We start from the raw sequence: 288,358 nt of genomic DNA, 5'->3' as shown, positions 1-288,358 counted from the left end.
ACACTGGTGCTGGGGCCTGGTTAGCAGGCCTCAGCACACTTTCAATTGTAAACATAGCATCAGCAAAGGAAAAAAGTCAGGGGGCAACCATGCCAAGGAGGCATTTCCTTACACAACCCCCCCCCAAACGAAAGAGGATGAGACTAACCTTTCCCAAGAGAGTCTTCATTTTCTAAGTGGAAGAACCTGGAAAGGCCATCTGCATTGGCATGGGCAGTCCCAGGTCTGTGTTCCACTATAAAGTCCATTCCCTGTAGGGAGATGGACCACCTCAACAGTTTAGGATTTTCACCTTTCATTTGCATCAGCCATTTGAGAGGTCTGTGGTCGGTTTGAACTAGGAAGTGAGTCCCAAAGAGGTATGGTCTCAGCTTCTTCAGGGACCAAACCACAGCAAAGGCCTCCCTCTCAATGGCACTCCAACGCTGCTCCCTGGGGAGTAACCTCCTGCTAATGAAAGCAACAGGCTGGTCAAGGCCATCATCATTTGTTTGGGACAAAACTGCCCCTATCCCATGTTCAGAGGCATCAGTCTGCACAATGAACTGCTTAGAATAATCTGGAGCTTTGAGAACTGGTGCTGAGCACATTGCTTGTTTCAGGGTGTCAAAGGCCTGTTGGCATTCCACAGTCCAGTTCACTTTCTTGGGCATTTTCTTGGAGGTTAGTTCAGTGAGGGCTGTCACAATGGATCCATATCCCTTCACAAACCTCCTGTAATACCCAGTCAAGCCAAGGAATGCCCTGACTTGAGTCTGGGTTTTTGGAGCTACCCAGTCCAGAATAGTCTGGATCTTGGGTTGGAGTGGCTGAACTTGGCCTCCACCTACAAGGTGGCCCAAGTAAACCACAGTTCCCTGCCCTATCTGGCATTTGGATGCCTTGATAGAGAGGCCTGCAGATTGCAGAGCCTTCAAAACCTTCCTCAGGTGGACCAGGTGATCCTGCCAGGTGGAGCTAAAGACAGCAATATCATCAAGATAAGCTGTGCTAAAGGACTCCAAGCCAGCAAGGACTTGATTCACCAACCTTTGGAAGGTGGCAGGGGCATTCTTTAAACCAAAGGGCATAACAGTAAACTGATAATGCCCATCAGGTGTGGAGAATGCTGTTTTCTCTTTTGCTCCAGGTGCCATTTTTATTTGCCAGTACCCTGCTGTCAAGTCAAAGGTACTTAAGAATTTGGCAGCACCTAATTTATCTATGAGCTCATCAGCTCTTGGAATTGGATGAGCATCTGTCTTGGTGACAGAATTGAGCCCTCTGTAGTCCACACAAAACCTCATCTCTTTCTTTCAATCTTTGGTGTGAGGTTTGGGGACTAAGACCCCTGGGCTAGCCCAGGGGCTGTCAGAGCGCTCAATTACTCCCAATTCCACCCGCGGTCAGAATTGCCCTTGATGCACCGCCAGCCTGTTGGCGGTGCATCCTCCAACCCCGGGTTGGAATCACCCCCTAAGTCTTTGATGAAAAGTAGAGTGTGAGGCAATCATTTCAGTGTGTTGAAAAAAGGGGAGTTAAGATACTGCCAAATATTTGAAGGGAGAACAGGGGGTGCCATGATCTGTCATTATCAGTGGCCTGTTGGAAAAAAAATTAGAATTTTGGGTGTGGTGGTTGGTCGCTAAATAGTACAGCCAAGGTGTATGTAATTGTAAATATTTTGTGATATAAGTAAGTTGCAATGCCATTAGCTGATATGGCTGGGTCGCTGGTGACTGATTTTGGACAAAGTAAGTTGCCGATTGTGTGCACAATTCTTTGATGGTGAGGTAGAAATAAGATGGTAAGGATTTATAAATATGTTGTCTTGCCTGGTCAGGGGTATCAGGTAGGGTGTCTAAACTCTGTTTACATTTCTCTAGGCTAAGGATGATCTTTGTCATGCATCATTTACACGACAGGGGCAACATTTTGTGCAAACTCAAGTTTACTGTCTGTAGTAAATCTGGATTTGCATCAAATAACCGACAAAATGCAAGGTTCTGCATTGTGTAACCTTTTTTTACAAAGCCACACAAAGCAATCCAAATCGCCACTTGAGCCGCATTGTAAATCTCAATTAACATTTTGTCTTGTGGCCAGAAGTGGCACAACCATGATACTAAATATTAGTACTTTCGGAGCCTTAATATGCATTTCTCCTTGTTACTTTTCGCCCTCTCCTTTTCATGTCTGCTGCATTCTGCATCTCACATAAAGTATTATGCCTTTGAGAATTGCAGAAAGAATCTTGCTTTTAACACAGGCACCTTTGCACCAAGAGTGCCTTACGTCGACACTAGGTTCCATGGAGTGTGCCAGCGCAATGAGAGAGCTAAAGGGCACAATATATTAAACGTTTGTGCTCTCTCCCTTACAGGCAAGGTAGTGCAGCAAGTTGCCTTGCTGCGTAGCATAAAAGGTAACTCTGGGCCTAAATTGGAGTTCAGTGTCGTAATTGTGGATCAGCTGCAGGAACGCTGGGAGGCAGTTTGGTTGGTGTTTGCACTTAGAGATGGGGATTTTAGTTCTAGTGGGGTTCTGGAAGAATGTTTACTTTTAAGTGTATCCACTTTAATGGTCTGATGGGGTGGGTTTAAATGGGATGGATAGGAATAATGAGTTAGAGCCGTGGTTCCCAACCTTTTGATTTCTGTGGACCCCCACTTTAACATTAATGGAACCTAGGGACCCCCACTGAATCATCACTGGAATCCGGGGACCCCCACCTGAGTCATTACTGGAAGCTGGGGACCTAATTTGTCAAAATTTGTTAATATTTTTTAATTTTCTAGGCTCTCGCGGACCCCCTGAGAAGGCTTCGCGGATCCCCAGGGGTCCCTGGACCACAGGTTGGGAACCACTGAGTTAGAGCATAATGCAAGTATGAGATCTAAGAGTTTCCCTTGGTACTTTGTTGGCAAGAGATAAATATGTTGGCTACGTAATTTAAATGCTCTGAGCGGTCACTTGCTATGATGTGCAGCTCGAAGGTTAGAATCCAGCAAGGACAATTCATGCTTATGTGGAATCGATTTTGCAGGATTACATTGAGTAACAGCATCACATATTCTTTACGTTGCTTAGAAACAACTGAACTGCGCTTTTAAACTTTCATTCAGGTACAATGCAATTGTTGAAAGCAGACATTTGTCAATGTAAAATATATGCAAGTAGCCCAGCAATATAGAGAAGAACTATCAATTAAACAAAAAAGGGTAAACAAGTAACAAACTGGTGATTCTTCTATGTGACTTTTAGGGTAAATCAGTTCGATTTCGTGACACATCTTAACATTGTTTTCTTTCAAATGAGGCGCATAAGAGTGTCGAGTTAGGCCCATATTCTATGTAAGCTATTTCACTTCCCCGCCATAAAACTGCTGTTAACATTAGACACTGTGTTCGATTTGCAACGTGTCATGTGTGGGCCACTTAATTTAAAAGACTGCCAGAAAAGTAACACAATATCAAGTGCACACAGGCAGGCATTGCTTTATTCTACTGAGTTTACCCTCAACCCAAAAAAGGAAACGTTATTTCGCGTCTGTCTAATCTCCTTTGCATAAACCTAACATCGCAAATCTATTTCTGTGCCCGATCTTCATAGCCTTGTAAGGTACCATGTGTCAAAAGTAATCCTGGAGGTAGCACACGGATATAAGTCTTTTACACATTCAGACGAAAGGAATCTTAAAGCAACATCGCTTTGATAATAAAAAACGTGTTTTGAGTTTATTTATTGTACGAAGCGATAGGCATGAATCTCTTGAACTTTTCTTGTGGATCATGTTCTGTATGCTCCTCATACATAAATCTGTATTTGACAGTAATGAATCAAAAATAATTCTACATCATCCCCATTAGTAGGATACGTGGCTTTAACGATTTACAGATAGAAATTGATGAATCCGGTGTTGTACAAGGATATTCAAGCTCTTTCAAAGCTGCAGCTGTAAAATCTTGGAAACAAGATAGTTGGTTGGCAAATTCTGGTTCTTTACTATGGGTGCTATGCACAGTCAAACGATTACATACTTGCATGAAAATATCTTGGGATTTCTATGCTGGGTGAAGGTCACCAATGGTTTTCTTGTCTACCCAGTTCATTGCTCATGATTTACTATCTTTCTTCTCTTTTCTTGTTTTTGTTCTGTCTAAGGAGCATTTTAGTCTCCTTGTGGATTGGTTGGATGAATTGCATCTTTCCACTGCTGACTTCAGGACCATGCATTACAGCTCATGAGAGGCAATTTTCTCTCCCTCTGCCTGTCTCTTTCTTTTCACTCTTGCTTTCTTCATTAACGATTGACCCCTCAGCACCCCCTTGCTCCCCAGCCTCTTGATGGGCTCAACACCACCCGCTGTTATATCCCCTGGCATTAAACTTTCAGTAGATTTAAACCCATTCCAAGATGGCCAAGTATGACTGTACATGCATGTGCAGCAGCCTTCTTGGATTATTGTTTTAATTTTAAGGAAGATTATTCAAGATGGAGAGACCACATATGCATGATCTGAACTAGCATAAATTGATTTTGCATACTTCACTGAAATTTGGGAGACTTTACAAATATTTAAAAAAAATGCAATACTGGAATTTTCCACCATATTTTACTGTGAAATGGGTCCTCATGTCTATTTTGGACAAAAAAAATACCTCCAAAAACACATGTACTGCAAATGACAGCTGCTCGCATTCTGTATGCTCACATTGTTCCCGAGCTAGGGATATGGTAGCATAATGATATGATTGCAGGGGTTTCGTGTAACATGCAAAGTACAAAATTCCAAAAATATTACGAATTATGCAGGCATGATTGAAATTTCATCCACAACTGATGTATACAGTAGTTAGTAGGCATATTTTTATTATTTTTCTTAAAACAAAACAATAAACATTCCAAAATGGTCACAGTGCTGTTAATAATTACTACAAATCACTATCGCTGAACATGACTTTTATGTTCAACTCAAATATTTTTGGAGCTCTTCATCAACTTTTCAGCTAAATGTTTAGATTATTCTTTGAGCTCACGGTTTTATTTCGGTTATTTTCTGCATGTCTATATTCCAACAAACATTGGGGGCCCGCAAGGAATACCGCTGCGCGGTCAAAAGACCGCCGCGGGTATTCTGGGTTTCCCGCTGGGCTGGCGGGCAACCGCCAGAAGGCCGCCCGCCAGCCCAGCGGGAAACACCCTTCCATGAGGATGCCGGCTCCGAATGGAGCCAGCGGAGTGGAAGGGGTGCGACGGGTGCAGTTGCACCCGTCGCGATTTTCAGTGTCTGCATGGCAGACACTGAAAATCTTTGTGGGGCCCTGTTACGGGGGCCCCTGCAGTGCCCATGCCATTGGCATGGGCACTGCAGGGGCCCCCAGGAGCCCCACGACACCCCATACCGCCATTCTCTTCCTGGCGGCCAAAACCGCCAGGAACAGGATGGCGGTATGGGGCTCGGAATCCCCATGGCGGCGCAGCAAGCTGCGCCGCCATGGAGGATTCCCCAGGGCAGCGGGAAACCGGCGGTACACCGCCGGTTTTCCGTTTCTGACCGCGGCTGTACCGCCGTGGTCAGAAGGCCCATGGGAGCACCGCCAGCCTGTTGGCGGTGCTCCCGTGGTCGTTGGCCCGGACGGATTTTACCGCCAGGGTCAGAATGACCCCCATTGCATTTACTTCAACACACGTTTCTAAAAATAGTCCCTTCGATTTGGTGACTAGAAAGTTTATTATGTCACACAGTTTCACTAAATTAAGTGTCCTTTGGGTACCTGCACATAAAAAAACAGCTATGACAATAGAGGCGTAATCTCAGCTGTTCCAGCCATGATGGTCAAATCTATTCGGTGACTAGAGTTTTTATCATGCAACACAGTTTCGCACATACTTCAACAGTGTCCTTTGGCAACCTGCACATATGAAACAGCTGTGATAGCAGCAGCGCAAACTCAGCTGTGACAGCCATGATGAGCCCGCCATTTTTAAGAAATCCTTTCTGCTGGGTGGTTGGAGTTTTTTTTTTCACCAAAAGATTTTCTGCAGACATAAATTCACTTGGGACATAACCAGATCTTTTTGCCTTTAGAAATATGTTGAAAGCTTGCCTCCTTTATCATTATCCTAATGAATTCCATCCTTTGTTCTCTGCAAAAGGTGACAACTTGTAGACAAGGCGTATTCACCGCAGGTGCGCTGTTGAACACAGTTGACCTTTATTCACAAAAGTAGGTACAAGTTCGTCTTCCTCCTCTCACCAGCCCCACTACCTCTTCACTGACACATTCTAATCATGACACCATCAGCATTCTCCTAAAACCTTGATAACGCGTCCCTTTATGCCAATTTTATACACATCAGGACTCGTTATAGGCCAATTAATCTTTTGACCCAGTGGTGAGACACCGTAGGACAAGATAACTGATCAATATGTCGAGTAAAATGTCAATAATATCACCAATATTTATCACCACAATATACTTTACTTTGAATAAAGACATTGATCAAATCGTCAGCGCAACCATGACCTTTCAGTCATGAATAACCACACCCTTTGATAGATTTTTATGAGTTTTATTCCCTATTGGTTACAATCTACTAGTAGAAGCGTCAATCTCAAAGTCAAAACATAAGAACATAACCACACTTATGGCAATTATAATAAGATTTCATGAATGCAAGAATCACAATCATTAGAGCATAACATACCGTCAACATAGATTAGAACACAGAGAATATGATGCAATCTTAGTTCAGCATAGCGCAACGTCCGTTTAGTCTTAAGTGTCAATCAGGTGATTTCCTAGTCTAACCACTAATTAGCATCAGCATGTTGGACTTCATGCAAAATAATTTGGAACATCAATTTGGAAAAATGTCTAACTATTACCTCTATTAAAAAATACAGCAGTTGGTACATAGAAAGGAAAAGCAAACAGACAAATTGTAATTTACATTGTCATAATTACCCTCCAGTAATAGGTCAGCACACAGGATCAGTCTTCGTCTTCAGGACATCAGTCGAAACACCATCAGTCTAACCTCGTCTAACGGACAGGGGACACTTCCCTCATAAGGAGGAGAAGCATAAAAGGGCAGTCTATGGGTGAGGATAGTTTACTAAGTCTCAAATCACCAGAGTGACAGAGTTTCTGGATGAATTCGATAGCATTCCCTACCTAGTTCCTCCGACCCTTCTGTGACATGAGTTTTTATCCCTTTTCGTAACCCCTTCCCCCAAAATTCTATTGGATATTTGCTATACCCCCCTTTATCTTTGACCTATCAAATTATACATTAGGTAATCCCAATTGTCACCCCACGATAATTCACAACACTTTGATTGGTCTTCATAATTGACGTCTTCGGAGGTGGCACATCCGGAGTTTGTTTATCATCTTGGCACGTTCCTCGGGTCACAAGTTCTCCAGTCCGTGGTTAAATGTCCTTGAATATTTCTTTTAGTTTATTTTGTTGCAAATAGTATAATAATTCATAAAGAAGCAGCTGGCATACGGATGGGAACAAACCTTTATAGTTACATGGAACGAAGAAAAGAACAAATGCAGGGTCATGGCCCTTTGTGAGTCAGCACACTGGAAAACAGAGAAAATGCTTTAATATGAGAGCTAGGCAGCTAAATCCACAGTTCACGCTAACTTAAGGCCTATGGGTTTTAATGCAATATTGCAAACGCAAATATGAGCTTGATTAATCATAATGCAAACAATCATTTTTCCAGAACTATCATTAATTTGTACACACACAATGATATTTCTATGTTTCATTGACATAATTCGAATGCACATTAAGCAAATTACTATTCATTGTCATTTTCTATGCGGCATTTGTTAGGCATTTATATAAGCATTACCTCTAATATTTAACATATTCAAACTACGCTCTCTCAGTCTCTCCTCTGATGATGTTCGTCATCACACAAACTCTTTCAATTTCTTGCCTTGCGCATAATGCGCATTTCAACATCTTGCCCTTTATGTGAACTTTCCCAAATTTCATTGAATATTTTCTCCCTTTCACTTTCTTCATTTCTTCTTGTTCTTTTAGTCCAGTTTCTCTTTATTTTGTCATTAATTTTGCATGCCCCCCATAATCCTAATAGACAGATTAAAACAATTAATAACCCCATTAATATTTTTGCAAGTACCCCATTCCAAATATTGGTAAACCAGCTCCCAACTCTGGCAATTCCCTTTCCAAATTTCTCCCAAACACAAAGTTCTTTCAAATCCTTCAAATCTGTACTATCTCTAGTAAGGTTAGTAAGCATACTTCTAATCTTTTTACTGTTATCTGGGATGAATGAACAACAATGACGCTCATTGAGCATCTTGCAGACCCCCCCCACTGTTTGCTAAAAGAATGTCTAAAGCAAGCCGGTTTTGTAGAGTCATAGCTCTTTCTGCAGCAAGTTCAGTATCCATCAGGAGTATAGTCCCTGTAAAATTTGTCAACATGTTATCCACAATAGTAGACAACTTCTGTATCTTCATAGAGTTTAAGATAACCCCTACTGAAGGGATTATAGCTCCAAATATGTCACCAATGACAGCCGCCACTGATTCTCGTTTTTGTCTCGGATGTTGTAATTCAGACGTCTTAGGTATCTGTTTTAAGTCATCAATCTGGTAAATCTTTGGGAATACTATTCCCAAATAACATGTCCCATACCATCCCTTAGGGAGACGGTAATATGCGTTCAACCCACAGATGTAATAGATCCCAGGGATCGCTGGATCTTGTCCATTCAACATAAAGGTCCATTTATTCTGAAACAAAAACACATGCCTGTATTCACTCGTTCCCACAAACAGATTGTCTTGCTCGGATTTTGGCCTATATATACAAAGCCTACCTACGTGTAGTGCATCTATAGCTAATTTCCCTTGTGTTTTGATTGCGGTGTAAGCATAATCATTTGCGTATGTGCGTTTCTCTAACCCCTTTTCTAATCTTTCTTTCAATGCTTTGCGTCTATCATCAGTATGATCTAAAAAGCTCTTCGCAACAGGTGATAATAAGCAAGTCAAATTATTGCGATGTGCATAAGCTGTCCCAAATGTAAGCGTTGGCTCAAAGAATCCTCTAACTATTTTTGTATCTTGTTCTTTAGCTAATTTATTCAAAAATTCAATCACAGGCACAAAAGAAAACACAACATCTAAGTTTGAATAAAAGTATTGCACATGCTCTTGATTGTAGAACCTTGTTAATAGTAAGCTGCAACTAATTCCGTAAGTGAGAGGGAGACTATGATATGTAACTCCCTCCTGTACAGACGAAGGAATTTTAGTACACATATAACAATCTTTCGCATCCATAGTTTCCACATACTCATTTAGTAAGCGATAGAAGACATTAGTAGAAAGTTCCCCTTTTGCATTAGTTCCTTCATGCATGTTTCGTGCATCCTGCTCAAATCTTTCCCACGGTGTTAGTGTGGTAGTTTCAGGTTTTGAGGTAGCATTAATAGTCTTTTTCTCTAACCACGGCATTCCTACAATCACACCCACTATCATTATTGCACACACAATACCTACTATAAGGCTCAACTATCCACACACTTTACTTTTCTTGCTACTACTCCTATTATTAGCCATGTTAGCCATGTCTGTATACAATCAGAAAGCAGAATAACAATCAACCAGAGAGTGATTCAAACTTTTTTTTTTTCTTCTTCTTTTTTTTTTTTTTCTTGCGTATATTTACAGCGTCTTCACTCACTCCAGGACCCCTTTTCTTGTCAAATCAGGTTAGCAGCTTGTCTCAATCAGGTTTCTTAAAAGTCAATTTGGTTTTAGTGTCACTTCCGGTAATTTATAAAGTCTCTCTTTTCTCTTTCACTTTTCAGTTTCAAATTTTAACCAAAATTTATTCAGATTCGTTCAGGTACCGTAGTATTGGCCTGGTACTTCTCGATCAAAGCAGAATGCCAGGAATTCTTGTTGCCATTCAGATGTTGTAGCATATGCCCATTCAGGACCTGTATATCTCCTGTTTGCAATTCTTTTTCTTTTCAACTTTCGTTCACCTTGTTGTTCTCCTTCGCTTAAGTCTTCTACTCGAGATGTATCACTTTCCTCTATTAGTGTGTTTCTTGGCACACCTCTTATTTTAGAAAGTGGTTTGTTTGGTCTGTCCTCACCCTTATGCGTCTGATGTGTCTTTTCAGGACTTTGGACAGCACCCTCCTCTTGTACTATGGTGTTTTCGCTTGATGGACCTGCAATTGGCTCAGGAGATTTCGGCTCACTCTGACCTCTCTCTACTATTTCTCCTTCTTCTTCTTCTGGGTCTGTACCAGGTTCAAGTTCCAGCCCGTATCTGTCTATTTCTGGGAGAACTTCTTCTTGATTTTGTTCTCTCGTCATTTCTACTGAGATAGGCTCTCTGTCACCTCTCTCGAACTCATTGACTACTTGAGGGACGAGGCTGTTCTCAGTGAGTTCTCCAGCAGTCTCAGATCTTTCTTGACTGTTCTCTAAACCTGAGACTTCTCCTTCTGAAACAGGCGTGCTGGTAATTCCGAGCTCTTCTTCATCTGGACAAGTTACCTTTTTGGTGTGACTAGCATGTATCCAGTTGGGGATTCCAGCACACTTTACAGCAGTGGTAGTTGTCAAGATCACTTGATAGGGCCCTTTCCAGCGTGGCTCCAGACACGACTTTCTCACATGATTTTTGACAACCACCCAGTCACCAGCTTGCAGAGAGTGGCCTGGATCCCCAATCGGTGGCAAAGTGTTAGCTTCCACCTGGTGAGAGAAAGAGCGAATCACATCAGCCAAACCTTTGCAGTAATCCAACACCATATCATCTGTAATATTCGCTAGAGCATTGGCAGGTACTGCTGGTAACCTCATAGCTCTACCCATGAGGATTTCATGGGGGGACAATCCCATTTTCTTATCTGGGGTGTTTCTCATTGACATCAACACTAGAGGAAATGCATCTGGCCACTTCATATTGGTAGCTGCGCACATTTTTGCCATTCTCGATTTCAAGGTGCCGTTCATTTGTTCTACTTGTCCTGATGCTTCAGGGCGATAGCTACAATGCAGCTTCTGTTCGATGTTAAGTGCAGCACACAGAAGTTTGATCACCTCATTGTCGAAGTGTCTGCCCCTATCTGATTCTATAGTGACCAGAAACCTGAATCTTGGTATTAGTTCCCTGAGTAGTAGTTTTGCAACTGTAAGACTGTCATTTCTTCGTATAGGGTATGCCTCAATCCAGTGACTGAAAACACACACAATCACCAGCACATACTTTAATCCTCCGCAAACAGGCATCTCAATGAAATCCATTTGCATCTTGCTAAATGGGCCTCCAGCTCTCCCAATGTGGCTCAAAGTTACCACTGTCCCTTTTCCCGCATTCATCTGCTGACAGATGATGCACCTGTGACAAATGACTTCGGCAGCATGTCTGAATTTGGGATTGAACCAATCAATTTTAAATGACCTGATCATTGCGTCCCTCCCAAGATGAGCCTGTCCATGATACAGTCGGGCAAATTGTGACAAAAGGCAATTTGGTAAGACTAATTTTCCTTCCTCTGAAATCCATATATCATCAGCTCTCTGGGTACATTGCATTCTTTGCCAAGAACGTTTTTCTTCTTTACTTGCATTACTTTGTAATGTGTTTAACTCATCTAAAGTATCCACTACCCGCAATGCAAGATTCATACATGTGTCATTTTCAGTCTGCGGCAGTAGTTCCCATTGCTCCTTGAACGATATACAGTTCAGGGCACAACACCTTGCGACTTGATCTGCATAACCGTTTCCCATGGACACAAAGTTTTGTGATCTGGTGGGAGCACTGCATTTCACCACAGCAATTTCAAGAGGTAACTGAATTGCATGTAACAAATCTTTTATGTGTTCACCATTTTTCACAGGTGAACCAGATGAGGTCATGAAACCTCTCTGTGACCAAAGTTGGCCAAAATCATGCACAATTCCAAATCCGTATCTGCTGTCAGTATAGATAGTGACTTTCAAATTTACAGCTGCATGGCATGCCTTAGTAAGGGCGATCAGTTCTACCACTTGTGCGGAAAACACTCTTTCGAGCCAGGAGGCTTCGACGATGCAGGTTATAGTACATACCGCATAACCAGCTCTCAGTGTTCCAGCAGAATCTCTTAGACAGGACCCATCAACAAACATGATGCAGTCAGTTTCTTTCAATTGAGTGGCCTGAATATCTGGACGAGGTTTGGTGCACAATTCAGTCACCTCAAGACAATCATGTTCAAATTCTTCCTCATTTTTGATCTCAGTGTGTTCAACAGGAAGTAAAGTTGTCGGGTTCAATACACTGCACCTCTTGAGCGTGACATTTGGTGACCCCAGTATGATCGTCTCATACCTAGTGAGACGTGCATTTGTCATGTGCTGAGTTTTAGATCGAGTCAACAGTCTTTCAACTGAATGTGGAACCATTACTGTTATAGGATATCCCATGACAATGCCTTCACATTGTGTGAGGCTCTGACCAACTGCTGCAACTGCGCGCAAGCAACCCGGTAAGGCTGCTGCGACAGGGTCCAAGGTAGCTGAAACATATGCTACAGGGCGATTCGCATCTCCATGGACCTGTGTTAAGACAGACAAAGAACAAGCATCACGTTCATGACAGAACAACAAAAAAGGTTTCTCATAGTCTGGCATTCCTAATGCTGGTGCCCTGCACATACATTCTCTTAGCTCCATAAAGGACTCAAGTTCTTTCTTGGAGAAGGTTATAGTATATGGCTCATCCTTAATCTCTTTGCCTGTTAGCTTTATCAATGGTTTTGAAATGATCGAGAAGTTGGGTATCCACTGACGACAGTAACCCACCATTCCCAAAAACATCCTGACATCTCTTTTTGTTGTTGGAGGGTTCATTTGAAAAACAGCTGTTATTCGTTCCTTTGCTATTCTTCTAGAACCCTTTTCAATCAAATGCCCTAAGTATTTCACCTCCTTCTGACAGTATTGTAGCTTTCTGGGTGACACCTTATGTCCATTTTTCCCAGAAGAATTAGTAATGCAATGGTATCGTATTTACAACTGTCTCTGGTTTTGGATGCAATGAGCAAATCATCAATGTACTGCAGAAGAGTTGAATTAAAAGGCAGCACCAGTGGCTCCAAATCCTTCTTCAATATCTCATTGAAGATGGATGGTGACTCAGAGAACCCTTGAGGAATTCTACACCAACTGTACACCTTATCCAGGAATTTGAAACTGAACAAAAATTGTCTGTCCTCATGAAGAGGTATCGAAAAGAAGGCTTGTGATAGGTCCACTACGGTAAACCATTCAGCATCACAAGGGACCTGAAACATTATTACTGCTGGGTTGGGTACCACAGGGCAACATTTTATCACAATTTCATTTATTTTCCTCAAATCCTGTACAATTCGGACCTGTCCACAGGGCTTCTTCAAACCCATGATTGGAGAGTTACATGGACTGCTCAAAACTTCCTTCAAAACCCCTTGTCTAAGAAAATCTGCAATTATTTGTGACACCTCGATGTGACACCTCGATGAGAACGTCCTGTGTTATGTGGTACTGTGGTACTTGAGGGAATACTGCATCTGGCTTTATTTGGACTTTGACTGGTTCTACCCCCTTTATTAATCCTACTTCTTTTCCAGTCAGATCCCACACTTTCTCTGTTACTGTCCCCTGCAACTCAACAGGCAAGTCAATCAAGGTAAGCATTGGGAACAAGGTAATTAAAGGGTAAGCTTCATTAGCTGTTCCTGTATCATCTTCTGAGAATTGCCCTTCATCTCCCTCATCGTCACTATTTGTTTGTACTTCAATTCCATCATTGGAACAGGTAATTGAACATTTTGTCTTGCACAGTAAGTCTCTCCCCAGTAGGCATACCGGACTTGAGTCACAGACTACAAACCTGTGCAGTCCCTGAAAGTTACCAATCTCCACCTGCACTGGATCCGTAACCGGATTTGTCAGATACTGGTTTGCCACTCTGACCACTCTTATGGTACGTCCTGAAAGAGGCAATCTAGGGACCTCTGCACTTCTAACTGTGGAACGTGTAGCTCCTGTATCCACCAGAAAAAAGACCCTGTAGCCCATCATCTTCCCTTCTACTTATGGACCCCTTTGATCCACTTCTAGGGACGCTGCAAGTCTACACTCTTCACTGTCTGAACTATCATCTGACCATTCCCCATTCATGCTGTTTACACCTCATAATGGGAACTGTTGTATTATTTTGACTCATTACTTGACCTGTGACCTGCTGAGGAACCATCAGCTGTTGCTGTCCCATCGGAGCCATTGGTAATTGCATTTGCTGTCTAGGCACCATGGGAATCTGCTGCTGTACTGGTTGTAATTGTACTGACTGAAAACGTGGCATTTACATTTGTTGCATGGGCTGTACCCCTTGTACTAAATTGTTCTGAGAATTCGGGTTTTGGTGTCTCATTTTCGGACCTCGTGAATTTTGTAACGTACCAACGTTAACGCCCTGCTGAACAGTACCATCCTGCACCATGTTCGGGCACTCCCGTTTCCAATGCCCCACGCCCCCGCACGCGTGACATGGTGACATTTTTTTCATCCCTTGAACATCATTTTTAATCACAACAGTATTCATGTCTGAACCACGGTTCACAAACCCTCGACCTCGACCCCTCGGTTGGGTCTGAAACATGCCGTTCATTTGCGGTTGCTGCTGTATCATCTGTTGAACTCCATTTCCTTGTATTCCTGCTTCTGCAGCCCTTATCTGCATCACCATCACCTTTTCTTTCAACTTTTTCTGTTTCAACTCAATCTCATCACTACAGTACTTTGCATACTGCAACACTTCATCAATCGGTTTAGCTTGCCAACAAATCAAATGATTCTTAATCATCTGGCTAACCTCTGGTCGTAACCCTTCAACAAATCTAAACACGAGATGGTTCATATCCTTTAGTTCAATAGTCTCAGTACCACTGTAATGTTTAAATGCCTTTAACAATCTTTCGTAATAGGCATGTATTGATTCCTTAACCTCTTGTGAGGTCCGGTCGATTTTCTGCCAATCAGTCACTTTCGGCGACACCTTTTGTTTCAAAAACTCAATCACCTTATGATAATACTTCATCACCTCTTCAGAAGGTGCCCCGGTCACTTTATCCCTCGCTGGTTCCTTTGTCGGCCAATCGACTCCTCTCTTACACTCAAGCCACAAATCAGGCAGAACAATGATCTCAAACAAGGTATTCAAGTCTTCCCAGAGGCATTTCGCAAGTTTCACGAACCTATCTGTCTGCTGATACCACTCGATCGGTTTCTCTCTCAATCTGGGATAATCGTTAGTAAAGGATAGAATGTCTCCTCTGGTCCATGGCACATGTACTAAGACACCACCAGCTGTTTCTCTCATAGGTAATATTTTTACTGATTCCAAATCAGGTGAAGTCTTAGCTTGATTAGACCCTGGACTGTCTCCTTTTCCCTTATCTCTTTTCTTTGCCCATCTGCCTTCCCATTTCTCCAGAGCACCCCAAATTTGTGCGCTTTGTAATAATTCTCTCAAATGTGCCTACATTCCTGCAGACCTCATGTGTTCAAAATCTTTTGAGTCAAAATCTAATCTGTAACTTCTTTTCAAATGTTTAGTGTTTCCGATATCAATGTTATATTTATCTGCCAGATTCGCTAATCTCTGATGCACCTTGCCCACTTCTTTGGTAATCTTGGGGCATAGGTATCTCAATTCTGCCTCCGTGTATGACCCCAGTCTGTTTACTCCCATTTTACCTTCCACTAACTCAGCAGCTTCTGCCCCTAGTCTTACAAAGTTCAGGTATTCGTCTTGTTTTTCTTTTTCTGGTTCGATTGTAACCGCTGCAGTCTTTTGTGAAGTATAAGTCTTTTCTAACCATTCATTTAACTGCTGGACTGTGAAACCCTGCAATGAAATGTTCCCTGCATGCATCATTGGTGAATGCGAGGTGTTTATACTCATTCTCTGTGGAGTTAAAACTCCTAACCCTGCTTGACGCATTGCTTCAATGGGTGCTCCCACTGGACTAAGGTCCATTAAAGACCTCGGTTGCCCGACCGCTTGTTCTCCTGGGGCCATAATCTGTGGAGTTCCCATAGACCCTCCTCTTATCGCATCTTGAGTCATTACTCTCTGATCACATACGCCAGGTTTACCCTGTGCATACAATGGTACTGGTGGACCCGACAGTAATTGGTAATGATATGGCAGCAGGTGTCTGACCTGTACCCAAACTGCTTGGAACAGCGGCTCCATAAGTCTGCTCTAATGTACAAGGGACTGGTACTAATGGTGGACCAGTTACCGAATTGTACCCGGGCATTAGTTGTGGTTGCGGCTGGGACACTAATTTCGGTGTTGATTCAATCTGTATTAGCCTTGGCTTTGTATATATTAGGTCTGGCGGTACTATCAGATTTGTAGTAGTTTCAAGCACTGGGACGTCTGGGTAGATTCTCTGTATCTGCGGTGGAGGCTGCAACTGTATCAGTATGTCTGGAGCAGTGGGTACACTGACACCATTCTGTAACGAAGTCATATCACTAGTCTGTGCCGTATCAGCAGCTCCCTTTTCTTGCGTCTGGTTCCCAGGATCCATGCTAGTGCTTGGGACACTGTCGCTCACCGCATAAGGTGGCGGAAGATCATGTAATAATCTGTCCATAAATTCCTCATCATCTGAATCATCCTCCTCTTCCCAAGATCTTTTATTTTCTTTAGATTTGCCTGAGTCCTTGTCTGTTTTACCTGAGTCTCCCTTTCCCTGTGTTTCTTCCCCTTGTGCTATTGCTGGAAACAGTTTTATTCCATCAGCTATTCCCCTTCTCCACATTTTACTCTCATCGTCCCATCTAGCTTCCGCATAAGATTTCTCTGCCTTTCGCAATCTTTTCTGAAATTTCTCTTGCTTTTGTTTAAGAGCCATCAGATCCCAAACCGCTAACGCCTCATATTGTGCTGGCCTCGGAGGTGGTTTCTGTTCACTTAACATCCACCTCAATCACGCAAGGATCCTCGTATTGAATGTTCCATATTCTGGAAACGCTAAACATCCCTCTTTCTCTGTTAGTTTGCGCCACTATTTCATCCATAAACAAGGAGCGACACCCTTTTCTTCCATAACCATATAAGCTGGGGTACCTTCGGGTGGTGTAGGCTCCCCATCAGTTGCTATGATATAGGTATCTCCTTTCAAAGCGCTCTTGAATGCTTTAACAAAATTCATTTTGCGATTTTCTTTTATTCTATATTTAATCAGAATTTACTTAGTTCCCAGGACACTCTTCACCCGCCTTTCTCAACCTATTGTCTCTCACGGATGGCAGCCAATCCGTGTGCAACTCCTTTTCGACAACTGACCTATCTCAGCGCGGCACCACTGACGTCACACTCACACACACTGCAGCTGACAAAGTCTTGCGGCTCGCCCGCTCCTCACTGAACCCATACAAACCCATACAACTAATGCAATTATTGCGAGCACCTTAAATGACAACACAAATCTGCCGGTTTACTACAGGAAGGGTAACACATTTGTTTCAGAACTTTACAGAGATTTCACTTGAAGCCTCTGCCGCTACTCTCTCCTTATCAGTTCCTGCATACGCAAGCAGAATTCGACCCGCAAATTCTACTCTCGACTTGTCAATGACTCCTTCTAGTGCACTTTAGAATTTGTCAAATCTCCATCGAAGGTTTCACACATACATTATGATTCAAACTTGACTTGTCAACCACGCCCGATTGACCTATTAAACCGCACAGATTACAACATAACCCCAAGTGTCTCCCACACTTGTCTACATACTCCAGAGTCTTAGACCTCAGCAGGTCCGTACACAACAACCAACCACGTGGATAATTTTGAGCATTAAGCACCACACTCACATGAAGTACGGCAACTTCCCTACTCTCATACTGCAGAGTACGCCCACTCCAACTAAACAACACATAATTTGGCCTAATACACACAAATCTTCACAATCTTCTGCAAAAGGCATAAGCTAAGCAAGCGCAAAAACCCTAAACCACATACATTATGGTCCTGAGAACATTCCCAACTCACTTAGGCAGGCTCCGAGATCCAGGGAAAGTCATGGTGAACTTAGAAACCCATCATACCTCCAATTTGCATTATCACAGAAAAACAAGTTAAACAATGAATCTCCGTCCTAGGGCCCCCAAGGGCCAAACCGTCGCTCTGCTACCAGAACTGATAACGCGTCCCTTTATGCCAATTTTATACACATCAGGACTCATTTTAGGCCAATGAATCTTTTGACCCAGTGGTGAGACACCGTAGGACAAGATAACTCATCAATATGTCGAGTAAAATGTCAATAATATCACCAATATTTATCACCACAATATACTTTACTTTGAATAAAGACATTGATCAAATCGTCAGCGCAACCATGACCTTTCAGTCATGAATAACCACACCCTTTGATAGATTTTTATGAGTTTTATTCCCTATTGGTTACAATCTACTAGTAGAAGCGTCAATCTCAAAGTCAAAACATAAGAACATAACCACACTTATGGCAATTATAATAAGATTTCATGAATGCAAGAATCACGATCTTTAGAGCATAACATACCGTCAACATAGATTAGAAAACAGAGAATATGATGCAATCTTAGTTCAGCATAGCGCAACGTCCGTTTCGTCTTAAGTGTCAATCAGGTGATTTCCTAGTCTAACCACTAATTAGCATCAGCATGTTGGACTTCATGCAAAATAATTTGGAACATCAATTTGGAAAAACGTCTAACTATTGCCTCTATTCAAAAATACAGCAGTTGGTACCTAGAAAGGAAAAGCAAACAGACAAATTGTAATTTACATTGTCATAATTACCCTCCAGTAATAGGTCAGCACACAGGATCAGTCTTCGTCTTCAGGACATCAGTCGAAACACCATCAGTCTAACCTCGTCTAACGGACAGGGGACGCTTCCCTCATAAGGAGGAGAAGCATAAAAGGGCAGTCTATGGGTGAGGATAGTTTACTAAGTCTCAAATCACCAAACAGAGTGACAGAGTTCTGGATGAATTCAATAGCATTCCCTACCTAGTTCCTCCGACCCTTCTGTGACATGAGTTTTTATCCCTTTTCGTAACCCCTTCCCCCAAAATTCTATTGGATATTTGCTATACCCCTTTATCTTTGACCTATCAAATTATACATTAGGTAATCCCAATTGTCACCCAAAGATAATTCACAACACTTTGGTTGGTCTTCATAATTGACGTCTTCGGAGGTGGCACATCCGGAGTTTGTTCATCATCTTGGCACGTTCCTCGGGTCACAAGTTCTCCAGTCCGTGGTTAAATGTCCTTGAATATTTCTTTTAGTTTATTTTGTTGCAAATAGTATAATAATCCATACAGAAGCAGCTAGCATATGGATGGGAACAAACCTTTATAGTTACATGGAACAAAGAAAAGAACAAATGCAGGGTCATGGCCCTTTGTGAGTCAGCACACTGGAAAACAGAGAAAATGCTTTAATATGAGAGCTAGGCAGCTAAATCCACAGTTCACGCTAACTTAAGGCCTATGGGTTTTAATGCAATATTGTAAACGCCAATATGAGCTTGATTAATCATAATGCAAACAATCATTTTTCCATACCTAACATTAATTTGTACACACACAATGATATTTCTATGTTTCATTGATATAATTCGAATGCACATTATGCAAATTATTATTCATTGTCATTTTCTATGCAGCATTTGTTAGGCATTTATATAAGCATTACTTCTAATAATTAACATATTCAAACTACGCTCTCTCAACCTCATAATCCATAGACATGTAAGCATAGTTACTCTGCCATCATGCAATACAGTGCTATTCTACTTACCACATTGTCCTCTCTGCAGGTGCCTCCCTGCAGTAACTTCTCAGTAATTGTTTATTTCTCCACAGGTGTTTTTTGTAATATTTCGAATGTATGTCCCTTTATTATTTGTAAAGCACACTTTTGCCCTTGAAGGCGTGGAAGCACTAGAGAAAACTATAAATAAATAAATGAATATATGTCGATGCTTTAAGGAAATCGACACAGTCAGCCAGTGCACCTAGCCTTGGGAATATGGCAGACTAGTTGGTATTTGTATTGCAAAAAAACACCTAGAATTAGAGGTGCATTTTTGAAAAATAGAAAATCATTACCACAGATGCTCTCAGAGTTTTCTCGCAATCCATAGGGGATATGTTTTCTTTTTTTCTTTATGTGATGAGGGGAATGGTCGTCAAAGATGGGAAAAATAACTGACTGACATAGCATCAGAAAGTCCACTCTAAATAGAGCCGACTTTGTAGTGTCATATCAGCTGGTAGTCCAGTGCAGAAAAAGGTGTTCAAGTGGTAGGGCCTTTTGTTAGGGAATCCACCCATAAAAATAAAAAAATGCTGCCCTGCAATTTGAAGGGAGTTTCCGTTCTTTGAATTCCCTAATAGAATCTCCATTCCATCCCACCTCCCCACCCACCTAACTTTCCAGTTTGTGCAGAGAACTTTGTGACTGGTAACTGTGACTTAATTGGACATTCCTTAGGACCCCATGTTTTAGCAATGGATAGACCCTGCCATACACCTTTCCATGCTTGACACAACTCCCTTGAAAGTCATCCCAAATGTTTTATTATTAAAACAGTATTAATATCAGCTGACTATAGCACACACTTTACCTTTAGTGACAGTCATATAACAATCCCCACTAACAGGCCATAATTTATTAAGCGCTTTTTGGATCGGCATTTGCATATCATGAAAGTACACAATAAATCACATTTAGGCCCTCATTAAGGAAAGCGAGTTGACAGTTAAATCCAACTTGCATAGTTAATAATGAAATATTGATAAAATGAAACCCTTCTTTTACCTTTTCTACATGCACTGAGGGAGAGCCATGAAAGAATTGCATAGTGCATTTTATTCTTCAACATGGGACCTGGGAACTGAAAATGTTCTGGCACCTCAAAACTAAGGTGGAATAATATATGTTGCCTTATATACAATTCCGTAAAAGATGACCTTTCCCCTACTGACCTTAGAATAAGTGTACTATTTCCAGTACAAAACATTTCAATACCTATTACATTTTATGATGTATTGATTTATTTCATCGTCTCATTTAGTGAGTACTAGTTCCGCTCTAGAAAGGGCAGAATTTGCTATACAGAATAAAAGCTACATAAAACATAAGGAGATGGTATTCAAGGGGGAATGTCTGCAAAAGGAAGCAGCATTGAAACAAAAAAAATATATACAGAATTATACACCATCAGGTAGTGGGGAAAGTAGACATTTGTAAACCAGGTTTTATAGTGCTGAAGCAGATATGCTAATTAGAACATTTTTAATGATGTTTATGTGTTTTGAATAATGAAAAGTTTATAGAGAAATTAATCATAGAGAAAATAATGTGCATGTTAGAAAATGTGCCCTCGGGGCATGCCAGCCATTTATACGATATTGTACTAAAATAACTGAAACTGTGTAAAATAATGAAAATGTATAAGAATAATGTAGTAATATGTCATATTGAAATGTCTAACCCATGTTTTGCATTAACTTGTAGTGCTAAGTTAGTTGAAATTAAGGCCTGGTCTTCCTAGGCCTCGCACACGAAGATCTGAAATACTAAACACGCTGCAAGAAGTTTGATGCATGACCTGTCCTTGAGCCACCCAATGTTAAATTTGCTTAGCTAGAATTTTATGCAATGTTCCAGCAGACAGGAGATGATGAAGACAATTTGATACAATTATGTGTAGAGTAGGCTAAATGTACTTTCCCAGGACTTGAACAAAGGAGGCACTGACTGAAGGAGAACATGCAACTATTTTGATACCAGAAGAGCCGGATGATGAGGACATCGTATAGTGGACCAATTTGCGTCTTGTGAAAGGACTAAGATTTGGTAAACAAATACTACAGGTTAAAGTCACATCTACTGACTGACTGACCAATTGGAAATTAGGGGGATGGACTGGGAGATCTTAATAAAAAGTCATGACAAGGGGCTTCAGATGCCAGGGGAGAATTGATGACGTCAGGAGACGCTGTTCGAAATTCTGTCTGTGGGCTCCAACTCTTGAGAGCCTGTAGCATAGCTGATCGATTTATGACCTGAAGACAAAGACTGACTATGTTGCTGATCCATTCTGTGGATAGGTAGCTATGAAAATGTGACTGACTAACTTGTGCCTTTTCTTCTTGGTACCAACTGCTCTGTTTTATAGATTTTTCACTTAGAAAGATGTTTTCCAAATTCATGTTTTCCTAAATTGTTTTGCCTGAAGCCCCATATGCTAATGCTAATCTCAGTTAGGTAGGTTTTTCTAGGGGTGACGTTGATAGTGACAATTGACTGACAAACAAATTGCTGAACTCTGCTATTGATGTTGCATATTCATTTACTGGCTTATGTTAAAGCATTTGAGCATATGATTTCTTAAGTTTTGATTAGATCATGTTATTGATGTCAATTAATGAATTAATTCTGAAGCTGATTGAATAAAGTTTGGCCTAACTCGATGATTTAGTATTGTAACCAATAGGGGAATAAAATTGTTCAACACTTTAATGAGTGGTGTTCTTTCCTGAATAGATGGTTTTTAGATGTTGTCAATTAAATATTGATGGTTGGTTATGTTGATTACTGATTTTAGTAGTCACTACATGACTAGGATATTCCATGCAATCCAAAAGATTCATCGACTTATACGCATCCCCTTGTAAGTTTACCGGGTGCGCTAGCAGTTTTTGGTAGCAGCTTGATGGTTTGTTTCCTTGGAAAACTATTTATGTGGTGATTACTGGTTATGGTGGTAGTTTAATTTAGGGTTAGTTATTTGTATTTTTATGAGATTTGAATTTTGATTTTCTGAAATGGCAATTGTAGCAAAGATGATGTCCCCTTAACCCCTGAAATGACTTTCCCAGATCCTGGATCCTGCTAGTAAAGATGGGTATGTTCTTGGCGTTTTTGTGATAGTGTGAAAGTGGTAGGTTGCACTTGCAGAGGCTTAAGCAAACCGCAGGTGAGTTGTGATGTATGCAAGGTAAAAGTAGGGAGTTTCCATACTCCAGTTGAGGTTAGTAGGAGTATGTGTACTCCACAGTATGAAAATAGGGAAGTATGAAAGTAGGGAAGTCGTCAAACTTCATATGTGTGTGGCGCTTTTTGATGAAAAATTGTCCACGTGGTTGTTGCTGATGTACGGACCCTGCGTGGTCTAAGAGTCCGGATTATATTGACAAGTGTAGGAGACACTTGGTTATATGTCACAATCTGTCTGGTTTATTAGGTTGATCGTCCGTGGTCAAAAAGTCAGCGTGTGAGTTAAATGAGTAAGAGAAATTTTTCAACTGAGATTTAGCAAGTCCTATGTGCACCAGGACAGACCCATTGATCAGTTGAGAGTGAACTCCCCAGGCCAAATTTTGCTTGCGAATGTGGGAGACTGAGAAAGAGGAATAGCTATATGAGCGAAAGGGCCATTAGTGAAAATCCGTAAGGTCTCTGAAGCGATTGTGTACTTTCCTATAGCAAACCAGCAAGTTTGTTTAAGTTATTAGTTTTTTGGTTACGTGCTCGCAATATTTTGCATTAGTTTATGTGAGTTGAAGTCTAGGAGGATAAGCTGCAAGACTTTGTCAGCCGCAGTGTGTGAGTGTGACATCAGAGTGTGCAGCGCTAGGATAGGTTTATGAATAAAAAGAGTAGCGAGCGGATTGGCAGCCGTCCTCAAGAGGCAATTGGTTGAGTAAGCAGGTGAAAGGAATCTTGGGAGTAAAAGTCATTTTATTATTGAATCGAAGTAAATACAATAGAGACAAAATGTAGTTTTTCAAAGTGTTTAGAAGTGCTATGAAGGGTGATTCCTACATTAAGACATCAGTGGGGGAACCAACCCCACTGGGAAATTCTCCGGTCTATATTGTGATGGAGGAGCGAGGTGTCGCACCTTATCTTTGGTTGAAACAGTGGTGCAAGATGACAAAGAAGTTGGGAGCTTTAGCGTTTCCAGAGCATGGAACGTTTAATTTGAGAATTGTAGATGAATTGCAAATTACATTATGTGAGACAAAGCCATTACCGAGACCAGCACAATTTGAGGCTTTAGCAGTTTGGGAGCTAGTAGCCAGACAGCAACAAGAGTTGAAAGTCAAGAGGAGAATAAAGAAGGTGGAAAGGTCCGTGGCAGAAGCTAGGTGGGATTGGGAGCAGAAAAGGTGGAGAACAAAGACACTACAGGGAATTAAATTAGTTCCTGCAATCGCAGAAGAAGATGAGTCAGTGAAAGAAGATACTGCTAAGGGTAACGAGAGTACAGGGACAAAGAAAAAGCCCTATGTTGACGATGAAGATTCAGATGTTGAGGATCTTATTACACAGTTGTTGAGGGATCGAGCTCTGCCATATGCGACCCATGCAGGGGGTCCAAGTATTAGTTCTGCCCCATCTGCTCCAGCACAAGCATTGGGGATAGTGCGACCAGTGCAGACAGATAATGGGCAGGTACAAGGGATAGTAAAGAGTACTCCTAATGCAGGAACTACTTCTGTGGTCCAAGCCCAGATGCATCCACCATCGATAAAGAGAATTTATCCAGATGTACCAGTTCTTGAGACAATTTTGAACTTAGTGGTGCCATCGGAACAAGTGCTTCCGAGGCCAATGCAAGTTCAGACTGAGCCAACTCCAATGTTATTGCCTCCCGCACAGCCAAAGGTTTTGTCGAAGTTTACACCGATAACAGGAACACAGTCAGATGCCACACCAGTTATGAATCAGGCTATGGGGGTAACTTTTCCTCAAGGTACGAGTGGCAGGGCAGCCCCAGGTGCGATATCAATACTGATTACTCTTGGTCCAGCGGTACCTCTATTTGCACAAAAGAAAGCAAATGTGGGAGATCAGAGTGAAATGTCACAGAGCCTCGTGAGAAGGGGAGTGAGTGATCCTGTGCAGATAATGTCATCTGTGGGTCAGACCTTTAATTTTAATGGATTTAGACAGTTAATGGCTCTTCGTCCACTTGTAGCACTCCCAGATGCAGTAAATGGCGTGAGTGTGAGTCAAAGTTTGAAACTTTTGACGCCCAAACTCCAGGTGCACCAATGCAACAGGTACCACTGCCAAATGCAAGTAACATCTTGTTACAGGGATTGACAGCTCAGCAATTGAGTGAATGGTTGGACAGTTTAAATACACCTCCAAATACATCCGAGGGTGAAGAGCAGATAAATCGTGTAAGGTTAGCTACAGAAGTAAAAGAGCTAGTTGAGGGAACGATGGGAGTGAACAGATTAGAATCCTACACAGAAGAAGAGCTGAAGTACTTGTGTCAAAGAATTACAAGGGAAGTGAGTAAGATACATCAGAAATTGGCAGAGCTAGCAGAAAAACATGATGTCGAGATAGAGAAAACAAAACATTTGAAACAAAGTTACAGGTTAGATTTCGAGGCAAAGGATTTTGAGCACATGAGGTCAGCAGGAATGAAGGCTCACCTAAAACAATTACTACAGAGTGCTCAGATTTGGGGCACATTAGAGAAGTGGGAAGGTAGATGGGCAAAGAAGAAGGATAAAGGGAAACAACACTCACAAGAAGGGTCTGAAGGTGTTCAGAAAGAAAGGGAAAAATGATAACAATGAGAGAAATTCCAGGTGGGCAGTTTGTTCATGTCCCATGGCACAGAAGTGATATATTGTCATTCACAAATGATTACCCAACACTGAGAGAAAAACCGGCTGAGTGGTATCAGCAGACAGACAGGTTTGTAAAACTCTCTAAATGTCTGTGGGAAGACAAATATGTTGTTGGAGATAGTGGTTCTGGCTGATTTATGGGTCGAGTGTAAGTAGTGGATTGACTGACAAGTGAACCAGAAAGGGATAGAGTTACAGGTGCATCTTCACCTGAGGTGATGAAACATTATTATAAGGTGATTGAGATCCTGAAGAAGAGAATTTCGCCAGAAAATTTTTAATGGCAGAGAATTGACAGGACAATGCAAGAAACCAAGGAGTCGATACACACCTATTATGAGAGACTGCTGAAAGCATTTCAAGAGTACTGCGGTAAGGAAGCAATTGAGCCAAAAGACATGCTGCATTTTGTGTTCCGATTCATCGAAGGGTTGGGACCAGAAGTCGGACAGATGATTAAAAGTCATTTGATTTGTTGGCAAATGAAGCTGATTGATGAGGTGTTGCAATATGCAAAATACTGTAGTGATGAGAGTGAATTGAAGCAAAAAAAGCTGAAGGAAAAAGCAATGGTGATGCAAATAAAGGCAGCTCAGATAGGAGTGCAAGGAGCTTTAGTACAAACCAATGCCACAGCAGCAGAGAACTATTATGTTCCAGCCTCAGATGAGAGGTAGAGATCGTGGAATCGACATGATAGGTGGTCCGGATTTGGGTACTGTGGTAGTTCAGAATGACATGCAGGAAACGAAAAAGATGTTACCGTGTCATTTGTTCGGAAACGTGGGACACTGGAAGCAGGAGTGTCCGTTGATGGTGCAGGATGGTGTTGTTCAGCAAGGTGGTGACATCAGAACATTTCAAACTGTGAAAGTCCCAAAAATTTGAGGATTTATTCCAAATGTTCAGAACTGAGTGCAGAATTTTCAACCCATGCAGCAGGTGCAAGTGCTGCGTGCACAACTAACACAGTTGCAACCAACACAGCAGCAGGTTCCCATGGTACCTAGACAGCACCTGCAGGTATCTCAAGCCCGATGGAACAGCAACAGATGATGCTTACTCAGCAGGTCACAGGTCAGAGACAAGACAGAAGTAATGACACAGTACACCAATTCCCATTTCGTAGTGAGGATGAAATAAACAAAGAATGGATGAGTGACAGTTCGGATGAAGAACTGTGTATGCTTGCAGCGTCCCTAGAAGTAGATCAGAGAGGACCTTTTGTGAAAGGAAAGGTGATGGGTTACAAGGTCTAATTTTTAGCGGATACGGGAGCTACACGCTCTACAGTAAGAAGTGCAGAAGTTCCAAATTTACCTTTTTCAGGCAGGACAGTTCAGGTTGTGGGAGTAGAGAACAGACTGTTAACAAATCCAATCACAGATCCAGTGAAGGTTGAGATTGGTACATTTCAGGGACTGCACAGGTTTGTAGTCCGTGACTCAAGTCCAGTATCCCTACTGGGAAGGGACTTACTGTGCAAGAGAAAATGCTCCATTAGTTGTTCAAACACTGGGATAGAGGTATAGACTAACAGTGATGATGAAGAAGAACAGGTGTCTGAGACGATGATCCACAATGCTACTGAGGAATACGCATTGATTGAGTTTTTCCCAATGTTTACTGTGAAAGAATTGCATGTGGATTCACAGGGAACAGTACAAGAGAATGTGTGGGACCTGACAGGTAAAGAAGGAGGTTTGAGAAAGGGAGTAGAGCCGATTAGGATAACTTTGAAGCCAAATGCAGTAGTCCCGCAACTTCCACAGTATAACGTGGCACAGGATGTCCTAATGAAAGTGGCGCAAATAATTGGAGATTTTCTGAAACAAGGGGTTTCGAAGGAAGTGTTGAGCAGTCAATGTAATTCACCGATAATGGGCTTAAAGAAGCCGTGTGGAAAAGTGCGCATAGTGCAGGATTTGCGAAAAGTGAACAACGCGGTGGTCAAGTGTTGTCCCGTGGTGCCAAATCCAGCAGTAATACTGTTTCAGATTCCTTGCGATGCAGAGTGGTTCACAGTAGTTGACTTGTCACAAGCTTTCTTTTCTGTTACTCTTCATGAGGCTAGTCAGTTTCTTTTTAGTTTCAAATTCTTAGACAGTGTCTACAGCTGGTGCAGGCTTCCACAAGGGTATACAGAGTCACCGTCACTGTTTAATCAGATCCTGAAAAGGAATCTGGAGTCACTGGAACTACCGTACCAATCGACTCTAGTGCAATACATTGATGATTTGCTGATCGCATCCAGAACAAGGGACGAGTGTAATTATGACTCGATTGTCCTGTTGAATCATTTGGTAAAATTTGGACATAAGGTTTCACCTATAAAACTGCAGTATTATCAGAAATCAGTGAAATACCTGGGACACCAGATTGATAAAGGGTCAAGGAGAATCTCCAGGGAAAGAATTACCAAGATTTTGCAGAGAAGTCCCCCGACTTCACAAAGAGATGTCAGAATGTTTCTGGGAATGGTAGGGTATTGTCGACAGTGGATTACAAATTTTGCTAAGATTGCCAAACCACTACAGCAGTCGACTCAAAAGGAAGTTACGGATCCCATTACCCTAGATGAGACTCAGATGAAAACGTTCACTGAACTGAATGCAGAGCTCCAGCATTGGGAATGTCTGATTACACAAAACCATTCATACTGTTTTGCCATTAACGTGATGCTTGTTCTTTGTCTGTTTTGACACAGGTCCATGGAAGTTCTTATCGCCCAGTAGCCTATTTTTCAGCTACCTTGGACCAAGGTGCAGCAGCTTTACTAGGTTGTCTGTGCGCTGTAGCCGCAGCTGGTCAAAGTCTTTCTCAATGTGAGGAGGTAGTCATGGGATACTCTTTGATGGTAATGGAACCACACTCTGTTGAAATCTTACTGACACGGACGAAAATGCAGTATTTGACTGGTGTAAGACTGACAAGGTATGAGATGAGCATATTGGGTGCTCCAAATGTAACACTGAAAAGATGTACAGTGTTGAATCCAGCGACATTGCTTCCAAGTGATACTGTTGAAATTGAAAAGGAGGAAGACATCGAGCATGATAGTCTTGAGGTAACTGAACTGCATGCAAAACCAAGGCCTGATATTAGGGACACACAATTGGAGGAAAATTACCAAATTGTATTTGTTGATGGTTCATGTCTCAGAGATGGGACAGGGACATTGAAAGCAGGATATGCAGTATGTACAATCACAGGCACATTAGGAGCTTCCTGGCTTCGAGGTGTATATTCTGCACAAGTGGTGGAATTGGTAGCTCTTACTAGGGCATGCCATGTTTCTGCGAGAATGAGAGTCACAACCTATACAGACAGCCAATATGGATTTGGAACTGTTCATGATTTTGGTCAATTGTGGTCGCACAGAGGTTTCTTGACCTCTGCTGGTACACCAGTGAGAAATGGCTACAAGATAAAAGAGTTGTTGTACGCAATACAGTTACCTGAAGAGATTGCAGTGGTAAAATGCAGTACACATCAAAAGACACAGGATTACATTTCATTGGGAAATGGATATGCGGATATGCGGATTAAGTTGCAAGGTTTTGCGCATTGAACTGTATATCGATTAAAGACAAGTGGGAACTGATGCCTGAAGAAGATAGTACTTGCACAAGTTTTGCATTAAAAGTGATTGCTAAATTGGGAGAATTGAAAACATTGCAGGACAATGCAGACAAAGAGGAAAAATGACTTTGGGTTAAATTAAAATGTGTCCAAAGACCTGATGAAATTTGGGTTTCTGAAGAGGGTCAAATGGTCTTGCCTAATAATTTATTGTACCAGATGGCCCATTACTATCATGGGCAGGCACATAAGGGAAGGGATGCCATGGTTAGATTGTTCAAGATTGATTGGTTCAGTCCTAAATTCAGGCAAGCAGCAGAGGCAGTATGTCATTGATGCATAGTTTGTCAGCAGCTGAATTTGGGGAAAGGGACAGTGGTGAATTTGAGCCACATTGGAAGAGCAGGAGGTCCATTCAGCAGAATGAAATTGGATTTAATTGAGATGCCTGCGTGTGGAGGTCTGAAGTACGTGTTGGTGATTGTGTGTGTCTTTAGTCATTGGATTGAAGAATACCCCACAAGGAGAAATGACAGTCTCACAGTAGCGAAGCTGTTGCTTAGAGAATTTCCCATCTCTTTAGAATCAGATAGGGGAACTCACTTCATTAACAAAGTGATTAAACTCTTATGTGCATCACTAAACATCGAGCAGAAGTTGCATTGTAGCTATCGTTCTGAAGCATCAGGACTAGTAGAACAAATGAATGGTAGCTTGAAATCAAGAATTGCCAAGATGTGTGCCACTACCAATCTGAAATGGCCAGATCCATTACCTTTGGTGTTGATGTCAATGAGAAATCCTCATGGGCAGAGCAATGAGATTGCCAGCAGTTCCAGCAAATGCACTTGTCAATATTACAGATGATATGGTGTTGGACTACTGAAAGTGTCTGGCTGATGTGGATCGCTCTTTCTCTCAGCAGGTGCAGGCCACCACCCTGCCACCCCGCATGACCCAGGTCACAATTTGAGAGCCGGAGACTGGGTCGTCATCAAAAAGCATGTCCGCAAGACCTTTTTGGAACCGCTTTGGAAGGGTCCTTACCAGGTGGTGCTAACGACAACGACAGCTGTTAAGTGTGCAGGACTTCCGAACTGGGTACACGCAAGTCATACAAAGAGAGTGGTGTGTCCAAAAGAGCATGAAGAAGTATTGCTGAGAGCACCAACAACAGCGAAACAGGTAACTACACTTGAACCAGAACAAGAGCCAACAGAACCTGAAGTTGAACTTGAGCTTGTGGAAGATGGGTCTATCACCCCTGTAAGAGATGAGAGTGAAGAAATACAGGTGGATGTGTAAGATCCTATCTCAACGGATACAACAGGAGAGCGTAGCTCAGCGGAGGTTCTCCCAGAAGTAGACGGTGCTGAGAAACAGACAGAGCAAGTACCAGATCAAGAGGGTGAAAGAGTTGAGACGGATCAAGGTCAAAGTGATTTGACTCCTCCTGAGCCCATTTCAAGTCCATCAGGAGAGAATAGCATAGAGAAAGAAAAGGAAAAGAGTCTAATTTTGAGAAGAATACTGACAGAAGGAATGAGAAAAGGAGATAATTGGCCAGAATCACAGATTGGGAAGAAGAAGGAATTGGTCATAAATGAAACAATAGAAGAAGAAGTGGATACTACGAGAAAAGAAGAACTGATTGAAGGAGAATTAGGTGGTGAACGAAGGTTGAAAAGAAAGAGAATAGCAAGTCGAAGATACGCAGGTCCTGAGTGGGCATATGCAACTACCAATGAATGACAACACGAGTTTATGTCCTTTTGTTTTGATAGAGAAGTTCCGAGTCAGTACTTTGAAATAACCTGAAGGCGATCGAATGACTGAATTGTTGAGCTGATCTAAGACATCTAAGAAGGAGACTGTTGAAATAAAACTGGAAGAGACATTGATAACCTGATATGACAATTGAAAAAAACGGATGTGACAAGCTGCTAATCAATTTTTGACAAAGGAGAAGGGTTCCTGGTTGTGAAACTGAAATGTGGGAAAGTATTTTTTTCTTAATTCTGATTTTGTGCTGCTAATATCTAAGAGTTACCTCTGCTTTCTGATTCTTTACAGATCATGACTGAGCTAAATAACCAAGTTAGAAATATTAGGTATTGTAGATATTTGAGTGTCGGAGTGGCAGTTATGTGTGGAATAATGTTTGTAATAATGATTGTGGGAATGTCTATTCATGATATGAAAAAGGCTACTATTGCTTCTGTTCCTGAAGCTACTACACTAACAGCTATGGAGAGGTTTAAGTTAGATGAGAAATACTTGCATGATTATACTAATGCTCTGGGAGAGCTTTCTTCTAATGTTTTCTATCGCTTGTTGAGTGAGTATGTTGGGACGATGGATGCGAGGAATTGTCTTGTGTGTATGCAAATTCCTTCCTCAGTAGAAGAAGGAGTTACGTACCATAGTTTGCCTTTAACATATGGCATAAGCTGTAGTTTGCTACTAACAAGATTCTATAACCAAGAGTATATACAATACTTTTACTCCAACTACGACGTAGTGTTTTCATTTGTTCCTATTAATAGATATCTGAGTAAAGTAGCTAAAGAACATGATATAGTACTAGTTAGAGGCTTCTTTGAGTCGACATTAAAGTTTGGGACCACATACACGTACAAGAATAACCTAACATGTTTGCTTACACCTCTAGAAAAGAGCTTTATAGGGCATACTGACGACAAGAGAAAGGCATTGAAGGAAAAGTTAGAGAAGGGATTAGAGAAAAGAACTTATAAGAATGATTATGCTTACACTGCTATTAAAATGCAAGGGAAGTTAGCTCTAGATGTATTACATGTAGGGAAGCTTTGAATGTATAGGCCAAAATCACGCACTGACACTTTATTTGTGGGAACAAGTGAATGTAGGCATGTGTTTTTGTTTCAGAGAAAACAGACTTTTATGCTGAATGGTGAGGACCCTGCGATTCCTGGGATCTATTATATTTGTGGACTCAGGGGCATATTTATACTCTGGTTGCGCCGGAATTGCGTCATTTTATTTTACGTAAATGCGACGCAAAACTAACTCCATATTTATACTTTGGCGTTAGACCCGTCTAGCGCCAAAGATCTTGGAGTTTGCGTCATTTTTTAGCGTGGACACCTTCCTTGCGTTAATGAAATGCAAGGTAGGCGTTCCCGTCTAAAAAATGACTCTGAGGCATGTGCGCCGTATTTATACTCCCGGGCAAAAATGACGCCCGGGAGTGGGCGGGTCAAAAAAAACTACGTCCAGCCGCTTTAGCGTCATTTTTTAGCGCCTGGTCAGGGCAGGCGTTAAGGGACCTGTGGGCTCGGAAGGAGCCCAGAGGTGCCCTCCCATGCCCCCAGGGACACCCCCTGCCACCCTTGCCCACCCCAGGAGGACACCCAAGGATGGAGGGACCCATCCCAGGGAACTTAAGGTAAGTTCAGGTAAGTATTATTTTTTTTTTGTGTGGCATGGGGGGCCTGATTTGTGCCCCCCTACATGCCACTATGCCCAATGACCATGCCCAGGGGACATAAGTCCCCTGGGCATGGCCATTGGGCAAGGGGGCATGACTCCTGTCTTTGCTAAGACAGGAGTCATGTCAATGGAGGGTGGGAGTAAAAAAAAAATGGCGCAACTCGGGTTGAGGCAGATTTTTTGCCTCAGACCGACTTGCCCCATTATTTGACGCCCAAGCTCCATTTTCCCCTACGCCGGCGCTGCCTGGTGTAAGTCATTTTTTTTTACGCACACCAGGCAGCTCCGCCTGCTAACGTCATTCCATAAATAAGGCGCCCGCATGGCGCTTTGGAATGGCGTTAGCCGGCGTTAAATTTTTTGACGCACAACTGCGTTGGCGCAGTTGTGCGCCAAAAAGTATAAATACGGCCCTCAATGCTTATTACCGTCTACCTAGAGGATGGTATGGGACATGTTATTGGGGGATAGTTTTCCCTAAAATTTAACAGCTAGATGATCTAAAAAAGTTTCCGAAAGTGACTGAATTACATCATAAACGACAGAGGAGGGAAACCTCTTTTGCAATTGTGGGAGATATTTTTGGTGCAGTAATTCCTTCTGGAGAAGTTATTTTGAATGCAATCAAGATACGGAGTTTGTCTACTATTGTGGATAACATGCTGACAAATTTCACAGGGGCAATACTCCTGTTAGATACTGAATTAGCTGTGGATAGAGCTATGACGCTTCAAAATAGGCTTGCTTTAGACATACTTTTAGCGAAAGTGAGCAGAGTCTGTAGGATGATTAATGCATTCATACCTAACAATGATAAAGAGATAAGGGACTGTAACCTGGTCGCTACCAACACGGTTACTTGCACCAATACTAGACCGGCTGAAAGGTGCCCCCCGGGGGCACCGCTCTTCGCGTTGGTGAAGTCAAATTCTGTAGAAACCCGTATATCTGGGTTTCTACCAAAACAAAGGACGGACTGCATACGTGCGCAAGAGAGGAAGGCGAGATGGAAGCTCCCGCGAACGAGACAGCTAGTCACGAAGAGCATGAATAGGAGCCAGCAGAAGGACGCAAAGAAGATCCGGACCCGACGGCATGGGCCTCGGAGGCCCTCACAGGATCCATCTCCCGCCACATCCCTCGAGGGACGTGGCTAGCACAGGTACGTACCTTCCTGAAAACCGGATACCATACATTCCTCGGGAGGGAGGAGGGAGCAGGCTGTGCAAAGGGGGAGACAGGAAGAAATAAGCAAGACCTGACCGAGAGTGGTGGGCCAGAGGAAAGACTCTCGCCCTGAGCTTTCCTTTGGTTTTCTTTGTTTTGTCCGATTGTTGAGGTTTGTCCTTAATTTTTTGTGTGTTTTTTTTGTTTCTACTAAAAAACTAAAGAGGACTGTGAAGTCAACAGTCCTCCTATATGTGCCTGATTATTTCTCGTTGCTGAATGTAAAGGAGAACGTCACGACTGGGTGAAAGCTTGTCCTTTGGTAGTGGTTACCCCAACACCCCTCCCCGCCACACCGCACCTTCCTCTTCTAACATTAATCAAAGAACCCCAGCATACCCGACTTACCTTTCCTTTCTTTTTCCGTTCCCTCCCCTGTCCAACTCCAACACCATTGACCTCCGCTTCTTCTGGGACAACGGAGACCGCATCATCGGGGAGTGCCACCTGAAAAGAGGACAGAAGAACGTGTGAAGATTAGAGGGAGGAAGTCCTGGGAAACAGATCAGCAAGCTGGGAAAGAGACTGAGAATTGACCAAAGAGACTGAACAAGAAAAACACAGATAAGAGAAAATAAAGGCACCAATTTAGAAAAACCTACCATCTCAATTGATTTAAGCTCTGTTCTTACAGCGCTATGCCCGCACCTCCTACAGGGACTTACTCACTAACTTAACTAATTCAAGTAAGGATTTGAAGGAGTTGAAGGAACCAGGAGTTTGGGAGGAGGATGGAAAAGGATTTGCTTCAGTGGACAAATTGGTTTAGTCAGATTTGGAATGGGGTATTATTGAAAATTGTACACAGAATATTATTTGTGATTGCTTGTATATTAGAATTATGGGCATATGCAAATTATGGCAAAAGATAAAATTAAGGAGCTCTGTTCTCATAGCACTATACCCGCACCTCCTACAGTGGTGTTAGAAGTGGGATTGTAGCGACTGATAGAGAGACAGCATATTTCGTGCTAACATGGAGGTGAAGCCTTCGATTGAAGATATGATACAGCAGCTAGCAGAGGGACAGCGCCATCTCCAAGTGGTGTGGGAAGAACACCAAAGAGAAGCCAGGGCAGACAGAGAAACCCTTCAAAGCACCCTTAAGAGCCAGGCCACCTTTATCGCAAATAACCAGTAGGTACACAAGACTGCATTACAAAAGCTTATGGACACTACAGCTGCCACAAAAGTCCATCCTAACGTTACCAGCTCTGTTCTTCAAAAGTATCAAGGAGGTGAAGATCCTGATGCGTTCTTCACAAACTTTGAGAGAGTGGCCACCTCCGCCATGTGGCCCGAAGACAGATGGGGACAGTATATAGCACCGTTGTTGGTGGGCAATCTTCAGGCGGCGTACCAAGCAGTTAACCCTGGCGGAACAACCCCATACGTGGATATAAAGAAAAGCATTTTAGACTGCATTGGGTACAATACTGAATATTATAGGCTCAAATTCAGGAAGATTGAGTGGTACCCCCCCAGAGAATCCCCGGGCTCTGTATTACAGAGTAAAGGATCTGGGACTAAAATGGCTGGGGCCTATCGGCACTGAGAGAGAGGACATTGTTAAAACGATCCTCCTAGAACAATATCTAGAGGCCTAACACTCCGTCACCCGTAATTGGATCAAGCAGCACTCCATCATAGATACGAACATGGCAATAGATCTAGCTTGTGCGTATCATCGCTCCACGGAGTTTAGACTTGGTCCCTCAAAGGGTGCTAATACCACTAGCCAGCCGCTAGGAACACCCTATCGTCCTATCCCTCAGGAGAATGCAGAAGAGCTTAATAGTCCCTGATTTAGTGAGAAAACCCCAACCCAACAGCCTCATTGTTACAGCTGTGGCAAGTGGGGTCACATTTCCTGAGTGTGTCCCCACAAGGGGGAGAAACCAGAGCCCATGGAGATTGGCATTACCAGAGGAAGAGTCCTGTATACTGGGAAGGAAAATTCTAAATATACCAAAAGGGTAGTCATTAATGGACACTAGATCACAGCCCTGGTAGATTCTGGCTGTAGCCAGTCTGTCATTAGGGCCAGCCTAGTGGATCCGGAGACTCAAATATCCCAAAAGATTGTCTCTGTTGTATACATGGTGAACTGAAGGAGTATCCACTGATCTCTGTGCCCCTTGAATGGGAAGGATGGCGAGACGTGGTGGAAATGGGAGTCATTGACCACTTACTTGAAGAGTATATTGTGGGTCCGGACTATACGTGTTTTCCCGACTTGCTGAAAAGCATACAGGATAAGAACCAGATGGACTTATGGTGGAAAGAGGCACCTTTTTCGGAAACCCCCATAAAACAGGGAGAAGAGAGATGCAAACCTAGTAGGAAAGAGAAAAGAGAAGGAAAGAAGTTAAATCAGGCAAAAGACAAAAAGGATAAACCAGTGGATATGCGACTGATAGCAGTTACTTCCATACCCCCTTTCCGCCGTAGCCAAAGGAAGGACACCACAAACCAAAACGTCTGGAAGTCGGCCAAGCCCGAGATTACCGGTAAAGTGGGTCCCTATTTTGTAATACAAAAAGGCCTCCTATATAGGGTCACGAACTATAACAACCAAGAGAAAAGACATATATTTATTCCAGAACCCTATCGCATCCAAGCATTACACCCAGCGCACAGTCAAATGGGGGGAGGACATTTCGGCAGGAAACAAAATGAAATAATACCTTTTACGTCATTTTTATTGCCTGATGTATACGCCCACATTTGACGTTTCTGTCAATAATGCCCCAGATGCCAGTTGATAGATCCGGGGCCCAAAAAGAAAGCACCCCTGTATCCGCTACCTATCACTGATATACCGTTCTAGAGAGAGGGAATGTGGGACCTCTCATTCCTTCCTCAAAAGGGTGTACCTACATTCTGGTCCTAGTAGACTACGCAACCCGGTACCCAGAGGCCATACCCCTTTCCAGCATGACCACGAAAAATGTAGCTCATGCTATGGTTGTTTTTTTTTCATGAGTAGGGTTTCCAAAGGAGATTCTGACAGACCAGGGAACCTTATTCATGTCACACCTTATGACTCAAGTGTGTCAAATAATACGAGTAAAACAATTAAGGACCTCTGTATATCATCCTCAAACGGATGGCCTTGTAGAGAGGTACAACCGTACCCTAAAAACCCTTTTGAGAAAAACCATTTCCAAATCTGGGAGGGACTGGGACAAGAAGTTATCCTTAGTCTTGCACGTGATAAGGACTCATGTCCAATCCCCCACAGGCCACAGTCCATTCTAGCTGGTTTTCGGGCGACAAACACGGACCCTCCTAGATATGGCTGCAGAATTGTGGGAAGAGGAGGAAGGGGGTGAAAAAGCCATACTAGAATACACGCAACAATTGAAGTCCCAAATCCAGACAGTATGGGAAGATGTACGAACACATCTTGAGAATGCCCATGACAAGCACAAACAATACTATGACCAGGGCTCCCAACTACGACAGTTACAACCTGGGGATAAGTCCTTATACTACTCCGTAGTTCAGACAACAAATTGTTTGCCAAATAGCAAGGGCCCTGTAGAGTGTTGAATGCCGTAACAACTGTTACCTATATGATTGAGTTGTCAAAGAATCCTAGGAAAACGCAAATCTATCACATAAATCTGTTAAAAAAATGGGGGGATCCCGAACCATCGTTCCCTTCTGTTTTAACCGGGTTCCTCGTAACACCAACAAAAGAATTAGACATTGAACTGTGTCCCACAGATCACGACCCGGTTTCAGAGAGACCACAGATAAACCCATCCTTACTATCACATCAACAGGAACAACTCAGTTCCCTCCTTAACAAGCACAAAGGGTTTTTCTCCTCAAAACCCGGGAGAACTAGTTTAACCAAGCATCTTATTAAGACCCCATCTGGGAAGGTCGTTCGCCTCCAGCCGTACCGAATTCTAGAAGCCCGGAAACACTTTGTAGAACAAGAAGTACGGGAAATTTTGCAAATGGGAATAATAGAACCCTCAGTGCGTCCGTGGTGCTCTCCAGTTGTCCTTGTGCCAAGACCGGATGGCTTTGTCCGCTTTTGTATAGATTTTAGGCAATTAAATGCCATATGGCACTTTGACACATATTCAATTCCCCTCGTTGACGCACTGCTAGAAAGACTGGGGAAAGCCCGTTATATGTCCACCCTGGACTTGACTAAAGGTTATTGGCAGATTCCTTTGGCATCCAAGGATAGAGAAAAAAAAACGGCCTTCTCCACACCATCAGGTCTCTATCACTTTACTGTACTCCCATTTGGGCTACACGGGCCCCCGCGACCTTTCAGAGGCTTATGGATAACCTATTGCGTTCCCATAGCGATTATGCTGGCGCCTATTTAGATGACATATTGATCTATAGTGAATCCTGGAAAGAACACCTAATTCACCTAGACAAAATATTCCACCTACCACAAACTGCAGGGCTCACTACCAACCCCTCAAAATATCACCTATCCTGCGACAAAATCGCATATCTAGGGCATTACATAGGAAAGGGACAGATCAAGCCACAAAAGAACAAAATAGAAGCCATCCTACAAATACCTACGCCGTCCACAAAAAAAGAGGTACGCTCCTTCCTTGGACTAGTAGGCTACTATAAAAGGTTTATACCCCACTATTCTACCTTAGCTGCCCCTTTGACAGCTCTTTTGAAGAAGTGACAGCCAGCGAAGATGACGACCTTGAAGCCGACCCAGCTACATAGTTATTCCACCCTACAAAAAAGCCTTACCACGGAGCCCGTATTATGTTGTCCGGACTTTCGTAAACCATTCTATCTACAAACTGACATTTCGGATGTAGGTTTAGGAGCTGTACTTTTCCAGAAAGATGAGATTGGTAACAACCACCCCATTGTGTTCATTAGTCGCAGACTCCTACCCCGTGAGCAGCGCTATCCTATCATCGAGAGGGAGTGTTTAACGATAAAGTGGGCCATCGTAATTCTTCAATATTATGTCCTAGGACACCCATTTAACCTGTATACCGATCATGCTCCCCTTACTTGGTTGTCCCGGCACAAAAATACCAATTCGCGCATACTGTGTGGGTTTAAGGAACTGCAGCCCTTTTCCTTTCAGGTGCAACATATCCCAGGATCCCAACAATGCACTCCGGATTACTTATCAAGATACCCCATGGACACGGAACTCCAGGAGTCCCTCTCTAGGGGAGGGATGTGTAACCGGGTCCCTACCATCCCGGTTACTTGCACCAACACTAGACTGGCTGAAAGGTGCCCCGGGGGAACCGCTCATCACGTTCGTGAAGTCGACTTCTTTAGAAACCCGGATATCCGGGTTTCTACCAAAACAAAAGACAGACTGCGGACGCGCGTGAGAGAGGAAGGAGAGATGGAAGCTCCTGCGGATGAGACAGCGAGTCACGAACAGCGCGAAGAGGAACCAGCAGAAGGACACGAAGAAGATCCGGACCCAACGGCACAGGCCTCGGAGGCCCTCACAGGATCCATCATCCACCACGTCCCTAGAGGGACGTGGCTAGCGCAGGTACGTACATGCCTAAAACCCCGATACTGTACATTGCTCAGGAGGGAGGAGGGAGCGGGTGGTGCAAAGGGGGAGATGGGAAGAAATAAGCAGGACCCGACTGAGAGTGGTTGGCCAGAGGAAAGACTCTCGCCCTGAGCTTTCCTTTTGTTTTCTTTGTTTTGTCTGGTTGTTGAGATTTGTCCTCAGTTTTTGTTTGTTTTTTTTGTTTCTACTAAAAACCACCAGGAGGACTGTGAAGTCAACAGCCCTCCTATATGTGACTGATTATTTCTCGTTGCAGAATGCGATGGAGCACGTCATGACTGGGTGAAAGCTTGTCTTTTGGTAGTGGTTACCCCGCCAACCCTCCCCGCCACACCGCACCTCCCTCTTCTAACATTAATCAAATAACCACAGTATACCCGACTTACCTTTCTTTTCATTTTCCGTTCCCTCCCCTGTCCAACTCCAACACCATTGACATCCCCTTCTTTTGGGACGACGGAGACCGCATAATCGGGGAGTGCCACCTGAAAAGAGGACAGAAGAACGTGTGAACAATTAGAGGAAGGAAGTCTTGGGAAACAGATCAGCAAGCTGGGAAAGAGACTGGTAATTGACCAAAGAGACTGAACAAGAAAAACACAGATAAGAGAAAATAAAGGCACCAATTTCAAAAAAACAAATATCTCAACTGATTTAAGCTCTGTTCTCATAGCACTATGCCCGCACATCCTACAGGGACTTACTCACTAACTTAATTAATTCAAACAAGGATTTGAAGGAATTGAAGGAACCAGGAGTTTGGGAGAAGGTTGGAAAAGGATTTGCTTCAGTGGGCAATTGGTTTAGTAAGATTTGGAATGGGGTATTATTGAAAATTGTACAGGGAATATTATTTGTGATTGCTTGTATATTCGGATTATGGGGCATATGCAAATTATGGCAAAAGATAAAATTAAGGAGCTCTGTTCTCATAGCACTATACCCACATCTCCTACAGTGGTGTCAGAAGTGGGATTGTAGCGACGGACAGAGAGACAGCATATTTCATGCTAACAGGGAGGTGAAGCCTTCGATTGAAGATATGATACAGCGGCTAGCAGAGGGACAGTGCCATCTCCAAGTGGTGTGAGAAGAACACCAAAGAGAAGCCAGGGCAGACAGAGAAACCCTTCAAAGCACCCTTAAGAGCCAGGCCACCATTATCACAAATACCCAGTTGGTACACAAGACTGCATTACAAAAGCTTATGGACACTATAGCTGCCACAAAAGTCCATCCTAACGTCCCCAGCTCTGTTCTTCAAAAGTATCAAGAAGGTGAAGATCCTGATGCATTCTTCACAAACTTTGAGAGAGTGGCCACCTCCACCATGTGGCCCGAAGACAGATGGGGACAGTATTTAGCACTGTTGTTGCCGGACAATCTTCAGGCGGCGTACCAAACAGTTAACCCTGGTGGAACAACTCCATACGTCGATATAAAGAAAAGCATTTCAGACTGCATTGGGTACAATACTGAATATTATAGGCTCAAATTCAGGAAGGTTGAGTAGTACCCCTCAGAGAATCCCTGGGCTCTGTATTACAGAGTAAAGGATCTGGGACTAAAATGGCTGGGGCCTATCAGCACTGAGAGAGAGGACATTATTAAAACGATCCTCCTAGAATAATACCTAGAGGCCTTACCCTCCGTCACCTGTAATTGGATCAAGCAGCACTCCATCACAGATACGAATATGGCAATAGATATAGCTTGAGCATATCATCGCTCCACGGAGTTTAGACTTGGCCCCTCAGAGGGTGCTAATCCCACTATCTGGCCGCTAGGAACACCCTATCGTCCTACCCCTCAGGAGAATGCACAAGAGCTTAATAGTCCCCTATTTAGTGAGAAAACCCCAACCCAACAGCCTCAGTGTTACAGCTGTGGCGAGTTGGGTCACATTGCCTGATTGTGTCCCCACAAGGGGGGAAACTGAGCCCATGGAGATTGGCATTACCAGAGGAAGAGTCCTGTATACTGGGAAGGAAAATTCAAAATATACCAAAAGGGTAGTCATTAATGGACACTAGATCACAACCCTGGTAGATTCTGGCTGTAGCCAGTCTGTCATTAGGGCCAGCCTAATGGATCCGGAGACTCAAATATCCCAAAAGATTGTCTCTATTGTATACATGGTGAACTGAAGGAGTATCCACTGATCTCTGTGCCCCTGGAATGGGAAGGATGGCGAGACATGGTGGAAATGGGAGTCATTGACCACTTAGTTGAAGAGTATATTGTGTTTCCGGACTATATGTATTTTCCCGACTTGCTGAACAGCATACAGGATAAGAACCAGATGGACTTATGGTGGAAAGAGGCACCTTTTTCGGAAACCCCCATAAAACCGGGAGAAGAGTGATGCAAACCTAATAGGAAAGAGAAAAGAGAAGGAAAGAAGTTAAATCAGGCAAAAGACAAAAAGGATAAACCAGTGGATATGCGAATGATAGCAGTTACTTCTATACCCCCTTTCCGCGGTAGCCAAAGGAAGGACGTCACCATCCAAAACGCCTGGAAGTCGGCCAAGCCTGAGATTACCAGTGAAGTGGGTCCCTATTTTGTAATACAAAAAGGCCTCCTATATAGGGTCACGAACTATAACAACCAAGAGAAAAGACATCTATTAATTCCAGAACCCTATCGCATCCAAGCATTACACCTAGCGCACAGTCACATGAGGGGAGGACATTTTGGCAGGGAAAAAACGAAAGCATACCTTTTACGCCATTTTTATTGGCTGGTGTATATGCCCACATTCGATGTTTCTGTCAATAATGCCCCAGATGCCAGTTGATAGATCCGGGGCCCAAAAAGAAAGCACCTCTGTATCCGCTACCTATCACTGATATACCGTTCTCTAGAGTGGGAATGGATCTAGTGGGACCCCTCATTCCTTCCTCAAAAGGGTGTACCTACATTCTGGTCCTAGTAGACTACGCAACCCGGTACCCAGAGGCCATACCCCTCTCCAGCATGACCACCAAAAATGTGGCTCATGCTATGGTTGGTTTTTTTTCACGAGTAGGGTTTCCAAAGGAGATTCTGACAGACCAGGGAACCTCATTCATGTCACACCTCATGACTCAAGTGTGTCAAATAATATGAGTAAAACACTTAAGGGTCTCTGTATATCATCCACAAACGGATGGCCTTGTAGAGAGGTACAACCGTACCCTAAAATCCCTTTTGAAAAAAAACATTTCCAAATCTGGGAGGGACTGGGACAAGAAGTTACCCTTAGTCTTGTACGCGATAAGGACTCATGTCCAATCCTCCACGGGCCACAGTTCATTTGAGCTGGTCTTCGGGTGACAACCACGGACCCTCCTAGATATGGCTGCAGAATTGTGGGAAGAGGAGGAAGGGGGTGAAAAAGCCATACTAGAAAACACGCAACAATTGAAGTCCCAAATCCAGACAGTATGGGAAGATGTATGAACACATCTTGAGAATGCCCATGACAAGCACAAACATACTGTGACCACGGTGCCCAACCGTGACAGTTACATCCTGGGGATAAGTCCTTATACTACTCTCTAGTTCAGACAACAAATTGTTAGCCAAATGGGAAGAGCCCTGTAGAGTGTTAAATGACGTAACACCTGTTACCTATATGATTGAGTTGTCAAAGAATCCTAGGAAAACGCAAATCTATCACATAAATCTGTTAAAAAAATGGGAGGATCCCGAACCATCGTTCCCTTCTGTGTCAAACGGGTTCCTCGTAACACCAGCAAAAGAATTAAACATTGAACTGTGTCCCACAGATCAAGACCCGGTTTCAGAGAGACCACAGATAAACCCATCCTTACTATCACATCAACAGGAACAACTCAGTTCCCTCCTTAACAAGCACAAAGGGTTTTTCTCCTCAAAACCCAGGAGAACTAGTTTAACCAAGCATCATATTAAAACCCCATCTGGGAAGGTCCTTTGCCTCCGGCCGTACTGAATTCCAGAAGCCCAGAAACACTTTGTAGAACAAGAAGTACGGAAAATGTTGCAAATGGGAATAATAGAACTCTCAGTGAGCCCGTGGTGCTCTCCAGTTGTCCTTGTGCCAAAACCGGACGGCTTTGTCCGCTTTTGTATAGATTTTAGGCAATTAAAAGCCATATCGCACTTTGATACATATCCAATTCCCTGCGTTGACGAACTGCTAGAAAGACTGGGGAAAGCCCGTTATATGTCCACCCTGGACTTGACTAACGGTTATTGGCAGATTCCTTTGGCACCCAAGGATAGAGAAAAAATGGCCTTCTCCATACCATCAGGTCTCTATCACTTTACCGTACTCCCATTTGAGCTACACGGGGCCCGCGACCTTTCAGAGGCTTATGGATAACCTATTGCGGTCCCATAGCGATTATGCTGGTGCCGATTTAGATGACATATTGATCTATAGTGAATCCTGGAAAGAACACCTAATTCACCTAGACAAAATATTCCACCTACTACAAACTGCAGGGCTCACTACCAACCCCTCAAAATGTCATCTATCCTGCGACAAAATCTCATATCTAGGGCATTACATAGGAAAGGGACAGATCAAGCCACAAAAGAACAAAATAGAAGCCATGCTACAAATCCTTACGCCGTCCACAAAAAAAGAGGTACGCTCCTTCCTTGGACCAGTAGGCTACTATAAAAGGTTTATACCCCACTATTCTACCTTAGCTGCCCCTTTGACCGATCTTTTGAAAAAGGGACAGCCAGCAAAGATAACGACCTTGAAGCTGACCCAGTTACATAGTTATTCCACCCTACAAAAATGCCTTACCACGAAACCCGTGTTATGTTGTCCGGACTTTCGTAAACTATTCTATCTACAAACTGATGCTTCGGATGTAGGTTTAGGAGCCGTACTTTTCCAGAAAGATGAGATTGGTAACGCCCACCCCATCATGTTCATTAGTCGCAAACTCCTACTCCGTGAGCAGCGCTATCCTATAATCGAGAGGGAGTGTTTAGCGATAAAATAAGCCATCGAAAATCTTCAATATTATCTCCTAGGACACCCATTTATCCTGTATACCGATCATGCTCCCCTTACTTGGTTGTCCCGGCACAAAAATACCAATTTGCGCATACTGTGTTGGTTTAAGGAACTGCAGCCCTTTTCCTTTCAGGTGCAACATATCCCAGGAGCCCAACAATGCACTGCAGATTACTTATCAAGATACCCCATGGACACAGAACTCCAGCAGTCCCTCACTAGGGGAGGGATGTGTAACTGGGTCGCTACCATCCCGGTTACTTGTGCCAACACTAGACCGACCGAAAGGTGCCCCGGGAGAACCACTCATCACATTGGTGAAGTCGACTACTGTAGAAACCTGGATATCCGGGTTTCTACCAAAACAAAAGACGGACTGCAGACGCACGCAAGAGAGGAAGGAGAGACGGAAGCTTCCATGGACGAGACAGCGAGTCATGAAGAGCGCAAAGAGGAACCAGCAGAAGGACGCGAAGAAGATCCGGACCCAACGGCACGGGCCTCGGAGGCCCTCACAGGATCCATCTTCCTAGCTAGTGCAGGTACGTACCTGCCTAAAACCCCAATACCGTACATTCCTCGGGATGGAGGAGGGAGCAGGTGGTGCAAAGGGGGAAACGGGAAGAAATAAGCAAGACCCGACCGAGAGTGGTGGGCCAGAGCAAAAACTCTCGCCCTGAGCTTTCCTTTGGTTTTCTTTGTTTTGTCCGGTTGTTGAGATTTGTCCATAGTTTTTTTGCGTTTTTTTTTGTTTCTACTAAAAACCACCAGGAGGACTGTGAAGTCCTATATGTGACTGATTATTTCTCGTTGCTGAATGCGAAGGAACACGTCACGACTGGGTGAAAGCTTGTCTTTTGGTAGTGGTTACCCCGCCAACCCTCCCCGCCACACCGCACCTCCCTCTCCTAACATTAATCAAAGAACCCCAGTATACCTGACTTACCTTTCCTTTCATTTTCCGTTCCCTCCCCTGTCCAACTCCAACACCATTGACATCCCCTTCTTCTGGGACGACGGAGACCGAATCATCGGGGAGTGCCACCTGAAAAGAGGACAGAAGAACGTGTGAACGATTAGAGGAAGGAAGTCTTGGGAAACAGATCAGCAAGCTGGGAAAGAGACTGGTAATTGACCAAAGAGACTGAACAAGAAAAACACAGATAAGAGAAAATAAAGGCACCAATTAAAAAAAAACTAATATCTCAACTGATTTAAGCTCTGTCCTCATAGCGCCATACCCACACCTCCTACAGGGACTTACTCACTAACTTAACTAATTCAAGTAAGGATTTGAAGGAGCTGAAGGAACTAGGAGTTTGGGAAAAAGTTGGAAAAGGATTTGCTTCAGTGGGCAATTGGTTTAGTCAAATTTGGAATGAGGTATTATTGAAAATTAAACAGGGAATTTTATTTGTGATTGCTTGTATATTAAGATTATGGGGAATATGCAAATTATGGCAAAATATAAAATTAAGGAGATCTAAGAATAATCAGAGGAGGGAAGAACCACTGAGGGGAAGAATCTATAGGGGAAATTTGAGAAGGAGGCAAAATACAGCTGAGTCCTAACTGTAAAATGTTGGTAAATAAAGGTGTGATGACATATTTAGTCATCAGAGGAGGGACTGCTGAAGCAGATATGCTAATTAGAAAATTAATAACGATGTTTATGTGATTTGAATAATGAAACGTTTATAGAGAAATTAATTGTAGAGAAAATATTGTGCATGTTTGAAAATGTGCCCTCGGGCATGTCAGCCATTTATACGATATTGTACTAAAATAACTGAAACTGGGTGAAATTATGAAAATATATCAGAATAATGTAGTAATATTTGATATCAAAATGTATAACCTATGTTTTGCATTAACTTGTAGTGCTAACTTAGCTGAAATTAAGGCCTAGTCTTCCTAGGCCTCGCACACGAAGAGCTGAAATACAAAAGGTGCTGCAAGAAGCTGGATGCATGACCTGTCCTTGAGCCACCCAATGTTAAAGTTGCTTAGCTAGAATTTTCTGCAATGTACCGGCGGACAGGAGATGATGAAGACACATTGATACAATTATGTGTAGAGTAGGCTAAATGTACTTTCCCAGGACTTGTACAATGGAGGCACTAACAGAAGAGGAACATGCAACTATTTAGATACCTGAAGAGCCGGATGATAAGGACATCATATAGTGGACCAATCCGCGTCTTGTGAAAGGACTAATATTCAAATTTGTAGATTTGGTAAACAAATACTATAGGTTAAAGTCATATCTACTGACTGACTGACCAATTGGGAATTAGGGGGATGGACTGTGAGACCTTAATAAAAAGACCTGACAAGGGGCTTAAACTTCAGATGCAAGGGGAGAATTGATGAGGTCAGGAGACTCTGTTCGAGATTCTGTCGATGGGCTCAATCTCTTGAGATCTGATGCGTAGCTGATCCATTGATGACCTGAAGATGAAGATTGACTTTGCTGCTGATCCATTCTGTGGATACATAGCTATGAAAATGTGACTGACTAACTTGTGCCATTTCTTCTAAGTACAAACTTCGCTGTTTTATAGATTTTTCACTTAGAAAGATGTTTTCCAAATTCGGTTTTCCTAAATTGTTTTGCATGAAGCCCCACATGCTACTGCTAATCTCAGTTAGATAGGTTTTCCTAGGGATGACGTTGACAGTGACAATTGACTGACAAACTAATTGCTGAACTCTGCTATTGATATTGCATATTCATTTACTGGCTTATGTTAAACCATTCGAGCATATGACTTCTTAAGTTTTGATTAGATCATGTTATTGATGTCCATTAATGAATTAATTCTGAAGCTGATTGAATAAAGTTTGGTCTAACTCGATGATTTGATATTGTAACCAATAGGGAAATAAAATTGTTTAACACTTTATTGAGTGCTGGTTTTTCCTGAATAGATAATTTTTAGATGTTGTCAATTAAATATTGATGGTTGTTATGTTGATTACTGATTTTAGTAGTCACAACATGACTAGGATATTCCATGAGATCCAAAAGGTTCATCAACCTATACGCGTCCCCTTGTAACTTTACTTACTAAGGACTAGGCATGCTAGAAATAGGGTACAAGAATTACCCTCTTAGAAGGGATGTGCATTTACATATTCAGGCACAGATCTGCTAGCACTCTGTGCTGGATTTGTGTCTAAAAAGTGGAGCAAAGTGTTGTGGTGGGATTTACTTTCCTAAGCAAATCATGATTTGCTTTGGAACGTAACACAAAGTAGCTCTGTGCATTACTTTGCATCAAGGGGACATACCACAAGAGGTGTATGGCGTTTCTTCTGTAACCATCCATGGGTTTTGATGCAAATACCTCTCTACTAGCATTGGTAGAGATAATGTTTGGGGCCAATAAATTACAACTCCTTGAGAAAGGCATTTTAGTGAAGTGACTTTTAAAAGTCTATACATTTCCTAACTTTGCATATGTGTTGCACTATTCAGCACACATGCACAGTAGTAAAAAGTATTAAGGCATAGTTTTGTACTGGCGAATCCCCTTCCAGTGAAAACCTTGACAGAATGCATACACTTTTGCACTATGGTGCAAAAATGTGTGCTTTGGTGCATAGCAGCCTAAAGTGTGCCAACACTGGGGGAAATAATCACAGTGCCATATTTCAGTAGATATGATGCTGTTTTTCTCTCTCCCTTTCAAACAGCACATCACAGCAACTGTTGCTGCACTGCAGTATGCCAAAACGTGGTTAATTTCCACAAAGTCTCCTCACATCAAGTAATTCAAGAGAGGAATTCAAGAGAGGTAGGTTATGAGAGGAAAGGACAAATTATTGAGTATTACCTATAGGGGAGATGTACCAGAGGCATCATTGGATCTGCAATGATGAGAGATCAGGAAACATTACAGTCTTTTAGACAATCAACAGCCTAATTTATGTCTTTGCGGGTGGAAATAAGTCTATCAAGGTGAAAAAGTAAATTACGCCATCACCCTGACAGAGTCCCCAACAGCCAAATTTAGACATGACAGACAATTTCTGAATCACAGTGGTTCCCTTTGAGCTTTTTTAAGTTTGATGCATGGCTCTGTCAAAATGACGGAGACATCCATCAAATCTTTTTTTTATTTTAAAAAAAAAAAAATCCCCAAAATAGTGCTCCCCTCCCTCTCACATCATGGAACATATCTCCCATGGCGAGAGGAGCATTAGAGAATTTTCACTGCCCCTTACTTACAGGGTTTTCCTGGAAGTGACAGGCAGTGAAAATTGACCTGTATGTCGGTCCTTCTAAATTAAAGGGGCAGACAAAGAGGTCAGCCTCCTACGGTCCTTACTCCATTGGGCCATCAGAGGGGCATAACTATGGTGGGGACAAAATAGTCTCCACTGTGGGCACACAAAAAGTCCACCCACATGTAAATCAGGCAATTGGACCATTATGTTGACGGTAAGGATACTCCATCAGAGATAATGTTTGTTAGCATGATTGGGATGCTCATGTGAGGGGAAGGGAATTTGCTAATTTGGTTGATTGCCTGCTATAGAAACATACTGATTCTAATTGTGGATGAGTATCTAGTTGGAAGGAGGATAAAGGAACTAGTAATAATGAATTATGGAAGATCAGAAAGTGACATGGTAACATAATGCTGGGATAATGTACACAAATAAGAGGAAATAAAATATTCTTGTAATCCTGGAACATGAAAGGTGAAAACAACCCCCGGAAGACCAGGCAAGTATTAGCACATTTAGACAGACATTGTAAAAGTAGCCTTTGGAGGAAACCCATTTGACAATACCATGGATGGAATATGTAGCCAGGAGATTGGTAGGTCATAGGTATGCATCATCCTACCCATACTTGCGTGGGGTACTGACCTTTAAAAAAAGGTGTACAATTTCAGCACCTACATACAAGTGCAGATGTGTAAGGCAGATATGTAATATTGTAGGGTAAACTCCATGGCAAACACAACCTACTCTTGTCAAAAGCTATGGACCAAATAATGGTGGCCCACTATTATACACAAATGTTGTGAATAACATCCTAACTTTAGCACCCCATGTCATACCATTGTGGGATGAATGGCAGTGTAATACCTACCTAGATCCAGCGATGGATAGATCAGCAAGAACAGGATAGCATCTGCGAAAGTCATTGTGAAGGACATAAGAGAACATGCCCTTGCAGACCTATAGAAAATAAGGTACCCTCTCAGATGGAGGGTACTTATATCTCATCTGTACATGATTCATGGTTAAGTTTAGATTTTTGGATAGCTACCAAAGATGTAAACAAAAGGGTGTGCACCATCTCTGACCACACACCAGTCCTTTTGACTGTGACAGTTCCTGCACACTCCCACCTCACTTTTACATGGATACTCCATTTAGTGTCACCAAATGCCTGAATGTTTTGGGATGAAATCAAGGCATTCATAGAATATTTCAGGAATGATTCAAGATCAGCTACTAAAATGAGTACAACAAAGGTAGCTTTCAAACTGGTAATAAAGGGAATCTTCCCTGGGAAACAAACTGACCCATTACAAATTCTTTGCAGGCACACTCACAGACTAGAGCCAGAATTAAAAGAGCTGGAAGAGAAGTATTCATCCCAACCTGACCCTCAGCTGCTAGTCAAAATATGAGAAAAAATGTCTGTTAACAATGAAGTAGAGGACTGAGAAATACAACATATGACAAGGCAGGAAACAGCCAGAGCATACAGAGAAGGAGATAGACTAGGTAGAGGCCAGGCTTGCAAAGTTAGATCCTCTTGGGCTCAACATCATATTACGAAAATAACAACTGGGTTAAACACTGAACATGCTGACCTATACACCGGTAGGGTGGATATGCTTATAGCAGCGACTGAAAGCTATCTTATTGACACAGTATTAGCATGGATTAGTGATGGTCACTGTGATTTTGTATGCCAACAAAAATCAGTGGAGCAGGTCAAAACTGCAATACAAAATTTGCTCAGCAATACAGCTCCCTGGCCAGATGGCCATACAGTACAAATGAATTTTACAAAGTATTTGCTTGCACCACAATTGTTAGCAGTCTGCGCGGAAGCCAGAGAAACAAGTATCTTACACCCTTCCACTCCAGAAGCATGAATTTTAACTCTATCAAAACTCAATAAACAAGCAGACAGATGTGAGTCAGACCACCCCGTGTCCATAATAAACAGGGATGCCAAGGTCTTAGCAAAGGTAATTGCAAAGAGGCTTCTGCCAATGCTACCAGATCAGTCTGGATTTCTCTTAGCTTGTTCAACAGCACAAAACCTACCCCCAAAATTTGCTTTACTTCAGCAGTTGTGTCCATAGAAGATGTAACTAAGGCCTTCAACTTTCTACAATGGTACTATATGTTCACAGTGCTTAATAGGATGGTTTGCTGTCTTGCTTTCTGGACAGGATCCCATAGTTATACAGTCTTCCTACTGACAGAAGTAGAATAAATTGATTTGCTTTGGTCCTTATAGCAACAGAAAGAGGCACCAGACAAAAATGCCCCATCAATAGAGCACTTAGCATGTACTCTAAGACAGCCATACCCAGCATCAGTACTCAGTTTTCCCTCTTGTAAATTAATGATTTCTATGTATGTTGAAGATAGTGTTATATGTGAAAAAAAACCTGAAGAAATTTGATACCTATAATCATGGAAATAATAAAATATGAGGGCATTCTAGCTGATTAATTAATTAAAGAACATTTCAGATATTTACCCTTATTCCTGCAGCCAAACATAAACTGGTAGAATTCCCAATGGATTGGTCTGAGAGATCAGTGAAAGATCCCAAAATCTGGATAAATAGAGACCCTGAGGTCATGGTGAGGAAAATGTATGGGACCGCAGTTGTTAAGCTTGAAATCCAAATCAATAAACAGATTACACTTTGTTGGAAATGGAGCTATTAGTTGTGTGGCCAGCACAAGTAATAGTTTCTCAATTGTCCTCAGTAGGAACAAACACTTCCATCCCTTTATTCTGCCATCCTTTCACTTGTCCATCGACTTATCCATCCCTTTACTCTGCCATCCTTTCACCTGTTCATCCACCTAAACATTCACTCATCCATCCCTTTACTCTGTCATTCTTTTACCTGTCCCTTCACCTATACAGTCACTCACTCATCCATCTACCCATTTCATTACTTTGCCATTCTTCCACCAGCCCATCCACCTAACATTCAATCACCATTTCACTTACTCATTCACATTCTCACTCATCCACTCATTCATTCATCCATCCTCCTTTTCACCCTTCCTTCCAATATTCCTTCTTTCTTTGCCTGTTCTATTTACCCAGCTGACGTTATTCTTTGCTCCTGCTTGTTCTTCTTTCTGACAGTATGTTCCAGCATTAATGGTGAGCTTTTGCCTGCGAGTTGCAGACAGAAGAGTCCCAAAAAAGAGCACTACCCCTGCTGTGTCTGCTGAAGTGGGGAGTTCACTACGCCCCTGCCCTCTTCTCTCAGGGACATCAGAAGAAAAGTCTCTGGTGCTCTTGAACAAAGCACAGCTGAATAAATTAGGTAATCTCTTCCCAAATTACAAATTCATTGAATTGTCCGCAGTTAATAGCAAAGGAATGTATACACCAATGACAATATTCATTACAGTTTGCAGGAGAAAGTAGAATAGCTTTAACTTCCTACTCTAATCAGGCCCCTATAATAAACACACTTTCATTATTACAAGTTGCCTTAATCCAAAACTTCTGGTGGCTTATTTACACAATATATTACAAACAGAAGCTCCAACTGTCTCACCCTCAGCACAAGAGAAATGGAGTACAGTGCTGGACTCGCCATTGTTTGAACTGCAAGCTTCTGGGGAACAGGCTTTAGCAATATGCAAAGTGCGCCAGGGGCCCAGAGGCTATGATAGTCTCCATTTAGCAGGAAGATGCCCATAGATCCAAATTTATTGGTAAAGAATAATCGACACAGGCGATGCAGCTCGGGCGGCTCCAGGATGGTTGCCTAACACTTGCGTGCCCGCTTGTCAGTTCGTTGTTGTCCATTCATTGGGGACCAGTGTCATTTACTAACACTTACAAGCATAGAGGGATGCAGCTTGGAGGTCAGAGACCTCATTGGTGAGTCTTTGTTACAAAATTAGGCACCCATTGCCATGAGTCCTGCCTCTCTGATTTTTACTGCAGTAGTTGTAGTAGTGGATGTTTCCCACCCTTTTAACTGTTGACAGAAATGGGAGTGACACGCTCGCTCTGTGAGTTTGCTCCTTTCTCCTTTTTTCATCAATTTTGGCCTGTCTATTAAATGAATAAATATATCCCTCTCATGATTCATTTACGCCCTTAGTGGTGTTATCTCTTTTCTTTTTTCTCCATTCCAGAATTCAACACCATACCATTATCCTTCACATCAAGTGGGATGACCCTGGTGAAGAGGCACTTGTGACACTATTTTCTTGAACCATACTCCCTCCATTTGGCAACTTATTATAATTATTTGATGGACTTACTAGTGGTTCTTTACTTTATCCCAGCCCTGGTTGTGGTTTCTACATACTTCATAAATTATTTCAAACATGGCAGAGGGGGATTGTTTGCCCTTGATAAATGGCTCCCTCACTAATGCTACATCTGGTTTGCACAAAAGAAATTCTGGTGGGGAAAACAAAAGATTCAAGAAGGACCCAACTTTCCCTAGGAAATCTGCCCCTCCCAACCACTAATGAAGATTTAATAGATGAGCTTAAATTGTTGAAACCCTTTATGGTAGAAACAAATATTACCTTCCAACATTCTCTTTAGTCCAGGGTTTCAGACTTGGACGTTAGCATCGTAGCAACTCAGGATTGAACTTCAAAGGTATGTGTTATGGCCAGGGAGATTGACACCCTTAAAAGATACAGTAAGAACTTAGAAAATCTGAACCATCGTAACAATCTTCGTTTATATGGAGTGCCAGAAGGAGTCGAGAGGGGAGTCATGATCACCATCCTTCACACAAACTTACCCAACATTGTCGGTCTCACCAGAAGTACCCCTACTGAACATTCAGAGGGCTCATCATCTTGGTCCCAAGCTCTCTGGCTCAAAGTCAAACTCCAAGCCCAGAGAAATAATTATCCTCTTTCTTCAATATGCTCACTTAATGCAAGTTATCTCTGCCTCCAAGCAAAGAAAACAAATGATTTGGTCTGGGCATACTGTTTTCCTTTCAAAGGACATTTCCAGAGTCACAGCTGCGTGACGCAAGAAATTCTTGGACACGCGTTCCTCGTTGCACACTATGAACACAAGATTTGGGCTTATACACCCATATTTCTTCAAAGTTACATACAAGGACAAGTCGTTGTCCATTGAGTCTCCCACCCTACTCAGAGAGTTCATTCAACTTCACAAAAGAGAAGCTAGGAGTATAGGAGGCTTCTGAGTTATTTCATTCGTACATTTTGCTTTGTCTGCTTCTCATATATCAGTCACATTGGTTGATGTTATGTAATTAATACTTCTGATGTATCTCTAATGTCTTTCTTTACTTTTGCCATAGGTCCCTTGTCTGTTGTTGTCGGCTTTCTCAATTTTTGTACATTGTTCCAATGTTGTCTAGTCTCCAAAACTTGAATGTTGGCACTTTACCCCCCTCCTCCACTGGGTAAGATCTTCCTATGTAATCTTTGCCTGTCTTTTATTGTTGAATTCAGCTTTTGTTCTTTGTACTTTTTCCTTTTTTTCTCCTATATCTTATATCTCCTGTCTCTGGTTACTCCCTCTTTTTGTTTTCTTTCATCTATATTGGACTGGGTTTCTCTGTTGGTTCATCCCTCATGATTTTCCTCTATATTCCTTTTAAATTTTGCATCTTTTTTCTAATTTAATCTTCATGGTCCAGGTCCTTTTGATTCTTCACCATACTCCTTTCCTTTACCTTTTCTGGATCATTGTAGACTCATCCCATGTTTACACATTCCCTTTCTTTCATATTTTCTGCCTTCACCTATTATTAATCACTTTATGCCAAGTTCCGTTTAGACAGCTATATTGCTACACAGTTATTATTTCTGTTATGCTTAATATTTACAGTGGTTATTGTTATGTGTCCTATTCTCTAATATTTGCATGAATAATTTTAGAATTGTGTCTTGGAATGTTAAAGGCCTTCTGAGTCCTATCAAACCACATAGGGTTCTCACACACCTTTCCAAACTCCTACCTTTAAAAATATTCTTTCTTCTCACCAAGTCACCATTCCTCCTCTAGAATAGACTTTATTTTACTTGCTAACCATTTCACACAGAATCCGAGAAGTCCAAATTAGGTTGTATTCTTTTCTCACATTACACTCCAGTAATAATTAATTTGGATTTTACCCAATCCTCTTCCCACACCAATCAATGGCACTTCAATAATGTATTACGTCAGGATTCACAATTTGTCACAGGTTTTCAACAATTTGCTATCTACTTCTTTAACAATAACATCAGTCCAGAGATCGAGTTTCATCATATATGGAATTCCTTCAAAGTAACACCATGGTGACCATTGCTAAATATAGATGTTATGAAAAAAATTCTACCCGGCCTACTCAATGGTCACCTTTATGTCTTTCATGGTGGGGCAGATTACAGATAATTACAGATAATCTGAATTTCTTTTTGTTGATGCTTCTGCTCAGGTTGCCCCACACTTCAAACTCATTGATAACCTATTATTCAAGTTCTTTTGGAACAAGCGGCCAGCCAGTATCTCTCTATCCAAACTAAAAAAGTCAAAACAAAATGGTGGTGTCAACTTTCCTAACTTCCTTCAATATCACTCTGCATTCACACTCAAACAGATTAGTGGAACTGATTAAGATTTCGGAGGCATTGATGCAGAGATCACTGATACGGTGGGGCTGAGGCACCACTGTGGCTGACCACAACTCCAAACGCTGCCAAACCATTGGGATTCCAGATCCCAGTGGGACTGGCGGTCTCCCAGCGTTCTGACTACCAGGTTCATCATCTGGCAGTCAGACCGCCTGGAGTGAAGTGGCCAGGCTATCACCACAAGTTTGGCGGTCCATGGACCTCCAAACTTGTGATCAACCCCTTGGTCATCATTAGGCACTTCTATCTCTTCTGCCCCTCCACTATGGCATTCTATAGAGCTTGCTTTGATTTCTCGTTTTTCTTTAATTTCCTTTTATTATTCAAAGGCCTAGGTCCATGTCATCTCCACTACTCCTACCACTGCAGTGATCCTGCCAAGATGTCGATATTTCAAGCTTGCACACCTTCTCAGCTCTTGTTCTTATCCCACATCTGGTACAATCCTAAAATTACCATAGATAATAAAGTACTCAAATAGTCTCCTTGGTTGCACAACGGTATCACATCTATCTCTCAACTCATTTGGTAACATCAGTTCATCTCTTTTGAGAAGCTATGCTCTTGCTCCGACATGCCCTTTACATATCAACTCAAATATAAGCTCCTCCTAGATATTCTTCAACAAAATGTTATAGATCCTTCCTCATCTTCTTCACAGCCTCATATTGCTCCTGTAACAAATCAAGACTTTTCTGAAGATGTCAAAGCTTCTCTTTTGTACAAATGGTTTACTAAGTCAGATCCAGATAGAGATCTATTCTAAAATTGAAGAGTCTAGGGAACAGGACCTACAGTTCACATTTACCATCTCACTATGGAAAAAATAGGACTTAACATATATCATATTTCCTGTTCTGCTATCACTACTCAGACCATCATTTTCTTTCATTATAGTAATATCTAAATTACAGCTCCTTATTCAAATTGAAAATAATGGATAACAGTAACTGCTGAATCTGCAATGCCCCTAATAGGAATTTTCCTCATGTTTTTTTCCACTGTCCAAAGAACCCTTCATTCTGGAAACAGATTTGGCGGAAAACCTCCAAAACGTTTTCTATTTCGGCTCCTTTTAGCATTGCTCCTCTCTTCCCAGGTGGATGTTCCGGTGTCTGGTTCAGAAATAGGGCTAGGAGCATGGTGATGGGCCTTCTCCTGGAGGTGGGCTTTCAGGTTCTTACCTTTATTTAGAAAAACTCCAATAACATTTCTTTTCTCACACAGGGGAACTTGATCTATCACAACCACAGATTGGATACTCAACATTCATTCACAATACAAGTAGCCATTAAAAGAGAGAAGTTATGGCTGTCCTTAACCACTTACTTATCACATCCCCATTCAAATAACATTATAAGTGCTGAAGCTTCAAAGCCTCCATGAATACCTTACATGTCATATTATGTGCTTTCTTCAACCTCTATATATCATTAGTTGTATACCTTTAAGTCAACCCTTACCACAAGTTTTCTTTTATTGTTTCTCTCCTCCTTAGTTCCCGTTTAGAACTCACTAAGTATAAGTAGTCTCCCCCCCTAAAAAATATACAAAATGTAAAATGCTGTCAGAGCTATAATGCAATTGTTTGTTTCTTAATATTTTTAGAGATTTTTTTTTTTGCGTACGCCATGTATTAAAAGTTTTTTGTATCAGTGTTATTCGTTTTGATGCATGTTTCCTTTTTTCCTCATTGCAACATTTCTCATCTTTATGTATTTTTCAGTGTTTTGCTGTATTTCTTTAAGTTAAGTTTCAGTAAAACATTTTTAAACTCAAAAAAATTATAATTGACACATCTAACATGATCCCAGGTGCATAGGAGCAGCTCTTTAGTGCTGCAATGGATTTGCCTTTGTCTAAAATGGTGTGGTAAAAATTGGTTTTATTAAATCGCTGTATATAAAACTTTCTTGCAATGCCAGAGTAGATGGTGCAGAAATTGCACCAGTGATATGAAAGCACATCTGGCGTTATGGAGCCCTTTTGGGCCGCAGCTTCCCACCGTGCCCTAATATAGGATTTTAAGCGACTATGGCCCTCATTACAGCCCTGGCGGTCCAAGACCGCCAGGGCTGATCCGGAGGAAGCACCGGCAACAGGCTGGCGATGCTTCACTGGGCATTACGAATGCGGTGGAAGCGCCGCGGTCGCACCGCCGGGGCCGGCGGTTTCACGCTACAATGGCCCCAGCGTTTTTAATCCTCCAGGGCAGCGCTGCCCAGGGGATTATGAGTCCCCCACCGCCAGCCTTTTCCAGCCTTTTCCTGACGGTTTGAACCTCCAGGAAAATGCTGGCAGTATGGGGTGTCGTGGGGCCCCTGTGGGCCCCTGGCTGCCCATGACACTGGCATGGGCAGCGCAGGGGCCCCCTGACAGGGCCCCGAGCAGCTTTTCACTGTCTGCTATGCAGACAGTGAAAAGTGCAACGGGTGCAACTGCACCCGTCGCACAGCCGCAACACCGCCGGCTCCATGGGGAGCCAGCTCCTGTTTTGCGGCTGAGATCCCCTCTGGGCCGGCGGGGATCTCCTAATGGCCATGGTGGGAGTGCGGCCGTATTGGCGGCCGTCCGGTGGTCCGAGCCGCCCACCAAGGTCGTAATGAGGGCCTATGTGCCAGATGTAGCAATATGAGAAATAGTGATTACATAACTGTGATTTTTCTGTGAATTGGAATGAGGAAATCAAAATTCCTAATGTATGAAACTTTTATTTAGCAATTTCTAGTGCTTTGAAAATCGAGCTACCTCATGAATATTAATGAGGTGGTTCACAATTTGCTTTTTAAAGGCAGTGACGGACCATCAAAGCTGAATACAACATTGGGGCTGATGCTGATGGCATTGGTATTGGCACCAAATTCTCAGAGCATGACAAAACTGGATTATGGTGCTGCAAAGTTTTTACCTTTGAACATACGGCCACATTAATTGGCCCATTGATGAATGGAAAAAAGCATTTTGGTAGATACCAAGCCAAAACTAAGAATCAGAATCATGCTACTGAATCACAATTTTGGTTTGCGACAAAATACATATTTTTTATTTGGAAGGGCAGTCCTTTCCAAATACCAAATCAGAAATATATGCATTAATGTTTTGTAACTGAATTCTGGTCGAAAAACTTTAACCAAGGTGTAGTGGTACTGCATTTGCAGAACCTTGGGACCCCTTTCCTTTATGAATGTAAAAAAATAAGTTTATTAGTGAGAAGGCAGTGGTCCACGGGACCACTGTGTCTTCTTAAACCAACAAATGAAATAAAAATAAACATTTCTTTCTAATCACACCCTGTTTTGCTTTAAGGAAAATGTGTTGTATTTTAAAAAAAGGCTGCTTTATTTAAAGGCAATCACAGACATGGTGGTCTACTGACATCAGCAGGAAATCATCCCTGTGATGGCAGCGATTCCTAATGGGTCTCAAATTGCAACCTACCACATTAATATTCCGAAGGTAGCTTGATTTTGAGCCTAATGTATTATATCATGAAAGAGCAGTGCCACAGTGCACAAAGGTATAATAGCAGTAAAAATAGGGTACACAAGAAGATGAAAAATATGTGGTGAATATGCAGTGAAGGTAATTTTGCTGCAGACAGCACCCCATTCAACTTTGTGAGCAGCTTTAAATGTAGGGGCAGGGAAATCATCATGTCCCTTTACAGACAAACATTATGTATTAAACACCTGGTGGCTAACGTTGTAGACTTTGTATGTGGTGACCCAGGTTCTAATCCTGGCATTAGCTCATTTTAGGCAAATTACTTCATTTCCCCATAACTAAAACATCTGAAACATATTTTGATGGCCATGTAAATCATTCTAATGGCCTCAGGCCATGTTTGCATTATATAGAAATGCAATAATGGAAATATAAACACATATGCACACATATGGAGATATATATATATATATGTATATATATATATATATCAATCAACAAAATGTGCTCACAACCGGGATCCAAGCCGCCCTAAAGGGGTGGTGCGTCGCAACCGGTAGAGCACTCCGGTTAATTTTTATGCATAAATCCAAAACTTCCACAGTAAAACGCACGCTCAGGGTTTCAAAAGCTGATAGTGTTTATTTAACACACAACGCGTTTCGGCTGGCAAGCAGCCTTGATCACGTGTAAATATATATATAGTGCAAACGTAATGACGTAATGTAATAACTGATGTATTTTGAGTAATTGTAAACAAAACATGGTATGCGATATGGGGCCTACTCGTTGTGTAGAGTGGCAAGATATGAGATATGGATGAATTATTGAGTTTTGACAGACATCCGTAAAATACCTTTTTAATCTTATTTGGAGTACCCTCTATATAAAGATGACCTTTTTGATATACTCGAACATATGTTTTGACTATATAAAGATCCCTGCTTATATTCTGTTACAAATGCACTGCAAGTCACAGAACTGGGTGAGTCTACTCAGGTGTTATCTAACTACCTTGGTGTCGATAGGCTATGAGGAAGCATGCCACAGCATGTTGTGAGTAAGATAACCTATCTAAATATTTCTAGATATCTGCATTGTGAAAGAGGATACCAGGAAAAGGTTCAACATTGAATAGGCCTCTGTATTCTTTGTGAATGTGAAAGAGTGGAATGTCTTGCAGGGGTCTCCTCAGGGATTACCACCCCACACAATTCTGTGTTTTAACTATTGTGGTAATGCATCCACTAAGATCTAATCTTTTGCTTTGTGCTTAATATATTTGGAAAATACATTGTGGAACTTTGAGTAATATACTTAATAACCTGATCTCATTTTTTGAAGGGTAGTCATTCTTGCTATTTGGACATATTAACCAATCCTCCTCAATCTTCAAATATACATTTGGTTCTTTAATTATTTGTGATTGTTTTTATTGTGCGTTATCAATGTGGATCAAAAGCATACCAATTATATAGGAGGCCTTTATCTAAAATAACTATTGTGACTTCCACCCTTTTGTGGATTTTTTTGTATTATTTACCTTCCTTTCTTTGCACTGTGCTTCATTATCTTCTAGCTATTGAAGATTATTTTTCATTATTTTTCCATTTCACATTAAAAGTGCATCTCTGAAGTCTAATGTTTTCAGAGCTATAAAGTGGCACTGTATCACAAGCACTAATCAATAGTTTACCTGTTTTAAATGAATTGTTGTAAAATCAGCCCTGTCAAATAACCTAGCCACTCAATTATTTTAATATTGAAATTTGTAGAGTATTCCTCTTTATTCATCCTTGTCCCACTTTTTTTCTTACATTCCCTGATAATCTTCATACTCTGTGAGGTGTCTTATATATTCTATCATCCGCTGGTGGAGGGGTGCTAAACACACTTATAAAAATATTCTATCTCGGGGTCAGATGATAGTACCTTAACTCTTGAACATGTACATTAGACCCTTGTCTTTCAGGGATCTCTTTAAGTTTAGGAACATTTCAAAAACACGCACCTGCATATGTATAATCTGCTCAGAGCCTATTATTCCAGTTGTCTACAGTCATCTGACATTATAATAAAATCAAATATGGGAATTAGAGGTTGCAGCTCAAATCTTTTTTACAGGAGCTTTACAATAGTTGAAGTAATGAGTCTCATATAACAGCAGAGGAAAACAAAAACACAGAGATTAAAAAGCAAAACAAAATTAGCTGTTTGTAAAACTCAACTCTGCCACTGATGCATTAAACAATAGACTAAAACTAGTGTTAAATATGAATATCTGGCCAGGGAAAACTCAGCTCAAGACCTATGTCTTCCTTGTTACCTAAATCCCTCATGATATTTTGGGGTATGATTTTATCACGCTACCTGTAGTTGTAGCACAACTCCATTTTGACAGACATAACATACTGTCAGGACATCACCTGTACATATTCAGAATGTCTTCTGTTGGCCAAAACAGAAACACGTATCCATCTGCATTGCATGTGAATGGTACAGAGGGAACTTTCTTATTCCCACATTTTATATAACTTTTGCAATCAAGTGTCTATTAGTATTATACAACCGCCCCCCTGTCCCTCCGAAAGAGCACAAAACATTGAATTTCCAGTGTTAACAAGATATATTGCAAAACATATTACATCACTCCGATTTCATTATCCCCTCTCAACCTAAAAACAAGACTTCTATATCCTCAACATTACCTTTACAGTGTGAAGAACTTAGAGAAGCACACTGAGGACCTATAACTCAGATTCCTTATCTCCAATTTCCTTAAGAGAAATACCACTGGAAATGAGATACTCTCTGCTCTCTAATGCTTCATTCCATGAATTAAATTACTGCATGAGGATCATTGCAGGACCAAATCCCCAAGAAGGCCCCCTTCCACTGCATACCAGAGATAACAAACGGGAAGCCCCCTATTCACGTTGGATTTTAGCTATGTATACAACGAGTCTCATGTTTCGTGTGGAAAGATCCTCTTCTTTCAACTTAGTGTTAATGGCTACAGCACTATCATGTAAAGCCACCACGCAGAGTGATAATAACAATAAGTTTGGCTATTTCTAATTGTCCAATTTGACCATTCTATTAGCAGACGTCAATGGGACAAGCCCCTAATACTCTCTGCTATTTTTGTATTCCTCCCAAATAAAACTGTTTGCTAATACAAGATAAGAAGATACTCAATTATAACGCCCTGCATATCAGACTAGCAGTCTAACTTTTGCGTATGCAAACTATAAATATGACAAATGTATATGTAACACCCAAATACCTTAGTGTTACCCTGTCATGAATCAAGACCATGCAATTGTTAATTACAAATTCAAATTTACTGAAAAATGCTTCACAATTTAAGAAGTGTTAAATGGGTATAAATGGGGCACAAGCAACTATGTCCATGTATACACTGCTTAAACTGCCTTGGTAGAGGCTTATTGAATTGTATCAAACGGTGTAGCAAATCTTAGTATAATCACGAAGAACGTGTACCCTGAAATCATGAGTGAATCTGAATAAATGATTAGGTCCTAATTTTTGTTGTATTCAACAGATCCACCACACTCTACAGAACGAGCTTCATTTATCCAAACATGATGGTGCTCATCATTAAATCAATTCCTAATCCATTTGACATTATTTTGTGCTTTCATACATTGTCTAGTAAATACCACTTAACTATGGACAGGCTTTCTAGTTTATAGATGATGGTTTCCTCTTTCTTTATGACAGGTTCCATTGGCACTTTTAGTGTCCTGTTACCTACGTCCATCTCCAACAAATGATTGAAGGCTGTCCCCAAAGTTTGCTTATCATGCCACCTCATCAATTTAAATATCCTTCACATAGCCTGAAATTCTTTAAATAAGCATTTCCTTAGCTGTTTATCGTGACCCACTGGTGGTTTGCAAGCCAGTATTTTGTGTGTGTTGCAAAAGTCCTGTCACATGTAAGTAATCAGATTTTTGATACTGATATTCAATAATAATGCAAAAAAGTGTTAAAAAATAATTACATTAAATAATTGCCTCATCATGTGTACTAAAGCTAGGTGGGTCTCAAAAGTTGTTCTAAAAGTTGGAACAGGGTTCTAAAAAAATTGGGAAGCGTTGCATCAAATACATTATTTATGGTGAAAGTATTTGAGACCGCATCACCAAATCAATACCTGCATGATCACTTTACATGCTGAATAAACTAGAGTGAGAGTCTGTGGCAACTAGTGACATTCACGGGAACATATGCCATTGTGCATCAAAATCAAACATTATATTGATGCATTTAAGTAGAATAGGACAAGCTCTGCCTCTTCACTTATCAATAGTTGATTGACAGGAAATAACAATTCATTTTCTCATACTGGTATGCTGTAACCTACAAGTCGATTAGCACTATGATTGAGATAGTGGAAGGAAGGTAGGCTAGAGACTGCTTTTAGCAGCAACATTTGTTGGCAAAGTGTATTGGCTTTTTTGAGAAGCAATGTATTCCCCGTTACCCATAGTATGTAGTCAGCTGTGAAAAAGGATTGTGACTAATGAGAGAGACCCTTGAATTTTAATCAAACAAGCACACACTCATATACCAAACACACACGGATTCTGCACACACACGCACACACACACAAACAATTCTGCTTAGCTTCTATGAAAAAACTAAAGAGAACAGAAGTTTACTCTTTCCAAATGTTTTATTGAGTATTGGATTTCAAAACAGAGGTATAAAGGCACACTCGTTTATTTGTTTGAGCCTTCCAGCCTCAAACATAAGGCTGGAGCACGTAACTAAGGCACTCTCCTCTTCCAGACAGTTGCATTGCAACATATGAGACAAAACCAAGTGCAGCAAAGCAAATGATTTTATCATTTTATGTATACAAATCATGAATTTAAAAAGTCATAATTTACAAACACACATTAAGACAGGTCCAGAAAGTAGCAAAGCATTTTATATAAAAGCTGTCATAGCTAGCACCAACAATTTGCTTTACATTTCTTTTCCATGCAGACATTACTGCTTTCATGCATTGTTAGCCACTTAAGTACTAACAATTCAATGGCTTAAACTTCAAAAAGCGATAATAGTTAATGGTTTTTAAATGTGTTTTCTTTGGCATAATCTAGAACCTTTGTAAACAGCTTATAGATCCCCATAAAGTCACATGTTTTTTTTCTGAAAAGTCCCCTTTACATTGGAAATTGTTGTCCAGTAGCAGTACAGCTACTCTAAAATTGAACACTAACAGTGATACGTATGAGAGATTTTGCACAATTGTTGGTGCTTCTGGCACAATTTTGTCTTTAAAGGTGCTCGGGTATATTTGAAGGAATTCAAATGAATTTGAATGACATTAAAAGTGCAACATTTACCCACGTTGCATGTATTCCTTTTCCCTGAAGCTTCATACCGTTAAATGTCTATTCGTAGAAATTCAGCTAACTGTATCAATGTTTCTTGTTCTGTGACATTACCAATTTAAACACTGATATGCCTTGTTTATTTCTCATTAGACCCATTTTGTAGTTCTTACATAGCTTTTTTTAATAAAAGTGATGTTTCGTTTTAGAGCTTAGAATTGTCTTATTGTCCACGTGATCCCATAGTGGTTAGTACTCTGCGTTGTGCACGTTATTTACATTATGCAGCATCGACAGCAGCTTGTGTTCCATGGGGTTTGGATGGATGGCGAGTTTTCCTCACTCTTCTTCTTAATACAGGAGCTGCAGAAAGCAAAGTAGATATTTGTATTAATACACACAAAATCAGTAGTGTGCAGTACAGAACCTTTCTGCCAAATGTTTTTTCTATACTATATGCAAATAAATTGCATAATTTTTTATGTAATAGGATAGTTTACTCCCACCACAACTATACTTATGAAACACGGCATTAAACCTAACCAGTAAAAACACAAGCATTGAGAGACATTTACCTATTTCAAGAAGAGGCAGTATATTGTTTAGAAAGCCACATCTGCGAAAAACGTTTGCATACTACTATAAAATTACTAATCAGGAAAAACGTATCCCAACTCTAATTCCTGAAGTCAGGCTTGAGTGACTAATTAAAAAAATGAAGTAAAAAAATGACAGCAAATAATCAAGTGAAAAGGGCTGCTAGAAAGGAAAGCCATATTGGAGATCACAGGACACTGAACAGACAATACAGTGGAGTACACTAACTCTCCTCTTTACAAACATCACAGGAAAAACAGACAGGTATGGGTACAGACATGATAAGCTCAAACTGTAGACTGACATGGGTTGATACAAACAGTTTGTGGGTACTCAGAGAGGCTAAGAGTCTACAACTAGTTTCACAGGAAATTATTCAAAAGGCTTTTGTGCTACAAAGTCTGAGTTAAAAGTATTAGAAACTATATTCAAAGCACTTCAAATAAGAAATGACTGCAGAAGAATAACTGAAGAAAATGGATGCAGTTGAGAAGTAAGTTCGACACAAAATTAAATGCTACATGTGGCTGTTAAAATATATTTGAATGTATGTGCCCTGGTTGGTTCCAAAAACTGAAATGTATTTCTGCGCGATCTGCTATGGGCATGGGCGTCCACAGATATTTTTTCAAGGGGGAGCGGTCCACGGCCTCCTGGACTATTTTTGGTGGGGGTATCGGCCGTGCTAGTGTAGGCATTGTAACACTGTGGCAGCTGTGAGCCTGCACACCAGGCTCTCCCTAAATCCAGGGGGGAGCAAGCACCCCACCTCCTAACCTTACATTCTAAAACTGTTATGCAATACTTTTATTAACAATAGTATGCATAAACCATCATTTCATCTGAAATTGAGATAGAAAGTGACCAGTGTCAGAGAAAGAGAGACAATGATGAGAGAGAATGATGGATAGATGGTGAAGAATGTGTTACAATGAGGCAAGAAAGGAAGGAAAGAAGGTAGAGAGGTTTATAAAATTAGTTAAGCGAAACTGATAGTACGTGAGAAAGGATAAGAAGGAATGAGTGAAAAGATAAAAGAGGAAAGAGTCATGGAGTGGTAAGAGGGAGTCAGTGTCAAAGAGGGTGAAACAGAGAGAAAGGCCACTTAGTTATATGACACATATTAAAACCTCCTCCCCAAAAATACAGAGAACAGTGTGCTGATTTCAAAGATGAGTGAGACAGGTAAACCTTGGTCCATTTCACAGATGAATAAGACAGAAAAACCTTAGCCCATCCATTTATGAACACAATCCTGGGGAATGAGCGAACAACTTTTTTTTTCTAAGTGTTTGAATGATATGCCTTGGTGGAGAAACAATGAGTTTGATAAAGGGGAATTTCTGAGGTATTTACATTTGTTATTATTTGTTCTTCTGTACTGCTTGTAAGTCTTGTGAGCTTTATCTCCTCCTAGGAATCAAGAATAGTAACAGATTCCGAGAAAGAGTTGTGGAATTATTTTGCTCAGTAATGGCTTCTTACCAATTATACATGTGTATATGTTCATGCTGTTGATTTAACAATGCACTAATGTAATCTAAAAGTGCAATGGTATTTGCAAACTTTGGGATAAAGATTTGTACAAATTGAAAAAGTCCCATTATCTAATCACCACAAATGTTGCAGTGTGGCAACGTGCTAAGACCATAGCTTTGACACCTACCGCTCTTTCCCCTCAAGCAACAGGACTATCATGCATGCTTAGGAATTATGGCAACCTGCTAAACTCCTCCAAATGTAATAAATCAGTGGAACGACCCTACTTGGGCTTATCTCCAGGGGAATTCAAAGAATCTTTATCCATGCAATCTGCACTCTTATAAACACTATTGTTCCCACAGTGTTGGCCCCCTGGGGCATTTGTTTTTTAATCCATGGCACTGTCTCTATCCAGCCATGCATACATTTATTGTATGTAACACTGATACCACAAACTGCATCTGCTAATTTTAGGCAACCATTTATGGTTTGATGCTGACTGAATTATTGGTTGTTAATGTCCATCGGAAACTGGCAAAGAAAAGACAAGGTTATTCTTTGCCACATAAACACTTTTTTTAACCTTTGTTCTTATGTAGAATCTGTGAACATTTCAAAGTAACTAAAAGGAAAGGTTGCCAGTTCATTCAAAACATTTTCACTGTAATGTATATCTGAGAATTCGCAGCACTTTTCAAATGGTATCAGACACATTCAAAAAGCTATTGGTTGGTGAAAACAACATTCAGCAACAATGTACAACAATCAGGAATTTCGCTCTTCCTCAAGGTTTCACCAGTGTAAAGAAGAAACATGAACAAAACAAACTAGGCATCTTAAACGGCATTTTTTAAATATTTGAAACCATATTGATGCCATAATGAATCATTACCTTTAAATAAACTACTTCACCTCATAATTGAACATAACTGTCTTTTTTATTTATACAATCGACTAAGAGCCTAATTACGAGTATAGGTGCTCTTTAATACACCTGTATGAATCACACATTTGTTATTTATTATGAGTTTGTGGGGATTAACAAGTAGATTTTGGTGGTTAACCCACCAAAATCTGCATTTTATGTTAAATACCATATTGTTTTTCCCATTTAAATTCCGGCACGTTTTGCCTGCCAAACTTTAATGAAGGTTGAGTTATTTACAGCCTCCAATAATTATCAATTGCGCTCAGTAAAACCAAACTTGTAAGTCTGACCTGTGCGAAAATAGGGGTTTACGAACAGATTGAAATTAACCAAGCCACTTGTAATCAGGCCCTTAGACATACGGTGCAGATACATGGTGCAATTTTATTATCCATTTGAAGGAAGGTGCTCCCTTTGTCCTTGTATAGAAACAATGGCCCTCATTCTGACCTTGGCGGGCGGCGGAGGCCGCCCGCCAAAGTCCCGCCGTCAGGTTACCGTTCCGCGGTCGAAAGACCGCGGCGGTAATTCTGACTTTCCCGCTGGGCTGGCGGGCGGTCGCCTTCAGACCGCCAGCCAGCCCAGCGGGAAAGAGGCTTCCACGATGAAGCCGGCTCGGAATCGAGCCGGCGGAGTGGAAGCTGTGCGACGGGTGCAGTTGCACCCGTCGCAGTGAAATACATGTAGGGGCCCTCTTACGGGGGCCCCTGCAATGCCCATGCCAGTGGCATGGGCACTGCAGGGGCCCCCAGGGGCCCCGCGACCCCCCCTACCGCCATCCGGATCCCGGCGGTCCGACCGCCGGGATCTGGATGGCGGTAGGGGGGGTCGGAATCCCCGCGGCGGTGCAGCAAGCTGCGCCGCCGCGGAGGATTCAATGGGGCCGCGGTACACTGGCGGGACCCCGCCAGTGGTGCCGGTCCGACCGCGGCTTTACCGCCGCGGTCGGAATCCCCATTGGAGCACCGCCGGCCTGTCGGCGGTGCTCCCGCGGTCCTCCGCCCTGGCGGTCAAAGACCGCCAGGGTCAGAATGACCACCAATGTTCCCAATGCAAATAGTGTAAAACAATTATTAATATGTACTGGTACTGTGTAAAGAAATTAAAGATTATTGTAATGTAAAAAACAAAGGTGAGGCAGACTGTTTGAATAAAAGAATAGCTTTGTTATTTGCTAGAGGCTGGCTCCTATGTTTAGAACAGTAATGTTGAAGAATCATGATTATACTACAAAATTGCATAACAATGGTGACTTGTAGTGATCAATACAGAACAACAATGTTGGTGGAGAACAGGCAGGTGGTACTGAGGCCAGTGCATAACATTTTATAATAAAAATCTCAATACAATAATTTTGTGGCAAATATCCGACAGTCAAGTAATCCATATTTTTTATGTCTGTTAGTGTTTGTTATATGAAGTTTCAATGTTATATGTCAGAAGCGCAGAGCAATTGCCATAATTTGACTTTGGAATTTACCTGGCTCACTTTTGACATACATATACCAGTTTAGAATCAATGATTAGTGATGTCATGGTCCTCAATTTTTAAACTTAGACATTTGGTATTATCAATTCAACTGTCATGCTCGACATTTTAAAGCAACCATAGTCTTTCCCTATCATCACCCTTTTACTTTCTCACATAGCTGATGTCAACATAGACATCCACACTACTGTTATAATTGAGAATGTTTTTTCTTTGCTTGCCTTTAAATTATTTGCAAAGTGCGCATGTGTGAGTGACTGGCCTGATACTAGATTAGTTTTAATGTCTCAATCTGGTTTTCCCATTTCCTTTTAATCAAGAGGCCACAACATTATGGGCCTTATTATGAGTGTGGCAGACTATAGACCGCCACACTCACGGTGTCGGTCTGGACTGCCGTCAATGTGGTGGTCTGACCACCACACCACAACTCTGGTGGTTTGGCTGCCGGCTCTGCCAGAATCTTGGATCCTGGTGGTTTTACGGTGGCAGACGTCCTAATCAGCGAGGGCAGTGCTGCAAGGGATTATGACCTTGTTCTCCACCAGTGGTTTTGTGGCAGTAACACCGCTATGACAAGCTGGCAGAGAACAGGTGCAGAGAGCACAGGGGCCCCTGCACTGCCTAAGTACTTGGCATGGACAGTACAGAGGCACCCCTGGTCAGCACCCTCACAACGTTCACTGTCTGCTTTGCTGGTGCACCCTGCAGTTGACAGCATTGCCGCCAGCTCGATTACGAGCCGGAGACAATGTTGTAGCCTGTTTCCCACTAAGCCAGCAGACAGGAACTTAGGTTTCTGCCCGCCGACCTAGCAAGCAACCCATAATAGCTCCGGCCGGGAGGTCACTGCATAATCGGTGGCCTCCCTGCAGGGAGTTTGGCGGACAGAGTTTTCTGGCCGCCAAACTCATAATGAGGCCCTATATTTTTGCCATTTCATCTGACTAACTTATAGCTATGTGGACATGCCATTTATTTTTCTTCTACGGTAAAAGGCAGCTTCTAGGGTTTGTGTATATTTCTATTGAATTCCTTTAGCTGAATATTAAGGACAAAAATGATAAAATTATCATTTTTATTACTTGTAAGATTATTAAATTCTGTGAATTATCTACAGGAATTCAGTTTCTGTGGTTTAATTGTGCTTTATAGAAATTAAAGCAATACCAATAAATTGAATCTATAACTATGTGTGTTATAGCTTTTGCTAACAATAGAGGACAGAGCTTATCAACACTGTCTGTAATGTTTGATTCAATTGAGTTGCAATTGTATGCTGGCTACAACAACAAGTGTAAATGAGTTTATGGAAATAACTCCTAAAATAGCCTTTTAGGCTGGAAGGGTTCATAGAGAACGTAAGATTGAATGCCCATTTTACCTAATATATCACATGTTAGTATTCACATGTGGAATAAAAATTAGGATAGTAAATGATCTGTGTGTACTATAATTCTAAGCCTAAAGTATCATCACTCCATAGTATTTACATAGTTTCTCATTCTGTGCAATCATCCAAATTGTCATTTGTTATTGAATAGCTGAATAAGTGCTGACAAAGGTTATTATAATTGATTAATTTTGGGCAGGGGTCATTACTCACAAAAGATAGAGAATCAAGTGGAGCAATAAGTAACATCCTCTACAACAACAATGGCAATAAATGGCATAGGATACAGTCATCTGCATAAATGGTTTATTATGTATTTGGTTTATATGGTTTATGATATACATCTTTATTACAAGTAGCATGGTCCAGAATAACCTATATACTGGCCCAATACATGCTGATAGCCCAGGATTCGGAAGTGAATGAGGCCAATCAGTAACTCCTATTGCAAGTTTTTTCTCATCCACATTGGGAATAAAATGTGGGTTTCAGTGCAGCAGCATCAGAAATCAACATGTTCCAGAACTGCAATATTAAAGTGAGTGTTTTTTAGCAGGTTTGACTTGTTGAAATTGAACTCTGGGCATTGGAAAACACCAACTAACTCAAAAATGTGGTCCCTTCACAAACTGGTGTTTTTGTAATGGGCAAAATTAGTTTTTTAAGGTATTTAAACAAACCATGTGGCAATAGTTTAAATTTGTGCAGTGAAGTAAAATCACACTGAATAGGCCCTCAACTATTAGTAGTGTTGTTTTCCTGTACAAAGTTATTGTAACCATCAATCTATGTTTGTTTGATGTCAGTATTGCTGTATATTGGCAATAATGTGGAATTTGACCTTTGGACTGTAATAATAATTGTTTGAATATCTGTTTATTAAAACAGTTGCTATAAATAACCTTATATTAGACACACACTCCAGAATTTTCACATTTCAAATTTTCAAAAAAATCACTAACTTCCTAGTTTTGTGAAAAGCCAGCACTTTTTACAAAAGTGACCATGAAAATCGAAGAATGCAACCTTTCTTTTTATTGACACTGCGTTGACTGCTGAGCCAAATAAAAGGAGAGGGGCAGTGAGCAGACTAGGGCTTTTTTTATAACTCACCTGCCTGTTGTTCCACCGAAACTCCCTACCTGGAGGCACCTGGAGCGAACCTCCAGCAAAGAAGAGAAGACAGAAGTAGAAGAAGATCAGAAGAAGACAGCAGGCAGAAGGGAAGAGGAAGTGAGAAGAAAAAAGAAAGAGGGAAAGGAAAAAGACAAAAACAAGAACACTGCTGCTGCTTGGACTGGGCGGAAAGAGAGCAGATACGTTTTGTCCCAGCCTGGCAAGTTGCAGTTTCTCAGCTCCTGCTGCCCAACCCTGAGCATTCCCACCATCTACAGGCTGAAAGCAGATGGTGTGACTGCTGTGGGTGAGTTGGGGAGCACAATCCGAAGGGCAGTAGGAGTAATGCATTTTTCTTTTTTTTTTAAAGAAAAAAGAGTTTGGGCCCACCACCCATGGGAATGCAGTGGGTCCTGCTGGGGCATTATTTGAAAAATAAATAGGAATTCAGGCCCGTCACCACTGGCATGCTGCGGGACACACCAGGGGCAATATTTTTAAAAAAGAAAGCAAAATAATTTGCTGGTAAATTTTGTTTTTTTTGCCTCTAAAATCCTATTTTTGTGACTCAAAATGTGCTACTTTATGCTACAGTATCCTGGGGGGGTCTGAATAGACCACATATATTTTTACTGGCATGTTATAAATAGACATATGGCATATTGTGTGTGTATTATATATGAAATTCAGGTACATATTTATGCATGTGTGTTTGTGAGTACACACACATATAAATATATATATATATGCATATATGTAGTATACATATATGCATTTAAAGTATCCTATACCTTGTATCCGTCTGCTGCTGGTTTGTACTCTCCTTGTTTGTGGATCTAAAACAATAAAATAGGAATTAGTAACTGTTAAGTTTTAATATTCTTTGTAAAACGGACGATCCTGTCCTCCTTCTTTTGTAGATGCTAAGAAATGTGTGCATCTTCCAAAACAATTACTAGTTACATGCGATTTGAACAACATTATTGTAACACACATATTTTTTCTATCAGTGTGAGGAAGTGTATAACCTGGCGCTTGTTTGACATTCCAAAAACCCAACTAATTATAACAAAACCAAATGCATTTCATATTTGCTTCCATTTTCATAAGAAATATATTCTTATAGATGTTATGTAGTGAAATAGATAACAGCTTGCAGGGTCAAAGAAAAATGGTTGTCTGTTAACTCGTCATTGTAATGAATACAGTTAAGTGCACATGGTGTGCCTTACATCCTGCTTAATTCCAGCATGGGATTCAGATTGTATATAATGAAGAAACGTGTTACATTACATGGGTCCATATATAGTGGTCCCGGTTTTGTGGTGTTTATTTGGTTAACATTTACATCCGTATTTATCCATATTTATTTTTTGCTCATTTGATCTGTATTTATCCATATTTATTTGTGTTCTGTGAATAAATAAAGCAGTGACTAGTATATTTCCACATTTATTTAACCAATGAATGTGCAGTCATACTTGGTGCCTCCTTGATTTTAGCATATTATTATCATTCTTATTTATCAGCCAAATATAACAAAACTAGAAAGCCAGATGAAAGTACTTGCATAACAGCACAAACATATGTTAAGATTTGCAGTTATTTAAGGAAATGTAATGTGTTCTTTGACTCCACAATCTGCATGAATATTGGCTGGGAATTAATGAACAACAAGGAATAGAGTCATTGAGAAGATGCTCACTTTTCTGTATTTTTCCACTTTTAAAAGTAAATACAGACTGAAAACATATTGTTTTCTATCTGTTTTTACTTGAAAAAATCAGTAAAAATGTAAAACAGGATGCATTATTTATAAATAGGCCTGGGTGAAATGTTTGTTAATCTCTCATAATCTCTCATAATTTCCAGCAGTTTGTGTGAGTTTGTTACACAAAATTCCCAAAATGATGACATTTTGTGGTGTAATTCCAAGTCTGCTATGTTACAAATCCTATTGTCGGGGCATGAAAACAATGCAAATGAACAGAATACAAACATCTGTTTTCCGCAGCACATTCCTTTATGAACTTTGCTTAGAGTCAAATGTTTCCTCGCATCCAAAATGGATGCAATCAACATTGTGTGCTAACTAAATGTCATATTAAAATTTTATCTAATTTTGCACAATTTCCGTTTTTCATTTTTTTTCAGAAATTTCATACAAAAGAGAATTGTGCCAGTTTTATACACCACTAACTAAACAATTATTACAAACTCTTTTAATCTCTCCACTGTTCTTATAAAGTGGTATGGGGTAATTAGTTTCAGGCTTGGAACTTTTAAAGTAGTGTGAGAAAAGACTTGTCACTGAGCATTGCAAAAAATATTTTGCATAATTAGAGACTGAAAAGCATAGCAAATTTGTTACATTTACCAATCCTAATACTTTAGGATAGGAAGGAGGAACAAAAGGCGTAGGCTGTCCCTGACTGCTTCTTCCTAATTTTAAGTTTTAGGAACAGGCATGAAATCAGGACGTGAAGGGTTATCCTTTGAATTATTAAATTAGTTCAGAAAACCTGATTTCTGATGGATTTCGCTGACCTAGAAGGCATGCTTCATCTATGTATGCACCACATTCCTCTTGAATTAATATAGGGATGAATGGGCTTCATATTTTCTGAAAATGGACAAATGTGGCAAACTCAATGATAAAGCACATTAGCTAGATTACTGTGGGTGAGGGTTTGCCTCACATTTTACTAATACTAATAGTTTCCCTGTAGATAGACTTCTTGTATACTCAATACAAAGATAGAGTGTAATGGAATGATGAAAAAGTGGCTACTGAATGCACAAGTTGCATGTGACAAAGACTGAGATGGTAGTATTGATTCTGATTGTATAAACCTCAATTGCAAAACTTCAGTTATCTTTCAGTTTGTCTAAGATAATTTTAGATTATGTATAGGTTTTACAAGCAACTTGAATGTTAAACAATTTGATGGAAAAATTAATATCACCTTTTAAATGAACCTATTGATTTAAATATTAAGTCCAAAGCTAATATTAGAAAGATGGTGTCACAACACAAGTTTATTTGCCCGAGGAAAGGTGGCTGATAATAAAGCATATTAGAAAATCTTTTGATCAAACAAAATGATTATCATTAGCGTGAAGACACAATATTGAAACGTAAAGTTATTATGAGTACATCCTTGCATTAGATCAAATCATAAAAATCATATTGACAAGGCTAATGTCATACATATAGATATTCAGGCAACATAGAGGGTCTGTAGTTTCATTGGCAAGGGACTGATATTTTGAGATGTACAAAAAGCTTTGAATTTCTAAGGCTTCTTTTGCAAAGCAGATATTGGGCCCAATTCACCAAGCTTGATCTGCACTAATTCAGATCTACAATGGTTTATGCATCAAACTATTTATTCGAATGTGTAACGTAATTCATAACAGCTAATTCTGCATATATTTACATGAAAACATGTTACTAATTATTTCAAGTTTTTAACAAGTATAAAGATATTTCAGCAGTATTTAGTAGATACAAGGGGCTGAATTACAACAAGGGTAGATTGGTCCTAATTTACATACTCTTGTGATATTTTGTTTACAAAGAAAATGTAGACCAAATACATTTAGGTTATTTCAACATCAATGCACTTTACTTTTGAGGCTGTGCTGTTTCTTTTGCAGCAAAGAAGACTACAATTTTGGCAGAATGGGAGGAAAAAGGTTTTTCTTGTGAAGGAAAAAGAAAATAACAATATCTGTCTATTTTTTCTATGCTAAGAGTAACATCGTAGACTTTATATAATGGAGAAAATGCATTGTGTAAAGATGTATGGAAAATACACTTAAGCTGGTAAAGGTATGAACGTATAAATAGAAAATCATCAAAATAAATACTTATCCTTAGTGGAAACCAAATGATAATAATGATTTATTCAAATTATTAAAGGCACAATGATCACAGAAATTCTAAATTCCGTTGATACACAGTTATAGGTCACAGAAGACTATCATCCAGGAATTGAAGAAAACTAACATTGGGAAGAGTAAAATGTCTAAGTGGGATAACATGTACAACAAACTTGCTCATCAAGTACAAAAATAAAATCAAGAGAAAGAGCAAATAAAATTCTCAGTAAAGTTGATCAAAGGCAGGGGCAAAAGGTTAGGGTTTAAAAGTAATTGGTCATTAAGAATACCAACATGGATTTCGTGAGAAAGGTAGAAGATGCTATAAGTTACATGCATGGTGTCATGAAGTTGTCTAATATTAAGAGAAACGTAAAGGACTTCAATTTGGACCGACCTTCTTGTAAAGCTGTACAAATCCATTTCATAAAAATATAAACAAGGTCTTAGTTAATGAAGGCAAATGGTCCATGCATTGTTTTTTCCTCAAACTTTTCTAGGGAAAGTCTTTTGAGGAGACTACAGAAGACATTAGTGCACACTCATTGCAGATAGACAAGAAGTTTACAATATCCCTAACTTAAAAAAAAGAAATACCACAAATAAGAAATGTACGCACTCTTTGAGCCCAAATTGACATTTTACTACGTTCAAAATGCAACTGGGTCATGAAGAAGAAATGGCCCAATACCTAATTACATAAATGTGCGCTACTGTTGCACAACATGCACTCTGTAAATAGTGGTTGGTTCCAAAAATATGTTAGGAACAGTTAATTCATGGCATTCAAAAGTGCAAGATGTGTTTGATGGTACAGGAAAAAACTGCTACACAAAAAGAGAGTACTGGGAGTATATCGACCCCACACAATCTCCCATACCCAGGAAACTACAGCACTACTTGTGTGAGGGATATTAAGAACAGATCTCTCAGGCCTGTTCTAGAGGTGAGTAGGTCACCGGTTAGGCGGTCTACTTTGTAGACATGGAAAAAGGTAGTGACATTTGAGTGTTAAGGGACGAGTGCAGGAGTTCCTTTTACAGACTAGGTGGTCTCACACACATTATAGTATCATGCTTCATCATTTGACCACCTAGCCCCACTGGGCGGACTTCACCTCGTTGTTAAATGAACTCTGAGGGAGTGCTGACATTTTATCTTATTGGATAGAATGGGGATCCAGTTGGAAGAAAAATAGATACAAAAATGACTTCACAAATCACCTATATAATATAATGAGGTTATGGTATTGGAATTTAAGGGGATGTAAATTTGAATAGATCAATTGGTCTGAATCTCTTACCTGCCCAGATAATAGTGAATGGCATAAGATGGCTATAAATGTCAGGACATTATAGTAGGTAGTGTTGGATAGTTGTGATGAACTGCTTAGGAAATATATATGTGTATTGAGATCAAACATACTTGCATGAATACAAACACATTACTGCAAAACAAAATTAATACATCACATAGAACAAGAATGACATTTATCATTTATATTTCTGTGCCCCACTGGATTTCACTTAAAGTTGCCTGACTTACCTAACTTCTCAGCTCATCTTTGATACAGTAGATACACTAATGTGGTATCAGAGAGTATTTCAGAATACTTTGCATTCAAGACACACAGCAGATATTAGATGTAAAATCCTTTTTTAAACCAATGAAATGAAGTGCCATACTTTACTCAGCAGTTTAATAAAAGACTCTCCTATATTTTCAGATTGCCTAATATGGATCCTTTGAACTTCATAGAATAAACAAATCCATAAGTTATATGTAGTGCAAGCTAGCCTTTACTTGTAACACATAAATAAATAATGACCCTCACTGTGATCATTAATAACACACATTTTAAACATAGTTAAGATTTGAAGTACTCTCAATGAACTGTGATACATTTTCTTCCTCTATTACATTGAAATTCTACAATCACAAAGAAAAGGACAACGATTGTCAATAGATGGTTATAATTATTAGTTATTTATTTAAAGTGTTAGCATTTTTAAACATTTAGCTCAATTTTTTCTTTAACTTTTAAGAGACGTTTGTTAAATGGTTCAACCTAAGTTATCTGAAAAGAAAGACAATTATTTAACATGCCTTGTTTGTTAAATATATTGGGTGGAATGAATATTCATTTGTTGAGCAGTGCAACTTCATTCATAAACTGTTTTGATCATCTTGATGTTTAGGGGGAAGTCACTAATTGCTAAATCCTTTTTGAATATGCATAATTTTCTGGAATAAATATTCATTGCACTCCAACTTTTCAGTTAAGGAGCTTCTTTTTAAAGACTGAAATACAACCCTTGATAATTATCTGCAGGAAATGTTTTTGAATCAATTGGAATGTTGATAATCAGTTTGGATCACCAATGAATATGAAATAGCATTTTTGATAAAATGATGGATAGATTTATCATCTGCAATTAATCTTTGGGTTCAGCCTTTAAAACAGGAAGCAGCCATCTTAATACAGTGTTCCCACCACCAATGTATGTTATGATTCCAGAGGTTAGTTGTTCCAGCATAATCACTAACCTCCCTGGAGAAGCTTTTTGAGTTCTTCTTCATCAAGTGAATGAATATCACCTTCAAATTTGGTGACCTTCGTGACTTCTAGTAGGATACACGTACATTACATCAATTGTTTGACATTAAAGCAATGAACACAAAACATAGACATTTGTTTATGGGGACTTGCATATTGTGATGCAACTTCACTTTTGCCAGGGTGGCTGGAATACACATTAGCCCAAAAAACTTGTCTTTAAAAAATACTATACTATCTTACAACCTTGTTCATAGTCGTGTAATTTCAGAGTGTTTAGATCTATTAACGATCATAAGTCATTCTAATTAAAGGAATGCAATTAAACTTCTGAACTATAATGAGGTAAATACTGTTCCTAATCCCAATGCTATATTATGTTCGGACATGCATTAAAAGTCTATTTATTAATATAGTATTATAGCTACAGGCTAGGGATGTTGTGATTTACACACCTCCTGACATTTAGTCAGGAGTGCATTTATTATAAAAAATGAAATAATGTATTATTATTGGCTTTTCTATATACTTAAAAATGTATTTGTACACATTTCAAGGTAAAAATGAATGTGATCAATCACTGTGTCAATATATCCACATCTATCGTCTTAGGTAGCTTTATAACTGATGATTATTGGAACATTACTTCATTATTATATATTAGACAGATATATTTAAGTTCCTGGGTATATAAAGGTCAACCAGAAGAGATACCATACCATAGCACCACCATCTACAATGAACACCGCACCCAAGGAATATAGAGGGCTCAAAATATCTATCCTTTAATATGAAGTATATTGGTATTTTATGTTTATGTCTTTAGTTTACTTAATTGATACTCATTCAACTGTGTCACATCAGCTGTTTTGGATGCATATATGTTTCCATCTTTGTTTCATGCTTAAAAGGTTAAGATGTTTTGGGTTGGGTCATTCATTCCAGGTTCGGGAGTTGATTTTCTAGCATACAGCTGTCCCCATTTTTCCTATTAAGAGAGTAGTATGAAAAAATGAAGGTAATGTTGTTGATCCCATTACTCTTTAAATATCTGTCTGAGCCTGATGGTCAGCTCAGTGCAGGTCACGGCCTACAATTCTTTACATTGTTGCATACTGCATGTATCTTGTTGTTAATTGACTCCTCAAGCACTTCTGTCCCGATATATCTTTATGTCACCTTGATATTTGTTTCTGATTAGCTGCTACAAAATGTCCTAAAGACCAGTGAAGGAAAGATGGATGCATTTATCTATGGCAATCAATTGGTCTGTAATTATTATTTCTTTCCTAAAAGTCTATCAGCATACTTGACTCCCACTACCATGGTGGAGAATATAGGCACTCTAATGATGAAAAGTAGCCTTTGCTAACCAAATAGGGTGTCATGCTCAAATCCTGTTATTAATAGTTTCATATCTATGGGTGAGTTCTCTCCACTTTAAAGAGAGAGCTTTCCTTCCCTTAACTGCTGCCTGGTTGAGTTCACAACCATGTGCACCAGTACATATTGCCTTAATTGACTGTTTCTTTTGAGGGCTGCTGTTGGCATTGCCACTGGTGTTGACTAATACCAACATATTTCAAATGGTCATGGCCCAACATAATTAGTCTATTGTTCACTAGCACTTCAGACTTAAAGCACTGTGCATAATGCTCAGGTCTTAAAAACTATTTGGTCTTGGACTTCTGGCAAATGCATATTAAAGTGTGGTGCAACTTCATACCTCTGGGCTGCCAGTAATTTCCTGGTTCAAGCTCACCCCTTTTACAAAGTTCAAAGCGCGAAAGTACCAAGCAGTGCAAATTTGTGTGCACTTTTTGTCACTGCAACAAACTGCCGATTCTGGAACAACTAAAGATATGGTTGTTTGCATGTTAGCCAGATTACATTTCTGCACTTGAAATAGGTAACTGTATTTTTATGCTGCACCAGAAACTTTTTCTATAAAATAAATACACAACCCTGGCTCCACAGACTTGATTTGAACGTGCAAAAGTAGAAATTGTGATATCCATACATGTCCCAAGTAGAGTTATCTGTTTTGTTAAACCATAGCATGGTTTACCATGCTAATGCATATTGGTTTTTAGTGTTCCCTTAACATTGTTCCATAGTGGCAAATTATATCTTGGGCAGCACAAATGAAATATAAGTTACAATTCAATGTTATAAATTTGGGTAGTTAACTTATATCTGCTAAAATTAATGTATATGTTGAGAATTATATTTTTAATAAAGATTAGGATAACAGTTAACAGGTCTGCAGCCATATCATGCCCTTTTCTTGTAAAATGTGACAGTGTTGTTGCCTCAACCTCTGAGAAAGCAGAGAATGTTGACCTTTCTCAAAGTTCTCATTATGCACCAAAAGTACATGAGTACTCTCCAGATGGCATCCTAGTAATACTAGGCATTTTGCAAGGCTGGTCTTGATAAAGTAATCAATATCACTGCATAGTCTTCTTTTGTTTGGTTCAGAATGTACTTAATACCCAGTGTACATCAAATAAGGTATTTACCTTATGCTTGAATTTATCATTTCATCCAATGAGTCCCCAAAATTAGAAGAGAAGTTGCTCAATCCAAGTGTTAGGTTAGATTAGTAAATACCATTTACTATGACCATCTTTTGTTTGATTAATTCCTATGTTCCACCTAAGGTATCCAGTTGTTATGTGTCAGCTTTGATTAAGCACTATCTTTGTCTATTTGCATATTTTTAGGGACTATGACACATGCATGAAAATAAAAAGAGCTATTTGACTAACATCTGGATGGATGTCGAGGGCATGACTGTTAAGAAAAAACGTCTGTAGCTAAGACCTCTGAAAAGTGTTGCATTATCAACCAGACCCCCTGTAACCTGCCTTTGTTGCTTACATCGTCTGTCACCATACCAACCTGATTCAAGCAATTTCTTTAGACTAGCTTCATCAAATTCTGATCCATCACCTGTGGACACCCTGGTGATTGTAAATTCAGGACCTACATTAAATTTATAAAAGTTAGGTCAAACTTTGAAAAAATACTTCTAGGCCTGTGCCGAATTCAATTTAGAGTTTAAGATTTCAAGTAAATTCTTTTGTACTTCACACAACCATTCAAAGTTCCAAGATTTGTATTACCAAAATCATGCGTAAGTAAACTTTGAAAATCATTGCAGTAATTCTTGATACAATAAAATTATGGTGACAGTTGGTCTTGCAAAGTCTGGCTTTAGGCCTTTTGTGTAAAAAATGATAGGAGCTTGGGGCATTATTTAGAGCGTATAAAAAGGTACATTACCACAAACATAGTCAAAATTCTGGTTTGCCCACTATATTTAGAGTTGAGTGAACCATCATGTTTTCAGTGGTGGAAAAACTTGACTTGACAGGCCTAATGACAATTGGGCTTACAATCACTGTACCCCAAACAGTCCACCATATTTAATAAAGAACATCACAACAGTTATATGATTCTTGAGAACATTTCCAGCAGAATTTATAAGTCAATTATTATTAATTATGCTTTATGTCAAAATATGTACATAAATACTAAGAAAGGAATACAGTAACAAGGACTGAACAGAGTTTAGCCTACTTGTTCCCACTATTAGCAATATACAATGTAAAAAAACTATATTCATACACAAGTAGTGCAAATAGATATAATTCACAAACATTATTGATGGAAATTAGCAAGTTCCAGATATTATGTTTGGTCAAATACCTGTACCATTAATACAGTACATCATTACTGTAGATTCAAGCATCTGAATACGCTGGTGATAAAAATACCATCTTGACTTTTAGAGAATTAAAGCAGTAGGCACAGCCTTTAAGTGAATCAATTTCAGGGCTATCCTATTAGTTAATTAGGTCCTAAGGACTGGTTCAGCATGTCCTACCAAAATTGGAGGATTTCCAGATACTATTGAACCATAAACCAGACCTTGAGTTGTCTCACATTGTTACGGAAAGTACACATAAACCTGTTACAGTACTCAGTATTTTATATCATCACGCGATATAGCTATTTAAGCTTCAGTAACATTGTTAATCTTACATTATGACATTAGGCCCTCATTAAGAGTTTGGAGGTCCTAGGATTGGCACCACCACTTTTCAGCCGCAAGCAGCACTGACCTGAGGATTATGACCTCTCGCTCCACCGGCCTTAAAATGTTGGTTTTACTGCCATGTAACTGCTGGTGGAGATGGGGTGCCGGGAGGTCCCTGCACTGCCAATGCACTTGGCATGGGCAGTACGGGGCCCCCCTGGGCATCCCCGTCATGCAAATCACTGTCTGCCTTGCAGTGATTTGCACGACGGGTGCTAGTTTACCAAACGCACAACAGCATTGACGCATATTACAAGCCAGCATCAATGTTGTTGTGCGTTTCCTGCTGGGCCAGCAGGAAACGTATAATAGGGCCAGCTAAAAGGAGGTCGCACTGGTGGTCTCCTGACCTGCGTGAGTTTGGCGGGCGGTCTTTTCCACCCGCCAAACTCATAATGAGGGCCTTAGTGTCCCACTAAGCAGATTGATGCACTGTATTGAATTATACACTTCTTTAGAAACACATTCTTTAGGATGCTGTACAGAGACAGGAATCACCGCAATTTTGGCACTGGTTGAATCTCAAACCCATAATATAACAGCAGCAAAAGTATAAATTAAGTATTTTACCGTGAATTATCCTTTCTTCCAATAATCCGCCACCAGTTACATCAATTTCATCGCCATCAATTACTTTGGTGAATGTTTTAACAATTGGCTCTGTTGAAACAAAATATGAGCAATAGCAAATATTGTAACTGGATCTCCACTCAATTTGGCAAGAACGATTTTGTAAAACCTATAGGGTAGCCCTGCTGCTATCATACGTCTGTTTGCCTTTAAACAGTAATTTAATGAAATAAGAATTCCCAAGAAGTAGGAAGGTATCAAGTACCCACTCACCCACATCCTATCTAATTGTCAATTAGTATGTCAGCAAATGCCTCCCAGAACAAATTTGTTACAGCTTCTGTTAACCTCCACTGGTAAAATAAAATGAGCATAGGTTGCAATAGTTTCGGCTTCATCCACTTACAAATAATTCTGCAGTTCATATATCGCAAACATATTTTCTAAAGAACAGTTAAAAGTGTTGCCATTTTGAGTCAGCAAATGTATTATTTGTGGTAATCCTACAAATAAGTTTAAAGTTATACATCAATAGTAACTGAAACTTTTAATGGTGGGTTTGACGAAAAAAAGCAGATGAGCAAAGTAGGTGACTTAAATGTAGAAGTGGTCAAATTAAGTTTGAATGAGCTATATGTAGCATACTGATTAATTTACTTATTAATACATTGACCACAATTTACGATTTATTTTATTCCACTTTGGTCACCTTCACGGATAACTCGTGGTGTGTGTTTTGCATAAACATGGATGTTATGGATTTGGAATAATGTGTTATTTGCATAAACAGAGGCACAAATATTCTCCATGGAGAAACACAGAGCTGAAATGTTGGTCCTTATTAAAATTTGAAAACAGACTATATCGTTCATATACAATAGGGATCAGTAATGGGTCTTACTATGCCACAGAGAATGTTTGTTGGACACGGAGTGAATCCAGTCACTTAGAGTGGAAGGTTTCAACCCACTGAAGTGATCACGGTGCAGCTGGACAATTTTCGCACAGTCATGGTGTACAGGACTTGACTATTACAAATTCTTAGCAGAAGAGCGAAAGTGAAATCATGTAAATCAAGAGACGGGAGAATAATTCTCAGTGCCTTACAGTCAGATGCTTCTCAGCAAAAAAAGGACTTAGAATCCACGTAATTCACAAATTTGCTACTCACCACAAAAATTAAGCATTCTCATTATCACTCCTGCATTATAGTTGCCTTTTACCCAGCAAAAGGGGCAGAAGAAAAATTATTTTTTTTACTAACCAAAGAGGTTAGTTCGGTCAACCATCTATTACCTATAAGAGAGATATAGTCTAGCTACAACTCCAAACATATTCTTCCTTTTCTGTCTCTTTCTGGCTTGCAAATTCTGGTCCATGTCCCAGACAATCACCCATTGCACAAGATAGGAAGGCCTCTCAAAAGAAAACAGAAATTAGGGTTTTTAAACACCAAATCACAAAGATGATCAGTATTTCCCAAGACAACAGTTCATATCTCATAAACCATGACAATCACAGGCTTCCCTGTGCATCTTGGAAGTTTTCATAAGAAAGTCGGTCAGTTGGCTGCTTCCCTCATACTCACAAGACAACATTTCCATTCACAAATTAAACATACAACTTTGATCTTTTTGAACAAAAGTGCCTCCAGACTTTTATTAGTAGATTCTATTGCAACTTAATTAAGCCTTCCAACAGCCTTCAGGGTTATTGATCCTTCTTCTGAAAAATATTCTAAAAGATACAATTCTATCACTACTCCAGACTTCCCCCCAACTGCCACAAATCCTTTTGTCAGTGTGCTTCTGCTTCAAACTATCTTTCAAGGTATTTGCCAGTGACTTATTTGCTTTTTCTTCAATTTGCTATATCAATCTCCTCCTCGAGGTCCATTCCAAATAAGGTAGCATGAAAAAGTATAGAATTTTAGGATTACTGGATTAGGATAATTAATTGCATTGTGAGTAAAGATCACATGTCTATTACTATCTCCAGGTATAATGTTTCCAGGCAGACATAATGTAGAGCAATAAAAATCTAGAGATGTTGCTACTGGATGGGATTAAATCATGCTAAATACAGTATTTAGCATCCTTCAAATGAGAATGCCATGTTCCTTAAAATGAAGAATATTCTCTTTAACTTTTGCAGGTGGACTACTGATAGAAAGGATGAGTTAGGAAAAACAATTCTATCAAGGCTATGATATGTTTTATCTCACTTTTTAGCAATGAATTCCTGTTCTTCAATTTTGTTGTAGGAACTTTGGTAGAGTCCATGTTTAAAATATTTATTTTACCTCTCTGTTATCAATGTAAAGTTAGAGAATATTTTGAGTTACAGTTACAGTCACAATGTAAAGAGCTTAGTTATTTCCATATGGGTTCATAAACATATATCTTATCAACATAGTGTAAAGAATGGCACATATGCAATAGTCATTTTTAGTTTCATACATGACTCCTCGGGTCGGAGCCTATGCTTCATAAACAAAAAGGGCCCAACCCACCAAAAAAATCTGCACCTATGGTGGAGGCTCCATAGTTGTGGATGGAGCTTCACACTCGTGGCGGGATCTCTGCTCTGCAGTTTCTCAATGCAGAGATCCCCCGAGGGTGAACTTTTAAACATTCATAATAAGCAACAGAGACTGGTCATATGTCATCCAGTGTTGCAAATGTATTGTGCAATCTTATTATAGTCTGTTTATGACAAAGAGCTTGTTGCTGGTTTTCCAAGTACATTGGAATTGAATAAAACTACCAAAGGATCCTTTCTTCTCCATTTTAATATCAACTTCTTCTTAAACTAAAGTTAATATTCCCACCTGTCTACTGAGCCTTTTCATCCCTCACACTTTCTCAAAATGTGGATTATAGACCATAAATCTTAAATTTATTAAATAACGAGAACTATAGGAATATAAGAGCAGACTTACTCGCAAATGGCCTCTTAGTTGAATTAATTTGTAGAGGAGATGGTTTGGACAGCTTAATATGGCATTTCTACCAAAGCTAATGATTGGATCAAAAGAAATAATGGAACACGGGTGGCGTGCTGCTGAAAACATTTAATTTACACCAAAACACATTTAAAGGAAGCTCTGTGTCTACACTACAGTTTATGTACACTTTGAAAACTAGGTGGATATGGTTTAATTCAACAATCTGATAGATACTATGTTTTTCCCACATTTGCAAGTCCTTGATGAGCCTTCACCACTCAGATAAGTACCACATAGGTAAGTAAATAGTATAGATTTTAACTTTTACCACACGTCCTTTTCTATGTGGTAATATGTATCTTTTTAAAATAATTCTTTATGTTGATATGTTTAAAAAAGTTTACGGTGCGGGTGAAGCAAAGGGTGGTAAGAGTAATTGTAGGGTTTATGGGTGGGTAAAGGGATATATGGGTGATGTATGGGTGTTTGTTCAAGTTAAAGTGAGGGTAGAGGTAAGGGAGGTAAGGATAATGTTAGGGTTTAGAGGTGGATAAAGGTAAAGAGAGTTAAGGGTAATTTAGGGTTTTGAAGTAGATAGAGATAAATGGAGGGAAGAATGTTTATAAGGTGAAGTGATGGGTAGAGGTGAAGGGTGGTACAGTAGGGATGAGGTAAAGGGAGGTTAGGACTCGAAGACAAATATGTAAAAATGGTTTTTAGGTGAAATCATCACCCCTAAAAAAAAACAATAAACTACCCTGGTTCGGATAATCCATTGTAAAGGTAAACACATTATATTACATACGTAGGAAAGGCATGTTTGGTAAAGTCATGCAACCAATGTAAAAGAGAGGCATGTTTTACTTCTTTAAGTATGAACCTACTCTGGCCAGATTGTGACAAACTTTATGATTTTCTAAAGAATTGAGGAGACTCGCCTAAAGAGCCATCTGATACTAAGAGATCATCTTAGTATAGTTGGTATGATCAATAGTTTTCCATCTATGTGTTATTGCTAATGGCATGTACCCAATGACAGAGGGTACACAGATAAATAATCTTAGAAGCAGACATTGTTCACCCAAATTGTTTTATTTTTTTAACAACTTATTTAGCTTGCAAATAGCCATGACATGACATGAACTTTATAATAGTTTCTTAAAGAGGAGGAATACAAAGATTTTCTACTGGAACGACAACAAGGGTAAGAACGGGAAGATAGGAACTAGAGAATGCATTGATGGAATAACGATGCATAAGGAAGGGCACCATGTTCAAAGGTTTGTGTGTGGGGGCTAGAAAGAGATTAAACGAATGTGGTGACACAAGCAAAAAACAAGGACTATGTCACTAACACAATAAGACATATTCAAGCATTAAATATAGACTGAGAGCATGCCTTACTGACCTCCTTGAATTACTTTAGTCATGCGAGTCTGCCCTTCCTTGACTAGTCTGAAATCGGGCTCACCTTCAACCACTTTGGTGATCCTGGTGATTAAGGGTTCTGAAACAAGTCATGAAATGATAAAATCAGCATACTCAGTGCGGGAATAGTAGTTAAGCCTGTGGAAGCCACATGAAGGGGTGCCTTACAGAATGCTCCAGGTGTGACCAGTTTAGAAAAAACACAAATGCTTGGAATATTATTGGAAGCACCAGCATACACTTTATTTCACACCAGAACAGCTGTGATTTCTTAAAGCAGACTAATTTATCATTTCAAAAACATTTACTGTCTGTATTTCACTCCAGAGCATAACTGGAATGTAAGCATCATTAAACATGCCGTGTCTTTCAATGCGCGAGGTGGACATGCACTGACAAAAGTGAACAGTTTTGAATAAAACATTCCATACAAGCAGGCGGTAAGTGAATTCACGCCGCATGCAGATGCATATCTTTTTCTCTGAAGTGAAGCGGATATAATTTTCTCTGGCTCTATCGTGCTTTTCTGTCCGTGGTGCCTCTTTCGAGTTTAATCTATATAGAAACTCACCTGATGATTTTCATGGTAACTTGCTTTTTGGAAAGAAAATTAGTATTATGCATAATTTGTGAAAGACATTAACCACCAGCCTGTGATTGTGAGTGAGAGCTAAAGGTGTGAAGCATTGCATGGCGTGGGTGTCAGAATACAAGCAAAGTGCATTAAACCAAGCAAATTGCAAACCCATAAAAGTACGAGTTCTTACTCACAGAAGTCGCATGATATACAGGTCAATATACAGTGATCACCCTACCCTCTCAGACTACCTCATAGCTGAGTGATGTCCTCAGCTGAGGTAGTTGAGATGAATGTTGTTTTTATGGTAACTGTAATACTACATGACTGGGTTTAAAGCACCTTGATGCTGTGTGATCAAAATTGCTTTACACAGACAGTATTATTACTGCTACCATGTTTTGTTAGCACTTTCATTTTCAGATCATAATATTTCAACCTATTACCATGCTATTGCTGTGTGAACCAGTATCTTTTACTTAGGCAGATGTTGGTTGACACGACACCAAATTAGGTGTTCAGTCTTCAACTTAAAAGAAAAACTTGGAAATGTGGCCAGATACCTGCCGCATCAATATGGACAGGTGATTAGCAATGAATTAAGCCAAGCAAACCAACTTGTCATTCTGATCTCACCACGTGTGTACCTGTTTCCTCTGCACCATCAAGGAATGCGCCCTCTTCATCTCCTGGTTGTACAAGGTAACATACAATAACCTTTTGTTATATTAAATGGACTGTGAGCAGTGGGATAAGGAATTCACAACACAAGTCCACAAAAACAAGACTTCACAATGGATTACAAAATGAACGAGCAGATTTACTAACAATTTGCACTGGATTTCCATCACAAAAGTAAGGTAAATGGCAAAAACTGTTAATGTGGGATTTTAAAGTTTATTTTAGCCAGAAAGTAACCCTAAAATAACGTGATTTGCACTTCTTTGCATAGGGGATGTCTTATAGATGGGACATTGGTGCGCCCATGCAACCACCCATGGGGTTTTGAAATGAAGCCCTATCTCTAAGAATGTTTGTCAAGACATTGTGCCAGACTATAGTACCTCTTCGAAGCAGCTGTTAAAAAAGAGATATGCTGTGACTTTTCCAAACCTTTTCCATTCTTTTCCAACATTGCATGTGTGTTATACTGTATAGCACACATCTTATGTGGTAATAGTTTTTAAACTATCTCTTAGCACAACAGTACATAGCTATAATCTTCCACTACAAAACCAGTACTAGATGCCATGCACACCCTTGCACTACTACTTGCACTATGGTGCAAGTATGAGTGTGAAGTAAGGCAATCTTGAAGAATATTGGAGTAAGGGGAAAGAGAAACAAGTAAATACAGCACTTCCCTGCTCTCTCCTTTTCTTTCAATGAAGTGTAGCAACATTGGTGTGGTTGCTGCTCTGCGTGGTGTGAAATGTTAGGAAATAAACTCCGTAATGAGTCTCATGAGACAGGCAGTAGAATTCATCAACCAACTATAAAAGAATCTAGTTATTTGATTCACAAACATTTAGCTTTGACACATTCCTGGAATACTAAATTCCAGGAATAAGCCAGAAGTACTACAAGAGTAGGTTGCTTTTATTTTATACCACAATCCTTGTGCATTGGGGCCAGTGTGCGTCAAAATGTGGAACAAAAATGAAGTATCCATTGCCAGTATTATATTGTTGTTTAGTGCTAGTGATGCATTCCTGTGTACTTTTGCATACCTTTTTTTCACTTGAGGTGCTGTGGAAAGGGAAGATTGCACCAGCACACACAATGGTATTTGAAAAAGTAGTTAAGGAATGTCCCTTCCATCTATCATGCTAACATTCTTAAAACTGACTGTATATCAGCTGTGGTTGGTAGCTATTCTTTCTCTTACATCCAAAATAGATAGGGATGACCTTGGTCCTCTTCTATATCTCATTCCATTTTATTATATCTGCTACTGCTCTTTCAGCTGTGTGCTCATTTCATGTATTTCTGTGGTGATTTTTTTAGGATCATTCCAGGTCCCTTGACATAATGCTTTAGTTGTGTTCTCAAAATATCTTGTATACATTAGCTATACTATGTAATTTTTCTTATATGCATGCCATATCAACATCTATTTTCTGTCCTCTGAAAGCTTTTCTGGTCCAGCATGCTAACATAAAATCTGACTTCCAGTACAGGACATATTCCATTAGCCCTCAATGGTCCCATTTCATACTTATGTAGTCAAGAACATAAACAGTTTTTAAGGTATGCAACACGCAAAAATGATGCAAACAAAGGATAAGAGGTGGGTGGTAGTAAAGATGGTTTCCTCAGGTTTCATAGTTGGCTGCTATATGACCCCACTGTTTTAATATTTTAAATCTTAGGAACAATTTGAAGGGATAAGTAATCAGACTTACATTGAAATAACCAACTTTTGTTTTATTGGTTTTCAGCAAAACTAAAAATACTGTCACATAAAACTTGTTAACAATCTCAATAGAAGTGGCCAATCCAACACATATGATCAAAAACTTTTAAAAATGTGTCTCACATTTTGTATAAAATGAATGCGTTAGTAAATTGATTTCAATATTTAAAATTTTCCTTTCCTGCATGCATGGACCGGTATGGTATGAAGAAGCAATGCCAAATACCATGAAACTTAAAGATGAATTGGCTCCACTATGAAGGGCATAATATGAAAAGTCGTAGGCACTTTGAGCACATGGCATGTAGAATCATTAGATAATTGAACAATACTTGGAGGCACTGCTCACCCTCATAAAAAGAGGCAACAGGTAAGTGGTTTTACAGCGCTTATGACAAAGTTCATTCGAGCCACATATTTTCATTTTATTTTGTATGATTCAAAGTGTCTTTTATAGCAGAACTGCAATGTCATGCATCGGGAATCACAATAATAAAGCAAATGCAATCTGGATACATCTGAGTCTCTCTCAAGCTAATAATCTACAAACAGAAAGAAATTCAGACTCAAAATGCGGCACATCAGTTTTAACCAGTGTGCACCCTTACTTTGCGCAGAATTTAAATTAGCTTGAGCGAGGCATGCAAACACCCTAATGCTGTTTCAAAATGTTTTTATTTTTTTTAAACAAAAAAACTGAAATACACTCTATTTAAAGTATACATTGATTGAACATGCCACCCTGGCCTGTCTCACTCTCTCTCAACACTTTTATTCTCCCAATTTCACAATATCTTACCTACTTCTGTGCTTTGTCCTCCCCTCTTACGCTTTTTTCTGGACCCCCAGCTGCAATCCCTTCATCATATCCTCACTTCCCCATTTCATGTGGACACCTTCTTCTTTCCTACCACTTCTCAAAAACTGCCAAATTGTAGCAACGCTGATGGTATGCTTTTACTGTATGTGAGTGTGACATTATGTGACTGTTGACAAATGTTTTTATCTTTCATGAAATTAATGCTCTGTACCTCTGTTGTCAAGTTGTACAGTGTATGCAAACCTTGTTGGTTCAGTCGGCTCCACTGGAATGCAAACATAAATAAATCTCATTCAATAGCTTGCAAATTATCACATTTTACCTTGAATGACCTTCCGAATAGTCTGGCCGCCTTCAATCACCTTTGTAATTTGCTTAAATGGTTTATCTGAAAATAATGACAATGGCGTCAGGAATCTTTGGAAATAATATAAACTTTTTAAAGGAGAGCTCTCTGTGCTTGATCAAAACACATACAGGGAGCATTGCAATAATACTGGTATGAAGGTTGATGGCTTGTTGAAGTATTTTTTACATTTTACAAATATGCAGTCTATATAGCTATTTTACTGTGCGGCATTGTTAATATTTCTGAAAGCTTTCATGAATATGTGCCTGTGATAACACTTCTGAAATGCCTGAAAAACAGACAGATTGCACCAACTCATTGCAGGGACTCAGATGTTCCAAATTACAAAAATGTTCATAAATTGTATGGTGCAGATTTACCACTTTCAGAAATACAGAAACCTTTCCAAGAGTGCTAGTTCATGGCAGTTTTAAGATAACCTCAGTGGGGGATTTTCTAAAAAGCTCATTAAATCAGTTTGGCAATAAGTAGTAACATATACGATAATTCCCCTAAGAAGATTAAACAGTGTTTTATTTGCAAAATAAAAATTGCTGGACCTCAAGGTTTAGGACAGAAGATCAGGGTCAGCCTTGTTGATTGTTGGCATGCTGAATACCAAAAGTGAGTAATCTTAATTTAAACCAACCCTTGCCTCTGACCCACCACCATCCATTATCTCAGGTGTCTGCCTTCTCTCTTTGCCATGGTTTTTCCACCTTTCTCTTCCTACTTCTTTCCTCCTTGCATGTTATTCCCCCTCTTGCCGTGCTAAAGCCTAATCCGAAATAAATGTGACCGTCCCTAAAAGAGTGCTGATTGGCCCCACCTCCAACCACTGTCTCAAATGAGGCTCTGAGTCTGAAAAGGAAAGAGTTTTTTTTGTTAATGTATGGAACTGAGGATGCAAACTAATCTGACTGTAAATTCAAACACCTAGATTTGCCACCATTGTAGGATATGCCATCACAGGAATACAAAATGGTAGGGTTTTCAGCAAGTGTTGCTTTGAGCAGCAAGACCCTGCATCCGTAACCTTCAACATGAACTACTCTTCTTCCTCTCCATTTTTGAAGGCAATGCACATTGTCTTTTCTCCAGGGTAAACTCTTCCTCCCACTGTCCACTGAGTAGGAAGAACAGTTGTGTGCATAGTAGGTGCTTGCAATCTAATATGTTCCTGGAGAATCTTCATGAAAGGCAACTTGCACGTACATGATTGACTGTGCTGGTGGCATGCTAGTTTTATGATAAGAGGGTGTCTAATTTGACTTCTTGTTTTCTAATGGCATGCAGTGATCTGTAATGCTAAGGACCATGAATTGTGTCTATTTCAACAGTGAACTGGGCATTAACAGATCATGGGCCTCATTTTAACTTCGGCGGGCGGCGGGCGGGAACCGCCACTTGGCCGCTCCGGGGTCAAAAGACCGCGGAGGCCATTCTGGCTTTCCCGCTGGGCCGGCGGGTGCCCGCCAAAGGGGCGCCCGCCGGCCAAGCGGGAAAGGCCCTGCAACGATGAAGCCGGCTCCGAATGGAGCCGGCGGAGTTGCAGGGGTGCGACGGGTGCAGTTGCACCCGTTGCGATTTTCACTGTCTGCAATGCAGACAGTGAAAATCTTTATGGGGCCCTGTTAGGGGGCCCCTGCACTGCCCATGCCATTGGCATGGGCAGTGCTGGGGCCCCCAGGGGCCCCACGACATCCGTTCCCGCCATCCTGTTCCTGGCGGTAAAAACCGCCAGGAACAGGATGGCGGGAAGGGGGTCGGAATCTCCATGGCGGCGCTGCAAGCAGCGCTGCCATGGAGATTCAGCCCAGCCAGGGGTATTCCGGCGGGAAACCGCTGATCCCCTTTTCTGACCGCGGCTTTACCGCTGCGGTCAGAATGGGCTCTGAAGCACCGCTAGCCTGTTGGCGGTGCTTCCGCGTCCCTCCACCCTGGCGGTCATAGACCACCAGGGTTGGAATGAGGCCCCATGTTTTTTTAAATTATTTTTGGGTCCTTCCAGACATCATTAAGAGTAGCGCTTCTGAGGTGAACAGCAAGTGGGCTTGGATGCTTGCTCAAAAGGGCTGTTTTTAGTACTATTTATAAAGTCCAGGGCATACTAAACTGACAATTATGTGAAACAGAGATATGGAAGGAACTGGCTGGTGGTTGCTTTTGAAGTCTAGTTTTAATCAAATTAAAGATTAGTCAGAGGGAGCATTAAATATGATAAAACAACACTTTTTACGTCAGATTTGATAGTACTACCACCATAATTTCCTCTCAAGAAGTCTATATGTAAATTAAATCTAGTTTATAACACCTTTATTGTATTGTGTCATCTGATGTGTTAAGGTGAACTTGGTTTTGCTTATTGTGTCTCTCTTGTGTGGCTAATAGTTTCATCTCTGCCCTTTGTTACATTGAGACAGTTATGAATTATTGTTTGCTATTGTCAGTCTTTACTTTTCAATGCCTACCTGTTTGTACATTAGCCTTGTGCAGCTGCCTTATGAATAACTGTTGTTTGATAAAACTTTGGAATTAAAACACTATTTGCATTGTTACTCAGCTCCTTTCAATATGTTAATTTGGTGCAAAGGAAACCACAGTGCTTAGGGGGTAACTGTCAATTACAGACCTTCGTAAAACACACCCACGATAATTACTTATCAAACCTTTATTCCTTCAAATCTGTTTATTCCAGCCATGTTGCAAAATTAATGAAGGTGGTCAGATATTCAAAATGTGTATACAACAGACCTGCTACCTAATACTAGCTAATCACTATGGATTGGTAATTCTAATGTCCACAGTTTTTTGTTTATATCAAAACACCTGCCATTTATTGTTATGTAAAATTCCTAACTATTGCCCACGATATTTTCAGACCATGTTTTACTAAAAGCCTCATTTTGAGATGGGCAGTAGGATGACATTTATAAAAAACTTCGCAGGAGTCCAGTTCACCCATCCTACACTTCCCCCACTCCCTCTAGAATTGGTAAATAGCAAAGTCTCAGCTGCTAATAAGAATAATGGCAGCAATTTTATTTTTTAAGGTCGCATCTTAGAGTTCATCCTTCCCTGCCCTTTCCACGCTGAAAGCATTAAGGAGTAACACCAGCATGTCCCCGAGTGCTGGCAAAACAGTATTTTTTGTTTTTAAAAGACAAACTATCACTTGCGAGGGGGCCTCTGGAAAACAAAAAAAGTTACCAATCCACATCAATCTGATTTTGTGCTGAAAATTCACACCCATGTCAGTGGAAAAACGTTGGCAAAAATGATCTTGCCAAAAATGGAGGGAACTTTAAACTGGGCTTGCGGGCTGCCAGGGGTAGCCGTAAGTGGTGTCTGTCTTGCCCAGCCACTCTGCGGCAGGCTCAGAGATTTCAGTGACATGTTACACAATGTTGAAGCAGTGATAGCAGTACTTTAAAGACTATAAACATAACACAGAGATTTCTCCAAAATAAATACACTGAAGATTAAGGGTATGCATGTGCGTCTGACCCAGAGTTAAAATAAGTTCAGAAGACTGTGTTCTCAAAATGTTGATAGATGTAATTTGGAAATTACTGCCATGATTTAAGTATCTCCTTGATAGTCATAGCTGGGGCAGCATAAACTGTGGCGGAAGCATATTTCTATATGTGCATATTTCTGAATTTTCAATCCATACATATTTTCCCTTAAAAGTTTTTGATAATTAATTTGATTGTTTTGTAATTAAAACGTGCATGTGTGTAGCAAAATGCTGGGTCATTTGTTTTGTTTGAATAATTCAGTGATGATTCCAGACTCGGGAAGATGTACCATGTGTAAACCATGCGGATTGGTAGTTGCTTCTTTTAATACAAGACATTATTTCTCTTTTTTTACCTTCTTTAATGACAATTGGCTTCAATTCTTTAATCACTTTGACGCTTGGTTCGACTATGGTTTTTATAATTCTGGTATCTAAAAGAATGAAAAATATTACATGATGAACGCAGCAGGCTTCTTACTAAGAGGAACATCTGAAATATAACTGCCTAAATTCTAAAAACGTATTATTTTGTCTACCTGTTTCAAACATTTCTAATGACATTTGACACTAAATTGCATATTTACTTACAGTATGTGGTCTTCGGGATCTCCTTAAAGACACTGCCTCTGACAAACTGAAATGGAATAATGCTTATTTTAAAGAAGTCTTTTTAATGTTGAACTTTCAAGTAGAGCTTTTCCTTGACTTGCTTATCCAAATTATTAGTCACCAAGGCATGCACACCTTTAAATGATACTAAAAAGACGTCTCTTCAGTTTGTTTTCACACATATTATATTGTAGCATCAAACCATGGTTTATGTTGTACATACAGGGACTGATTTACAAAAGCATTTATGAGTACAGGAAGAAGTACTACAGGAGTACCCTTTTACACACTCGTACATTCCTTTGTAAATTACCCTTACGACTGCCAGCTCCTTATATGTAAAGGTGGAAAAAAAGGGCATAGTTGTTTAGATTTGTACTCGTTGTAAATTAATATATCCCAAATATTCCCATTTTACTCTCACTTTAGATGCTTTGGGACTGATTAAAAAAAGCTTGAAATAATACTTTAAAATTACTACAAAGGTACTCTTTTGCATACTGTTATTTGCCTTTATTAATCAGCTACCTCATGTCTTTCTAATATATTTCTTATTACCACATATTCTTGTTTTAAAAAGACATGGTGTATGTGTCATATTAGATTTGTATATTTCAGCTAACGTATTTTGTCCACTGGACTTTTCAGGATTGTTTTGCAATCCCAGGGCCCTCTGTAAGATATTGTGAGCATTGATGTAAAGTGTGCAACACTCGCCTCCCCCCACCCAACGAAGATGATCAGAAACCCTTCTATGCTGTGGTAAGTGGAGACTCATGTTCTTCACAAGAGGATGCCAATAGCATGAGCTGGTGAAACCACTCTGTTTATGTTCTGAAAACCATTATCTGATAGTGCATGCTCCTTAATAGTCCCACTACCACACACTTTCTTCAATCTGTACATTTTGCCTTTGAGACACATCTACACAAACTCCCAGGTAACCCCATAAAAAAGGGTTTTTAATAATTTTTAATAAGATCGCCTCACACCTAGTCTAAGATGGCGAGGGTATCCAGCCAGAAATAGGTTTACGTTGAACTAAATATATGGTTCTACAAAGCTATTGCATTGGCCCGACTGTCATCCGCGAGTCTGCTGGGCAAGTGACAGCCAGACTCATAATGACGCCCTATTTCTTGAGCCACCTGGTGATTTTTCACTGTAAATGTACGATTTTCAAATCTTCATATCTGCCATAAATATTTTAATAAAAAATGTGCACATTTTTTGGGAGCCCAGCTACTTCACTGCACTCAAAGTCTTTCTTTAGGATCCTTATCAGTGAACATTTTAAGGACTTCTGTCTACCAAAACAGTATTGGAGGATGATTCTTTTCTAATCTGGTACTCATACAGTGGGATTGTCTGTGTTGTTGATGTTTCTTAAAATGAGGATCTTTACTTCTTCTGCAACTTGGGAAGCCATTAATTTAAATAAGCTTCAGTGCTGGAACAACAAAGTGTGTTTTATTTCATATATTCATTCACCCATTTAGTACAATGTATAAAATATGTGTTATTGTAAGATATTATTTGCATATTGATTATAGCAATTCATTAGGCAGTGTTATTATCAAACGTTTTGACTAAAAAGAGGATGTTGGAGACCGGTCGGTCGTTATTGAGAATTCACTGAATTTACCACTCCAATCTATATGAAAATAAACTCAAAGTAATATTACCAGGCTGTTATTTCCTTCTTTTTTAATATGCATTTTCTTCATCTAGTGAACAAAGATCATAACATTTTGATAAAATATTTTAAAAATCGCAACTATTCTTTAAAACTTACCCTAATTTGGAAATACTTAATTATTTTATTAAGGATTGCCAGTAGCTGTTCATCGCCGACAGATAAATCTGTGAAATAGACAGCATATAAATATTTACAGCTTTGTTCTAAAAATTATTCATTGATTTCAGAATCATTAATACAGACCCTTAGCTAAATATTTACATTTATTATTCTGTAGTAAATTCTTAAAGCAGTATATTAATCTCTATTTTTTAAGGTTCGAAGCTGTCTCCTCATTGCATTGTAAAGTGCCCTCCATTAAATATTAGTATGCAAAAATCTTAACAGCAAAACAATTCGTACTTTTTCATGCATGTTTTGAAAAAAGAAAGATGATATTCTAAGCCATTAAACTACTGTTTCACAAATCTTAAGTATCTGTGTGTGCATGCAAAAATAATTTTAAATGATTTTTAAATTATTTTTATTTACTGATACATTATATGCTAAATTATAATGTCTCTGTACAAGAATAAATTGATAGCTGTGTTTCCATATATGAGTATTTTTAATGTATTGAACTTATGATTATTCCTTGTTTAGATGACTCCCATTAACTTCCCTGATACTGTGTTTAAGATTTGTTTAGTTCTTTTTTAATATTAAACTGTACATGTCAAATGTTTATGGTTATCCACTTACCCATGTCAAATGGGAATAGATATTCATACACTGCATGATTTCAGACTGGCCTTAGTATGCAGAAGTCATGGGAAAGTTCTCATATATTCCATGCACACTTATTTCAAATGCTAACTCTCTGAAAGCTGACATACTAACTTGGAATTTACCCAACATTATGTATTCTTCCTATTTATTTATTGAATTATTCTGTGACTAAATTCCCATGTCTGTATCTTCAGGTACAATGACTCCTGCTATGGTAGCGAACCGGTATTATTATGCGAAATGTGCCATTAACAAGTTTAAACTTCTGAAAAGAACATTAAGAAGACCAAGATGAGTCTAAGTCATATGGAGAACAAATGAGAATATTATTAAAGATTGTCTTTTCTCTAAGGATGCTTGCACATGTTTACCTTGTGCTAATATATTATATATTTTTCTTCTCTTGAGAAACTTTTTCTGGGGTATCTTCAAAGCGATATATTCTGGAGGCTAAGTTGTCAACTCTGGCATCATCAAGTGACTGGGTTTTGTCCAGTTGATCGTAATGTGTAATAAGAAGAAAATCATTTTATTGTTATGATCCTCATCTTCCCTAGGAGTTTCTAAAAATGGGCTAATTCCAGAGTATGTTACATTGCACCAGTGCTGTACAGTCTTGCTCTGACATTTGTATGAAACAATGCGAGGAAGCGACTTGCTCTGACCATAAGAAAAATACATGTTAAATGCCATATTTGCCCTGGCTGATCTGTACAGCATATGAGTACATCATTATTTAATTTGTCCCAAGTATCAGTTAACAAAACAAAGTGACAATTACCATTTCCATTGTATTTGAATAACGTTATTGTCTTATGATATCAAAACAATATTGTTGCAGCAAAATAAATGAAAACACATACTGAGAACGGAATATGAAACGTACAATTTAATAAGAACTAACCTGCTGGAAACAGTAGCTTATTAACTACATGAACTACCCCGTTGGAAGCCATGAGATCAGACTCCAGCGAACTAACACCATTAATAGACAGAGAATTATTTACCTAAAAGAGAAAAATGTCCCAAAACATTAGGTTATTGGAATGAAAATGAATACAGTACTGTACAGTATTGATTTAAACCTGAGATACCCCAACCCCCATCCCAAGATGGTGACAGGACAAGCATTTGCGCTGCAGTAGCACTAAACATTTTATCAGTAGTTTGTTTTCTGTTTTTATTAGTTGTGTTGTGATTAGCTGCTGGAAGAAACGTCCACTGCAATAAATTGTGTAATTTCCCAGTAGTTAGGTTGTTGGAATGAAAATGAATACATTATAGTTGAAAAATGTATTAAGTTTGGGATGCAGCATCGCCTGATGGCGAAAGGACAATCAGTTGTCCTGCAGTGACACTAAACTTTTTATCACTGGTTTGTTTTAGTTTTTTTCATTGGTTCTGTTGTAATTAGCTTTTGGAAGGAATGCCCACAGCAAGAAATTGTGCAATTTCCCAGTTATTTTAAACTGCTGGCAATACTTACCAACTGTATTATTTAGATGGGGCTGGGAAGTATAGCTGTTGGACATTATTGTTAAATTAAAGATCCTCAGAGTATTGTCAACAGAAGCCTATAAGCAGTGCCTAAATTATAAAACAGTAAGTGCCGGGGTTCAAAGTTTTGGTTGGTAGAATTCAGTCACCACTATGAATTTCGGGGTTACTGAATATAAAAGTTGCATAGTGGTGATTTCACATTATACCTCATTCATCCAACAACCCTTTTATCTCACTCCTGCAGGTTCTTCTTCATCTCTGCTTATCACAGTTTTTTCCTTCTCTCTTTCTCTTCCTTTTCTCTTTTTGTGTTGTTTTCTTGCTATGGTTGAAAGTCGGCTGAGAAAAAATAGGTGCAAGTGCCCAAAACGTAGTGCCAGTGTTCCCCACCTGAAACTACCAGCCTAAATTAAGTGCTCCCTATATGTTCCCTACACTAACTTGATAAATTTCCTCTTGTTCCCTCTAATTCGTATGAAGCTATAGCATATTTGTCTCTTATGATCTCAGGCTTATGACAAGGAATGTCAATGAATTATTTTGGATGTTCTACTCTAACATAAACAGCTAATTGAATACAAAAGTGAAAAAAGTGAAAACATGGAAGAGCATTGAAAACTTTCTAATCATGAGAGGAAAAGGGAAAAATCACTAATGAATTTAGCTACTCAACATGCAATGCCCTAAAGAATGTTTCCTAGCTCCAAATTATTATTTTAACATCATTGGGTATTTTACACATGTTCTCAGTTTACATGTATATATCAAAGATAGATGTTGTCCCATGGAGGATTAAACTGCAATAAATCAAGTCCTGAACCTAAACAGAAAAAACAAGATGGATACTATTGTAATTAATGCAGCACAAACAGCGCTCATCTGACAAATGATTAAACATGATGCAACCACTGCACACTGTTCTATGGCTGAGTGCCTAGAGGTAAAGCACTGCCTCTTGCTAGGGGGGATGAAACCTACAGAGTTTCACACCCCGGAATTCCACAAAGTTACAGAAAAACTCCATGAGATTCAGCAGAGTTACGCTAATGATTTGATAATATGCCGCTCGTACTGCACTTTAGCTCCAGCAGAGGGAACAGTGCTGAGAATCAGCACAAATGGCACCATGCATTGTACAAGTGTGCAGCCAGAAAATCTACTAGAGTGGTTGCAAATCTACTTGAATGGCAGCCCTTTGACCGCGTGTGAGTGCTGGTGAATGTCCATGTTAGAAAATCACACTAAAGCACACCAAATCTCATTCGCCAGCTCTCATATTTTGGAGCCTTACAGAAGAAGAATTACACCATGCAGAGATTAGTGGAAGTTTGCCTGAACTCAGCATTAAAGAGTAACACAGAGTGGCCAAAATTCTCCCAGTTCCATGGTGGAACAGAATATTTCACCCTCCCCTACCTCTTGCAGTGTGCTCTTTTGGCAGCAAGACTTGCAAGTCACAGAGTGTGCCATCATATTTGATGACGTGATGACATGATTGCAACATCTCCCTAATGTGAGTGGTAGGTGTGAGAAAGTAACCTCTTTCTAGCCTTGTTACCCCCACTTTTGGCCTGTTTGTGAGTGTATGTCAGGGTGTTTTCACTGTCTCACTGGGATCCTGCTAGCCAGGGCCCAGTGCTCATAGTGAAAACCCTATGTTTTCAGTATGTTTGTTATGTGTCACTGGGACCCTGCTAGTCAGGACCCCAGTGCTCATAAGTTTGTGGCCTATATGTATGTGTTCCCTGTGTGGTGCCTAACTGTCTCACTGAGGCTCTGCTAACCAGAACCTCAGTGGTTATGCTCTCTCTGTACAAATTGTCACTTACAGGCTAGTGACCAATTTTACCAATTTTCATTGGCTACTGGAACACCCTTATAATTCCTTAGTATATGGTACTAAGGTACCCAGGGTATTGGGGTTCCAGGAGATCCCTATGGGCTGTAGCATTTCTTTTGCCACCCATAGGGAGCTCTGACAATTCTTACACAGGCCTGCCACTGCAGCCTGAGTGAAATAACGTCCACGTTATTTCACAGCCATTTTACACTGCACTTAAGTAACTTATAAGTCACCTATATGTCTAACGTTTACCTGGTAACGGTTAGGTGCAAAGTTACTTAGTGTGAGGGCACCCTGGCACTAGCCAAGGTGCCCCCACATTGTTCAGAGCCAATTCCCTGAACTTTGTGAGTGCGGGGACACCATTACACGCGTGCACTACATATAGGTCACTACCTATATGTAGCTTCACAATGGTAACTCCGAATATGGCCATGTAACATGTCTAAGATCATGGAATTGCCCCCTCTATGCCATCCTGGCATTGTTAGCACAATTCCATGATCCCAGTGGTCTGTAGCACAGACCCTGGTACTGCCAAACTGCCTTTCCTGGGGTTTCACTGCAGCTGCTGCTGCTGCCAACCCCTCAGAGAGGCATCTGCCCTCCTGGGGTCCAGCCAGGCCTGGCCCAGGATGGCAGAACAAAGAACTTCCTCTGAGAGAGGGTGTTACACCCTCTCCCTTTGGAAAATGGTGTGAAGGCAGGGGAGGAGTAGCCTCCCCCAGCCTCTGGAAATGCTTTGTTGGGCACAGATGTGCCCAATTCTGCATAAGCCAGTCTACACCGGTTCAGGGGACCCCTTAGCCCTGCTCTGGCGCGAAACTGGACAAAGGAAAGGGGAGTGACCACTCCCCTGACCTGTACCTCCCCTGGGAGGTGCCCAGAGCTCCTCCAGTGTGCTCCAGACCTCTGCCATCTTGGAAACAGAGGTGCTGCTGGCACACTGAACTGCTCTGAGTGGCCAGTGCCACCAGGTGACGTCAGAGACTCCTTCTGATAGGCTCCTTCAGGTGTTAGTAGCCTATCCTCTCTCCTAAGTAGCCAAACCCTCTTTTCTGGCTATTTAGGGTCTCTGTCTCTGGGGAAACTTTAGATAATGAATGCAAGAGCTCATCCGAGTTCCTCTGCATCTCTCTCTTCACCTTCTGCCAAGGAATCGACTGCTGACCGCGCTGGAAGCCTGCAAAACTGCAACAAAGTAGCTAAGACGACTACTGCAACTCTGTAACGCTGATCCTGCCGCCTTCTCGACTGTTTTCCTGTTTGTGCATGCTGTGGGGGTAGTCTGCCTCCTCTCTGCACCAGAAGCTCCGAAGAAATCTCCCGTGGGTCGACGGAATCTTCCCCCTGCAACCGCAGGCACCAAAAAGCTGCATTACCGGTCCCTTGGGTCTCCTCTCAGCACGACGAGCGAGGTCCCTCGAATCCAGCGACTCTGTCCAAGTGACCCCCACAGTCCAGTGACTCTTCAGTCCAAGTTTGGTGGAGGTAAGTCCTTGCCTCACCTCGCTGGGCTGCATTGCTGGGAACCGCGACTTTTGCAGCTACTCCGGCCCCTGTGCACTTCCGGCGGAAATCCTTTGTGCACAGCCAAGCCTGGGTCCACGGCACTCTAACCTGCATTGCACGACTTTCTAAGTTGGTCTCCGGCGACGTTGGACTCCTTTGTGCGACTTCGGGTGAGCACCATTTCACGCATCCTTGTAGTGCCTGTTTCTGGCACTTCTCTGGGTGCTACCTGCTGCTGAGAGGGCTCCTTGTCTTGCTCGACGTCCCCTCTCTCTCCTGGTCGAATTTGCGACCTTCTGGTCCCTCCAGGGCTACATCAGCGTCCAAAAACGCTAACCGCACGATTTGCAGCTAGCAAGGCTTGTTCGCGTTCTTTCGGCGGGAAAATACTTCTGCACAACTCTCCACGGCGAGAGGGATCCGTCCACCAAAGGGGAAGTCTCTAGCCCTTTTCGTTCCTGCAGAAACCTCAGCTTTTTCTGTCCAGTAGATGCTTCTTTGCATCCATAGCTGGCATTTCCTGGGCATATGCCCATCTCCGACTTGCTTGTGACTTTTGGACTTGGTCTCCTTGTTCCACAGGTACCCTAGATTGGAAATCCACGGTTGTTGCATTGTTGGTTTGTGTCTTTCCTGCATTATTCCTCTAACACGACTTCTTTGTCCTTAGGGGAACTTTAGTGCACTTTGCACTCACTTTTCAGGGTCTTGGGGAGGGTTATTTTTCTAACTCTCACTATTTTCCAATAGTCCCAGCGACCCTCTACAAGGTCACATAGGTTTGGGGTCCATTCGTGGTTCGCATTCCACTTTTGGAGTATATGGTTTGTGTTGCCCCTATCCCTATGTTTCCCCATTGCATCCTATTGTAACTATACATTGTTTGCACTGTTTTCTAAGACTATACTGCATATTTTTGCTATTGTGTATATATATCTTGTGTATATTTCCTATCCTCTCACTGAGGGTACACTCTAAGATACTTTGGCATATTGTCATAAAAATAAAGTACCTTTATTTTTAGTATAACTGTGTATTGTGTTTTCTTATGATATTGTGCAAGTGACACTTGTGGTACTTTAGTAGCTTCACATGTCTCCTAGTTCAGCCTAAGCTGCTCTGCTAAGCTACCATTATCTATCAGCCTAAGCTGCTAGACACCCTATACACTAATAAGGGATAACTGGACCTGGTGCAAGGTGCAAGTACCCCTTGGTACTCACTACAAGCCAGTCCAGCCTCCTACAGTAGGCATGCACCTTGCCAAAAGCACCCTGCCTCAGCCACACAGAATGTACCTAGGCTAGGTAGTTGCACCCAGGGGACACACTATTGTTATTTGTGCTCTAAATTACATTTCTGTAGAACACATGTATTATTTAGTAGAAATGTCCTCCCTTCAAATTTACAAATATATGCTGGCTAAAGATCCATCTTACCTGCTTCCTCAATTATTGTTGACACTGGACTAAGGGACTCATTTACACACCTATTGTTTTTTTTTACGGAGCAGCGATGCTAGCAGTGCACTGCACTGTTCCATATTTACAAACTGAAGCATTCGGCACAAAGTGTCAGTTTGTAATGCATTGCATCACATTATACCTGAGCCAGGTATAATGTATGCAGGGTAGGCGCTCCCACGGAAAAAGCCAAATTTACAACTTTTCACTGCACCACTCTACAACTTCCTGTGTCAAACTTTTACAGCCTGCTCAGACCAGGCATAAAAATTGACACAGGGCTTTTTCCAATGGGACTCTCCTCACATTGCTGGAGTTGCGTCAGTTTAACAGCGCAACTTCAGCAATGTGTCACTTTAGCGCCAACAGATGCATCAGAACGTCTGATGCACCTATGGAAACCTGCACCATGTTGCTCTATATTGTTAATACAGTGCGTCAATGGCATCATTAGGAGATGTGTGGGAGTTGCAAGAAATTTGATGCTTCAATGACAATGTATCAGTTTCTTGTAAATGAGGACCTAAATATTTCTAATTTTAAATGTATTTACATGTTAAATATATTTGCACTATATGTGTATTTAAAACTGTAATATTTATAATTAGATGTGAGTAGGTGAAAAAGAGTTTCTATCTTTTTCCATTTCGACACCGTGAAATTAACAGGTTTTTAAAATAATAACAAATGAAATTACTGATGTCAATGAATAACAACTTGTATTGGATTTGAAATTTACAAGAGCAAAATGTCAAAATATGTTTCTAATCAACATTCTTTGAGAAAGAGGCAAATTAATTTATAACTTATGGTACTATAACTACATTCTATTAAATGTGTAGACTGGGGCATGAATACATGATAATTAGCAAAAAATATTGTTATTCCATTCCCATGAATACCAGTAGTATTATTAATCTCCTGATGAAATATCAGCAGTATTTTACAGGCTTCCAATTGTATATGCCTATTTTATAAATTTCAAATTCATGTTCTGCATCATCTTTTAAAAAATGTATATAATGCAAATAAAAAAAACTGTTTTGCTTACATATTTCACCATATGTTTGCCTCCTTGGATAGATTTCAGAATGTTTGTGACACCATCTTCAAATCCACCACCAATAAAAACACCTTTTGTCAGATGATAAAGAATAATATTTTGAAGAGCAAGTTTGTTCTCTGCAAAAACAAATTGGTAGTAGATGTTAATGATTACATTCAAACCTTTAGGAATATGTTTTGGCAATGGACACAGTACAAGAGAAGCCTCTCTGATCTCCGGGTCTGCTCTTTTCTGATACACAACACAATCCTCTAAGGCAGCACCTTCTGAGGCCTGCATATACTCCAGTTATTAGTAGATCAAACAGCATAAAGTAGGCAACAGGTGCAATCGTATGGCTTTCCTGTAAAATGAACACAACCAGCAGTATCTCCTGAGTAATAGGATATGTCTGTCCATCTGATTCTTATGCTCCAGAGCAGTGGTTCTTAGCCAGTGATCAGGGGGCCACCGGGGTCAGCAAAGTGTTCTCAGGGATCCGTGACTACTAAGAAGATTAAATAATACTAACAGATTGATAAAGTGTACAAAAGATAAGAAGCAAAATGTAAACGTTTTGTAAATGCAAAGGAATTTGAAATTGGAGGCTACAAATTAAGTTTGTATCTTTCAATTGGTTGTGGGTGCAGTGCAAATGCAAAGAACAGAATTGAATTTAGAAAAGCTCCAACATACCCATTAGAGTTACAATTTTATTTTTTATACATATTTGTTTGTGGATTTACTAATATTTTTTAGCATTTGTGTACTTTTTCATGAATGCTTGTTTCTCTATTTTTCCATATTCTTTTACAGTTAAAATTTTCAAAAAGGGTCCCTGCCTTCCAATAAAGATGTAGTGGGGGTCCCCAGATTCCAATAAGGGTTAAAGGATGGTCCATGGGTTCAATAATGATTAAGATGGGTCCACAGAAGTCAAAAGGTTTAAGAACATCTGCTCTACAGCTCACTTCAGGAACTAACCAGCCATTCTTTCTACTAACATTTTCAATAAATGCCTAAATGCTCAGAAATAGTTCCACTGTACGTCAAGGCCAATGCTGTTCTGTATGTCATAAACAAACTCCACTCCTGGGTTAAGTGTATGGACATCAGCTTTTAAAGACCTATTGGATCATTTATAGTTTTGATAGGCTGGTTTAGGGCAGTTTTCAAACTTTTTATTTTGCAATACATTTCAAACGTAAAAGGCTAGTACTATGGCAGACATCATGTTCAGGGTAGCTAACAAATTAAATAACTGAATACAAATTCAGAGAACTAAATAGTGTACATATAGTAGTGTGCCATATTTGTCATTTTGTAGTAGAGTGTGACGTTTGGAATAATATGTTCATGTTTGTTTAATTGTTTGCCTTTTGCTGTCAATTGTATTCATTTCATCATTTACACTTTCTATAAAATGTCCTGTACTTTGCATAATCAGGGTAGCCCAGAAATATGTTATGACAAATATATCATTACAATTTTACAAGCAGTAGAAACATGCTCTAATGTTTATAAATGTGGCAGCCAAAATACATTCCACTCCATAAGTGCTCCACTTAGCTAAAATCTACTGACAATACATCAAACCAAATGAAAATGTTTGCAAACATGCATGCACACAATCTCCAATAAGGGATGAGAACTGAAGCTAAACTTAGCTCAAATGTGAAAAAATGGGAGAAATTAAATAAGTCGCAAAAATGTATGTACCTGCATCCAGTGGTTCCATATGTTACTCTGACAAGAGAAACAACCCTTTGAAAAATGGGGTGATTGGTGATCCTTCCTACACTATTTGCATGCTATTGCACACATGCTCTTTTCAGTTTTAAGCTAAGTCTGAAGATAGGTTTGGAGAATGTACTTAAAACTTTCAGTGAAGATCAAAAATTTAGACGTGACCAGATCCTCCTTACCATTACCTTGCCTAGGGACTCCCTCAAGTGAGATTCAGAGAGAAATTTTAGAGGTTTAATTTGCAAACATACCTAAGTATTTTTTATTTAATTGGCATTCACCTTTTTAATACTCATGAATACAGTGTAAATTATGAAAACATATGTTATTACTATTTGCAGGTTTAATGCAGCCCTAATTCAGAAACTTTACTTTGTGAGTCAGGCCATTAGCTTGTGAAAAAACCTTCAGACAAATAAAACAGATCTAGAGAATATATCGCTTATCTCCCCAAAGTGTGACAATCATCTGAAAGCTCATAAACAGTTTTTGTTCCTTATTCTCCTTCATAAACTTCAGGCAATGCAAGGTCTGGTGTGATCTTGCAAGGCTATGGTAATCAAGAAGGAACTAAGTAGGACAAATAATGAAGGCTTAATCCAGACTTAGGGGGTCATTATGAGTTTGACGGTCTCAGGATTGCCATTTTGGCAGTCTTCCCATCGCTCCTGCTTGGCCAACGACTTTGGAACCAGCAATGATGACGATGACAGCAACCGTGACTACACACACTTACCTGTCACTTTAGTAAAATGTCAAAGCACCTACGCACACACAACATACAAATCGAGACTGGGTGGAGAGGGTGACACACACACGTAACCTCACACTGACACGCACACTCACACTCACACACAGCCACATGCACACTGCACATACATAGAGCACACACTACAGCCATCACACAAACACACACACATGTCAAAAACCCACACCAGCCCCAAGATACACAGCACCTGCACAGTCACACACAACAACACTATCAAACTACACTACCACCTCACAATCACAACATCAGCAAAGCATTGGCAAGCACCCACAATTGACACTTTCTCAGGACAAATCAAACATACACTGTAGGAAGTTGGCTCTGTATGCACTATTTCAAAGTAAGGAATAGTATGCACAGAGTCCAAGGGTTCCCCTTAGAGGTAAGATAGTGGCAAAAAGAGATAATACTAATGCTCTATTTTGTGGTAGTGTGGTCGAGCAGTAGGCTTATCCAAGGAGTAGTGTTAAGCATTTGTTGTACATACACATAGACAATAAATGAGGTACACACACTCAGAGACAAATCCAGCCAATAGGTTTTGTTATAGAAAAATATATTTTCTTAGTTTATTTTAAGAACCACAGGTTCAAATTCTACATGTAATATCTAATTTGAAAGGTATTGCAGGTAAGTACTCTAGGAACTTTGAATCATTACTTTAGCATGTATACTTTTTACATAAAACACAATAAGCTGTTTTAAAAGTGGACACAGTGCAATTTTCACAGTTCCTGGGGGAGGTAAGTTATTGTTAGTTTTCACAGGTAAGTAAGTCACTTACAGGTTTCAGTTTTTGGTCCAAGGTAGCCCACCGTTGGGGGTTCAGAGCAACCCCGAAGTTATCACACCAGCAGCTCAGGGCCAGTCAGGTGCAAAGGTCAAAGAGGTGCCCAAAACACATAGGCTTCAATGGAGAGAAGGGGGTGCCCCGGTTCCAGTCTGCCAGCAGGTAAGTACCCGCGTCTTCGGAGGGCAGACCAGGGGGGTTTTGTAGGGCACTGGGGGGGACACAAGTCAGCACAGAAAGTACACCCTCAGCAGCGCGGGGGCGGCCGGGTGCAGTGTGCAAACATGCGTCGGGTTTTCAATGGAAGTCAATGAGAGATCAAGGGATCTCTTCAGCGTCGCAGGCAGGCAAGGGGGGGGCTCCTCGGGGTAGCCACCACCTGGGCAAGGGAGAGGGCCTCCTGGGGGTCACTCCTGCACAGAAGTTCCGTTTCTTTAGGGGCTGGGGGCTGCGGGTGCAGGGTCTTTTCCAGCTGTCGGGAAATGGAGTTCAGACAGTCGCGGTCAGGGGGAGCCTGGGGATTCCCTCTGCAGGCGTCGCTGTGGGGGCTCAGGGGGGACAACTTTGGTTACTCACAGTCGTAGAGTCGCCGGGGGGTCCTCCCTGAGTTGGTTGTTCTCCACCAGTCGAGTCGGGGTTGCCGGGTGCAGTGTTGCAAGTCTCACGCTTCTTGCGGGGAGTTGCAGGGGTCTTTAAATCTGCTCCTTGTAACAAAGTTGCAGTTCTTTTGGAGCAGTGCCGCTGTCCTCGGGAGTTTCTTGTCTTTTTCGAAGCAGGGCAGTCCTCAGAGGATTGAGAGGTCGCTGGTCACTTGGAAAGCGTCGCTGGAGCAGGTTTCTTTGGAAGGCAGGAGACAGGCCGGTAAGTCTGGGGCCAAGGCAGTTGGTGTCTTCTGGTCTTCCTCTGCAGGGGTTTTTCAGCTCAGCAGTCCTTCTTCTTGTTAGTTGCAGGAATCTGTTTTTCTAGGTTCAGGGGAGCCCTTAAATACTAAATTTAAGGGCGTGTTTAGGTCTGGGGGGTTAGTAGCCAATGGCTACTAGCCCTGAGGGTGAGTACACCCTCTTTGTGCCTCCTCCCAAGGGGACGGGGTCACATCCCTAATCCTATTGGGGGAATCCTCCATCTGCAAGATGGAGGATTTCTAAAAGTTAGAGTCACTTCAGCTCAGGACACCTTAGGGGCTGTCCTGACTGGCCAGTGACTCCTCCTTGTTGTTTTCTTTGTTTCTTCCAGCCTTGCCGCCAAAAGTGGGGGCCGTGGCCGGAGGGGGCGGGCAACTCCACTAAGCTGGAGTGTCCTGCGCTGCTGTGACAAAGGGGTGAGCCTTTGAGGCTCACCGCCAGGTGTTACAGCTCCTGCCTGGGGGAGGTGTTAGCATCTCCACCCAGTGCAGGCTTTGTTACTGGCCTCAGAGTGAAAAAGGCACTCTCCCCATGGGGCCAGCAACATGTCTCTAGTGTGGCAGGCTGCTGGAACCAGTCAGCCTACACAGATAGTCGGTTAAGTTTCAGGGGGCACCTCTAAGGTGCCCTCTGTGGTGTATTTTACAATAAAATGTACACTGGCATCAGTGTGCATTTATTGTGCTGAGAAGTTTGATACCAAACTTCCCAGTTTTCAGTGTAGCCATTATGGTGCTGTTGAGTTCGTGTAAAACAGACTCCCAGACCATATACTCTTATGGCTACCCTGCACTTACAATGTCTAAGGTTTTGCTTAGACACTCTAGGGGCACAGTGCTCATGCACTGGTGCCCTCACCTATGGTATAGTGCACCCTGCCTTAGGGCTGTAAGGCCTGCTAGAGGGGTGTCTTACCTATACTGCATAGGCAGTGAGAGGCTGGCATGGCACCCTGAGGGGAGTGCCATGTCGACTTACTCATTTTGTTCTCACTAGCACACACAAGCTGGAAGCAGTGTGTCTGTGCTGAGTGAGGGGTCTCCAGGGTGGCATAAGACATGCTGCACCCCTTAGAGACCTTCCCTGGCATCAGGGCCCTTGGTACCAGGGGTACCACTTACAAGGGACTTATCTGGATGCCAGGGTGTGCCAATTGGGGAATCAAAAGTACAGGTTAGGGAAAGAACACTGGTGCTGGGGCCTGGTTAGCAGGCCTCAGCACACTTTCAATTCAAAACATAGCATCAGCAAAGGCAAAAAAGTCAGGGGGTAACCATGCCAAGGAGGCATTTCCTTACACAACCCCCCCCCCCAAACGAAAGAGGATGAGACTAACCTTTCCCAAGAGAGTCTTCATTTTCTAAGTGGAAGAACCTGGAAAGGCCATCTGCATTGGCATGGGCAGTCCCAGGTCTGTGTTCCACTACAAAGTCCATTCCTTGTAGGGAGATGGACCACCTCAACAGTTTTGGATTTTCACCTTTCATTTGCATCAGCCATCTGAGAGGTCTGTGGTCAGTCTGAACTAGGAAGTGAGTACCAAAGAGGTATGGTCTCAACTTCTTCAGGGACCAAACCACAGCAAAGGCCTCCCTCTCAATGGCACTCCAACGCTGCTCCCTGGGGAGTAACCTTCTGCTAATGAAAGCAACAGGCTGGTCAAGGCCATCATCATTTGTTTGGGACAAAACTGCCACTATCCCATCTTCAGAGGCATCTGTTTGCACAATGAATTGCTTGGAGTAATCTGGAGCTTTTAGAACTGGTGCTGTGCACATAGCTTGCTTCAGGGTGTCAAAGGCCTGTTGGCATTCTACAGTCCAGTTTACCTTCTTGGGCATTTTCTTGGAGGTGAGTTCTGTGAGGGCTGTCACAATGGATCCATATCCCTTCACAAACCTCCTATAGTACCCAGTCAAGCCAAGGAATGCCCTGACTTGAGTCTGGGTTTTTGGAGCTACCCAGTCCAGAATAGTCTGGATCTTGGGTTGGAGTGGCTGAACTTGGCCTCCACCTACAAGGTGTCCCAAGTAAACCACAGTTCCCTGCCCTATCTGGCATTTGGATGCCTTGATAGAGAGGCCTGCAGATTGCAGGGCCTTCAAAACCTTCTTCAGGTGGACCAGGTGATCCTGCCAGGTGGAGCTGAAGACAGCAATATCATCAAGATAAGCTGCACTAAAGGATTCCAACCCAGCAAGGACTTGATTCACCAACCTTTGGAAGGTGGCAGGGGCATTCTTTAAACCAAAGGGCATAACAGTGAACTGATAATGCCCATCAGGTGTGGAGAATGCTGTCTTTTCTTTTGCTCCAGGGGCCATTTTGATTTGCCAGTACCCTGCTGTTAAGTCAAAGGTACTTAAGAATTTGGCAGCCCCTAATTTGTCTATCAGCTTATCAGCTCTAGGAATGGGATGAGCATCTGTCTTGGTGACAGAGTTGAGACCTCTGTAGTCCACACAAAACCTCATCTCTCTCTTTCCTTCTTTGATGTGAGGTTTGGGGACTAAGACCACTGGGCTAGCCCAGGGGCTGTCAGAGTACTCAATTACTCCCAATTCCAGCATCTTGTGGACTTCCACCTTGATGCTTTCCTTAACTTGGTCAGACTGTCTAAATATTTTGTTTTTGACAGGCATGCTGTCTCCTGTGTCCACATCATGGGTACACAGGTGTGTCTGACCAGGGGTTAGGGAAAAGAGTTCAGCAAACTGTTGCAGGACCTTCCTACAGTCAGACTGCTGTTGGCTAGAGAGGGTGTCTGAGTAGATCACTCCATCTACTGAGCCATCTTTAGGGTCTGATGAGAGGAGATCAGGGAGAGGTTCACTCTCAGCTTCCTGGTCCTCATCTGTTACCATTAACAGATTTACATCAGCCCTGTCATGGAAGAGCTTAAGGCGGTTCACATGGATCACCCTCTTGGGGCTCCTGCTTGTGCCCAGGTCCACCAGGTAGGTGACCTGACTCTTCCTCTCTAGTACTGGGTAAGGGCCACTCCATTTGTCCTGAAGTGCCCTGGGAGCCACAGGCTCCAGAACCCAGACTTTCTGCCCTGGTTGAAATTCAACCAGTGCAGCCTTTTGGTCATACCACAACTTCTGGAGTTGTTGGCTAGCCTCAAGGTTTTTACTTGCCTTTTCCATGTACTCTGCCATCCTTGAGCGAAGGCAAAGTACATAGTCCACTATGTCTTGTTTAGGCTCATGAAGAGGTCTCTCCCAGCCTTCTTTAACAAGAGCAAGTGGTCCCCTTACAGGGTGGCCAAACAGAAGTTCAAAGGGTGAGAATCCTACTCCCTTCTGAGGCACCTCTCGGTAAGCGAAAAGCAGACATGGCAGGAGGACATCCCATCTCCTTTTGAGTTTTTCTGGGAGCCCCATGATCATGCCCTTTAATGTCTTGTTGAATCTCTCAACAAGGCCATTAGTTTGTGGATGATATGGTGTAGTGAATTTATAAGTCACCCCACACTCATTCCACATGTGTTTTAGGTATGCTGACATGAAGTTGGTACCTCTGTCAGACACCACCTCCTTAGGGAAGCCCACTCTGGTAAAGATACCAATGAGGGCCTTGGCTACTGCAGGGGCAGTAGTCGACCTAAGGGGAATAGCTTCAGGATACCTAGTAGCATGATCCACTACTACTAGGATGTACATATTTCCTGAGGCTGTGGGAGGTTCTAGTGGACCAACTATGTCCACACCCACTCTTTCAAAGGGGACCCCCACCACTGGAAGTGGAATGAGGGGGGCCTTTGGATGCCCACCTGTCTTACCACTGGCTTGACAGGTGGGGCAGGAGAGGCAAAACTCCTTAACCTTCTGGGACATATTGGGCCAGTAGAAGTGGTTGACTAACCTCTCCCACGTCTTGGTTTGTCCCAAATGCCCAGCAAGGGGAATATCATGGGCTAAGGGCAGGATAAACTCTCTGAAACTCTGAGGCACTACCACTCTCCTAGTGGCACCAGGTTTGGGATCTCTTGCCTCAGTGTACAGGAGTCCATCTTCCCAATAGACACTATGGCGGTCATTCTGACCCTGGCGGTCAAAGACCGCCAGGGCGGAGGACCGCGGGAGCACCGCCGACAGGCCGGCGGTGCTCCAATGGGGATTCCGACCGCGGCAGTAAAGCCGCGGTCGGACCGGCAACACTGGCGGTCTCCCGCCAGTGTACCGCTGCCCCATTGAATCCTCCAAGGCGGCGCAGCTTGCTGCGCCGCCGAGGGGATTCCGACCCCCCCTACCGCCATCCAGATCCCGGCGGTCCGACTGCCGGGAACCGGATGGCGGTAGGGGGGGTCGCGGGGCCCCCGTAAGAGGGCCCCTAAATGTATTTCACTGTCTGCTGCGCAGACAGTGAAATACGCGACGGGTGCAACTGCACCCGTCGCACAGCTTCCACTCCGCCGGCTCGATTCCGAGCCGGCTTCATCGTGGAAGCCTCTTTCCCGCTGGGCTGGCGGGCGGCCTGAAGGCGACCGCCCGCCAGCCCAGCGGGAAAGTCAGAATTACCGCCGCGGTCTTTCGACCGCGGAACGGTAACCTGACGGCGGGACTTTGGCGGGCGGCCTCCGCCGCCCGCCAAGGTCAGAATGAGGGCCTATGTGTTCCATTTTTCTTGCCTTTGGACTCTTCAGCAGCTTGCTGCCTAAGGCCTTCAAGAGCGGGACAGGTTTCTTGTCCCTTACACAACTCTTCCCTTGAGGGTCTCCCTGGGCCTAAGAGCTCAACCTGATAAGGTTCTAGCTCCATAGGCTCAGTTCCCTCAGAGGGCAGAACTTCTTCCTGAGAAGAGAGGTTCTCTTTTTCTTGTTGTGTTGCAGCTGGTTTCCCAGCTGACTTTCCTTTTCTCTTGGTAGGCTGGGCCATTCTTCCAGACTCCAGCTCTACTTTTTCACCCTGAGCCTTGCACTGTGCCCTTGTCTTGACACACACCAGTTCAGGGATACCCAGCATGGCTGCATGGGTTTTCAGTTCTACCTCAGCCCATGCTGAGGACTCCGGGTCATTTCCAAGCAAACAGTCTACTGGGATATTTGAGGAGACCACCACCTGTTTCAGGCCATTGACCCCTCCCCACTCTAAAGTTACCATAGCCATGGGATGTACTTTAGTCTGATTGTCAGCGTTGGTGACTGGATAAGTTTGTCCAGCCAGGTATTGGCCAGGGGAAACCAGTTTCTCTGTCACCATAGTGACACTGGCACCTGTATCCCTCAGGCCCTCTACACTTGTCCCATTAATTAAGAGCTGCTGCCTGTATTTTTGCATGTTAGGGGGCCAGGCAGCCAGTGTGGCTAAATCCACCCCACCCTCAGAGACTAATGTAGCTTCAGTGTGACACCTGATTTGCTCTGGGCACACTGTTGATCCCACTTGGAGACTGGCCATTCCAGTTTTAGCTGGATGGGAGTTAGAAGTGGTATCTTTCTTGGGACAGGCCTTGTCTCCAGTTTGGTGTCCAGACTGACTACAGCTACGACACCAGGCCTTTTTGGGATCAAAGTTTTTACCCTTGTACCCAGAATTGTTTTGTGAAGAGGCTCTGGGCCCACCCTCCTGTGCAGGTTTTTGGGGGCCTGTAGAAGACTCTTTACTATTTTTGTTTTTGGCTGTCTCACCACCCTTCCCCTGGGGAGGTTTTGTGACCCCTTTCTTTTGGTCACCCCCTGTGGAAGTTTTGGACACCCTAGTCTTGACCCAATGGTCCGCCTTCTTTCCCAATTCTTGGGGAGAAATTGGTCCTAGGTCTACCAGATGCTGATGCAGTTTATCATTGAAACAATTACTTAACAGGTGTTCTTTCACAAATAAATTGTACAGCCCATCATAATTACTTACACCACTGCCTTGAATCCAACCATCTAGTGTTTTTACTGAGTAGTCTACAAAGTCAACCCAGGTCTGGCTCGAGGATTTTTGAGCCCCCCTGAATCTAATCCTATACTCCTCAGTGGAGAATCCAAAGCCCTCAATCAGGGTACCCTTCATGAGGTCATAAGATTCTGCATCTTTTCCAGAGAGTGTGAGGAGTCTATCCCTACACTTTCCTGTGAACATTTCCCAAAGGAGAGCACCCCAGTGAGATTTGTTCACTTTTCTGGTTACACAAGCCCTCTCAAAAGCTGTGAACCATTTGGTGATGTCATCACCATCTTCATATTTTGTTACAATCCCTTTGGGGATTTTCAACATGTCAGGAGAATCTCTGACCCTATTTATGTTGCTGCCACCATTGATGGGTCCTAGGCCCATCTCTTGTCTTTCCCTTTCTATGGCCAGGATCTGTCTTTCCAAAGCCAATCTTTTGGCCATCCTGGCTAACTGGATGTCCTCTTCACTTGAGTTATCCTCAGTGATTTCAGAGAGGTTGGTCCCTCCTGTGAGGGAACCAGCATCTCTGACTATTATTTGTGGAGCCAGGGCTTGAGAGGCCCTGTTCTCCCTAGATAGGACTGGTGGGGGGGAATCACCCTCCAAGTCACTATCATCATCCTCTATGTTGCCATCCTCAGAGGGGTTGGCTCTTTCATACTCTGCCAACAGCTCCTGGAGCTGTTGTTTGGTAGGTCTAGAGCCCATTGTTATATTCTTGATTTTACAGAGTGACCTTAGCTCTCTCATCTGTAGATGGAGGTAAGGTGTGGTGTCGAGTTCCACCACATTCACATCTGTATTAGACATTATGCTTCTAAAAGTTGGAATACTTTTTAAGAAACTAAAACTAGTTCTAGAATCTAATTCAAACTTTTAACAAACTTTTAAACTCTAAAAGAAATGCTAACAGGGACTAACACAAGGCCCTAGCAGGACTTTAAAGAATTTAGAAAAATTTCAAATTGCAAAAATCAATTTCTAATGAAATTTTTTGGAATTTGTCGTGTGATCAGGTATTGGCTGAGTAGTCCAGCAAATGCAAAGTCTTGTACCCCACCGCTGATCCACCAATGTAGGAAGTTGGCTCTGTATGCACTATTTCAAAGTAAGGAATAGTATGCACAGAGTCCAAGGGTTCCCCTTAGAGGTAAGATAGTGGCAAAAAGAGATAATACTAATGCTCTATTTTGTGGTAGTGTGGTCGAGCAGTAGGCTTATCCAAGGAGTAGTGTTAAGCATTTGTTCTACATACACATAGAGAATAAATGAGGTACACACACTCAGAGACAAATCCAGCCAATAGGTTTTGTTATAGAAAAATATCTTTTCTTAGTTTATTTTAAGAACCACAGGTTCCAATTCTACATGTAATATCTAATTTGAAAGGTATTGCAGGTAAGTACTCTAGGAACTTTGAATCATTACTTTAGCATGTATACTTTTTACATAAAACACAATAAGCTGTTTTAAAAGTGGACACAGTGCAAGTTTCACAGTTCCTGGGGGAGGTAAGTTATTGTTAGTTTTCACAGGTAAGTAAGTCACTTACAGGTTTCAGTTTTTGGTCCAAGGTAGCCCACCGTTGTGGGTTCAGAGCAACCCCAAAGTTATCACACCAGCAGCTCAGGGCCAGTCAGGTGCAAAGGTCAAAGAGGTGCCCAAAACACATAGGCTTCAATGGAGAGAAGGGGGTGCCCCGGTTCCAGTCTGCCAGCAGGTAAGTACCCGCGTCTTCGGAGGGCAGACCAGGGGGGTTTTGTAGGGCACCGGGGGGGGACACAAGTCAGCACAGAAAGTACACCCTCAGCAGCGCGGGGGCGGCCGGGTGCAGTGTGCCAACATGCGTCGGGTTTTCAATGGAAGTCAATGAGAGATCAAGGGATCTCTTCAGCGTCGCAGGCAGGCAAGGGGAGGGCTCCTCGGGGTAGCCACCACCTGGGCAAGGGAGAGGGCCTCCTGGGGGTCACTCCTGCACAGAAGTTCCGTTTCTTTAGGGGCTGGGGGCTGCGGGTGCATTGTCTTTTCCAGCCGTCGGGAAATGGAGTTCAGACAGTCGCGGTCAGGGGGAGCCTGGGGATTCCCTCTGCAGGTGTTGCTGTGGGGGCTCAGGGGGGACAACTTTGGTTACTCACAGTCGTAGAGTCGCCGGGGGGTCCTCCCTGAGTTGGTTGTTCTCCACCAGTCGAGTCGGGGTTGCCGGGTGCAGTGTTGCAAGTCTCACGCTTCTTGCGGGGAGTTGCAGGGGTCTTTAAATCTGCTCCTTGTAACAAAGTTGCAGTTCTTTTGGAGCAGTGCCGCTGTCCTCGGGAGTTTCTTGTCTTTTTTGAAGCAGGGCAGTCCTCAGAGGATTCAGAGGTCGCTGGTCCCTTGGAAAGCGTCGCTGGAGCAGGTTTCTTTGGAAGGCAGGAGACAGGCCGGTAAGTCTGGGGCCAAGGCAGTTGGTGTCTTCTGGTCTTCCTCTGCAGGGGTTTTTCAGCTCAGCAGTCCTTCTTCTTGTTAGTTGCAGGAATCTGTTTTTCTAGGTTCAGGGGAGCCCTTAAATACTAAATTTAAGGGCGTGTTTAGGTCTGGGGGGTTAGTAGCCAATGGCTACTATCCCTGAGGGTGAGTACACCCTCTTTGTGCCTCCTCCCAAGGGGAGGGGGTCACATCCCTAATCCTATTGGGGGAATCCTCCATCTGCAAGATGGAGGATTTCTAAAAGTTAGAGTCACTTCAGCTCAGGACACCTTAGGGGCTGTCCTGACTGGCCAGTGACTCCTCCTTGTTGTTTTCTTTGTTTCCTCCAGCCTTGCCGCCAAAAGTGGGGGCCGTGGCCGGAGGGGGCGGGCAACTCCACTAAGCTGGAGTGTCCTGCGGTGCTGTGACAAAGGGGTGAGCCTTTGAGGCTCACCGCCAGGTGTTACAGCTCCTGCCTGGGGGAGGTGTTAGCATCTCCACCAAGTGCAGGCTTTGTTACTGGCCTCAGAGTGACAAAGGCACTCTCCCCATGGGGCCAGCAACATGTCTCTAGTGTGGCAGGCTGCTGGAACCAGTCAGCCTACACAGATAGTCGGTTAAGTTTCAGGGGGCACCTCTAAGGTGCCCTCTGTGGTGTATTTTACAATAAAATGTACACTGGCATCAGTGTGCATTTATTGTGCTGAGAAGTTTGATACCAAACTTCCCAGTTTTCAGTGTAGCCATTATGGTGCTGTGGAGTTCGTGTAAAACAGACTCCCAGACCATATACTCTTATGGCTACCCTGCACTTACAATGTCTAAGGTTTTGCTTAGACACTGTAGGGGCACAGTGCTCATGCACTGGTGCCCTCACCTATGGTATAGTGCACCCTGCCTTAGGGCTGTAAGGCCTGCTAGAGGGGTGTCTTACCTATACTGCATAGGCAGTGAGAGGCTGGCATGGCACCCTGAGGGGAGTGCCATGTCGACTTACTCATTTTGTTCTCACTAGCACACACAAGCTGGAAGCAGTGTGTCTGTGCTGAGTGAGGGGTCTCCAGGGTGGCATAAGACATGCTGCAGCCCTTAGAGACCTTCCCTGGCATCAGGGCCCTTGGTACCAGGGGTACCACTTACAAGGGACTTATCTGGATGCCAGGGTGTGCCAATTGGGGAATCAAAAGTACAGGTTAGGGAAAGAACACTGGTGCTGGGGCCTGGTTAGCAGGCCTCAGCACACTTTCAATTCAAAACATAGCATCAGCAAAGGCAAAAAAGTCAGGGGGTAACCATGCCAAGGAGGCATTTCCTTACATACACACTACATACCACCACTAGGGAATGAACACACACAAGCACACAACCATACAACTCAGCATACGACATACCCCGCAAACACACATCACAACGTATCTGGCATACCATCCTGCACACACAGTCCAACCACACAAAGGCACACAACACTGCAACTAACACATTTAAACACAAACACCACTCAATGCCATCACAACAACATGTCCCCAACATACACATGCCTATCACACAACACACACAAATCACTGAGGGACAAATGCACTGTACACAACCACACATGCACTAAACAGGTAGCACTACCAGCACTGACACACAAATACACACACACAATGTCAGCCAAGACCAAATCTGCCCTAAGTAAAGAAATGCAGGACAAAGATTTAGGGCCTCATTATGACTTTGGTGTTCCTTTTACAGGACCGCCAAAGCCACTGCAGGCAAAAGACCGCCAGTACTGGACGTCTTCTGCCCACCATATTAGGAGTGTTCCACTGGCCGTTTTCAACCGCTGGCCCAGCAGAACACTCACCTCAACATTGACGCCGGCTCGTAATTGAGCTGTGGCAATGTTGTGGTGCATCGGGTGCAAGAGCACCCGTCATGCATTTCACTGCCCATAATTTGGGCAGTGAAATCGCAATGGGGCGACACAGGGCCTCCCCAACACCCCAATTCTGCCAACCTTTCCATGGCGGTGTTAACCACCATGGAAAGGCTGGTGGATGGGACTCAAAATCTCCAGGACTGAGCTGCTTGCAGTGCTGCCCTAGCAGATTACAACCACCGGGACCGCCAGGCTGCAGGCTGGCGGTGTTAGCAGTTGGACAGTGGCAGCTCTACCACAGCCTCGTAATGAGGCCCCTAATGTTGAAACCAACAACAGGTTGGTCCAAATATATAATATTTGAATAAATGCATTAAAAATCTCTAAGGCCAGAGGCCAGTCCAAGAAAATGATGTGCAACGTGCACACAAAGCACGTAAGTGCCCCCAACTTGACTCCTGACTGCCATGTAACCTCCACAGGTAGGGGCATCAAGGGGCAGGCACCTCAGGGACTGGGGGGACTAGCAGGGGGTTGGGCTTTGGATTGGGAGGGGGATCTTTGGTTTGGCTTGGGAGGGGTACTTTTGGGAGGGGTTGACTTCTTGGTGGGGAGGGGCATGGGTACTTGCAAGGAGGGCATGGGAGGTCTTGGAGATAAAAGGGCCGGACTTGGGGAGGGACACAGAATATTTGGGGGTATCACGAGGTGGGAGAGGAGTAGAGAAAAGGACAAACTGTGAGAGGAAATCTTTGTTTGACACACAGGGACGGTCATGGCAAAAGGGTTTGGGTTTGAAGGGAGAGGTGGTAGCTCTTTGAGGTGTTTTTGTGGATGTATTGGGTGTATCTTTGTGCATGGTATGCTTGTGGGTGGTGGGTGAGTGTGGGCTTTTATATGTTTTAAGAGTAGTGGGGTGGAGGTGCTGGGAGAATCCGTGGTGGATAGGTGACTGTCTGTTGGGGTGATGACTTCAGGTATGTGGATGTGCTGCATGTAGGCATGTTTGTGGTGTCTGTGGATGTAGTGACTGCAGTGGATCTCTGAGGGTCTGCTGTTGTGATGTCTGTGGATAAGATATGTGTAGTGGCTAGATGTGTGATTGTTGGTGTGGTGTCTGCGGTTGTGGCAGGTGTTCTGTCTGTGATGCTGCGGGTGATTGGAGTGTCAGGGCAGGGTGTGACTGTTGATGTGTCTTCAGGTGTATGCTGTTTGTATGCATGCTGGTGGTATTTCTTGTGGTGCTTGTGTTTGAGCTACCTTTGGCTGTTGAGGTTGATGCGTGCTTGTCTGTCTGTGTACTTTGGCTGGGTTGGGGAAGAGGGGTTTGGGATTAGAAAGTGGAAGGTGGGCGGGTATGGAAGACAAAAGGTGAGTGGCTGCCATCAGTGTGGAGGCCAGAGCCTGAAAGGATGTTTGTAGGCCAGCCAGTGCACTGTGAATATACTTCAGCAATGCATTACTCTGTTGGACTTGAGTTGCAAGTACCTGGATGGCATTCACAATGGTTGACTGACCCATAGAGGTTGACTTCATGAGGTCAATAGCCTCCTCACCGAGGGCAGCAGGACTGACAGGGGCTGGGGCAGAGGGGCCTGCGGCAATGGAGATGCCCACCTTCTTGAGTAAGCAGACATATTCAGCTGGGTGGGGGGCTACTGGGAGGGCGGGAGGGCGGTGGTAGAAAGGGGGTGGTGGACAATGATGGTGCTGGGATGGTCCCAGATATGTCCGCCACTGCCAGGGAGTGTCCACTGGAGAAGAATTCTGAGGATAATGATGTAGATCCTGACTCCCCCATGCCACTCCCCTCGCCGTCAGAGCCACTGGGTCCCTCGCTGTTGATGGTCTCAGCACTCCAGGTCTCATGGCCGGCAGCTTACCCACTCACCTGTGCCCCTCTCCTTCGCCTGCCTATGCTGATGCACACAAACAGAGAGAGAAGGAGGGATAGAGAGGTCCATCACATTCTTCACACACATTACAAAATGCACAACAGTTGGTATATATCTCCTGCTAGGGAACTTCCAGTTAAAAACCTTTTAGAGCCTATGTCATGTCCAAATATGATACTTTCAACTACCCCATTTTCATCTGTCTCACCTATATCATAAGCCAAGTATTTGAGCACTACTTGACCACCTCAATAAATCACTACCCCATTTTTCATCTGTCTCACCTATATCATAAGCCAAGTATTTGAGCACTACTTGACCACCTCAATAAATCACCTGTAACTCACGCTCATCATGGGCAAGCTGAAGCAAATATTTCATCCCCATACAGCTCATCACTGCCCATCATCTTATCAGTCTAAGGAAACGCAGGTGACAGATAACACCACATAATTCCTATTCTGACTCAACACCTCCCCAGTCCATCATAAAAGTAATTTTCCATGAAAGAAAAGTCATCTCACTTCACATACAACACAGCACCTTGTCTTCAAATCACATACCTAGTTGATAATTCTGTACATAACTCACACAATGGCAACATTCTCTGATGAATACAGAAAATGTGGCAGTCCATACAGTGGGCATCACAATTTGACATTTCATGTCTGGAAAACAGCTATGTAAATACTTGTGAAAGATTTTGCAGGATTTTCTGCAGTCACTATTCAGAGACATTGTCAAATACACAACAACTCCATGTACTACAATTGGGGGCTAACGAGCACACATGATATACCCACAGGCAAGCACAGATTGCATAGTTACAGCAGCACATCTATGGACATCATAAAATTTGCTAGGAGAGTTCATAACATTCCACCTGACATGCTGATTCAGAGCCACTACATAACAACGTAACTACACCTACAGCACTTACAGCTGTCCTGACATGTGATTCCCACTAGCTAAGTCCTGACTAAACACTTTTGCAACTGAAAACCAATGTACTATTCATTACACACGCACCTACATGACTGCTATTTTACTGACAACATATCTCACAACACCAACAGGTGTATGTGAATGGAACTTCTGCTAAACTATTAGATCAGGCAAATCGGAGCTGAGCCAAAACCAAACCTGCCCAAACAGCCCAGACCAGCTAAGGTAAGTCTATGATGAAATAGAATACTATACAGGATCAGCCACAAAGTATCAATTGAGATATAATGCAGGCAGCTAGTACCATAGATACCACTCTTATAGGTATGGAATTGGCATATTTAGCATGGACAATGCATATGGGCAACAGCTCAAACTGCCTAGCCACTTGCATTCTCTACAACAAAGGCACTGGGATACAAGTTATTTGTCAACATGTCAATGTAAGGCCAACAAATGTTAAGAGCTAAGAGACAACATGAGTCCCCTATTGTGGGATGTCCATCATTTACAAACTTCATATACCCCATTGTATGATTCTAATATGACAATTGGGACACCTCCTCAAACTTCATAGGGACAGTACTATATTGGCCATACCAATTGCCTGAATTGGATACCAGCCTCACATGAAGTCTACAACAGTTTCAGGACACTGGACAACTAGGCCCTGTAACTAATACGTCACACCCAATGTTGCACATAGAACAGATCAATTTAAATAGGAGTGGTGTGACAACTTAGAGCTACATAACACAGTATTTGGCTGATTGGACCTGGGGACAGTAGGTGGGAAGGATAACACAGTAGCCTATGGACACATGTGGCTGGGTAGAGTCACACATGTGGCTCAGTCACATGTACATCTCCACATTCAGTCATACACTTTGCTGGACGCAGGTGATCAACATGTTTCAATGCACAATCCAAAGGCTAGATCCTTCCAACATACCTGTAGCACCTACAATATTGTCACAGCTGCAATACTCAGACAGCATACGCCAAACTATCAGAGGAAAATACATGGGTTCTGTCAGTACCTACCCTCTTGTGGCTGCTGTGCTGCCCTAAAATCCCCATCCAGCTCAGGGTAGGCCACTGCCAAAATGCGGGCCATTAGGGGGGGTCAGTGTCTGACGAGCACCCCTCCCTTATTGGGAAGACATCCCCAGCTGGGCCTAAGTGGTCTTCCGGGCCCAGAGTCTCAGGTCCTCCCATCACTTCCTTCAGTGGGTGCTCCACCGGCTGTGGACTCCCAGGGTTAGCACTCACTTGGCAATGGCCCACCAAATCCCCTTCTGCTGATGGGCATTGACCTGCATGTATGACACAGACAAAAGGAGAAAGTCATGTTCACATGCACAATACCAATAAGAGTGGACAGTACACATCAGTAACAGCAAGTAGCCACACATTCCCATCCTCTCAGCTCACACACCTTCACAATATACCATCGGCATGCATCAACACCTTCACAGTTTTACATTAACAATACACAATCATACACCGCACCTATCACACATTGGTATAACATCGGACTCACCTGCTCCTCTGGTGCACCCTATAGCTGTTCATACAAGGGTAGGACCTCCTCCACTAGCTTCTCCAGCTCTTCATGGTTGAAGGCAGGGGCCCTGTCACATGCAGGATGTGGCATGATATCTCCCAGAGGCAGTACACAGCCGCTAAGGTTGTGGAGGTCTAGCTTGCAGCAGTGTCAGGAATCAAGTGAGTAATACTTCATAAGATGGCGGTCACAGATGCCACATACATGAGCATCACCACCGACGGACGTCACCACTGGCCCCAGTCCGCCAAAGGCAGAAATTTCTTCCAATGGCAAGTAACACTGTGGTCGTGACTGTCTACAGCCATGACGACTTCCGCTGCCGCACTTAGGCCACTTCCACCTGTCCAGTACATTAGGTCAGCGCCTTCCATTTTGAGCACATTTCATGTATAGAAGTGTTTCCAATTCTGCGTCATTTCCTCAAACACCTATTGTGGTGTACATCTGTATGTACTGCCCTAACTTTTGAGTGACAAATTGTGCATCTGTGATGTAAATGCTGTGTTGTCTGAGGACATGTGAGGAAATCTATGTACAGCTCAGAGGTTCATATTGTGTCAGGTAAATGTTGATAAAGTCCAACATTATGTGTGATTCATGTATAGCATATTAGCCTCACACACACTGACAGTGACAGTTGTCTCTTAATCTTAAGTTCTATCCCATTGTTATAGTTGGCAATGTGCACAACTAAGCGGATGCATAGCTATGTGCAGTGCTATAAATGTCAGATGTAGTAGCCATCCGCTACAGCTGTTAAGTGTGAGGAATGCAATTTGCTGTGTGTCTTCTGAATTTCTCATACTATGTTTCAATTTTTTCACTGTTACCCAACCATGAGGAGAGTAAGACAACCACCAATGTACCATCCACTAGTAGACCTGCACCACGGAAGGAAAGCCATGTCATTCAGACATATTGTCTGATTCGTCATACCATCATGGATCTTTGTAATCAGTTGGGGCCAGATTTGATGCCTGCCATGTGAAATCCTTAATGCATACCTCCCATAATTCGAGTCGTGTCAATGCTACACTCCCTGGCCACAGGGTCCTTTCAGAATACAGTGGCTTTAACAGCAGGGATGTCTCAGCCCATATTCAGTCAGGTTTTGAAGGATGTACTGTGTGCATTTCTGAAACACCTGGACAGCTACATCAGGTTTCCCCACTGAGTAGATTTGGCCTATTTGAAGGCATACTTCTATGACATAGGACACGTTCCCAGTGGTAGGAGCCATTGAAGGCACCCATGTAGCCTTGGTCCCTTCCATTGCAAGTGAACAGGTGTATAGGAACAGGAAAAAACTACCACACAATCAACGTTCGGGTCATGTGTCTGGCAGAACTGTATATCTCACAAGCCGAGGCGGCTCCTCCATTAGGGTGGAGAAGCGTCACCTCCCCCACCCCCACTGGCAGCTGCAAACCTTTACAAAGAAATGATAACAAACTGTTTATTATCATTCCTTATAAAGGGGCAGGGCCATGGGGGTGACGGGGAGTGAGGGGACATATCGCATGTGTGTTTGGACGGTCGTCTGGGGCCGGCCAAACACACATGCGCAGTAGGCTCTCTCCAGCCTAGAAACACAGTTACCAGGCTAGAGAGAACCTACACAGGCTCCCAGTCTGCCTGGGAGCACCCTGGCTGGGCGCTCCCAGACAATCCTGATACTGTTCTGAGCAGCATCAGGATTGGCCGGAGGGCAAGCAGGGAGCCTGTGCCTGCCTGCAGCAATGGAGGAGAGGGGCAGCGTGACAGAGGAGGCAAGTGTTTTTTTTTAAATTTCATTTTTATACCCACTGGACCCCTCCTTCTGCTTCCCCATGCTGCCCCACCCTTTTCATACAGTGCGAGCCGCGACTGCTCACAAGACACAGCCAAGAATCCAGGTTCTGTGCATATTTCCTTCGAAAAAGCAATGTCCCACTGCTAATGACACAATCCTACACAGAGAGGGTCTGGCTGGTTGGTAAGTTACCATTGAACTGTGTGCTTGCAATTTATGTCTCCTGCCATCACAATATAACATGTCACACATACATGTTTGTGTTAAACTCACATTGTGTTCACAGGTGACTCTGGCTCTCCAAGCCATCCTTAACTGTTGACACGAGTGAGGTACCCAACCACGCCAGGGTAAGTCTGCCACAATAAAGCACACAGAAGAAAAAAAGTGTGTAGTTGAGCAGACTTTTGGGCTCCTGAAGGCAAGAGTTAGGTGCCTGGACTTATCTGTAGGAGCCCTCCTCTACTCACTCCACAAGGTATGTCAAATAATAGTTGCCTGCTGCATGCTCCACAATCTATCCCTAAGCCATCAGATACCACTGATAGCAGATGAGGGGGAGGCAGCAGAACCTGTGGGTGGAAATGCGGATATGCCAAGTGTGAGAAAACAGGGCTGATTGCAGAGGCCCCCTAACTTTTTGCCCCCATTTTCCACTTTATGCTGGTGTTTTCCTGACTCTGATGGTGCCCTGGGTACTGCTAACCAGTCCCAGGGCCTGTGCTCTGTGTAAAATGGATATGCAAATTAGGCTAATTATAATTGGCTAAGTTAACCTACCTATAAGACCCTAGTATATGGTAGGGCATGTAGGTTTAGGGACCACAGCATAGGTGGTGCACACCTAGGTGCACTGCTGAGGTGCCCAGTGTCATTGTAAAAGCAAGCCTGCCTTGCTGGCTGCTTTTAAATTAAAGTTATATGCAAATTCGACTTTGGAATTAAAGGTACTTCCAAAGTCTTAAACTACCTTATTTTTACATATAAGTCACCCCTAAGGTGTGCCCTATGTGCCCCTAGGGCTGGGTGCCATGTAACTATAAGCAGGGACTTTATAAAAATAGATTTATAAGCCCTGGTGAGGTAAAAACAGCCAAATTCGTTTTTCCCTCATTGAAGTAAATGGCCTTCATAGGCTAGAATGGGCAGACTTTATTTTAAATTTTAAAGTCTCCTTAAATGTTACATACCAAGAATTTGGTATCAAATTAATTGTTGTAATAAATCTCACAACTTCCAGTTGTGGGATTTAATATAACTTGTTCAGGTAAAAAGTTTAGACTTTACCTAAAAAGTTGCCAATTTCAGCTCTGCATTGTTTTTGCTGCTGTGCTCTGATTGGCCAGCCTGCAGCAGCTTCTGCCAGGCTGCCTTGATGAGGTGTGAAGTGGCCTGGCTTCACACAAAGGAATGTGCTTGGGGGAGAGAATCTCCCCTCAGCAGATGGTGAGGCAGGAAGGGGGAGGGCTGCCAAACTGGTCTTCAAAGGCAGAGAAGGACATCTGGAGCACCCAGCAACACCCCCACATCCTGCAACCCCAGACAACTAGGTGCCCCTTGATTAGATTAGGAGAGGGCAGGAGAGGGGTGTGTTTATGATTTTTAGCCACACCAGTGGGTGGGCTCAGCCAGATGTAACCTCCAAAAATCAGATTCAGCCATGTTGGATTTTTAGAGACTGTTGCCTTTTGGGATGGATTTTTGCCACACTTCCCAGGAAGTGGTCATCACAGGGGGACGACCCTGTACCTGATTGGAGGACCAGGACCCCCCTGCTTTTCACCCAGGAGCAAGGATAAAACTGGCAGACCTGCCCCCACACCTCAGATCCCTACCAGATTTCAGCAAGAAAAGAACTAAAGGAGAAGAAGGACTGCCCTGCTGGACCCCTGGCCTGCACCTGGAACCTGCACTCAGAAGGACTGCACCAGCTGCACACTTGGGCTTCACCACAAGAAGGACTTTGCCTGGCTTCAACTGGTTCAAGGAGGGACTCCCTGTTTGCTACAGGTGAAAAATTGCTAACCAGAGTCCCCTGCACCAACTCCTGAAGAAAGCGACCAGCTGACCACTGTCCAGTGGCCAAAAAGGAGTTTGCGCCAGGTGCATTCTGGGAGTTGAAGTCCGCACCCCCCCAAGGACCATCACAGAACTTCTGGACCCTTGGGGTGAGCTGTGGACCCCAAAAGAACCTTAAAAGAACATCTGGGTGAAGCCCCAGAAGTTTGGAGAAGATTTGACAAATTTTTTAAAAAAGCTCCAGAGAGGGACTGACCCGCCGCGGAAATTCTAGCCGGCTTGCCTCAACCGCGACCCGGCCTGACTTCGTGGTTCATCCCGGTAAAGAAAAACATCCGAAAAAGAGACTAAGGGCCTGATTCAGACCCTGGCGGCCGGTGACCGCCAGGGTCACCGGCCACGGGAGCACCGCCGACAGACCGGCGGTGCTCCAAAGGGCATTCTGACCGCGGCGTTTCTGCCGCGGCCAGAAAGGGTAAACCGGCGGTCTCCCGCCGGTTTACCGCTGCCCTTGGAATCCCCCATGGCGGCGCAGCTTGCTGCGCCGCCATGGGGGATTCTGACACCCCCTACCGCCATCCTGTTCCTGGCGGTTCGCCCGCCAGGAACAGGATGGCGGTAGGGGGTGCCGCGGGGCCCCTGGGGGCCCCTGCCGTGCCCATGCCAATGGCATGGGCACGGCAGGGGCCCCCGTAAGAGGGCCCCACTGTGTATTTCAGTGTCTGCCTAGCAGACACTGAAATACGCGACGGGTGCAAACTGCACCCGTCGCACATGCCCACTCCGCCGGCTCCATTCGGAGCCGGCTTCCTCGTGGGGAGGGGTTTCCCGCTGGGCTGGCGGGCGGCCTTCTGGCGGTCGCCCGCCAGCCCAGCGGGAAAGCCAGAATGGCCTCCGCGGTCTCTCGACCGCGGAGCGGCCATATGGCGGTTCCCTCCAGGCGGGCGGCGACCGCCGCCCGCCGGGGTCAAAATGACCCCCTAAGTCCGAACGTAAAAAGTTGACTGGGACCTCCCAGCCATCGTATCCGAGAAGGGCTCCACGGACGTCGGATCAAGATCCAGGTTTACCCCGGTCGAAGGATTTTCATCTCGAAAAAACGACTAAGTCCGAAGGTAGAAATCACCACCGAGGAAACCCACATCGCGTATCCGGACAAGGGCTCCAGGAGGTCGGATTCAACTGGCAGGTTCGTCCCGGTGAAGAAAAACTTCAAAATAAAGACTAAGTCAGAAGGTAACTTTTTAACCGAGGCCTCCCGCGAACTGTAGCCGAGCAGGGCTCCATCGCGGTCGGCCTGAAAGTTTGACTTTGCCCCGGTCCTGGTGCAACCAGATGACCCGATTGGCGCTTTTTTGTTTCTAAGCGCTAGAAAAATAATAATTCTTTAAAAATTCATATCTCCGGTTCCCCTGAACTGATTTTAATCGTTTTTGTGTCATTTTAAAGATAAAAATATAAACTATTTTTATAAATTGGTTTTGGATTTTTAAACTGTTTCCTGTGTTTTATTTAATTACTGTTTTGTGATATTTGAATGCTTTACACTTTGTCTCCTAAGTTAAGCCTTGACGCTCGTTGCCAAGCTACCAAGGGTTGAGCTGGGATTAATTTACTGAGACCTAACTGTACCTAGGTGGAGGTTAGTGGCTTGTTGCTAGGTGTAGGTACCTACCTGCCCTACCAATAACCCATTTTCCAACATTTTTGGAAGCAGCGACGGGATCCTGTACTTGTGTTCAATATCGCGTTACAGTTTTAGGTAAAACAAATTAAAAATCCTTTAAATTGTCCTAGTGCAAAAATTGTTTTTTTTCGATTAATTTCAATTATTGAATTTTTGTAATTTTTCTAAATTCTTGTTTCCAATTTTTGCAAAACGTTTTTGTTGACACAAAACTAGGGAACCATGGAGCTTGATCTGGCTAGCCTACCCACACTGACAGTAGTCCAGCTTAGGGGGTTGTGTATTGAAAGAGGGTTGCCTGCAACCACTGATCTCAGGAAGCAAATCCTGATCAAATCCTTGACAGCATGGGCTGAGGCCCAAGAGGTAGGGTCAGAAGAAGCTCCAGAGGAGGGAGAAAGAAGGGAGGATGCAAGCTCTAACCACTCAGGGGAGGGAAGGCATCTGACCCTAAGTGAGGACGAGGAAGAACGGTCCTCAGTAAATACAGTCACTAGGGGCAGACCCAAAGCTAGTGGTGGGAAGGGGGTCCCTTCAGGAGGAGAGAACCCATCCATCAGAGAAAGAGAGCTGGAGGCCCAGCTAGCATACATAGCTTTGGAAGCAGAGAAGCTGGCCCTAGAAAAGAAAAAGTGGGCATACAAAGAGAAAAGAGATGGAAGCAGCGATAAAGAAGCTGAGGTGTCCATGGGTGGGGGAGTTTGCCCCAGATTACCCAAGGGGGTGGTTCCTGCCTATGTAGAGGGGGATGACATAGATAAGTGGCTGGGGGCCTTTGAGAGGGCCCTCCAGATGAGGAGAGTCAAGCCTCAGTACTGGGGTTCACTTCTTTGGGAGTTAGTTCCCAACTCAGGGAGAGATAGGCTTCTGACCTTAAGGGGGGAGGAGGCAGATTCATACCATAGTATGAAGAGGTGCTTAGCCAAGAAGTTTGGTCTGACCCCAGAACAATATAGAATGAAGTTCAGGGACACCCAGAAGGTCAGTACCCAGTCTTGGGTTGACTTTGTGGACATTTCACTAAAGGCACTAGAGGGCTGGATTATTGGTAACAAAGTAGATACTTATGAGGGGTTATACAATCTGATCATGAGAGAGCACATCTTGACCAATTGTACCCAAGAAAGGTTACGCCAGCATCTAGTGGACTCTAAGCATACCAACCCTAGAGAGCTAGGAGAGGCAGCTGATGAGTGGTTGAGAACCAGGGTGGTTGTCAAGTCCCAGGGGGGAGACTCCAAGAAGGGGGGGGCAGGTCCCCAAAAACCTAAGGAGGGAGGTGGTAAGCCCACCACAGAGACTCCCTCTGTACCCCAGAACCCTAAGAAGGAGGAGAGTAAATCCCACTCCCACTCTGACAATCAGAGACAGGGAGACCCAGGGTTAAAAAAGCTCTTGGACAGTAGGGCTTGCTTTGACTGTCAGCAGACAGGTCACTTCAGAGGAGATGCAGCCTGTCCAAAGAAGGTGGTTAGCACTGGGCTGTCCAGTGTAGCCATGGAGGAGGACTCCTCAGATGATGAAGTCCTCCTAGCATTGAGCTGGGAGACAGGACCAGATGGTAAGCTGGTGATCCCTGAGGGTGGGAGTAGGCACTTCCACCACATTCAAGTGAATGGGATCCCTACCACTGGCCTGAGAGACACCTGTGCCAGTCACACTATAGTGAGTGAGCGGTTAGTGACCCCAGACATGTATGTCCCAGGAGAGACAAGGAAAGTCAGGATAGCCACAGGGGAGGTCACCTCCAAACCTGTAGCCATTGTGCCCCTAGAGAGGGAGGGTATCCTTGACTGGATTAGGGTGGTAGTCAGTGCTGACCTCCCCCTAGATTGTATCCTGGGCAATGACCTCCCAGAGGTGAGTCTGGTCCCAGATGGGGCGGTCGCCCAGGGCGCCCCCCCAACCCAAAGTCCTGGGGAGTCAGTCCCTATAGTTAGGAGACAGGGGTCCCCAAGAAAAGGAAAGAAGAAAAGGAAGGGTAGGCCACTCTTAAAGAGAGTTCCAGAGAGCCAAAGGCCTTCTGCCCCAGTAGGGGGGGAGCCCAGAGTTGGCACTGGTGAGGCCTCCCCTGACTCTAAGGAAGTCCTGAGTAGTCAGGCAGCTGTCCAGATGCAGGGTGTTGCCCCTGCACTGACAGAAGGGAGAGTGGAAGGAGGGTGTCTGCCACAGGAGGTGGTAGCCCCCCACTCTAGACAGCAAGAGGGGTGCCAGGACCCCAAAGTTGCCCCTAAAGCAGCTCAGCCACCTGTCAGTGGAGAGCTTAGGGTGTGGTTCTGGGTACTGACAGCTGTCAGTAGCCTCTGCTGGGTGCTAGCCTTCCTGGCAGCACTGTACTTGGCCTGGGAGGCAGACCCCAGGGCCAATAGCAAAGTAGGCCCCCTGGCCCTGTTGGTCATGGTGGGGTTGCTCAAGTGTTGGGTGACCTCTTTGGGTAAGCTAGGTGTTGCCCTAGCAAAGTTAGGAGTAGGGGAGGTGGGCACCTCACTACCCAAGTTGGCAGAGAGAGAGGAGGAAGACCCCCCTAGAGGGAAGTTTCAGTTTGAAATGGGTCCTTTCATTGTTGGGGTGAGTTCACTACCCAGAGGGAGAGACCCTGACAGGAGGATGTAAGGCAGAGTAGACCCTGCAAAGGGACAGACAGTTTTCTTCACTGTCTTCCTCGCCTAACAAGCCAGGAAGACTCTCCCAGGGTTGGGCTGAGTCTCCTGGGCGTGTGGGCTGGGGGGGGGGCTGTGTGAGAAAACAGGGCTGATTGCAGAGGCCCCCTAACTTTTTGCCCCCATTTTCCACTTTATGCTGGTGTTTTCCTGACTCTGATGGTGCCCTGGGTACTGCTAACCAGTCCCAGGGCCTGTGCTCTGTGTAAAATGGATATGCAAATTAGGCTAATTATAATTGGCTAAGTTAACCTACCTATAAGACCCTAGTATATGGTAGGGCATGTAGGTTTAGGGACCACAGCATAGGTGGTGCACACCTAGGTGCACTGCTGAGGTGCCCAGTGTCATTGTAAAAGCAAGCCTGCCTTGCTGGCTGCTTTTAAATTAAAGTTATATGCAAATTCGACTTTGGAATTAAAGGTACTTCCAAAGTCTTAAACTACCTTATTTTTACATATAAGTCACCCCTAAGGTGTGCCCTATGTGCCCCTAGGGCTGGGTGCCATGTAACTATAAGCAGGGACTTTATAAAAATAGATTTATAAGCCCTGGTGAGGTAAAAACAGCCAAATTCGTTTTTCCCTCATTGAAGTAAATGGCCTTCATAGGCTAGAATGGGCAGACTTTATTTTAAATTTTAAAGTCTCCTTAAATGTTACATACCAAGAATTCGGTATCAAATTAATTGTTGTAATAAATCCCACAACTTCCAGTTGTTGGATTTAATATAACTTGTTCAGGTAAAAAGTTTAGACTTTACCTAAAAAGTTGCCAATTTCAGCTCTGCATTGTTTTTGCTGCTGTGCTCTGATTGGCCAGCCTGCAGCAGCTTCTGCCAGGCTGCCTTGATGAGGTGTGAAGTGGCCTGGCTTCACACAAAGGAATGTGCTTGGGGGAGAGAATCTCCCCTCAGCAGATGGTGAGGCAGGAAGGGGGAGGGCTGCCAAACTGGTCTTCAAAGGCAGAGAAGGACATCTGGAGCACCCAGCAACACCCCCACATCCTGCAACCCCAGACAACTAGGTGCCCCCTTGATTAGATTAGGAGAGGGCAGGAGAGGGGTGTGTTTATGATTTTTAGCCACACCAGTGGGTGGGCTCAGCCAGATGTAACCTCCAAAAATCAGATTCAGCCATGTTGGATTTTTAGAGACTGTTGCCTTTTGGGATGGATTTTTGCCACACTTCCCAGGAAGTGGTCATCACAGGGGGACGACCCTGTACCTGATTGGAGGACCAGGACCCCCCTGCTTTTCACCCAGGAGCAAGGATAAAACTGGCAGACCTGCCCCCACACCTCAGATCCCTACCAGATTTCAGCAAGAAAAGAACTAAAGGAGAAGAAGGACTGCCCTGCTGGACCCCTGGCCTGCACCTGGAACCTGCACTCAGAAGGACTGCACCAGCTGCACACTTGGGCTTCACCACAAGAAGGACTTTGCCTGGCTTCAACTGGTTCAAGGAGGGACTCCCTGTTTGCTACAGGTGAAAAATTGCTAACCAGAGTCCCCTGCACCAACTCCTGAAGAAAGCGACCAGCTGACCACTGTCCAGTGGCCAAAAAGGAGTTTGCGCCAGGTGCATTCTGGGAGTTGAAGTCCGCACCCCCCCAAGGACCATCACAGAACTTCTGGACCCTTGGGGTGAGCTGTGGACCCCAAAAGAACCTTAAAAGAACATCTGGGTGAAGCCCCAGAAGTTTGGAGAAGATTTGACAAATTTTGTAAAAAAGCTCCAGAGAGGGACTGACCCACCGCGGAAATTCTAGCCGGCTTGCCTCAACCGCGACCCGGCCTGACTTTGTGGTTCGTCCCGGTAAAGAAAAACATCAGAAAAAGAGACTAAGGGCCTGATTCTAACTTTGGAGGACGGTGTTAAACCGTCCCAAAAGTGGCGGATATACCACCTACCGTATTACGAGTTCCATAGGATATAATGGACTCGTAATACGGTAGGTGGTATATCCGCCACTTTTGGGACGGTTTAACACCGTCCTCCAAAGTTAGAATCAGGCCCTAAGTCTGAACGTAAAAAGTTGACCGGGACCTCCCAGCCATCGTATCCGAGAAGGGCTCCACGGACGTCGGATCAAGATCCAGGTTTACCCCGGTCGAAGGATTTTCATCTCGAAAAAACGACTAAGTCCGAAGGTAGAAATCACCACCGAGGAAACCCACATCGCGTATCCGGACAAGGGCTCCAGGAGGTCGGATTCAACTGGCAGGTTCGTCCCGGTGAAGAAAAACTTCAAAATAAAGACTAAGGGCCTGATTCTAACTTTGGAGGACGGTGTTAAACCGTCCCAAAAGTGGCGGATATACCACCTACCGTATTACGAGTTCCATAGGATATAATGGACTCGTAATACGGTAGGTGGTATATCCGCCACTTTTGGGACGGTTTAACACCGTCCTCCAAAGTTAGAATCAGGCCCTAAGTCAGAAGGTAACTTTTTAACCGAGGCCTCCCGCGAACTGTAGCCGAGCAGGGCTCCATCGCGGTCGGCCTGAAGGTTTGACTTTGCCCCGGTCCTGGTGCAACCAGATGACCCGATTGGCGCTTTTTTGTTTCTAAGCGCTAGAAAAATAATAATTCTTTAAAAATTCATATCTCCGGTTCCCCTGAACTGATTTTAAACGTTTTTGTGTCATTTTAAAGATAAAAATATAAACTATTTTTATAAATTGGTTTTGGATTTTTAAACTGTTTCCTGTGTTTTATTTAATTACTGTTTTGTGATATTTGAATGCTTTACACTTTGGCCCTCATTCTGACCCTGGCGGTCTTTGACCGCCAGGGCGGAGGACCGCGGGAGCACCGCCGACAAGCCGGCGGTGCTTCAATGGGGATTCCGACCGCGGCGGTAAAGCCGCGGTCGGACCGGCACCACTGGCGGGGTCCCGCCAGTGTACCGCGGCCCCATTGAATCCTCCGCGGCGGCGCAGCTTGCTGCACCGCCGCGGGGATTCTGACCCCCCCTACCGCCATCCAGATCCCGGCGGTCGGACCGCCGAGATCCGGATGGCGGTAGGGGGGGTCGCGGGGCCCCTGGGGGCCCCTGCAGTGCCCATGCCACTGGCATGGGCATTGCAGGGGCCCCCGTAAGAGGGCCCCTACATGTATTTCACTGTCTGCTGCGCAGACAGTGAAATACGCGACGGGTGCAACTGCACCCGTCGCACAGCTTCCACTCCGCCGGCTCGATTCCGAGCCGGCTTCATCGTGGAAGCCTCTTTCCCGCTGGGCTGGCTGGCGGTCTGAAGGAGACCGCCCGCCAGCCCAGCGGGAAAGTCAGAATTACCGCCGCGGTCTTTCGACCGCGGAACGGTAACCTGACGGCGGGACTTTGGCGGGCGGCCTCCGCCGCCCGCCAAGGTCAGAATGAGGGCCTTTGTCTCCTAAGTTAAGCCTTGACGCTCGTTGCCAAGCTACCAAGGGTTGAGCTGGGATTAATTTACTGAGACCTAACTGTACCTAGGTGGAGGTTAGTGGCTTGTTGCTAGGTGTAGGTACCTACCTGCCCTACCAATAACCCATTTTCCAACACCAAGTGATGAAAAGTCAGAGAAAGTTGAAGCTGGAGAATCTAGGGCAGATCTCATCAATCAGTACTTCAACTGACAGACGGGTATGTGAAGTATACCTGTTGTTGTGATGTAATTGTACATCCAGATGTAGATGGCTGGCATCACATCTACTTTCTTTCATCATCTGTGGGTGTGTAGTGAGCTCAAATGCCTATCAGTGAGTTGTGAATGCAGACTGTACAAGATAGATTGTTCTGCAGTCTCATGTATTGTTACAGCAGATGCAAGCTTATGCTACTGGTATTGACTTGTCTAATGGAAGGAATGTTTTGTGCAATGACCTATCCTTTTTCCCTTTCACTCACAGGTTTTCCTAGATCCTGTTTGGCTCTGTAACCTTGGCTTGAGAAATACTGTGTCAGAAGCAGATGGGAGTTGCTAACAGACATAAGAAGTGTACATGACAGATACCTGGTAATTTCAGTGTTGTTTAAGTGGGGTGTAACCTTGATTGTTATAACGTCATGACACTGGGGTGGAAAAAGCTTTAAGTATTTCTTTCACATATGGAGTAGAGGAGGATGTCAAATGGTGTATTATGTGCCTGAAGAAGTGTTTGGCACATGCGTAAAGGTTGCATCACAGCCTCCCCCAACACATCCTGTGTATTTGCATTGTATGACACCATTGCATACATCCTGATGGGACTCTCAGTCAATGCTCTATGTGCTAATTGCACTACTAACTATAAATTTGTATAGAAGTGGATGTCAACCTCTTTGCAACTGTCCTGTAACAATACTGTTGGAATGGGTTTCCAATGTCTGTGCGATACAGAAGGACATGAGTTGGGATGCATAACTATTGTACATTGATTATAAAGGACACATACACAGGTCCTGTGTTTAAGTGTGATTTATTGTGCAAAGGAAATCTGTAACAATGATACTAAAATAAATGAACATAAGTCATGAAGTCATGTTGGATTATTTAATCAGGGTAGCTGCTACACCAGTTTGTAACAGAAGTCCAGTGTCCTTGTACCAACGGAAATGGAGTTAGGTTTCAGAACAGTCAACAGGGTGTATCTGTGGCACACCAGGGGACTAATCAGAAGAGGGTCACTTCCTGGCAGTGGGTAACATTGACAGCTGCTGCACAGCAGACCTTAGTTGTACATACAACTCCGTGACTTGATTTCCATACTCCACGTTAAGACTAGGCTGGTATAGATTGCACTGCAGATGGGATCTGATATTGTCTGCTTATTGACACAACTGTTCATGTCTGTTATCTAGTAAATAGTCAGGCTTGCTAGATGTCACACATTAGTGCTGCACAATGCACAATGATGTTCTTGTAGGACAGTGGTTCTCAAACTTGTTAATGCCGCATTTCCCCACCACCGCCCAAGTGAAGCAAAAAAATAATCATTGCATAGCCTCAGAATTTTTCAAAGTAATTCTATTACGTTTGCAATATTTAAATATGTCTAGTCTTTTTTTAAACATTGCAGTTAAGTTCTGTTACCTTTTTTAAAATGCAAAAAATGTTTTTCTGCTAAAAAAAAACAGTGTTATCTGCCTAATGCCTCTTTTTGCCAGAGCCTGGCACCCCCTCTGGGATCACTTGAGGCCCCCCAGTTTGAAGACCTCTGTTGTAGAAACACAGTATGTGAGTATGCAAGGGACATTGACCTGTATCTAGACGTACTGCATGTGCATATGTGCATCAACTCAGTCATCTGACTTTCTAACCCAGGTCAGTCTATTTGTGGCATGGAATAGTTGATCTGTGGCTATTCTGAAAGGTCACTCACCAATAGCTGTGTTTAGCTAAGGTTGCTATTGGGAGTGTGCCATTTCATTGCTGTCATTGTCATGTACTGTTCCACACTATAACACTCTAGATGGTGTAGCTAGTTATTTAGTTGTACATGCATTACATGTGATGTTTGTGCACATTCCAGGTTTTTACAATGAAGGGTTAATGCATTCTGGGAGTCATAGTGATATGATTAGTCAGTAGGTTATGTGTCATTTTCAAAGGCTGTGAGGGCAGTTGTGCTCAGCAGACAAATGGCATGCCAGAAAGGGGCATTAGGTGATTTTGTAAGAGGTGGAGTGGATAAAATGGATCATTAGGATGTGTTTAGGTGGAGAGGGTGCATGCAGGACAAGACAATTGTGTCACATAAATGTTGTGTGTACTTATCAGACTCCAGTCCCCCAGGTATGCCTGTCAGGCCTTCTGGAAGCAGGATGTCCAAGACCTTCTCTTCCTATGATGTGAAAGTACAGGTAGGAGGTGGGGCCCACCGACAGTCTTCTGCACAGTTAGCTGGTGCCTGAATGCCTTGGAACACATTGTCCCCCGTAGGACATTCCATCTCTTCATGATGTCCTCCCTTGTGCGTGAATGACTGCCTACAGAATTGACCTTGTAGACTATCCTTTGCCACAACTCCATTTTCCTGCCAATAGATCTTTGTTGGACCTGTGCTCCAAACAGGTGTGGCTCTACCCTTACTATTTCATCCACCATGACCCTCAACTCGTCATCAGTGAAATGTGGGTGTTTTTGTGGGGACCTGGTAGTGGTTGTCTAGACGGTTTGTGAGGGTTTTGAGTGTAAGGGTGCGGTGTTGGGTAATTGGTGAGGTGTGGGTGCAGCGATGTGAGTGGGAGATGGTTGTAGCAGATTGTGTGTGCTAGAGATGTGTGTATTGTGGTGGTTGTGCTGATGTGTAATGTGTGCATGTGTGCCTATAGTGTCCAAGTACACATTATTATCTTTTTGACTTTTCGGTGTATGTATATTTCGTTCTGGATGCAAAGGATTGTGGGTTGTGTTGGGGTGTGTTATGTAGTGCAGTGAGTAGGTGTGTCTGGTGTGTGGATGTGTGTCAGGTGTGCGTTTTTCAAAGTATCCAATGTGGTGTGGCGTTCTGACAGATGCGAGTTGAGACCGCCACATTTTGCGCCGCCAATGGTTTTCCGCCATGGAAGGATCTCTGTGGTGATTTGTAGATCGTAATTTGGTGGGTGAAATTTTATCGGGCTGGCATTTCTGGTAGTGGAACAGCCTCTTTTCCGTGCTCCAGTGTCCTGGCAGTTTAAAAAATGTGGTTGGTTTTTGCAAACTTCACATTACAAACACTAATACTGTAGTCAGATTATTGACCAACATGGCGGGCTTTTGGCAGCCACCACCGCGTAGGTCTTCCCAAAACACCACCAAACTTGTGATGAGGCCCTTAACGCCATATTAAGCCTGGTAATTGGGCATGATGTATAAATTGTTTCCCCATGCTTTTGACACCCTTAAGATGACCCTCCCTGGCTTCAGACAATCTTAAAACTTTATTTGGTGACCTAAGTAAGTCCTAATCTTTTCTCTATGTAGTTCATAGACCTGTCACTAAGCCAGCGCATCCATTCCTCTGTAAACACAATCCCCTTTACTGTCCAACGTGCCACCTTAACTCTTTTGCTGAGCATACCAATGACATAATGCCTTAAATTCTATGAGTGGTCCATAATAGTTTCAATTCTCACATTACACTTACGTCTTAATGTTGCCATTTCAGAATCGCTTAAGCCTTTAAATGCATCATTAGTTGGAACAAACAGAGTCCAGTCCCCTGCTTCAGACAGAAGGTCTTTTAAATCTGCAGCTTCAACAAGGCTTAGGAAAATGCTGTAAAAAAAAAGTTGCACAAACGCAAATCAGATTTTGTAAAAATTAATAAAGGATGCCATGTATATTTTGCTGAAAGAAATGAACATTTCATTTTTTTGAACACCACAAAAAAACACAAATGGTTTGGATAATTATATCTATCTGAAGTTTCAAAGTAAATATACTGTAGAGACACACTTTCATGTCATAAAAACAAAATTCTAATAATTTTATAAAGAATTCAAAACCTGACCTGGTCATCCAGTTAAAATAGGAAATGGCCATTTCCAATCTAGAAGATCAAGTGCTAGGTGGGGGAAAGTGCTGCTGTCCTTGACAGATAGGATAGAAGTTATTAGGATGGTGATCCTACCCAAGCTCGTATACCTATTTATAAATAAACCCATTATCCTCCTGCTGCATTTCTTTAAGAAATGTAAAACACATTTGCTAACGCTAGTATGGGCGGGCAAACAAGCAAGAGTCAGCTGCAAAATATTCACACTCCCAAACTCTGCCGGTGGCTTTAACATGCTTGACTTCCACCTATACTATCTATGCGCACAGGGACATTTTGCTCATTATTGGACTATGTGCAGCATATAGCCGTCGAACACAATGATGCCTTCCCTATACTGCTCCAGGCTCCCCTACTGCACAAACAGGAAGGAATACCATGCTCTGAAATCAAAACAATTCAATCTACAACAACAGCATGGCGGGTACTAGGAGACAGGGCAAGGAAAATACCCTTATATGCTCTGGCATTGAAATTACAATACCTCCCACAATCTCAATAATTTGGTAGGACACTACACTGCAAATACTTGCCTATGCTGGTCTGAAGAGCATGGGTGACGCCTATAATGATGGCACTTATGTTACCCTGGCTGACATCTCTTGCACCCAGAGGCACACACCACTATTGTCATTTATATGTTCTCAAGTTACGAGAGGCATTGTGCACATTATAACTTCAATTCCCGAAAAAGTGACTAAACACACTGCAGCACTGCTCACTGTCACCATGAGTCAACACTTAATAAGTAAACTGTATACCACAGTATAGTTAGATAAGCCACAGACACCTGACAAAGCAGTGGGGGACTGGAACACAGTCCTTGACTGGTCGTTAGAGATGGCAAATTGGAGGTTTTCTTGGTCACAACTCACACACTCACCTCTAATTGTAATCTTCACACAAAACACTTCAAATGCTTGCATCAAATATATTACACATCTATGCAAATTCGGACGACAGGAGGATGCAAAATGTGTGTGCTCTGGTGCGATGATTTTCTACACCTGGCCTGGCACTGTACCTCTGTTAAAAATATTGGATTCAGAATACAAATGTATTAACAGATATGGTACAGGAACAAGTGGACTGTGACCCTAGAATGTATCTATTGGGGCTGGATAAAAACCTTCAACCAGCCAATCACAATTGTTTTGTCTGTGTCGCTACTGTTGCCAAAGAGAAAGGTGGCTCTGCACTGGGGCAAAAGGGGAAGCTCTGTCAAGTAAAACTGTCTGATGGATCTAGCCTCCCTCAGAGACAAATCTGAACTTTACACAGAATTATCAAGACCCTTGAGACCTAGAGACATTTGGAGCACATTAAGCATATTTGTTGCCTATCCAAGACAAACTTTAGGGGCCAATGTAATTTGGTAAAGTGGAAAACAATCAGTTAATACATTGTGTTCTACTGTCTGTATAAGGTTCAATAGAAGGATGTTATTGCTTAATCTATAATCATGTGGGACTGCTGGTGATGTCAATTCATCTGTATTGCTGGATAAATATTCTAGTGGACTCAAAAGGTTAATAGTAGAAATATAAAAGCCACAAATTATAATGAATACTTTTTTGGAAACAACATACAATGTCAATATCAGGTGGGAAATTAAATAATGTTAATGTTGCACATTGAAGATCATTTCATTATTAATTGTTATATAATATTAAAGTTATAAGGTAGAACTTCAATGTAAGTTGATACACTTTTTCTTATTAAATTAATCTGCAAAAAAGTGCTTAATATGAATTCATAGTCACATTTAAAATACATCTTCATGGTTTAAAATATTACATTAAGAGTTTCATGATGTATATACTCGTAGTCATAGTCAAATTGTTTTTATTGATCAAACCTTGTATGTGAAATCTGTAATTACTTTGATATTGTTTCAAACAATAATAATGGAGACTTTTGGGTCAGCTAAAAACAGTCTGTGTTGAAGTACTGCTACGTTTAGTTGAACTATTGAACATAACATACCAATTTATAGCATTTTAGTTAACATAAATATGCTTCATTACAACATGCTTTTTGGTGCACGTATACTAAAAACAGATTATGTGATTTACCACTACAGTTCTAAGGTAAAATTACATGCTTACATCATTAAAGGTAAAATTCATCTGAAAATATTCTAGATCATAGTCCTCTTTATTTTAAATGCTTAAAACATTATATAGGTCTGTGCAAAGGGTCTGTGTTCTGGATGCTTTAGTACTTATTTTTTCAGCTCATGTACTTAGAAGAGCAGCATGACATAAACTGTATATGCAGATCCGCTGAGTGTAATAAGCTTTTTATTAACATTGTTCAGGGGGAGGGTGAGCAGCATGGCCTACTGGAGGTTTCACCTCTGCTAAATTCATGGCCCATTCCCAAACTTAATAGTGTCAATAAATGTCATGTCGACCTCTGTGTACCTGCATGCATACTATATATAGTCTTTATATATATATATATATATATATATATATATATATATACATTCAGTGTACCTTTTTCAGAAACATAGTCAGTCTGGTAATCATCAACAGAAAGGGATTAAAAAAAAGAAAGTGTGTGATGAGAAACATATCTCACCTGAAACGTTTATCTTGACTGAGAATGTCAAACATTGAACTTTCAGCTGGTTTTATGATCTGCCTGAAAACATGAATGGCACCATTCCGTCCTTCTTTGCTTCCTCTTAGCATACAGGAATTTTCAATGCATACAGACTGGTAACAATGTGAAAAGAAGATTGTTAGACACCATATATATATATATATATATATATATATATGGTAAAAACTGATATCTTGTCAGGGTTAGCCCAAGGTGGTCAGAAAGTTCTAAACGATCCATGTTTTTTACATCACCACAGGTAACATAACAGGGGAAAGGGAAACCGAGTGGTATTCACACTTAAAAAATCTGCTTCAGGTGCTGTTTGCTGGAATCCGAAATATTGTGTTGACAACCATGCTCCAGCTGCTTGTTTCTTTTATGATACCCACTATAATATGCTAGAAGAAGTCTTCAGATTCTAGACCGTCAGAACATATGAGACCTACAAACTAGACTGTACTTTTTCTTGGTATAGTTTACTCAATTACCTTTAATTTGTCAGGGACAATAGTATGGAAAATATGAATTAACGGTACCTACATCTGGGATCCAAACTAATGTTTGGGGTTCAAACATCTACCCACCCTCTGTAATTGTGTATGGGTGTGAGGACTGATCCGATTGCCACGACTCAACAAAATATCACAGGACATGGGAAACAATCTGTTTGTTATATAAATTTAAATACATTTAGAGATTATAGGACAAGCTTAAGCCTTTTTCTGCTTTGGGGCTAAAAGTTTTCTCCTATAGATAGAAGTCTGATGAAACTGTGGTGTATGTATGTATTCATAATGTTGTGTAAACAGCATTAACATGGATAGCAAAATATGCATATGCATATGTGTAATGGGACAATCACCTGATAACTATGGTACAGAGGACACAGGCTTAACTTAGTGAAAATGTGAAAACCATTTATGAGCATCGAAACAGTTAAAAAGTCAAAACACATCACAATGAAATGTATGACTATAGAAGAAAACCTAATAAGCACAAAGACACCAAAATGACACAAATCTAATAAGGTGAACCAGAGATGTGCTTTGTTAAAAGAAAAAAAAAACAGCAAGAAAAAGTAAAGTGCCAATCAGTAATCACTGCTCAACGGTGACTGGGACCTAGGCATAACTTCAGGCTGACAGCAAAAGAACACGGATAGGATACACCATGCAGGGTCATCACAGTCAAAGATTGAATCTTAGGGACTAATTTGGGGTTTTACAGAAGAGTTAAAAGCAGATGGGTGGAGACCTTTACTTCTGTCTTTCTGCCTCAACTCTGCCTGCCAAATTTAGAGAAGTGAGTGGATATCTCTATGGATGGGCAGAAACCACGGTCATGGTGGTACATGTCAGAATAAGAAAAGTTTGACAAACTGTTCCATCAAATATGGTGTCCAGTCATCAAACTTTCCCATCTTTTTTTCTATTTTAAAATTAAACTCTCAGAGCAGGAGTCGGTTTTTGAAAAATTAAAATTACAATGGCCCCCACACAATGGGTGTTTTCTCTCAAGGTGTGGGTATCAGTTTTCTTTTTCTTCTGTCCCTCACTACCAGGATATACCTGACAGTGATATTCAGTAAAAAAAAAAAAACTCATCTGACTACCCACTCTAAATAGGTCAAACAGCTGGATGGCTTACCTTCGACAGCCCCTCGGGCCTTCTTCTGGAGGCTCACGCCAACAGAGTAAATTATACTCTGTGGCTGTACACATGGACTTCCTCGAACCTCTATATTGGGTAGGCAGACCAAGAGTTTGGGTGAGAAGGTACGCCATCACTCCTATAATGGTGTACTCTCTCCCCCAAAGTCCAAACCAACATCCGAGGCTCTGAAAATGGAAGTAAAAATGCTCTAGTAGGGCAAGGCTACAGACAATATCTGAGGAAATTTCATCAAAGTGGGTAGCCATTTATCAAGGTCTTGCAGAAGCCATTGCTTTTTGGAGGATTGAAGCTCAGAGCCCAGAGAAGTCCTCTTGTTGATCAGATAATGCTGGTGCTTTCACCCCACAAAGATGTCTACTTTCAGGCTAAGGGCTGATTTATAATTTGGCAGATGGAAAAATCTCTGTTGGACTGGTGAAAAAGTTAGGGTCCTCCAGGCTGAGACTACTCTGCGTGGCAAATTTAGAAATTACCTTTAAGCTGGTGGTCTTTTCTAAAGCTTTAGAAGGAACTGCAGTCATCGCGGGTCTTGTCAATGCTGTTTACAGTTTGATGCAGGGCTTCATCAACATAATGGAGTCCTGCACTAAACTGTTATCTTTTTTATCTAAAAAAAAAGGAGCACTTTCTTTTAGAAAACACAAATTAAGCAATTTTAACTGCTCCTTAATGCCAGGGTTTTCCTGGTGGTTATGGTAATTTCTGTGCATCTAAATTAGCTAGGCAAAATTAGAGGTCAGCCTCTAACAGGCCTTACTTACAGGACCGTCAATCAGGTTTAACCATCACAGCACAGTCGAAGTTGTCTCCATATTGATTAAGCCTAAGGTGTGCCTGCTTTTCATTTTGGCAGCTAGACCTTAATCTTGGAAGTATGTGTACTCCTTTGCCACTGTAATAGAGTATATACACCACAGAGATATAAATTGGGCCCTTAGTCTGCTTTTAAAGGCTGCAAGCTGTATTGTGGAAGGTTATACCAAAGTCAGATAGCTCTGCTGCAACGGTCCACTGAACATATTTTTTAAGCAGTTAAAAAACTCAAAAGAGACAAACTAGATTTTCTTGCCCAGCGACCGAGCCAGGGCATGCCTTTGAGTGATTGACTTCCGAAGTTTCGCACTCCAAATTAAATTATTAAGAGAGTTCAGAGTAAGAGCTTCATTACGAGTGTGGCGGTCTATAGACCGCCACACTCACGGTGGCGGTCTTGACTGCTGCTAATGCAACGGCCCAACCCCCACATTACAACCCTGGTGGTTGGAATGCCAGGGAACCACCAGCTCCGCCAGGATCTTAGATCCCGGCGGTATGGCATGGTGGAAGTCCTAATCCACCACAGCATCGCTGGGGTTTATGACCCTGTTCTCCGCCAGCGGTTTCATGGTGGTAGCACAGCCATGAAAAGGCTGGCAGAGAACAGGTTTAGGGGGCCACAGAGGGGGCCCTATACTGCTCATGCACTTAGCATGGGCAGTGTAGGGGCCCTCCTGGCTAGCACCCTTGCAATGTTCACTGTCTGCCTGGCAGACAGTGGACATTGTGAGGGTGCTGGTGCACCCTGCAGGCAGCAGCATTTCTGCATGCATGATTATGAGCCAGAGACAATGCTGTGGCCTATTTCCCGCTAGTTTACGCCCATCAACCTAGCATGAAACCCATAATAACTCCCCCAGGGAGGTCCCTGCATAAGTGGCAACCACCCTGTCGGGAGTTTGGCGGACCAAGGTTTCCATCAGCCAAACTCATAAAAAAACCTAAGTCTTTCTGGGTCCCACTAAGCCCGAGTACCCCTGAAAATCACCTGGGGAACAAAAGGCACTAAAGAAAAGGCTACCAGTACGGTCTCATGTCCTCTTTCAGTTGTAACTGGTCAATGGTAACTTAATAAAAAAGGCCTCTTGCAGCTTGCTGTGTTTCTGCAGCCACACACAAGGTTAGTCAACTGGTCTTTGGTGTTTACCTCTTAGTACTGGCTACAAGTGGCAGCAGGTCTAGCCCTTCAGGTCTCCTCACATGTTTTAATCAGCAGGTGCAGTCTTTCTGCTCTTCTACGGATCCAGAACATGTTCTGATGAGCTGTGGGTGTGTGCCAGCTTTGTAGGTTTCACTAGCCCACTCACTAGCCCATTGTTGGGGGGGGGGTGACTCCTGGACACTCCATAACGAATTGAGATAAGGTTCCAGGGGCCAACCATGCCCACTTTTATCCCACATCCCATTTGCCTTACTGCTGCAAATCCCAGAGTGCACTGCTCTAAAGTAAATCCAAGATGCCACAGGCCTTTTGCTGTTGGAAGCAGCTTGTGGGCCAGTCATGGATTTATTCTGGGAAATGAGAAGTCCCAGCCGTCTAAGCTACAGGACATTGGTCCTAGGACCAACTCCCCCTCCCACTGAGCTGGTGCACAACTTTCTACCTTGGGTCTAAAGAACAAAGATGTCATCTTTCTTAGGTCTAAGCTTCATATCTCTCCCTGTCAAGTTAAAGAAGTTCCAGGAACCTCCTCAGCTGCCCCCGCCCCCCAGGCTAATGGGGATCACCTGCCCAGTACCCAGTTCATCCTGGCATAACCCTATGCCATTGACCTGCTTTGGGAGCAGTCTTCACACCTCATTAATAGTATGCACTGACAAGGCAGCTGCTGATAGGCTAATGCAAAGTAGACCCCAGTAACTGTCTAAAATTTACTTTTCCTCATTATTTATTACAATTCTGATTTAACCATTAGGTAGGATTATAATGAATATTTAAAACAGTAGTTGAATCCATGTTCTAGATGGTCCAAAACCCAAGATAGCAGAATAAATATCTTAGGGCCATATTCTGAGTTTGGCAGTTGAACCACCCAAACTCCAAAATGGCGGTGCTGAGGCAGCAGCAAGCCGGCAGCCTCACCACCGTCATATTACAATGTTTCCACTGGGCTGACCAGTAGAAACAGTGTGGTAGCAAAGGCATTGGCTCCCTTAGGTAGCTGAGGCCAATGGTGTTGCGCAAAGTGCTCTCATACTCTCATCAGCACTATCTGCCGTAGCAGACTGTACGCATCCTGCGCGTTGCTGACAGAGAGGCCCCTTTGCTTCCTAGGACATGGCTGTGGGCAGTGCAGGGGCCCCCTGTAACTCCCAACTCTGTCTTTTTGCCAACCTTTCCATGGCAGGGACCCTGCCACGTGAAGGCTAGCAGAAAGGAAAGTTGTGATCAGCACAGCAGTGCCCAGGTGGCTGACTACGACTTTCACTGCCACCAACCCATCAGGATCCCTGACCTAGGCAGACGTGGTGGTCTCCTGGCGGTTGGACCACCAGGATTGCAGTGGTCGGACTGCTACCAGGAGTATGGCAGTCCCAGGACCGCCAAACTCATAATAAGGCCCTTAATCTGAACTCTGGTTTTCTCATAGGATAAACAAAGCCTTAAACAGTGAAAATGGCTTTTGGAAGCTTGTCACTGCAGGAACATGGTACTATTACATTTGTGCATGTTCTCTTTTAAATACTATGCACCATACTGTGTGGGCTACAAGGCCTAAATAGGGATGACTTATTGATATTTAAAGGAAGGGTTTTTCACATCAAAAGGGTTATTTTGACAGATCAGGCTTCAGGTCTAAACTGCAGCCCTTATGATGCATTGGTTGGGCTGGAGCAATGTTTTGCTTCTCACTCTAGTTGAGGGCACAATAAATGCTGCAGTCTACAGGTGACATTTACTCTTAATGCTATGAGTGTAGTTGCTTTGCTATATACTATGGCCTTACAGGAGAGGTTAAGTATGCTAATTATGGATTAGTCCATTTTTAAATGTTTTAGGGGTCAGAGCAGACACAACTGACACTGGATGAATGACCCACGTGTGCAGAGTATGAAAACCAGCAATAAATGAGTGCAGTCATGCAAAAGGGGAAATATTCTCACTACCACTATTATTTTTTAGAATTTTCAATACTATTACTTACTGTTCGGTAAACAAAGACTCTGAGAAATTTGCCTCCCAGGGTTTCCAAACGTTGACCATTATAGAGTCCACTCAGAACAAATTTTGTTTTCAAAATGTGGTTTTGTAAAATTAATCTTAAGAGACGCTGGTCCATTCTTAAGGTTTCATCTACAAACAAATGAAAATATTTTATTAACATACACATAAACAATCAAGCGTAATTTAAAAATTTTTAATTTATACTTGCAAGGGCATTATTGTACTCCAAATTCAAGAGATAAGATCTCTGTGCACAGTAATTAGGGAGGAGTCTTCTACTGCCACAATTAAAGCCAAAGTAACACAAAGGAACTACCCATTTGCTGTTATAAAAAATGCATATTTAAGTATATTTGAGAATATATTTTTAAATTATAATATTTCAATTAGGGAACCACCAAAATACTTGTATTTCAATTACTAACGCATGAAACTTATACAAAGGATGCTTAACTTCTAAGGATTTTTTGTACAATTCGATTTTCCTTTGAGTGCCAATTAAAATGAATCTCAACAGTCCTTAAAATCAAGTGAAATGTCAAAAGATATTTGGGAAAATGCATTTCCCAAAATGCGTACGAAGTGCAAAACAAAAGCTAGAAATAAACTTTTTAGTGAGGAAGATATCTGGAGCCTGATTACAAGCTGAAGCACTATTTATTGCCCCTGACAAATAACGAAACCACGGGGTATATTATTTATAATTTGCAATAAACAACACTTATTATGTGTTTATGGAAAACAACTTGGATTTTGGTGTGTAATCCACCAAAACCCTCATGATACAGTAAATACTGTGCGCTTCCCTCTGTTACATTTTGGCAGGTTTGACCTGCTGAAATGTAACAAATTTTGGTTTATTTAATGCAACAGTGGTTTATGCACTGGAAAGAATTAACTGGGCAATTTGTAATCATGACCCTAGTAGAGAAACCCAAAAGCTTTTAGTTTTCAGATTTCTAGAGTGAAGAGTATACTACTAACCTTGATCTAATATTATATGTACTTTTACTATATTTTAAGAACAAACATTAATACTTTTGAGGCATGTGGAAAAATGAATAACATGAACATATAAACAGTGTGGAGTTGCGGTGTAATCTAGGGCAAAAGAGATGAGAATAGCATCTTGTCTCAGAAACCTACCTTTTAAGGCTTCCCTTTCATGTCCTTAATACTTACCAGAGAAAGCCCCATTCAAGGGAGCAAGAAGGGTGTATTCGGCTTCTGGCCTAAGAGAAGCAGCCAATCCAAGCTGTGCCACCAGATCTGTAAACGTGCTCTGCTCTTTTGATGCAAGGTCAATCACTTGTTTGGCTAGAGGGCAAGAAAAGGTTGCTTTAGTTTAAAATGAAATGCACCAAGCTGAAAACATTGTTGCTATTTGTGTATGATTGAAAATGACAACAGCTAGGCCTAATTACGACTTTGGTGGATGGAAAAGGCTGTCTGCCGAAGTCCCGCGGTCAGGTCAACACCAGTGAGGTCCCCTTCCCGCAACCCCTATTCCAAGTTTCCCGCTGGCCCCGTTGGGGGGAACATTGATGCTGGATCATAATAGAGCCGGCATCAATGTTTTGGTGCATAGAGTGCACTAGCATCCGTGACACTTGCATGATGAGGATGGCCATGGGGGCCCCTGTACTGCCCATGCAAAGTGCATGGGCAGTGAAGGAGCCCTAATGGGGCCTCCTCAACCCTGTCTCTGCCAGCCTTTACATGGCGGTGCTACCGCCACGTAATCACAGAGAAGGGACTCATAATCCCCAGGGCAGCGCTGCTTGCAGCACTGCCCTGGTAGATTAGGACCGCTAGCACTGCCAGCTCCTCCAGTACAGAAGTGGCAGTGATGGCAGTTCGACTGTGGCGCAACCACCACGGTCATAATGTGGCTGTCGGGCCACCATATTAGTGGCAGTCTGATAGCCACCCTGCCCTGGTGGTGTTAAGACCGCCAGGGTCGTAATGAGGCACATAGAGTCCTTGGGCACTGGGCACATCGGGTATGATGCCAAATCACATAACAGTTTGCACTGAGCTGAGTTGTGCAAGGACAACATGTGGAGGCTTTAATATTGAAGAATAACATGTTGCTGGGAAATTGTGGCTCAACACAGTACATCTGACTCCACATTTGTATACAAGAAGATTTTTTAACTAGTAAATGCACTGGATCTGGTACAAAGGTGAAAAATAACAAAAATGATTGAGAGAATTAGAAGTGTAAGCATTAATATAACACACACGAAGCACAATTCAATAGCCCTGTCCATGAGTAGTTGTGTGCAACTAAAGACTTGAGAGTGATTACTCATGGATTTCCAGCACATGGTTCCTTGTGAAAAAAGCTTTGTGATTTAGTAGTATGCCCCACTATTGAAAAATTATGAATCAGCTTTGTAGAAGACTGATATCATCATTCCTTTTCCCAAGTAGGTATGACACTTCAGTAAATGAAAGAGTAATTCAGTAGTAAATCAGGAGTAAGTCACACCTACTCACAGAAATATGCTGATGATCCGGCATACAATTAAAAAGGGGCAGTCCAGCAAAGAAAGCCATTATCTATCTAAGAAATTAAACTGAAAGTCAATGCAGAAGGCTGTTTATTGAAATCCTTAATATTGGTAATAATATATAGTTATATAAATTGATGTTTTTCTTTGTCGAATATGGCACTTGTAGTGCCCATACATGTTTCTATCAAATCATAACATTTAACTTTGTGGTACTATTGCAAGTAACAATTAAGCCAGTGTAGGAAGTTGGCTCTGTATGCACTATTTCAAAGTAAGGAATAGTATGCACAGAGTCCAAGGGTTCCCCTTAGAGGTAAGATAGTGGCAAAAAGAGATAATACCAATGCTCTATTTTGTGGTAGTGTGGTCGAGCAGTAGGCTTATCAAAGGAGTAGTGCTAAGCATTTGTTGTACATACACACAGGCAATAAATGAGGAACACACACTCAGAGACAAATCCAGGCCAATATGTTTTGTTATAGAAAAATATATTTTCTTAGTTTATTTTAAGAACCACAGGTTCAAATTCTACATGTAATATCTCATTTGAAAGGAATTGCAGGTAAGTACTTTTGGAACTTTGAATAATTACAGTAGCATATATACTTTTCACATAAAACACAATAAGCTGTTTTAAAAGTGGACACTGCAATTTTCACAGTTCCTGGGGGAGGTAAGTTATTGTTAGTTTTAACAGGTAAGTAAATCACTTACAAGTCTCAGGTTTGGGTCCAAGGTAGCCCACCGTTGGGAGTTCAGAGCAACCCCAAAGTTACCACACCAGCAGCTCAGGGCCGGTCAGGTGCAGAGGTCAAAGAGGTGCCCAAAACACATAGGCTTCAATGGAGAGAAGGGGGTGCCCCGGTTCCAGTCTGCCAGCAGGTAAGTACCCGCGTCTTCGGAGGGCAGACCAGGGGGGTTTTGTAGGGCACCGGGGGGGACACAAGTCAGCACAAAAAGTACACCCTCAGCAGCGCGGGGGCGGCCGGGTGCAGTGTGCAAACACGCGTCTGGTTCTCTGTAGATTTCAATGAGAGATCAAGGGATCTCTTCAGCGGTGCAGGCAGGCAAGGGGGGGGCTCCTCGGGGTAGCCACCACCTGGGCAAGGGAGATGGCCTCCTGGGGGTCACTCCTGCACAGAAGTTCCGTTCCTTCAGGTGCTGGGGGCTGCAGGTGCAGGGTCTTTTCCAGCCGTCGGGACTTTAGGTTCAGGCAGTCGCGGTCAGGGGGAGCCTGGGGAATCCCTCTGCAGGCGTCGCTGTGGGAGCTCAGGGGGACAACTTTGGTTACTCACAGTCTCGGAGTCGCCGGAGGGTCCTCCCTGAGGTGTTGGTTCTCCACCAGTCGAGTCGGGGTCGCCGGGTGCAGTGTTGCAAGTCTCACGCTTCTTGCGGGGAGTTGCAGGGGTCTTTAAATCTGCTCCTTTGAAACAAAGTTGCAGTCTTTTGGAGCAGGGCCGCTGTCCTCGGGAGTTCCTTGTTTTTCTTGAAGCAGGGCAGTCCTCTGAGGATTCAGAGGTCGCTGGTCCTTTGGAAAGCGTCGCTGGAGCAGGTTTCTTTGGAAGGCAGGAGACAGGCCGGTAGGACTGGGGCCAAAGCAGTTGGTGTCTTCTGTTCTTCCTCTGCAGGGGTTTTTCAGCTCAGCAGTCTTCTTCTTCTTGTAGGTTTCAGGAATCTAAATTCTTAGGTTCAGGGAAGCCCTTAAATACTAAATTTAAGGACGTGTTTAGGTCTGGGGTTTAGTAGCCAGTGGCTACTAGCCCTGAGGGTGGGTACACCCTCTTTGTGCCTCCTCCCAAGGGGAGGGGGTCACATCCCTAATCCTATTGGGGAATCCTCCATCTGCAAGATGGAGGATTTCTAAAAGTTAGAGTCACTTCAGCTCAGGACACCTTAGGGGCTGTCCTGACTGGCCAGTGACTCCTCCTTGTTATTCTCATTATTTTCTCCGGCCTTGCTGCCAAAAGTGGGGGCTGTGGCCGGAGGGGGCGGGCAACTCCACTAGCTGGAGTGTCCTGCGGTGCTGGAACAAAGGGGTGAGCCTTTGAGGCTCACCGCCAGGTGTTACAGCTCCTGCCTGGGGGAGGTGTTAGCATCTCCACCCAGTGCAGGCTTTGTTACTGGCCTCAGAGTGACAAAGGCACTCTCCCCATGGGGCCAGCAACATGTCTCGGTTGTGGCAGGCTGCTGGAACCAGTCAGCCTACACAGATAGTCGGTTAAGGTTTCAGGGGGCACCTCTAAGGTGCCCTCTGGGGTGTATTTCACAATAAAATGTACACTGGCATCAGTGTGCATTTATTGTGCTGAGAAGTTTGATACCAAACTTCCCAGTTTTCAGTGTAGCCATTATGGTGCTGTGGAGTCCGTGTTTGACAGACTCCCAGACCATATACTCTTATGGCTACCCTGCACTTACAATGTCTAAGGTTTGGCTTAGACACTGTAGGGGCACAGTGCTCATGCACTGGTGCCCTCACCTATGGTATAGTGCACCCTGCCTTAGGGCTGTAAGGCCTACTAGAGGGGTGACTTATCTATACTGTATAGGCAGTGTGAGGTTGGCATGGCACCCTGAGGGGAGTGCCATGTCGACTTACTCGTTTTGTTCTCACCAGCACACACAAGCTGGTAAGCAGTGTGTCTGTGCTGAGTGAGTGGTCCCCAGGGTGGCATAAGATATGCTGCAGCCCTTAGAGACCTTCCTTGGCATCAGGGCCCTTGGTACCAGGGGTACCAGTTACAAGGGACTTACCTGGGTGCCAGGGTGTGCCAATTGTGGAATCAAAAGTACAGGTTAGGGAAAGAACACTGGTGCTGGGGCCTGGTTAGCAGGCCTCAGCACACTTTCAATTCAAAACATAGCATCAGCAAAGGCAAAAATTCAGGGGGTAACCATGCCAAGGAGGCATTTCCTTACAGCCAGAGATTATATTTTATGTTTTTTTTCAATTCAGTCACCCTCCTGAAACCAGCTGCAAGTAGGTTTAATTTTAACAAAGAAAGAAGAGAAGGAAAGGATGCTTAAAATAATCCCAGCCATTGGCAATTACTCCTAGTTGTATTCCAGACCATGTCATTCATCTCCCACATGTTGGGATCCTAGTATGTCAATGTGAGACTGTTCCTCTTGGAGCAGGAACATGAATGATTCCCATATGGTTGGTCTCTGTCAAGAGTAGCATATCACCAATGGCAAGCCCTAAAACGGCCCAAACCAGTCTGGGTTGCTTTTGTTGCCATCTTGAGGGGATCTGGCCTGGCAGTTTGGGCTGAACTTTTCCTACTGGAGCAGGGTCAAGGTCGATTTGCATATGGGTGGTCTCTGTCTAAAGAGGCAAAGTAGGCAAAAACGTGGACTGGAATGTACCCAGAGAAATCTCCAGTGGCTGAAATTAATTCATGCATTCTTTTTTAACACTTTGTTTTTTCTTTAGTTCTATAATGGCATTTAAATTCTTCTATGCTTGTGAATGAATGATCTTTGCACTTAGTCAGTGATTCTGCCTTGCAGCAGGTTCTCAGTTTATAGCAAAGATTCAAATCTGTATTTGATAAGTACTATTTGCTTCTCAGTTTTCAATACAGAATGTGTTGTGCGGATCACTCATGCAACAGATTAATTTAACTTTTAGGAACTGTATGTATTTTAGTAAAGCACAACTGCATAAAAATAGAGATATCAGTGTTATTAGGAATAGATTGCACATTTTCTGAAAGTGATATCACTGGACAGGAAAATCATTGATTAATTTCCATTAAGTGGTAATGCAATTTCATATTGACCAGCTGATAGAACAAACTGCTCACATTATACAATGCATGTGGACATATGCAGAAAAATGTGAGGCCTCATTAAATCTGGCTTCAAACAGCTTTAGCTGTCTGAAAGATCTCATGTTATCAATTCTGTAAAAAGGATTCAAATGAATGAAATACAAAGAGACAGTGGCCATTGGGTCAATAATTTTAATTCATTGGCTTTTATGTGTTTTCTTATACTTTGTCATTGCTTGTTTGGGCTTCCTCTCAAGCCCACGGTTTAGAGGATAGTTATGTTGTTACATTTAGGTTATCATTAGGATTTGGTGATGGCCTCAAGAATCTTTTCTTATTCTAAAAATCATCCTTAATGTGTAGCGTTTAATTTTGAGCCATGGTGTTTTCTTTTACATATTTACAATGCTGACATGATACCATTTTAAGTGCTGATTTTTGTTTTTTGTTTGATGTTGCTGTTTGGATGACTATGCCTTTCATAAAGTCACAGTGTTATTCATTAATCACCCTAGCACATTCGTTTTCCAGTGCTGTCATGATAGCATGTTGTTGGGTTTCCAACTTTTTTCAAATTAAGACATGCACACAAAATACTTTCAAAATGATCAATGAAACTCTGGTTATTTGCAATAGTTTTCTACTTCTACTTTTACTTTCTCTGATTACAATGCAAACCTTATCTTTTGACTCATTTTTATCATTCTCTTCTGTCACTGTACAGCTTCATTTTCCTTATGCAGTCTGTTCAGAATTGGGGACTGTCACTGATCAGCCCAGGACATAAGGCCACACCAAAACCCCAATTCCTACCAGCAGAACAACCTAAATGGCAGTCTCAGCACGAAAGGACAGAGCAGAATGTACACTGTCATGCTCCAAATATTCAACAAGGCCTCCAATCAGTATAAAGGGAGCATTCCAATTAAGCAGGGCTATTAATACCAGAAAAAACTGGGCACTGAACTTTCGGAGCTAAAAAGGAAAATCCTTTTAAAGATACCTGACCTCAATTATCAGAGTCTCTTCTTTATGGGGAAACTCAAAGAAACCTACTCCCAGGTTCCATATTGTTATGGCACAAGATTCATTATGGGATTTTTTTCTAGAGCAGCTGAGGGCAATACACACAAGGTCACCTAACTGTTACCACAAACTTCCATTAACAAAACATCAAACATTTAGACTTGACGATGCCTGTGCAGAGTTTTCTTAGACAGTTCCACCTCTATAAATTGGTGATGCTCCTACCTGACACTTATGGTGGTTTATTTCATTAAGAGCCAGATAAATTACAACATTTCCCCTAGGAGATCCTCATCAGAAACCCTTGAGCAGTTGGTCTGTCTGACACTGGGACACTGGTTCACAATGATGATACCCCTGCCTCATATCCATATTCTGATAAATGCAGGATTTTTCACTAGCCGTCTCCACTATGCAAGGAATGACTGACCCAGGCAGGGCAAACTTACAATGGCTCTGAAATGCATGGAGAAAAATCACAGCATGTTAGGACCGTTGTCTTTTAGTTTTACTGAAACAAACTATTATCACTGGAGTTTGTTTCAGTTAACCAAGAAATGAATGCCGAGCAGCTGAAGCTGCATGGCCACCAAATCGTGATTTATCTGTGCTATTAGTACATCCTCTGCACCAGCAAAGCAGGAAGAGATCTTCAGAAGTAGTGGGCTGTCCTCTGCCGGGGGGGTGCCCACATGTCAAACCTTATGTCAACCATTATGACAGGCTTAGCGGACCACATTCCAAACTTTGAATGAGCCCCTTAGAAAGACAACTTGACTTTTGTGGACTTTGGCAATAACTATAGAGCACAAATGTTAACGTCATAATCTGTTTTTCCAGCCTCTGTACTGTGGGCATTTGGGAATTGAAATGAGATGTGATCTCCTGAGATATGAGACAGACATAAGGGAAATGGCACTCACACTATCACAATGCTGCCTACTCAGAATTTTGCACTCATCTAAAGCACTATCAAATGTTAAGGTTTCAGCCACTCCTGTAAGCATGGCAAGCAGCCGCTAAATCATTGCACGAGTTGTGCAATAAACTTACAAGGTATTTTAGGAAGAAATTTGAAACAATTATAATGGCATAAGGACAAAGCTTGATCATCCGGCGTAACATATCATAACCCAATTGAAACTACCAATAAAATTAGACTAGATACACACTATTTATTAAAGTTTAGTCACTGAAGTTCCTACTGACGTCCATTAATTCAGGTTCCCCAGATGATACTTCCCCTGTGGTAGTGACCCCCTTATTATCTCTGATAGTGTGTCTCCTCTGGTGTGGTTCTACTTAGCTGGAAGATAAGAATGATAAAGCCTCCCTTAAGAAGCCCAGCCTAGACAGAAAAAGCAAAGCAAAATATAGACATAATTGGCTGTTGTTCACCATTGCCAATATAGAGGAAATTTATTTGAGGCATTAGCTCTAAAATGTTCTTGAATAATTTGAGTTGCTCAATTATGGACAAGTGTGGTTTCGACCTGGGGGGACGGGCACAGAAAATAATTTAATATCAGACTTCATTGACTGGTACTTGATGCAGGATATTGAGTGGACCTGGTTTTTTAATTGGATGTGTGACTGCCTTTAACATAGTTGATAATACCAACCTGATCTGTTCAACAGCAGAGCTAAGCATGGACAGTGCAGGCGTGTCCTAGATTTCATCCTTCCTATCTGGAGGAAGCAAGACCATAACCCTTTAATTTTACACCTATTGCATGTGGGGCACCACATCGGTCTTATCAGTCTTCAATCAAGTTCAAAATATGTGAAGTTGTTGTAAACCATTTTAAGGTCAGATTTGCATGTTGATAACACCTAACTGTGCTTTGTCAGACGTCTGTTGGAGTTGTAAGAAACCCTTCAGGGCTACTTTGCAGAAGTCCAAAGATGGATGAATAACAATCAGTTGAGGCTCACTGCCAGCAAAAGAGTTCTAATAATAGGAACACCCCACCATGCAGCCGGAAGAAATGGAAAATGTATCACACCCATTCAAGAAGATCAGGAACGGGTTTCACTTGAACAATGTATGTACATAGGAGGGATCAAGTCACTGCAATACTTTCAGCATTTTGTAAGCTATGGTAATATTAGCATTTATCAACTGCCCATGGATGGCTGCATTGGTTGTCGGTATCCTGGTGGATTGAATTCAAGGCCCTCAGCCTTGCTTATCAAGCATAGTATGGTCAAGGGTCCAAGCAACTCCTCACAAAACATCTTCAATACTCCCCACTCCAACCTCTTTGTTTTGCCATTAAATAGAGGGGCTCAGCTTGGAGGCAGAACACCTTTGGTTTCCCCACTCTCACTCCCCCACACTGGAATTCCTTAACTTTTAATTTTCATTCTATAACTAACTACATTACCTTTAGGAAATCCTTTACTACCCCTCTATTTTGATAGGCGAGTAATGGCCAATGTTTTGCTAGCACCATGATGCATTTGACGAACATGGGCTGAAAAGTATTCATTGGGTCATCCACTCATACTGAAATCATCAGTCAAGAGGCTGACATTAGAATCAATTTAAACACTCTTAGAAATATATTCAGACCCATATAGCCACTCAATATTTCACACAGTCCACTATTAGAATAGTACAGTTGTACGCAGCTCAGCACAAGATCGTCCAAGACCCTAAGCAGACCAATTAGCTGACACAGCTGACACTCATTAGTGGATGGTTAAGTAACCCACACATTTGACTGCAAGGAAAAGACAGACAAGCTCTATCTAAGAATTGTGTAACAGGACATTGCATTACATCCCAAGAAACAGTTAAATAAATGAAAAAAGTTCAAATTAAGATAATTGGACCTAGTCATGAAGGTAAATGTAGTTGTAACATATGTTAAAGATCAATTTTACCTTACATATGCCTGTCAAGAATGCAAAAATGGATTCCTAGCAGTCATAAGCCCATTTACAAATGCACAGATCAAATGTGGAGTTCTTCTCTGCATCCATAAATCTCACTCATGGGGTGGGAAAGTTGACATTTCAAGGCATGATTACCCTTGGAATATTGTGAACCACTCACAGACATTTGTTAGCATTCACAGATCCCTCCCCTTCTCCTAACCACCCTGACATGGTCATATCTTCACTCCAGTCGTGGGCGGAGGGAAAGTTGAAAGGGTTGCACCCAGATTTGTTGTGGGGGTAGGAGAATGGCTTTCTCCAAGAGGAAAAATGCATTCATTGCATAGAGAAAAAAGTAAATCTGCATTTGCACAGGGTATCTTACTACCCATGTGCAGAGTTCTCCATTATAGCCAGAGCTAAAATGATCCAGCTGGGAAGGTCACATGCTATTCCATGAAGTACTCATGAAAACCTGTGCCTGGTGCAGCTTTCCGGACTTACACCTGGGAAGGACTGTGAATTCCGGAAAGCAGGAAAAACACGTAAATGCAGGATGGAGATTCCAGACAGTACTTTTCCAGCTTTCTCTGTGAATTGGGCCCAATTAATTCTCACTAATAGTAAATATAACACATTTCCATTATGTATTCTTTATTGATACTAATGTTCACTTTCTCATCTGTTCTCCCAATTGTAGCTTATTTTGCATGATAGTTTAAAAAGAACCATTTTAAGCTATCCAAAAATTCTCATGCATGCCTTTAAGGAAATAAACAGGTGCAACTCACCAGAGTTTGGAATCATCACTTGATCAACGAGATGGATAACACCATTGCTGGTAACAATATCCTTGCGTTTCACCATCTTTACTCCATTAACTGTCATGCGGTCACCATCACAACCAATCTCTACGGTGCTTCCTTCCAATGTATCATAGACTGCTCCACCCATGATCGCTTCAGAACACTGAACAGTGTCAAGAATATGGAACTTAACAAGCGCTAAAGAGAAAAGTAGATATAATCAAATTAAAATTAGTTGTATCTAAGTATACCATTTAGAAATGTAGAAACAATACTGAAAGGCATTAGGAATAATTTAAAAAAAAAATAGAAAAATATATTTTTTGCTCTAAAATACAAAAGTTAAAACATGCTACTATTTTGTCCTTTTTTCGTAGGTAATAAGAAAAAAGTCATACACGTGGGTAAAATCAGCAGCTACAATTTGATAAAATGCCATTTAAAAAGGGAGCTAATGTACAAATATTCATATCTGTCTTTAATATTTTGGTAATGTGCAAGAAAATTCTCTGGGCTAACCTAACTACCCCAGACAATGATGGCATAACAGTATTTCGTTAATCCAAGTGTCTTGAATTCTAACTTATGTTCAACAGTCTTTTGCTCTATGCCATAAACTATTCTGTATTTATGTTTACACTGTAAATGATACCATACATGACCTCAATCCATTAACAGCAGTTTTTGAGGAGAAAAAGATTAAATCTATGTACTGATCATTTGCAATAAGGAGAATTATTCCTCTCTGCTCTCCTAAATTCCCCAAAATATAGCAAGGATGTCTGAATTGCTCTATGTTTAGCAGACCGAGGGGCATATTTATACTTGGTTTGAGCTATTTTAGCATCATTTATTTTGATGCTAAAATAGCACAAACTGAACTCCATATTTATATTTTGACACAAGAACCGTCTAGCATCAAAATATGGGAGTTGGTGTCATATTCTGGATGCGGCAAACTACCTTGCACTAATTAGATGCAAGGTACGCATTCCCTTTCCACAATATGACACTAACCCCCTGTAGGAAGTTGGCTCTGTATGTACTATTTCAAAGTAAGGAATAGTATGCACAGAGTCCAAGGGTTCCCCTTAGAGGTAAGATAGTGGCAAAAAGAGATAATACTAATGCTCTATTTTGTGGTAGTGTGGTCGAGCAGTAGGCTTATCAAAGGAGTAGTGTTAAGCATTTGTTGTACATACACACAGGCAATAAATGAGGAACACACACTCAGAGACAATTCCAGGCCAATAGGTTTTTGTATAGAAAAATATATTTTCTTAGTTTATTTTAAGAACCACAGGTTCAAATTCTACATGTAATACTTTGCATGAAAGGTATTGCAGGTAAGTACTTTAGGAACTTTGAATAATCACAATAGCATATATACTCTTCAAATAAAACACATATAGCTATTTTAAAACTAGACACTTGCAATTTTCACAGTTCCTAGGGGAGGTAAGTAATTGTTAGTTCTTGCAGGTAAGTAAACCACCTACGGGGTTCAGATTTGGGTCCAAGGTAGCCCACCGTTGGGGGTTCCGAGCAACCCCGAAGTTACCACACCAGCAGCTCAGGGCTGGTCAGGTGCAGAGTTTAAAGTGGTGCCCGAAACGCATAGGCTTCAATGGAGAAGGGGGTGCCCCGGTTCCAGTCTGCCAGCTGGTAAGTACCCGCGTCTTCGGAGGGCAGACCAGGGGGGTTTTGTAGGGCACCGGGGGGGACACAAGTCCACACAGAAAGTACACCCTTAGCAGCGCGGGGCAGCCGGGTGCAGTGTGCGAACAAGCGTCAGGTTTGTAATAGGAATCAATGGGAGACCAAGGGGTCTCTTCAGCGGTGCAGGAAGGCAAGGGGGGGCTCCTCGGGGTAGCCACCACCTGGGCAAGGGAGAGGTACTCCTGGGGGTCACTCCTGCACTGGAGTTCCGATCCTTCAGGTCCTGGGGGCTGCGGGTGCAGGGTCTTTTCCAGGCGTCGGGATCTGAGAGTCAGGCCGTTGCGGTCAGGGGGAGCCTCGGGATTCCTTCTGCAGGCGTCGCTGTGGGGGCTCAGGGGGGACAACTTTGGTTACTCACAGTCTTGGAGTCGCCGGGGAGTCCTCCCTGAAGTGTTGTTTCTTCACCAGTCGAGTCGGGGTCGCCATGTGCAGGGTTGCAAGTCTCACGCTTCTGGTGGGAAACGCAGTCGTTTTAAAGTTGCTCCTTTGGAAACAAAGTTGCAGTCTTGAGTGAACAGGGCCGCTGTTCTCAGGAGTTTCTTGATCCTTTTAGAGCAGGGCAGTCCTCTGAGGATTCAGAGGTCGCTGGTCCTGGGGAAAGCGTCGCTGGAGCAGTTTTCTTCCGAAGGGGGGAGACAGGCCGGTAGAGCTGGGGCCAAGGCAGTTGGTGTCTCCGTCTTCTCTGCAGGGTTTTTCAGCTCAGCAGTCCTCTTCTTCTTAGGTTGCAGGAATCTGAGTTCCTACGTTCAGGGGAGCCCCTAAATACAGAATTTAGGGGTGTGTTTAGGTCAGGGAAGGCAGAAGCCAATGGCTACTAGCCCTGAGGATGGCTACACCCTCTTTGTGCCTCCTCCCAAGGGGAGGGTGTCACATTCCTATCCCTATTGGGGGAATCCTCCATCTGCAAGATGGAGGATTCCTAAAAGTCAGAGTCACTTCAGCTCAGGTTGCCTTAGGGGCTGTCCTGACTGGTCAGTTACTCCTCCTTGTTTTTCTCATTATCTCGTCCTGCCTTGCCACCAAAAGTGGGGCCGTGGCCGTAGGGGGCGGGCAACTCCACTAGCTGGAATGCCCTGTGGTGCTGGAACAAAGGGGGTGAGCCTTTGAGGCTCACCGCCAGGTGTTACAGCTCCTGCAAGGGGGAGGTGTTAAGCATCTCCACCCAGTGCAGGCTTTGTTACTAGCCACAGAGTGACTAAGGCACTCTCCCCATGTGGCCAGCAACATGTCTCGAGTGTGGCAGGCTGCTAAAACCAGTCAGCCTACACGGGTAGTTGGTTAAGGTTTCAGGGGACACCTCTAAGGTGCCCTCTGGGGTGTATGTTACAATAAAATGTACACTGGCATCAGTGTGCATTTATTGTGCTGAGAAGTTTGATACCAAACTTCCCAGTTTTCAGTGTAGCCATTATGGTGCTGTGGAGTTCGTGTTTGACAGACTCCCAGACCATATACTCTTATGGCTACCCTGCACTTACAATGTCTAAGGTTTTGCTTAGACACTGTAGGGGCACAGTGCTCATGCACTGGTGCCCACACCTATGGTATAGTGCACCCTGCCTTAGGGCTGTAAGGCCTGCTAGAGGGGTGACTTATCTATACTGCATAGGCAGTGTGAGGTTGGCATGGCACCCTGAGGGGAGTGTCATGTCGACTTACTCGTTTTGTCCTCACCAGCACACACAAGCTGGCAAGCAGTGTGTCTGTGCTGGGTGAGGGGTCCCCAGGGTGGCATAAGATATGCTGCAGCCCTTAGAGACCTTCCCTGGCATCAGGCCCCTTGGTACCAGGGGTACCAGTTACAAGGGACTTACCTGGATGCCAGGGTGTGCCAATTGTGAAAACAAAAGTACAGGTTAGGGAAAGAACACTGGTGCTGGGGCCTGGTTAGCCGGCCTCAGCACACTTTCAAATCAAAACTTAGCATCAGCAAAGGCAAAAAGTCAGGGGGTAACCATGCCAAGGAGGCATTTCCTTACACAACCCCCCCCAAACGAAAGAGGAAGAGACTAACCTTTCCCAGGAGAGTCTTCATTTTCTAAGTGGAAGAACCTGGAAAGGCCATCTGCATTGGCATGGGCAGTCCCAGGTCTGTGTTCCACTATAAAGTCCATTCCCTGTAGGGAGATGGACCACCTCAACAGTTTTGGATTTTCACCTTTCATTTGCATCAGCCATCTGAGAGGTCTGTGGTCAGTTTGAACTACAAAGTGAGTACCAAAGAGGTATGGTCTCAGCTTCTTCAGGGACCAAACCACACAAAGGCCTCCCTCTCAATGGCACTCCAACGCTGCTCCCTGGGGAGTAACCTCCTGCTAATGAAAGCAACAGGCTGGTCAAGGCCATCATCATTTGTTTGGGACAAAACTGCCCCTATCCCATGTTCAGAGGCATCTGTCTGCACAATGAACTGCTTGGAGTAATCTGGAGCTTTTAGAACTGGTGCTGTGCACATTGCTTGTTTCAGGGTGTCAAAGGCCTGCTAGAGGGGTGACTTATCTATACTGCATAGGAAGTGTGAGGTTGGCATGGCACCCTGAGGGGAGTGCCATGTCTACTTACTTGTTTTGTCCTCACCAGCACACACAAGCTGGCAAGCAGTGTGTCTGTGCTGAGTGAGGGGTCCCCAGGGTGGCATAAGATATGCTGGAGCCCTTAGAGACCTTCCCTAGCATCAGGGCCCTTGGTACCAGGGGTACCAGTTACAAGGGACTTACCTGGATGCCAGGGTGTGCCAATTGTGTAAACAAAAGTACAGGTTAGGGAAAGAACACTGGTGCTGGGGCCTGGTTAGCAGGCCTCAGCACACTTTCAATTCAAAATATAGCATCAGCAAAGGCAAAAAGTCAGGGGGTAACCATGCCAAGGAGGCATTTCCTTACACCCCCTAACATCTTATTTATACTCTGGTGCAACAACGACGTGCATTATTTATCGCCTGGGTCTGACCACGCGTTAGGGGACCTGTAGACCGTTTCCATGGCTAAACACCATGGAATGGGCCCATAGATGCCCACCTCAAGCCCTAGGAACACGCCACCCACACCAGAGGGTCGCCATAGGATGGGGGACACCATACTGGGTAGGTATTGGTAAGTATTATATATTTATTTCTGTGTCATTGGAGGCCCCTTACATGGGCCCCCTGCCTGGCACTGGGTGTCACGGCTTGCCCAGGGGACACTGGTCCCCCGGGCTGGCCATTGGGGTGGTGGACATGACTCCTTTCTTCACTAATATAGAAGTCATGTTTGGGTGGTAGTGCGTCTGAAAATTATTCTAGGCTGGTTAGCGGCATTTTTATTGCCGCTAACTAGCCTAGTGTGATTTCTGACCCACTAACGCCTTTTCCCCTCTCTCCATCCCCCCTCGGCTAGCGTCTTTTCTTTAGACGCTAGCCTGTCCTATGTGCCATTGTGTGCCATTCCATAAATATGGCACCCGGCTGTTGCTATGGAATGGTGCTAGCAGGCACTATGGATTTTACTGCAAAACTGCGTTAGCGCAGTTTTGCAGCAAAATCCATAAATATGGGCTCAAATATCCAGTTAAAGATGAAGAGGGATGGAAGTGAACATGTTTGTAGCTATTCCTAAAAGCAGGCCTTGGATTTTTTCAATCTTGAACAAAACAGGGTATAATCCTGTTAAAGCGCATGAGGGGAAGAGTAAAATACTAAAAATAGAGCAGTAAGTGACCCCAATTGACATAAATCAAGCATTAATTCATGTAATACACAAGGAATAGAAACAAAGTGCATTAAAAAGTTATTTTCTTTTATTTCAGAAATTAATTAGCTATTAAGAACCCCACGAACTGCATGCGTGAATATACCTACATATCTGACATGGATTCCAAGTTAACTATGAATGCCCAAGTGGACAAATTAGCACGAACAAGCTTCATCACCTTGAAGTCTTTACGATGCATCTTCCCCCACCTCGGGTTTCCACACAAGGTGCAAGCTACTATCTCGCTTGTACTATCCAAACTGGATTATGCCAATGGCCTCTACCATGGATCATCTCTATCTATTATGAAAAAACTACAACGTATCCAGACTTCCGCAGCCAGGCTGCTATTAAATGTAAAGCTGCAAGCCCACATCTCCCCTGCCTTGAGAGCACTACACTGGCTCCCCTTTGCCAGAAGATGCACTTTCAATCTGCTTTGTATCACCCACAAAGCTATACATGGAACAGGACAGCTTTTTATCAGAAACAAAATAACCAACTACATCCAACAAAGAAACCTCCGCTCAAGATTGGCACCTCGCCTTAGAACACCACCATACAAGAAAAAGACTATAGGTGGTACATCCTTCTCCGTTCAAGCAGCCAAACTATGGAATTCATTACCCCCAACTTGTCTTCAGAAAACTACTCAAGAGTTGGCTCTTTCCTTCATAACCACCATATTAAAAAAACTATGGACTGCATATGCCTATGTTGATAAATGTATTTTTTCTGAGTATGTGTATATTTCTAGTTATGTATAGTTCTTTAGAAAATATGTATCGCTACTATGTCATAACAATAAAATACACACACACTTTTTAAACGTGTTTGACTAAGTATATTTACCCATGGTTCTAATTATGTATTGTATGTGCATATGTGTGTGTTTGTATGTGTGTGTGTGTGTGTGTATGCATATATATATATATATGTATGTATGTATGTGTATATGTTGTTTCTGTGCTTGGCATGTTCGTGGGTCATTGCATGGCTCCTGGATGGGTTGTTATACTAGATATCTATGAATTCCTGCTCTCATCTTATCACACTTATCTACCCATCATCATATATCATGTCTCTATCAAACTATCCTCCAATCCCACTCTGACTCATCCCAAATCCTTTCTACTACTTTCATCTCCTAAATAACTCTGCCTAAGCTCTTCCCTCCGCTTCCACATCTAACTCACCAAACCTCACTCTACTACCATGACCTCCCACACAACCCTACTAACTTCTCTCTCATTTATCTCACCCTGCTACTATGCTCTCCCTAACCCTTCCACAGACTCTTCCCTCCTCCATCCCCCTTTACTCATCCCAAGCCTTTGGGTTGAGTAAATAAAGGATATACACCCAATTAACACTTCTGGATTTCTTTCCTACTCCACCCCTCCATTACTCCGGTCAATTTAACTAACAAACTCTCATATCTGCGGCTCAAATTAACTCATAATAATACTAAAACTGTACTCATTATTTCCCGATACTAATCCATCATTAATTCTTGTTGGGTTCCAGAGTAGCGTGCTACTTACCGAAAAGCGCTTTGACGCCTCGTCAGAGGTATTAAGCACTATATAAATACTATTACAATACATTACAATACAATATGAAGGTAAGACGCAAAACAAATCCCACAAAAATTAAAGTCAGTACAAACAGTCACATTAGTTACTATAGAGAGTTTTTCAGTCCTCATTAGGGACTGATTACGAGCTCCTCATTATATTCCGACCCATTCCTAAACTCCTGTTTAATTACAAGTTTAACGTACATCGGCAGCTTTAGCGCCGGTGGCGCCTTATGCAACAGTCTTTTTTGGTGTTCCCTACCCCATCACCACCTCCTTGGATTCACTCTCTAAAACCAGGGAAATGTGCCCCTCATCTCTCCACAGCCCCCCTTTCACATACATTAATTTGGTTTAAAGCGCTTGTAAAAAGCTGACTTTACTAATCCACTCAGCTATCCACATAAAATAAAGTTCTGTTCTTTGCAGCAGGTTTATTAACCTTCAACACTATGGCGAGTCAAGGCTGCTTCTAGACAAAACTCCCATCTCTCTCCCTAGCAGGAACATTAATCACAAGCTGTATCTTGACATTTTAATTGTTTCCTGAAGGCTGGATGCCTCAGGAACTTTTCAGCAGGTGCTCTCAAATCGCAAGTTTCGTAAGTCATTGCTAAACACAGAGTACCCCTGTGGTCAGCACCCCCAAATCCAGGTCAGCACCCGGTTCTGTCACACCCCTCGCACAGCCCTAAAGCCGGCCCTGTTAAGGTATTTCACAGATCCAATAGTTATTGGATGCATTAAATAACTAAGGCCCACATCATGACATTGGCGGTATAAACCACCTACCGCTGCGGAGACGGCTGCCAAAAGTCCGTAACCGCGGCTACCATCCGTTCGCCAGATTATGACCACAGCCAGACTTCTACCCCAAGGAGGGTGGAAATCTGGCCATGGCCATACTGGCGGATGGTGGTAAGGTGGCACTGCTACCACCAGCACTGCCACGCAGGTGGATCGCCGCCAGCTGTATCATGACATATGATATGTCCTGGCAGTGTTCTGCTGGCAGGCGCTGCTGGCGATAGCAGCACCCGTTCCCGTTCCCTGATGAAGACCATCTGGATGAAGGTAAATTGGTCTTCCGACAAGAGAGGGAGAGGGGGGTATTGTGTGTGTGGGGTTGTGCGCATGAATGTGTGAGTGTGTGCATGAATGCATCTGTAGTGTTGTTTGCGTGGGTGTATGAATGTGTGTGAATGCATGTAAGAATGGCAATGTGAATGTGTGTCTGCATGTCAGTGTGACGGATGTGTGCGAGCATGAATGGAAGTATGCGTGAATGAATGCTTGTATGCCAGTGTGAGTGAGTGGGTGTATGTGTGGTGAGTGCCTGCGAGTGTGTGCGTGTATGGAGGGGAGGAGGATCAGAAGGGAGGAGCGTGGATTGAGGGGGGGCGTCTAGGGAGTGATTGGGGGGGTGGGTGAGCCTCCTACCAGTGACAGGGAAGGAATTCTCTGTCACTGGTAGGGCCTACCACCATGGTTTTCGTGGCGTTGCGAATGCCACAAAAACCATGGTGGTAGGCTGGTTCACAATACCGTTGGCTGTACTATGGTGGCCGCCGGGCGAGAGATTGTTATCTCCGGCCCGGCATCTGCTACTGCCATGGCGGTATGAATGGTAAATTGGTGGGTTGGCTGCTGCCAACCCGCTAATGTCATTATGTGGCGGTATGTACCGCCAGCCTGTTGGAGGTACTACCGCCACCTACTGCTGGGGTCATAATGACCCCCTAAATCTTCATTATATTTCAGCAGGTCAAACCTGACAAAATTTAACAGGGAAAAACGTATGGTATTTACAGTATCTTGTGGATTTTGGTGCATTTGACACCAAAAACCACGTTACTCCCCTTGCACTTGTAATAGGTGTTAATAATTCCACTCGATAAATGAGATACCCTATGGTGTCTTTGTTTATCAGGGGCAAAAAAGAATTCCTCGACTTATAATCAGGCCCTTAGAGTTTACCTTCTTCTTAACACATGAAATCCCAGAGGGGGTGCTTGCACTATGATGGTCCCCAAGACAGTTCATATACGTAATGTGCCTTCACTGTAAATATTTGGGAAATGTCCTGTACTGATCATAAGCTCCTCTAATGTCTATATCTGACCCCAATGCATTTCGACCTCCAGCATAAGAAAAATAAGAATTTTAATGAAGCAGTCCTCATCTTACAGCTGCCACGATAAGTGTCCATTATTGTTGTGCAGTCTTTGAGAGCCAAAGGAAGGACTGCATTACAGTAAGGGATATTAGATGGGTTGAGGCTCTGGATGCAACATCCTAATGGCACTGTAATGCACTTTAAAGAACAGCAGGAAAGCTTAGACTCATTGCCACCAGTTCCTTGTGGTTGCTGTAAGGAGAGGATATGGCGGCACACAGAGAACCATGCAGTGTTCATATTTACAAAGATTTTTTTTTAATATAGCATTCAAGCCTGCTGCACTTTATACAAATTATACACAGAAATACCCAGAACAGAGGGAGGGCCGTTGACTAGGGACAGTTGGGCACTGAACATAGAATATTAAACAAGGGACAGCAGGACTACAAGCATTATAATGTTGGGGCAGAGACGGTGTATCACTCGTTATTGGCCTCTGCCACTCTACTGTCTTCAGTGAATCGTCCAACCTTTCTTACCCTAGCACCCTGAATTCCACGTTTACAACTTTTACATGTGAGACAGAGCGAGGCCGAGTTCTCTCATAAGGTCAAGCACTTTTGTCACAGGTAAGTAGTCACACTTCTCATTTAATTGGAATAAATATTTTTTTTTAAATGGTCTTCTCTCAACACAATTTCTCTTCATTTGAAATACATGTGCCTCCAGTGCTAGAGGGATCGGAAAATGTTTCTGACCGACATTCAACCCCAGACAATCTGGAGCCCTTGAGTACCCTAAGACATTGAAGGAAAACTATGTTCTTGAAATCTGGCTCTTGTAATTCATCTGTTCCTTGTGGTTTTATTTCCGAGTTGATTTCCAGACTTCCTGCACAGAAGGCTTATCTGGAATCCCTTGACGACTTCCCGATTTTCTGTTGTAACTCGAAGCTAAAACCTTCCCACTCCTACAGTATGGTGCCCCGGGGTTCCATTAAAGACGATGGCAGATGTTCCATTTAAGCCATTTAAGATGACTCCCAGAGGTGTGGAAATTCTTTTCTATATTTTGGAAACCGTGCTTTTTGATCATTTGAAAACTAGCCGTACAGCTAATAATCCCTTGGAAATGAATCTTTCCCATGCTATGTTCATAATGTAGAGAGAATGAATAGGGCCTAATTGCATCCACACATGTCTATTAAGAAGCAATGAGAATAACTTCTCCCATCGGAGAAGCATTTTTTAAGGAATAGACATATGAAATAGATATAAGGTTGAAAATTACAGGCTATGAGTCTTCATTCTTATTTTGAAAATTAATGAAATATTTTTAAAGACAACAGGTCATATTATGCATATTATGCTAGACAAATGTAGAAAAACCTGTTCATTTTTTTTTTTTATTCTGTTTGCCACATTAGTGTAGAGGAGGATCACTACTACTGTCCAGCCACCACTCATGCAAACATTCGGCAACTTCAACTGTGCGAAGGCTGGTGTAACCAGAAGGTCTCACACAGGCCACCCCTGCCCTCAGGCTTTCGGCCAAACATAGGCATCATTTCTGTAAATCCTTTTGCTTTCCACGTAATTGTTAGGGCGTGACTGGCTCCATGATTCTGAAAGCGTGCTTTATTAAATGTATTAACTATATGTGTTGTATGTCTTACTATTTTGTTAATTATTTCTTATTTTCCTCAGCAGTCTTGGTGGCAAGAGAACTTATTGCTCGAAAATAATAGAGGCTGTTCTTTAATTAGCAGTCTTATTTTCCTCTGTGTTTTTGCAGTAGCATTCAGCACTCCAGCTTTCAAAGTAGCATCACCCCTGGTCTTCTGGCCTACATGAGAGAAGCTGCTGTGTGTCTTCAAAACGGGCGTTCTTGTGGCGTGCCAAAAATGTGCCAAAGGAAAGTCGTCTGCATCCACACCTAGTGCAAGGATCCCTGGCCATTGTCATCAGCCCCCCTTTCATGCTTCACTCTGTCAGTCACATAGGTAAGACTCAATTATCGGCGCCTCATGAGCTATTCAACTTAATAGGCCTGGTATCATGCTACCGTTTCAGCTGTCCCATGTTTACTAGTCTGAGTAAGGTCAACACTGATTCAGATGTTAACCATCAGAATCAAGGTGTGCCTTCTAAAGCAGCTACCAATTTATTTCTAATTAATGTAAGATCCCAGCCTAAATATAACCATGACCTAAAGCGCTTGATTGATGTCCACAAACCAGACACCTTATTTTCATCTGAGACATGGCATACCAAGACGTTCTAACTTGATTTCGCAACCACTATTCCAGCAGATTAATTTATTTTGCAGCATGCCTGCCCCAATAATCTTGAACGTGGCCTTGTAATTATGTTTTCGACTGCCGTTTGACTGCACTCTTATTAATGAGCCATCTCTTGCAGAGGGTTAACAGGTGCTTTTTTCACTCAATCTACCTCATACTTTCTCCCTCTCTGAAGCACTAACCTATTGTCCCTGATGCCCTAAAGCCAACTTTTGTAATGATTTGACAAACTTCATGACGCCATATATTCTTAAGTAGGCCAACTTCACTATTCCGTGTGACTTGAAGTATCACATTCTGGCTCCATGATATCCATGCTCGAACTGATCCAAAGAGTCGCACTTCCCACTCATTTTTCCAGCTATATCCTCTATTATATTCTATTAAATAATAACAGTTTATACATGCTTTGGTCATCCTATTGCTAGGACAGACCATTTACTGCTCCTTTTTTGCCACATTGTAATACTACCTCTCCTCCACCCACTGCTTCACAAGCCTGGTTCACATTCAATTTCCCATGCCTTATGAACACCCTGACAAAAGGCCTGATTTTGGTCTTGGAAAACTGGATTACTCTGCCACAAGCAGGACAGATATCCTGTCTGTCATATTGCAATTCCATGATATCCCTTAGGAGATTTTAATATGGTGTAACAGAGTAGCCTATCCACCAAGATCGAAATCAGGCCCAAAATCCCCTTTTGCCTTCTAATTATGTGCTCTATTTTTATAGTTGATTCCACTCTTCATTTCACACTTTGGTCCTCTTCAAAGATATCCCTCTTCCTCCTTATCCCTCTGCCCCTTGCTTTGATAATAACCTCAAGGCCCACAAACTACAGTGTAAAGAGCTAAGGTCCAAATGGAGACACTTGAATCTTCCCACTATCAAACTAATTCATAATGCTTCAATTGACAAATACCACCAATTGACCTGCTCTGCTTGGACTGCATATTTTGTCAAAACAATAGGTGCCACCACTAACCCCTCACAAGAAGTATTTTCCATAGTTATATTTTTCTACTGTCATAAGCCAAAACATTCTTGCAAGCCTGAATATAAGGTCTGATCTTGCAATAAATTGTCATGAAAATGTTTTCACTATTTATGCTTGTTTCACTAAGCAACATCTTGTTGATTTGCTTGATTGTTCTGAGCTCACAACTTATTCAGCCTCCAATTCCTATTTGGCTGGATTTTCTTCCATCACTTTTCAGGAACTGCAGCTGTCACTTATATTTATTAAATTTGTTTCTCATATTGACAGATGTCTGGCTCACTTCCTTTTGTTAGGAACTCAATACATCTGTGTAGGAAGTTGGCTCTGTATGTGCTATTTCAAAGTAAGGAATAGCATGCACAGAGTCCAAGGGTTCCCCTTAGAGGTAAGATAGTGGCAAAAAGAGATAATACTAATGCTCTATTTTGTGGCAGTGTGGTCGAGCAGTAGGCTTATCAAAGGAGTAGTGTTAAGCATTTGTTGTACATACACACAGGCAATAAATGAGGAACACACACTCAGAGACAAATCCAGCCAATAGGTTTTGTTATAGAAAAATATCTTTTCTTAGTTTATTTTAAGAACCACAGGTTCAAATTCTACATGTAATATCTCATTTGAAAGGTATTGCAGGTAAATACTTTAGGAACTTTGAATCATTACATTAGCATGTATACTTTTTACATAAAACACAATAAGCTGTTTTAAAAGTGGACACTGCAATTTTCACAGTTCCTGGGGGAGGTAAAATAGTGTTAGTTTTAACAGGTAAGTAAGTCACTTACAGGTTTCAGTTTTTGGTCCAAGGTAGCCCACCGTTGGGGGTTCAGAGCAACCCCAAAGTTATCACGCCAGCAGCTCAGGGCCGGTCAGGTGCAAAGGTCAAAGAGGTGCCCAAAACACATAGGCTTCAATGGAGAGAAGGGGGTGCCCCGGTTCCAGTCTGCCAGCAGGTAAGTACCCGCGTCTTCGGAGGGCAGACCAGGGGGGTTTTGTAGGGCACCGGGGGGGACACAAGTCAGCACAAAAAAGTACACCCTCAGCAGCGCGGGGGCGGCCGGGTGCAGTGTACAAACACGCGTCTGGTTTGTAATGGTTTCCTATGAGAGACCAAGGGGTCTTTTCAGCGATGCAGGCCGGCAAGGGGGGGCTCCTCGGGGTAGCCACCACCTGGGCAAGGGAGAGGGCCTCCTGGGGGTCACTCCTGCACAGGAGTTCCGTTCCTTCAGGTACTGGGGGCTGCGGGTGCAGGGTCTTTTCCAGCCATCGGGAAATGGAGTTCAGGCAGTCGCGATCAGGGGGAGCCTCGGGATTCCCTCTGCAGGCGTCGCTGTGGGGGCTCAGGGGGGACAACTTTGGTTACTCACAGTCTTGGAGTCGCCGGAGGGTCCTCCCTGAGGTGTTGGTTCTCCACCAGTCGAGTCGGGGTCGCCGGGTGCAGTGTTGCAAGTCTCACGCTTCTTGCGGGGAGTTGCAGGGGTCTTTAAATCTGCTCCTTGAAACAAAGTTGCAGTTCTTTTGGAGCAGTGCCGCTGTCCTCGGGAGTTCCTTGTCTTTTCTCGAAGCTGGGCAGTCCTCAGAGGATTCAGAGGTCGCTGGTCCCTTGGAAAGCGTCGCTGGAGCAGGTTTCTTTGGAAGGCAGGAGACAGGCCGGTAAGTCTGGGGCCAAAGCAGTTGGTGTCTTCTGTTCTTCCTCTGCAGGGGTTTTTCAGCTCAGCAGTCCTCTTCTTCTTGTTAGTTGCAGGAATCTCAATTCTTTGGTTCAGGGGAGCCCTTAAATACTAAATTTAAGGGCGTGTTTAGGTCTGGGGGGTTAGTAGCCAATGGCTACTAGCCCTGAGGGTGAGTATACCCTCTTTGTGCCTCCTCCCAAGGGGAGGGGGTCACAATCCTATCCCTTTTGGGGGAATCCTCCTTCTACAAGATGGAGGATTTCTAAAAGTCAGAGTCACCTCAGCTCAGGACACCTTAGGGGCTGTCCTGACTGGCCAGTGACTCCTCCTTGTTTTTCTCATTATCTCTCCTGGACTTGCTGCCAAAAGTGGGGGCTGGGTCCAGGAGGCGGGCATCTCCACTAGCTGGAGTGCCCTGGGGCATTGTAACACGAAGCTTGAGCCTTTGAAGCTCACTGCTAGGTGTTACAGTTCCTGCAGGGGGGAGGTGTGAAGCACCTCCACCCAGAGCAGGCTTTGTTTCTGTCCTCAGAGAGCACAAAGGCTCTCACCGCATGGGGTCAGAAACTCGTCTCTCAGCAGCAGGCTGGCACAGACCAGTCAGTCCTGCACTGAACAATTGGGTAAAATACAGGGGGCATCTCTAAGATGCCCTCTGTGTGCATTTTTTAATAAATCCAACACTGGCATCAGTGTGGGTTTATTATTCTGAGAAGTTTGATACTAAACTTCCCAGTATTCAGTGTAGCCATTATGGAGCTGTGGAGTTCGTTTTTGACAGACTCCCAGACCATATTCTCCTGTGGCTACCCTGCACTTACAATGTCTAAGGTTTTGCTTAGACACTGTAGGGGCATAGTGCTCATGCACCTATGCCCTCACCTGTGGTATAGTGCACCCTGCCTTAGGGCTGTAAGGCCTGCTAGAGGGGTGACTAACCTATGCCACAGGCAGTGTGAGGTTGGCATGGCACCCTGAGGGGAGTGCCATGTCGACTTAGTCATTTTCTCCCCACCAGCACACACAAGCTGGCAAGCAGTGTGTCTGTGCTGAGTGAGGGGTCCCTAGGGTGGCATAAGACATGCTGCAGCCCTTAAAGACCTTCCCTGGCATCAGGGCCCTTAGTACCAGGGGTACCAGTTACAAGGGACTTACCTAGGTGCCAGGGTTGTGCCAATTGTGGAAACAATGGTACATTTTAGGTGAAAGAACACTGGTGCTGGGGCCTGGTTAGCAGGGTCCCAGCACACTTCTCAGTCAAGTCAGCATCAGTATCAGGCAAAAAGTGGGGGGTAACTGCAACAGGGAGCCATTTCTTTACACAAGCCCCCCCCAGCCCACAGGCCAGGAGACTCAGCCAAAGCTGGGAGAGTCTTCCTAGTCTGTCAGGCGAGGAAGAGTAGAGGAAATAGGCTGGTTTGTTGCAAGGCCTACTCTGCCTTACATCCTCCTGTTCAGGTCATTCCCTCTGCGGAACTGACCCACTTCCACAGTGATAGGACCTAGTCTGAATTGCCTCTTGTCTGTGTCTTTAATGTCTCCACCCATTCTCTCTATTTTGGGGTTAGAGGTATCCACCTCTGCTAATCTTATCTTAGCCAGGGTCACCCCTAGCTTACCCAAAGAGGTTACCCAGAGCTGGAGTAACCCCACCATGACCAACAGGGTCAGGGGGCCTAACTTGCTATTTGGCATGGGGTCGGACCACCATGCCAAGGATAGTGCAGCCATAAAGGCTAACACCCAGCAGAGGCCACTGACAGCTGTCAGTGCCCAGAACCACACCTTTAGCTCTTCACCTACAAGGGAAGGGGCTAAGTTACAGGCTTCTTTGGGTTCAGGGTGCCTGTCTGCTGTATTAGAGTGGGGGGTTACCACATCTCGTAGTAAACACCCTTCTTCCACTCTTTCTTCTGTTAGCTGAGGAGCCACCCGCTCAGGCTTAACAGTTGCCTGACTAGCCAGGACTTCTTGTGGGTCAGGTTGGACTTTATCAGTGCAACTTTTGGAGTTCTCCCCTACTGGAGCAGAATCTCCTTGGCTTGCTGGAACCTTGGCTAAAGGTTGTCCACCCTTCCTACACTGTTTTATTTTCTTTTTCTTCTGGGGCCTACTTGCATCTACTGCAGGGGTAGCACCTTCAGAATCCTTGGGAGAGGACTGGCACTGGACCAGTTCCTCTCTTGGGCTCTGACTAACCTCTGGGTAGTCATTTCCAAGGAGACAATCAAGGGGGAGGTCTGTACTGCCTACCACCCTTCTCCAGCTAAAAGTCCCACCCATATCTATGGGCACAAAAGCCACAGGCCTATCAGTGACCCTGTCTGGGCTAACTCTTACTCTGGCCATCTCACCTGGGATGTACTGGTTTGAGAACACCAGCCTGTCATGCACAATAGTGTGACTGGCACAAGTGTCTCTCAGGGCAGTGGCTGGGATTCCATTCACCAGTAGGTGGTGGACGTGTCTACTTCCCTCTGGAATCTCCAACTCAACTGTGGGGCCCTTTTTCCAGTTGAAGGCTATGAAGACCTCCTCATCTGAGGAGTCATCTCCAATGGCTACACTGGTTACCCCTGGGGTTTTGATAGGGGGTTTGTTTTTGGGACAAGAAGTGTCCTTGGTGTGGTGCCCTGTCTGTCTACAGTTATGGCACCATGCCTTAGTGGCATCCCAGTTCTTACCCTGGTACCCACCTTTGTTTTGGGTTCTGTCTCGGGGCCCACCCACCTGTTCTGGTTTTTGGGGGCCTACAGAGGACTCTTTTTCTTTGTTTCTAGTGTCACCCACTTTCTCCTGGGGAGGCTTTGTAACCCCTTTCTTTTGGTCACCCCCAGTGGAAGTTTTGGTTACCCTAGTCTTGACACAGTGGTCTGCCTTCTTTCCCAATTCTTGGGGAGAAATTGGACCTAGGTCTACCAGATACTGAAGCAACTTTTCATTGAAGCAGTTACTTAAAATGTTTTCTTTCATAAACAAATTATAAAGCCCAACATAGTCATGCACTTCATTTCCAGTTACCCAACCATCCAGTGTTTTCACTGAGTAGTCTACAAAATCAACCCAGGTCTGGCTCGAGGATTTTTGAGCCCCCCTGAATCTAATTCTATACTCCTCAGTGGAGAATCCAAAGCCCTCAATCAGGGTTCCCTTCATGAGGTCATAAGATTCTGCATCTTTTCCAGAGAGTGTGAGGAGTCTATCCCTACACTTTCCAGTGAACATTTCCCAAAGGAGAGCACCCCAGTGAGATTTGTTCACTTTTCTGGTTACACAAGCCCTCTCAAAAGCTGTGAACCATTTGGTGATGTCATCACCATCTTCATATTTAGTTACAATCCCTTTAGGGATTTTCAACATGTCAGGAGAATCTCTGACCCTATTTATGTTGCTGCCACCATTGATGGGTCCTAGGCCCATCTCTTGTCTTTCCCTTTCTATGGCTAGGATCTGTCTTTCCAAAGCCAATCTTTTGGCCATCCTGGCTAACTGGATGTCCTCTTCACTGGAGTTATCCTCAGTGATTTCAGAGAGGTTGGTCCCTCCTGTGAGGGAGCCAGTATCTCTGACTATTATGCTTGGAGTCAGGGCTTGAGAGGCCCTGTCCTCCCTAGATAGGACTGGTAGGGGGGAATCATCCTCCAAGTCACTATCATCATCCTCTGTGTTGCCATCCTCAGAGGGGTTGGCCTTTTCAAACTCTGCCAACAGCTCCTGGAGCTGTAGTTTGGAAGGTCTGGGGCCCATTGCTATTTTCTTTATTTTACAGAGTGACCTTAGCTCCCTCATCTTAAGATGGAGGTAAGGTGTGGTGTCGAGTTCCACCACATTCACATCTGTACTAGACATTATGCTTCTAAAAGTTGGAATACTTTTTAAGAATCTAAAAACTAGTTCTAGAATCTAATTCAAACTTTTACCAAACTTTTAAACTCTAAAGGAAATGCTAACAGGGACTAACACAAGGCCCTAGCAGGACTTTAAAGAATTTAGAAAAATTTCAAATTGCAAAAATCTATTTCTAATGACAATTTTTGGAATTTGTTTTGTGATCAGGTATTGGCTGAGTAGTCCAGCAAATGCAAAGTCTTGTACCCCACCGCTGATCCACCAATGTAGGAAGTTGGCTCTGTATGTGCTATTTCAAAGTAAGGAATAGCATGCCCATAGTCCAAGGGTTCCCCTTAGAGGTAAGATAGTGGCAAAAAGAGATAATACTAATGCTCTATTTTGTGGTAGTGTGGTCGAGCAGTAGGCTTATCAAAGGAGTAGTGTTAAGCATTTGTTGTACATACACACAGGCAATAAATGAGGAACACACACTCAGAGACAAATCCAGCCAATAGGTTTTGTTATAGAAAAATATATTTTCTTAGTTTATTTTAAGAACCACAGGTTCAAATTCTACATGTAATATCTCATTTGAAAGGTATTGCATGTAAATACTTTGGGAACTTTGAATCATTACATTAGCATGTATACTTTTTACATAAAACACAATAAGCTGTTTTAAAAGTGGACACTGCAATTTTCACAGTTCCTGGGGGAGGTAAAATAGTGTTAGTTTTAACAGGTAAGTAAGTCACTTACAGGTTTCAGTTTTTGGTCCAAGGTAGCCCACCGTTGGGGGTTCAGAGCAACCCCAAAGTTATCACACCAGCAGCTCAGGGCCGGTCAGGTGCAAAGGTCAAAGAGGTGCCCAAAACACATAGGCTTCAATGGAGAGAAGGGGGTGCCCCGGTTCCAGTCTGCCAGCAGGTAAGTACCCGCGTCTTCGGAGGGCAGACCAGGGGGGTTTTGTAGGGCACTGGGGGGGACACAAGTCAGCACAAAAAAGTACACCCTCAGCAGCGCGGGGGCGGCCGGGTGCAGTGTACAAACACGCGTCGGGTTTGTAATGGTTTCCTATGAGAGACCAAGGGGTCTCTTCAGCGATGCAGGCCGGCAAGGGGGGGGCTCCTCGGGGTAGCCACCACCTGGGCAAGGGAGAGGGCCTCCTGGGGGTCACTCCTGCACAGGAGTTCCGTTCCTTCAGGTGCTGGGGGCTGCGGGTGCAGGGTCTTTTCCAGCCGTCGGGAAATGGAGTTCAGGCAGTCGCGGTCAGGGGGAGCCTCGGGATTCCCTCTGCAGGCGTCGCTGTGGGGGCACAGGGGGGACAACTTTGGTTACTCACAGTCTTGGAGTCGCCGGAGGGTCCTCCCTGAGGTGTTGGTTCTCCACCAGTCGAGTCGGGGTCGCCGGGTGCAGTGTTGCAAGTCTCACGCTTCTTGCGGGGAGTTGCAGGGGTCTTTAAATCTGCTCCTTGAAACAAAGTTGCAGTTCTTTTGGAGCAGTGCCGCTGTCCTCGGGAGTTCCTTGTCTTTTCTCGAAGCTGGGCAGTCCTCAGAGGATTCAGAGGTTGCTGGTCCCTTGGAAAGCGTCGCTGGAGCAGGTTTCTTTGGAAGGCAGGAGACAGGCCGGTAAGTCTGGGGCCAAAGCAGTTGGTGTCTTCTGTTCTTCCTCTGCAGGGGTTTTTCAGCTCAGCAGTCCTCTTCTTCTTGTTAGTTGCAGGAATCTCAATTCTTAGGTTCAGGGGAGCCCTTAAATACTAAATTTAAGGGCGTGTTTAGGTCTGGGGGTTAGTAGCCAATGGCTACTAGCCCTGAGGGTGAGTATACCCTCTTTGTGCCTCCTCCCAAGGGGAGGGGGTCACAATCCTATCCCTATTGGGGGAATCCTCCTTCTACAAGATGGAGGATTTCTAAAAGTCAGAGTCACCTCAGCTCAGGACACCTTAAGGGCTGTCCTGACTGGCCAGTGACTCCTCCTTGTTTTTCTCATTATCTCTCCTGGACTTGCCGCCAAAAGTGGGGGCTGGGTCCAGGGGGCGGGCATCTCCACTAGCTGGAGTGCCCTGGGGCATTGTAACACGAAGCTTGAGCCTTTGAAGCTCACTGCTAGGTGTTACAGTTCCTGCAGGGGGGAGGTGTGAAGCACCTCCACCCAGAGCAGGCTTTGTGTCTGTCCTCAGAGAGCACAAAGGCTCTCACCGCATGGGGTCAGAAACTCGTCTCTCAGCAGCAGGCTGGCACAGACCAGTCAGTCCTGCACTGAACAATTGGGTAAAATACAGGGGGCATCTCTAAGATGCCCTCTGTGTGCATTTTTTAATAAATCCAACACTGGCATCAGTGTGGGTTTATTATTCTGAGAAGTTTGATACTAAACTTCCCAGTATTCAGTGTAGCCATTATGGAGCTGTGGAGTTCGTTTTTGACAGACTCCCAGACCATATTCTCCTGTGGCTACCCTGCACTTACAATGTCTAAGGTTTTGCTTAGACACTGTAGGGGCATAGTGCTCATGCACCTATGCCCTCACCTGTGGTATAGTGCACCCTGCCTTAGGGCTGTAAGGCCTGCTAGAGGGGTGACTTACCTATGCCACAGGCAGTGTGAGGTTGGCATGGCACCCTGAGGGGAGTGCCATGTTGACTTAGTCATTTTCTCCCCACCAGCACACACAAGCTGGCAAGCAGTGTGTCTGTGCTGAGTGAGGGGTCCCTAGGGTGGCATAAGACATGCTGCAGCCCTTAGAGACCTTCCCTGGCATCAAGGCCCTTAGTACCAGGGGTACCAGTTACAAGGGACTTACCTAGGTGCCAGGGTTGTGCCAATTGTGGAAACAATGGTACATTTTAGGTGAAATAACACTGGTGCTGGGGCCTGGTTAGCAGGGTCCCAGCACACTTCTCAGTCAAGTCAGCATCAGTATCAGGCAAAAAGTGGGGGGTAACTGCAACAGGGAGCCATTTCTTTACACATGCTTTCTCCGGGCAGAGCTCCTCAATCTTTCCCTATGCTCAGTTACAATCCCCTCAACATGGAAACACACACTAGTGTACCCACTTCTAAAAACGCCCAACTTGGAACCTTTCCTGGCAATTCTAGCCCTATTCCTCTCCTATCTTTGTCTACTAAGATTTTGGAGAAATTAGAATGAACATCCAGTTTTCAAACAATCATAACGTTAGTTCACTCTTGGACAGTTCCCAATCTGCCTTACAACCACTACATAGTAAGTAGACCATTCTGTTCACTGTCTTTGTGCCGTCTTAGACCAAGGAGTCACTGCCATCTTGATATTATTAGATCTCTTAGCGGCCTTAGATGCTGTTTAACATTCCATGATGGTCAACTGTTTCCTTAGCTTTGGCACCAGTAAAACAGCTTTTAAATATTTTTTCTCCTTTGTGTCCAAAATTTCACAATCAGTTTTGATAGCTCCTGCTGTTCCTCCTCACCTGTTGTGTTACAAAGTGTCCTTTAGGGGGCCTCTTAAGATCCACTCTTCAATATCTACATTGCTTTTTCAGCTGCACTTGTTTGCTCTTTTGACTTTTAAATCTTCTGTCATGCCTACAGTTTCAGGGTTTAATAACCAAACTCCCACTTACGATAAATACTATTCCTGCATGTCTGCAGTTGCCAAACGGAAGAAAGCCAACTGTCTTAAACTTAATGGTGAGAAGTCTGAAATTCTTCTGTTTAGCAAGTAACATTTCTCCTCACCAGGCTGGCGGCCCTCTAACCTCAGCCAACCTTCTGTGCATTCACTGGCTGTAAGAAATCCAAGAATCTTGTTCAATCACAAGCTATCTTTCATGCGCCAAGTCTCTAAATTAGCAACCACCTGCCCTGCCCTATGGAGAATTCTAAGAAAGATTTTTCCTGTATATCTGATAATGTCTTGGGAGACTGTAGTCCATGCTCTAATCACTTCTCTCCTAAACTGCAGCAGTTCTCTGTATCTTGGCATGTTACTATATCTTCTACACCACCTTCAGGTAATTCAAAACATGACTGCCAAGCTTTTAGTTAACATTACACGTCATGCAACTTTGCCATCACTCTTGCCATCAGTGTTCTATGAATTCAAGCTTAGCGTGTTTGCCTCAAATTGAGCAAGGCATTGTGGATGTTCCTTTTGCTACCTGACCTCCAAGGACTAGAACAGCCTGCCTTTGAACATCAGACTCAACTCTTTTTAATCTGTTTTCAGTAAGGATTGTTAAACTTGGCAAGTCTGTCTTTAGCACACTTTAGTTGAAGACCTGCCCTTGGATAACTCGTTGTGGACAGCAGTGCACTTCATAACACTTCATTCATTCATTCATTTGTTCCTTCATTTACGCCTACCTCCACTTATGACTAGCTGAGACAAAGAAGTAGTTAAAAAAAGAAGAAAACCACGGCACATCTCAGGTTCATGATGAAAGTCCTTTATTCCTTAGTTCTGTGTCAGGAAAGTTGGTGCCCTGATCCAATCAAATACACTCGCCAAATAGTTTGAAAGCGAATACAATTTTCATAGTTGAGAGAAAACAGGCTGTATTCGCTTTCAAACTATTTGCCGAGTGTATTCGATTGGATCAGAGCACCAACTTTCCTGACACAGAACTTATATAGCTTATATTTGGAAGTGCGCACCACTTATACACAGCCACAATTGTTGATGTTTTTGTTGTTCATATACAAAGAGGTAGTTGTTTGTAATATTTACTAAGTTATGGCATGGTCCTGCTCTCCTAAGAGTTAGCACATAATCACGGTGCTTAGCAACTTGTGCACAGCTTTGCACCATTGTGCCATACAGTGCAGCACACATGCAAAGCTACAAATATTTGGAGAAATAAAAGCATTTCTCAGAATTAAAACCAATCTAAAATAGACATTATCTTTTGTGCAAAACCCTGCCTACTTTTGTTAGGAGACAGGATTTTGCATCTAAAAAATTTATGATTGCATAGGAACGCATATATACAAACCATGAAATGCCTCCTAGCGCAAGTATTGCAAAGCAGTGCAAAGCGCTCCTTTGCATTACTTCAGGAAACTTTGTAGCACAAAACCTGCACTGGAAGGAAAATGTGCTTACCTTGTAGCATCTGTTTGTAGTTGTAGTGCTGTAGATTCACATGATTTGCATACTCCTTCTTTGAAGAAGTCTTTCAAGTCAAATGGTATAGTGACTCCTCCTACAGTTGATGATGTGCATGGGCTTCAGCTCCATTGTTAGATTTGTTCCTCACACATCAGGTGAGGATCCGAATGGAGCACAGAAATGAAAGAAGAAGGCCTTGCACTATGATAGAGGAATTACAGGAACCTTTTTCAATTGTGTTGTAGGGGCACAGGCTCTGTGGTGCCTTTGAGTATGAGTGTCTGTACTTTCTCTTCTAAGAGACGTTGATGTCCTGGGGAGAGGAAAGGTTTGCAGGAGAAATGTTTAGTGGTTGAGCTTTGAGTTCCAGGCAGTAAACCTGATCTACAACAGATAGGCCCATTGATCTGAGGGGATCTTTTGCCACTGTTGGTGGAACCCCAGACATCTTCCCCCAACAGGTTTTGTGTGGTCAGGAGGAAGGGCGACTGAGTCACTCCATTTATCGCTCCCCCTCTACTCCTGGCTTTGGAGTTGTTATCCCATAAGCTATCCTGGAGTATCCCTGGGAGAGTTCCTGATGTTGCTGCTGCCTCTGATTGGTGGCGGAAGTGTCCTGAGAGGTGGCTTTGACACCACCATAATACTGGGTTCTATGAAAGGACCCAGAGGGCAATGTGGACTGAAGAGCCCTTAGGTGTCTGTGTCTTTTTAGATTTTCTCCAGTATCTGATCAAGAGGTGTTTCCTTTCGAAGGGCAAGCTGATCAGATGTAGCTGTACTTCTGGCTTGAAGCCCAAGATACAAAGCCGTGTGCGGAGCTCAATGAGGACTATGAGGACTCTCGTGTTGATTTCTCTTGCGGAGATGTCAGCAGAGTTTAGGGCTCATCTAATGGTGGTGTTAGAGATAGTCTTGCCATTTGAAACTAGCTTCTGTGCTATGTCACATCTAGAAAGTAAGTTGAACAAGTTGGCAATGCACCAGTGTAGGAAGCTGTTTTCTTTTAACTTATTTAGCGTACACATGTAGGGGTACACCATACAAAAATTCCAGATGACCCTTATTCATTTACAGAGGCTTACTTTAATAATCCTAATTGTTCTATTTGCGGTAGTGTGGTCAAGCAGCTCAGGCTAATCAGAGGAGAATGTTGAACATTTGTTCTACACAAACAGGCAATAAATGAGACACACACTCAATAAACAAATCCAAGATCAAGTTATAAAACTATGGCAGTTTTTTATTTAAACTCCTTTAGATGTTATAGATTTTTCAAGAAAAACGATAAGAACAATAGAGCCATCAGATCTTAGGTATGAACCTTGAATGCGGTAATTCTATCCTATGGGAGCAACATACACTGCACAGGTGTAATTGCAAACACTTTTGAGGGTATCTTCCAGGACTTAAGATCCAAGAAACCACCAGCAGTTTAGTTTTACTTGTCATGATGTGTCTGGGTGCAGAGGTGCTGTTTGCTTTGGTTACCTCAAGTGCTAGGTGTCGAAGGAGGACCTGCAAAAGAGAGGCTGCAAGGGGGGGACTTGGGGACAGGTTCACCAGAATCCAAAGGCAGGCTCTGCTCTTGAGGGTCTCTGGAGCACAGGGACACTGTTGGTTTCAGTGAATTTGGGCTGATGGGCTCCGGTGCAGAGGTGTTTGGAGGCTCTCACTTGGTTTTGGTGAGCTAGAGAGGAGGAGAAAATAGGGCGCAGGGTTATGCTCAACAATTGCCTTGTGAATCCTGAAGTCCCTCGATGGGAGGTCGATGTTGGTTTTGGTGATGCCTGGACTGGATAGGCAACAAGCCTTGGTAGTTGCAAGGGCTTGGTACCCAGAGTGCTGGTGCTGAGAGGCTCCCAGAGGGGTTAAGGTTTCTTTTCTTGGTGAAGTGATGAGGCTGACATCATGGACTCAGGTTCTCCTCAACCTCTTCCTGATATGTTGCTCCCTCAGTTGGTCTGAAGGCCAGCAAGAAGGAGTACCGGATTGGTGCACTTGGTGCCAGCAGATGCAAAAGGATGGTTCCTCTACCCCAAGGGAAATACTGCTTTGTAGTTGAAGAGTGTGACAATTCTCCAAGGGTTTCAGAAAGCTGTTCAGCTTCTGGATGAATCGGCCTTCATGACTGTTGCAGTGCAATCAGCCAGGGAGGGTTTGGCACCAATTTTGGTGCAAGACCTCTATTCTCACAACTATTACTCTTCTTTGTCTTACCTTCAGTTCCAAGTAGATGACATTGACTTCATAGTATCAGGGGGACCCCTAATTACTAAATTTAGGGACATTAAGGGGAGTGTAGGGTTGTAGCAGATGGGCTACTTACCCCTGGGATGACTACATCCCCTACATGACCACTTCCTATGCAGTGGGCATATTCCTGACTCGAAATTGCTAGTTTCACCAAAAACAATATGGTGAAACCCTTGTTGGCTCTGCAGTTCAGGTAGCCCACCTTAGGGGTGTGACTAGCTTAAAAGTGCAACACGCCTCCTGAATGTCTAATTTGCCATCTGCTTTGGTGCCAAATGGGCCTCAGGGCATATGTGGTGCTCCCCAGATGTGGGGGGACGCCAGGATCACATATCAAAGGTGGCAGAGGCTTTAAAGTATCTGGCTTTTATATGCTAAATCACTAGCCATCCTGCTGCAGGAGGTGTGATCCCCTTCCTCTGGAGCAGGCATTGTATCTGGCCTCTGAGAGTGAGGCCTCTCACATACAGGGGGTCAGAAGTGTGTCTGTGATGGCAGTCTGGTCAGTACCTGCCAGCCAGCACACTACGAGACTAGTACTTTTTCAGGGGGTCACCTCTAAGGTGACCTCTGGGTGCATGTACCACTACATCTAAAACTCACATCAAAACAGATTTATTAGCATCAAAACAGATTTATTAAGATGAGATGTTTGATACCAAACACCAGTATGTTCAGTAAGCCTCATGTAGCTGGGTAACTCATAATGGCCAGTGCCTAGTACATGTCCTCAAAATGGCTTCCACAACACTAGCAATGTCTATGGAACTAGGCATCACAGAGGTACATCTACTCTTGCAGATGTGGCCTCACATGAAATATAATGCACCCTGACGTAGGGCTCTAAGGTCTCACACACAGGGTGTGTGCAATGTAGTATTTTCAAATGATTTGCAACATTTCATGCATTGTGCATGGTCCCTTAGGGTGGCATAATACATGCTGCAGCCCCTAGGTATCTTCTTTAGTACCCATGCCCTAGGTGCCAGGGGTATAATTCCCAGGGACTTACATGGGTGCTAAGGTCCTTTACAATTGGGTTTCAATTAGACATTTACCATGTTTTAAGGGAAAGAGCACCTGAGGCCTGGTTACATGGGACCCAGTGTACTTTTAGTCAAAAAGCATCAGTACTGGGGTACAAAGTGGGGATGACCATGTCAGAAAGGGCACTTTCCTACAAACAGTGGTTGGCTGGCTATGCAGCTACCCTTATGTCTGCTACATCAATCTTTGTACTCTTCTTGCATGGCAGCAGGGTGTCACCAATACCCTGGGCATTGGATCGCCTACGTGCACTATAAGCAAGTCTCGTGGGAATTGGCTCTATATGTAAGGTGAATCCAAGGGAGAGGGTGTATATTTTTTATCTGTCTTTCACCAGATTTTAAAGATCCTTGGAGTGGACTTGTACATGCTCTTGAGAATGAGGAGATACTGGACAGAATGCTGGGTGTTAGAAAGTGTTTCAACAAGGAAATCCTCCTCCTCAGGGATTATGTATAAATCAACCGTGTGATGCCCCTCTTTTAACATTCAAGATCTCAGTGGTTTCAGCGCTGTGATATCCCCTAGAGGATGAGAGTTGCACTCTACAAAAAACATAAATCAAAATAAATAAGGTGTCCATCCTGTGAATAACCTAATGATAAAAGGTGGTGTCATAAGGAGTGGATGGCTGGAGGGGTATAAATCAGGTCATCATCCCCTGTGGGGACGACATTATAGCTATCCTATGGATCATCCATAGTGTGAGGATTTCACTGGGACTCATAAGGGTCCAAAGGATATGGAGAGCTAACCCCCCATAGGATGAATGTGGAGAGACATCCGGTGAAAGTAGCAAAGGTGGTCTATGTGGTGGCGGTGAAGGGGGTGGAAGAAGAGGCAGTGATGTCAGGGAAGAGGGAGAGGAGAAGGAGGAAGATGTGGAGGAAGAGGAGAAGGAGAATGAGAAGGTGGAGGACTGGTACCCCTGTCCTGATTTGTCTTTAGTTTTGGATGTGGTGGAGACTCCAAGGTGTGTTGTTCCTCAAAGATGAGCTTTTTATTTTTGGGCAGAGGTCACACCTTTAGAGGGGGTGTTGCTGAAATGTTGTCCCTTCCGCAGGGAATGAACAGTCATTTCTGCCAAGGTGCTGCATAATAGGATAATTGCACTCTTTAGTCTGCAGTGGACTGAGCATTTGTTGATCGAGTCAATGTCAAGAGAGTTTTCTGCTTAAATGGAGGTCTTGGCACTGAGTGATGTTTCTGCTAGTAAGAGAGTTTTGGTGTTAAGGGCCCTGTAGGTTTTGAGGGAGCTGCTGGTATCAAGGAAGGCCAGGTCTTGTGTGGATGTTTTGGCACTGTGGTTGGAGCATGACCCGAAGCCCTGTGTTAGTACTAACCATGGCTGGAAAGCAGTGGCAGACCAGAGGCTATTCTGGGGGTTGTAGGCTCAATGCCTGAACATCAAGGGGCCGGTGTGTAGCCTGTGAATGAGGTCAATCTGTAATAGGTTGGGATGTCTGTCTTGGAGCCCAATGGTGAACTCATTTTCAGGCAAGGGGCTGGTCACACGCTCTTCTTCAATGTCCTCACAGAATATGTCTGGAATGTCATCATCTGTCGCTAATTGCACTGGTACTTGGGGCTCTTTTTGCACTTGATGGCAAGTCAGGCAGAGTAGGAGGTCTCGTTGTTGTCCAGCGATAGAGTTTGCAGACCTGGTGGTGAGTGGTGCACGGGGACTTCAACTGACACTGCAGACAGTACTGAAAGGGAGTTCTTTCCATCACGGTGTCTGCATTCTCAAGGATGGAGTTCCATGAGAAGGCCCTTGTTGACACACAAACCCAAGACAGAGAGTCAAGGGGACCCAGGTCATAGAAGTGAAGTGAGTCTTGGCTGAAGTGAAGTGGCTGGTCAATGGAAGGACCAACCTTCAGCTCCTCTTCAACATCCTTGCCAAAAATCTCTGGAGTGTCATCCTCTGTTGATGAGCCATCATGCGTCGAGGCAGTCGCTAATTGCATTGGTACCTGAGGTTCTTTTTTTTGACTGGATAGACAAAGATTGCAGACCTAGTGGTGGTCTGTCCACACGTACTTAGAATGACCCTGTGAACAGTACTGAAATGGAGTCCTTTCTATCAAGGTGTTTGCATTTTAGATGACGGAGTCCCATGAAAAGACCCCAAGAGGGGCGAGGCCTCAAGATTGGTCATCAAGGATTCCCTGGTCGTAGAACCAACAGAACCATGACAGAGGTGAACTAAATGCAAAAAAAGATTGTCTCTTGCCAACTAGAGTGAAGGAACCGAAAGTCTCTAAAGATGATCACCACATGGTGTAAACCCAGAGCTTCAGAAATGCATGTCCGAACACAATAGTGGAAAATAATCTAATATTGGAGCCGATGCCTGTGCGTATTACCAACTGTAGGAGGAGTCAATATACCTTGTGACTCAAAAGGCTTTTTTGAAGATATACAAATTGCGCAGGTCTGAGCCCAACACTATATGGCAGGAGTATGCTGAGCATGTGTACACAGAGCTACACATGCCATGGGCAGTAAATTCCAATTTAACATGTGGTGCCCCTTTCTATCACTTTAAAAATGCAAACTTAGTGCAAAATGTTAGTTAATCTGCCCCTACCTGTCTGTCTCTCATGACTAGAGGAGGCAGGGACCTGGTAGATAAGCAGAATCTTGCTATTATGATTATTTTGATCTGTTTCCAGTGACATGCTAATTCAAAGTCTGAGCAAAGTGGGGACCAACTGAAGTAGAATGCAGGTTGAGCTATGGGGATGAATAAAGAATGTTTGCTTTTTTTGTATATGTCAACATGTTTGCTTTTCTGTGTGTGAGAGCCTATGTGGTTAAATGAATGAATGGATGTGTATGTGTTGGTGTGCATGTCCAAAGGGGGTTGTTCCCTGGACACTAGATGCCAGAGAATCTTAGATAGTGCCACTAACATGATGTTATGCTCAAAGGGGTTAATTGAGTTGGCCATTAGAAACAACTGGCTTTTGATGTCATTAATGAGTTCTCCTCAGCAGCAACTCATGTTAATGACAATATCGCCTCAATGTTTAACATATACTAATTTTCATCAGAAATATAATGTCTGTCGGAGACCACTATGATCGAGGTCTTTGAAGGGTCTCTGTAGAGTGATGCCACTAAAGATTGTTCTGTTTTTTTTGTTGCACTGAATGAATTGTTAAGCATATAGTAGAAGGGTATGCTATCATTTAAAAGCCAAATGTTACATGATATGCCAAATGTTGGTAAATCATTAGTCTGGATTTTGGATTTTAGAAAGTATAGGAATTGGACCAAAGAGAAAAAATATTATCCTATGGTGAAATAATGTTTTTGGATCATTCTTAAGCAAGGTCTTATCCACTATTCATCATCTAGACCTTACATACTCTGTCCCAGGAATTAAACAAACTACTTCCCATTAGGAATCTAAGATAGTACATATTACACGATTATCAGTCTCCAGATAACTTTACCTTTAGATACACCAGATGTGATGTCTAAAGGTCGTAGCAATAGTCTAAGTAAGACAGAAAAAGCAGAACACAAAATTCTGTGTTGAACATCAGGCACAATGCTTTAGATAACCCATCTAAAACTGCAGACAGTATTCCAAGACATGGCCTGAGACCCTGACATACTATGCAGGATGTTGTCTCTAAAACTCATTGCAATAGTCTAGGCGCAGTCACCAGATTTGGGCATAATATTCCATTTGAGAAATTGAGGATTGGACACAACACTGATCAAGTGCTCCAATACTGGTACTCCAAAACTAGTCTCCAGATTTGCCCTCTAGAAAAGAAGATAGGATTCCAAAGGAGGACTCTGGAATGGGGCAAAATATGACTGATAAGGCCACCAGAACATTTTGCAATAGTTTAGATTGGGTATAATAGTCAACACAAGGTTTTCAGAAATGGAAGTAAGACAAAAGATTAGGCCTTCTGAATTTAACTGGACTGAAGATCTTCAGACTTGGCATCTATGAATGCAACACAAGATATCAGTCATTCATAATGGGGCACAATACCCCATAGGAGACCTGAAAATAGGTTGGATGTGACCTGTAGAACTAAACAAAATGCACTACATACAATTTCCAGAAGTGAACACCGTGTACTGAAGGTAGCCTCCAAAAGAGGACAGAGGACCTCAGATGTGTTCCCCAGATCTTTACACATTACACCATATATGTCTTTTAGAACTAGGCACAATAATACAAGTGGAGGCCATGGTGCTTAAGGCAATACAACAGAGGTGGCCTCTAGGACTGAACATGATAGACTTGACAAATCCTCCAAACATGGGACAAAGTGCAAGAGTAGAGTTTTAACTGGATGCAAAACATTGTAAGACTGACTTCCTTGAATGAATGCATCATTTTATTTGTGGCCTTCAGAATTGAACACTATGCATCATTGATAGCCTCCACATAATATGCCGACTGGTGGCTACAGAATCCAACAAAACACTTCCTATATGATATCTAGAATTGGACACTTTATGCCAGATGTGCCCTCTAAAATTAATGATGTTACTATAGGTAAGAAACTATACAAAATATTATAGATTGGATACCAAATTTCATTTGCAAACGTGAGGTATGGGCATAAAACAGCAGATCTCCCTTTGTAGGCGAACATTGACAACTAAACATGACAATTCAAGTATATTATTGGGGACTTGACAACAATACTCCAGTTGTGGGCAACAATATTATCAACATACACCAGTGAGGAGCTCTGCCACTAAATATAATACCCCTGTAAATGAGTCCTCCAGGAAAGGACACAAATGTCAGGTATGACCTCTTGAATCAAACACAATATGCAAGAGTTCACCCTACAAAATGGACACAACACACCACAAGAGACCCCAGAACCCTAAACATCACATCAGAGATGGTCTTTAGAACTAGACACAACATTCCATATGTAGCCATCCCCACTGAACACAATGATAAATGGCCCCAAATCATAAAGGTATTGGTGTATATAAGTTGAACATTTCTAAAACATGAGCTTACACTATTAAATGGGATTCCAGCATGGTGTGAGCAAAGACTATCCCTTGGTTGTAGCAAATCAGGACAGTATACCTCTTGAAGAGGACAAATAAAACATTTGAGTTTTTCTGTATTCCTATGTCTTTTAGAAGGCACACACCTAACCTGGAGATTTTCTATTGTGAAGGGCAGGAATTCATCTGTTTTAGATGAGGGGGAGGGGAGAAAATGATTGTCTAGGTGTACAAAAAGAGCTTCTCTATTTGTCAAAAAAAACATTTTTCCTGTGGAGAAAGAAATAGCACTTAAATTGCATCTGGTTGGTATGCTTACACAAGGATAACTGTACACATACTACGTTATATGACATATAGAATTCACAAAAGAATGTTGAAAACTGAGAGTAAGGCAGTTTCCTATAAACATGCATGGATCCCTTTGTAAATAACAAAAAAATAGAAAAAGTCTTGAGGAGTTATATCTTTAGTTTTAGAATTGGGCTCCTGAGAAGAACTTGCCAAAATGTATATGCAAACTACAGTGGTAAACCAACCATACCGTTCTGCTTATGAAAGCTCTCCCTCTGCACCCTAATAACTTTCTTGCTCTCTCCATTATATCATAAACACATATACTGATGATATTTCGTCTGAGAACTACAAACATCTCAAGAACACTGACATCTTTATGGTCTCTGTAAAAATACCCACTAAAAGGTGCATAATGTTCATACAGCTGATTGCTCTCTTCGTCTGTTTCCACACCAGTATTCAAGATTGTGGTACAGATAAAAAGGACAATTAAATATTAAAAGAACATAATTTGTCATCAAATTTGATACAGAAGCTCTCAACACATCTTAAAACTGTACTTCTCACTTTCTAAATTGTTTTGTGAGAGCTTTTGGTGTATAGCTTGACAATTAATCACATGATACCTTCAGCAGACTTCTTGTCTCCAACAATCCTTTCAAGAACACCTCGTGGAAGTTTTTCAAAGGCGTCATCAGTTGGCGCAAACAGTGTGAAATGGCCAGGTTGTCCAAGAGTATCTAGCACTTCAGAAGCAAGGGCAGCTGCCTAGAAAAGATTTACAAAGCAGAAATATAAAATGTCTGCATCAAAGGTCTGATATCATTAGGGGTGATTAATTCAATCAGCTAAGTGTTGCATTTGTTATTGTATCTGGGACTGGTGGCTTTAAAGGATGCTGTGGGTCTTTTACCCAAGCATATTGGGTTTTATGTATGGCAGTATTGTTTTCTATAATTTTATGGGTAGCATATATGGTTGGTGGAATTTAAGTTAGCACTTAGGGTACTACTACCATTCTTTATGTGATAAGACCAATTATCTTTGAGTATCTGCAGACAATAAACTTCTGCAATGTGGTTATGCCTACAAATGCCACAGATTGTAGTGACTCTTCTTGTGATATGAACACAAAGCTAACTATTAAGATTGGCTCATCCCACTGCAAGTGGCCAGTTTATTAGTATCCTATGCGTTTAAGACAACAACAGCAAAAACAGATAACTTGAAGATGACAAGAGGCTATCTATACATGTTTTGGTCCTGGCTATTGTTTTCCAGAAGGGCATAAGACTAATAGGCAGCTTGAAAAAGAAGGTAGTTTGGGAGGGAAAAAGAGGTATGAAATTCAGACCAAAAATTACAATATAATAAGAATACTATAAGGTAACTGTTAAATAGTGATGGTTTCATGTGGAACAAACAACTAGTTCACAGTGGTTGAAACCTGAAGTGGATATTTTATAACAGCTGGTGTGTTTTGAAAAGCTTTATGATATTTGCCTGGTCAAAGAAAAGTAATAATGTGTGTGACTGCAAGAATAAATAGTATCTATTACATTTGTGACTAGTGTTCTATAATATGATTTCTATATTTCTTTTCTCAATGTGCCATGTACTATGTTTTTGTGCTTCAGATCACTCTTCCCCCACCATTGTTTTCTAATGATTGCTAAAGCATTATAATGTGTGTAAAATCAAAAAAGGTGTTTAATAAATGAACTCTTCATATGTCCAAACAAAAATAGTTATTTTTATTATTTGATGTATTACATTTTATAGAAATTTGTACTCATTTATACTTTCAACAACTCTTGAACATATCTTAAAAGTAAAAAAAAGGTACAATGCCAACATTTTATTAACATTTCTATAAATGTCATTTGGACCGGAACGATGAGCACTATAGTAAATTATTACAATTATCTATTTAACACAAACGCAGAACGAGTCACAATGACTTAATAGATGTAATAAATAAAAGAGCATTTATACATGGCTATATTATTAGCATTCTCTTGCATCCACACTTTGAGTTGTTTGCAAGCAATGGAAGCAAATCTGAGGCATCTGTGTGCCTCTTTAAATGGTTTGACACACGGTGTTGCAAAATCACACAATCATGCAAAGTGGTGCAAAGTTCAAAGGGTATTTAGTGAAACACTTTTTACGCAAATAGTACTTTGTACTGTATTGCTTTGCTTTACTTCAAGGAGACATTACATGGGGGGGGGGTATGTGGGTGTTCCAGCATAAGCACTCATGATTTTGATGAAATCCCTAGTCACTGAAATCGTCCGACCAGGATTTGAAAAACATAAATCTTCTTGAGGCAGTTTCAAAGTTTGTTAAATATATTTATTTTTCCAAGCATTTCACACATGGTATGTGTGCTGCACTACATAATAAACATCCAGGTCCTCATTACGACTTTGGCAGATGGAAAAGCCCGTCCGTAGAAGCCATGCAGTCAGAAAACTGGCAATGCAGTAACTTGACCACAGGGCTGTTACTAGTTTCCTGCTGGAGAGGTGGGTGGAAACAGTCAGAAACAACCCACAACATTGATGCAGGCTCATAATAGAGCCGGGGGCAATGTTGCTGTGCCTCAGGTGCAGCAGCACCTGGCACGCTTTTCACTGTCTGCAAAGCAGGCAGTGAAAAGCGTGATGTGGCTAGCCAGGGGGGCCCCCAGCGCCCCGTTTCGACCAGCTTTTACATGGGGGTGCAAGCAGTGCTGCCCTTGTGAATTGAGACCACCAGCACCGCCAGACCATCAGCAAAAATGTAGGAGTGCCTACGGTCCGACTGTGGCTTGTTCACCACAGTCATAATATGGAGGGTCGGCCGCTGCATTGGTGGTGGTGAGACCACTTGTAAGGACACCCCCAGTGTCTGAAATTCTTTAAAAAATGTCTAGGCATGGACATTTCTTTAGAGGAATGGCATACTTCAAGAACAAATCCAATGCTAGACTTAATGCCATACCTATGTACCATGATGTAAAAGTGTGTGTGTGAGGTGCAAAATTGTCTTTTAATTGCACAGCTCGTGGCGCTAGTTAGCCTGTTTGTTCATTGGTGCAGGGGAAGAGAGCAGCAGCAGGGCACATTAAGTAAATGTGGCTTTATGATGCTGCTGCTTTCTTCCTCTTTTGCAACCCAGTATAGCAACTTTGTTGCTGCAATGGATTGCACTAGAATTTTTTTAATCTGCTTCTTGATGCTCTAGAACAAGCATTTTTTCATCTGCTTGCATTCAGAGATCCCTATACGAACAAAAATTAGGTTGTGATAGCAATCAATGTAGAAAATCCAAAACAATGATTTAAATAATAAAAAATATAGACAAATTTATCAAGACATAGAGTCCGTGTGGGTAGCGATTGAAACGCAATGTACAGAAGTGCTTAGGCAAAATAAAATAAAATAAAAATATATATATATATATATATATATATATATGCAATATTTGTATCACAGATAAATCAATAGCAATACAGACGGTTGGACAATAAGTTAATGTACAGAAGAGTCTTTATATGTTGATGATGGCATTTTAATCCTTTCCTCAGAGTAGATCATTATCAGGACAGGTTTAAATGTGGGCTTAAGTAGGGAGGGAATTAACCAGTTCAAATGGTAGCAGGAGAAATGCACTAATTAAAAATAGGATAGTTCTTCTGAAAATATACAAGAAAAGTTGGAGCACCAGAAAAGTAACTCAGATTTTTTAGAGAGGCCAACCCTGAAGACCCAGGCAGGGGAGAGGAAGAGGACAGCCGTGGATCAATAATGTGCATATAATCAATGCAGAAGTATTACCAATGGAGACCTCAGGTAGAGCAGGTATCCTAGTATTTCCCGTTCAATCTATAATCCCCTTGGCCATGGAGGTTATTCCCATCTTTAATATATCTACACATATCTTGTCCTTCACTTAAATATCTCTGATGAGGTAAGGCTTATCCTTCATTCAGACTGAGTTAGCCAATCACCTTGAGCTTCAGATGGAAATGCCATTCTTTCCTGAACACTCTTCTAGCCGTACGTCAGACAGTACAATTTTACATATGCCTTCCATTTTCTCTCCTCCCAGGAATACTCTTTCCCCAGAGATTTTCACCTTTGAAAAACTAGGCTAGAAAACTGCAGCAGAAGGTTATCCCATCATTAATTCCCTTGGGAGAGAACTGCCCTGCATACAGGCAAAACAAGTAACATTCTGATAATAAAGCCTGTAGACAAAGGGCGCATAATAGTCACCCAAGATTGGGGTGACTATAAAAAAGAAATTATGAAACAATTGGAGAATTCTGAACATTATGTCAGATTAACTTCAGACCCCACAAAATAATGCAAAGAAATCATTCACACTATTACTTGCAGAGGATTTCCATAGTCAGAATTAATTTCTTTTTCTGAATACCAGAAATCCTCATACTCCTGTTATGTATACCATGGTGCATAATTCCAGTGGCTTTGCCTATAGTTTGACTAAATGGTAAGCCACCTCAGTATCAAAACAACCCTTCCTAAGGGTACTTTGGGGAATTGGCAAAATATTGTATGTATGTATTCTCTATAGATTAAATTTATACCAAGTGCTCTAATTTTAATTACGTACAACATTATTTCTTGTTTGTTTCCTGTCTATGTTTGTGTTTTATGTTTATTCTTTATATGTAAAGTAAGTACTCAGGCCTGTATTTAAATATGTCCTGATGATAACCCTACTATGAGAAAGGGATATAAATGTCGTCAACAGCATGTACAGACCCTTCAAAACATTATTTCATTGTACAACTGAGGGGCTGTATTTCTTCTGATTTATTTGTGATACAAATGCCACACTTTTAAATCACATGTATGACTTTTTTCCCTGAGCACTTCTGCATGTCACATTTGAATCACTACCCACATCAACTTGATGTTTTAATAAATGTATTTAAATTGTTTCATTATTAATTGCATTGTTTTGAATTTTCTACATTGATTTCTATCACAACCTAATTTTTGTTCTGCAGCACATATAGAAAGAGAAAAAAAACATGAAAAGAAATTAAGCTATTTCTCCTCATTACGCCTCACCTGGGAAGACACAATATTTTGATGCATTCCCAGGTCTACCACTAATAGTAAATTTGGGCATGTGCCAAAAAGCAATGGGTGTATGCATGTATGCTCCATCCATGGAATGCCACCATGATGCAGGGTAACACAAGGCAGAGATTTGCACTGCTGTGCATTACTCTACATTTATCAGGACATGGAAGGGCCACACAAAGTGGCTTTACATCACCTGATAAATCTTACTTGGTTTTTGCATCACCCATGTGTCCCCTTTCATCGTGTAAGGGCGATGCAAATCCTTTGTAAATCTAGGCCCTTTGTTTCTAGCTGAAATTGATGACATTTTACCAAACAAATTGTGCTATGTGCAGTGTAGCTCGCTTTGCATATTTGATAGGTTTTCTTTGATTTGTTGATTGCTGTAGTCAGGTATTAAAGGGTTACTAAGGAAGTGAAATCTTTGACCAGGATGCAATATTGTCTGTAGCTTGACAGAAAAAATTAATCCTGACATGTTTAAAACTAATTTAAACATGGAAATAATGATTGTGTCTAGGTCATAGAAAGGTTTTGCATGATGAGTTCTGCATTTTTTCCACACTGCAGCTATTATTCTCATGAAACAAGATATTGTACGTGCAATTACATTTCAATCATTACTGTTATATCTGATCCATAAAGTCTTAATTCATGACACTCACTAGAAATTCATAATTGTAGATAGAGCCTTATTCTGTTCAGTTGCCTCCTTATGAAATAGTGACTTGAGAGCCGAAATGCACTCCCCTACTATTGTATTGTATTTTCTTCAATGATTTTGAATGCTCCTCCAATATAGACAACGTGAAAGAATAACACTGCATAATGACCTACCATACGATCCCAAATCACAAAATTTTCTTCAAATTGCTATTAGTCAATTCACTGTAATGCATGGTTCTTACTTGCTTGCCATAAAAGTCTGGAACTGACACATCTGCATAAGTAAAATGGTTATTGAGTCTGTGAAATCACCCTCTGGCAGTGAAATCATTTAGGACCATTGACATAATAAATGACTTGTACTCACTCTCAGAGATGACAGTTCATCTTCAGATTCAATGTAATCTTGTATGGTGCTGCCCACTGCAGTCACCACACGATCAATCACATGAACAACACCATTTGTTGCAATCTGGTTTCCATGGATGATCCTGGCACAGTTAACAGTAACAATCTGCAAAATATTAATGAAAAATATAAGCATTAAAAAATTGCTGCCCTTCAAGTCTTCTAAAATAAAGGTACATTTAGTGTGAAATAAATCAGAGCTTCAGACTAGATCACAAGTGCTACTTTTAAAAGCAATAGAATAAAATGTGATCTCTGGAAACTGATTAATGAACAATTAATTGGGCATTTGCTAATAAGAAAAACATTTGTCTACTTCTTTGCACAATTGTATGTTGATCCCTTAAAGCCAAATCTAATTGGGCCGTGCTTTGGTGTTCTTCTGAAATAATTTTTGGGTTGGCTTTGCCTAACGAAATATCTTTTATTTCATTGAAAGAACTTTGTGTATTTCTATAAAGCAACCTACCCTAAGAGCACAATTGTGAGGGAAAGCAATGAAGCTCAATTTTAGGAATGGTACAGACTAAAGGAGACAATGAAAACTCAAGATGTTCAGAACAATGAACAATTGTTCAGTTTTGTGTTTGTATTTATTATCTTACTTGACCAATTGTTTGCTTCACACACAAAGGATGGTTTAGATAAAAATGCTTATAATTGCTGTCTATAGACAACTCCTGTTTAAGTTTAAACTGTTTCTAGTTGGCTTCTCCACCCATCAATGAAACAAATATTAGTATTAAGCTATAACACTTAAGAATTTATTAAATGTGGACTTAGGACAATGGATCCCTGTCAAAAGTGTAATGAATTTAGTTAATGTAGTGACCACTTTCCTTAAGTGGCAGGAGGCCAGAGAAATGTTAGGGCAGCATCCCTGGCAAACGTTCGTGCAGAGACTAATTACAGTAACAATATACATGCTAGGACATCCATTAGTTGAATAGGTTTGAGGAGTTCTTTGCTAAAGCATGAAAAATACAAAAAGCTCCTGTTAACTTAGTCTTTGCATTTTCACCAGGACATTAAAGTAAAAAAGCATTGAATATTATTCACAAAGGTAAACATACGTTTGGTGTAAGTTACTCTATTTCTTGCTATTAACAAACTATGAATGAAGTGTTATGTCTATTATTTTTACAACTGCAGAGAATCTCCTATTTAATTTGCGAAGATCAAAAAGATACACCACATGTGTGAGTTCTCGTTCATGAATAAGGCCCATTATCTCCTTGCAAGTACCACAGTATGTGGAGCAGTGTTGGAGTTACATAATGAGACAAGCCACAATAATTCAATTCGGCATAGATCTTACTTTTCATTCTAAGTTAATTATTGATTTTCAATTTAGTCAATGTGGTAACAGACAGGTGATTAGCCATACAGTAGTTCACGGTGAACTTATGTAAGCTGAGGCAAAATATTGAATCCTACTGATTAACTGCTCATTAGTAGGGATCATTGTTCAGTTATTTGATTTCTGGGGGGGTGGCGTTGCCTGAGCAGTTGCTTAATTTCTGTGTTCTGTTTAAGTAAAGGTTATGTGACCATGTCAAGTGATGCAAAAGAAATTCACATTTACCGCTGATCTGTAAAAGTGCTAACAATGCAAAATCAAGTAGAAAGAAATCACAACAAAATGAGTAAAAAACACTCAAGAAGAACATAATTACCCCATTTGGATAATGGTTGATAAGCAGGTTCAGGTCATTGTACATGGATGTCAGAGTTAGACCATTCTTAAGGTCCTTGGTCAGCATGCGCTTATTGACCATGTGGAAGTGCAGGGCATTTAGCAGTTCAATATTTACATTGCCAAGCAAGCCGTCACGGATTTCCTGAAAAAAAAATTACGTTATGATTTCAAGGTCATCAGTCACAATCTTCATTCTTGTGCAAGCTAGCAGATTTACGCACTGTTGCTACTTTCATCTGGATTCACAAAGGTGTTTGTGAACCAAGGGTCATGAAGGTGTGCAAATAGAATACTTTACAAAAGCACATTCAAGTTCATGATTCACAAAGCATGTATTTACACTGATAAATACCATAGTATTAAATTACACCAGTACCATGTCATTTCAAATATAAATAGATCTTCTGAAAGTAGTAAGTTCTGGGCATTCTAGGGAGAGGACAAATGTGGGGAAAAAAAGGTGAAAAGCCACATATTTTATTATGAGGTTGGGAACGAAGAACGAACACTTCCACAATTGATGTGGACATAGGGTAATTTGTTTCCCCATGGGGAAAAATGTGTTTCCTGTAGAGAACAAATAGGAACAAATGAGCAAATTAAAATACACAAGTCTACGTTTAAGAGTACAGCTGGGAAATATCTTGAGTCCGACTTCCTGGAAGTACTCCTGAAATTCTTTGTATATTCCAAGAAAGGTTGAACAATCCTTTAAATGTCACAGTAACATTGCAGAGCAGTGACTGTTAAATTTAAAACTTGTGTGCACCCCTTCCGAATTTTTGCTTGGATATAAGCCATTTCTATGACTTGAAACTCAAAACAATTCACAAACTACACAGAAAGGTACATACATCAAACAAATACACCAAATGTGAAATGTTTTTCATTTACAAATATACAAAAACAAATTTTTAAGTTTAATGGGAACCTTGGAGCTTTTCAAAATTCTGTCTTATTTCTAAAAGATCAAATAATTTGCTGGACCTTATCAACATGCAGTACAAGAAAAAAGACCCAATTTCTATTTTGTTGGCATTCACCAGTGTTTTCAACATCTGCCAGGGTTTCTATTGTGTCCACAGTAGATTCTGTCAATTTAAGTGTGCTGATTCCACAGATCAAGCTAAGGATACCAGCTTAAGGTTTAGCCTCCCATTTCAAATGCTGTCTCATTTACATGTTGTTTCTTTATATATAAATATGTAGTCTGCTACTGTTGCTTAATTTTTCACACATTTGAATAGACGTCACAGACCTGAGGTTAAGAACCACCACTACACGGCAAACTTCCAACATTATTTTATTTTATTTTAAGATGATACCACAAAAATGTTATATCAATGTCTATAAGGTTTTTCTATGTCATGACCTCACAGATGTGACATCAGATTACCTATATTGATAGCCATGAAGTTCATCTGAGTTGTTCCCCTGCAGCTAATTAGTGTCTGGGCATGAATTTCCTTTACATAATAACAAACTCCAATCATTCTTCACACCTTCATCACTAGTATTATTTTATTAGCCACTCCATAAAAATTAGGCAAACTCAGAACATTCCAATTGCCACTAGGGTCACCGTTAGCTATATCTTGTTTGCAGGAGCTTTAGAAATCTTTGACGTCTACAGAAAGAAGGAGCTTTTTAACAAAGGAAAGCCTTTTTTTCATGAAAACCCTGTATTCTAAACTACACAGTTAACTACTTTTTTTTCTTTTGCAATAAACCTTTAAAGCGTGTCCCACTCAATGAAGCCTAGTGTTGCAATTCCCTACACTATGCTTTCAATTTTTCTTTACACTGAAAACTTTCCTCATGCCTAATATTCTCACAAATCTATGATTTCCTTGAGTCTGCCCCCATTTGAGTTGTATGGCTTCCCTGTATTGAAACTTGTAGTCTTCTTGTTGGTCTTGGCCATCTCTGCAGGGTCATCCCCAACCATTTTCCTAGCTCCTTCTGTTTTTTCTGAATTCCTTTTTATTGGCTCTAGCACTCTGCAAACTTTACCACGGGTAACCAGTGCTATTGTGCTTGTGCTCTCTACTCTACTCTCTAAAGCTAGTAAAATTGGTTTACACTTAATTGGGACATTTGATTTACTTGCAAGTCTTTAATAAAGTCAGATTTTCAGTCACAAATATGAAAATTACCATTTGTTTGTCCCAACAATTTGGTGCTTGCAGAATGTGTTCTGGGTCACGTGACTAGGTGTAGCTGGCAGTTGTTCACAGACAGCAAGCCAAAGGGGCAATAAGTGTTGGCAGGATAGCCATCTCTTATGTGATGGGGGGCAGAGCAGCAACCTACCACACTTGCACATCACAAAGTCTGCTCTGCTGCAAGATGGACTGCTACTCTGCTGCCCCGCTGTCTGAGTGAGAAGGACTGCACCTGCATCTTGGAACCAGGGCCACCAGAGTGACTCTGAGGGCTAGTTAGCTGGCCACCTGATCAGAGCTTCAGGAACAGAAAAGGTTCCAATTCTCTTGAACACTTCACCTGGATTCTGCCTGCTGTGAGTCCAAAATCCTTAAGAGGTGCACCTCCAGTCCTGGACCCTTGGAAGTGGGTATAGAGGAGCCTTGCCAGCCCAGTTGTGATCTTCACCAAATGTGGCATGAAATGTTGTGAAGCCCAGAAAAGCCTCGCAACATACCTACAGGATTCATCAGAACCAATGCAGAGTGATGAACTGATGCGATTTGAAGCAAAGCTTCGCAAGGCCTCACCACACTTCATCGTCGGGGCCAATGCAGTGCCACACAGCTCGATGCATGTCCTCTCAATGCATACCTCACAACCCCTTAGAACTGACAGGGGACAACATGAAGCCTCACAACGCAACACTGTGTAGCCCACACACCAAGGACATAGGGTACTTTGGTCAGCAAGCCTAACTGGGCCCTTAAAGCTGGCCAGCATTCCATCACCATCAGCCTGAACTAGTGACTCTGTCTCAGTTTGGCATGACCAGATAACTACAGTTGGCACTTTGTGCTTGTATGCACGTTTCCTACATACATTTTTACAATTGTATATCAATGGTTCTCATAATTGGATGTTTGTTGTTTTGGTCTCAAATGATATTTTAAATTGTACTCAATGTTTCTAAACTTGTGAGGGATATTTTATTGGGCTCTTTCAGTGCTATGAAATAATTTACACATTGCCTCTTATTCAAGTCTGCCTGCTTTTGTGCTTAGGTGGCAGAGGGTTGAGCACAGGTTAATTTGGGGTTTGTATGTGTTTCACCTTGATGAGAATTGTGGTTGCTGCTTAAGTATGGTTTCGCTCTCCTCATCCAGTAACACAATTTCCTACACTTCTTCATGTAAAAAATCATTGTCACTGCTCTGGGATCCTGCAATGGTCAATCACCTGATCATTCTTTGAGAGCATGTTTGTCCTTAGTCATTGAACCATACTGTGAAATATTCACCCGACTGGTGGATTTTCTACAATTCTGATTTCTACCTCTGGGCAATAATGTCAATAGGTCATAATTACATGAATTAACATATTAGATTCATGCCCACAGATATCTTTTATGCACACCTACAATGAATTTAGACATATATTATGTTGTAAATTGGACTTCCCTTAGTCTATGAGCATGACAAAAATACCAATGTCCTCACATTTCTCCTCTGTTTGTTGTCAACCAAATAATTATCCTTATCACACTAAATTCCCAGATTGTAATACTGGCATGATTTTTAGCATCATAAAGACAGTCAATGACATTTATTATAGCCTTTTTTTTTATAATAGTTGTCATGATTTGCAAAGTTTTGAGAAACTGTAGATTTAGATTACGTAAGCCCATTATGCATGTGAAGTTGAGAGGTAGGTGAAAAGCAATAAAGTTATGACTTTGTTGGTTTACCCTGGTTACCTCATATACCTTTATTGCTAACATCTTCTTTTCTTTACATTTCCTCTTAGCATAATGTCAAATGAGCTGAACATAGTGGATTTTCGGCAACAGTAAGTTTTATGTGTAATCATAAATGTCTATAGACTCTTGTTTTATGAAGCAGAACTCAAACGTATAAACGGAATTATCACGTCAAACACTACTATTGCCCCCATATCTGTCCACTATGTCCTTATTGTTGGGTTCCAAAATACATTTATTTTTAATTGAATTGTTCCAGTCCACTATGTCTACTCTCTTGAGTCTCTCAAATATTTTGCATGTCCTATCAGTGACATTGTATATTGTTCTATATACTTTGCATGTAAACACACATACATGTTTTCAATGGCAGAAAGTAAATTAAAAAGCAATATTCTCATTCTCTTTAAATCACGTATTGCTCTTAAATATGCTTCAATCACTGCCTTCTTTATTGCTCTTTAGCTGAAAAAGCATAATTAGTTTAATCCATGATGCAATTTCTCATTTATTGGTGTTTTTCTTGCATTGTCTGCAAGGAACTATACAAAATTCTTAACTAAATATTAAAGTAAGAGCATTAGTTTTTTCCATTTGATCAGATCATCTATTGACTTCAATGTAAAATCCGGACAGATTTGATTTAAATAAATATTTATAGCGAAATTAATAAAAAGATTAGAAATATTAGACTGCTATTTTCAAAAGAATACATGATACTTTACTATACATGTAGCTGAGTGTATTTCCCAGATACTGGTTGTAGAATGTTTAACTTCGAAAATGCATGTTCCAGAATTCCCAATAAATATAATTTCCACTTGTAAGGGATTCTGGTTGGTACATTCTCCAAAAAGAAATTCATAAATATTCATAAACCAGAAATTACCAGAATCACCTAACATAAAGAAAAGAAGCACTTTTAGGTAATGCAGGGAGATGGAAATTGAACATGATTAGGAAATGGTAGGACTTCCCAACAGTGACGTGTAAACGATAGAAGGAAGAAGAAAAAATATCATTACATTTTTAAAATGGAAGAAAAGAAAGCCAAGGAAGTGTATAGACAGTACCAGTGGCATATTCAGGACAATAGTAAGGGCTAGTAATACAGAAAAAGAACTACATGCAAATAACAGAAAGGCCCTTATGAATAGGTCTTAAAACACCACATCAATATTTTCTTTATTTAAACATATTGTTGATACAGCTGATATTTGACGACCTCGATTATTAAGCAATCAACATTTATAATAAAAAATATATTTACCTTATCTAACAGGTCCCAGGCTTCATTACTTGGGGCAAAGAAAGTAAATGATCCTTGTCCTTCAATTTCCTTTCTTAGATCAGATTTGTCAGAATAGTCTTGTGTTACAGTTGCACCAACAATGCCCAGGGTGCCATAAACATTGTCAATGGGAGCAACTAAAAATAAACAAGAGAAAAATCATATTGATTTAAAACAAAGTAAATTAAAAAGAAAACAATTTACAAATCAACTTTTTGCAAAAAAGGATCACTCATGCAATAAAATTTAAGAAAATATCACTGTGGTCCAACTCATTGTCCAAATATATTTCCAAGTATGTGACTACATGCTACCAAGAATCAATTTAAACTAACAAAATGTACCAAAGAAACACCATAAATCTAGATAATTTGACGAGGTCATTAATTCATTTCAGGACGGCCAGGTCATCATTGCAATACCTGACAAAATACAGCGGATGACCTGTCTGTTCTGGTTACAATGCATGTAAAGGAACACTCCCCAAAAAGGGCAGACTTGATATGCATTAAAATTTGGCAGCTGTTCTACATCTGCCAAACTCTAAATCCTTCCCTCAGTACTAGAATACAATTCTACATACAATATCTTAAGCAAAGGTTAGAAACATTGTGGATGTACAGGATGCCTCTGTGATATATGTCTCTGCTATTTACATCACCAGCGTTGATTGTGCGACTTGCTCTTGGTCTGTGTCTTATATGCCCCACATGTCTCATTTTACTGATTGTTTCTGTGACTGAGTGCCTGTTAAGAGATTAAATATTTTGTAATAACTGAGCATTTCCCAAATAAATACGCTCTTGGTGCCAGCACTGCACTTTCTGTTTATTTTGACCCTTTGTAAATGTTGCCATTATGTTAGTAGTAAGATAATTGCAGTTAATTAAAACCAATTATATTTTATGCAATTACCACATAAAAGGTTAAAAATTATTATAACATCAAATGGGAAATTCCAAAATTGTAACCAGCATTTTTGCACAATAAAATTCATCATGTGTTGCTCTTTGATCCAATTACCTAAAAAGGCTTTGGGATGATAGAAGCGACTGCCGTACTCAGCAGATGGGCAAGGATATGAAATTATATTTTAGGATGTATTAGAAATGAGTGAAAGTGTTCTGTGTGTGTATGTATTTATTTCCGTAATGTTCATAACCTCATACAGGGCCTCAGCTGTATAAGGTACCTAGTAAAGAACAGTTAACAATAAGTCAGTAACACCAGAGACTGTTTTCCGTATACAATTCACATTGATAAAATTTCTATTTGAAGAGGACTAACTACAGAATACAATTACACATTAACGGGTGGAGACCAGCCATTACTGTGTATGGAGAAGAACTGAGTCACAAAGTTTATGTATTTGACACCTGATTCCTATTTGAAGTGCGGCCATCTGCAAACAGGAAAGCAAAAAGAAGGGCTATTATTAATTGGGTCACTGCAACATCTTTATCCAGTGATGCTATAGGTTAACCTCCATTCCCTCACTAGCAACTTGCCTGCAATATCCATATATTTAATAAACTTAGTGACAATGTGAGGTGCTCACCCTGCAGACAAAAGGTAATGGCATGTCGGCGGGGTTGAAATAAGCATAAATAAGAATATAAATGACGGTCAAAGTTTCTGGATGAGGTGAGCAAAGTTGGCAGATCTGTATAGCAGGTCTTTATGCCCATTTGGGCAGGAAGCCAAATGAAGGAAGACAGATGAAGTGAAGCTGCATTAGCCTGAATTCGTAATAGGCTTTAAAGGGTTCAGCCAGATATCCTTGTAATTGGCAGCTTTGATAATAATTTATTGCAAGTGAGATATGCCTGATTTTGATGAAGGTATGTTTGTCCAAAAAGAATGAGTTATATTTTATTATTTTATTTATCAGCCTCTTAAAAAGACCATGTGGCAAATTCTATTCCCATAAACCTTCAACTCCTTTCAAACACAAACTGGTATTTGGGCGCATTCGTCAAAGCATTTTTCTTAGTGGATTGACCAAGATTCACTCCTTCCAGAGGAAATGAGTCAGTGTTGACCTTTGTGTGATTTTTAATGTGTGCACATAGTTTAGAAATGCTGCTGTTTGAGCCAAGAGTTGTTCTGTTAGATTGAGCACAAGTCAGATCTGAACTTGTGGAGAGTTTTATGGAAATCTGAATATAGATCAGTAAATTTTGCTTTAGACATTATCTAAAATGCAATGGTAGAAATGAACTTGGTTTTAATTACTTTTCGATTTAGAGACGGGTTCCTGGACAATATTTAGAGCAATAAGTAGGCATTTGTTTAAATAATGCATTAATTAAGATGATGGAGAGGTACCCCTCAGTCAGATAGCCTAACCATAATTACTGATATATACTGTTTTGAACCAGACACTATTTTTCTAAATGCCACGCTCCATTTTGAATTGTCTTCTCCTGAACAATACTGTTTGTTTTTTCAAAGTTGACCACCATTCGTTTAAGTGGCTTTGTAGTAACCATTGCAAGTGATTAGTGGCCTCTGTAAGCCAACCCAGTTTGGTTCAGAAGTATCACATCATCTTCACACTGTAAAGATGTAGTTGACTGGGAACTAATTTTTGCTGAATGTGAATTGAAGGGTTAGTCCCACAACGTAGAGGACGCTAGGAAACAGCCTTGTTTAAGGCCTCTGTACATAGATATACATAGGTATTTTTGCTGCAATGCATTGATTGGCACCAAATCATCTAAAGCAGTTGAGTAGCACATAGAAGGTTATTCGTAATATGAAAAGTCACTAGTGTTTTCCATAGTATGGTTCCACATTCATGTGATTGAAGGCTTTGCTAAGGTCTACATAGCAATATAGAAACCAATCTTCCTTAGTTTACAAAGCAGAAATATGTCAACCAACATTACTGAAGTCTGTGAGGCTAGCTATTGGTTTGAAGCTGATTTAGAAACAGGTTTTAATTTCATGAGCAGGACTCAAGGTCTTTCAAGAGCAGAGTGGCAAAGCATTTGGATTCCACACCCAACAGTATTATCAAACTATCGCTATCTGGAGAGACCATGGGGCCTTTCTTTTTTGATAACTAAACTGCATGATGGAACCACATCATAAGGTTGTCTGCATGTTGCTTCCCATTCAAGTTTTAGAGAGAATGCATTGGGCAAGCCTTTCTTTTCTTACTTACTCAAGAAACTCCTAGACATATACTGCTTTATATTCCAAAGGTATCTGTTGAACTGTAAAGGGTGACCACACAACCAGAAGGCATGTGACCCCAGAAAGAGGGATGAAAGAGGTAGGTCCATCCCACCTGTGAGCACTTTAAAGTGTGTTAGACTATAAAAGAGGACCACATCATTGCCTGTCATCACCCAGAAAAGGCTGCACTGCTCCCCCCCCATTTTATTCACTCTTCAGCAACCTCCTACCCATACTGGCAACCCGTAAGGCTTTGGGATTCATCTACAAGGAAATGTTGCAGCACAGTGCCACAAGCAATCTTAGTGGGCCAAGCTGCGTCATTTCCAAAACACAGGGATGCACCGTATTTAAAAGAATACGCACCTCCCTGTATATCCCTCTTCGCTGGCGCTAAATTAGCTGCCTAGTGCCAACACATCCAGCCTCTCACCATGGTGCAAGGATGGCTGTGTTGCGGAGGACATTGTTTTTGTGCAGGAAGGGACACCTTCCTGCAAAAAAAACTCTAATGGTAATTTGCTCCTTCTATGTGTGCTGCAGAATGCAGTACACATAGAAGGAGCAAACAATGAGGAGAAATAAAAGTATTTCTCCTCGTTACCCAACTATGATGCCTCCTCTAGGGAGACGTTAGTTTTTGGCGCTGCCTCAGGTTTACAATTTTTAAAAATTCTGAGGCAGTGTCAAAAAGCAACAAGTGTTGCTTGAGCAGGCCCACAGCAACACCCATTGCATGCCCCTTAGCCGCAGAAAAGTGCTTTGGGTGGCTGATATATCTACAAGGTTGTGTTAAGCCAGGAAAGTTGGCTTCATGCTGCCTTGTAGATATGGTGCACTGCACAGTGCCACCAGCGCATCGCAAAAAGTGATGCTCCAGTGGCGCTAAGGCCTCATAAATGATTAGTAAAATGACAATTGTGGCTGCGTGGGCCAATATGATTGTATTGAGTGTTGTTAATTGGGTTCTTAAAGTGTTATTTTGTTTCCTTGCTTTTTAAGGTCACATGTACAGCTATTGGGAGGGGTTGTTTGCTTTTAAATATGGGCAAAGGAAAGGAACAAGAAAGTCTGCAGAGCGCTGTGCACCCATAAAGAACAGCCAGACTTCCTGCTGAGAACTGCACCCTGAAAGAGACAGATGTTCCTATTGAGGAACTTAAGACTATATTGTGCTAGGAAAGATAAAAAGGAAAAACCTGCTTCCTCTAATGAAGTTACTTGTTTTTTCAGAAAAAAAACTAAGAGGACTACCTCTAAATCAACCCTTAGTAGCAGTTGCAAGACTATAAGAAAGTCTAATCCAGCATCTGATGCTTCCTTAATAATCATATATACATGTGTCTAAAATGGTAGGAGAGGTTGGTCTGGTAACCCAAAGGACCTGTCAATTTCAGAAGCAGCCCCCTGCAGGTGATTCACACTGTAGGATTAACAGTGTGAGAGGCTGGGATGGTATGGTAAATAGTAACTCTTATGTCAATGATGATTATCAAATAAATAACAAAGCCCCTTGTCCCTGCCAAAAAATACAGTCTAAACAATCTTATTTTGTTAACAGTAGGCCCATGATGTCTGTGTGCAAGACACCATTGATTGGCATTGGGACTAATTTTTAGAGACAGCCATCCCTGACACTATCGTTGAAGAGACAGGATTCTGTTGGCAGAGGGTGTTTTATAGGACAAGAACACCAAAACCTAGCCACCAAAAACATACTTATGATGTGATCTTACGTAAAAGGTGGCCCATAGGATCAGTGAAATTCTGAAATTTTACCCCTGGTTTCCCTAGATATAGTTGAGGGTGAACATTATTTAATTACCACAGGAAACCTATTAATCAATCTTGACCTAGATAGCAAACCAATTAATGGTTCTGGGATACAGTTTAAGCTCAACCTCCATTAGTAGCGCAACCATCCTTTGGAGGGAATCCAATTAACCTGTTATGCAGCAACCATCATGAAAAGAACACACTTATCCAATATTAGGTTTTCCTTAAAAGAAATAGATTGACTGAGGACCTGAATAGATTTGGGTACTGATCCATCTAAAGGGTAAACAGGATGTAGGGGAGTTGCTACTGAAACTAGGTTACAACCTTCAATGAAACCAAAGCACACAAATATACACACCAGGAGTCTGATTGCAGATGATATTCCAACTAGTGAACAGGGTCAAATTTTAAGCACTAAGGGTGCACCACTGGCTTCTGAGGCTAGAGCCAATGTATTGGTAAGTGTTAAATCACACTGTTGAGTAGGGGTTGCACAAGCCAGAAACATTATTACTGTACCCAGCTTCAAACTAGGAGCATCTGGAAGGAATCTGACTGGCAGTGTCTTTTTGAAGCAGCAAGAGCAAATGAATGATACATTTTTACACATCATTAAACACTATCCTAATTGTGTTGGGAATTTTATCAAGCTACATGTTTGGTTTCACATTTTTCTGATCATTATCTGAGAAATCTTATCTTATTATCATCTTATATGATCCTTATTCAGTTCTTCAGCCAGATAATGATAACAATAGTCCCATCCCTTCATTGGATAAGTTACTTGTAGGGGATGACCAGCCCCTGCTAATTAAATTCTCGCCCAATGAAGCTTCAAGAGCTATAGAGTTGTTGAATTGTGAGAAAGTATTGTTAAGTCCCAGGTTGCGATAAGACCCTGGAGGCACCGACCGTGGTCTTGACTAATTATATAAATTAATTTTGTAATGCAGTTTTAGTAGATGCAGGCATATCACCAACAGGGAGAGGGGCAGAGATTGTCCTAATTGACAAAAAGGGTTCAAGGGATAATCCAGCCAATTATAGGCTAATCTCTGTCATAGACACCATTCAGAAGGTGTTCTATAAACACCTCTTATCTTAGCTGCATGAATGAATGGCAGAAAACCAGGTATTGTCTTCTTTACAAACAGATTTTAGAAGTAAAATAGGCATGACGGACCAGGTCTTCCATTTTATGATGTTCTATTACAAGTATGTGATACTACTTGGGCAATATCTGTATGTACATCAGGATGTACGGGAGTTGCTACTGAAACTCGGTTACAACCTTCAATGAACCCAAAGCACCCAAATATACACACCAGGAGTCCGATTGCAGATGATATATATGGACAGTCTCTGGAGCAGGGGACAGTGGAAGGGACAAGAAAATGAAAGAATTGGGTTGTCATATGTAATTCTTTGTTTTACTTCATTTAGATAGAGGTCAGGCAGCCAAATGAATACTTTTGAGTTGCTTCAGTTGGTGGAGATGAAGTGGGAAAGGGGGTAGGATGCAGAGGTGAGCCAGAAAGCCTTGACACCAGAACAGACCAGCTGAGTGAGGGGGCAGGAGAGAGATTAAGTCAGGATTTCAAGAAATTGTAATTCAAAGAGGTTTCCACCCTTCCATATATATGTTAACTGGCAGTATAAGCACAGTGGTACATACTAACCACAATGTTTCAATTAATTTCAAGTGAAAGCAGTACAATGTCCCTGAATCAAGTACACGTGCCTTGGGAGTGGTTGGGGAATGTTGAAGGTGAATAGAATGTTCCTTAAACACCATCAAATTAAGTTAGTAGTACTAATAGTCACAGTATTAGTGGTCTAATTTGAAGAAGCTTATGTTGAGCTCTGGAATACAAATAACTAAATGCACCAGTTCAAATTACAGAAAGCACAGTGCTGGGATGATGTAATATTATGATGTTGTTTATAGAGACTTCATTATATGTCCAGGTATAATACAGCAGGAATAAACAGATATCTTGGACAAATTCAAATGTCTATACAGAACATACAGAATAGCCAGTCATTATATAGTGGAAGACTACTTTTTGCCCATGAGAACATTATTTGGAGGTGGATTACTCTCAGAGAGAGTGTTTATTACAAACTGATTTGTTGAACCAACTACTTTCAAGAGAGAATCTCTGGATACCAAGGATTAAAAAGGAATTATTTGAGTGACAATAGAGACCAGAGGCTGTGGACCACTACAATTAAACTGCAAAACATTTTCTCAAGGGCAAGCTGATTTTAAAATAATAAAAAGCAATTAAAATAGACTAGAATAACTGGTAGTGATCCTGTTCTTCTCTGATTATTTAAAGAATCACATAAGATGAGTGCAAGTTGGTAAAATGATCCTAATGCAGGCATTCTTCACATACATCTTATTGTAATATCAGCTATGTGCTTGTATAGAATACTTTCATTCTCTCTCACAACTAGATGGGGTCTGTAAGTTGTATCACCAAACATTGTTGACATTAGAGGTAAGTGAGGCAGTATTTGGTACAAACATGTTTTTCTTCTATACTATGACAGCAGTTTCGGGGAAGTGGTAGTATGTGACCAGAATGTTAGTGCATATTTTTATGCTGCAAAGTAATCATGATGTGCTCTGCTGTTCTTCGTACTATTACATTTCCCTGCTGCATTACGGCACTGTGGTGCTGTTGTGTTTGACTGTGGTGCCGGACTTTTGTTTTGTTGTGCTCTTTAATGTTTTCCTTGTTTATAAATTGTTTTTTGTGTTCTGTGACTGTTTTGCTCCATTGTTTACTTTGGAGACATCTCCAAAGGATTCTACATTTCCAGTAAAAAGCAATCCATTCCTTTGAAGGTTCAGTGACAAAGAACCATTTACCACTGTTTAAGAAGGTAGAGTACCACTCCTTGAGCTCTCCATCTAGTTAAGACTCCGATCAGTGCAAAACTGTTTTTATGATTCACCTTGTAGATGCACATATATGGTACCTCTATGATATTTGTGGGATTTCCTGATATGATTTTTTTTCTATACAAGTATGAAAAAATAATTTTGTATATTTTGTTGCCGCTCTACTCTGATTGAAATTGGTTTTGAACAATACCAAATTGGATGGTTTACCTTATTTATGATCTTATGCAATGTCAAAGGGGCATTTCTTTAGTGTGTTATTTGACTGAATACCCCGACCCCTTGCAATATCAATGACCAAGGTACACACTAGTTAGTTTTGTGCAAAACTGTTTTAACTATACAGTTAAACTATATACCTGTTTAACTAGAAATTCTAGGGGCCTCCTTATGCCACATTAGTGTCATTTTTGTATGCCTATGTGGCCCAACAATGCCAAAATTGCTGTGCCAAATTTAAAAAGTAGCGCATTGCATGCATTTTGCCACTTTGTAACCCATTGCGCCACATTGTGCCTGGGCTAGGCATAATGTATGCAAAGGGGAGTTCCCCCACCAGAGGGACTGAAAAAATTTAGATTTCTTTGCGTATTTTTTGGGCACTTTTAAAGGAGGCACACCATTGTTTACAATGGGCTTCAATGGGCTTTGCAGGATTAGCATCAAAATTGTGGACACTAATCTGCAAAGCTCTGAACAAGCATCAAAAATGTTGACGCTAGCTTCCCAGTCCATTGTCATGGTGCACTGTATCATAGATACGGCGCCCACATGGTGGTTTTAGGGGGCACTAAGGGGTGCAAGTAAAGTGGTACTGCAATGGGTGCAGTGCCACTTTTCGTATATCAGGCCCTTAGTTCTCACTTTATATTGCACGTCACATTACATTTCCATATTTTTGTGTAATACAATGCATCTTGATTTCAATGCTAGATTCAATATTCATTCAGTAAAGAGAGGACTTTTCAAGGTTTGGTTCAAGTGGTCCAAAAGTCTTAGGCTGTAAATTAATCTAGATTATTTGTTTTTGATGGTTGGAACTGGAGTATCGTTAGAGGAGGAAAACCAATGTATAGAACATACAAGTAGGATAATCACCCTGATTCAAGCTCCAAACAAAAATGCAGAATGAGGTGAGTGAATGTAATTTTTCCTCAGTTAAGGTGATTATTGCAAGAACCTAAGTTGTCATCACAATGGGTGCTTAGGTTGCATTTTGATTTAATAGTCTTCCTTCAGAGGAAAAACTGTTAAAAGGATGCACAGCGGGTTGATTGAGTTGAGAATTAGGATTTCTGTTTATACCCAAGGAGTGGCAGTATTTTTGCCCATCTAGACATGAAAGATAGGCTACAATCAGAGGTGTAACAGAAGCCCCTGCAGCCCCCACAGTGTGTGGGAGCCCCTAGGCTTACCCATACTGGAGAGGGCCCCTACTGATTGGAGTGTGGGGTGCCCGTTCTGTACATCTTGCAGGGATGCCCCCTCACATTTTGTTGAACCACTAGCTACAATGATTTCAAAGACTGTAAGTGTTGTGCATTGTGTGACTAATTGCCTGGTTGAGTGATTGAGAGAGTGAATGAGTGAGTAAGGCATTGTTTGTATGAATTCATAGGGTATTTCAATAGTGGAAACCTAGCCAAAAGGCAGCAGAGTGCCATACATGGTCAAGGCAAGCTGGAGCAGTGTTGGGCCAGTCCTGATGGATACAGGGATGTTGTTCCAGATCCTGCATACATCGACAGAAAAGGCTTGTAGTCTTGTTCTTTCTTTTTTATATTTCTTATTTTGCTGTCTGATGGTGTCTGGTTATATGCGTGCCAAGAATAACCAGAGATGATAAGCTTGCACGAACAGGGAGAACTGGTTTTGATAGTTTTGAAAATGATGCAGCTAGTTTGATGCAGCTAGTTTTGAAGATGGGTCAAACTGTCAATGGCAGCCAATTCAGTTCCATCAGGGTGGGAGTGATGTGATCATATTTCTTCAGGTCCTGAATGAGAAGTGCTGCAGCATTCTAGTATGACCTTAACGGGTGCCAGTGTGGAGTATGGGAAGCCATAGAGCAGTGCATTACCAGCATCCAGATACAAGAGTACAAGGGCTTGAACAGCAGTTCTAAAGTGACTTACTAGAATAAATGGATTGACTTTCATTTAGAAGAGAGAGCTGGTACCAGGCAGTCTTTGTGACAAGGTGAATCCGAGTGGCAATTGGTGAGAGTTGGGGTTCAAAGCTGTTAAGGTTCATGTCATTGAGCCAGGTTTGTAATGTATCTTGTTTTTGTAGAGAACAATGCTCACCATTGGTATTTGGGCTCTAAAACAGCCCTACGAATATTGTATAAATTAAAAGAATATGAAGAAGAAACTCACAGAATAGGTAAGCCATTATCATTGAACAGGAGGATTAGTAGTAATGTGTTGAATATGAATAAGAAGCTTGCTTCACAGCCAAGGAACCAAATTTGAAAAGACGTTTCCGCCACAGTGCATCAATTTACTGAGGAGCCATCAATTGCTAGAATGAAAAGAAGAGATGGTAGTGCTGATGTTTTAGTTGCTTATGAGCAGTTCCAAGACCATAAATGGATTACTTAGCAAAACCTAGGGTGTTAAATTTGATCCTCTGACAGGGTTTGGTGAGGGGCAAGTGTAGCTCCATTTACTTTCTCACACACCTATTCAAATTTGTGAGGATAATAAGATAATAGGCTAGCCTGGCCACCATGTTCTCAGCTACTTGCAATTTCAAAGTATCCAAGATAACACATTAGCACAATCAACCAGGAAATGACTCTTGCTGCAAACACTATTGCTCTCTGCTCCTGAAGAATGAAGTGAAATAGTACTTTAATAACCTAATTTGGTACTAATGTAAGAAAACAACAGATGCCAACTGTTTCTTTTAACCCCAATTCCTTATTAAAGGAAAGCCAAGTCTCTTAGCTTTGGGGGCAAGTGAGGGAGAAGGGGACATCTCACTGATCATAGTAGGGGAATCCAAAATGAGTCCTGATAAAAAAAATCAGAGCCTCTCTCTTTGTTGCTGTTGGGAAGGAAAGTCTTCTGCATGGCTCTGGAGTGCATGTTTCTCTGACCTATGTTTATCTTCTGCCAACTCACTAAAAGGTTGCTGTAGGTTTTTTTTTATTGTTACCTTAATGAACATGATAATCATAAGTGTTCACTCAGGGTTTCTCTATTTACATGGACTGTGACCCTAGAGTTTGACTCTGAGATCAACAGTGCATGCAAAGTGTATCACTATTTTACAGAGAATTTTTAATACCATCTCTGCCCAGATGGTGGTAGACTGACAGTGATGGAATAATTAATCTGTAGTAAAGGGTTGCTGTACCTATTGGTAAACTCTGTGCAGTTTCCATGACCCGGATTATTTTGGTTTCTGTCAAACCTGAGATATTTGTGTTGAAGGTTAGTGTGTTCACAGAATGAAAATGGATTGGTGAGGCATTGTCTTTAATATAATTGGAGCTGGCACCTGTTCGGATGGAAATTACACCTTGGCTGCGTCCATCTCTAGTGCTTATGGAAGCTTGTTGGGTTGGGGAAGGAACCTTACATTTAGCTCAGACTTTTTTTCTGCTGGGAGATGGCCTGAAGTAAATTACCATTCCTCCATGGGGACAGCACATAAAGGTACCAAAAGGCTGGGGATGAGGGCAGCAGGCTCTCCCCATGCAATGATAATACACTAAATATTTAGAACGTATGTCCCCCAGATTCAAAATGATCACTCTCCCTAATTGTGTGGTTGAGTAAGCAGAGATGCAAGAGTGGAATCCTCCTGCATTGCCATTTCCTCTGCAGGACATGGAAACAAAGTCTGGGATTGAGAAGGTGTTTTGATGATAGATTACACATGGAAGGAGTTGAACTTAAATTTACCAGGCAATGGATTTTCAGAATCTCAGCAGAAAACCAGCTAACTGAGAGGACTGTAAGAGGTGGTTTGGAAGAGCAATTTGAAACACAAGAGACTGAAGGTAGCTTCCCAGGATAAGGATAACTGCAGCAATGAGGGATGCAGGAAAGCTGTCAATAAAGAAGAGACTGCTTAATCCTTAATCCCTCTCCCCTGCAGGGAGAGCCTTTAGATGCTTCCACTTGCCATCTTTAGCTGGAGAAGGCTGGCTTATTGAAGATCTTGCCAGTTGAACCCATGGCCACTGCCGCAGGGCTTTCAAAGTATCCAGCTATCCCCTTTCTTGTCCAGCACCAGTAACAAGTAGCACCATCCCATGTGTGCCCAGTTATTTGATACTCTAGACCAGTGGTTCCCAACCTGTGGTCAGGGGACCCCTAGGGGTCCGCAAAGCCTTCTCAGGGGGGGCCGCGGCTGTTCAGAAAATATAATAATATGAACAAATTATGTACCCAGCTTTCAGTAATGACTCACTAGGGGGTCCCCAGATTCCAATAATGATTCAGTGGGGTCCCCGGGTTCCATTACTGATAAAGTGGAGGTCCACAGAAGTCAAAAGGTTGGGAACCACTGCTCTAGACTGTAACCGGTAGGCTCAAAGGCATAGGCTGTCATCCCTTTTGTGTCATCTTAGGTCATCAGACACCAAGCACTCGTAACAGGACTATTGATACCACCAAAGTGGGGTCCTCTTCAAGGAAGGGCAGGTACTATTGTTCTTCCTGTTTCTGTGGGTGGTGGGGCAGGAGCATTTGACTTCTTATCAACTGCTGATGCCAAAGCACTGTAATGCAAGTGTTGGTACATTGTGCTTGAACCCTCTCCAATATGGCCTGTAATTTCCAGTTTTAACTGCTTTATAATCCTTAGCTTCTAGGTGCTTTATTATTTTTTGGGATTAGAACTCTTGCCCAGATGGTAATGGAGATGATTATTGTCAATAAACCCTGTACCCTGTATCTTAGTTTTATGTGTATTGTATTTTTATACTAACATACTTGTCTTTTACAAAGTGAAGTCCTGAATGGGCATTGCTCTTATTAGCTATAAACGGTATTCTGAGTGGCTAAGCCACCTCAACCTCTTGAGTAAGCCTTGGACTTCTTGCTACCTTAAGAGAGTAAAGTGCTGGAGAGCAATACTTGGTTATCCAGTTTGGGTTCCAATAATATAGTGACCCCAGGATATCAGTTGCAAACAACTCCAATTGATGCAGCTGGAACCCAATAACCACTGACTCTTCTGGTATCTCAGGGCACCGGTCATCACAGCTGCATAGAGCTTAAAGAAACTGCTTCTCCTCCAAATGTGCATGGTAGTAAAACATGCTAGGATATATACCTGAGGCTCAGAGAGAGGCCTGTCAAAATACAAGATTGATTTGGTATTATTCTGATTATAACATGATTCAACCTGAAGGGTTGACTGATGTTGAATAATGCTGGTAACTGGCTGCTTGTATATATTAAATGGGATTGGAGAATGTGGAATGTAAGCTGGAGAGTGCTTACTATTAGGATGAAGATATCTGGAAATAGCCTGCCCAGTAATCGCAGCAGCAGATTGTAGGCAGAGTCAGCATAGGCACACCTCAACTAGTCTTATGTATTATGAACCACTAAGCGTGGAAAACTAGAAGTACATTCAGAGGCTCTCTCAGCAGATGTCAGTAACCTATTGAGACTACATCAAGGGCCATATTTATACTTTTTGACGCAAAACTGCGCTATCGCAGTTTTGCGCCAAAAAGATTAGCGCCGGCTAACGCCATTCTGAAGCGCCATGCGGGCGCCGTATTTATTGAATGGCGTTAGCCGGCGCTAGCAGACCGGCGCTGCCTGGTGTGCGTGGAAAAAAACCACGTACACCAGGCAGCGCAGGCGTTGGGGAAAATGGCGTTAGGGCGTCTTAAAATGGGGCAAGTCAGGTTGAGGCAAAAAAATCGCCTCCACCCGATTTGTGCCATTTTTAACGACGCCCAGACGCCATTTACATGACTCCTGTCTTAGTAAAGACAGGAGTCATGCCCCCTTGCCCAATGGCCATGCCCAGGGGACTTATGTCCCCTGGGCATGGTCATTGGGCATTGTGGCATGTAGGGGGGGCACAAATCAGGCCCCTCTATGCCAAAAAAAAAATATATATATACTTACCTGAACTTACCTGAATGTCCCTGGGATGGGTCCCTCCATCCTTGGGTGTCCTCCTGGGGTGGGCAAGGGTGGCAGGGAGGGTCCCTGGGGGCATGGGAGGGCAGCTGTGGGCTCATTTTGAGCCCACAGGTCCCTTAACGCCTGCCCTGACCCAGGCGTTAAAAAGAGGTGCAAATGCGGGGTTTTTTGCCCCGCCCACTCCCGGGCGTCATTTTTGCCCGGGAGTATAAATACGACGCATTTGCGTCGCAGTCATTTTTTTAGACGGGAACGCCTACCTTGCATCTCATTAATGCAAGGAAGGCGTTCACGCAAAAAAATTACGCTCATTCCTCATACTTTGGCGCTAGACGCGTCTAACGCCAAAGTATAAATATGGAGTTAGTTTTGCGTCGAATTTGCGTCCAAAAAAACTACGCAAATTCGGCGCAAACGGAGTATAAATATGCTCCCAAATGTCTTTAACTAAGAGAGGATCCTGACAAAGAGATGATCCTTGTGGTATAAAATAGAAACTTTTATCCACTCAGACAGATAAGACGGTAGGGTGAGAATCTGGCTCCGCAAACTAAGAAAGGTCAACTTAGAATAAGTCATCCCCCTAAATTCATCAGCTGCAAAATGATGGACTAAAATGGAGTGCACCATTGTATCAAAAGCAGTGGACAGTTCAAAAGGAATAAGGTCTGGAGGATACTAATTCTCAAGGTCAATCCTAAGTAGTTCTAGTTAATCTTTTATACACCAGCCATATCTTGTGGAAAACTAAAATTTTGAGAACATTTTTACGTATTTTGACAGTGAGATGATCGTTCAAGCAGAAAATATCTCTGGGTAACATTAGAAAACAGGCTGATAGATAATTTTCCTTGATTCGGTCTCTTGTCATTATGTTACATGCTCTTTGAATGGGAGGTAGCTCTCACATTTAATATGGTGTGCGATAACGTCAAACATATCTCACTGATTTTCACTCAATTTCAAGCAAAGTCCTGAAATGTTTTACAAAACATTGTGAAAGAAATAATAATTTTCCATACTCCTAATCCTTGCATCTTAAAGGTTGTACTCCTGTCTTTAGTTAAACATTTTTTTACAATCTTGATAGGGAGCAGAGAAATTGGCCTATAACTAGACTCCTTGTTAATGCTGAACACAACTTTTGTTTAACAAGGTATTGGCATCTCCCTCTCTGCAGCCTTTATGCTCGACCAGATGAAAAATGAGTTTAACATCTGTGTTAATGCAGGTGACATCATGCTGTCAGGGGAGGAGTTTGGTTGTCTGTAGTGAAAGACTAACTCTATGTCTTAGAAGTACATTTGCATATTGATGCCAAGGTATTTGCATTATAAGCGGTTTAAATGCTTTGGGTGGCTCTGAAATACAAAACAATCCTAAAACCAAATTTTGGAAATCAAAAAGCCACATTTCAATTGTTTATAATTGTTTGTGATAAACATTTCCATTCAGGACATAGAAACCACATTCAGGTCAATCTGGGTTTTAAGGCAGGTCAGCAGTGCATCATTGCATATAAGGCCAACTAATGGGGAAGAAGAATGAGATTCAATGTTTTTGTGTTTGTTCAGTTTCTCCAGGCACTACTTTCAGACATCAAGAAAAGACAGTTCAGTGCTGTAAAACCACATGAAATGGGGTTTGTTATCATCAAAGAGCTGTTTATTCTGCAACAGGTTTGTTTTACAATCACCATGTCCTTGAGTTTGCTAAATCTGGACATATGACATAAGCAATAGCAATGAGGTTGTAGGGTTTATCAAGGCCTAGAGTAACTTTTAGGGGTGATATTATTTTTGCATCCTTAAAACTTAAACAGGATTAAAGACTCTGTCAACCTATTATAAACATATGAAAAGCATGTTGTGAAAAGATTTCTACACAAGAACGTCAGGCACTAAGATGATCTATGAACCTAAAAGGGGTAACTATTTTGGTGTGGGAGATGTTTGAAATACTCAGCAGGTATACATGGAAGAAAATAAGATTTTTTTTTTATCTAAAGGCTTGCTCCCACAAATGATGTGAGACCTATTGGTAGATTTCGATTTTAGAATGAAGATCACTAAATCCAAAAGGAACTTGGCTTGTTTTGTTAATTTATCAGAATGCTAATGTGTGAATAGTATGCCTTGTAAAACTCAGATGTTTGATTTAGAGTGCTTAAAAAGATTGGCAATGTTTGAGAAATAGGTATTATATTTTAATGGGTTGGCAAAAGTATAATGGATTGTGAAATGACTATACATTATTTATGAATTTTATAATAGAAGTTTCTTGATACAAAGGCCCTCATTATGAGTCTGGCGGTCTTGAGGCCACCAGACTCGCCATGGCATTCTCACCGCCGCGGAGCCGGTGGTCAAGACTGCCGAATTTCGAGTTGTGGGGTTTGGCTGAAGCCAAACCTCCACAACTCCGCCTTGCCTGCCAGTGCAGTTGCACTGCCGCGGCCGGTGGTGACCTCCTCCAATCCGGCGGAAGGCCTCAGGCCGCCGTCTGGATTACGTGGTTGCACACCGCCAGACATTTCCGTGGTGGTCACCCCGCCATGAAAAGCCTGGCGGTCATGCTCCTGGCAACAGGAATCTTCATTCCTGTTGCCGGCACACACACACGTCACCACACATGAACACATCCCCCCACCCATCTGTAAACTCACAGGCACCCCGACTTCTTTACACATGCATGCATTCACATACACACCCATTCAGCATACACATACGGGCACTCAGACACACCCACTCACTCGCATTCATCCATACAGACACCCCCATAGATGCGCACGTACACACATACACACATACACTCACAGACACGCACACATTCAGCACTCCCTCCGCAAACACGCACACATGCACCTGAACACACCAAAGACCCTGTCACCCCCTTTTGGATGCCCACTCATCTCTTCCGTCGAGGAGGACATCCAGGAGAGGATGGGTCCTGGCAGTCTTCCCTTTCCACCACCACCACACCAGCAGCACACCACCAAAATGTATTACGGCTCGTAATACGGAGGGCGGGGTTCTGCTGGCGTGGTGGAGCCAGCGAGGAACAGCCTCTGCACTGCTGACCGCCAGAATGAATGATGGCTGCTCTCTGCCTCAAAAATGGTGGTGAGCAGCCACCACTCGTAATATGGTGGTCTGCTGACTGCCAGCACTGGCGGTCGAATGGCGGGTTCGGCTTTGGCGGTCAATGGAATTGACCTCCAAAGTCGTGATGAGGGCCAGAGTTCTTAACACTACATGCATTTACAATCTTTAAAGTTTTTGATGATTTAGGAAAAAAGATGCCCAATATGAACATATGTTAATTTGATATTCTGAAGAAAGTTATAAGTATTAGCAAAAATGGCATACCTATTTTTTATTTCATAATGTTGCTATGTTTTGTAGAACATACTAATAGTTATTTATGAGCTTTAAAAAACTGACCTGTTTGTGGAAAATATGTTCAATATTTTAGCACACAGTGGTAAAAAGTTAAACAACTGTTAGTATATTTTAAAGAAAGTATAGCTGTTCACTGAAGCTTTATCACGTGAGTATCCAACCAAACAACTGTATGTTTTACTTTTAATGAAGGAGTTCATTAAAACTTGTAAAGTTCAATATGATTTTTTAATTTCCTTTTGAGGTTCGACCATGTGGAGCAGAATTTAATCTGTTCTGATCACAAAGTTACATAATATGATGACAGATCGTCAAGCAATTTCTCTACTCCAGTCAGCTGTTGAAATAATACTTTGAAAGAGCAGTGTGAAATGTATGTTAGCATCAACATTCATGCAAATAGTCTGATGATGTTTGGTACTAAGAAATATAGCATTCTAAAGGCAAAAATATTATTACTCAATCCCCATTTGTCTATTAATTGCTTTATGTTTTTTTCCACTTTGTCATAAATTACAATTTTTATCTAAAAAACATCATGTTAAATGTTGTACATATATAAATTCTAATACATATGTAACCTAACAATTAAACGTATATGTCTTAGGAAAGTTTGTACTATACCTGCTGGACATCCTTGAGAGCCATCTAGTTTCATGTACCCAGGGCAGCATTCATAGAGGACTGTGCTGTTTTAATAAGAACAGAAACCATATGAGAATTAACCATTTATTACTAACTTTAGATAACCTATTGTATGATGGTTTTTCTTAAAGTGCCAAAAAAAGCTATCAATATTGAGCAACTTGCAATTTTACTATATGTTGTGATTCTGCTTTTAATATAATTAAAATGTTTCTGTACTTAAAAGGCTCACCTCATATTTTGTTCATTAGTTATGGAAGTTTTAACTTGTCTCGATTAAAAACAACAGCTACTTAACTAGACACATTGCATTAGATACTTCAGCTCATCCCAGGAAACAGGCTCATAGATCCATAGATCCATAGATCCATAGATCCATAGATCCATAGATCCATTCTATTTCCCTTGGGAATTACTGTGGGAAAATGCCAGGTATCTAGATTTCCATATGGTTAAAAAAATAAAATATGTATGGTTTCTGATATTAAAATACAGATGATGAGAAAATCTAGTATTCAGAACTAAGTATTTATAAAATATATTTTTAGGTTCTGCTTATAAAATATAGAAGGTACTTTAGCCCTTAATTGCCACTTAGAAAAGTATAAAAGCTTTAACATTTGGGCTTGTAACTTACAAAATCATAAGAAATATTTGAGTTAAAAACTGGGATGATTGTTAATTCAAATGCTTTTGGGTGAAGGATTATGAAATAATTTCCGTATTACAGTACATCATTTGTCTGAAGTTTCAAAATGATGGAAGTGATATACAAAAAAAAATCAGAAATTGACATTTAAAATGAGTTGTGGTTATTCATTTAAATTATCAAGAGGTAGATTCAAGCAAAATGACGTATTTTCTTCCACAGTCAGATTTCAGAACTGTTGTGTGTAGGCATTGCACTTGTCGCATCTTGATGGAGGAAAGCCCTCTTAAAGGCAATCCTAAGAAGGTGTTGCCATGCTTTTTCCTCCTAGATAAATGGACTAAAGAATTTTAATAGGAACACCAGATTATCAGAAATCTCCTTTAGCTTTCTCAGCCCACCTTCATTAATGCCACTGTTGGAAAATGGGTTATTGGTAGGGCAGGTAGGTACCTACACCTAGCAACAAGCCACTAACCTCCACATAGGTACAGTTAGGTCTCAGTAAATTAATCCCAGCTCAACCCTTGGTATCTTGGCAACGAGCGTCAAGGCTTAACTTAGGAGACAAAGTGTAAAGCATTCAAATATCACAAAACAGTAATTAAATAAAACACAGGAAACAGTTTAAAAATCCAAAACCAATTTATAAAAATAGTTTATATTTTTATCTTTAAAATGACACAAAAACGATTAAAATCGGTTCAGGGGAACCGGAGATATGAATTTTTAAAGAATTATTACTTTTCTAGCGCTTAGAAACAAAAAGCGCCAATCGGGTCATCTGGTTGCACCTCGACCGGGGCAAAGTCAAACTTTCAGGCCGACCGCGATGGAGCCCTGCTCGGCTACAGGTCGCGGGAGGCCTCGGTTAAAAAGTTACCTTCTCACTTAGTCTTTATTTTGAAGTTTTTCTTCACCGGGACGAACCTGCCAGTTGAATCCGACCTCCTGGAGCCCTTGTCCGGATACGCGATGTGGGTTTCCTCGGTGGAGACTTTTACCTTCGGACTTAGTCGTTTTTTCGAGATGAAAATCCTTCGACCGGGGTAAACCTGGATCTTGATCCGACGTCCATGGAGCCCTTCTCGGATACGATGGCTGGGAGGTCCCGGTCAACTTTTTACATTCGGACTTAGTCTCTTTTTTGGATGGTTTTCTTTACCGGGACGAACCACGAAGTCAGGCCGGGTCGTGGTTGAGGCAAGCCGGCTAGAATTTCCGCGGCGGGTGGGTCCCTCTCTGGAGCTTTTTTCCAAAAATTCTCAAATCTTTTCCAAACTTCTGGGGCTTCACCCAGATGTTCTTTTAAGGTTCTTTTGGGGTCCTCAGCTCACCCCAAGGGTCCAGAAGTTCTGTGATGGTCCTTGGAGGGTGCGGACTTCAACTCCCAGAATGCACCTGGCGCAAACTCCTTTTTGGCCACTGGACAGTGGTCAGCTGGTCGCTTTCTTCAGGAGTTTGTGCAGGGGACTCTGGTTAGCAATTTTTCACCTGTAGCAAACAGGGAGTCCCTCCTTGAACCAGTTGAAGCCAGGCAAAGTCCTTCTTGTGGTGAAGCCCAAGTGTGCAGCTGGTGCAGTCCTTCTGAGTGCAGGGTCCAGGTGCAGGCCAGGGGTCCAGCAGGGCAGTCCTTCTTCTTCTTTAGTTCCTTTCTTGTTGAATTCTGGAGGGGATCTGAGGCGTGGGTGCAGGTCTGCCAGTTTTATCCTTGCTCCTGGGTGAAAAGCAGGGGGGCCCTGGTTCTCCAATCAGGGACAGGGTCGTCCCCCTGTGATGACCACTTCCTGGGAAGTGTGGCAAAAATCCATCCCAGAAGGCAACAGTCTCTAAAAATCCAACATGGATGAATCTGATTTTTGGAGGTTACATCTGGCTGAGCCCACCCACTGGTGTGGCTAAAAATCATAAACACACCCCTCTCCTGCCCTCTCCTAATCTAATCAAGGGGGCACCTAATTGTCTGGGGTTGTAGGATGTGGGGGTGTTGCTGGGTGCTGCAAATGTCCTTCTCTGCCTTTGAAGACCAGTTTGGCAGCCCTCCCCCTTCCTGCCTCACCATCTGCTGAGGGGAGATTCTCTCCCCCAAGCACATTCCTTTGTGTGAAGCCTGGCCACTTCACACCTCATCAAGGCAGCCTGGCAGAAGCTGCTGCAGGCTGGCCAATCAGAGCACAGCAGCAAAAACAATGCAGAGCTGAAATTGGCAACTTTTTAGGTAAAGTCTAAACTTTTTACCTGGACAAGTTATATTAAATCCAACAACTGGAAGTTGTGGGATTTATTACAACAATCAATTTGATACCAAATTCTTGGTATGTAACATTTAAGGAGACTTTAAAATTTAAAATAAAGTCTGCCCATTCTAGCCTATGAAGGCCATTTACTTCAATGAGGGAAAAACGAATTTGGCTGTTTTTACCTCACCAGGGCTTATAAATCTATTTTTATAAAGTCCCTGCTTATAGTTACATGGCACCCAGCCCTAGGGGCACATAGGGCACACCTTAGGGGTGACTTATATGTAAAAATAAGGTAGTTAAAGACTTTGGAAGTACCTTTAATTCCAAAGTCGAATTAGCATATAACTTTAATTTAAAAGCAGCCAGCAAGGGAGGCTTGCTTTTAAAATGACACTGGGCACCTCAGCAGTGCACCTAGGTGTGCACCACCTATGTTGTGGTCCCTAAACCTACATGCCCTACCATATACTAGGGACTTATAGATAGGTTAACTTAGCCAATTATAATTAGCCTAATTTGCATATTGATTTTACACAGAGCACAGGCCCTGGGACTGGTTAGCAGTACCCAGGGCACCATCAAAGTCAGGAAAACACCAGCAAAAATAGGAAAATGGCGGCAAAAAGTTATGGGGCCTCTGCAATCAGCCCTGTTTTCTCACAGCCACATTTTGCCTGATTATCTTTAGGGTGTGGAGAACAAGTAAGACACCATCCTGGTAAATAATATTAAGCTATCTGGTGAATTTAGTAACACTCAAATCGGCAATGTCGCCATGCTAGAAACCAGAGACTGTGGGAAACAGATGACAAAATACCAGCCTTCTTTTGGTATATTTCCACATCCAGGAACAGAACACTTTGAACCCCTTCAACTCAAAAAGTAACTGATAATCCATTGCTTCAAGCAATGCCTCATTGTTGGGTAATGTTGCTGGCTACCAGGCACCCACAAAAGAAAATCTTCTCAATCAGAAACACCCCCATGCTTTCCTATACCTTACAGATTTCACCTTTGTGGTTCTCTCCTCTTTTATGTATCCGTTTTGCAGTATCATCAGATTGTTCCCACATTTGTTATGCCCCTGTTTGTACAGCACTCAATAATGGCACCATAGGTCTTATGCTTCTAGTAGAACATTTCTTAGCAATGAACTTTTAGCTGTGTTAAAAATAATAGATTTCCCAATGTACATCAAAAGACTTGCAACAAATTACAGTATGTCATGGCACCAGATCTGCAGAGGCCACTATCTTTGCGTTCCTGGCTGAACGCCACCCACCATACTAAGGGCCTGGTTACAAGTGTGTAAGTTAATTCTGACTCATGCATAAACCCCTGTTTATGGCATGGTCAGAATTACAAGTTTGAAGATATTTAATGCATCTGAAAATTATTGGCTATATTTAATAACTCAACCTTTGTTCAATTTGGTCAGGTTTTACCTGACAAAATTCACGGGTGAAAAGCATATCGTATTTACCATATCATGTTGATTATGGTGTGTTCACACCAAAATCTGCATGTTATTCTCCACAAAGTCATAGCAGGTGTTATTTATCACACCTGATAAATAAATACCCCATGGTATTGTTATTTGCTATGTGCATTAAATAATACCAAAACTCAGAATCAAGTCCTAAGAAATTGCTTTGACTTCAGGGAATCACTGCAAGTAGTGACTCAATTGCAGGGAGTAAAGCTTTGTAGAGTGGGTCCCTACTCAGGATACTTTTTGTTTTTGCTTTTCAAGGATAAACTCTCAAAGCAAGACTTTGGGGGTCATTCTGACCCTGGCGGTCAACGACCGCGGGAGCACCGCCAACTGGCTGGCGGTGCTCCTAAGGGCATTCTGACCGCAGCGGTTTGGCCGCGGTCAGAAACGGAAAACCGGCGGTGTCCCGCCGGTTTTCCGCTGCCCTGAGGAATCCTCCATGGCGGCGCAGCTTGCTGCGCCGCCATGGGGGATTCCGACCCCCTCACCACCATCCTGTTCCTGGCGGTTTTGACCGCCAGGAACAGGATGGCGGTGAGGGGTGTCGTGGGGCCCCTGGGGACCCCTGCAGTGCCCATGCCAATGGCATGGGCACTGCAGGGGCCCCCGCCCATGCCAATGGCATGGGCACTGCAGGGGCCCCCGTAAGAGGGCCCCACAAAGATTTTCAGTGTCTGCCATGCAGACACTGAAAATCGCGACGGGTGCAACTGCACCCGTCGCACCCTTCCCACTCCGCCGGCTCCATTCGGAGCCGGCTTCCTCGTGGGAAGGGGTTTCCCGCTGGGCTGGTGGGCGGCCTTCTGGCGGTCGCCCGCCAGCCCAGCGGGAAACACAGAATAACCGCGGCGGTCTTCTGACCGCGTTGCGGTATTCTGTTGGGGGAACTTTGGCGGGCGGCCTCCGCCGCCCGTCAAAGTTGGAATCACCCCCTTTATTTTTTAGAAATAAAACAATGACCACACACAAGTTTCTCCCTTCACATGGGACCCATTAGATAATTGCCTAGCCTTGAACTGCCATACCTCCCCTGGCGAAGGACCAGGTAAACAAACATATTCTCATTTAGATAAACTAAACCTTTGATGGGTTAGATGTTTACATAGCCTTCTATTTGCAGCTACCCAAGGAAGCCTCATGAATATGAAACTAATCTGCAAATTATCTATGCTTATTTAATGTGAACAATAATTGAATTTCAAATGTTTTCTTGAAATAATCACAATTGATTTTTCAAGACTGAAGTGAAAGTATATACAAATAAATCAGTGCATACCATGGAGGTGATTAAGTGGTAACAGCTGCGACCCCCTAGACTGCCCCTTGTGACCTGTGGCACTACCTTTGTGACCCCTTTCTTCAGGGGTGGTAAAATCAGTGTGGGGGACACAGAAGCAACTCATCCTCATAGATGTTGGTTTGATCTACATATTCCTTGTTTTCTGTCGATATTTGTTATTACACTAATAGCAAATAATATCATATTCCAGCTAATTGCACTCTATTTTTATTACACTAATAGTGAATAATACAATTAGCTAGAATATGACGCTCCCTGGCAGTTGACGTGAGTAAAAAATGCTTCTAAATGTATGTTGTGTGCATGCTTGACGGTGAGTGTGTTTATGTGAGCATGTGTGTATGTGTGAATGTATGTGTATGTATAAGCAATAGTAAAGGTCAATGGGGGTGTGATGTTTCCACTACACCTAGCATTTTGGTGAATTGATGTCCATGATACATGCCTTCTTAGCTTTAAAACAAAAAGACCGTGAGGCACTTTTTCCACAAGCAAATTGCTCAGACCTTCGAACTTATTGCTGGAAGGAGGTCCACAATTTTCAAGAATAATATTGTTTATCAATTTAGAAATATCACTATATTATGACTCCTTAATAATCTCTCTGTGTTCTTGTACAGTCTTGGCCTCCCGAGGGGGTGATTTTCTTAATCATTGTTCATATTTTGTATGTATAGTTAATTTATTAAATATTTTCATATTTATAAGGTTTCCCTGGGTGGTCACAACTTGTAGGCAATTTAACACATTTTAAGTTGAGAAGTAGTTGTGTTATGGCCAAAGCTGCTGACTTTGGAACTTGGGATCCTGGTTTTAGTCCTGGCATCAGTTAAATATCCTGTGATTCTGGGCAAATCACTAAGGGACTGCTTACGAGTTTGGTGGTTCCAACACAGGACTGCCAAATCCACAGGGAAAACGTCAACGCCATGGCGGCGGCAAATCCCCCACCCTATTACAAGATTTCCGCCAGTCCGATCTGGCAGAACGGGGGAAACCCCACGGTCAGACCAGCGGAAACAGTGCTACAAGATAGCTCTTGGCTCCTTTAAAGGAGCTAAGTGCTATCTCATAGCGCAGAGGGGGCCGACAAGCACCCTCAGAATACGCACTGTCCATTGGTGCTGGGCAGGTGGGCCCCTGCACTGCCCATGCCATGGGCATGATCAGTGCCCCTGCACTGTCCATGCCACAGGCATGGGCAGTGCAGGGACCCCTCTCTAGCCCCCACCGCTTGTTCTCCACCAGCCTTTTCATGGTGGGGAAGCTGCCATGAAAAGGCTGGTGGAGAACAAGGTTGTAATCAGTAGAGCAGCGCTGAGTTCAGCGCTGAAGTGGTTGATTACAACCAGGACCGCTGTCAGCCTGTCGGGATCTTGGATTCTGGTAGAGATGGCGGTCTGTTGGCAGGTCCACAGCTGCAGTGGTCCAACTGTCACTGCGAGTCTGGTGATCTTGTGACCGCCAGACTCATAATCAGGCCGTAAATCTCCTCAGCCTAAAAAGAAAAAATTACTTTGTCTATGTAACTGGTGCTCATGTAAAGCACAACAATGCCCTTGGGCTGAGCTTGAGCTATAAAACTGCAATTTCTTTTTTTTTTTTAAACACAAATAAGGTTTTGAATTGTCCCCATGAAAGTACATTCGCTTGGGCCTCATTCAGTTCCCCCATCTTTCAGGAGCCACAGGGGTAACCCTACACATGCTGTTTTATGCCTTCTGTGGCATTCATATGCAGGGAAATCTAGTGACAGTTGCCCTACCATAAACTTTGCAGGATTTCGGCCACTATGACTTAATGGACCTGTGGAGGTCGGGCCATCAGGGCAATGATTACAATCAGAAACCGAGCTGCCTCAAACTCTAAACAGAGGAGGGAAACCAAGAGCTTCTTAAGGCAGGAGCACCACTGATTTACAGAGGCCTTTCCATTCCACCCACTTTTTATGGAATATATTTTTAAAGGACCATGTACACCTTCTCTGATTAGATGCATCAAAGATGTTTTTGATCCATTTCCTAAGGCTGTTCTCAGAAATATACATACTCTACTTGGTTGACCTGATCAACTCCACAGAAGAAAAAATAGAAAACAAAGTATTTATAGCATACAGTCAACATTAATAATCGTGCTTCCTGTGTTTTGTGTAGAGACACAAGTGCCATGATTCTCATTCTCACCAGTTGTTTTGAATATAATATTCCATAGAAGCACTTGTGACCCTTTATTAAAATCATTCTCCCTTGTGGTGATGCATGCCTGGTATAAAATTGCCATGCAATAACCAACATATGTCTAATATCAGATTTAATTCAAACTGAGAGTAATTTCATTTCAAAGTATTTGCACTGCACATTCTCTATGGCAACAGCAGTGATATGAAAAGTCATAAAAAATAAGAACCTTGAAGTCATCACTCTTTTCACAGATTGATATGTTTTGTAGGTGTTTGTAAAGAACAATTTATTCGCTCTTTCATCACTCACTCACTTAAATTGATCAAACCTAATTATTATCTGCCTATGTACAACTATGTTTTTTATATTGCCTCCTGCACTATTAGAAATGTTCATAATCAAGGAGAAAATGAGGACATCATTTCATAAAAGTGTAGATAGAAACAAAAAATATCGCACAGTTTTTTATATAAATGGTATCACAGGGAGTTAAGTCAGACATGTTGATCCTGCCATCAGAGAAATTACCTAATAAAATGTATACATTAATTATATATCAAGGTGAAAAACAATCACAATAAATATCATAACGAAACAAATATAAATACTGACAAATTGGAACAATAATATGTTCCCCTGTTTTCCCAGATACAGCGTCAAATAAATATAGATTCCAAAATAGTGGCTCATTATGAGCTTGGTGGTGGGATGAGCCAACCACCAATCTCACGGGGATGAAGTAGCCATAAAGCCAGCTGCCTCACCCCCATCATATTGCAATGTTCCTACCGGGATGACCAGCAAGAACATCATACTACGAGGTTCCCACTGGTCAGCTGAGCAGGAACAGTACTATGGTTTTGGCCTAGGTTCCCTTAAGGGAGCCTAGGCCAATGCCGTAGCACACCAGTACCCTCAGAATGCACACTTGTCTGCAAGACAGACAGTGCGCATAACAAGGGTGCCAGGCAGGGGTGCCCCTGGGATGCACATGACATGGTCATGGGCAGCACAGGGGCCCCCTGTCGCCCTGTGCACTGTGTCACCACCAGCCTTTTCATGGCAGGGTCCCTGCCATGAAAATGCTGACAGAAGCTGGTCTTATGATCAGCGTGGTGGCACTGAACTCAGTGCCTCCGTGGCTGACCACAACTGCCCTCAGCCCGTCAAGAACCATGTTCCTGGTGGAGATGGTGATCCCCTGTTAGTCAGACTGCCAGTGTCATAATGTGGAAGTCGGACCGCCTAGTGTGCGGTGGTCCGACCGCCACCATGGCTTTGGTGGTCCTATGACTACCAATGTCATAATGAGACCCATAATTGTGATGAACATTCGGACTAAAGGTGCTCTACCAGGGGAAATGTGGTAACAAAGATGCCTTATTATATGCATGGTGTCAAAGAAAGGCTAACTAACTCTGCAATATCCCTCAAATTAGGATTTCTCATTTTAAGTGATTTGCTATAAGTTGCTTCTGCTTGTAATTATCCCCCAGTGAGGCCTTTCACAACAAAGAAATATTAAAAGGTTTCCTACCACATCAAGTAGGAGTGAATATTTAGATAATATCTGCTTTCTATGTTTAAAGGCACAGTCAGACCAAATATTATTGCACATATATTATCCAAAATGTATTATCAAAAGAAATGTTTGTGTTGGGGTTCACTTGCTCACACATAGCTTATAATTATGAACATTTCTTCCAAATTCATATACTATTGATTTTTGTACATTTGAGCAATTAAATTCCATGTTTAGTCAGTTTTAACAGCACTTCATGCCAATATCTTCATTGCTGACACATTTGCAAAACAATTTCTTATGGTCAAGATTAGGACAAGGTTAGACAAACTTGTGAAACACAGGTTAATAGTATCCAGAAGTGTCAAATTTCAATATAAAGACTTAAACAGACATACTTCAATTGTTCAAAGACACAAGTAACAAAGTCCATCTGAAGTGCAAAAAAGGATCCAAAAAGCAATAAATCACCAGCAATTATGAATGTTAATCCCCCATAAACACCTATACTACATTACCAAGCAGCACGCCCACAGACCTCACACAGTAGTGGGCAGTGATTCACAGAGACTGCTAATTCTACCATCGAATAGACTAAAATTGAAGATGACATACAAATGCCAAAATTCAACCAAGGATTTTAGTGCTCTTCTAAAACAGTGGTGGTAGTGATGGCAATGCAGAGGTTCCTTAGTGCTGCTACAGAAAAAGTATACAATGCTTTCAAACACCCTTTCTCTCGTTCCCTCCTTTTCTTGTCTCATGCTGACATGCATTTCTGACAATCAAGAACCCAAACTCCAAGGAAGATATGAGTGCCAATGCACCCTTAGGAAAGCACTCAAGACCATGCTAGCATACACTGAGCACAGGGCATAGATAGTAAATGTACAAAATAGTTTAGACATATTCATAAATACTGAAATATGCTCACTTAATCTTTCACACCCATCTTTCTTCCACACTGAGCCATGGTGCATATAAGGGCACATGGAACATCACCAAATGGCCATACTATAAAAAGAACCAGAAATATAGCAGGCAATCACAACTCTTAGAATTAGTTATTATGAGTTCAATAGAAAGCAGAAAAAGGATAGGTGGCTTGCTAAAGGTAATCTCAGCAACTGGAAATTATACTGAGCCACGATCTATTGTTTATTTCCCCACCATGACACCCTATAGAGGATCCAGCTGTATTCAAATAAGTCATTCTGTACTGTGGTGTACTGGTTTGGATGGCACTCAGCCATGTTGAATAGATGAAGCTAACATTATCTGTGACACATAATGTAAATGTGCTGCAAGATGAGGCAGTCCACAAAACTGAGACACTCATCTACTTCCAATTTCATCCTCTTGTGGGGTTTAAATAAAACCTGTGCCTGGTATACCCAACTGAAGGGGAGCTAAGTGAAACAAAGTTAGACCCAACTTAGTCAATAACTATGTACCACGGAAGCAGTTTAGCACGCCTTGCTCAATGAGGGACATCATCAATATAGGAACCCGTCAACATTAAAACATGGTTAATCAATACTGTTTCTTGACTCAATTGATGCCTTACTATCTAACCAACTACATTTAGTTACAATTAAGGTGTAGTAAGAGATCATATTCTGTATTCCTTATATTCAAACCTTCCCTTGGCAAGGTTAATGTTCATCTTTTGAAAGTCTTGTGTGCAAATCACGAGGTCAACTGCAGAGAGCACCTCTTTTTTAATCCACTAATGATATTGAAAGAAGAGGATGCTCTGGGCATCCCTAATTTGCCTGGCCAAGGTTTCAATATATAAAGTGAACAACAGAGGAGAAAGTGAAAACCCTTGTTGTGTACCTTTTCCAATCCTAAACTGTGGAGAAAGATTATGATTCGCACTACCCTTGAAACTGGAGCCTGGTAAATGGTGTTACCTACTTTGAGGAACTTATTGTCTAGGCCATTATGTGACAAAACTGCATATAGAACAACCCACCCATAACCCTCTACAGTCTCTGATATACTTGTGCAAATCTTATTATAATTGCTATAAGCAAAGAGATCGGACTGTATGATTCACCGTTTTTTGGTTCCTTCTTTGGCTTTAGAATGGTTGTAATGCTAGCAACATTCCATGAAGCAGGGGCTGGAAAGTCACCCACAAAAATGGAGTACACTAAATTACATAAAAAGGGAGCTAATTCTTCCTTTGTAACCTTATTGAGCTCATTGGGACATGAAGTCCTCCTTTTTTTTCAATCCACCTAATGTCTTGAGAATCTCTACCTCACTGAACTGCAGATTAAGGGACTGCTGTGAATCTTGCTCAGATACTGGAAAATCCACTTTGTTGAACCATTCTTTTATAAGAACCTCCGATATTGTAGTCTCCTTGGTTTATAGAGTCTGGTATGAATTGCAAAAAGCCTTCTGGATGTCAAAGTCTTCGAGGCAACGTTTGTTAGTTTCTTTGTCCAGTATATCCCTGGTAATGTTCCTATCTTTATCTTTTCTAATCTTCCATGCCAGCAATTTCCCATAACCCTCACCATGTTCATAATAGGCTAACTTACTGGCTTACCACTTCTTCTGAATAAACCATTCCCGAAATTCTGATAGGGAACATTTAAGGTCCTTGATGTGATTTTGTAGAGGAGCCTGACTGGCGAAGTCCTTAGAATTATCTAAGGCTTTATAAGCTTCAGCTATATTGTGCTGTAGCACCTTTTGCATGTTACTCTTCCCTTTCCTTCTAAATGAGGCAAGACTAATCAGCCTCCTGTAAATTAAGGACTTATATGTATCCCATACAACATGAATAGAGATGGACCTATATTATTCTCAAAGAACTGAGAAAAGATTGATTTATAGTGTGTTCATTAAATAAATCTTGGTTTTTAGGCCTGGTCCTTCAAACAGCACAAGCTGTCTAGTTGCAAAGATCTATTGTAGGCTTAAAAGGAATTTACAGTAGGCCTATAACATACCCATTGCTCATCATTGTTTGGCTTTATGTCACTTCTTAGAAATGGAGTCTTTCGTTGGCAGTCAGGTTAGCCCCTGTCCAAGCAAGGACCCTCACCCTAGTCAGGGCAAAGGAGAAACACACCTGGTTAACCCCCACTCATCCCCTAGGTAGCTTGGCATGAGCAGGCAGGCTTAACTCAGAAGCGATGTGTAAAGTATTTGTACCAACACACACAGTAATACAGTGAAAACACTACAATGTGGACACCACACCAGTTTAGAAAAATAGGCAATATTTATCTAAATTAAACAAGACCGAAATGGCAACAATCCAACATACACAAGTCAAGATATGAATTTTCAAAAGAATAATCGTCTTACTCCATAGAAAACAATGGAAACAATGATTTTGCACAAAGTATGGGGTTAATGTAAAAAATAAAGCCACACGGGCGAGCATAAGTCAGAAATGGCAGCGATGCATCGATTCCTCCCTTGCAAGGGATGCCATGCATTGTTTCTTCCCTGGCTGGATCAGCAATGCATCATTTATCTCCCTCGAAAGAGAGCGATGTGTCGATTTTGGAAAGGGTATCCCGAATCCACACAGAGTCGGGTCAACTTTAATGCCCAGGGACGATGTGTTGAAAATCCAGTTGCACTGCGTTAGAAAAACGCACTACGTGGGGTTTGCGTCGTTATAATCAGCCGCAAGTGAGTGTTGCACGTCATTTCTCCAGCTGCGATGCATTGTTCTCCCAGCCGCGTTGCAGATGGTTAGACGAAAATTTCCCCGCACTGTGTTCTGTGCTTGGATTTTCAGCTCTTGTTCTGCCAACTTCACCTTTCATGGGCCCAGGTACTTGGCAGGGCAGGAGTTTCAGCAAGAGTACAGGTGATTGCAGAGGAAGTATATGATGGCCCTGAGACTTCAAACCAGGAGGCAAACTCAGGTCAAGGCCTTGGAGATTCTTCACAAGCAGGAATATACCACAAAGTCCAGTCTTTGTCCCCTTTCACAGGCAGAAGCAGCAGCTGCAGGATAACCCAACAAAACACAGTCACAGGCAGGGGCAGCACTCCTTCTCAGCTCTTCAGTTGTTTTCCTTGGCAGAGGTTCCTCTTGGTCCCAGAAGTGATTTAATTTTCAGGGGTTTTGGGTCTAATACTTATACCCCTTTCTGCCTTTGAAGTAGGCTGTTTGTTACAAGATCCTGCCTTGCCCAGGCGAGGCCCCAGACACACACCAGGGGGGTTGGAGAGTGCATTATGAGAGGGCAGGCACTGTCCTTTGACCACCCTCCCTCATCTCTACCAGAGATGTCTAATTAGAATATGCAGGCTACACCCCAACTCCCTTTGTCTCACTGCCTAAAGGGGATTTACAAAAAGCCCAACTGTCAAACTGACCCAGACAGTGAATCCACAAACAGGCAGAGTCACAGAATGGTTTAAGCAAGAAAATGCCTACTTTCTAAAAGTGGCATTTTCAAACTAACAATCTAAAACCAACTTCACTAAAAGATGTATTTTTAAATTGTGAGTTCAGATACCCCAAACTCCATATTTCTATCTGATCTCAAAGGGAATCTGCACTTTAATAATCTTTAAAGGCACCCCCCCCCATGTTAACCTAAGAGAGAGATAGGCCTTGCAACAGTGAAGACTGAATTTAGTAGTATTTCACTGTTAGGACATGTAACACACATCAGTGCATGTCTCACCTTTAACATACACTGCACCCTGCCAATGGGGTTACCTAGGGCCTACCTTAGGGGTGCCTTACATGTATGAAAAGAGAAGGTTTAGGTCTGGCAAATGGGTACCCTTGGCACCTCGAATTGGCAATTTAAAACTGTACACACAGACACCGCAGTGGCAGGTCTGAGCCACATTTACAGGGCTATTAAAGTGGGTGGCACAACCAGTGCTGCAGACCCAATAGTAGCATTTGATTTACAAGCCCTGGGCACCTCTAGTGCACTCTACTAAGGACTTACTATTAAATCAAATATGTCAATCATGGATAGCCAATTACACATACATTTTACATAGCAGCACTTGCACTGTAGCACTTGTTAGCAGTGATAAAGTGCCCAGAGTATCAAAAACAGCAAAAACAGAGTCCAGCACACATCAACAACCTGGAAAGCAGAGGCAAAAAGTTAGGGAAGACCACACCAAGGATGCCAAGTCTAACAACTCTCATTTGATTGCTTCTTACTCAATGGTTTGCCTCCTTTTTGCATTTGTTTCTCCCTTGGATCACAGCCTGTATATCATCCTTTTGATTGGTTGACACCTATCCTTCTGCTGCTCATTGTTATTATTGAATTCTCTTTTTTTTTAATTTTGGTTATGTAGCCTACAAAGAGTTTGTGGGTTCTAGTTCTCTCCAATTTATGTTTTTGCCCTGCCAAATATTCACACCCTCTGTTACTCTCCTCCTTGTATGATGTTTTCCCCTTCTTACTCCCCCCATTTCTTTTTTATTTTAGTTTTTTTGCCTCCGTTGCCCTCCACAGGCCTTTTTTATGTGCATATTAACTTTTTTGGGAGGGCACAACAGCAAATTTCTGATGCCCACTCCACGTTAAAAAAATACCTTTCTTAGTAGTTATATTTCATGTTTTTATTTTGTATTTACTGGTTTATAACAATAAAAATGGTTTCAGTGTAATTTCGTAGGTCAATGTAAGCATGCTGGCACTAGTCTGACGCTGCATACATACGTCATCACTATATGTGTGCCTAAGAAACGATGCATCATTGCACCTTTTTATTTTATTTTATACGATGCTGTCCTTCGTCGGTAGTCTATGTTTTTTTTGTCGATGCAGCGCAGCATCTGTAACTAGTGTTGGTTACGTCGATAAGTCTAAAAGACAAGACCTGTTGGCTTTGTCAATGTTTGCTAATACAGATTTTATTCAAAATGCCTAGAACGTTTGTCCTTTTCTCCAGAATGAAACTCTAAATAGAAGCTTTATATTTGGCACATCAGAAAAAGTGGGCTTTGATCTAAGACAACTTGAATGTGCATTAGTTAATGTTCAGGCTGCAGATTCAGTGCAAGGCATAACACGTCCCTTGCCAAGAACTACAACCCTTAATATGCATGGGTTATCATGTTCTGTGCAGCGTGCTGTGTACTTCCTAAGGGCTTCTCCCTGGGGAGTTGAGATTGCTGCAATTGTAATGGCAACAAATCAAAACACAGCCAAACTATGCGTTGCTACGAAGAATAAAACGGTAAAGGAAAGTAGAAACCTTTCGAGGGGCCTGCCCCTACTGGTGAGAGGAATTAAAAATCGCTACTATGAATTATGAGTTGGTGCATGTTAAGTAATTTCCTCTGCACAGTTGCTTACAGTGAATTTACATTCTTAAAGTTTGATTTAAGTAATAATATTCCTTAAACCAATGACTCGTCGAAATGTGCCCTTTATTGTAGAAAATGAGAAAAAGTGTATTAACCTTCACAAGGTTAATCCAGACAAGAGATATATTTCCAATAAACATTCAGAATGTTACCTGTCAGCCAGTCAATTTGCACCATTCACACTTGGTAATGTGATTCTAGAAAATTGACATCAGACACTAATCAAATGGGGTGCATTTTCCCTGACCTTTCTGCCCAGTGACTTATTCAGCTACATTGATTAGACCGCTGAAGGAGATACGAGTAATGTTTTCTCATAGCCACTATACCCAGGGAGGAGGGAAGAGATAGAAAGACATACCAAGGCTCATGAGCCGAGGTGAAAAACATACTAAGCACATCGCAGAATTAATACATGAGTATGAAAAAGCCTATGGGAAGGCCCAGTAGAAAACAGGGATTTTTTTTACTTGAGGTTGGCAATGTCCATCAAAAGATACACATTCTTGGACCCCAAAGAAATAAAGGGAAAATGTGATTAAGAACAGAAGGTCATCTTGCAAATAAAATATTTCACAATTTCTGCCACGGGAATGCTGTAGGGCAGTGGCCACTTGAATGGACCAATATGTGTTATGTGTGGCTAGGTAGGGGGCATCTGACCATTAGAAAAGTCCACGAATAGCTTCCTTCTGGACCTGCCTTCCCACTGCCTTCAAGCACAATACTGTGTCTAAATTTTGGTTGAACTGTAGAACAATGTTAAAGTGTGCCATCGATAAGGGAAATAGTTGATGAGCATTCTGACCTAGATCAGAGAAGGGAGATCAAGGATTCATGCTCTCCAATTATGCACACAGGCCACAAATCACTCTAATAAATCCTTAACCTAAACCCCACCATGTAACTAAGTGAGAAGGTAAAGGTACAGTTTCTAGTACTACATCTAACCAAGAATAATTTGTATTTTCTAAAAGGGACATCAGGCCACACAGAGACCCTGTGTTGTCCGAACCCAACTTCCCTTTTACAAAACTCACCTGTCATGAACTAGCCAATTAAGTAAGAAACTGCTCAATACTGCAATATAACTTTTGAATTAAGGTTTTGGTTTACACTCAATGTTAGGCAATGAAATTGGTGATAGATATTGGCAGAAAAAGGAGCCACAGAGGTTAGAATACTAATGACCTCTGAAAATGTTTTGCTACATTTCCTGTTATTACCTTCTGTTGGGATGGAAAAGTACTCTGTCTGGTTAAAGATGTGTGGGCCTGCCCTGAGTGCCCAACTCTACTGCTGTTTGGATCTCTAATCCAAATTTTTTGTCATAGGCGAACACGGATCATGCATGAGTGCCATAACATAGGCCTCTCTCATAAATTGTGGTCTTGTTGGGCAATGAGGGGTGCTAAAAGTGCTACCCTCATAGTGGTGAAAGGCTACTGTATTCACCAAGAGCTAAGCAGCACAAGCATGGTGGTGGCAGCATACTGTGTAGTGATCAGTAGCAGTAAACAGATCCCTTTTCACCCTGTGTCACTGGAGTGAAGTCCTACAGGCTCACTCACCTGTGTGCTTACTTCACCCATGGCCTACATCACGTAGATGTGGAGTGCGGTGCAGTGCAGGAATAGTGACTACACATAATATATATGTGTGCCTGCAAGGGTATAATAGAGAGATAGGGCAATACCATGTGGGATGTGCTGAGTGTACATATGCCTGCAAGGAATACATGATGTGACAATTGTAGTGCTGTGCAGTGTGTGAGCAATGAAAGCATATGCTGGGTATATGTGTGTTTGTGTGAAGTGTTATACATGAAGAGTGAAGGGGTGTGCAGAGTGCACATAGCGAGTGTGTGTGCTGGCAGAGTGTGTGTTTGTAAATAGCACACTCTGCTGCAATACAGAAAGGCTACAGTACTGAGCAGTGTGTGCAGACTGAATGTGTGTGCTGAATGCTTGTGTGGCTGTAGCGGCACAGTGCATAAGTGTACTGGGAAAGTACAATGAGTGCAAGAAAGCCTGCAATGGTACATTACATGGAAGACTGGGTTTCAGCCCTGTCTAATGAAGACATGAAGAGGAGAGAAATCCCCCTCAGATAGATTTGTGTATTGCTGCATTCCTGTATGTTGGGTGGGACACCCTGGAGGAAGGGACCCTCCCTTTATACTTCAAATGGTTGCTCTTTGGTTCAGTGACAGATCACAAGGAAGGGGTCTGGTTACATTTCAGGAAAGGAAATGGAGCTGATAAGTGATCTGCAAGTAGGGCTGGGAGCCTGGGATGAACCTATTGAAGCATATATCACTGTGGCTGCCATCCAGGTGTGAACTACGGTCACTCCCATGAACTGTGTTGTGGGTTAATCAGCTTTTGAGTCTTGCCTGCTAAAACAATCATCTTTTCAAGGGGGAAGCAGAAAAGGAGAAGTGCACACATCAAAAGATGCATAACTGCAAGATTAAACTTCAAAGACTCAGACCCTAAATCACTTTTTGATGTCTGGCAATGGACCATAAGAAGGGGAGGTTGAGACCTCAATATTTATCACCTGCCAAGCAGCCAGACAGGCTTTGTGAGGAGGGGAAGCTCTGTAAAACTTCTGTTTGTGATCAGGACTGGGGGAAAAGGCATTCTAGTCTCCCTGCGTGGTGAAGGGACACCACCCAGGAAACCAATATCACCTGCCCTGGAGCACCATCACCTGCTTGCTTGCCAAGACCAGTGTGTCCTGTGAGAAGAGGAGAGCATTGGAGGGTGCGAGCCCAGTGGGGAGCCTTGCTGAGAGGACTCCCTGAGAGAGTTGTGAGGGAAAGCTGTGCAAAGATTGGGTCATTGTACCAGTGCTGTGTCAGCTCAGTAACCCCCATATGCCAGGAGAGGGCCATCGTAGACTGAGCTGTGTGGCACTGGGTGAACCTGTACCACCCTGTGGTAGTGATCCTGTTTGCCAAAGGGGGCTACTAGTAAAGTTGCTACTGTGAGAAGTGCTTAGCCTTGGAACTGTCTTGGTGAAGGTGGCTGTACTGGAGGAGCCAGGTTCAATACTGTCCAGTTTCGTTGCAACCCTATATGAGAGGAGAAGCTGCCAGTACCATCATCGCTGGAGTATTCTGGCAACCACCCAAAGGAGAGACTGGGGCTTCATTTGGGGTGTTGCATTCACAATGTGAAGGAAATGTCTCTGACTGACCACTGAGGAATGCTGAGGATGCCGTTGACAACATTGCACCCTTGATGGGCTACAGTCAGGAGCTGAAGAAAGGAATTCCCCAACATGTCTTTGCAAACTGGAAGGCACTCCACATATCTGGCAGCACCGCTCAGAAGAGACAGCCTGCACCGCTGGGTGCTATTGCATGGGATGTGGGCAGCCTGACTTCTCCGAGCAGAGCAGGACTCGCTGATGCTCACGCAGAAGGTTCTAGCTGCACCTCTGAACTCTTCCGTGCTGTGAGAGTTGGTAAGATGTAGGTAGGCCAGTTGGGAACCAGTGGCCTCACTGCTGTTTTGGTAGCACCATAGACACTTTTGACTAAATACTGAAGAGTCAAAGGGGAACTCTTGAGTATTTTCTAATAGAGAGCCTTCCCTAGATGCAGCCATCAGTGCATGGGGAATAATCCCAAACACATTACATGAAGGTTGATAAGACAGGAATGTGCCTGACAGCTACTAGAGCTCTGACCTCAAGGGGATTGTGATGTTTCTTCTGCATGTCTTAATCCTTTGCATGTGTGGAGTTACAAAATTAAATACTTCTGCTTTCTATAAAAACAAGTATATGACTAGACATTGATTTATTGTTTGTTCTGTTTGCACTTTGAGTTATGAGTCGTGTTCATTGAACTGTATCTACACTTTTCCACGAGGGAGCCTTGACTGCTCAAAGACATCTACCACTGAGAGTCAAGTGCAGAAGGGGTTCTTGGCCAAGTTGAGTAGGATCCTTAGTAGGGCAGGCACCAGGACATATGGAGTAAACGGTCTTAACTGCCATGGTTGGCTTTAGTAGCCCCTCCTTGCCCTGTGACCCTCTGAAAAGGGTTCTGACACCACCAATTGTGCAGTTATGGAAACCAAAGGACAATAGCTGCAACAACAATAATTAACCATTATATATAAAAGTTGCTTGCCTCTGAACTGTCTCCATTCTTGCGTTTAGCATACCTCCTCTGGTACTTCAGTCTCTAGAGCCCTTTCTCAGTTGGCCTTATAGTTGGGTTTGCATGCTGGCTGCATATTATATAAGATGACTGAGCCACATGATATATTTCTGTCTTTGTCTGTTTCAAAACATTGGCTTCAGTTGAGTTTTTGCTTGCCCTCTAACTCTCTCACTTAACAGCAGTAGCTGTTAGTCAAAATTCATCATCTTGAGTTAAACCTAAGTTGTCATGGATCTCCTCCCTTCCTCTAAGTTCTCCTCCCAAAATAGATCACCCAAAAATTGTAGTTTGTGTAGGATCCATTTTTGTAAGCTGATGGCCACAATCCTGGGTTTAAAAGGAGAAGCGTGTGGCCCCATTCTTCCTTACAGTCTTTTACCAATACTCTAATGGATTATTGTTTAACAAATTTTGATTTCCAAGTCTGGTTCTAGGTGGGAGCCATAGAATGCATGAGAAGGGTTTTGAGTTATGAGTCCCAGTTCCACCTGCACCCATGGCTTGCCTCCAGGAATGTGATTCTAGTCCAATGCCAGGCATATTTGAGCTGTTTGAATATAGACTTTTATGTTTGGGAGTCTCATTCTTCCCTCCCCCTTAACAGTCATGGCACCTGTTCCAGTGGGCTTCATCAACCCCATGCACCCCATAAGCATCAGAGATTAGGACATGAAGACAAAGCCTCTAGTGCAGGCCCTACACCTAATGGGGCAGTCAGTGCATTAGGCCAAGATAAGCATGCTCATATAAGAATTACAAGATTGACTCTCGACTCCTGCAACACAGAGGTTGAAAGAAAGTGCCAAAGACTGTCCTTTTAGAGCTTCAGGAAGAGATATCCTTTTTTATGTTGCATTTCTTTATTAATTTACAATTAGTAATCTAGTTATACAACCAGTAATACCCTCAGTATTGGAGAAAGGAGCCCCAGATATCTTCAAAAACCTGTAACTTGGCATTCAATTTATAAATTAGTCTCTCAAAAAGTGCCACTTCGTACATACTCTCCAGCCATGTCTAAAAGAAGGGGATGCTAGGCGACCTCCAGAGGTGAAGAATTGTATTGTCTTTTTTTACCATTTCTTAGGGGGTGGAGAGCCACCAGTTAAAATGCTGCATTAAAGGAGGGATGCCCACTGAATCACGTAACAGAGCCAGATGGGCAGCCAATGGCCTACACACCTGTAGCTCCCCTTTTCAGCAGATTCCAAATCCATATCCAAAAACTTTGGAGATTAGTGTATTCCCATATCACGTGAACTATGTCACACTCTTAACCACTGAATCTCCATAAAGAGAGTCAACAATGAGAAGAGCTGTGCATAATTTCACAGGAGGCCAATGCCAACGACGAAGAACCTTGAAATAGTTATATTTAAGCCTTGCCTCCAGTAACTCTTTACTATGCCAATAGTGTTTCCCACTCATTCTGACGTGGTTTTAGAAAGGCCGTGATCATTCAAAGTAATATATACACCTGTTATGACCCTACCAAAAAAATAGCAGACACAGCATGGGACAACTGATTATATCGCCAGTACTGGGAGCTGGGAAGGCCATTCTCCCTCTGGAGATCAGGAAATGGTATTAGAGAACCATGAGAGAGTAGCTCATCAATATAATAAATGCCAAGTCTCCATGAAGATCAATTAATTTCCTTCCCTCAGTGCCAAAGGCTGCACTATGCCACAGCGGCACTTTGGTGCGCACTCATTCCGAGAATTTTCTCATAGAGTGGGCCCGCCACCAGGCATATTGAGAAGCATGGCTGATGGTGTTAGAGAGGCAATCTATCCAATAGAAAAACATTATGTTGGGTTTCTAAGGATTCTTTGAATGAAGTGGTCCACTGAGGATAAATACTAAAGAAGAAGAGACACCTCTGTCTTGTTCCACTTGTTATTGGTATTGTTGCAGTGTACTCTCATCATTAATTTGCTTAACACTTCTTTGTGACTAGATTGAATAAATGTTTCAATTACTGGTTACGTTCGTGACTTGTTTAGCACCTTTGTTATATATTACAGGTTAACCCCGTCAAAGACCTTCTCTCTATCAAGCAAGAGAAGGACCATTTTCTGCTTTTGCCGCTCTGCCACTTCCAGGGGCGTTACTTCTAGCTTTGTGTTGTCATTTTTGTGGGGATATTTTATGAAGCCTTACTGTTGAGTCAACATGAAAAGGGTCAAATGAAATGCAGTTGTGAGACTAATATTGGGTTTGCAATTCAGTAGAGTTATTGGCCTAACAGAAGTGCAGGATTTTGGACCTTCATCCAGTTTCATCAGTACAGTCAGATTTGATTTATTCTAGCATAGTTCCTACTACTATGCTTGTTGTTAAAAAAAATAGTTTAAAACTTTGGAAAGAAGTCTGACTAATATTTGTATATTAGTTCTATGAAACTATGCCAGTCCTTTAGTGATGTCTCTGACTATTTCAGTGATAATCTCCGTTTCCACTGGGTCAAAGTTAGGCTGATCTGTTGGGATGTATAATTATATGATATTCATTTTACTTACCGATTTTTAATTTTGTATTGGGAATAAGGGTGAATAAAAGGCGAACAAGACTTTAAAGATATTCAGGGTTCTTTTATGTAACTTTCCCTCTTAGTGTTTCGCTTCTTTGATTTGATTTGTATATGCTTGAATGCTAGTAACCTATCTACCGTGTTCTCTTTTTCTTAGTTTGTTTGTTTTATGTATAGAGGTTATGTAGCCATGGCGTTCATCTTTAACTGTTCCACATCGCACCTGCCACTTCTCAATCCTCTTTGCATCCTCAATGAGACAAGAGTTTTGTGTTTTATATATTTTTTTTTGTTTGGTAGGTGCCTGAAGCCTTGCTGGACAAGATCCTGACGGCTAATGAAGTGTTCAGTTTTGCTGACGTCAGGTTCCTTGAAGATGAAAATTAATTTATTTTTGTATTTGATCTATGCACGTTGGAAAAATATGTGGTTTCTTCATATAGGGATAGTGCACAACTTATATCCCTTGCTTGGGATGGTGGGGCTTTTGGGCACATCAACCTCACTGGGCATCTATCATCCGTGAGGTATAATATTGAATTAAAATCCCACTATGATTAGACTGTCTCTTGTAAAGCGTACCACACTGTGGGTAGAAACCATAGAAATATATTTCCTTTGCTTTGTTTGTATTAGATAGTAATGTGAATTTTGTGATGCATTGTCCTATTTTGTCCCGGATTCCTATAAATCTGCCTTCCTTGTCTGTGTGTTTTGACTCTAGGTGAAAAGCTAGGCCTCTTATTAGTACTATCAGGCACTCCCATAATTTTGATATTGTTTACCAAGTGAAATTGAGTGGGATATGAGTAGGATGGTAGCCATGGTAGGTCTCTCTCTCTCTCAGCCATTGTAACAAGGCTCTCCTTTCAATATCGGAGTTGAGGCTGTGGGTGTTTAAAGTAGTAAATAATAAAGGTTTTATATTCCCTTCTCCTGTAGGTTTCTATGACTTTCTCTCATCTGGTGCAAAAAATGAGACTATCCGTTGATGCCTTTCCTTTCCACCTCATGTGTTATTTAGTTTGACATGTTATGCTTCATCGGGCCTTTCCCATTTTTCCTTTCACAAACTCACCTCCTTACACAGGAAATTACAATAACCAATAGGCATATTTGAACGAATAGAACATCAAGAAACAATATCACAAAAATATCAAATATCACTGATGGTGAATTTCCAGCCCCCCACCAAAGTGTCTTTGTTTGCTTTGAGTTTCTTGGCTGCTAACCAGCTGATTCCATTGCCTGATTAGAGATTTTTTTAATTAGTATATAATTTGGTCTCAATATCAGGCCAATCTTCTTATAACTGATGTGGAGCGGGTGGTTCATTCCAACCTTGGTTAATAGTTGTCACCAAGATCTTGAACCTGGTTCCTGGAGGTTAGCTAACTTCTTCAATCATCTTCGGGTGATATTTGGTGGACGTTATCCTATTTTCCATTTTCTTCCGCTTTCCTTACATTCTTTGACTTTGAGGTTAAATTCACCCGCCTCAAATGTCCTTGTGGTGGGTCATCTTGTTTTCTGTTGCTGTTTCTGTTCTTTCAGAATATCCTAACATTTATCTTGCTTCTCCCAGTTCTTTCACTGTGTGCTGTTTGTTCTATACCAAAATGTCTGAAGGGGTAGCCCCACCTCCATGGAATTCTTTCATGTCTCAAATGGGCTGTGATGTCGTTGATCTGGCTGCTACTTGCCAAAGTGGATGTGGACACGTCTGAATGATCATATCACCCCTTAAATTTACTAGTTTCTGTTTGCATGCAGCCAACATCTTTTTCTTCTCCTTGAAGTAATCTACTCAAGTTATTACATTGAGTGCCATGTTTTTCTGCCATTGATATGTTGAGAACACCCTCTAGATACAGTCCAGCTGCATGTCTTTATCAGTAAAAGCTTGAAGAAGGTGTCTGAAAACGGCCTGTAAGTGAGTATCAACATCTGCATTGTTGATGTCACTATTCTTGTCCCTTATACCAATGTTGTTCCTTACAAAGGGCAGTTTTCAATATCATTAATCTTGTCCAACATTTCTCTTTGTTGAAGTTTGAGGGTGCCTAGTCTGGCTGCTGTTTTGTCATTTTTGTAGGACTGGTCTGCCTGGTTATTTTCAATGTAATGCAGTCTTGTATTTGCTTTCTGGAGTGAGTGATCCAGATCAGTTATCACTTTGTAAATGACCAGTCTTTCTGAAATTCAAGCAGGAGTACCAAGATGTTCCCATTGGTGATGTGTGTTTAGGGCTCAGTTCTGCTGCAGTATTTATTTTTGCAGGTTTGAGGAGGCTTGTCACCATTTTGGTTTTGAGTTTTCTTTGGTTATTATGGATGGAGCATCTTTTCTAGGGATGCCAATGTTTTGCTTCAGTTGATGTCAACACAGAGGTTGGTTGGGAACACTTGTTTGGGGCTGTTTGGAACTCTGTTGTTTGGCTCACTGGGGATTCCTCTCTAAGATCTGCTAATATTTTTGGACCCTGCCTGGAATCTGTCTGGTGTCTCACCTGGCAAAAACATCCCTATTCTTTCAGTGCCCTTATTGGTAGACGCTACCATTCCTTCTTGGGGTATTGACTTCTTAATATCTGGGAGGCCTCTTTCCTCCCTTCTTGTCCTCTACGTTTCTCTGCCTTTGGATCCTTGATTCTCGCAGGTCCCTAGTCAGGGCTCACCCCACATGTCAGTGTTCACCAGCACTTGTGAATGCAGTTCATCTTATGGCCCTTGAGTAATTTAAGTGCTAACTTTCTTTTTCTGAAGTTGTGGTCTCTGTTCAGCAGTTTATTATCATAAGATGGTCATTTAGAATCCTGCCAGCAGCATCTCCACTCTTCCTTTACCCTTGGGAGTTTAAATTCAATTTTCAATCTCTTGATGACATCTGTGTACTCTCAACACATTTTTGGCCTGATTTTAACTTCAGCAGGAGAGTTGGATGGGATCCCAGTCCACAGAACGTCGGCCGGATGTGTCTTTGTAGTTCCCCACCCTGCCACTCTAACACTAGAACATTTCTGAACAGATTTTCTAGTAGAAATTTCCCATTACTTATTTCTTATCTGGTGCACCTTCAAAGAACTCGCCAAAATCCAACTCAGCTTGGTCTGTCTGCTAACTATATAGATCATAGAGAAATTTCATAATTTCCTTCACTATCTTGGTGCCCTTTGTGCATATCACACACCTTTTGTCCTTAATTACTACAATATTTGTCTTTCTATCCATTCAAATCACAAATTACATGGTCACACTGACTATGAAAGGTGTGTATATTTCATTGGTCACAAAACTGGAGGCTGTGATGCTTCGCCCAATTTACATAGATTATGATACACTTACCAGGGATAGGACAGCATGTGGCAATACATGAAATAATGTTTATTGATCAAAAAGGGGAAATGCTACCTCATCAGCCCTTAAGTCTTTGATGGAAGAGGAAACCATTGACATTAAAAAACAAAATTACATCTGCCTTGTCATGTGAAGGTTTGTCATGGGCAAAGTTTCATTAACTGAAGTCTAGTAAGTATCAAGATTAACCAAGAACTCTCTAAATACACTGAAGCCTTACCACTTCTTAAATTCACCAGGCACTCATTAATTGTCATTAATCTTTGTATCCATAGCATACAAGGTTTCTCAAGATAGCAAAAATAAAAGAATAACCTTATGACGCTCTGGCTCACTTCATGGTGTATATATATCACGTAGCTATGAATCATTATATGAATGACACTAAATTAAACTATTTTCATATTACAATAAAAATCTGCAGACCTGGAATAATTATCAAATGTCCTGAACAAGTTTATTTGGGCATCTCAGTTACATTGCTGATGAAAACTGATTTACATCTATGTGACTATGCTCCAGATTCTGAAAAAAACATTAGCCAAAAGAAAAATTGGGCCAATACAAAACACATTGTTTGGTTTAACAAAAGAAGAGTGATGTTTCATGTTGAGACATCTTGTCTGGTGCACATTTTAAAGACAGTTGATGGCGAGAAATGAAATTGAGAGAGTAAGAAGGTAATGAAGATTGAACTGAACCAGATGCATATCAGTACAAGAAAATTGCTGATAATTAAGAAATGTAAACATTATGATATATAATCCCTCAATTAATAACAGCAAACATTGTTATTACCATGGATAGTTTCATACAGCAATTTATGTTATTCTACTCCTTACCCAACACCTCTATTACACGAAACTTAAGTTCAGATCCTGGGTATGTCCAAAGTTCAATCGCTTGACTAGGGTATGTTGATACATAGGCCAGGAGATTAAGCTTTGAATGTACATTGGTTGTTACATAAGAGAAGACATATACTAAGAGTGAGAGATGTGCTTGGTTTCAAACCTTACAAGTTAACATACGATCTTAATGATTGTTAGACATTGGGTCTCTAGTTGGCCGTGGTTTGCATCCTGTCCAGGTAGGGACCCTTGCTCTAGTCAATGTAAGAGAATCACACAGTTAAGATAACCCCTGCTCACCCCTTGTTGGCTTGGCTTAAGCAGTTAGGCTTATCTCAAAGGCAATGTGTAAAGTATTTTTACACACACACACACACACACACACACTCACACACACACACTGTAAAACAGTGAAAACACTACAAAAGTGCCCAACAGCAGTTTGGAAAACTAGCCAGTATTTATATGAGTACAACGAGAGCAAAACGACACAAATCTAAGATACACAAGTAAAGATACACATTTTCAAAGATGAAATGTAGTGTAGCACTTAGAAACACAATAGCTCCAACTGGGGATATCAGAATGGCTTAACAGAGTTGCTCCCCACAGTCTGCCACCACCCGCGATGGAGCGTGGTTGGCCACAGAGTAGTACAGACACCGGTTACAGTATCTTGGAAAACAATGAGGAAACAAAGGGGGTCATTCTGACCCCGGCGGGCGGCGGGAGCCGCCCCCCTGGAGGGAACCGCCGAATGACCGCACCGCGGTCAAAAGACCGCGGTGGCCATTCTGGCTTTCCCGCTGGGCCGGCGTGCGACCGCCAGAAGGCCGCCCGCCGGCCCAGCGGGAAACCCCCTGCAACAATGAAGCCGGCTCCGAATGGAGCCGGCGGAGTTGTAGGGGTGCGACAGGTGCAGTGGCACCCGTCGCCATTTTCAGTGTCTGCAAAGCAGACACTGAAAATCTTTATGGGGCCCTGTTAGGGGGCACCTGCACTGCCCATGCCAGTGGCATGGGCAGTGCAGGGGCCCCCAGGGGCCCCACGACACCCGTTCCCGCCATCCTGTTCCTGGCGGTAAAAACCGCCAGGAACAGGATGGCGGGAAGGGGGTCGGAATCCCCATGGCGGCGCTGGAGGATTCCCTGGGCCAGGGGAAAACCGGCGGGAAACCGCTGGTTCCCCTTCTCTGACCACGGCTTTACCGCCACGGTCAGAATGGCCCAGGAAGCACCGCCAGCCTGTTGGCGGTGCTTCTGCGGTCCCCGGCCCTGGCGGTCATGGACCGCCAGGGTCGGAATGACCCCCAAAGTGTTTCAACAGAGTCAGAAAAGTAAGGCAGCGCTGGAGCCAGCGTGGCATTGGTTCCTTACTGCCATGGGGAGGTGAGGCATTGTTTCCTTATGGTTGTAGAGAAGGTGATGCGGCATTGGCACTGAGGTGTCAGTTCCTTACAACAAGGCGGGTCGATAAATCCAGCAGGTCAGGATGTGAGGTGTCGACTTTGCAGTGTCACAATCACACTACAGGGCCACAGGTGCTGTGGTGGAGTCAGGTTGGGTGCGACAGATGGCGGTGACACGCCACTCTGGACTCATGCTGTGGTGTAACTTTGGAGGTGCTGCAGTGGCATCAGGCCTGCATTTTTAGGTTGTAGTCTTTTCCCTTAGCAGGGAACATGGCTCCAGTGCAGGCAGCAACACGAGGTCAGAGAATGGCCCCGGGCCTGAAGTTGATTTGCAAGTCAATGTGCTTGTTTCTTCCTTGTTGCACCAGATCTCACTCCCAAAGGACAAGGAACTGGATTTGGCACCACTTGGCAAGTCAGGACTCTCAGCAAGAGAGCCCAGGCTTTGGCAGGTGAAGTCTTAGATGTCCCTGAGTCATCCTAACAGGAGGCAATCTCAGTCAAACCCTTGGAGAACATTTGGAAGCAAGATGTATAAAGCAAAGTCCAATCCTTTCGCTCCCAGGACAGAAGCAGCAAGCAGAAGCCCAGCACAACAAAGCAATAGGCAGAGTGCCAGTTCCTCCTACAGCATCCAGCTCTTCTTTCTAGCAGAATTTCCTCAGACCAGAAGGATTCTAACTATGTGGTGTCAGAGGTCCAGTACTTATACCCCCAGTACTTCTACTCATTTCTGTCTTTGAAGTAGTCAGACTTCAAGGAGAAGTCTTTGTAGTGCACACGGGCCTGCTTTTCATTGTCCTGGCCTCAGACAAACCCCATGGGGCTGTGGACTGCTTTGTGTGAGGACAGACACAGCCCCATTCAGTTGCAAATGTCAGCTCCTTCCACCACTCTAACTCAGGAAGACCCATCAGCCTGGTGATGGGCAGGATATGGAGGGCACAGTTCAGCTCCCTTTGTGTGACTGTCCAGAGTGAGTATGCAAACAGCCCAACTGTCATCCTGACGCATATTCAGCAGATAGGCAGCAGCATAGTACGTTTAAGCAAGAAAATGCCCACTTTTTAAATTGTCATTTTAAAACTTACAATTCAAAAAACTAATTCACCAAAAGAGTTATTTCTAAACTGAATTCAGGGACCCCACACTCCATATCTCCTTCTGCTCCCAGTGGGAAATTACACTTAAAAGATATTTCAAGGCAACCCCCAAGTTACCCTATGGGAGAGATAGACCTTGCAATTGTGAAAAACAAGTTTAGCAGTATTTCACTATCAGGACATGTGGAGCACAACAGTACATCTCCTACTTTTTTAATACACTGCACCCTGCCCATGGGGTTCCGTGGGCCTAATTTGGGGATGACTTACATATAGTAAAAGGGAGGGTTTGGGCCTGGCAAGTGGGTGCGCTTGCCAGGTCGAAATGGCAGTTTAAAAACTTCACACACAGACACCGCAGTGCCAGGTATGAGACATGTTTAAAGGGCTACTCGTGGGTGGCACAATCAGTGCTGCAGCCCACTAGTAGCATTTGATGTACAGGCCTTGGGCACACATAATACACTTTAATAGGGACTTAATAGTTAATCAAATATGCCAATCATGGATAAACCAATAACCAATACAATTTAGACAGGGAGCACTTGCACTTTACCACTGGTCAGCAGTAGTAAAGTGCCCAGGGTCCTTAAACCAGCAAAAAACGAAATCAGCACACAGTCAAAACAGGAGGTCAGAGGCAAGACTTTGGGGGATAATTGTGCAAAAAGGGCTATTTTCAACAAAAATAAATAGAGACTTCAGTGCTATCAGCTTTGACTTAATGTATCAAATTCATCCAATAAGAATGGTGAAGTGAACTCTGTTACCCTGTTGTAGACATGTATCTGGACAGTTGGGGGCCAGTTAGCAATCATTACCAATTTGACATAAAACTCCCAGATGTATGAGTCATAGTCAAAAGCATGGGAAGTAGAAATGATGGAGCAATTCAACCCTTCTCTAGCGAGAGAAATGTAGATGAGTGACAGATCATTAATTTGCACAAAGGCTGAAGTTATATAATTCAAGAACCGTTAAATGTGGTAACTTATGCAAGTGAGAATGAGATCTATATCAAAAGTAACAATGGGAGAATACTATAGATACTATATGCAAAATACAAAAAAGCTGCACAAAGATAAGGACAAACTGGTTAATGTCCTCAGTTAAAAAAAGTACATTCCATGCATCTTGGAACCAGATTACAGAGTATTTGTACTACTTCGGGGCATTTTTAAGGAAAGTGGGGCTGTGCCCAGTGCAGCGCCACTTTCCCCGTGCCCCTTAGCACCTCTCTACCGCCACCATGTGTGTGCCATATCTAAGATATGGCGCACCATGTCGCAGGGTAGGGGGCAATAGTGTCAACTTTTTTCATGCTATTGATGTACTGTCCAGGGTTAGCACCAACATTTTATATATTGACCAAAACACCCATAACGATCAATTGCCTGTTCCACATCTCACATTATACATATATAGGTCATGAAAAGATGTAGGGATGGTGTGTCACTATAATTTAACGGAGACTGACTGTTATGGAAATACACAAAGAACAGTTTCTTCATTTGAGGTGTATGGCTATCTATTCACTATTGGACATCGCCTTTCCTGCATTTCTGCCCCGGTTTGAGGATGTGGATGGAGACACTCGCCGAATGGTTGCATATCCTCGATGAACCTTGAATTCCAGGTCCACCAATTTGAGTTCCTATTGTTCAGGCTCAATATTCCAAAGTATTATTACCCCGGTGAAGTCTGTATATATTTGGCAGCTGGTAAACCAGGGGTTCACTTTACGCATGGGATATAATTCAGCCATCATGGTTTAATAAAAGTGATTTGGCAACATTTTATTGACAACGTGCAAAGATGAGGTAGCTGACACCCTATATGGGAAAGAGGTCGGGATATTCTAGTGCCAATATCTTCGTGTCACATTCATAGCCATCTGACGAGCAAAGGGCTGCAGTTCTAGAAGATGTACAACCTCCTTTCTTAACTATGAAACACCAGGAAGATTCACCCACGACTCATAATTTAGGAACCATTTACCTAACAAAAAAGGGCTTAATTACATTACCGATGGCACTTCTTCTTGTGTCAAGTTAGACACTTGTCTGTAATGGAATATTCAAACCAAATTATGGAATATACACGGACTCTGTTCAGCTCTACAATTCCCCACATACAGTTCAGTGCATTCTATTCTGGGGTTTCTGACATAAAATATTCATTTTATAAAGTATAACTAACAGCCTTTCATTGGATGCCAATGAAACACACATAAAATGTGGACTTAGGCCATATTTTTTATTACGTTAGTTTCTTTAATGTTCTCTCCCTGAAATACACACTGGCGAAACACTTCGTCACACCATAAAGACTGTACTGTGGTCAGGTTCAGGAGGCACACATCCAGCATTAATCACTGCTAGCAACGTTTTATGCCTTTCAGTCACTGTTCCAGGCGATTTGCTGTGTGGGATCAGGATTCCCTTGGGTCTGATTTCAACAAAAAACAGATGCGGAGATGTGCGGGGATCTGCAGAAAGGTCCACATTACCACATGCAAGCCAGCACATTCTTTCCCTTCGTATCACTGGGTCCCCCGTCGTAGCAAAACTGTTCTGGCAACGTCCTTCACTTGGACTCAGCAGATTTGGAAGGGGAAAAAACATGTTTTTCCACACACTTTTGGCAAACCCGAATCAAATATACTTTTTTCACCTAAGCTTCGTTTTACAATCCCAATGGAAGTGAATACACTCTTGACTTTAGCAGTTATGTACATAAAATCCATTATTAAATCCAGATTTTATTTGTAGGCCTTGAATAATCTTGCCCTGAAGTGCGCAGGTATCTGTATCTCATTTGGAAATGATGGCGACTCTCACATGTGGCTATAAAAATGCCTGTTTTAATAAAGTGCCACTCAACTTCGGGCCACTCGGGGCTGCAGAGAGCTTGGTTCCGTAGCAGAGTTCACAGGGAGAAGACGTGCTTGAACATCATACAATCGCAATGACACTTTAACTATTTCCATCTTGTGTTACTGACTCTAAGGGCGCCTGGCGCTGCCTCGATTGAGGTTTTAGCGCTTTTCTCACAGAGTAAACTCGAATTGCACTCTTAATCCAAACAGATGTTCTGAATCTATACTGTGAAGTTGCTCATTAGCCAAAGAATTACTTTAGGCAGTATCTACATGGAACCAGATGTTTCGATGTGCATTGCACAGACCGAGCAAGAACTATATTATTAAATTGTGCTTTATTTCCACCTCCCCTTGAGTCCCCAGTGTCTTGTGAGTAGATGTTCTCATGCCTGGGGATCACAGAGGAAATTCAGTTAATTTCTTGAACTGTTGCCCTCTGCTAATTTGAGAATAATAACTAGGAGAGGAAGACAAGCGAAATGCAAGAATTTCCAAGAAAAGAGTGATTAGGTATGCTAAGGAGTGCAATGAGCTGCCGGGTGCCTTGAACTCACAGTAGGAACTGCTGCCTTCCAGATACTGTTCAACATATCTCGTCTGATCTCGGTTTTTGAAGCGCTATGTGAGCAGCACGATAATGAGGACTGAAGTACTTAGGGGCAGATTTATGTAAAGTTTTTCTGCACCGAGTGCTGCACCACTTTCCCTGTGCCCCTTAGCACCCCCTTACCGCCACCATGTGCCATATTTAAAATATGACATGCCATGGGGCAGGGTAGGGGGCAATAGCACCGTTTCTCATGACGCTACTGATGTACTCTGCAGCAGCCATATTATTGGCTCTAATCCTGTAGAGTACTTACGGCACCATTCTGAAGAATGGAAGCCCCCATTAAACTCCTGCTCTTGAGCAGGCATTAAAAGTGCTGTAAAAATTGGCGCAAGGAAATCTCATCGATTTCCTTACGCCATTTTTCTGGCTCCTCTAACGGTGGAACGCCCCCTTTGCATGCATTATGCTTGGCGCAGGCATAATGTAGCGCAAAGGGTTACAGAGTGGTGCAATGAACGTATTGCGCCACCCTGTAAATACGGCACGGGGATTTCAGTCTCGATGGCCCCACATTAACGTAAAAAATAATGACGTTAATGTGGTGCAAGGTGGCGCTAGGGCATTATAAATATGCCCCTTAATGTTTGCCATTCATACAGAGTTATACATCTGCCTATCATGGTCAAAATGCAGGAAGTTTGCATTTGAGGGGACGTGGGGCCTGCTATTTTACAATAATAGTTGAGATAATATCAACAACAAGTTTTAGTATCTATTAAAAATTTGTGGAGCAGGTTGGGGCGCCTAATTATTTATTAAAGCGGAGAGCTACTAGGACTTTATAGAACATTTCTTCTGTGGACTGAACCAACCCTTTCACCCTTTTTTCACAACACCTAAAGCATCCGAAGAGGGAAATTTGGTGTCACAAAATCTAATTTTGAACAAATATTTAAAATTCAGTTGTGGGGACAAAAAGTATAGCATTATTTGTTGAACTGGCACATGAGCAAACGAACACTGGACCAACTTTTGTTTCAGTTGTGTGCCCCCAACTCTGCCCTATTCAGAGACATTGCCTTGTTCCCCCAAGAGACCACATCAGGTCATGTTCACGCCAGAAACTAGACTTTGATAACATTCTAAGCTGCTAAGTGCTTGACACTTGAGAACGAATTATATCTTTAGTGAAGTTACATTTTCACTTTCCACACAATGTCATATCCTCCTGTGTTTCACTCTCATTGTGAATACTGCTAGTTTTAACTAAATGACAATATATTTCAAGGGTCATAGAACATGTATTTTCGTGGGTATTTTTAATGAGAGGCCATTCCAACCCAGAAAAAGAGAGATGGAGAAAGATAGTGTGTGTGTATATACAAATACACGCGCCCACCTATATTGTAGAACTCAGAAATATTACAAAGGAGTTAGTTATTAATGTATAAAGGTATGAATTGAGATGAGCAACAAATTGTGTGACATGTTTAGACTTCAACAATCAAAGAAATGTTCATTTTGACTTCAGTTGTAGTTTGTTCATATCTAGCAAATTGCTCTCCATGAAGGGGAAGAAATATACCAGCTTTTGTTTGGCGAAGTGACAAAGGGTGTTTATAGTTTGTATTAATCTACACTACACAGACAGAAATGATTAACAAGTGCAGTAGAGCAGGAAATTCCGAGTTAACCTCTTGGCAGACAAACCTAACTACACGAGATTTGTGGGGCTGTGATGTCTCTTGCTGTGTTTTGAAGGTTGTATAAGGCTACAAAACGTCCCGTTTCCCCTTAACAACGCAGTGCACAAAAGTGATCAGTTTACATTTTACTGGCGTGAGCAGCATGGGCTAATTGTGTTGTTAAACCTTTACTGTTGAGATTGGAGGACTACAAATAGTGCATGTCTAATTGTATTCATCTCTAATAGCACAGCTGGAGAAATATAGGCCCTCATTCTGACCTTGGCGGGCGGCGGAGGCCGCCCGCCAAAGTCCCGCCGTCAGGTTACCGTTCCGCGGTCGAAAGACCGCGGCGGTAATTCTGACTTTCCCGCTGGGCTGGCGGGCGGTCTCGTTCAGACCGCCAGCCAGCCCAGCGGGAAAGACGCTTCCACGATGAAGCCGGCTCGGAATCGAGCCGGCGGAGTGGAAGCTGTGCGACGGGTGCAGTTGCACCCGTCGCGTATTTCACTGTCTGCGCAGCAGACAGTGAAATACATGTAGGGGCCCTCTTACGGGGGCCCCTGCAATGCCCATGCCAGTGGCATGGGCACTGCAGGGGCCCCCAGGGGCCCCGCGACCCCCCCTACCGCCATCCGGATCTCGGCGGTCCGACCGCCGGGATCTGGATGGCGGTAGGGGGGGTCAGAATCCCCGCGGCGGTGCAGCAAGCTGCGCCGCCGCGGAGGATTCAATGGGGCCGCGGTACACTGGCGGGACCCCGCCAGTGGTGCCGGTCCGACCGCGGCTTTACCGCCGCGGTCGGAATCCCCATTGAAGCACCGCCGGCTTGTCGGCGGTGCTCCCGCGGTCCTCCGCCCTGGCGGTCAAAGACCGCCAGGGTCAGAATGAGGGCCATAGTTCTTAAATGAGTAATAAAATGGGCGTCTCAGACTTTCCCCTCAGGTAACATTCCGTCTTCATGGGCTACAATACTGAATCATGTCACCCTGTCAGGGTGAATGTGAACGGACAGGCCTGCTTCTGCATATCTGATCAAGACAGAGCATGACGGCCATTAACGGGGCTCAAGTTTCACCGAGGTGTACACCGGAAAGGCTCGGCTCGTGGCCCATGTGTGGCCTTGCACTTGGGATGTGCACGTAGTATTGCCTTCCCTTGCATTTTTCTACTACTGGTCTAACTTGCAGTAAATTCCCCAATGCCAATTAAAAACAATGGCAATATGTCTGGTTTGGGCAAGAATTCGTTTTTGAAAACAAATCCAAGCGACATTAAACGTGTAGCAGTAATGAAACATAAAAATACTGCCATCTTAAGACGGGGTATGCACCCTTGCAAAAAAATATATCTATATAAAGTTTAAAATGACCCGTCGAAAAAAATAATAATAATTGAAAGAAGAGGTTGGCTTTCAGCTATTACACTTAAGTGGACTATATGTAAGTGGCTGTGTAGTGTGAAGGAACAACAAACTGTTACTTACGGTGAAGAAAACCAAAGGGTGAAATGGACTGTCCCGTTGCTTCATTCTGTACGCTTTAATTGGTGGAAGTAAAAAGTAAATGACACTTGAACACACCAATGGTTGCAGCGGTCTGACATAAACCTTCTGTAAGTATATACATGGAAACATGAGGCTGGTGGACATTTAAAGTGTCTGTATGCCAGACCTAAAAATACGAGGGACATGGGATTTCATGAGATAGACGCATTCTTAGCAGGAGTTAAAGAGGAGGAAGGAAAATGGCAAGATGTTGATGAGTGGGGATATAGGCTGGTTTAAACTGAGACATGCAGCTTTAACGAATGTGCTCAAGGTATAGCACCTCTTCGGGCACGAGCGCGTGGGCCACTACTACTATGTGTACAGCAGATTATCTGTTTTGTAGGTTAGTTTGGCAACTAGTCACACTGCTGCAAATGAACTATTTCGCCTTTCACCAAAAAAAGGCTTTCGCCAAAAAAAGGCATTATTTTGGTGGAGTTTAGAGGAATGACAAGCTAAGCCAAGCTTTCCAAAACATGAACTGCCAATTTAAAGAACAAGCTGGGCCTCTGTAACTAGTGCTTAACTCGCCGAGATATCTTCCTGGCCAGTAATGGAAATCTAGGAGCATTTATTTGCTAATGGAACAATAAGGCTGAAATAGATATGTTCACTTTGAGAGGTTACGGCTGAAAAAAATGGGCTTGTTTGGCAAACCTTATTGGCTGCACCATGGAGAGGGAATACTTACGCCCGCTTGCCGCAAATCGTGCCCTGATGCCAGTTCCTGCAGGTGCTGAAATACTTCTTCTTGGTGCCCATCACTTGCTGAAGAGCGCAGACATTTGGTCTAGAAAAAAACACACCACTCTCATTTAGTACAAATATCAGTAGCTGTGTTATAAGACACATGCCTTACACCGATTGCAGTATGAGAATGCAGCTCTTTTACGGGTGTGTGGGGTGCAGTGATCGGGGGGTGCAGTGATACATGTGTGGCCCTCACATATACCTTCCTTAGCTCCATGGTGTCTCTTGGGGCGGGGAATACAAACTTACCACTAGTACTCAATGCTCTTGCCCCCCAAATCATTAGTCTGCATCCCACCCATAGCTCTCTCTCTTTTAAGGTGTATGGTTTGTAAAGCACACAAATTCAGTCAAAGATTTTTAAGGCGCTAGAAAGGAAACGGACATCCACAGCCTATACAAAAGATATATTCGTCTAAGGAATGATGAAACACGTAAAATGCGTATTCATTTATAAAGGATGTTACTCAATGCTTGAAATGGAAATATAGAAGTGCCGGTACTCTCAAATTAAAAGTATTACGTTTTTCTTGAGAAGGGCAGGTCCCTCTCAAATTAAAAATATGCCTGTACTACGTACCGGACAGTACTGGCCCATTTAAAGCACTGGAGTTGAGCTTCCATTGAAATGGAAAAAAATAAGTGCTGGTACTCTCGAATTCAAAGTGTTACGTTTTTCTTGAGAAGGGCAGGTACTCTACCGCTCAAAATAAAAAAAATGCCTGTACTACGTACCGGACAGTACTGGTCAATTTAAAGCAGGGAGGTTAAGCTTCCATTGCTCCTCGGGAGTTCAAAAAAAAAAAAAAAAGGGTGGGGCGAACGTACAAAGGACTCTATCTACCTCGAAGCGAAGAGAAAGGTTTTTGAGGAGTTCGTTACCAGCTTCTGAAGAATATGGAATTTTTGCAAAGGGCTGTTAGAATATTTGTCGAAGGTCGTTGCCTCTTCGGTAACTCTCTCTGCCTTTACAGCGTCCATTGCGACCCTCCAGCTCTCCTCACACCGTTATATTTAAAACTAACTTTGAGAGCTTGGTTGTTTGTGGATAAATAAACCCCAGAGACCCGTTTATCTATCATGCTGCCAGGATTTGTTCGCTTGGACTAGCACACCTCAAAACATGTTCTATTTGTTTAACCGTCTTTTGCTTGTAATTTGAAGCGCTTACTTTTAAAATACATTTCCGATGCAAAAGACCGTATGAAGCACGCCAGTGACCTGTGATGGGACATTTTCTGGAGACCAGTGGCGAAATCACTAAATAGACTTTAAAAAGAAACCAGCAATCACAGTACATTAACGGCCGTGCGATGTGAGGTGTTCCAAGCACCCTATGGCGCCAGATGTTCTGGTTGTGAAGGGGTTGTGGGTTAACAACCTCCAATCTCTTGGTGGGCGTGGTGCACGTTTTCTGTTGCGCAGCAAGTTTGTCTGGTGGCAATTCTGACGTATTATCTCATTGTTGTGTGCACGTACCACCGTGAATGCACAGCACACAGCTTCGAAATTAAGACGGTTACACTATTCATTCATTAGGCCGTGCCCACGGCTAATCGTCGACCTATCCTTGCTGTATATGGGCATAGGTGAACACTGCCAGACCGAGCACCTTTCTTTGAATAATACAACTCCTCACTGCCTCAAGTGCGAAGTAGGCACTGCCACCCTGTGGCCATCACTACCTCAGGCAGCTGACTGCTCGAGTTGACGCTCCTTCAACTTTTCGAGGGGACCGATGGGCTCCTGCTACTCACAGTGCCACCACCAATCGCCAGGCAGTGAAATCTCTGACCACCTATCTCTCGGACATTGAAAGGGCTTGGGCAGATCATACAATGAAAGGTCTCTGTGCCCAAATACCACGCCGGTGGCTTCATTCACAAATATCGTGGTACATCATTTCAGTCGCCCCTCACCTCCTCCTCTACACCTCACCACAAGTGAAACGCATCTCATTTGTTCCAGGGGTCCCTGTAGCTTGTTCAATCTTCCCGCCTTTTCTTCTCCGGGTCTCCTGTGTTTGGAATCCCAGACACACCTATGCAAACACCCGCGCACATGTGGTTCTTTTAAAGGCAGTCTGGCTTTTTACAGGGTGGACATTGGAAACACATGGCCACAGCTGGAAATTAGGAAAACGCTATTCGTTGTTTCCTAAAGACAATGAACCCACCAACAAAACACACTAGTTGTAGAATTGTTTGAAATACTTTAAGAAATGTGACAAGCGCACCTGTGTTATCTGGTGCGTTTCTCGAGAAAGAGCTTAAAACGTGCAAACTACTTCTAGGATATTTAGTCCGGGTGGGCTGCATTCCCACCGATAGAAGACGGTTAAACACGTGTGATCCCAGGCACTGCGAATAATTCGAATACACGCATAGCCGCGACTCTCCATCTCTCGGTGCCTCCAAGAAACAATTCTCGTCAGAATAAGCCTTAAATGCTTGGTTTACATTTTATCAGCCCTCGGAAGGAATATTAACAGGCGTGAAAGATGCAATTAAAAAACCTTTTAACTGGCTCAGTAAGAAAGTTTCTTAGGCTTTATAACATCGGTGCCCCGGAAAGGGCACGTTTACATCATTAAACTGTTATCATTTCGAACAACAGATTTCTATTTGTTGTAAATATCTTAATAGCCGCCAATACCCTCCTTCGACCACTGGTAAAATAAATCTGATCTAACACTAGCTGTTTGACAAATGTGTTTCTTTTGAACAGTGCAGTACTGTATTGAACGTGTGTTTGGAATTGATTTTGATATTGCTTTTTAAGTGCAAGTCTCTTGATGCCAGGGCACCAGGCACATTCTACCAACCACCAGCCTGGAGGGGCGCAGTGCATGTTTTAAGAAGTATTACTTAATAAGATTTTTATTTTTTTATTTACTGCTGCTTTTCTTGTGTCAAGTTCTTCCCAGCCTCCTGTCACACACAAAGAAATCTCGCACTTACCCTTCCTTCCTAGCCCGGATCCGGCTGTGAGTCAGGATTTTGTCATAATAGGCAGATGAGTCTGCAGAGTCAAAAGCAGACAGCAGCACAATGGCACAAACTGGCAGGAAAAGCATCTTCATGGTGTAGCCTCCTCGGTGCCCTTGGCTCGTCACAGAGGAGAACTGGCAGGAGATATGCTGAGCCCCTCGGTTATATCCCAGCTCCGGGGGCTGTGGGAGGGCTGCGAGGAACAACCTGAGACCCGGCCCCACCCCCCAAGGAGCGGCCGCGACCTCCGTGTGTCTGAGTCAGTGCGAGGGATGCCGCTGCTGGGGAGACATCAGTCTGCCCGGGATAGCTGCAGAGCCTGGCACTGGTGCTTTAAGACCCCCCACCCAACACCCCCACACACATCTCAGTATGTGACATGCCAAGACGCCGACCCCATCACATCTCAATATATGACCCCCTTTCTCTTTTTAAAACGAGTAAAACAACTGTGCGTCATTTGGCGCCATTGTATGTGTCGAGCTTTCCATTAAAACACTTTCAAGTAGTTATCTCCAAACTTATTTTTTATGAGTGGAGCTTCAAAAGCATTCAGCAGCCTCTGCTGTTGGATTGGACGCGCTAGCATCGGATAGCTCTTCGAGATATCCCAAAAGAAGGGCAATATGTAAAAACAGCCAACCCGAGGGGTCTTATGCCTCTGTCAGGTTAGGAGCGCGCCGGAATGGAGTAAGTTCCATGACCGGGAGAGTTCCATTAGCCGGATCTCTTCTCTCCTCATCCCTCACTCCGTCATAAGACACTAACCATATTTATACTTTTTTAGCGCCGCATTTGCGCCGTTTTTTGACGGGGGGGGGGGGGGGGGGGGACGGCGCAAACTTGCAAAATACATTCTATTTTGAAGGTTGGCGCCGTTTTTGTCAAAAAACGGCGCAAATGCGGCGCTAAAAAAGTATAAATATGGGAGGATCTAATTGACTAGTGTCTGGGTTGGTTGTAAGTCATTAATTACAGTCATGTAATTTCTAATGAATGACGTTTGCCAAAAATATTCAAAAAAATTAAAAACACTACTGGCCAGCAATTTTGTGTGTGCCCTGTTCTTGATAAGCAAAAAAGATTATTCTTCAACATGCCCCAATGTAAAACTCAAGAAAGGACCCCTTGACACAGGGTGTCACAAAGTAGTATAAACAGCCACTTTGAATTAATTTACGCTACTTTCTCACAGAAATTAGGATTTTCTTTAAAAAAATACACCCTCAAACAGAGGTTTGTGTCACCTTTGTCATGTAAACCTAGTGCAAAGTCTTAATTGTTCTGTGCCTTAAATGTAAGTGAATATGATTTTTCCCCTTGCCCTACTTCCACAGATTGCATTTCAAGATAATATCAGGGGTGGCTCCTCCATAAGGGCAGCTGCAAAACCGGTCAAAGAAAAGGATAACATGTTCAAAGAAATGTGTCCTTTTCTTTGAAAGGGGCGGGGCCACGGGGGTGACATGCACTGAGGGGGAGTGCACAGCACTCCCCCTGATTGTGCATGTATATTTGTCAGGCCGTCTTGGGCAGGCCAAACATACATGTGCAGTAGGCTCCCGGACAATCCTGATGCTGCTTTGAGCAGCATCAGGATTTGCCGCAGGGCAGGCTGGGAGCATGTGCCTGCAGCATCCTGACAAAAGCGAGGAGAGGAGTGGCCCGGCGAGGAAGCAGAGGTAAGTTTTTTTTTTTTAATTTTTTTTTTAATTTCTCCTGTGACACCCCATCGTTCCTCCAACCCCCACATGCGCCACCCCGCCCCCAGGAATCCCCGCGAGCCACGACTGGTTAATATGCACATACATCCAATTGTGATTTTTTTCCACACACATATATATTTCTTCCACTGCATCCCTTGAAATTGTGGGGATTTGTTGTTGCTTTCACAGAACTTCAGTAAATCAATTAAACCTCCCTTTTTCATGTGTATGGATAAAAGTACAATTAGAGTCCTATTCTAAAAAAGGTAAAAGTTCCGCTCTGTCTGAGCATACTTTTCAGTTTTTCTTCTATTCACAAACAAATGCAGAAGTATGTCTGGAAAGCTGTGTAGACCTACTTTTTCAATGTCATTTATCTTTATGTGATGTCCTCTATTCCTTCTGTGTGAAGGTCTTCACTGCAGAGACTTCTAAAAAGGGGGAATGGAGCCACGTCTGCAAATGCACTTTTTTTTTGCTCCTGCAGAAAACAGCTTTCCTTGTGAAGAATGCACTTTGAGGGACACATTCATCATGTATTTGGGACGGATCTGTGTTAAGGAGACCCTAGACCCTGACTTCAAAATGCTCCCTTCGTGGGTTCCCTTCATGGTTTCCTCATCTGAGCCTACTACAGACTCATCCCTTTCACCCAGTTGCTCAAACTAGTCCCCACTGAAAACAACAAGGACCTCTCTGTCCCTACTTCTTGGAGCCCTACGCACTCTGTTCCTATTTAGATCCTTCATCTGATCTACAAGCATGGTTTTAAAGTCTTCTCCCAACCCTGCGTTTTCTACTATTTACTGTGCAGATTGTTTATGTAAATAAGCTTGCCTTATTCTGTTGCTGATGTGAATTGGAAGTGATCACATGCCTTCCTCATACACACCAAATTTGGGCATGACATGTTGTCCTACCTAACCTCGAAGGGGGTTGAGTTACACTAGAACTGTCCTATAGTAAATCTCTTAATATTTAGGGGTTTAAACCGGTGAGGTCGAAGTTTGGAAATGCCCTCAAATGTACATGTTTTGGTGGACATTGCCAAACTTTCAAATCTTTCCATGCCCTGGAACACCGTCTTCCCAGTCCTTAAGCTGGGGTTTCAAGTGCAAATTTGTGTTCACTTGCGGTGGAGAAGCCTGCACATGTAAATGCATATTCACCTGCCAGGAATCACTCCATGAATTCCTGGGAGGCTTAAAAAAGATACATTTAGTACTAAACTTACATTTACAACCAAATTTACAATTGTGAATAGGAATATTTATGTGGGAAGTTCAGTGCATGCGGATGGGAATACTTATAAAGCCACTATTTTTGCCTGTGTTCACCACATTTTTATTGCCCACTTCAATGGCTCTCCTGTGGCAACAAGTCTGTTCATGCTCTTAGATCATACTTAACACTGTAGACAAATCAGCACATCAAGTCAGTCATAAGCAGAATTTCTAGAAAAAATATTGAGAAAATATACAAAATTCAGTATGGATTTAGTCTAATAGAAACAACAATTAAATTGCTTTTAAACCATGGTAGATCACCTTATTTATCACCAAAATAAGAATTCTTTATAAATGAACTGTTTGAATTGCCAGCAATCAGTCAAAATTGCAATCCAAATTAGAAGATGAGGCTCCAAGGAGCGTGACTGCATCAGGAGCACTGCCTGTAGTGGCATTACCAGGACTCTAACCAGGGCACCAGCCAGAGGTACACCATCTACCCTGCCAAGAAGTTGGGCCCCACTGAAATATATTGAATTCATCCTCATATATCGGGACACACTCAGCAGTGCCTGCACATGCTTAAAGCAGCGCCTGCACGCTGATGCTTTCCTTCTTTCTGAGCAGCATTTTGCAGGACGGGAGAGGGCTTTCTTATTTAAAATTTCTGCTCGGTCAGGACAAAGGCCAAAATTAAGGGGCCATCAGGCCTCATATTGTTTGATTATCCTGGCTTGAAGCTCTCGGGAGCCGCACACCTAGCTGCAATGGAGGACTCAAAAGCAAAGGTATTATCTCTTCACAGGTACTTAAAAGAGGCATGGTTTTCACGTTGTTTAGTCCCTGCATATAAAAGATATGCATGCACTGTAAGAATGTCAGATGTGTTGGTCTGGCCCTCTACATAATCAAAAAGCTATTTAAATAGTACTATTTTGCTTTAGTTCTTTTATAGCGCTACTCATCCCACTGCAGGGTGTCCAAGCGCTTTACATCTCATGTAAACATAATACATTGACTATAAATGATATATGTTTAAATAAATGTACAGGGTGTACAGAATGTACATTGATAATAAATGATATGTGTTTAAATAAATGTACAGGGTGTGTGACAGTGAGGGCTACACAGTATAGGAGTCACAGGTCCTTCATAGCTCCCTGTGCTATATTAGAAGGATTACAAATTGTGAACTTTGCAGGAGACACATTAACAATCTATGCTACTTTGATTCCATCTGGGACTAGGCAAAGCACAGATCTCTCCTGCAAATGTGTTAACCTCCAGAGTTATCTTTTCATTGTTATTATTCACTGAGATTTACAGGGTACAGAAAGATCTCTGCAGCAGATGCCCAAACCTCATAAGATATTTTAAAAAGCAGACTTTGCAACCAATGAAGCAGAACTGATTTTCTGCCAAATTTCTTGTTGCTGCCAATTTGTTGGAGGCAGAGTGCTAAAAAATGAATGTTTAACTTGAGGCCCAGTTTTTGTGTCGGGGTTGGGTAACTTTTTTGGCACAACGCCAAAGCAAAATCGTGCTTGTTAAATGCACTCACAATGCACTCAAACGTAGTCATAATAGAATTACTAAACATATGTCTGAGGTGTAAGGACTTGTGCCCTGACTTTAACTCCTGGCTCTCCACTGTCCCTCCTTGCGATCTTAGCGAAACTCTGAATTCCTGCAGCTCCATTTAACTCTCGAAAAACCAGTTTTACTTAGAAGCATCCCGTGCCAGAAGAAATCGCTGCCTAGTTTGCTGGGGTCTCTCGTAAGCAGAGTCAGTCCAAACACACAAAGGCCCTACGCTCGGCATTGCAAGATATTATCTGGAGATGTAATGCCTAAATGTTAGCACATGTCTTTGTGAATGTGAGAAGTGCCCTCCTCCCACCCCCCTGCACCCGCACTGCGGCCAGCTCTCCAACTCTCCACTGTTCAGAAAGCACAGTGTGTGTTTTATGAATCTTCACTCTAATTTATGAGAAAGAGACTTGGCAGAGTACATTGTGTATTTTGGAACTCGTGTGTCTTACTATGTCAACAAGGTGGTTACGTATAGATATTGAGGCCAATTCTTAGAGTTTGCCACGCAATTCCGCACTGCGCAGTTACCTCATAGACATGATTTTTTCATTTTAGAAAAGGACCCCCAACCTCAGGGGCGTAGCTTGTCAGTAGGAGTGAGGTGGAGTGAACTTCGGATTTCCCAAGAATCACGTTGGCATTTTATGTTAAAATACGTTATGACCATTGGTCGAAGTACATTAAAAAAAATGGGAACTGTGATGCTGCATGCAAAGGGGTGGGGTCCAAGGAGTCGCTAAAAACAAAATATTCTGTACGTTTGTTTGGTCCTTCACAGTCAGGTAACTACATATAAAATAGCACACCACCTAAATGAACAATAAATACATATGTTGTTACTCACTGGGAAATACAGTATAGTATATTATGAAACTTCTGTTGATTAATGTGCTGCAAAGGTCTGTGTGTAACTAGAGGGCCACAGCATCTTAGAGGGTGCCATGGAGAATAGTGGCTTTTGTATATTTAGTGCTAGGAGGCCAGAGCCCTTGTGAATATGTGAGATTTTTTTCTAAATGTGCATTACACACAGTGTTATATAGACTGCTACAAGATGCGCAAAAGGGCTTAAGATAAAATGGTGCTTTCTAAATATAGATTTTGGAAATACCCAGACTGAGCATAATGGATTTTTGTTGACATAACTGTCCTTTCAACACTTTGTTAGGGGTAGTACACTCTATGTAAATACAATTCAAATGAAAAGAATGCACTCCACAGCTCAGATGTTAATTATTTGCACTACTACTCAAAAATAAGTCTTTATCTACACAAATCTTTGAGTGATTTCACCGATTCAAGCTAGTATCAGCTCCCAAGCGTTCTTTACATTTGGAGATTATCTTATGCAATAGCAAATTAACTCGAGCACAATTGCATTTTTTTTTAGGAAAGTAAGCATTATGGCAGAAAGGTTTCTTTAGCTGTCTGTCGGCTTCGGTTTCACAGCACAGGAGATTTATTTCATGACGCTTCAGCTAAGGAATTGAAAATATAGGAATTAACCATCCTGGGAACCCAACTATTTAGTACAAAATATATTTATTAGGGGGTGTCAAAACGCCCCAAACACACTCCATCCCTGAAGCTACACGCCTGTCTAACCTAACCCTGATGTTAACTGTCAATAAGAGTGAAAAATATAACAAGGTCTCTCGCTGCTCAAACCGTTTGTTACCTATAATTGCAACAATGGCGTTTGAAGATGTAATTGCATGTTCACCATTAAAGGGCCATCTTCTTGCCGCTAGAGTGGAGTCTTCAGTCGAGTAATATGAGCTATGGATCGACTTAGGTAGAATTAACATCTGTTTATTAGGAACAGAAGTGTGTTTTATTGACTACTTTGAACTTTTTCCCTAGCTTGAGCATAAATAAAAGCACACACTGTTCAACAGCAAGGCAACCTGGACAGTAAGGCCCATATTTATACTTTTTTAGTGCTGTATTTGCGCCGCTTTTTGATGTAAAAACGGCGCGAACTCACAAATTGTATTTTGCAAGTTTGCGCCACTTTTGTGTCAAAAATTGACGCAAATGAGGCACTAAGAAAGTATAATTATGTGCCTAATATCTTACCTTCTTCTTAGTGATTGTTTACCACCCACACATATGTAGAATATTTCAATGGTGCATCCTCATTGCTTCGCCCATAACCAAGACTTTGCTTTAGCGAGGGTGAGTTGGGCCTGTGCTGAGGGCGACAGCCTTCAGTGGGGCACAAGAGATGACTGCAACAGTTCCCCTCTGTCCTGGCTGCCAAGGGAAATGTCTTAAACACTGGCACACTTGTCTACATGTTGTGCATTTTCCTTCTCATGGCCCTTCTTTCTCTTATCCCCTCACCCCACCCCCAATCCCTACCATTTTCCCAACACACTCACAGTGGATGGGAGTGAGTGCCAAATTTGGGTTTGCCCAGGGCATCCACCGTTATGCAGCCATGACAACTACCATGATGAACCATTATCTTTACTTGACTATTACTGTCACTGACCATTACCGCAACATTGCCCTTGATGGCAGGCACTGGAGTCAAATCACTATATCCATATCAGTTATAGCGTTAATCAGGTAGAAATAATGGTCAGGTTAAAGTAATAGTTGAAGTAATGATCACATTGAAGTAATGGTCAAGTCGGAGGAAACTTGATCCCAATTACACTTGAGTCCAAATATTGGGACCAACATAGACAGTATGCCGGTGACCAAGTGTAAAGATGTACGACTCACTCAATGTTAAAACAATCATAGTGGACTTTAAGTCCTGGGTAACATTTACATTACCCCAGCATAATTTGCATAATTTCAGGAATATGCTTGTTTCCTGAAATTCCCAAAATGATGTCATTATGCCACGCCATGTAGTTTCGCACCATTTGTGGTAAAATTTTGTGTAAATTTCCCCAAATTTCACGTAATCAGGCAAAATCAAATTAAATTAATTTTGCACTCCTCTGCTTTTTTAAGAATTCGATTAAGAGCTTCCTGACATACAGTTCTACGTCTGTCAATACACACACATCACTATATTTGTGAGGGTGCCCCACTATAGCTTAAGAGGAGAAGCTTGAATAGCACAAAATACAGTGAATAATTCTGTTTCAACGAAATTGGCTGAAGTTCCCAGGCCGAAAGTGAAACATGGACATTCTGTGTAGTTTCATTTCCTGTCCAACTAGCAGAATTAGGGCTGATCCACTGCTCCGTGAGAGGAAAGAAAAAAAGAAAAGCACAGTTTATTTATTCAATTACAACTATATTAAGTTAAATACAATGCAGAGACCCTGACATTGCACTGTAAAGCACATTTTCCCAGAAGGATGAACAACGCTTACCTATATGACCATTTTCTGATTGTAATACTAAGGTTTGGGGGCATATTTATCATGATTTTGCTTCAACCTTAGTCCACACAAGGGGGTGCAAGTGCAACGCAAAATCTAAGCCAGATTTATTAAGCCATACAAGGCCACCTTGTGTGGCCCTGAGTGGCTTGATAAATCTGGAGTAATGCAGGCAATGCAAATTGCTGCTGCATGTTACTCTGCCGCCAGGAGACCTTCAATGGGTGGAGCATGGGTGTTCCCAAACATACGTTCATGGATTTTGGTGCATTCCCAGATTTACCAACACTGGTAAATACAACACCTTCCCCGGGTGGGGCAATAAGGAGAAATACCTTTGTTTCTCCTTGTTTTCTCTTTATAAGTGTGCTGCTTTCTGCACACTTAGAAAGAGAAAAATGCCCCTGAGAATTGTTTTTGTGCAGGAATGTGCCCCTTCTTGCACAAAAACAAGCCTGCGTTCAACACAGGCACTCTAGAACCATGTGCATGGATGCCTGCATTGCTGCAAGGCAACACATTGTGCACCAGTGCAAGGAAAGGACAGGAATGTGCCGTATTGTGTTAAACACGGCACATTCCTGCCCTTTCATGCAGCACAACAAGGTGGCTTGCTGTGCTGCGTGAAACAATGAGAAATCTACCCCTCGATCTGTGCAATCTGGTATTCCTGTGATCCCATTTATTTCAGCCACATGACACATAAAGTCCTGCAAATGTGCCAAGGGGAGACCCTTTGGTTGAATATTAAATATAGCAAAAGCCTAAGGTGAATACCATCAGATGGCCGGCGGTAGAACATGTCACTCCTAGCCAAAGAGGCGACACTCGCATTGCGTTGCTTATCAGGCAAGAGCTTCAGTGGACAGACTATGGCAATGTGGTTGTTCACAGAGTTCATTCAGTTGAGGACTGGAGACAGGCTGCATTGTTCTAACTCTGTTAATACCATTTACTCCTTCCAAGTTGCTATATTGGCGAGTTAAGCCCGTGTTTATCCTCCAGTTTTATTAATGCAAATATGTAACATGCATACAAGTTCTATTCCCTGTTAAATGGAACATTTTCCAAATATTTTTTGTCATTTTTGCAGCGTGCTTAAATTTTTATGATGCCTTCATAGTCCAATGCCAGTTTCCAGAATTTCTTGAGCCAGCATATAGCTTATGTGTCTCTAGAGCATAATTGCAGTGCCATTGTGCTACTTTGACTACAACTACTTTGCTGTACATCATCGGCTCACCAAATACATTCATTAGACACACCTAATCCATTTTGGTTTCCCAGGCTCATTGCTAAGTTTTCCCTCAGAGCTCTGTTGATTTCTTCTACGGTACTGACATGCATGCAGCGCAGTCCCGACAGTGAAATGGAGTCATCATGTGTGTGGGAGCGTGTCTATGCAGGACGTCTCGGAATGAGCTTACTACCATGGGTAAGTTCCCTTTAGCATGTTCTGAGTGCCACCATCTGTGCATTTAGAGTGTTTTTGAATAATAATTGTCTAATGCGCACACAATTGGTTTCTTATACCAACGTACTCACGATTGGGGAAGTGTTGTTACCTTCGTCTCTAGTAATACCATTTGTTCCCCTTATGGATCACATCTGGGGCACAAATTAATTTGTTCCAGACACCAACCGAGGGTTTTAGGCTAAGGTATTGCAAATGATTGTCATGATTTTGAATGTTTAATGTGGGTCATTTTCTGCTCAGCCATCTGCTGAGCACCTGACTCGGGCAATTTTTTTCTAACAATGTCCACTAATTTGTATTGGCCATACACCAGTCTGCATTTAGTGGTTAGTTTCTATTGCAAACTCTGTCAACATAGATTTTTTTCTCGATATATATACTACAACACTTTAGTAATTTATCGAACTATCATTTTGGAATGCTTCTGCTCTGTTGTACTGATGATATTCAAAGGTGTTACAGCTTATTGTGCCATTTCAAGTTTCGCAGCTAGGATAAGTTTAGACTTCTGGCTCAGTTGTTTGGATTGTCTTTTTTTTTTTATATCGATCATTCTAGGCCTTTGATTGTAACAAGTCAGATTTTACAGCGGAAAGAGGTTTGTCCTCACTGATACCACTTCAATCATTGGTAAACCCCCTGTAAGGTAACTGTTTTGTTTTTAATTTATTTTCTCTTGCATGATGATTCCTTTTTCATCATGCTGTCCAAGACCGTTCTTTAATCATTGCCATTGAGGTCGAAACATCGATATACTTATGAGTTGACTGTACAAATGATTGTACCAATGTGAATCTTGCACTCTGAGAAGAGTCTGTGTTTTTACTATATAAGTGTACTGAGGTCAACCATGCCTTCTTGTCTCACTGCTGAGGTCTTCTTTCACGCACGTCACTAAGCACTCAGCACTGCGCCATTTTCTGGAACACCTACCTGTTTTCTGCATATTGGTTATTTCTATAACGGCCCGGGGGGGGACCAGGCAATGCATATGAGGAATGGCCTTGGAATTTGACACTCTATGCATTTATAAGTGATGTATTGTTGGTCCAATAACCTATGGATAGAAAAATCTAGGGGTAATTAAACCAAGAAACCAAACTTAATACAGGGAAATTGGGAAGGACACGTGAAAGTAAAACGTGTTAAGTACCAAGGGAATGCTACTGTGTAAAAGAACGATTTACCTAAAAATACAATAGGTAGGTGGGAAATAGAGGAGATTTTAAGTTGTCCACAGGTAAAGGAAAAAAAAAGAAGAACGGGCACAGGTAAATATTACAGGTAACATGTAAAAGGGGAAAAAAACAATAATTTTACATTAGAAGAAGGGATGGGGATTATGGATTGGGCCGGTAATCTAACAATTAAACAACCCCAAAAAAAAATATATGCAATCCCGAGATTTTTTTCCCAATTTCTGGAGTAGAACGTAGATTATAAAGCAAAAATAAGAAGAATACAATCCCAAACTAAGTCAATGTTTGACTTGTCTCACATGCGGAATCGTACGCGATACGAGGTAAATTATTATTAGAGTAGTGCTTAAACACACAAAAAAGGATGCTCTGCCAGAATATCTACTTCTCGCTTTAATTGTGCCCTGCATTTCTCGTTTAAAGAGGCACATTAAAAAGATATTTATTTAAACTTGGAGCCCGTCAGTACTAGCGATTGATTTATAACGGAATAGCCCACCCAGGGTGTTTCCAGTCATAAGATTACTGGCATAGAATTGAATCCAAAGTACACCAGCAGAAACATGGCCTTCAGGTGGCTTGCAGTAAACTGAAGCAGGGGCCCGCGCAGCTGCGCGCCCTGCGGCTATGAGGGGCTCCACGCCTCAGCGACAGGCGTAGCCGCGATGACAGACTATGGAAAGATGAAGGTGCGGAACATACCTTTTCAAACAGTCTGAGGCAGCACCGGGCCATCACTGATGAAAACATGCCGTACAGTCGAAGTAGCTTTAAACTTTGGATATAGGCCTGTCCGTCCCAGGATTAGCCATGACATCATGGCATTTTTGTCTAATGCTAACCACGTTGTGATTAACACCTGCAGTGTTCCAGTAGAAGAAAGACGATGAGCACATAGAGAGTCAATAAAAACATCATTTCACACCAGACTGGAAAAATAAATTCCTTGGCCCAGAGGTCCGCCCCGACTGTCCACCGTAACTTCTCTGAAGTTTTCATCCGTCTAAGACATGGTTTCACATTTTGGCAAGGTCTAAATGGCCCTTATAAAGCGTGCCCGCTATTTCTGAGCTGCCATTCTCAGCAGGGATCAGGAGGCAAGTGAAGGTCAGGCAGGGAGGGTACAGGCAGCTCTTGTAGTTGCAACCTGGGCGGCAAGCACAAACCCAGCTGCGCTACTGTGCACTGTTCCCACGTGAGTACGAAGATGGAGGTCAGCTGACGTCATTAGTCTCTCCTCAGTCACAGCCGCATCGTCCATGCACTAATATCTTGGGGCCTCAAAGAGTCTGCATATTTCACTGATTTGATTTACGTTTCCACCCCCAATATAGTGTTAGGAGGAAACAGCTTGAATTTTTCACTGCTGTTGTATTTCAGAATTGGTGATGTGTAGTACTCAGACGTGTACATAGCGGACATCTCTTCCCCTTGCCTGTGTTCTGGCTTCCACCATGGCATTCAGGGTTAAAGGATGTTGTGATATCGGCGGAGTTAAGCGGATCCCTCTGTGAGTGAGGAATGGACACTTTCTCCACCCACAAGCAAGCACTGTCCCTGTCACCGGTGAGCTGCCATGACGGCACGTGCAGGAGGACGGGTGGATTCACCCATGATGTCCTTACTTTAACTGTTGTGCTTGAAGGGATATGCTTCAAGCACAGATCCTGTGCTGGCCAGCGCACACTCACCTCAGCACCACCATGCATGGCCGTGTTGCACGAGAGCCTGAAGCGTGGGCACAGGGGAAGGTCTATGGAGCAGGCCAATCTCAGTACATATTGCTCTATTCTCTAGTGCAGCAAAATTGGTTGCTACGGAGCGTTGCCTGAAAATTGGTTAAATCTTACTTGAAGAGTGAGCCTTATTCAATGGATCCGAATGCCTTATTATAGTCACCATATTACAGTTGAACCGCGGGTTCCCACTGAACGCTTCCCCGGTATTACCTCATCCCAATATTCACGAAAACCTGCGAATAGGCGTGTCTGCAAAATATGAGCAAAAGTGAGTAATACAAAATAATTTGCAGCACAAAAATAATACACTTACAGATCGATCAATCCGGAAATTATCTGTCAGGGCAGGCCCCCTTCAGAGTATATTTCCCTGTGCCCTTAAATTGATTATTCAGTTAGTGGTTGATGTAAAGCTCATTGTCTGTTTGTAAACCCACGTTACGTTTTTACGTAATTATGCGCTTTTATCTTTCTATCTTTCATACGTCTTTATATTGACAGGTTTTACTTGGAGTGGTGCTACAGACTCACACCATTTAAAATAAAATCACCGGATAAACATAGAAGTAGACTGTTTTCATCACCTAAGAATGTTACGAGTCTGTATTTTACAGAAGACGCCTCTTGTTCTAGTTTTAGATTTGTTCGGTCACGGTTTTACGATGCATTGGAATTTCGAAATCGTAGACACGTTGCTTTGGTGTCCCCTAGTGGTAATACAATAAAATACAAGCATTTCCAGGAAATTGTGACCGCAGTTCAGAACATGCTTTACTTTATTGTTCACAAGACACACTGACCCATATTTATACTTTTTTAGCGCAGCATTTGCATCATTGACGCGAATGCTGCGCAAACTTACAAAATACGATTGGCCCATATTTATACTTTTTGACGCTAAACTGCGCTAACGCAGTTTAGCGTCAAAAAATTTAGCGCCGTCTAACGCCATTCCGAAGCGCCATGCGGGCGCCGTATTTATGGAATGGCGTTAGCCGGCGCAAGCAGACCGGCGCTGCCTGGTGTGCGTGGAAAAAAACCACGTAGACCAGGCAGCGCCGGCGTAGGGGGAAAATGGCGCTAGGGCGTCTTAAAATGGCGCAAGTCGGGTTGACGCTAAAAAATCATCTTAACCCGATTTGCGCCATTTTTTCGACGCCCAGACGCCATTTAAATGACTCCTGTCTTAGTAAAGACAGGAGTCATGCCCCCTTGCCCAATGGCCATGCCCAGGGGACTTATGTCCCCTGGGCATGGTCATTGGGCATAGTGGCATGTAGGGGGGCACAAATAAGGCCCCCCTATGCCACCCAAAAAAAAATGAAAAATATAAAAAATTATACTTACGTGAACTTACCTGAATGTCCCTGGGGTGGGTCCCTCCATCCTTGGGTGTCCTCCTGGGGTGGGCAGGGGTGGCAGGGGGGGTCCCTGGGGGCAGGGGAGGGCACCTGTGGGCTCATTTTGAGCCCACAGGCCCCTTAACGCCTACCCTGACCCAGGCGTTAAAATGTGGCGCAAATGCGGGGTTTTTTGACCCGCCACCTCCCGGGCGTGATTTTTGCCCGGGAGTATAAATACGACGCATTTGCGTCGCCGTCATTTTTTTAGACGGGAACGCCTTCCTTGCATCTCATTAACGCAAGGAAGGCGTTCACGCTAAAAAATGACGCTCTTTGCCAATACTTTGGCGCTAGACGCATCTAACGCCAAAGTATAAATATGGCGTTAGTTTTGCGCCGAATTTGCGTCGAAAAAAACGACGCAAATTCGGCGCAAACGGAGTATAAATACGGGCCGATTGTATTTAGTAAGTCTGCGCTGCTTATGTGTCATAAAGCGGGGCAAATGCGGCGCTAAAAAAGCGTGTCTGTTCTGCGCTCGGTTCTTAGGTCTTTTAGGGGTAAATCTGTAACTCTCAAGACAAACAGCACCATAAGATACATATGATTTATATATGAATCCTATGCTGAACACATGTTGCTAACGTTGAACCATGTGCTAGATTTTTAACAGAGGCACAAGATATTGTAAACAAACAGTTGCAAAGTCAATAGGCCTCGTCCATCAAACCTATTGTATGTGCCAATGCTTTTCCCCTTATGTTGGTTCTATACGCTCGAATGCCGGGCGACTGCCTTTGAATCAATTGTGTTATGCTTTGAGAATTCAAAGGTGGTCATTGCAGATGCTCTTGTCTAGGGCTGTCCTCTTAGAATGAGTAAAAAACAAATATTCCATTCGAAACCCACTGATACAGTAACGGCTGGTACACACAGCGCTGGAGGAATTGGGGCAAGTGGGCACTGCGCGAGAGCGGCGATGTATTTTGTAAATAGAGGTCGTGAGGAGGAGGCGGGAGCAGTGTAATAATACGTGCCATACAGTCAAATCACAGGAGACCAAAATACACCGAGAATGACAAACACAAAAATAGAGAGGAAAGCCAATGAATCAGTAGCAAGGGAGTGAAATAGGCGTTAAAAAACTTCCGGTTATGTATACTGCTGTTCAACAACTTACAATTTTACGGGAGACCTACAAAGTGGCAGAGGAAGCTACTCAACTGTTTTGAGTAACAAGTAACTTAAAGAAATGGATGTTGCGGATAAGCTATGAACCCACGAGTGGCCCTCGCGGCGCAGCACCTGTAGCTCGTGCTGCACTTGTTCACTGCAAGGTGCGTCAGAGTTGTAATGTAAATCACCACTTGAACTGCAAACCCCTCAGGATGGGCTTGAGAAGTGGAGGAGACACGTCATTAATTTTCCTTTCTCTGTATCCCTGGATGTCTCACTTGCTGAAGCTCTCACTATACTGGTAATTAAGGCATTTTAGAATGCAAGCTTTCAAATGGGTGTTGATGATAGCCCATTAAAATGCCAAAAATGTCTGGATGTGTTGTAGATGACTTAGAGCCATTTGTCATCTGGGTTTAAAAAAATTACAAATTCGCTTACACAATTTCAAAAACTGCTTGCTTGACATGTAAAACCAAAAGTAAACTCTGCTCACATATTTTGTGAGGGTTCACTGGTTCACTCACATCATGCATTAAAACAAGTATTGGCAATTTGGATCTATTTTTATTATTCGTAATGGAACATTTTGCACGAAATTTCACAATACAATAATAAGTAAACAATGGGTGGAAGCAGCAGAAAGAATATCACATGATTCTCTCACACACATAGAACATGTACAACACAGGTAGCCTGCACACTAAAGAGGGAATGAGAAGCATCAAAGAATGATAAGCTATAAAGGACTCCCGTATGATTTTAATAACACAAGCATACAAGAAGTAAAACACTCCTTCATGAATCTGCCAAACCTCTTATGGAATTATCATACATTACTGTACCCACATAGGTTGATGAATGCTCGCTTACCTAGTATGATTTGCTTTATCAGTGGGATCCATGTCTTGCACCTGGAAACATTCACAAATACTTCTGTTTACTAGTTGTACAGTTTGCCAGCTATAGCTTCTTTAGTTTGGCATTTATGTTCTCTCTCTGTTAAATTGTTGGACCTATATTAAGCACGTTTCACATGGAAAGTCATTGTATTCATAATCTGCGCTATGAAACAGGCATGTCCATGTTTAATGACTCAAGTTGTCTCGTTTCTTCGATATAAGCCTTTATTTTTTTTTCAATATAAATGGAGCAGCAACATCATCTATTAGACAATGGAAAAGAGAGGCGGTTGTAGAGAGTACATCCTGAACTATTTCAAGTTGCTCACGAACATGAAAATCATTGAAAAATGTTTGCTCAGTCTTGTATGCTGAGACTGAAGCTAGGTTTTCTGATTAGTGCAATTCAGATACTGGATGGATATCACATTCTTTACCACTTTGGACAATGACAATTTTATTAGTGACCCAAAGTCATTTGGCTTGTGCCTTCTTTTCAAGACCTTTATTGTTGTTATAGATGGAACAAGATTATGATATCTTAAACTACATACATGAAAGGTTTTGTCAGTACACATCTTGAACTGAATTATTTAATGGTGCTCTCAAATGTGATTGTAGGAAGGTGCCATTTTTGGATTGTCACCCCTCCAAATCTTTGCTCCAATTGCTGATGGTTATGACATCCCAATCAAGAATCCCTCCAACAGACACACCAACAGAAAGGCATTCTGGTTTACCGCCGACCTCCACGAATCTAAGCAAACCTGCCGAAGACCCAAAAGAAAGTGGTGCCAAGATCAGACTCTGTACAACCACACAGCCTTCAAAAATGCCATCCGGAGACACCACCAACTCATCTGAGCCACCAAGAGAACCGCCTTCAGAGACTGAATCAACAATGCACACAGCCACAAGGAGCTCTTCAACGTCGTGAATTAACTCTCCAACCCCAGCACCAACGCCAATGACATCCAAAGACCGCTGCGACTCCCTGGCTTCCTACTTCCACCGCAAGATTGCAGACATCTATGACAGCTTGAGCACCCAGACCCCCCGGCAACCACCAACACCACAGATTCACCTCCAACCAACCTCCTGCTCTCCTGGACCCCCGTCAACGACAACAACACCATTGAAATCATGATCACCATCCACTCCTGCTCTCCATCTGACCCCTGCCCTCACCACATCCTCAATAAAGCAAGCTCCATCATCGCACCCCAACTACGGAAGATCATCGATAGCTCCTTCGAGTCCACCACCTTCCCTGAGAGTTGGAAACACGCTGAGATCAACTCCCTCCTCAAAAAACCCAAAGCAGACCCAAAGGACCTCAAGAACTTCTGGCCTATCTCCCTGCTCCCTTTCCCGGCAAAAGTCATTGAGAAGGCTGTCAACAGACAACTAACCCGCTTCCTCAAGGAGTACTGCACTCTCGACCTTTCCCAATCCAGATTCCGCAGCAACCACAGTACCGGAACCGCCCTCATCACCGCCACTGATGATTAGAACAATACTGGACAACGGCGAAACCGCGGCCCTCATCCTCCTGGACCTCTCAGCCGCTTTCGACACCGTCTGCCACCACACCCTATGCTCACTCATCAGCAATGCAGGAATCCGTGACAGAGCCCTGGACTGGGTCACCTCCTATCTCACCAGCAAAACCCAGAGAGTCCGCCTCCCCCATTCCACTCAGAGGCCACCAAAATCATCTGTGGCATCCCCAAGGGTTTGTCCCTGAGCCCGACCCTCTTCAACGTCTACAGGGCCCCGCTCGCTAACACCACCTGATCCTACAACCTCAACATCATCTCATACGCCGACGACACCCAGCTGATTCTCTCCCTCACCAAGGACTCCACCAAGACCTACCTCCACTAAGGAATGAAGGCCATTGCCGAATGGATGAAGAGCAGCTGCTTCAAACTCAATTCCGACAAGATGGAAGTCCTCATCTACAGCTCCACCCCCTCCGCATGGACAACTCCTGGTGGCCTGCCACTCTCGGAGCCGCTCCAACTCCCACTGACCACGCACACAACCTAGGATTCCTCTTCGACTCTTCATTATCCATGACCCAGCAAGTCAACACCATCTCCTCCTTCTGCTTCCACACCCTCTGCATGCTCCGAAAGATCTACAAATGGATACCCACCGAAACCAGAAGAACAGTCACCCAAGCCCTGGTAAGCAGCAAACTGGACTACGGCAATGCCCTCTACGCAGGAACCACAGCTAAACTCCAGAAGAGGCTGCAACGCATCCAGAACACCTCATCACACCTCATTCTGGCCATCCTCCGCCACTGCCACATAACAGACCACCTGAGAAACCTGCACTGGCTCCCAGTCAACAAGAGAATTACCTTCAAACTCCTAAACCATGCTCACAAAGCACTGCACAACACCGGACCAGAACATCTCAACAGACGGCTCTCCTTTAACACCCCGACCCGGCATCTCCACTTTGCCGACCTCGCAACCATCCCACACGTCCGCAGAACTACAACCGGCAGTAGATCATTCTCGCACCTCGCCGCCAAAACGTGGAACACTCTTCCCACCCACCTGTACCAGATCAAAGACCTCCTTACCTTCAGGAAACTTCTCAAGACCTGGCTGTTCAAGCAGTAGCAGCACCTCTCCCTATTTCCCCCGCCCCTCTCCTCAGCGCCTTGAGACCCCAACGGGTGAGTAGTGCGCTTTACAAATTCCTGATTGATTGATTGACTCTGTTAATGCACTGGAGTCTGCTTTCCAGACCCCTGTGCCTGCCCCCAAAATTATTACGTTTGAATTGGTAATCCTAATTGACCAAGGACTTTATCCCACTTATAAGTACCAAGTATATGCTATCTGCAGTACCCAGTGCATGGGTGATAAAGGGGTCACCAGTGCTAGCAGCACTGTTTGTGCCACCCTGAGTGACCCAAGTCAACTACTGACAGCAGGCCAGCTATTGCAGACTGCAGGAACAGCGTATAGTGCTCCACTTCGACTTTGCCCTCACCACATGTGGTCAAAGCCAATGCACAACTGTTAATATATGTCAACCACCCCTAGAGCAAATCTCCTGAGCCCAGGAGGCAGGGTGCCTTATATTAGGAGTGTGGGCATGTAAGTGCAAGCTTATATGTCCCTGTAGTGGTCTTTACCATTAAAGCACACTATTAGTAATAGGCAGTCCATAGGATAACTTGGGCCTTGCACCCTGGCACCCCTGAGGGTGCTAGCTCCATTATGGTACTACATAGACAGGTACAGTTTTGTATCAAACAACATGCTTTCTCTCCCCTGACAGGATTCTCATGCCATGGGTGATGTGGAATGCACCCAGGTGGCTACCTTAGAGAATGCCCACCTGGATCTCCCAGCTTTACTGTACGCTAGATGATATGCCTGTGCTTCCAGCATACGCAGCCCCCAAGACAGGATTGTGGCCTCCTACCAGGCAGTATGATCACTCCCATTAGCTAAAAACAAAGGCTTGGGCAGGAAGGACGTCAGACCACCATTTTCCCCAAACTGGCTAGTGAATTAGCACATCAAGGCAGTGAGCTTCAAAGACTATACCACCTCTGATATGCATCAGGGCTCACTCCAAGTGTATTCAGGAGCCACCCCCCCTTCTTTAGGCACATTTGCAACGAGGCAGATGGCAAATTAGTTTGTCAAGAGGGTGTACATCCCCAGGAGGCCAGCCAAACCTCCATGGTGAGCAGACTTATCTGTACACTAAAATTAGATTTCTGCCACTTTTAGGAGTGATAGAATAGAGGGTTCTGGGTAGGAGAAGTGACATACACCACAAAATATTGTCACCCCAGAGGTAGACTAACTGTAGGGATTAGCTGCCTATTGACTTCTAGCTCCCACACCCCTAACTCTCCTAAATCATAGGATTTAAGAACCCTCCGACACCGGAACCTTAGATCTTATTGACCTACATCAAAGATGGACCAAGAAGAGACCTGTGTCTATAATAACATGACTTTGCCCACATGCCTAAACTCATGATTGAGGGACCCCTGTAGAAGCCAGCAGTAGCAGACTGGCCCTCTATGTAGTGTGCAAAGCTAGGCACACTGTGCAGGAGATCCAGGCCACCCCACATTGGTTTACAAAGGTAAAACATACACCACCTAATGCTCTAATTGTTATGGTAGCTTGGTCAAGCAGTTAGGCTAATCATGGAGAAGTGCAAAGCATTTGTTGTACTCACAGTATCAGTAAGTCACAGTACACACTCAAAAGAATAACTGGAGACCAATTTACAAAAATACTTCAGATTTTTATAAAATATTTAGGACCAAGATCATCAAAATTAGGTAAGTACTTTTTAAGTTATGAACTTTTAAAGTTTTAATGAAGTTAGTCTTTCTGTGCATAATTACGCACCATAAGAATTAATGGATGAATACTTTGAAAATTGACAGTAGATCAGGCGATGTGATTACCAATGTATCCTTTTGCAGGTAGGTCAAGGTCATTTTTGGATACCTTTCACCAGCTGGAGAAGTTCGGGTAAATCTGGGTTCCTGCAGGAGCACCTGCAGAAAGTCGATGGAGCTGATGTCAGGCCACTGCGGGGAACCACTTGGAAAAATCACTGCACAGATAGACTTAAAGATAAGTCAGGTGGGCCCCTTGTAGTGTCGAGGTTGCAAGGGTGGGGGACCTTTAGGGCAAAGCTGGATCTTTGGTGCAGGGCACAGGGTAGCTGGGTTGCAGAAAGAATTGGTGATTAATGAGCTGTGAATAAAGGTGCCCTTGGAAGCAGGAGGTAGGTCACTTTGAGGGTCACTTGAGGGCAGCAGAAGCACTTTTATGAGAGGTCCAGGTGGTTTATGAAGTCCCTCAAGTGGTGCTTTCTCCTGGTCTATTTCAGTCCGGAGTGGACTGTCGTTCTGGGTTTTCGATGTGAGGTAACCAGCACCTGAGGCTATTGCATGGTCTGCCACTGAGGTTGCCGTGCCACCAAACTAGGCACATTGGTAGGATTGGTCCTTAAGGTCCAATGGGTGAAGGTTGGTCTGCCTGTGGTGTCCAGTTCCATGGTCATCAGCTGGTCAGTGAAGCGGCCTTCACTAGGTCTTTGGTTCCCTGGCGTTGCAGAGTGATGCCTTTACTCTGGAGGGAGATATTTGGCAATTTTTGAAGAGTGTAGGTCCTCTGGGGATTTGTAGAGTCCACCTGATGTCCAAGCAACCCGTCAGCGGCGATTGTCAAGTCCAGGGTGCAACAGGCAGGGTTTGATGCCTTCTCTTGGTACAGCAGGACTTCAGTTTTCTAGCCTCGGGTCTTCTTTGTTGCGGGAGTTCTTTTTTCCATGGAATCTGATTTACTGGTCTAGGGACGTCCACTAAATACTGCATTTAGTGGGCATTTTAGGGGGCAACCTAGTAGAGACCAAGAGGTCACCTACCATAGGGTGGCTATGTTCTGTGCGAGCCACTCACCTGAATTCCTGGAATTCCGATGGGGGTGATGACAATTTCCCAATTATGGTGACGACTGATGTGACTGCCATGAAGAGTACATTGCCCTCTCAAAAGTCCTCAAGGGGAAGGGGGTTTTGGGAAGAGAAAAAGAACAAAATATCAGATCCTGCTTCATGGACTGCTTCATGGACTGCTGGACCCAGGGCTGCATTTCATGTTGGGCGTCAGGAATTTTGAGTTTTCAAAATACTGGGTTCTTGGTTTTTAGGATTCTGGGCTGCAAAGAATTACTTCATTAATACATTAAATTTGCACAAACTATCGCAAAATGTCAGTTATTGTTAACACATTCTGCATACCTTTCTATAGGGCTGAGCAAGCCTCTTCCTCTTTTTACAATACTCAGGTTCTCTGAAGCAATGTCCAAACTCAAAAATAATCAACTTGACTAAAGGGCTTCTTTGTGTTCTGGCGTAATCTCTTTGCAATAATAGTTTTGATAAATGTGCTTTATTTCTGATCTCCTAATTCTCAGGGGGGAGCTTGTTACAGGAAATACGTCTTTCCTTAACGTATGTTTAGTGGTATCTTGGATTCCCACCCAAACGATATATCACGCTAGTTATTATTGTCATAAATTATTTTAAAGGCAGAGCTCTGTTTTGTTTCATTTAAGCAAGTAATCTTTCATTACCTTGAAATGAATTTCTTTGCTTGAAAATTTCAGAAGAACCCAAATAGGTTTTTTTCACCTTTCTTATTTTCTTTCTTTTATGAGATATATAGGATCGTAGGCCGAAGACTGAAGAGGAGAGCTGGGACTCGACAGGAAGCTGACCGGAGGAAGAGGATCTCCAGAAATTTACTGGGGGCTGTCTGGAGGATGAGAAATGCTGGAACTTGACTGGAAGCTCGTCGGAGAACGAGGAACACTGGAACTCGACTGGAGGCAGCCTGGAGGACAAGGAACTTGACTTGCACTAGAACTCGACTGGATGGAGGCTGGAGGACAAGGAACTTTACTTGACAGGAAACAGGTGAGGAGAGCAATAGGTACAAAGTCAAGCAAGGCATGAGACTCACAATCATCCTTAAATAAGCAAATGTGCACATGTGCCTTTTGGCAGTTGACTGCTTGTTAAGGAAATTAGAAATTATCCTCCTGATTTTGGCACATGTTCAATACAGATCACATTGTGAAGAGCAAATGTTTTGGGAGTTACAGTTGGAGCAGGTGGAACACAACGTGTAGAATCAACAAACATTGGTTATAATAAATTAGACATTTAACAAGCATTTGTTATTGTAAAATTGATATTCAAAGATGTAATTAATATACCCAAATAAGTCTAAATGTTGCAAGGACAGCATCTTACTGTAAACGAGCTCTTGGATGTGGTAGTGCCTACAACAGGCTACTCCCATTAAGTGACCACTTCTTGGGGCAGAGTTACTTCCCTACACCTTATTGGCTATTTTCCTTCCATCCTAGGTGGAGGAAAATAAAATGGAGAGGCAACCTCGCTTTCTACACCTAGGGATGGTGCAAGCCAGGACTGACCACTCCTCCTGTCCTTTGTCTAGTTTCACCCCGTTGGTCCCACCAAAAGTGGGGGTTTGCAATGGGGATGGCCATCTGCTGCTAGGAGCAGGCCTAGGGGTCGGGTTTCCAGGGCAGTAAGCCCTTTGAAGCTTGCTAGCAGGGCAGTGCACATTCCTGCGTGAGGGGGTGTTAGCACCTCAACTCAGGAAGGGGTATGTTCTAAATCCCAGAAAGCAGGATCTCTCACCCTAGGGATTCAGACTTTTGTATGATGGTGGCTGGCTAGTTGTGACTGGCCAGCAACCATGCCAGAGTAGTTCGATTTTGCAGGTGTTACCTTTAAGGTGACCTCTGGGCACAATTTGTAATAAATCCAATGCTGGTACCAGCTTAGATTTAGCACTCTGAGTTGTTTGATACCAAACAACTCAGATTCAGAGTGACCATCATGTGGTTCAGAAACTCATATTGACCAGTGTCCAGCACATGCACTTAACATGGCTGCTCTGTTCACTCACAAAGTCCCAGGTTTGGCAAGGACACAGTGGGGGCATATTGCTTATGCAGCTATGCCCTCACATACAGTGTAGTGCACCCTGCCATAGGGCTGAAAGGCCTGCCAGAGGAGTGTCTTATCTATCTAGTGGACAGGGAACAAAGGCAGTGTGCCATGTTGAATTTGTCTTTTGGAATTGCATCAGGACACTCAGCCTGCAATGGCAGTGCTGGGTGCATCTGAATGCATGGCCCTAGAGGGTGGCACAATCAGTGCTGCTGCCCTTAGGTGCCTCACCTTCAGGACCCCATGCCCTGGGTACCTAAGTACCATTTACTAGGGTTTTATACGGGCAGCTAAAGGTGTCTCCAAATGTGCCAATGCATCATAACAACTTTGGTGAAAGAGTTCTGGCCCAGGAACCTGGATAGCAGGGGTCCTGGGCACTAACAATGTTTAGGCTACATCATTTATCAGGCAAAAAGTGGAGGGGGACTAACCATGTCAAAAGAGGCCTTTTCTAACAAGAAGTACCCTAGGAATCCCCTGGACCAGTAGCAATAGTCCCCTGAAGACAAAAACACTTTCTGGACCCGAAGAATCACTAGCCGTCGAGCCTTCCATGGGATTGCCCAAATTCAGATTGTCTAGTGCATTGTGGAAGTTGTAGTCCAGCCTTCCACAAAGTCTCAGGCAACTACCTCACTTCCTAGAACCCAGGGAAATGCCAGCATAATTTTGTTGCATTCACAGCTACCATGGCCTGTTTGTCATCAATCCTGTAACCAAACCCAACTCTAGACACTACAACAAGGAACACCCTGTAACCTGCAGCCGACACCCCTGTTGTGCTTTTGCATCCAGTTCTTTGCAGTACCACGTAAGCGGTAAGTCAGTATCCTCGCAACTCCCATTCAGCACCAAGGACGGTGCAGTGTCACCTCTGTACTGGGACGCTATGGACCAGGTAAAAAGGAACTGACTGCCATTGCCTGGTTCTGGGACCTGCCTGACCCCTACCCACCTTGGGTACAACTCAACTCAACCTGCTAGTGGTCATTTGTCACTTGTGTCTTTTCTCCCATTGACCGCAAATTTATTATTTCACTGTATTATTAGCACTGTTCTTTTTAGTGCTTCAAAAATCTATAACTCCAGTTATATGTACGCTATTCTGTTCATTTTAGTGTCTAAAATAAGATAAAAATATACTTTATTTAAAAAAATTGGTGTTAAATTTCGCTTGACAAGTGTAGATTACTTACCGTCCATATTGGTACTCTGAAATGCTTAATATGTTTTCCTCTAGTAAAGTGTCACTGCTTGTGCCACTGTACCAGGACTAAGCCAAGGCTTTATTATTGTACATCAGAGGACCATCTTTTGGATATTGTGATAGCATTGCATGGTGAGGACTAACACCCTCACCACATAACCCTCCAATTTCCTACATTGTGATAATCAGTGAAAAGGAAGCAGCTGAAGAAACGTATTTGCCCAGGGCCACACAGTTTGGTCAAGCTGGAAATCTGTGATTGAAACCAGAGTCTCTGGACCAGTGCCCTGCTGCTAGTCTTGCCTTGTGTCCAATAAAAGCTTTTGAAAGGCCTGGATGGGTAATGTAAGCGTATTCAAAATATCCTTTGTGTTTTTATGAGATGGGGTCAAGAACAGTGAAAATACCCCTTATCATAGAACAGCTACACATTGGGCAGACACAGTGCGAGTTTCCCTACTTCAGAGGACATGTACAAATTGGGTTCCATCAATACAAGCTTTTGCCATCAGAGGACAGGTACAAATAAAACAGCAGCATTGCAAGTTTCACTGCCTCGCAGACCAGGGACAGCATGGAAGAAGCAAAGCAAGCTTCCCCCTCTCATAGAAGGCGTAAGTGCAATCTTCCATTTTCTCAGAAAAGATTCAGCATTGCAGAATTGTAGACACTTGTACACTTAAGGCCTGAGTGACATGTAGCTTAAAGACCAATCTCTAGAGGTAGTGTTTAACTTACTGAGAGGAATGTATAGGAGGATGAGTGAGTACTGACACAATTCTCACTTATCTGATATTCCACATCAACATCCTGAAAGTCCTACTTCCCTCACTCAGAGACCTTGTGTTTGAGTTGATTCTTTAGGTTTTCCTTTATTGAGAAATTGCTGTAAGCCAGCAGGTCAGTGCTATTTAGAAGAATCTCAACATAGTTTAAGTAACTATGCTCTAAACAGGCATACAGGTGCCAGCTGCTTCAAAAAGGTTTTGAATACCTGAGCATCAGACTGAGGGCAGGACCAGCCTTGGTGCTGCACCTTTTCAAAACATTGAGGGCCATCAGTGAAACAAGATATGGATCATGTTTTTCCTAGTTGTTACTTCTTTGAGGAAATATGCAAGCATCTGCTCGGATCTGAATCAAGTTTCATGGTGAATACAGACACCAGCAGTTGTGGTAACACATGATTAATATTTAACATTTAGGATCCTTGAGGCATCAAGTTTGCAATAAACATGACATTACACTACAGTCAAACTATGATGATACTGAAGAGTAAAGTTTGTGTGAGCTTGTGCAGCTATGCTTTAGTTTTAGGTCTTATTACTCCATGAAGATTGCAAAACTAAAGGAACTGTAACTCCAGCAATGTGGTATATATGATCACATGAGAAGGCATAATGCAGGCCACTTCAGCCCTTGCAGTGCAGACGGTCCCTCAAACCTTTGGGGTCCCAAACCTTCAGGGGGCCCCATTCAGTCCAAGGACAAAGAATATAAGTGGGATATGGGAGACTCAAGAGCCCCTCATGAAATTCTGCAGAGAACTTCATCAGTTTGCGTTACGCCACGGATCACACGCCTGCGTGGACTCAAGTACATCAGCATGACATTGCAGTTATGTTGGATACCAGCATAGCACAATAACATTACCAACTATTTTGTGGCCCTTAACCACTCCCAGGATTACTTTGAATGGGTGATTATTGAAAAGTTGATTTCCAATAAAAAAATTTAAAAAAATCACACAGTAACAACCATTGAGAGAGAACGACATTATGCATATCACATAAAAACTAAAACCAAAGTGGGGAAGGTTAGCACTCCAGTTCCCTGATCACTGTTATGGTGACACACCCAGAAGCGAGTGAGCACTAGTGGTTTAATACTTGAGAAATGAGATTGCAGTGACTGCAAAGTCTGTGGCACACATAAATGGGGCAAATTAGTGCTGATTACTTGGAGGTTAGCACTCCAGTTCCCTGATCACTGTTATGGTGACACGCCCAGAAGTGAATGTGCACTAGTGGTTTAATACTTGAGAAATGAGATTGCAGTGACTGGAAAGTCTGTGGCACATATAAATGGAGCAAATTGGTGCTAATTAGGTGGAGGTTAGAACTTCAGTCCTCTCACTACTGTGGAACAGACACACTTGGAAGTGATCATAGGGTGTTTGAGTAATTCACGCCCATTTGAAAACTTGTGGTGGGTGGAACTCACAAAGTTACGTAAAAACTCCACAAGAATATGAGGAGTTCCTCCAATGGGCATAAACTATGCCTGTCATGCAGCAATCTTTCACCAGTAGCAAGTGCAGCACTGAAAAATCAGCACAAATGGCACCATACAGTGCTCAAGAGCACACTGCTATTTGAGTTGCTTTTGCTGCTGCTTGAGTACAAAATCTAGTCAAGCAGAAGCAAATCTACTGGCAAATCAGCTCTCTGACCATGACCATTAGTGACGGCCCACGACCGCCTTCATTATAAAATTGCTCTAGGGCATGGGTACTCGCAAACATTTCCCCAGGGGCTGCAAAGTTCTGTCTGTGGCATGCCCGAGGCCTGTACTGAGAGAGTTGGGGGTGATGAAAGGCTGGCATAGGGGGACGCGAAGCAGTTCCATGGTATGGACAACAAAATGAGCCTACCCATGGTTTCTGTCTGCCATCAATGCTCTATTCTCATGCCCCTAGAATTAAAGTCAAAGCATTAACATCTAATGTTAAACATGAGAGGGAAAGAGACACTCATTTGGTGGGTGAATTACAAAACGTGAAACCAGAAAACCTGGTTATCAGTCCTTGCATCCCCACTTAATCAAATTGTGTGATCCTAGGCAATTGGTTAATTTCAGTTTGCCTCCCTTTTCTTCACTACCACA

General features: G+C 42.5%; 1 protein-coding gene across 7 annotated transcripts; it reads right to left on the bottom strand.

The window, feature by feature from the left end:
* Positions 1-63,602: 63,602 nt before the first annotated feature.
* POSTN (periostin) lies at positions 63,603-261,153 on the bottom strand. 7 transcript variants are annotated; one of them, XM_069205499.1, is made up of 25 exons: positions 260,971-261,153; positions 257,952-258,050; positions 221,418-221,482; positions 203,374-203,531; positions 198,177-198,341; positions 196,460-196,606; positions 190,945-191,086; positions 158,645-158,857; positions 148,832-148,966; positions 147,630-147,778; positions 141,967-142,103; positions 138,970-139,100; positions 104,916-105,046; positions 98,451-98,553; positions 96,875-96,942; positions 95,059-95,104; positions 94,824-94,901; positions 90,921-90,986; positions 88,010-88,051; positions 86,766-86,864; positions 82,411-82,500; positions 80,640-80,723; positions 77,726-77,803; positions 72,085-72,129; positions 63,603-64,651 (listed from the first exon to the last, which is right to left on the bottom strand). In XM_069205499.1, the coding sequence occupies exons 1-25, from the start codon at positions 261,090-261,092 to the stop codon at positions 64,569-64,571; spliced, it is 2,676 nt and encodes an 891-aa protein (XP_069061600.1). In that variant the 5' UTR covers positions 261,093-261,153; the 3' UTR covers positions 63,603-64,568. The 7 variants fall into 7 exon arrangements, with proteins under 7 accessions (XP_069061600.1, XP_069061603.1, XP_069061605.1 ...); XM_069205502.1 differs by lacking the exon at positions 77,726-77,803; XM_069205501.1 differs by lacking the exon at positions 72,085-72,129 and having other exon boundaries at positions 64,431-64,651.
* Between the last annotated feature and the right edge of the window lie 27,205 nt (positions 261,154-288,358).

The sequence above is a fragment of the Pleurodeles waltl genome, chromosome 8, assembly GCF_031143425.1.
Source record: "Pleurodeles waltl isolate 20211129_DDA chromosome 8, aPleWal1.hap1.20221129, whole genome shotgun sequence".
Taxonomy (NCBI): domain Eukaryota; kingdom Metazoa; phylum Chordata; class Amphibia; order Caudata; family Salamandridae; genus Pleurodeles; species Pleurodeles waltl.
Note: the sequence above shows the minus strand (reverse complement) of the source record. Positions and strands in the feature narration are given on the sequence as shown.

What these genes read in the sequence shown, in the direction of transcription:
- POSTN (XM_069205499.1), bottom strand. Translation starts at nt 261,092, where the DNA reads ATGAAGATGCTTTTCCTGCCAGTTTGTGCCATTGTGCTGCTGTCTGCT. An exon ending in AGTCAAGATAAACGTTTCAG is followed by an intron (nt 139,101 to 141,966) that starts GTGAGATATGTT and finishes TTTTTTTTACAG; the next exon opens with CATTTTCCTAAGCCTTGTTG. An exon ending in TAAGCTACTGTTTCCAGCAG is followed by an intron (nt 96,943 to 98,450) that starts GTTAGTTCTTAT and finishes TCTATTTCACAG; the next exon opens with ATTTATCTGTCGGCGATGAA.